The sequence below is a fragment of the Mastacembelus armatus genome, chromosome 18, assembly GCF_900324485.2.
Source record: "Mastacembelus armatus chromosome 18, fMasArm1.2, whole genome shotgun sequence".
Classification (NCBI taxonomy): domain Eukaryota; kingdom Metazoa; phylum Chordata; class Actinopteri; order Synbranchiformes; family Mastacembelidae; genus Mastacembelus; species Mastacembelus armatus.
This window is the reverse complement of record NC_046650.1, coordinates 13305711-13513192: the sequence shown is the minus strand read 5'-3', so window position 1 is coordinate 13513192 and position 207482 is coordinate 13305711. Positions and strand designations below refer to the sequence as shown.

The window sequence follows — 207482 nt, the reverse complement described above, 5'->3', positions numbered from 1 at the left end:
GTGTTAAAATTTCACGGCAAAATGGTCATACTTATAAATTAGTCGGCGTTTTTTGTCCACCAAAATGGTCATACTATACTAAGGCATTTTTTGTCCACCAAAATGGTCATACGAAAGTGTGTAAAAATTGCAAGTAAAGCGGTCATACTATACTATCACTTTTTTTGTCAACCAAAATGGTCATACTATACTAGGGCATTTTTTGTCAACCAAAATGGTCATACTATACTAAGGCATTTTTTGTCAACCAAAATGGTCATACTATACTATGGCATTTTTTGTCAACCAAAATGGTTAAAGTATACTAAGGAATTTTTTGTCCACCAAAATGATCATACTATACTATGGCATTTTTTTATAAACCAAAAGGGTCATATTATATTATGTATAAATTTCAAGTAAAATGGTAATACTATACTATGACATTTTTTGTCCACCAAAATGGTCATACTATACTATGGCATTTTTTGTCAACCAAAATGGTCATACTATACTAAGGCATTTTCTAGCAACCAAAATGGTCATACTATACTATGGCATTTTTTGTCAACCAAAATGGTCATACTATACTATGGCATTTTTTGTCCACCAAAATGGTCATACTATAGTGTGTAAAAAGCGCAAGTAAAATGGTCATACTATACTAAGGCATTTTTTGTCCACCAAAATGGTCATACTATAGTGTGTAAAAAGCGCAAGTAAAATGGTCATACTATACTAAGGCATTTTTTGTCCACCAAAATGGTCATACTATAGCGTGTAAAAATTGCAAGTAAAATGGTCATACTATACTAAGGCATTTTCTAGCAACCAAAATGATCATACTATAATAAGGCATTTTTTGTCAACCAAAATGGTCATACTATACTAAGGCATTTTCTAGCAACCAAAATGGTCATACTATACTATGGCATTTTTTGTCAACCAAAATGGTCATACTATAGTGTGTTAAAATTTCAAGGAAAATGGTCATACTATACTAAGGCATTTTTTGTCTACCAAAATGGCCATATTATTCTAAGGCATTTTTTGTCCACCAAAATGGTCATACGAAAGTGTGTAAAAAGCGCAAGTAAAATGGTCATACTATACTATGGCATTTTTTGTCAACCAAAATGGTCATACTATAGTGTGTTAAAATTTCAAGGAAAATGGTCATACTATACTATGGCATTTTTTGTCCACCAAAATGGTCATACTATAGTGTGTAAAAATTGCAAGTAAAATGGTCATACTATACTAAGGCATTTTTTGTCTACCAAAATGGCCATATTATTCTAAGGCATTTTTTGTCCACCAAAATGGTCATACTATAGCGTGTAAAATTTGCAAGTAAAATGGTCATACTATACTAAGGCATTTTCTAGCAACCAAAATGATCATACTATACTATGGCATTTTTTTGTCCACCAAAATGGTCATACTATACTAAGGCATTTTCTAGCAACCAAAATGATCATACTATACTATGGCATTTTTTGTCAACCAAAATGGTCATACTATACTATGGCATTTTTTGTCAACCAAAATGGTCATACTATAGTGTGTAAAAAGCGCAAGTAAAATGGTCATACTATACTAAGGCATTTTTTGTCAACCAAAATGGTCATACTAAAGCATGTAAAAATTGCAAGTAAAATGGTCATACTATACTAAGGCATTTTCTAGCAACCAAAATGGTCATACTATACTAAGGCATTTTTTGTCAACCGAAATGGTCAAACGTAAGTGTGTTAAAATTTCAAGTAAAATGATCATACTATACTAAGGCATTTTTTGTCAACCAAAATGGTTATACTATATTAAGGCATTTTTTGTCAACCAAAATGGTCATACTAAAGCATGTAAACAGCGCAAGTAAAATGGTCATACTATACTATGGCATTTTTTGTCCACCAAAATGGTCATACGAAAGTGTGTAAAAATTGCAAGTAAAGCGGTCATACTATACTATGACTTTTTTTGTCAACTAAAATGGTCATACTATACTAGGGCATTTTTTGTCAAACAAAATGGTTATACTATATTAAGGCATTTTTTGTCAACCAAAATGGTCATACTAAAGCATGTAAAAATTGCAAGTAAAATGGTCATACTATACTAAGGATTTTTTGTCAACCGAAATGGTCATACTATACTATGGCATTTTTTGTCAACCAAAATGGTCATACTATACTATGGCATTTTTTGTCCACCGAAATTGTCAAATATAAGTGTGTTAAAATTTCAAGTAAAATGGTCATACTATACTAAGATATTTTTTGTCAATCAAAATAGTCATACTATACTAGGGCATTTTTTGTCAACCAAAATGGTCATACTATACTAGGGCATTTTTTGTCCACCAAAATGGTCATATTATACTATGGCATTTTTTTGTAAACCAAAAGGGTCATATTATATTATGTATAAATTTCAAGTAAAATGGTAATACTATACTATGACATTTTTTGTCAACCAAAATGGTCATACTAAAGCATGTAAAAATTGCAGGTAAAATGGTCATACTATACTATGACATTTTTTTGTCCACCAAAATGGTCATACTATAATATGGCATTTTTTGTCCACCAAAATGGTCATACTATAGCGTGTAAAAATTGCAAGTAAAATGGTCATACTATACTAAGGCATTTTTTGTCAACCAAAATGGTCATACTATACTAAGGCATTTTTTGTCAACCAAAATGGTCATACTATACTAAGGCATTTTTTGTCCACCAAAATGGTCATACGAAAGTGTGTAAAAATTGCAAGTAAAGCGGTCATACTATACTATGACATTTTTTGTCAACCAAAATGGTCATACTAAAGCATGTAAAAATTTCAAGTAAAATGGTCATACTATACTATGGCATTTTTTGTCCACCAAAATGGTCAAACGTAAGTGTGTTAAAATTTCAAGGAAAATGGTCATACTATACTATGACATTTTTTGTCCACCAAAATGGTCATACTATACTATGGCATTTTTTGTCCACCAAAATGGTCATACTAAAGCATGTAAAAATTGCAAGTAAAATGGTCATACTATACTATGACATTTTTTGTCAACCAAAATGGTCATACTATACTATGGCATTTTTTGTCCACCAAAATGGTTATATTATACTATGGAATTTTTTTGTCAAACAAAATGGTCATACTATACTATGGCATTTTTTGTCAACCAAAATGGTCATACTATACTAAGGAATTTTTTGTCAACCAAAATGGTCATACGAAAGTGTAAAAATTGCAAGTAAAATGGTCATACTATACTAAGGCATTTTTTGTCAACCAAAATGGTCACACTATATTAGGGCATTGTTTGTCCACGAAAAGGGTCATTTTATACTATGTATAAATTGCAAGTAAAATGGTCATACTATATTGACATTTTTTGTCAACCAAAATGGTCATACGAAAGTGTGTAAAAATTGCAAGTAAAATGGTCATACTATACTATGGCATTTTTTGTCAACCAAAATGGTCATACTATAGTGTGTTAAAAATTTCAAGGAAAATGGTCATACTATACTGTGGCATTTTTTGTCAACCAAAATGGTTAAAGTATACTAAGGAATTTTTTGTCCACCAAAATGATCATACTATACTATGGCATTTCTTTATAAACCAAAAGGGTCATATTATAATATGTATAAATTTCAAGTAAAATGGTAATACTATACTATGGCATTTTTTGTCAACCAAAATGGTCATACGAAAGTGTGTAAAAAGCGCAAGTAAAATGGTCATACTATACTAAGGCATTTTTTGACCACCAAAATGGTCATACTATAGCGTGTAAAAAGCGCAAGTAAAATGGTCATACTATACTAAGGCATTTTCTAGCAACCAAAATGATCATACTATACTAAGGCATTTTTTGTCAACCAAAATGGTCATACTATAGTGTGTTAAAATTTCAAGGAAAATGGTCATACTATACTATGGCATTTTTTGTCCACCAAAATGGTCATACTATACTATGGCATTTTTTGTCAACCAAAATGGTCACACTAAAGCATGTAAAAATTGCAGGTAAAATGGTCATACTATACTAAGGCATTTTTTGTCCACCAAAATGGTCATACTATACTAAGGCATTTTCTAGCAACCAAAATGATCATACTATACTATGGCATTTTTTGTCAACCAAAATGATCATACTATACTATGGCATTTTTTGTCAACCAAAATGGTCATACTATAGTGTGTTAAAATTTCAAGGAAAATGGTCATACTATACTATGGCATTTTTTGTCCACCAAAATGGTCATACTATAGTGTGTAAAAATTGCAAGTAAAATGGTCATACTATACTAAGGCATTTTTTGTCTACCAAAATGGCCATATTATTCTAAGGCATTTTTTGTCCACCAAAATGGTCATACTATAGCGTGTAAAATTTGCAAGTAAAATGGTCATACTATACTAAGGCATTTTCTAGCAACCAAAATGATCATACTATACTAAGGAATTTTTTGTCAACCAAAATGGTCATACTATAGTGTGTAAAAAGCGCAAGTAAAATGGTCATACTATACTAAGGCATTTTTTGTCAACCAAAATGGTCATACTATAGTGTGTTAAAATTTCAAGGAAAATGGTCATACTATACTATGGCATTTTTTGTCAACCAAAATGGTCATACTATACTATGGCATTTTTTGTCAACCAAAATGGTCATACTATACTATGGCATTTTTTGTCAACCAAAATGGTCATACTATACTATGGCATTTTTTGTCAACCAAAATGGTCATACTAAAGTGTGTAAAAATTGCAGGTAAAGCGGTCATACTATACTATGACTTTTTTTGTCAACCAAAATGGTCATACTATACTAAGGCATTTTCTAGCAACCAAAATGGTCATACTATACTAAGGCATTTTTTGTCAACCAAAATGGTCATACGAAAGTGTGTAAAAATTGCAAGTAAAATGGTCATACTATACTAAGGCATTTTTTGTCCACCAAAATGGTCATACTATAGCGTGTAAAAATTGCAAGTAAAATGGTCATACTATACTAAGGCATTTTCTAGCAACCAAAATGGTCATACTATACTATGGCATTTTTTGTCAACCAAAATGGTTAAAGTATACTAAGGAATTTTTTGTCCACCAAAATGGTCATATTATACTATGGCATTTCTTTATAAACCAAAAGGGTCATATTATATTATGTATAAATTTCAAGTAAAATGGTAATACTATACTATGACATTTTTTGTCCACCAAAATGGTCATACTATAGCGTGTAAAAATTGAGAGTAAAATGGTCATACTATACTAAGGCATTTTTTGTCCACCAAAATGGTCATACTATACTAAGGCATTTTCTAGCAACCAAAATGGTCATACTATACTAAGGCATTTTTTGTCAACCAAAATGGTCATACGAAAGTGTGTAAAAATTGCAAGTAAAATGGTCATACTATACTAGGGCATTTTTTGTCAACCAAAATGGTCACACTATATTAGGGCATTGTTTGTCCACGAAAAGGGTCATTTTATAGTATGTATAAATTGCAAGTAAAATGGTCATACTATACTGACATTTTTTGTCAACCAAAATGGTCATACGAAAGTGTGTAAAAATTGCAAGTAAAATGGTCATACTATACTATGACATTTTTTTGTCCACCAAAATGGTCATACTATAGCGTGTAAAAATTGCAAGTAAAATGGTCATACTATACTAAGGCATTTTTTGTCCACCAAAATGGTCATACTATACTATGGCATTTTTTGTCAACCAAAATGGTCATACTATAGTGTGTAAAAAGCGCAAGTAAAATGGTCATACTATACTAAGGCATTTTTTGTCCACCAAAATGGTCATACTATAGCGTGTAAAAAGCGCAAGTAAAATGGTCATACTATACTAAGGCATTTTCTAGCAACCAAAATGATCATACTATACTAAGGCATTTTTTGTCAACCAAAATGGTCATACTATACTATGGCATTTTTTGTCAACCAAAATGGTCATACTATAGTGTGTTAAAATTTCAAGGAAAATGGTCATACTATACTATGGCATTTTTTGTCCACCAAAATGGTCATACTATAGTGTGTAAAAAGCGCAAGTAAAATGGTCATACTATACTAAGGCATTTTTTGTCTACCAAAATGGCCATATTATTCTAAGGCATTTTTTGTCCACCAAAATGGTCATACTATAGCGTGTAAAATTTGCAAGTAAAATGGTCATACTATACTAAGGCATTTTCTAGCAACCAAAATGATCATACTATACTATGGCATTTTTTGTCAACCAAAATGGTCATACTATACTAAGGCATTTTCTAGCAACCAAAATGATCATACTATACTATGGCATTTTTTGTCAACCAAAATGGTCATACTATACTAAGGCATTTTTTGTCCACCAAAATGGTCATATTATAGTGTGTAAAAAGCGCAAGTAAAATGGTCATACTATACTAAGGAATTTTTTGTCCACCAAAATGGTCTTACTATAGTGTGTAAAAAGCGCAAGTAAAATGGTCATACTATACTAAGGCATTTTTTGTCAACCAAAATGGTCATACTAAAGCATGTAAAAATTGCAGGTAAAATGGTCATACTATACTAAGGCATTTTCTAGCAACCAAAATGGTCATACTATACTAAGGGATTTTTTGTCAACCAAAATGGTCAAACGTAAGTGTGTTAAAATTTCAAGTAAAATGATCATACTATACTAAGGCATTTTTTGTCAACCAAAATGGTCATACTATACTAAGGCATTTTTTTGTCAAAAAAAATGGTCATACTATAGTGTGTTAAAATTTCAAGGAAAATGGTCATACTATACTATGGCATTTTTTGTCCACCAAAATGGTCATACTATACTATGGCATTTTTTGTCAACCAAAATGGTCATACTATACTATGGCATTTTTTGTCAACCAAAATGGTCATACTATACTAAGGCATTTTTTTGTCAACCAAAATGGTCATACTATACTATGGCATTTTTTGTCCACCAAAATGGTCATACGAAAGTGTGTAAAAATTGCAAGTAAAGCGGTCATACTATACTATGACTTTTTTTGTCAACTAAAATGGTCATACTATACTAGGGCATTTTTTGTCAACCAAAATGGTCATACTATAGTGTGTAAAAATTGCAAGTAAAATGGTCATACTATACTAAGGCATTTTTTGTCCACCAAAATGGTCATACTATACTAAGGCATTTTCTAGCAACCAAAATGATCATACTATACTAAGGCATTTTCTAGCAACCAAAATGGTCATACGAAAGTGTGTAAAAATTGCAAGTAAAGCGGTCATACTATACTATGACATTTTTTTGTCCACCAATATGGTCATACTATACTATGGCATTTTTTGTCCACCAAAATGGTCATACTATAGTGTGTAAAAATTGCAAGTAAAATGGTCATACTATACTAAGGCATTTTCTAGCAACCAAAATGATCATACTATACTAAGGCATTTTTTGTCAACCAAAATGGTCATACTATACTATGGCATTTTTTGTCAACCAAAATGGTCATACTATACTATGGCATTTTTTGTCCACCAAAATGGTCATACTATAGTGTGTAAAAAGCGCAAGTAAAATGGTCATACTATACTAAGGAATTTTTTGTCCACCAAAATGGTCATACTATAGTGTGTAAAAAGCGCAAGTAAAATGGTCATACTATACTAAGGCATTTTTTGTCAACCAAAATGGTCATACTATAGCATGTAAAAATTGCAAGTAAAATGGTCATACTATACTAAGGCATTTTCTAGCAACCAAAATGGTCATACTATACTAAGGCATTTTCTAGCAACCAAAATGGTCATACTATACTAAGGCATTTTTTGTCAACCGAAATGGTCATACTAAAGCATGTAAAAATTGCAAGTAAATGGTCATACTATACTAAGGCATTTTTTGTCAACCAAAATGGTCATACTATACTATGGCATTTTTTGTCAACCAAAATGGTCATACTATACTAAGGCATTTTTTGTCAACCAAAATGGTCATATTATACTATGGAATTTATTTGTCAAACAAAATGGTCATACTATACTATGGCATTTTTTGTCAACCAAAACGGTCATACTATAGCGTGTAAAAATTGTCAATCAAAATGGTCATACTATATTAGGGCATTTTTTGTCAACCAAAATGGTCATACTATACTAGGGCATTTTTTGTCCACCTAAATGGTCATATTATACTATGGCATTTTTTTGTAAACCAAAAGGGTCATATTATATTATGTATAAATTTCAAGTAAAATGATAATACTATAATAAGGCATTTTTTGTCAACCAAAATGGTCATACTATACTATGGCATTTTTTGTCCACCAAAATGGTCATACTATAGCGTGTAAAAATTGCAAGTAAAATGGTCATACTATACTAAGGAATTTTCTAGCAACCAAAATGATCATACTATAATAAGGCATTTTTTGTCAAAAAAAATGGTCATACTATAGTGTGTTAAAATTTCAAGGAAAATGGTCATACTATACTATGGCATTTTTTGTCAACCAAAATGGTCATACTATACTATGGCATTTTTTGTCAACCAAAATGGTCATACTATACTAAGGCATTTTTTGTCAACCAAAATGGTCATACTATACTAAGGCATTTTTTGTCAACCGAAATGGTCATACTAAAGCATGTAAAAATTGCAAGTAAAATGGTCATACTATACTATGGCATTTTTTGTCAACCAAAATGGTCATACTATAGTGTGTATAAATTGCAAGTAAAATGGTAATACTATACTATGACATTTTTTGTCAATCAAAATGGTCAAACGAAAGTTTTACAATTTCAAGTAACATGGTAATACTATATACTAAGGCATTTTTTGTCAACCGAAATGGTTATACTATACTAAGGCATTTTTTTGTCAACCAAAGTGGTCATACTATACTAAGGTATTTTTTGTCAACTAAAATGGTCATATTATACTAAGGCATTTTCTGGCAACCAAAATGCTCATACTAAAGTGTCTACAAATTGCAAGTAAAATGGTCATACTATACTATGACATTTTTTGTCAACCAAAATGGTCATACTACATTATGGCATTTTTTTGTCAACCAAAATGGTCATACTAAAGTGTGTTAAAATTGCAAGTAAAATGGTCATACTATAGTGTGTAAAAATTGCAAGTAAAATGGTCATACTATACTAAGCCATTTTTTGTCAACTATAGTAGTCATAGTATGGTAAGCAAATTTTATAGTGATGTTAAAAAAGTATGTGGTATGTCATGAAAAATGTGCGTAAAAATCTGCATAGCATGAAAAAATTTAGATCGAGGCTCACTATAACACATCGTTATTGTGACTGGATTGACTGGGATTAGTGTGGACAGAAGATGGATGTGACTATTGTACACCAACTCAAAATGAGTGCCCTTTTTTCTGCCTCAGGTCTGACGCTATAACGACCCTCCCTCCTTCGAAGGAAGCTTAAAAACAATCTCCAAAAGAGTCAAAGTGGCACTGGAATGTGGTGGGCGTTAGTCAACCAGTCAAGTCCATCAGTCAGCCTGGCAAGGGCTCTGCTGTCTCTCACTCCAGAGAACAGGTAGCCTGAACTGGTTTCTACAAAAGCTGAGTTGGAGATTTAATGCAATATAAAGCCGCTGGGCCCTTTTAGCAATTTGAAGTCAATATACAAATACTCCCACACACAACTGGATAGACCTTCCATCCCTGTCCCTTTATGTGTAAATGTGCTGAATGGAGGGGTTTAAGTACACCCAGCTAGTGTTTGTTTCCCCAAAGAACCCATCCCACTACTTCCATCTTCCTTTTCCTGATCTGTAGCAACACATCAATGGCCAGTCAGCTCAAAACCCTAATACAGACTCACATTGCTAGCTTTTTTTTTTTATTATTCAGCTGTCCATTCACAGTTCACATAATCACTGCATAAAGTTAGTTGTTGATACCCTGCAGATTGCCAAATCTGTTCCTTGGTGAGAGCAGGTTTTATCAAGATTTTTATTTATTTATTTTTTAAATGAAGCACCATCAGCAATGATGCAGTTTAAGGTTTTTTCCAGATGTAAGGAATGCAGTATTACCTTATGCAGTGCTGCTGTTAACACTGTGAGGTAGCTGTTGGTAGTTAGGTGCCTGTTAAAGCAAGAAGCGCTGAATGCAGGAGAGAATAAAATATACAGTGATGTTGTGCTGTTTATGCTTTTATGTGCATTATTTCCTCATATAACAATAATTCCTTTTTATCCGAATTGTTGACACAAACTTGATCATTTTTCAGAAATTTGAAAGTGAAAGCAAATAGCTAGATTTACCCTCTGTGGAGTGTGAGTAAATATAAATAAGCAGTCCCTGGCCAGCAGGGCCTGAGGCTATTGCATTGCTAGCAGGCAAACAGCCACCTTACTGCTTCAGCAGGGTAGGCAGCCTATTAAGACACTTGACAGCTGATTTAGCTCCCTCTTAATGGACAGAGGAATGTGCTGCAGAAACCCCACAATTTGTTACATAACAGCTATGCTGTGGCTGGCAGAATCAGTGTAAAGTATGTAAATATTGTAACACTGTGAGACTACACAAATGTTTAAAGAAATTAACGCACACAGTTGCCATGAACCATGCCAAAGCATAATTTCTCTTCCTCCTCACTGGACTTCATGAGCCCAGCACTTGAAACGATTTGAACCAGGGCTTACATCACCACGATACGGATGAAGACAACCACTCTGGCATAGGACATAGTGTTGGTGTTCCATTAGTGATTACACTGTGTGTACTGTGTCTGCTTAAAGCATTCACTGTAGTCAAAACGAATTGGACTTTTTTTTACCTGCAAGGTATGGGTTGCCAAGTGTAAGTACACCCTCAATCATCACATTATAACACAAAGTTGGTTAAACATCATGGATATCAATCTGGACCTACAGCCCAATCAGATTGCACAGTGCAGTTACTCCAAAATAGCAGGTTCACTGTCTCTACCAGTACAGTCTTAGGAGCATGAAGCAGATACCAGGAGACTCTATGCAGAGGTGGTCAGAGCTGTAGGAAGGCAACAGCCCAGCAGGACCAGTATATGCTCCTGTGTGCAAGGAAGAACAGGAGGAGCTACAGAATGACCTGTTGTGTATGATTCTGACTAAACTGTCAGAACAAGACTTCATGTTTTTTAGTAGAGCTTACAGCATTGTGCAGCTCAACTGACATTCACCACAGATGAGAGCAGGTTCACACGGAGCACACGGACAGGTGTAAAAAAGTCTGAGGTCACTGTGGTGAACGTTATATTGGCTGTAACATCATAAGCATCAGAGCAAGATTGGTGCTGGGTCAGTGATGTTTTGGGAAGGCATATCATTAGAGGGATGCACAGACCTACAAAGGTTCTCTGACTGCTGTGAGGCACTGGGGTGATATCCTCAGATTGACTGTCAGACCCTGGTCCTTGTGCAGTGGGCCCTAGGTTCCATCTGGTGCAGGACAATGCCTGGACTCGTGGCAACTAGGCAGGTCCTGTAGGCAGGTCCTGGATGACCAAGGCATTGATGACACTGACAGGCGGCATCAGCCTTCCATGGGTTGATGATTTTAGTTTTCATCGATCATTGTTGATGTCATTTTGTTCTGAACAAATTGTACAATTTACAAAAGTTTTTAACTTACAGAATTCACTCATCAAGAGCCAATGTGTGATTTTAGTGTTCCCTTAATTTTTTGCACAGTATAGCAACATAGATGCATAGAGAAACAAAGTGTCAAATTTTAAAAATAGCAAACAAATACTATGCTATTTAACATTTAAAACTTAAAATAAATTAGCAATTAAAACTTAATCAGAAATCATTTCATAATAAAATAAGCGTAACTGATAGGACACACTTGAATAAGCAGTTGGGTGATACAGCAATTATATTTTAACAATATTTATTTCTTTAAAGCATTTAAAGCCTGTTTCTATTGTCAATCAGTCAATGCTCTGTAACTTACTTACAATGTATCACTCAGTCCCAAGACCATTTGTTCCTGCTGACAAAAACCTTAAAAACAGGTCACACATATACAGACACATTTTTAAAAGAGGTTAAATAATTCCTGCTACAAATTTCTAGCTGGCTACTGTAGTTTTGGCAAACGTGAACAAAAGGTGCATTTCGTGGGGATTATTTTCAGCTGTACATTTATACACATTTGATAAGCTAGTCAGTATGTAAAGGAGGGATTATCTCCAAATACTACAGTCCCCATAAATTATATTTAACCTTATGAAGAGGATGAATTCATTTTTGGTTTTCACCTTTACATGGAATTTTTCAAACAAGAAAATAATATTGAATATCAGTAGATTTAGGTAAGGCTATAACATAGTAGCCACTAAAATGAACTTCTGTTATTTGTGCTTATGAACAAGCAGTAATTTGATAATGCAGAGTAAATATTAGTGGCAGTGTCATTACACATTGCAACTGATGTACGTGTGCTTTATTAATTGAATTATTTACATAGTAATCTTATTGGGTCTCAACTGTAGCTGTATCACATTGTGAAGGATAGTTTTACACACTAATTCATTCATGAAATGCTCTACTCAAATATTAACAGAAATAAAGCAGCACTGCAACAATCAATGAAAATTAAGGGGGTCTAGGAACAGTGTTACTGAAAATCAGATTGTGACCTTAGCAAGACTTGCTTAGAAGGATACATGCTCTGACAACACAGATGTCAGAGGGGACCCTCAGGACCTCAGCCTGTCACCACATGATAGCCAAGACGTGGGGGGCTAGGTTAGTGTAGTCTTAGCCAGCAAGGGAAGGGGTCAAAGTTCACTGTGTATGCCGCGCTGCTTTAGCACCGGCTGACAAGCCACAGGAGTCTGAAAGTCCATGATATACTGGCATTTGCTGGGCTCCTTCACTGATCGCAAGGCTGTCTCTGTTCCACATGTCAATCTGACCTAGAAAAGCACAAAGAAAAGAAAGTTGGGGTATCACAGGGAGAAGAGCAGTTTTTAGTCAACAGCCTTTTTTTTTTTAAACTTATTAAAGCCTTAAACTTTTGTGAAGTAGTAGTATTCAAATCACAGAAAACTACTGGAGCTGGAGGATTAAACATATTCACAGTCTCTCCTCAAGTAAAGTGAAGTATGTTTCATTGCTACCTAGCCTGCAGTCAGAGTGTACGAGAACCAAAGTGTGTAGCTGTGACTGCAGGACACTGTGGCATTATGGGACATCACTGCTGCCGCCCCCATGTGTGAACAGGACAGGGGAAGATGTGATTACCACTGTCATGAGTTTAATAGGTGACTTTGACGCCCTCTGCAAGGAGCGAAAAGTGAAAAGCAACTTATTTTACTTCTAGGAGGTTTCCATAGCAACCTCACACATCACACTGCACCCCGAACAGACAATTGCTCTGGCGAACAAAAGCACCTGGAGAGTTAGAGAGATGGAGACTTGACAGGTATTGTTGTGGTGAAGTTTAAGGCTGGTACAACTGGTAATTTGGTTTTGTCCCCTATTTAGACTAAAAATAGTCTTTTATTATGTCACTTAGTATCTTGTTGCACAGAGACGTTAAGTGGGTGTGTGCCGCTTGGTGAGACAAACTGTTTTCTTATATTTGTGTGCATGATTATTGGTGGTTCAGTTTTGCTTGCAGGTGCCAGAGCCGCAGATCAGCATTACACATTTTATATTTACAATTACGTGTTATATATTATGTGTTTTATGTGTTATATATTTACAATTTCTGTATTCAGTTTTGTCACATTTAAGATCAGTTTACATGTCTTGGGAAGAGAGTATAAATTTATAACAAACGTTCAATGTGAAAGTAGAAGTGACAAGTCCGTGAAGTGGCAGTATTCACAGTACTCTGTTCCTGAATTATCCCTTTAACATATAAAAAAGTGACACATCTTAACATTCAAACTAACTTCAAAATGTCTAATAAAAAAAAGTTACCAAAAAGAAGCAGGCCAAAAACAGGCAGACTAACAGCGTAGTCATTTTATTTGGAGGTAAAACTTAAAGTACAAATTATAGTATGTCAGGTTGCCCCGTAAACTGGTTAAGGTTTGCTATGGACATTTAAGATGAATTTGCCCTTGCCCAAGTTTGACTAACCTGGGAGTTTGTTAAAAACCTGTGTGATCACCTACATTCACTGTGTACCACCCATCTACCTCCAGTTAGCAGCAGGGATCCATCCCCAGAGCCCAAAAGTATTTTAATTAGGTACAAATCTTAAAAAAAAAAAAGCCAGATATTGAGCGAAACTGGAATTATCCTGGAAACAATGGGAGAAGCTGGTTTAGATCTTGAGCCAAGTTGTCCTTGAATTTAATAACTGAAACAGCTCACCCTTCCCCAGTGATTTTTAAGATACACTGCACACTGCTTGAGTTTGGATTACTTCAATATCCACTAGTTAAACAATACATCACTGGTCCTCAAGTATAGACTAGTACAAGACTGTGTTTCAGAGCAGAGGAAGACAGCCCTAGATGAGGTTCAGCATTTCAAATATAATGAGCGTCGACTTCTGACGAGACTTCATCTATGCACGGTTAGGGGCTCGTATCAAAGGAATTCAATTTAGTCTTTTGAAAGGGGGCCCCTGGATGGCATGAGTACATACATTTGCAAATGACATTTACTTGGCTCTAATTTGAAGAGGGGGCCAGGCAAAGGAGTCAGATGATTAAATGTGCTACATTTTTAATTGACTAAATTCACACACAAAAATGTAAATGGATCTTATAAAAGTGACTGAAAGATGAGGGAATTCTGGGGGAAATGCAGAGGAGAAGAAGAGAAAGCTGCAAGAAAATGCAACCAGAGCAATACTAACCATAAACCCAATGCAGACTGACAGCAGCTTCTATTACTTGAGTTTCACTCTTTTTGCCAGGCTGCTGAGCAAGGCATGTGGACTGAATGTCATTTACTGATTGACTACTGAAATGCACATGCGCAGAATGAAGCGTGCAGAGAGTGTACATCGGTTTGAAGGCTTCAAACTTCATATAGTTTCTATATAAACTGTTGTCACTGCGGTCTATCTGAAATAATGAGCTAATTGTTTCTGAAAACAAATTGTGTAGCACCTCATATAAAACTCCATTCACCTCTATTGTAATGAGGTGGCAGCACAAAAATCTTAGAAGGGGATATCTCGAAACCTAAACACACTAGGCTAAACTGAAATTCTCCATCCAGTAAAGGATTGTGAGGGGGCTGGAGTCGATCCCAGCTCACACCACGTCTACTACAGGGATTACACACAGAGACAAACATTCACATCACATTCACACCTACGGGCCAATTAGAGTCACCAATCAAGCCGACATGCACGTCTTTGACTATGTGAGGACATTGTAAACCCACAAAGACCTATCCCCAAGAGAAGAGTGGTGAGTATAACATGACTGTTGCTTATATGAAGTACAGGCCTACAGTATTCACAAGACTACATGCAGGTAACAACACAAGAGTGACTGAGTGGAGAGAAGCATGAGTATATCATGTTGAATCAACATTTAATTTTAAAAGAAGAATTTCATTTGTAAACAAGTGAAAATGAGCGTAAATTAGACAACAGGAAGGCTCCTTCCTAAAATGGAAAACTAGTAATAACGCCCCTGTCTCTGCAGATCATTTGTTCATCTATCTATTAGTTTATTCTGCCTCTTAGTGCTCTGCTAGTGTTGTGATCATGCACATGCCCCTTCTAAGATCATGTGCGTATTGTTTTGTGTGTACTTACTGTAGTACTGCGTGAACCTCCTTGCCAGCAGGGCTCTCCATTCTCATACACCATCTGACTGTACTGGTTCTTTGGTGTTCCAGCCCACATCCCCCACTTTCTGAAATTAAAAGAAAACATATGTTTACTTTTAATATTAGATGTGCCCATGAAACCAAAGCTTCTATTTGTCAAACCAAACAAAAATCATTTCCTGTTTCTTAATCTTTTACTAACAGCTGGGACACATTGAGAACAGAAACATAAACTTCTTTTAAACAAGAGTAGGTTGGCTTATTGAATTAAATCTCTTTCTCCCAATAAAAACAAAATCCTGGCAAGATGGCCAGTCTGGCAGTGCCCTCCATTGGTTCCTGGCACTGGCGCACTTGTGTCCCCTCTCATCTTTAACAATGGAGGGGAAATATTAATTATCATTTTGTCAGAGTTAATTCTGTGTACAATAATACACGAGGGAAGGAGAAGGGGGGAAAAAAAGAAAGAAGAAAACAACGCCAATGAAACTCATCTCAAACGAGGCTCTGCCTGCCCAGTGCTAGCTAATTACATTCACACCAAACATTTCAAGGGGAGTTAGGAAAACCAAAGCAAACTGGAACACTGTCCAACACAGTACCAACAGATGCTATTTGATAACACTTTCACAACTTTCCTCTGATCTTTTGTTGAACCGGAGCAGCTACTCTGAGGTGGGGTCGACTGCAGTCATGCTGCTGGTAAGTATTGATTTCTGATAAGCCTAGCAGCTATTTTCTGCCATACTCAGGACAGATGACATATAATAAAATCAAACTCTTATTTTCACGGAAACATACACTAAATAGGAAAATAAACCTGATGCTCTGTGGGGTTTTATGTTATAATCAACAGCTTGTCAATGGTCTGTTAATCATTGTGAATAAAGAGCTACTAAAGGCTATAAATACAACATATTGTTCTTTTAATCTGTCTAAGTGCTTTTCTCAGCAATGCCAACCCTGTCACAAGTGTACAACGCTTGATCAATGTGTCTACATTGACCTTTTCCACACTAAATTAAAGGAGCAAGATTGGCTCTGCTCTATAAGTGCTGCTTTTAGTATTAGGGAAGCTAATCTGCTATAATTCATGGCCTATTACTATATTTTATTACTAGAGTTAATTGATTTCAATATTAGAATGATGGCCTGACATTGAATCCTTGTGTCAAAGTGATTGACATTTGCATATCACACTATTGCTCACATTATGAATACATTTATCCAGAATGACTTTTTGCAGCGTTGCTCCTAAAATCAAATGTCAGTAATCACAAATGTCACGTCAGACTGAAAAAAAAAAAAAAAAAAAGAGAAAAGGACGATGAGAAATTTGGATTTACAGTTTACAGGTATCAAGTTATGTCCATCAAACATAGAATTTCTTTCCACATTTCTTTAAAGGACATTTTATTCTCATTTGACCTTGAAAACAGCAGACCCGGAGTCCTCCCCACTTTCCAGAAAGCACTCTCGAGCTTTCACAGGCACACAGATGTCTCCAGGTCCCAGTGTGGCCTTTCTGCCATCCATGATGTGCATGGGTTATTTAAGAAGCCTGAATGGGTCAGTCAGAGGTGAATTGCTCACACAAGTGGAAGCTGGCTGGACCTGAGTGTGTATGCATTTTTCTTCCAAACTATTTGATTGGGTTTTAGTACTCTCTTAGTACCAGCAGACCCTGGTATGGAGCTAGGGCCAGCAGCCACACCAAATGGAGAAAATGACAATGCTCCAGCTCTCACTGTTCAGGCCTCCTGGTTCATCCCCAAACCTCATCCTCCAACAAACCTCTTTCCCTCATTTCAGTGTCATTCACTCCTTTCCTTCGTTAGCCCTCCTGTACCACAGGAGGCAGTGTGGCCTCAGTCAATTATACATGGCCAGTCATTTAAGTTTTCAGATGTAATCTCATTGACAGATCATTCCCTGGAATATCATCTATTTGCACTTGGTGTTTGCTACAATTATTACCAGAGCAGTGCACAGCTAGTTACATTTACACCTCTGAACTTACTGCTTAATTTCATGTCATAAATATCTTAGTTTCACCCTGTGACAGACAACACAGCAAAAGCTAAATGTACAGAACCTGTATCTGTATCTTCTGTAGGTGTCCCTGGTCCTGGAGCTGTATATTGTTGATGTGCAGTTACTGGTCCCACCAACCTGCAGTGTCTATTTGTTGTTTATTGTTGCTGTTCTTTTCTCTCTCCTCTATCCACTCACCCCAACCGGTCGAGGCAGATGGCCGCCCAGACTGAGCCTGGTTCTGCTGGAGGTTTTTTCTTCCGTTAAAGGGAGTTTTTCCTCTCCACTGTCACCAAGTGGTGCTCATAAGGGATTTGTTGGGTTTTTAGTTTTAGTTTTTGTAAAGTGCCTTGAGATGATTTGTATTGTGATTTGCCGCTATAGAAATAGAATAGAACAATAGAATAGAACAGAACAGAACAGAACAGAATAGAATAGAATAGAACTTTAATGACAGGATCATTTTCTCATTCAGTTAACACAGTTTTGTTTTAAGCTGCAGCCACAACACAGGATACTGACTAATTATCTGGGTTACTATATGTATTTTCTACACTTTTAACATGTTGGCTGATTTGCTATACCAGGATTCTGCAGCTAAACTAACATCCTGAGAAAATGGCTCAAACCCAACATCACTACTCAGATCACTGACTCAAATTTCCAGGAATAAAACAAGGAACATATATTAACATTTTTAGTCCAATGACAAAATAAATAAACAATTAAAATATGTAAATAGATTATCAGTGGCATTCGAGAGAAAATTGCATTTTAGCTTTTGTGGAAATCCATTTCTGACCACATCGAGACAAGGGAGGGGCCACAAACGCAGACTTCCTCTCAATGATTAATGGTAGAAGATATTAAACACATGCTCCTTTTAAGGATAAAACCCCCCAAAATCTTATTTACAGATATCTGCGCTATGATTCATGCTTTGTCTGGCCCCTCTAATTCTATAAAACACATCCTCCATCACAGATAAACCTGTAATAGCCAACTAAACCTATTATCCATCCATTTACTTTGCATTGTGGGTGAGGTACAGTATCGGGACTCGGAGATCTCAGACATACCTTAAATTCACATTAGGGAGTCAATCTCATTTAATTTTCTCTCTGAATCACTAAGGTGCGATTTCCATGGACAAACAGAATAGCAGATGGAGTTGTGATTTAATTACATCCAACACCCACAATATCTACTAAAACTGCAGCTTTTGTTTACTGAAAGACTAAATAAATGACAGAAAAATAATAAAAAGAACAGTACAATATGGTTTCGGTTACATATATTGCCACTCTTGGATTTAATAAACAAATGAATTACTTTTTACAATTGTTATGACAAAACTGGGCTCAGAGTAGCTTAGCTAATACAAAATAGGAATAATAATTGTTAAAAAAAAAAGTTGTTTCTTTGGATAATGGCTTGAGCTGGTACAAGCTCCTCATTCTTTTCTAAAATCGAGAGATCACCAGTTATTCTGTTTTAAACTTCCTCACAGTGCTAATCCACATGCCTCGCGTTATTAATCCGAAGATCCGTGGCTAATCTCGCTCAAAACTGAGAGGAGAGTTAACCCCTCTGATATAAGCACAAATCAACCTTTCAGAAGCAATTATCATTTACATAACTGTACTCTGGTGTTTAAACACCCCGCAGATACTGACAAGAACGAGGGGAGATCTGGGCCAAAAGTGTATTTGTATGCGTATGTGTGTTTTGAGACCCTGGGCCTTCAGTGGAGAGAAACTGATGAGATGTACAAAACCACAGGGAAACAACTTAATGGTGACCCAATTTGTATGTGTGGTTTCCTCAAGTAAATGGAATATAAATTTGCCCATTGGCCTTCAGTGCTTTCTTTGGATGTTCGCAGATATATCAGAAAGCTAATGTTAACTCTTCCAAAGCATCATCAAATCCTGCTTTTCGTGTACTTGAGCTGCCTGCATAGATTAATGTAAATACATGTTTACAGGTGTACTGCATGTAGAGGAATTCTGTTATCACAGTATATGCTAAACTAAAATAAATAAAATAGATGAGGGTGAATAAATACAATATAATAAATACGAACATAGATGTCTGAGCCACATTTAAAAATACCTGACAATAGTAAAAGTAATCTGGAATAGCAACTTAGTCCCCATTCCTATGCTGCTGATGTGGTAATTGTTTACAGCATGAGGCGCGGTTCTGAACTGGCAGGTGGGGAGAGCAATTTGCGAGCGGCTGTTAATTTAGATTCAGTGTGAAGAAAAAAAAAAAAAAAAAAAAAAAAAAAGCCCTACTGTCAACACCAAGCAATGCCAAGCATCGCTAACCTTTGCCACTTGTGTAAGGTCGCCAATCATAGTGTCTTCTGCATTGAGCCCAGGCCCTGTCATTACTCTGTCAGTCACTCACGCTCCTCTCACACTGCTACCACCCATTGTGCCCAACACCTTAATAAATAATTCATATGCATAGGAATATGTGATGGGTAAATGCTCAGTTAGGAATTTACTTTCACTTGATTTCATATGACTGATATACAAAGAGGGCATTTATACTTGTTTTTCTTTGCCAGTAGACATTTCGAAATTGTGGGGTGCAAAACCGGGTTAAAATATATCATTACATTCAAAATAGTGAAAATGGGGATATAAATAAATCTTCACCAGGTCAACTGTGGAAATTGCAGCTAGTATGCTAGAATTTTTTTGGGTTTTGTACAACTATTCTGTTGGCTAGTTTTCGTATGCATGTATGTTGAGTACCATTCATGACACTTTTGCATTTGCTGTATAAAAAAGATGACTGAGGTCATTTGAAGTGCAGTTATAAAATAAACTCAGTGTGCGTATTTCATCCACACCTCCTGACAGATACGAATCAGGGCTGATGTCAAAGCCAAATCAGTATTCTGTTAACAGCTCACTTGTGCCTCATTAAAGACTGGGCTAGATGTTGCCATGGTTACCCAGCAGAAAGGCCATCAGGGGCTCCCAGTGTCAGCTCCCAGCACCCTCCACTTCCTACCACTTTAACCCTCTCTTCAGACACACGAGAGACAAAACCCCCTTGCTTTGATTGCCAGATACAGTGTGGGCTGTTAGGTTCAAAGACCATATGGCATTAACCCATTAGGGCCACAAATACTCAGGCTTTACATTTTTTATATTGGTGTGACATATAAATAAATTTCTGTATCTACATGGCTGCCTAGCATACTGTGGCATGATCCTATTGAGTGGTGGGCATTAAGCGGCTACCATGTTCCCAGGTAAAGAGGGACCCTCTCATCGCTAATGGCACTCCAACAAGTGACCTTGACAGCTTGAACATGAGCACATTAAGCAGAATACTTAAATGTATAATTATGCACTTGTTCAAGCAGAACTGTCACTACTCTGTAGGTTAAATCATTATGGCTTAGATAAGGTAAAAAAACAACAAAAAAAACAAAACAAAAAACTTCTTTTTGTAAATGACTATCAAAACAATTACGGCAATGGACTGGCTCGGATATGAACACCTGAAAGGAACCATTCATCAAGTGAGCGCATTCACAAAAGCAAAGCAGTGGAGAATGCAGAAATGAACACTGCCATTAGTCAACTTACCAGAAATAAATGAGCATGAAACTGGGATGTGCTTGTCTTCAACATGACAGTTTGATTAACAATTTAATCACGAGAACAAATTAAGTACTAAGTATTAAGGTCAGTAGCATTATGTTTAGCTTTTATGGGCTGTCCTGTTTATACAACAAAATTTGGCATGAACACAAAAAGCAATATATATATATATATATATATATATATATATATATATATATATAGTATACAATACATTTTAAACTGTGATGTAATCAGTCTAAAATCAATTTATGGACCTATCAAAATCTATTTGCTCTAATTTAATGGGACCACCTACTGTGTAATGGTGGGTATAAGAAGGATTTAAAACGTATTATGTTAATTATGTTATTGATTTGGAATATACATTGCCATAAAGAAAATGGACAGCCAAAGTGACACTGGAAAATGTCATCTAAAAAACTGCAATTCAAAATAAAGCAACTTGAATTTGGAATTTGAAATGGCCTCCATGATGAATCAGTAAAATATACTGATCCTTCTACTACCCACATCACATCAAGTTAAATCAGCTTGACAATATTATGTTTAATGCAGTCAATTAGAACAGCACTTTACCAAGAATATTTTAACTGGAAATATGGTTGATTTTACATTCGAGTCTTTAGTATTTATCTAACTTTCTTTGCCAACTCACAAATAACAGTTAGTGAAAGCCAAAAAATACTGTCAAATATCAGCACTGATAAAATGTGTCGTTAACCCAAAGTTGCCACCCCTAAAGGAGGCTATTTTATCAAGAGGTGCAGAAGTGTGCACCCTGAAGTGTGTCCCCTTGATCCAGTCTTGGGTTTATGTTCAGTTTCTGAGCGCACTTATAATCTGCTTGTGTATGAGGAGTTTTAGAACCACGATGGCTGAGAAATAAAATGGTCACCCGTTGAAATAATTAGCTACTCCTGTTGATACAAGCACAGCCATTGCAAAAAAACTGAACAGCAACTACTGATATATTCTCCACTAAACTTTACCACATTTAATATTATAATTTAATATATAAGATGTAAGGCTTTCTCATCTGCCCTTGTGAGAAAATGGCTCATATTGATCGAATGAACACATTTCCATATTACCATGGTCACAGAGTAGTCTCCTTTCTTGTGCCTATGCCAGTAGCTCTGCTCAGCTGGATCATTCAAGCTAAGGCCCCTCAAAGGACTCTGACTGCCTGGAGGCATTCACATCCCTGCACCTTTTTCTCTCAGCACCTGGAGATTTCCTCTGTTACATTCTGTGGATCTTTTATTTAGAGCACTACAACAACTGCACAGCAGCAAAACAATAGTGGGTAACAAGCAGTTGTGTTACAATGAGCCCAGAACTCAATGTGAGAAAATGTTTTTATGATATGTCTGTATGTAGCTTAGAAAAGACAGATCTGTAAACAGCGTGCGCGTATGTCTACAGTATACCCATACAAACAGCCAACCTATTTGTATTTTTCACATTGGCCAGCACATCCCACTCTCTCTGGGGCTGCTCTGCACTGTCATTTCAACTGCCTGGCTCCTTTACAGTGGGCATACACAGTCATTCACTGGTTTCAATGTTGCTAGGCTACTGTTTTCTGTTTGAAAATCTACTGTTCAATAAAGCAGTTCAAGGGAGACCGGTGGGTTTGAATACTGAGTGAGATGAACCTGCAGGAGTAACTGACAACACTAATAGCCTTTTTTTTTTTAGTTTCACAATACCAATTTCTTTTCTCCCTCAACTGTAACACAATCTGTGCCTACTGCTAGAACCCTTCAGTCATAATATTCATACACTGGAACATTTATAATCTTCCTCAGTTTTATTTCCTGTTTTAAAAGTGCACAATCTGAGTCATAACCAGAGTGGTGAAAATCCTCCCTTTGCAGTTTTCCACTGTTCTTTTATAGTTTGTATATTCATATCTACCCACCTGTGTCTAGGAGTTATTATTATTCCTGTTTTGTCTATCCTGTTTTCAGGTTTGGATGTTGGGTGTATTCCAAGCTTGGACTGTCAAACACAGTGTGTTTCCAAGGTTGAAGGGTGAACAAGCAAGCTGCTCACCAGTCCCCGCACAATTTCAGCACTACTTTTTTTCTCCTCATGTGCCCTCAGTGATGAGGGGTGTAAAGCAGCTTGACTCCAGCACAATAGAAGGTCTAGCTCCTTGAACTTTGCGGGTCAACAAACACTGACCCCCTGTGACCCAAAATACGTTGCCACCTGATTTCCCTGGAGTCCTGAAACAGAAACTCATTGGATGACCCCTCAACTGATCTGTTCATGCTCCACAGCTACACTCTCTGTTCTCTGGAAATATTCATTTTAGTAAGAAGAGGCTATTATCCATTCAGCGTATATTTGCTATTATCTGGACTCACTCATAAAGTGAATAGATTTATGTTTCAGCTAGATTTTTTATTCTGCCTACACTTTTCCTGCATCTTTTGTCTTTATTGACCTTACACTGGTCTAAGAATATTTTGTAATGTGTAGTTTAACATACAGACTGAGGGTTTGAGTGTAACACGTCTGTCTCATATCACTGTAGCTGGGGCTGTTTCTGTGTGTTTTTTCTAAGTTCACTGTAAAAGGGGCCCAATGAATATTTCAAATGCACTTCTGCTCACAGTGAAAGGTTATTATGGCCAGGTGCTGCTGTGAAGGCAAACTTCATAGAGTTATTTTTTGTAGTCATGGTTGTTAGGATAAAATGGCTTATAACTATGCACCACCAAGCTAATTACTGGATGTTGACAATATACTTCCTGGGGACTTGTTTTAAACTGTTAGTGAGCTGTGGTGCTGCATGTATTTAAGCCATTATCATTGTTTTAAAGAAATTAAAATGAGAGTATATATTGGCTGCTTGCTGCTAACTGGAAAGACTTGCTTCTGGTGTCTTGTGTTACATACTTGATTATATCATTCAGTGAGAACTGTTTCTTGTTTGCAGTCAGCAGCACATGCTGAGTTTCTGCCTTTGAGAATTTGAAATTTCACTTTTGCCTTTGCCTTGTCATCATTTTCACAACAGTGGTATAATGTCACTGCATTCAATTACGTTCCTGTGGTTTACCATTATGATGTTATTGTTTCACTTTAATTTTTGAAAACCTAACAGAAGGCTGTTACACTTACTACCTTTTCGGTTTCCAATTTTCATCCTGTGTTCAACGCTGCTCTAAATTAGTGGCTATATATTTTCTATCAGGACTTTTGACACCAACGTGTAAAATTTAAAAAAAATCTCACATGCTAGATTTGTGTCTTTGCAGATGAGGCACTGGTTGTTGCTTACTCTAACACACTACATGAGATAAAGCCATCAGTTGTCACATACAGCAGCAATAGTTGGTCACAAAGCCCTACCACGCTCGGGTCAGGTTATTATAGGGTCTAAGCACAGTATTATCTTGGCTCATCATAAAGACCGGAAGAGAAAAAAAAAATGTTGAAAAACAAAATTTAAATGTTATCATATTTCTACCACTATTAGCACACAAACTTCAGCTGTGGTATTGCACGGAAAAATATTAATAAACTCCAATAAAACTTGTGGTTTACTGGGATCTCTGTTCTGTGTTTATGCAATGTGTGTGTTTCATGTTACATAAACTCATATTACTATGAGACAGTAAAGTTACATATGTGTGTGATATTTGTCTTCGCAGGTAAATTGCATTTAGTAAACCTTCTGTTTGCTGTCCTGCCTGTTTGTCTGGCTTGGGAGGGGGTTGAGGGTGGACATTATGAAGATGGATGACGCTGTCACAGTGGGATGGTGTTTGTCGCAATGCAAGCATTTTCTTCTACTCTATTATCATTATCATGGCTGATGTTATTGTTACAATAGCCATTTCAGGAAGCGGTTGAGCTGCTGAGGCCGAAAAGCAGAAAAGCTAAATGGAAAACGGACAGATTGGAATTCAAGAGGTGAATATGAGTTGTATAATATCTACATTTACAGACAATTGGGAGCATACAGTATGACTGCTGCGCCTTATGAAATCTTTATGGCTATATGTGTGCCCACAATATAGGAGCAAGGAGCTACAAAAGAAAATGTTCCCAGGCTGATTTATTGCTCCTTAACAACATTTGTATAGTTAATGGTCTAACACCAACTATGCTGCAAAACCAAGCATGAAGGAAAGTTAGGACCCAGGGAACAATGTTAACTTTTATGAGCCTTGACATACTTCACTGAGTTCTGGCCATGAGCTGTAATCAAAATCCAGCACCAACACCATCAATTTAACTCTGCAGAAACGTAACATAACTAATCCAAATTAGTTGAAACGGTACAAGCAAGTATTAGCAATGTCATCGCCACAGTAATCACAGTTCCAGCTTCTCTCTGTCATTGACAGGCCACACATGTTAATGTCGTTTCTCCTTCTACCCCCTCCCTTCCATTTTTCACATGCTTGTCCTTTAGGATGCTGGAGCAGGTGTGATAAATGCTGCCGTTTAAATCAAAGCACCCCCCTCTACCACTTCTCCCCCTCTGGGGAGAAGGAGGATGCCTCCATGCAGATTGATGTCAGGAGGCCCCACCATCTCCTGCAAGGGCTGACTGATGGTCTGTCTGAATAAAAAATGAACTTTATTCCCTGCGTGCAAGCTATGACTCATGGAGCTCTACACCCCCTCTATCCCCAAAACCATTCCGCATATACCTTCACTATGTACTCGCTGGTAACAGTATAGTACATCATATAGTGCTGCAGCCCCTGCCAACACCCAGAAAATATCAACAAGGTCTATACATGTGTTAGAACAAGTAATATCAAAACTAGGATTAGTTTTCCCTTACTGTTCTAAGGTAATAAAAAATCTTTCTAATCCTTCTGAGGCAGAGAATGGGACAATGTCTTTCTGTAGCATTAAGTAACACTAACACATAAGTATGTTATATATTTGAAATTCTCCCCTCGACTCCTGTTTGGCAGTGATTTTGTTCCAAACAGAATGTCCAACTCACATGAGTCGGAGATGTGTTGACCACTGGTTCTGTTTGGTTCTTCTGCCCTTCCATACCATCATGAGTGACAGGCAGGCAGAAGCACTGGGGTCACATTACTCACAGTTAGCATTCTGTTCTTTCCTCTTTCCTGCGCTAAAAACATGGTGAAGCATTGCACTTTCTGCTCCAAAAGTGGATAGTGTAGGAGGCGGCAGTGCAAAAAACAACAGAGCCCTGCTTTACGTTCCAATTTATTTGCCATCTGAAAGCAAAACTATAAGAACAGAGAAGCATAATTGGTGACAAATTATCTTTAACGTCTGAGTTCAAGCACCAAAACAAGGCAAGACAAACCTAATGGCATCATATGTCAAAGGAGAGAAAATGTTTTGACAATGTTGAAAATTTTCCGTGGTCATTTAGGGTATTGTATTGTAAGATCACAAAACAAGTTGTTCGCCTATGTGGCTGCTACCACCAAAACAGCACTGCAACTGAATTGTCATCTTTGGGGGAGGAGTTGGAGCGAATCATAAAAGCTTTTTTTCCCCAGAGGTGTCTATGTCGATGGAATAGCGTTTCCATAATTGCACCCTATAAATGTGTCGAATGACTGACAGTTAAGGCTAATGAGAGAGTGGAAAAGGACAGAAGCGACATCCCATAATTATCACCTCAAATCTAAAATGCAAAGACAAGAAAATAAAAAAGGAAAACATCAGTATGATATATAAGATTTTTTTCCTTTAGAGATGTTACAATGATGAGAAGGTGGGAAAACGTGGTGTGATGTAATTATAGAAGCACAACTTGGCTGCTAAATGACAGCAGTTTCTAAGTTAGTAGAGGAAAAAATATTAAGATTACATATTTGACCAAGAAAGAAATTCTTACACTTTATCTACTGTTTTTGCACATCTCTTCAAGCTATTTCACTTCCAATCAGTAAATAGCCTAGTGTTGTTTTACAGTGACGTAGTGGCATCTTTCATAGCACATAGGCATTTTGATACACACCATGTCCAGCAGTCGACACAATCCCAAGGGGATGGTAAAAGGCCAGAGCATAATCCTGTAGATGAAACCGAAACCCATTGAGACTGAGGAAATACAACCCCAGCAGTATATGAAACACGCCCGTTTGTCATTGATCAAGAGGTATTAAAACTATAACAGAGATCTGTTAGCAATTGATTAAAGGTCATATAATGGCTAACAGAGATTGAAATCAATAGCTCAAATATTGGTCTTAGGGTAACTTCATATGAGCTCTGTAACAATGATTAAAGAGCTTTCATAGAAGTGTAGTGGTGGGATTTGTCTAAGATCCATTCATTAGATGAAAAATGCTGTCAGGTGAATTTATGTAATTCGCATGAAAACAAAATAAAGAACCTTTGTGGCTTTCTTGGGTGATGAAAAACCAAGGACAACACAGTGTAGGGTAAGATCCAAAAAGCTGGCTTAGAAAAAATAAAAACATTTTTGTGGCTTTGTATGTGCTCTGCTACTGGTTTTAAGTTTTGCAGCACACAATGTACTCCAAAAAGTGTTCCTTAAACATGAAATTGTTCACACCTCCTTCAAGTATTGCAGTATTTTTCCACTGTTCCTGACATACCTTGGGGAGGTCACTGTACTGTAAAGCCAAAAGAAGAGGTGATTTAGGTACTCACCCTAATGAGACCTCTGTTCCCGCAGTGTTCTTTTGAGTGACCTGATTAAATGGGCACAGGGTGTAAGTATACCTGCAAAAGTAAAAACAAAGAGTACACACAGTGGGAAAACTGGCATAAAAGGTTTTAATCCATTGTTTTATTTTTCCTCAGGATATTTCTATTCATGAATCAGGTTGTAATGACAGCCTAGAGATTGATACTGATATATCAGCAGCAGGGACGTTAGTGAATTTTAGTTGTAAGATGTATAACATGAGTGTAAATATCAGCTGATAACAATTACACAGTTTGCCCTCTGTAGAGAAATTATTTTGGCTGTAAACATCCAGCAGTGTGTGTGTTTATATTAAAGCTGCTCTACAAAAAAAAAAAGCTCTGATAATCCGATTTCATGGAATCCACGACTTCATGCCATCCACCTAACACCAAACAACATATAAAGTTAGTAATTAGTGAGCATAATGAGCTAAATGGAGCATGAATATAAAAAAAACACATCTCCAAATAACTGCTTATGTTGCTCTGTGTCTGCTGTGTGTTTGAACAACCAATACAAAACTTTATAAGGCAATGATATGTCAATGTGGTTTTCTTCCTTTCACAAGGGCCAAGAAAAAAAAAAAACACTCAAGTTTAACCAACTAATTCCTGCACTTTTTAAAACTTTAAAATATTATTAGTGGGCTCAAAATCCACTATAGGTCAGGATCTGCAAAAATCCAAAACTTTCATTGCACACAAAGTATTATGAATGCAGTAAAACTCTAGTACCACAACAAGGGACACTGTCAGGGCTCAGCAGCTGCCTACTCAGACAGAAGACTGAGAAGAAGCTACCAGCTAGCCTGCCACCCACACTTCCTCCACCAAGGTGAAGACAACCCTAGGAGCTAGCAATTAGCAAAGACCATCACGAATGTATCTGCTGAGGGTAATAGTGAAAAGCAGCGGCATGATCACTAGATCTAGTAACTAACTGATCAAAGACCCCTATGGTGAAAGTGACAGGGGAAAAGGCAACCAGGCTTTTTTTGCTTGACATCTGACCCAATGCAGCAACTGGTGAGAGCAGAGGATACCCAGCCAGCTGCAGTAAGAGCAATAGAGTGAAGGAGAAAGTGAAAAACAGAAGGGGAAAAAAAAAGCAGCTGTAGTATAAGCACATATGAGCAGAAAAGTGTGGATCAAAAGCTCAATGAGAGAAAAGCTAAATGACCAACATCAGAGAAAGGTGATAGTGGAAGAGAGGTAGCGAAGTGGCTGCCAGTTGTTTTTGGTCATGTGCAATGTTTGTGTATTGTATTAAACAATTCTCATTGCTGAGACTCATTTAGCTATTTATATATTATGTCTACTGCTTTAACAGGGAAGCCCATCCCCTGCCCACCACATAGAAGCCTAATACAGAAACATAATGCAGAGTAAGCAGCACAGCTTGGAGGAGAATTTAATGCTTCTCGCCATAACTAAGCCTACTGAGAATCCATTGTCATACCACTAAATTTAACACTGTGCAGACAGGCTCCTCTTTTCTTATTTATTTGTATTAGGGCTGCAGCTATCGGTTAGTGTAGGAGTCGAGTATCTGACCGAACATGTCAGCGATTAACCGAGTAATCGGATAAAATAGACTTTTGCGTTTTTAAACAGTAATACTATTGTGTAATGTATGACAGAAACGACAACGCTGACATTACCAGAGAAAGTTGAGTAGCAGACGGACAATGACGTTAGCTTGTGTCGGCTCCGCTGGTTGAGCCAGTCTGGTTCACAACTGGATGCTTCAGGTGTTAGCTTATTTGTTGCATTGCTTACTTGCAGTTAAAAACGAATTAGTAATTTAGTTCACTACTTAATGTTTGCAGTCCAGATGTTGAAGCATTGAAGAAGTGCTGTTGTGGTTTGCCACTTCTACTTTACAATACACACATTGTGCTGTGCTGTCATCTTTTTTAAGTTTGAAATAACCCCAGATTCTGGACACCAGCCCAGGATGATTCCTACTCACTGTACTGCACTCTTGACTTTTTTCTATAGTGTCAGCATAAAGATGACTTTTTTTGTTGATTCCCTGACCTTTCATCTATCACCATGATTTTACTACTACGACCAATATCTGCATCACCCTTGACCATACTTTAAGCACAGTACTATCAAATGGTAGCAAGCTAACAGGCAACACTGAAACAGCTGAATTGGTATAAATATTGAACCGGGCTATATATAAACTTTTGTTTTTTTGTGCATGTGGGTATACTGAGATTAGCATTTAGCTAAAACTATACTGATCCTTTTCCTAAGCAGAGCTAAGAACGAGGTAAAGGTTCCTTTAGCCTTGACCTCATCAAGGACACTCAACACCCTGACTCAGTCCCAACATCATTTGACACCCAGAGCTGAAGAACCTGAAAGACCTTATGTAACTGCTGCATTGTTTTTGACAGTCATCTGTGCTTTGGTCTAAATTAGTTTGGTTAACATGTACAACGATATCTCAACCAGAAATTTGAAAAGCAGAAATAAAAGCCAAAAAGCCCCCGATACTTGATAAATTTATAATGAAATAAATAAACCAGAATACCTTCCTGGAACATGCTTTATTGGTCCTTTTACACACCACTAGATTTGTCAAGTTTGTGAAGCAGGTGTTTCAGCAGCAACAAACATCCTCATCTAAGCCCAGAAACAGATGGCACCTGATAGACAGAGGAACACTAAGCAGAGGAAGGGGGAAAGGAAAAGGGGTAACGCAGCAAAAGTCCCATAAGGGAGTACCCCTGTATGTCTGTACCTCTCTCCCCCCTTCCTCTAACCCTCAAGGCAAAGCCATCTATCCCTGCCCACTTTTGCTGACACGCCAGTGCTGAGAGAGAGAGAGGGAAAAAAAAGCGTTCGGCTATTTGTGTGCAGGGGCACTGTGATATGACCTTCAGTGCCTGCCTCCATGTGTCAGCTTGTGAGAAAACAAAATCAGGCAAACCACAACATGAAATATGTCACTAAATTAAAAAAAAGAGTTGGGAGAGATTAGAAATGCCGAATCCAACACGCAAACAAAGGTGCAGGTTGATTAGCTGTCTATGTCTGAGACAGACACAGTCTCCATTACATAAACAGACACAGCATAAAGGTCAAACAGGCACATTTACACAAACTGTCCCTGGCTATCCTCAGCCAATGAGCACAGTGTGACATGAAGGAGGAGGACACTGACAGTGATGGAAGTGTAAGACTAACAAACAGCCAGGAGAACAAAGAGAGGCGACAGAGGAGAGGGAATGAGATGTAAGAATGAAATAAAACTGCACAAAAGAAAGTGGGTGGGAATCAGTGTGCTGGTGGTGACGCGGCGCATATGAATCACCAACTTAACAGGCTGCAACTATGACAGGTTATGACGTTCAGCAAAGGGGGACACTGGGCAGACGACACAAACGATAAAGAAAGATGAGAAGATAAAACCTGGTGGATCACTGATTAAACCTTGGACAATAATTAGAAAGCTTTAATGAGCAGCAGATCAAAATGACAACAATGATCCTCCCATCTGATCCCAGACTGTCTCTTTCTCTTCCCACGATGGTTCTGTCACCATCTGACAATGCAACTCTGACACTAGCAATAATAACTTGGTACCACTGTGTCAATCTATGGCATGTGTTTTGGGCCCTCAATGTACACAGTTAAAGAATAAATAACAGATACAACCACTTAGCCCCTCAGGCAGTATTTCTCGCTTCACTCGATTGGACTGCAGGGTTAGTTCACTCCTAAACCAGCTGGTTTCTGGCACTATATCGCATTCCCTCTTATTTAAACCAATGAAGTAGAATAAAGCACAAACACACACATATATATATATATATGCAGCATAATCCTCATGCTTACATATAATATATATAAAAACATTTTATGAAACTAACGAAAATTTAATGCATTTTATTAGTATTCTATTATTAATGTATTTGAGAGCACCTATAACTCCCACTGTGAAGCATTAGTAACTAGAATATCGTCATTGAATTAAGAACACACTACAGCTGTTACCATATTTAATAATATATTCTTGAACATGAACAGAGCCTTGTATCAATAAAACAGTATAACTGCTTATATACATGTACAATTTAGTCTCGCTCCGTTGTCGCACATGAAGAGGAAAGTAATTATCAAGAAAATTCATGTTCAAAATATTCACTGCTTCTTGTTGGAGGTATACAGGTAAATACATTAATAATCATACATCCTCATAACTACACTAGAGTTTATTATTAAATAGACCATTTATTACATAGAAGTCATAAAAGCTAAATGGGATGATACGAATATATGTGCTTTGTGCAGCTGTTAAAAGAAGATTCTGGTTTATTGCCACTCGGGTCTTATTTTTGTAGTCCTGATTGTTTCTTCCGGTTCCAATAACACTGTACTCACAAAATTAATTAAATCTAGGAGCTTGTTTCAAATATGCTTGATTTTCTGAATGCTTGTGTTTTTGCTGTACTCAATTTATTTTTAGAGATATCTTCACTTTCTCAGATCTCAGTTTTACAGCTAAATAATGATCACCACCACTATGAAAATAGAACCCACATTGTTATAAACCTTTAACAATCCATTGTTAATTACAGATCTGACACAGTCATCCAACTGGTACTCAGCAGAGCTATAGAGGAAAAGGTATATTTATCGCCCAGTCCACTGAGAGGGAGAAGGAGAGAGAGACAGAGAGACGGCAATTAAGCCCTTCTCCCTCTAGACTGCTATGTGACTGCGTAGGTGGAGTTCACTCAGGGTGACACTGCAAACTGCTGCAACGTCAACACTAGCTAATTGGATTACAGGTAACACTGTGTTCACTTGGCTGACGTGCCAGAGGTCAAAGGTTACTCAGAAATATTGTGACATGGTTAATTGTTTAGTAGCAAACTTTAAGGACAACCAACAGTTTACCTTGATAATACAGAGCAACCTCAGGTTACACATTTTTCAAATGTATGTGCTTCGTGTCCATGTTACATTAACAGGTTACGAACTAGAAGATTCACATATTTATTCAGTCGTCTCATTGTTAATTATACTTAAGATTTGGATTATTTTACCTTTAAATATGGAATAAGGTCATATTTTGGTACTGTGGTTCAGTCAGGATAAAGTTATCCTGACTGACTTTATCCTCTGTTAAAAAAAAATAAAAAATTTTGCACAAAGAAAGGAAAGTTTACTGATGGCAAAACACATTTGGCTAATTTGAACAAATATAAGAAACGAATGCCCTGAACGTTGCACCCTTACCCTTACGGAAATTAAAGCAGCAGTGAATAAACGAGTGAGACTGCCTGTACAATATTCACAGCTTTGTCCATTGGTGATCTTGTACAATACTGAAAGCAAATTTCCGATCACATTTCAGCCACTGAAAGTGCAGAATGGGACTTTTATACCGAACCTGCATGAAGTGAAATGAATAGTCTGACATTTAGATGAATTTGCTTTTTGCCCACAAGATAGATAACACTCACTGTGTTTGAATATAAAAGAGGAGCTGTGAAACTAACTTTACGTTCACATTACTGACTCTTTAGACACACCTAACATTTTGTTAGGTGAAAACATCTGATGTGTTTTCCACAACTTTGATCAATAATGAATCACCTGAGCTGCTTGTAAAGGCAGCAGGGTTGTCTAGCACCTGTCTGTCCTTTCATCAGCAGATCCAGCTTTAAGCCCCTGTGTCAACAAGTCTTCACCTTGCTGAAGTGTCTTTGGTGTAGGTTACAGCTGCGATTGCACCCTTGTTACAGGTTACAGCTGGTCACAGTATCATTTCCATAGGTGTCTCTGTGCTATGTCAAAATCAAAGTACAGTCCTTACTCACCTACCTGAAAGAAAAATAAACATATTCTGGATTATAGGTTTTACAGTAAACCTTGGGCATATTTTTCCCTGTATATCTTCTTTTAAACTGACTACATAAAAATAAAATAAGCACCTGGAAAAGGGCATTTCCTGGACTAAACTCCAGTTAGTGCTGATGAGGGGAATTTTTTTTTCAGTTTGTGTCTAACTTGCAAAAATGCAGAGCCAGTAATGCAACAACATATTTTACAGTATTTGTGGATGTTCCAGTTTAGGCCTTGTGTTTTTTCAGTGAAACAATACTAACAGAATTTATGTGTGGGTTTCTTTTTAAAACAAACACAGATGACTGTTTAATTAAATTAAAAACATTAAAATTTAGTTAGAAAAATTAAAAAATAGTTATTACTCTTTTGCAGGAACAATAAAGGCCATTAGTTTAAATAGCAGAATTAGAAAGGCATGCTGCATCTTGAATACAGATCCAGAAGGTCCTTATATGCAGTATAGCCTACAGTGTGGTCATTAACATACTGCATATGATTACCTATATAACTAATTTTGTTTTGCTCCATATATTGTAGACAGGGATTAAATAATGTTTCAGTGCAATTTTTATTACACCATTATACTGACAGTCACTGTGTTGCTATAACTCCAGCTACTGTACTTTTATTATGTAATAAAAGGGGAGACTATTCTTGTGCTAAGAATAATTGCTTTGACTTAGTACAGTTGATTTTTCCCAGCAGTGATAATAAGAACACCTACTGTGGAACATAGCAGCAAGGCAATGATTTATGTCTTGGTGGTTAAAAAAAAAAAAAAAAAGTTCTGCAGGGTTTAGGTCTCTGCAGTAAAAGTACAGCCACAACGAGAGTTTTACTTTCAGGTCTCCTAAAATTTGAATGGTCAGCTCATCAGCGCAATTGTAGACTCAGATTCCTGTAATTTATATAAATAAGTCATTTCACTTCCAGGACTTTCTAAAGGAGCATCATAATCATTGGGTCACTTCATAAGAGAGTTGTGAGTTTACTTGCTTCCTAAAGACCCAGTTCATTCTTCCTTCATCCAGCCAGTTTAAAAGACGACATGCTAAAGTAGGCCATTTTTCAGTTTACCTTCATTTTCCACATGGTAACCCACAAATGCACATTTGAATAAAATGCTCTATGGTGTGTTTACTGTGAGTCTAACTGAAGTCCACTTTCTTGACAGCTTATCATATTTAGCCTTGAAATTCTTAATGCAGATCTGAGAGTCAATGCATAATGTTGATTTCTTTTTACATTTCGTAAATCTTATTCCACTTTACTTCTGTGAAACAACATGAGGAGAGATGGAAGAGGAATGCACAGCAGAGGCCCATTTTCTACATAAATTACCCAGGAAAAAAAAATAATAGTGCAGTTGCAAAGAGCTTCTCTCCTTCAAAAGATGCCTCCATTTATATGTGAAAAATGGGAAACAAAACAAGCAAAACTTGAAGCCAATTTAGTTTTTAGAGCCATCACTAAGGGCAATGAGGCAAATAGCCTCTAGCAGATCATTTAAAGCTGCATTCTCTCTGCCATCTCTCAAGATGTTACATTATTATTGCTGTTATTTTCTTCACAAAATAGGTGAGGGTGGAGGCATGTGGAAGATATAATAGGAACTAAGGGACAACAGCTTGGGTCTTTAAAATGTATAAAAATGCAGTGAATTGAATTATGGTCCTTTACATATATATAAAAAAAAAAAACATGTACATTTATATAAACACTTGTTATAAGTCTTTTATATTATTGCAAGTGGATGCAACAATAGAGCAAAATTAGACTGTAAAAATTTCACCCTGAGTGACAAACAAATTGGTAAGTGGGGTTTATTCTTTGACACGCCTAAACACACCTTTCCCTTGTAGTGATTATTAATAATATATAATTAAATGTAAAGAATCTTATGTAGGTGTGCAGCAAGTTGGCTCAAAATAATATTTTACACTTTTTCTCCTCAAAGGTGTAAAAAATGGCTCTTAACACTAAAAAGTGTTAGGAAATCTACTTCAACATGAGTTAAGGTGATAATTAGAGTTTCCACATTACAAGTGAAAAAAAAAACTGCTGAAAATCAGAGGCTTTGAGATTGGGAGAGTGACTGTGAAACATCTGTTCCCAAGACATTCCAGCTCACTTCAAAAGTTTTCCTTGTGCAGAATAAGGGCTGTGTTTAACAACCGTGCTAAAAACAACAGGGTGCAAAACTCTGAATATAGCTTTAATTACTCGCATGATTTATTAGCACCACTTAAAGGATGCTTATTAAAAAAAAAAAAAAGTGAAGATTTTCAAAATTAGAAACTAGAGGTAGAATCCAACATAATGGGGATGCCCCAAGCTCATGTTGTCTACTATTACCAATTCGACTACTAAAAGCCAAGGTTTTAGGCAATACTGAATATCATTCACTTTAACAACTTAAAATCTTTGTGTTCAGACTCATTTCTCTGAACAGTACGGCCACAAACACATGGACACTCATGCTGCATGCACCATTTATTCCTAAGCATAACTATTCTTCCCATAATGTCATCTGACATTTGAAATTCAAATGGAGCAGTCATTTTTTGTGTCTGTGCATAGAATATTTGAACAACATTGCAGGCATGCATTTTTGAGGGTGAGAAAGTTCAGATTTGGTTTCCCTCGTCCTCAATTATAGGTGTACTAAATTGATATTTTGCTCCAGTTTGCACCATGACATAGACATTTCTCCAAATAGATGTGCATATGAGATTGGTCAAACACACTGAATGTCACAACCATACTTCCATGCAGAAAATACTCATACCAACAGGTTAGTAGATCCGAACCATCATAACTATGTAAATGTAACATCAGAATCTTCAGTAAACGCTTTGCAGGCTTTTTGTGATGCATCTATTATTATAGAAACTACATTAAAGAAGATCAGACCAGTCTAATTTAGCAGGACTTAAGATACACATGGTGAATGCTGCAAAGGTACATAATTCATGTCACACCACAAGATTGCTGATGATAACCTGACATTTTTCTAAAATGAGTTGCAATAGTAAGCGAGTAAAATCTATTCATAATGCATTAATTACACTTTGAGTGAAGCGCTTACAGTTGCTGAATTAGGTTATATTAGTTTTGATTAGATAAGATAATCTTTGTTGATCTTGCTAGGACATTCAGATTGCCACAGCAGGAAAGTAACAGGGCATGAAAACAAATAGAATATTAAAACTGGTTAACACAAGGATTCTTGCTTTTTTTTACTCCAAGACTCTTTGCTGGCTCTCTTCTGGCATTCATTGATTTTTACTTTATGTTAAATTCTCGCCTGGGCTTCACTGTTTAAACCTGTGTATGGTTTTATTGTGTGTTTTAGTTCAAAGCTAATAACTCATTTTAGCTGTTCTTTAATTTTTGCACTTGCTTCCAGCCCGATAATAAAAGCAAATTTCAGCTGATATTTTGGCTGATAGATTGGGTGTTTCCTGGTGTTTACCTACTCTCTGCCACACATAAAATTGAACTTTAGCTGCGATAGCACCAAAAAGTAGGACAATAGACCCTTTTCACGTGACATCAAAAGGGTCTATAATGAATATTATTCAGCACATCCTGACTTAGACACAGGAAGTGCTGTGACAGGCTGAAATAAAACAAAATATCTGAAAAATTAACCTAGACTGTTACACCACTACTAAAAACAAGTAGTCTACTCACTGCCAACTTCTCTGGTTATGGCAGTATAACAAAGACTCATGAGATGATTTTATGACCCCACCAGACCCACATGTACTCGCTGTTAGCCCACAGGTCTATTGGACTAACGGAAAACTCCTGCTACTTCAGATGGCCTTCCCTGCTGTGGACTGGGCAGAATCTCCACAGGAGTTCAGCTGCTTACAGGAAGGAAACATCAACTTGACAGCCAAAGGCTTTGTTGAATCACAGTTGGGTGACAGAGGCAGTGATTCAACAGGAAGACAATCTGACTGTGCTCTTCAATATGGCTTCTTGGAAACATTAGGAGGACCGAGTCTTCTTCAAATTTACAGGAATAGAAGACACACAAATGTACCATTTCACTAGTAAATGGCTCACCAGAGGAGCTGGACCAGTTTACCAACTGAAATTAAATGGAAACTTGAAAAGTGCAAGTTTGCAAAGACTCACAACAGGATCATGGGATTGGAGATCAAAACAAAACAGTCTAATGTAAAGCTAGACCCCAGTTAAAGAAAGACCTTACAATTCTGAGTTGCATTATGAGAAATGGATGACTGACCATTTCTGGAACTTGACCCATACTGGGTATTGAAATTTAAAATATTTGGACCTCTACTACATAAATTTTGACCATACTTCCTCAGTGTGTGGCATGATTCATTCAATTAATGAAAGAGCAGTGCAGTGAATGGTATCATTTTTAACCATAAAGTTGAAGACTGTTATTCATACATTTTTAAACTTGCAGTTGTTTGGTCACTCGGGGTTGTGGACTGTAACAACAACACTGACATACGTGTTTAACCATAGTGACTGTGTCTTGGGTTCTAAGCACTTTTGAAATGTAGGTGATCTGCACTGGGTTGTACACGTGAATGCCTCCTGTGCTGAACACACGGAGTATCCAAACTTCAGCTGCTGCGCTAATCTGCCGCTCAACCTACGACAGGACAGTTTTAGAGCAGGTGAATCTTACGATCTTTTTTGCCTATGCTCTAAGGCAGGGGCCTGCATGAGCAGCTACTGCAGCACAACCAGTGGTTTAACTTTTGAATTTCACTAGGCCCTCTGCCTTTCTGATAAACCAGGGCAAACAAGGTTTTCATTTGATTTGTGCACATGCATGCATTAGTCTGTTGTTTGCTGAAGTCTGGTTGGCTTTTTGGCATTACATCAATTTCTGACAGCACAAGGCATTCATGTTGAAGCTGCACATGGTGAATAAATGGGAAATTACATTAAAATTGAAAGCTAATTTCTTCTTTTAATAACTTGCTCTTATTTCTAGGAAAAACTGACATTGTAGACGCTTATGTGAATATTATTGCTAACTGGAAATTTACTGAAATGTGACCATTTCTGACAAATACTTGCCATCCACAGGCAAGCAGCAAATAACTTACTCTCAGAGATCCCAATGGTCCTGTCCAACCCTATTTGCGACTAGACAGTATTCATGGCACAGCTGTTATGAAACGTATCACATATATGGCTCTTCACTTCCATATTAGCAGACTCCACAACCCCGTCTTGATGTGGTTTATATCCAATTTGAAACAGCTCCCTCTAGGCGATCCTAATTGAGTCTCTTCCCTAGAAGAAATCAGTGCACTCTTAAGGCCATGTGATGTTCTACAGACAGTTGGAAGTGTCACTTATGCTGCATTATCCTTCTCTCTTCTCTGTCTAAGCTAAACCACAGTGGCGGGCATGACTCACTGAAGTGCTGTACTTCCTAATGACATGAGAGTAGAGGCTGAGTCAATCTGACCTGACAGTCTTGCATAAATCACGGCCCTTCGATTTAAGTTGCTTTGAGGAGTGTCAACAAATCCACAGGAGGAATATTAGACTCTGCTGTAGGTAGGGACTCCGCCTCTGAGAACTCATAATGGGGTGCCTTCCTTCATGCTGTGCCAGGCAGTGTTGACTGAATTGCCAAGCTTATTTCTGATTTACTGGCAGAAGCCTGCATTTTAAATTCCTGACTCATAAGAGCCCACTAGCACCCTGAAAGACCATTTCTGGGGAAATGCATGGATCTTGAATAGGTGACTTGGGAGGTGAGGTTCTAGGACTTTTATGTGATATATAATGTAAAATAAAATATATCACAGAGCTGGAGAAATGTGAAGGAAAACATGTCAATAAATGGCAAGAAATGACAACAGGCCAAAAACAAGCCTGTTCTATAAGCTGTTATCCATGTAGTTTAAGTCTGATGAAAAGGCAGTGTGGAGTGTCCAACATGACACAGCATTTACATTCTAATCCTGCTCGTAAAAAAAAAAAAAAGCCTGCATGCTTTGAAATCAAAATAACTATACTGGACAAAGATGAGAAGACTTCTAGTTCCAGTTCATAGAAGTGATTCACACCATTATGAAGCAAAAATGAGCAGGGCTGGGAAATATCTCAACAAAGAGGTGCAGAGAAGGAGATCCTACTTTGCAAAGACAAAGGGAGAAATCTCTCATGACATGTTCAGATAGAAATGAAACACACTTTCAAGATGAACAAGTTTGTATATAAGAGTCAGCAAGACTAAATCCAGTTTCTGTGCATCTCCTAAAAAGCAATCGACTCATTCTGTTTCCTTGCATTTTTATGGCTGTCAAACACACCAAGCTGCTATACCACTACCAGTTGAACTCCATTTATTTAAATAATGCACAGCTATTAGTTATATTAAAAGATAGGCAGCAAACTTTTATGGCTCCGGGCACTTCTCTCCAATATTGCCTCCCACTCAATAAAAAAGAGGGAGCAATTTAATCAAATGTGAGCAATCTAAAGTTCAAGGAGGGCGGGTATAAGAAGGTTTCAACGAAATGATCAGGAGAAGGGTGTTTTGTGTTTCTGCTCCATGAGTGGAGAGGAACTGCAGCTTTGTTGGCTCCCTACTCGAGGTCATGGGAGGGAGTGCTATAGAAAGCTGCTGGCTTATGTGTCTGTCAACGTCATGTCTTTTCAGGATCACGGTTCAAGGCGAACAGCTAGGATAAAAGTGGGCAGGGAGAGGAACTGGTGCATAGCTGAGAGGGTGCTAGTAGGTCAAAAGACCTTCATCTGAATTGACGCTAGTGGATACTGTTCTCTTTAGCGATTAGAAGAATAAAAAATAACATGGAGCGCATAAAGCCAATAGGCCAGTGAAAGAAAGCTAACAGAGAACAGCATGAATGCCTGAACCAAAGAAAGAGTGAGAAATACACTAACTTGATACAACTTGCAAAATATTTGTTGTAATTTGAATATATTAAACAGTATTAACATCCAGGGCAGGTCTCCACACAATATGGAAATACTACAAAGTGCATCTTCTATTGTCAGCAGGACTTTTAACTTAACCTGTGACCCCATAACAACTTGTGACACCATGGAAGCAACACTACAGGCAGCAATCTAGATACCTGGACATGCATTTGCAGATAAATACAACCCATTGGAAAGACTAAAATCTTCATGTGGAGAAATGCCATACTTTATTTTTGTTTTGTTTGCTAAGTTACAATTAGCCTATCACTGTTTGTATATTACATATTCCCATGTTTGTTTGCCGATGTGCTATTCATTCATTATTGTTGTCATTGCTTTCAGGCTCTGACATAAACCTGCATAAGTCATATACATTTCCAGAAAGATGGGTAAAATTATAGAAGGCAGCTAGCTATTACTACATTGTGACATTAAACCATTTTGAACTCAATGTGCAGTGAAGTTATCTAAGTGTCTACAGCAATAACACAGAAAGACTTTTTTGGCTTATGTACAAAAACTGAAACTTTCCTTTTCAAATTTTGCCTCCTAAATGGCAAAACGAGCAAACAAATCACACTGGTGTATAAGGGCATGGGAAACCACTGATTCCAAGGATGTCTGAAAAAAGTATTTGCAGTGCAGATCTCAGATAATTTTCTTTCAAAACTGCAACCACCCACAGGCTTGTAAAGCTCCAGCTGGCAAGCAATCCTGAGGAGAACAGATTCTAAACCAGCAGGGGCCATAGGGATGCAGCGGGAGAGAGTAAAAGAAGCTCATTCTGTTGATTAAATTTAGTTGATTTAGCTGCTTGGCTTCTCCAGGGTGACTTGGAGCTCACAAATTATCAACTTTAAATTGTGGGTCTTTATTAAGATGGTTCGCATTTGCCACACACAGATTTTGTTTTAGTACAGTTGCTCAGAATAAGATGAATTCCAGCCTCTGGTTAATATATTGATTTTGTGATGCTTCTGTTTTACTTTTCCATCCACTGGGTTTTATGGCTACCTGCAGAGCATTGGTATTGCACAAGTAATTGCTTTCCATGATTTTCATTATCGAGAGTAGACATAACTATTAAAAGCTTCGACAATTCATATTCAATTGTCAAAACCATGAAAATGTATTTTTCTGTCAGTGCGTGATTTTCAAAGGAAGTTATTATATTGAAAGCGCATATCTATTTGCAACCAGACATTTCAGGACTAGTTTCCAAATTAATGCCCGACAAAAATAAGCATATAAATCAAAAAGGTAATGAAAATTTTGTACTTACTCATATACTTTCAGCTTATAACACTGGCTGTTCAAAAACAGAAACTCCCAGTCTGTTCCATAGTCTGTGGCCAGCTTCTTCTGGAGATCACTGAGGAAAGCAAAATGAATAGATTTAATCACAAATACACTTGAAGTTTTGAATTATTATTGATATCATGAAAGATTTTAGACAATTTGCAGTTAAAAATGAGAAATTACTGTCTGTGGGCCATTTGTTGTAGGTTCCTGACAAGCTGCTTTAATAACGTCTGTATGACTCCTAACTGTGCTGACAACATAGCTTTAGTCTCCTTGTTACTTTTGGTAACTGACTTATTGGATAGTGTGCTGATAAGCTGGCCCTTTAAAGCACATTTCTATACAGTGTTTCCAATTATCTGTGCTGGCGAAGGCTGCTCTTTGCTGATCGCAAGTGGTGTGCTGGCCCTTATTTCCATATTCATATCCCAGAATTGCTAAAGGGGTTAACAAATGTTTAGAGAGGGTGACTGTTTTGCTTCAGGGCGATAAGGCAAGGTTGCTGTAAGGGGATTTAGGGGCAGGAAAACAGGTTGTGTGACTGTATGTTGATGTGAGAAGGTCAATGGTCATAAAACTCAAATATCAGATTCTTTTCTGGAAAAATGACCTTTACTGCATGCTAAAGGAATAAAGACCATAGCCTATTAAGGAAGACATGTTCATTCCAAAAGGCATGAAAACACAAATGCACTACTGCACTACAATCTACAAACTGATAAAGGATATGGCCAGAAGAGAACAAGAGGGGAAAAATGCATATCTAGTTCTCCAACACACACAAATTATGGTGAGTAATTGGGCCAGGGGCAATTGAAGCAAGGTGGACAATGAAGAAATAGAGCAACTGCCAGCTCCTTTTCTCCCTTTTCCCCCTCATGCAGGCTTTTGTGCAAGGGGATAAAAATCTTGACCTTTTGGTAACTGCCATCTCTGTGGTTGGCTCTCCTCTCTGCCTACTGTAATGAACAGTTTGGAGGCCCAAGGGCCACAGTAGCTACTTATCAGCTATTGCTGGCTAGCTCAGAGCTGTGTGAAAACATCAGAGGGAGCAAAGTCATCTAACAGGGATTCTCATCCAAGCAGCTCCAGTTTTCCTCTGAGCTGTTGTAAGCATGTGACTGCAGACATTTACATTTAAGATATGAAATGTCATAATACTGCGTTTTAAAATAAGTATACAGATTCTTGAGGATTAAATGTTTTCTGAATGAAAATAAGGGCATGCACTTAATATGCTGATGACAATGGATCATCAGCAAACACATATTTATGCCATGTGTGTCTTTGAAAAATGCCACAAAGCCGTTTGGATAATTTCATACCCAGGCAGACAGTCTTCTGCTCAAAGTTAGTTGGCCTACCCACCAGAGCACAGTAGGCAACCAACAGCGTTTGTTTTTCTTCATTAAAATTAGCCTTAGGTATCAGACAGTGCAAATTCATTACTGTGCAGCTTTCCTCACTGCTTTAGCACAGATGGATGGAGTCTATTTTAAGGCCTGGTTACATGCAATGCTGCCCTGCATACAACAGAAATGTAAGAAGTGCAAAATATCGTCACAGATATGTGACAATGGAAACTAACCTCTGCTTCTATTACTGTTATCTTTTCCTCACCTCATTTCCATGTTGACTGTCTCATAGGCCTCCTCTGCCTTCTTCAGATTGGTGGTTTCCATCTCTACAGCTAAACAAAAACAAAAAGGTAAGAGAAATAACAATGCAGAGTTGTTGCATCTCAACAGCTGTGTACTGCCAAACAGTGGGCTCCTAGTATAGGATGTTATATCTAGGACTGGGAAAGTAGAAGGGATGCATATAAAGAAACACAAAAAAGTATTTCCAGGTGTGGTAACCACTGAAATGCCCATAGGCTTATTAGAGAAAGAAAAGAAGTTAGAGGATCCATTCAAAAATGATCCACTGGTTGACACTGACATTAGTTTTAAAATTATCAGGCAATCAATAATCACCAGGAAATTAATGAACAAAAATGCAGCCAACACAGACCATGATTTGAGGCCATTTATTGAATGTAAGCTCAATATTCACACTCCTAGCTCTGTTTTGGTTTCTGAAAAACTGAAATATTTGCCTATTAAAGCATACACATACTCACCTATCATCACTGGTTAACTGAGCACTATGTCATTTAATGTGAGGCAGGTAGCGTATTTGTGCTTTTAACTGAACTCGTCCTCCTGCTGCTGAAAATAGGGTCTGGGGAAGTTTTATATATAACAAAAACAATGATTTAAATGACACTAAAATGCCCTGGACACCTGAGTGGATCTGTAGAGTCAAGTGACACTTTCCCAGAGGTGCATTGCTATGAAAAAATCCTGTAACACTTTCTTGATTTTGACAGTTATTATGGAAACACTGACTGCAGCTTTATTTATTTGTTTATCAGCATGAAGCCAAATATGCTGGGATTTTCTCCAATTAGAATATTTGCCACTTAATCATTGTAAATAGGAAAGTTGTACGATTTAGCTTGTTAGCATAACCTTATTAAATGTATATTATCAGTTTGTCATCAGGGCCAGAGATGTGACTTAGTAAGATGCTATTCCACCTCCACCAGTCATCTCAATAGGCTGTTATCACATGCCAGATCGTCATTACAGTTACCATAATAAAAACAGAGGGTACCTGGACTGTTGTTCAAAATGAACACAAACACCTGTCTCATGTTGGAACTCCTGTCTAACATATAGATAATATTTCAAAAACATCTCAAATACATAAGAAGTAGTTATAAAAATTATAACTTTTAAGTTAAATGAGAACAAACTGCTGGTGCTTGATGCTTATTTCCAATAGCCTTGCACCTGCTTGTAATGTGTGACTATGCTCCTGCTTATTAACAGTGACATCCCATTAAGCCAAACACGAACAAACAGGCTGAAAACCTGAACAGAGAAGACGGCAGAAAATAGAACTGAAGATAAGTTGAAAAAAACCTTAGTTTAATTGTCCAGTGTTGATGGACCTGGGGATTTACTGGGGTTTGTGGAAGTGGACAGGTTCGTCTCCTGCGTCAAGAGAACTCTCACTGGGCCCCGATGTCGTGGTAACAGAAAGGAACGTGTATGCGGTAAGGATTGTGTGGGAAGCTGTCAGAGCTCTGGTCTGAATACCAATTAGCAGGTTCCTTGCATGAGGTCTCAGCTGGTTGCCCAGAAACATACCCCACACACCATTCCCCTAGCCCCTATGTCTCGCCGAACCTAGTACAGATGTGGTGTGTCCAAGAGGCAAACTGTGATTTTCCATGCTACAATGGCTATTTTTATAGCACCAAGAAGGGGAGATCTGTCCCTAACCCACCCCAATCCTCCTCAAGCTCCTTCAGAAAATCACCATCTTACACATTCTCTCTTGGCCTATTTCTCTTTCACATACAACACACATCAGGCTCAGCAATGACAAAAGGAGATGCAGAATCCCAAGTGGGTGACATCTGACCCCTTGCAGCAGCCCAGTCATATATGGAGAGAGTGGTGTCAGAAAGGGGGAGATGAGGAGGGAGAAGAAAGACACAGGGAGAGCAGTCAGGCGTACAGAAGTACCCAGAGCAGGGAACACAGTGCAAGTAAAGCCTCTCGAATGATCTTTGTACCAGTCAGGCCGACATAACCTGAGGCTGACGTACAGAATACCAAAAAGTCCTCATGCTGGTCTAATGACTGCAAGGATTATATTATTGGTCATACAGTCAATGGATATCGTGGCCTGATAATCACAGCAATCATACAAGGATCTACAATGTGAGCTTGTCTTTAATATACTACATCTTTTTTTCAGTGTGTAAATTAAATCTTTAACTCAGTACAATGGCTCTCTTCAATAATCAGATGGTAATTGTTTACTGTAGCACACACATATTGAAAAGTCTATTATACTGAAGAAAATCAACTTTTCCTGCATTTTATAGAAAAGTAGGACAAATGATTTCAAGCTAAATTGACCAGCTCATGACATACGCCTCTTGAGGAAGTGTACTGTACTTCGATTTTATCACTAGACACTATCGAGAGGGTTGTTATGTCATAGGCCATGTACAAAAATAGAAGAAGAGGGATGTACTGTATAGTATTCTGCTGGAAATCTCCTGTGCATACATACCTTGAACCAGAGACTGGAGATGCTCTGTTTACATGCAAATAGATCAATAAAAAAAACTGCAGAAGAAGCCTGGCTTAACAAAAACAAAGACACTGAGGCTACCTTTGAACCGTAGCTCACACAGGGGATAGACAGCTTTAGCTAGATTATGTCAACTACAGGCACATGTAGGAGTTTGTGTTGCTGTCTGTAAAAGCCTGCTCTTTAAAATAAAGACTGGCAGTGCGCTTGGTTGTGATTCACTTCCCTTCATAACCTTTTATTCACTGCCATCTATCATACTCTTTTATCTTTTCATTTTGACTTCAACATTCTCCTTGCCTTAAATATTTTCAGCAGGAGCTCCTCGGAGTCTTCCTGTCACCCTCACCTCCAGCTCCATTTTCTCCCTTTTTCAAAGTTTCTCTGCTTTACTCGCTCTGACTGCAGAGTGGGAAGGGCTAATATATAGGTTGAGGCTTCTTGTAATGAAATGTTTATGGCAGGTTGTAACACTGAACAAGTGGCCTTTCAGAAAGTGTCATCAGGGCTGGCGATAGCATTAATAACCACCTGCTGGCATCAAACACGACCACCCAGAGGTGCAAATTATACTTTATCTTAAAAAAAAAAAAAGAAAAAAAGAAAAAAACCTAAGGGGCATTATATGACTGAAAAAAAATGTGTGCATCTTAATCTTACACTTTCTTTTTCTTCATATTTTCTTCTTATTCCTTTATTTCTTTATCTGTCTGTAAGTCTCAAATGATTCTGAAACTGTAGCACAGGCTGCTGGGAGTTTAGAAGAGGTCAATCTCACCCCCCGCATAATCGTTGTGTTGGAGTGTCTGATTGTATTAGGGTTGAGTGAATAACAGTAGCTGGCAGAAATAGCATCATGTTTTGAACTATCAGTGCAATTCATAGCCCTGTGACTGACTCAGTTTGTATTCATTCTCCCACACTCTCCCGCAACTCTCTTTTTATCCACAGTCGTTGAAGGACAAGCGCAGCACCATGGCTGTTCTCAAATTAAGAATGGGTCCATTCACTGCACAGCTGTTATTATATCAAATTATATAAGCCAATACTTAAGATGGCGAGCATGAGTGATGACACATTGAGATCTGATTATTAAAATATAGTCAGATATTTCACTTCTTTTGTATCACATGCTTAGAAAAAGAATGTTATATTATCTAGTCCTTCCTAAAGATCATCAATAAGGGCTAAAATTAATGTGATTAATTAAACGAACAATAATCAAATAAATAATGAAAAGGGTTAGTTGAGTAGAAAAAAATAATAATAATTACAACCTTAATATTGCTCATTAATATAATTTGATTGCAAAAACTAATAAGTCTACAGAAATTGCTTGACGTTTTGGGAAATACCAAATACTACTCTAATCTTATCTTTAATATGAAGCTACTACAGGAAGCCGATGGCCAGCTTAGCTTAGCAAAAAGAACAACAAAAAAAAAGGAAGAAACAGTGGTTTTGTGCCAAAGTAACAAAAAATAAAAGATGTTTTTTAAACCCAATTAAAGGGATGACTTATTGAGATGTTGAGGTGTTAATATGTGATAATAGTATTCTATTCATGTAATAGCAATAAAATGCGTATAAATGCAGCAGGCACAATCAACTGCTCATATTACCACAATGATGCGTAATTGCTATTTAACATTTAAATGGAGAAGAGGGCCCAATGAGCAGAATAAACAGTCTGCATGAGGTGAGTTCACTCTGCAACAACTGGGTACTGTTTATGAATATGTATGATGTAACAAACGCCTAGGAGCTGACCTACTTCTGTGTCTCCTCTGCACTGACTCGGTCCCCTTCCGGGGTAACTCTGTCATCTTGCAATATACTGTAATACCAGGAAGCATGCAACTCTCATGTACAAATCAACACACTTCCGTTTGATGGTTTTGCATCTGCAGAGGAAAAGCGCTCAGTAGGTGGTTATGCAGCTGCAGGATCTGGCAATGACAAGTTATTCATTCATGCATATTTACGTGATAGTTTTGACAAGTTTAGCATCTTTGCTTGCCTAAAAAAAAAAAAAAAAAAACCCATCAATTTCCACTTGTTATAAGGGAATCATTTTAAAAGAGTAAATAAACGACTAACACTCATGTAGTCATGTGACATGAAAACAAGAAGATGCAGGATATGGAGTAAATGTGTGATGGACAAGTACAACCAGACGAAGGAGTGCTCTCGACATAACTGGGGCTGCACACTGGAGAGTACTCGTCTGCACTCTCATAAAATATCTTTATCTGGGATCATCTTGGTACTGTGCCAAACACTGTTTAGCTTCAGGAGCTGGGAAAGAAAAAAAATCTATTTCAGACAACATAAGAGACAGAAAGCTGGCAGCTGCTCAACTCAGACTTCCAACATTTGATAAGTAAAAATGGGCTAATTTTGTGTATCCCTCAAATGGTTGCAATCCAATACATTCCTCCTGTGGCTATACAAACCCTGAACAAGGGTGAGAGGCAAATTGTTTCAACCTCTCCACAGCATAATGGAATAAGAGGGAAAATGTACTTGTAGCTCATTTCATAGCAAAAGGAAGCTGGGTACAGTTTTTCATCCTGTTCCTCTCTTGACTTTCCCTTTGCTCCTTCTGTCCAACTAACACTGAAGGTGAGCACAATTATGTCTCAAGGATGCGTCGCCCTCAGCCGGGGTCAGAGGTCTCGCTGAGCACCACGTTAATGGCAAACCCCTCCTGCGTAACATTTCACATCTAATTTGGAAAGTGCTGAATAGAGCCTTTAATTAACATCAGCCCTCGCCAAGGTTTGTAATCTGCAAGAGCGCCAATCCCTGAGCTCTCTTACACACTGAAGCTCCGCTGACTCACATGCCAATTCATTTGTTGATTGCTGAGATGCTCTGGCTTAGAAAAGCTCCCTGGTCACAGCAATGTGAACTAGGGGACATGTTTAAGCGGTTGTATGTGGGAGACAGAGGTGTAGGAGTGCAATTTATGCAAAGAGTTGTCATGCCAGCATTTCTAAAAAGATGCTTGATAAAAAAAAAAAAAAAGTATCTACATTAAGTTCAGCCAAATAATGTTGATACAGATCATTATCTTAGAATAAAGTTTAAGATAAGTGTTTTGCTAAAGTACTAAGATTTGGGGCATGAAAAAACTCTCACAAACATCCCCATACCTGCTCTTACATTCCTGTCTGGAGCCCTCACCCCGTTACATGACTCTGACATCCAGGTAATGTTACGATTTTTAGATATGCTCTCATATCTGTAGATGCAACCTCACTAAATTGGATCAAAGTGAAGCCAGCCTCACAGAACCCAAATGTGCAAAGCTAATTTGTTTATAAATCTTAAAGCAGCAACATCCAAACAAGATGCATGACAAAAATAACACTCTCAACTGCACAAGTGGAACTATGCTTTCCCCATGGACAACACAAGTGCCTCTTAGCCACTGTTTGAGTCAAATAAATGTGTGCAAACATGCAGGCGTTAGCACTGATTTACAGATTCCTTGGGTTTTTACCAAGTTATATAGCTGATGGCTGTTAATTTTGGTCACATTGCATCCTGTCGTTTCCTTTAGAGAACAGGAGGATTGTGGACTGATACTGTCACCTATTAAGCAAAATGGTCAAGAGATGCAATGTTAGCAACACTGGCGACTACTCTTATTGATGAAAGTGGTATGGAACCAGATATTAAGTATCTTCCTGGTATTATATAGCACACAGGACAAAAGGCTGTTTTTTTCTGATAAGGGGTAATGAATGTAAAATATGGATTAAGGAAGTTAGAGGGAATTTGAAAAAGCCTTTAAAGCTGTACCTCAGAAACCTAAAGTGAAGAATTAGTTTTTAATCAAATGCCTTAACATCTTAACTGAGGTGCGTCATGGGCTCGAGACCTGCTGAGAGGAGACAGGCAACAGACGGTGCAAAATGTGGTCAACCAAAACTGCAGTGTGCCGCTAGAATGCCAGTGACAACTCCCCTACTGCAACGCACAGTGAGTCATCAAAATGCTTAACAGGGAAAATCCTCACTACACCTCAGGAAAATGCCACTGCTCCTGCACAAAAGATAAAGCCCATAAGCTACAGCAATGACAAATTTGAGTCCTGATACACATTTAACTGGCAGGATATGAACTGAATATAAAAAGGGTTGCTCCTGAGGATTCAGAAAATGGATCCAGAGTGGCAGTTAGTAGCTTATAATCTGTGGCAGACACTGGCTCTGCTTGCAGTAAGTGGTTACTGGGCAGCTCAAACCAGCAGCGTTAGCACTGCAGATAACATGCACTCTGCTAAAACAGATGATGTAGCACAAAGGACAGTGCCGACAAACGCAAACACAGCTGTAGCTCAGCAAGGACCAAATGAAATAGGAGCAGTGATGATAGCACCATGGACAGAACCAGTTTGCCATGAAAGTCAGCACCATGGAGAGTGATTGCTAAGCAGACAAGAAAACCTACCCCACAGAAAAACCAGTAGTAACTCAACTACACCCACCATGACATAATATTGTCACCGACCATCTACAATGCTGATTATTCTTCTTTTGGAAGTCTCTGCTTGTACCACATGTGAGCAGAAGTCCTGAAAACAGTCAGGAGGAGTGGCACTGGTTGTTTAGCACTTGTAGGGACATTGTGAGAACAGTGCCCCACAGAAATGCCCATCCATTTCTGTACAGAAAGATTTCTGCAGACAATACTTCACTCTAAGCAGTGCTATGCTAATGTCTCTCCAAATGGGGGCTTTTCAGGACATGTCAGAAAAATTAGAGAACTAGAAGGCAAGAAAGACAAACATACACACACACAGACACAACTGTGCAGTAACTGAGTGTAACAGCGGTAGCCTGTAGGACAAGGGGGAAGGGTGATATGTAGGAGGGGGAAGGGAAGAGCGTGTGTTTGTTTTAGCGTGTGTTGTGTGTATTGGGGGACATTAAGAAGCCCGGGAGATGTTATTCTGGAAAGTGGTTGGTTTGGAGAGGCAGCAGCTGTTGTTGGACCAAACTGAATGCCACTGGCAGGCTAATCTAAGCAGCAACACTATCAGCACAATAAGGGCGCTGCTGAGCAGCAGTGACCTACACCACTTGCAATGCTCCTGGAAGAGGGAGTTGGTGGAAAAAAGCCTGGTGACCTGCAGTCTTTCAACATGCAATAGCTCTTTGTGAATATGTTGTAACATGCAGTATATATGCATAGTTCAGGCATACATCTCCAAATTCCACCAATGCAATATGGACAAAGAGGGAGAAGGGAGAAATGACAAGAATGGCTGGCAATACACTGAGATAGCTTTCACTGGCCCTGAAGTTTAGCAGCAAGCTTGGTTATGAAACACAACCACAAACACACACAATGAAATCATGATGGCACCGCACCTACGCTTTAACAAACGGACAAGTCTCCATAGATGGATCAGATGAAGAATGTCATGATACACACGTGGCTACAAAACTCCATTACTGTTACATAGAAACTATAGTATATCAGTGGTAGAACTATAGTAGTAGTCCATATTTGGACCTTTGTGTAAAAATCTAAAATTGTAGGACTACGTAATTACACTACTTTTTCCATTCATATTGTAGTTGTGCCAGTACAGTCCTTTTCAAATTGTAAATGGTTCAATTTAACTTTTGTGTCTTTATTTCTCAAATGAGTTTTTAATTTTTTCCCCACCCTACAATTTCAAGATAGACCCATCTGCCTCATTTACTTTTACAATCATCCTCAGTCCCCACTGGGACGAATGTGGTACCTCTTTTTCTCCTGGCAGTGTCACAGTTATGAGACAAAAGCTGCCTGCATTTGCATGTATGTGTGCGTTTCTGTCAGGAACAAGTGTGGACACGTGTAGAGAAGCCAGCACCAAACTGTCTTGTGTCAGTTAATTATTTTCAGTGCTCTAGATGCTGTCACTGACTGAACATCTTAAGACTTTGCTGGGGGCACTGCTTAGTGAAGGCGCGCCGGCCCTTTAAATAATACCAGACCTAAGGGTGAGGGACGGCACCCTGCTTACCAACACTGATACCACAGCAGCAGCCTGATGGCAATTATTTAGACGTCCACTTGCTAATTATAATAGAGGATGACAGGTGCCCAAAACAATTTGAGTGCAAACTGCCTGTGAACTTTTGCGTGTGGTTGTCTCTGCTGATGGTTAAAGATAGCCAAGCCAATGTCTTGACAAACAAACTTGTCGTTTACTTCTCGGCTGGGCTCCGTTGCTCTTGGTTCCCTAAGATGAGCACGTTGTTACTGAGACAGTTAGTGGTTTCACTAGTTACCTGAAGCTAACTGTAACAAAGCACAGAGGTATAATGGAGATTGAAAAAGAAGTTCACATACCTGCCTGAGTGATTTAACAAAGATTCAATTTCAAGAAGATTTTAACATTTTTTGTGATTTATTATTTCTTATATTAGAAGAACAAGAGATACTGTGCATCTCAGTTGTTCATGCTAATTGCAGATAAAGTAGCCCTGAGCCACTAGTGTCAAGAAGACATGAGGAATGGCCAAATAATAAATAAATATACATATATGTATAAAGCTATATTAACCACTCATCTGTGTATAAATGTGTCTCTAGTGCTGTGTAATTTACTTTTAAGTCCTTATCAAATTCATCCAATTACATGTACCTGTTACTTATATCCCAACAGCCTTCTTACTGCCACATCCCACCGCCATTTAACAAGACACACACACCCACACATCCTGAGGGGAGACACTGAGGGTGGGACTGAGAAAAACTGGGGGAGGAGCCAGTTGGTGTTAAAGAGCGTCTTCCTTCCGGAAAAATCAAGGCAGTTGACTAGTGAATAATGAATATAAATTGAATGCTCCTAGCTGGTACTGCTGTGCAAGGCTGCAGTGAGTAGAAGAGGGAGCTAATTCACAGCTGCTGACAAGATGGGGTGATTGTGGGGTGTGTTTATACACACTTAAGATGGGACTGTATTACCGTCTGTCATTTTGTCTTTCTCTCCTTTATTGCTACTGTGTATGTGCATGTGTGCTTCTTTGTGTCTGTGAATGAGGCCTATAGACATGCTCTACTGTGACCCTCTGACTCCTGACAACTCCAATCAGTAGGATGTGTGGGAGACGAAGGGAGGGGGTGCAGGTCCATAGCGGATGGTTATCTGTGTGTGTGTGTGTGTGTGTGAGTGAGTGAGAGAGAGGGGTGGGGGGGATTTGTGTTCCCTGTGCGTGAGGGAGGATGACACAGAGTTCTGTGCACACAAATTGTGAAATTCACCAACAAAAGTTCAGGAGAAGTAAAAAAAAGCTTTTTCTACCATGTGGTGAATAGTCACACAGTGTTATGTAAATGAAGACATTAGGTTGTCTAGGTAATAACAGTACTGACAAGTATACAGCAGTTCATTGAAAGTATTATCAACCCGGTGTTTACTATAAATGTAAAATAACAACATAAGAAATATTTTATAAGACAAGCAGATTGTGCATAAAAAAGAAAATATTTTATCATGAAAGAAAACAAAATGAATAGAAAGGCAAACTGAAATCAGTTCAAACATTTTTCATGGCCTCTTCCTGAAATAGAAAAATGTGGAGGTTGTATTTGCAATAAAGATTGCTATTTGCAGTCAGAGCTATCAGTTCTGAGTGCAACATCATGCAACATGTCACCTTCTATTAAGCTGGCAATTATCTATTAGCACCATTGCCTGCACTGGGGTTTGCGAGAGTCACATGCCAAACAGTGTGGCCTACCATTTTCTATCAACAAGGTCCAGATTTAGATTTCACATTAGTCCCTACATGACGCCAGGAGCCTGTGTGAATGAGAAAGCGGAAAACCGTTGTGCTTTGCCTAACACAAACACAATCCCAGATGGTTTTCTTATCCACTCAAGAGGACAACAAACCTGACGCCATTTGCACATGCGTATAGGCAATTATTATTTTTTTTTTACACACATCCCAAAAAGGGGAAAAAAACAAACCAAAAAAAAAAGCAATTGGTACACTGTCATCCTCATTCAGCCAATTAAGTCTCATGAGGAACTCAGGCTCCCATCCCTGTTATCTTGAACAAAGGTTATGTAAACTTATGTAAACTGGTTGGAGTAAAATTGATGAGGAGCTAAGCACTAAGACAATTCAGATGTGTAATATAACCACTGATTTAGTAGTACATTAGTATGTGTGACAATGTTCTTTTAGTAGGAATACGAGACATAACACTATGAGCTGACAGTGCTCGCAGTTCTGTAGCACTTAAACATTTAAACACAGTTAAATGTTGACATCAGTTTGCTAATGTGCTCCCATTGACCACTTACATTTTTTCCTTTCATCCTGACCTGAACCTAAATGTCTGTAAAACTTCGTAGTTGTTGTAATATTTGAGTATGAAGCAAAGTGACAGACTAACAGACCAACACTGCTAGTTACACCTTTATTTATCATTGCTGATTTGCATTAGTAAAGACAGAGATCCACGTAGACGCATGAACGCCACTGACAGTAGTTGACATGCTCAATAGTATTAAGAACATATTAAAATTAACAAAATTAGATTAAATAAACGTTATTGGTCCATAAGGGAAATTCCTTGGTCACAGTAGCTCAGTTACATGCAGACAATCTATATAATATAGATTAAAATAAAATGACAAAATTCAGCACAAAAATTTATAGCATGTTTGTTGAGCAGACAAAAAGCAGACAGTCACACTAAAGACTGAAAGAGTATAAGAGGAAGGAATATGATTTGTGCCTAATCTGAGCACTAAGAGAACCCTTTAAAAACCACTGCTTCCGGAGATGATCTAGGAGAGTTGTGTGGGACACGGTGCACCCTAAGTCTACAGTTAGTCCCTTTTCACATTTCTATATGTGTGAAATTAAAGCATACTCCATTCGAGAGCTCCTTCATGAGGGATTTTATATATGTTTCAGCCATATGACATATCAGCCAATAATAGGCTTTTCGTTGTTTACAACCAAACATGATTTTTTCCTTTTTTCCTAACAGTCTCAGGCTTTCAGGCACTGTTTCATAGGCACGTAAAAAGTGTCACATTATAAATTCCCTGGTCTATTATTACCTTTGCTGTAATGACACATCCCACACAGCCTGTGCCAAAGAGCTCCGCTTGGGAACAGGCCCAAGGCACTATGTTACACCTTGCTAACCGCATTGTAGTGATTGAAATCGGAAAACCGAGTGCAAGACCTCGTTTTTCTTCTGCTCTGAATGCCACACTCCTTTTATTCTGGTTTCATTCATTCACTCACTTACATGGCTCTCCATCTTTTGCTCTTTTACACTTCGGAGCTCCAGGGCCACTCTGGGGTCGTTGTTGGCTTCAAGAGCCTACTAAATATAATGAATTAGAGACTTAAGAATGTGACTCTCAAGTACACAATTATGGTGAAGAATGGCACTTTAAACAAGTTGTAATTTTGGCCTTCAAATTACAAAAATTATAGCAGTCCGCTATATACATACTTATATACCTATAATATTTATGCGATTACATAAGAAACTGAAGGGAGCATGAGACTAACCACAACACCAGACTTATTATACATAATTAAATTAGACACATTGCTTCTGCAGCAGCATTCATAAAATGCTACTACACGGTTGTTACATTATTAGTTATTCCCCTACGCCTGCTACACTATCTAGTGCACTCTACATTTCTCATCCATGTACGTATGATCATGTTTTGAAAAATAATACTGGTGTTCTATATATGCCCATGACAGAACTGTAAACAACAATTATAAAATGTTAAGTAATCAAGTCTCCTTGCAGAGGAAGATATTTAGCAGCCTCAATACACACTAGTCTGTAGGACAACACCCTAAACTGCACAGATTTGATTGACTTAACTAATCCAATTATATTAAGAAACCGGTGTTCATTTCAGATGTACATTAAGCTCCAATTTGGGGAATATTTTCTGATTAGCAGAGAGCAACAACAGACTAATTGTTGTGCCTGGTGATTTGTGCTGCATAACATAATTCATGCACTGTCAATCAAGCTCGACTTCTGGATGGAGGGATGCACTGTTGCTGTCAGTTGCTGCAACCCAAAGTCCAAAAAGGTACAGAGGCACGTCTTCACATATAGTGTGCATGGAGTTTGTATATCAGTAAATTGAGCTTGTTTACATTTGTTTATCCATAGTTGTATTTAACAGCCCTGACATTTACCAAAATTGTTTTCCTTCACAGCCTTGCATTTGTTTGAACATACAATGGCGATGACTCTGTAATCCCGTTTTAATTAGAAAGATGTAGTGTGCACGCCAGGCTCACGCACTCTATTTCCCGCAGCGATGCCACACTGGCGAGGAATCAATCACCAAGGCACTGGTTGCCAAGGCAACGAACAGGGCCTTCTGCACTACTGTCTAAGTGGTGAATGATTGCCGGTGTAACTCATTGGCGGATGTGAGGAGTTTTTATCTGTCTCTCTCACTCTCTACTCCTACCCCTCTTCTCGTCACATATCCAGAGAGTTAATTAAAAGCAGCCAACATGAAATAAATCTAAATCTGAGTAGAAATGAAACATACAGTACAAATTGAATTCGCACTTCAAGTGGTTTCAGGTTGGGAGGATAGGTGGGGTGTAGCAGAAAGGCAATAGTAGTGAAAAATGAAAATGTAGAATGAAAGGGGTATAAAATGAAGACAAACATACACATGCCAGAGGGAGGAAGGGAAAAGCGTGAAGAGGCAGGTGAATCCAGACAAAGGCATCAGTTTACTCAGATTCTCCTATGAATTAAGCTGAACAGCAGATATTTTGCATAAGCAAAACATAAAACAACTGCAGACAAACATAAAACAACTTGCCTGTGCAAAATAGTGACTGCCAATGCCTATAAATGGTTATTACTACAAATATATGGTAAACAACAAAACTATGATAATTTAGTTCAAGTATGTTAAAGGATCAGGCTGGTGTTATGCATTATACTACATGTTCATTGCCTAAAAAAATGTATATGAAAAAAAAAAAAAGTCCTACAAGTTATTGTCTCAATTCTTTATTACTTCAATTACTTGTGTGTGGCACTCAGCCTCAGACTCATTACCTGCTACACAAGATGCAACTGTTTAAAGGCCTGTCACAACTAGACAGTGTCCTCCTTCTGTAAAAGGCTTTGCATTTTCCTGAAACAGCTAGGCGTTTTAGTTTGCAAAAGGGGAAAAAACATTTGTGGGGCTTATTTTCAATCATGGACTGCTACACATCTGTGTCCCAATGACTACCGTGACAGTGGAAGTAGGAGTGATTCAAAATAAACCATGATACAGTACAACATTGAAGTCAATAAGGGAACATGCCAACCAATGCAAAAGTGTTGCTAACTGATGTGCTTTAGCATTGAATCAATCCTGTCATAGTGTTTACTACCAGGTGATGCACTGATGCCCAAAATGCAGCATACAAGCATTCTTCTAACACTTTTTTTGTCAGGACTTTTAAAAACTGAATAATAAAATACCAGTTGGGTAAAAAGGGGTTTTCATTAAAATATCACAAGAATTCCTGGAAAGCTATTAAGCAAAAACTAAAAAAGGAATCAAAGACTGCAACTCCTCTGCTAAACACAAAAAATGCCTACACTAGGAATAAAAAAAAAAAGTGAGCTTTGCTGAATGAATGTGACTGCACCACAGCAAAGAGAAAGGTGAGACAAGCTAAATGGCTGTACTGAACTATATTGAAGGAGCAAGTGCCCATTCCTGAGGGAGCCCTGAAGGGGTCCTTTATAATCCCATATCAGATGACCCGCCCAGAAACCACACAACATCTGTGAAGATCTAATTCAGTCTAGTGCTAAAGACATTGTTTTTGAAACACTGGGGGACAAGACTGCTGGAGAAGTTGATATAATACATCTCTGCACAACACCACTGGCCCAGAACAGGATTTGTCACTTCAACATTTCAAGTTTTGTAGGAGCAGGCAAACAGCACAAATTCTGCATTGCAAGTAAATAAAAAGCAGAGACAGATACTGCTGCACAACTGCTTGTTTATACAGTATTTCACAGTTTCACAGCAAGAAGTCTGTGAAGGAAATCCACTACTGGGTGATTCAACAAACCTACAGTACACCTGTCCCCAATTCTCTCTCAGTCTCTCGCAGACATAAATTGTGATTTCTTAGACACAAAATGTTAATGCCTACATCTCTGCAGCTAGCTGGTATAGCCATGGGCATCATTTTAATTTTGTCAGATCATCTTACACAAATAAGGCAGAGTAGGAGAAGGCCAGTGTTGTAGTTTCACTGTGGTGGAAGAAGTAACTGGCCCAAACACACCACATCCACACACAAGTTTGAGTAAAGTGCTGACCTCCAGGGAGTTAACTTCTCAAATTGCCTCAGTGATGTTAGTGTGTTCTCCATGGTGTGCCATTACACCATGACATCACCATTTGATCCAGTTAAAGGTGAGAAGGAGCCCTTCTGACCACACCCAGCCACACCTCAGTGTTGCTGAAGCTCAGGCCTGATAGCAGAAAAACACTGTGTTACAAATTTGTGTTGAGGTACTTTTTAAAGAGCTGGTAAAAGCTTCACACGATCAGTCACAATAGCAGTTACTAAATACCCAATCCTTGATTCACTCATCTCATGAGTGATTTTTAAGAAATGTGATATGCCTGTTGTCAAACACTTGCTGCACTCTCCATCAAATTCTGTGCTACAAAAATACCACAATCTACCTGCCTTTGAGACATGTGGGGCCAAACTACGACCCTCCAACTAGCTCTGAGTAAAACACAACAGACATCACATTGGTCCGGGAATAAACTGGTGCGCACACCAGCAAACTCAGGTTGTCCATCTGGCAGCAGGCACTGCCTATGTATCCACTGGGATCATGCCTTCCTACTCTTCTGCCTCCCACCACTGTCTCTCCAATTAAAAGTTACACATCAGCCTCAAGTCTGAGCCAGACTTCCAGATGGTTGGAATGATAGAGCAAGCTTTTCTTCTGTTGCATTGTCAGTAGAGAAATCAGTTACCTGTGTGTCTATTTTCGAGAAATGCTGTGCAGTTGGGTGGTTGGCGGATGCTTGGGGAATTGAACCGAGTTCTTGTGCTTAGTTAAATCCCCACACTCTTCTCTGTACTTTTAGACACAGCAGTCTAAAACTGAACAAGAAACTGCAGGTTTCAAATGTTGATACAGAGCTGCACTTTGTTTCTTGTTTGGTTAAATGAGGCTGTTCATTTTTAACTTTAACAATAGGAAAGACATAACAGAACAGTCAGGAATTATTCAGATTTTCTGTAAAGTATAAAGCTAATTTTGCTTTTATTTTAGCAAACACCTTTAGCTGTCAGCAGTTGGTAAGGTTTCAACTCTCCAACATTAACAGAATCCTGCACTCCTACTGTAGTGTGAAACAGTAAAATCCCATTTAAAGAGACACTCAGACCTTCATTTTAACATGAAGATAGTATCTATTATAATGTCAATAACACTGGTCTACAAAGTTTGCAAAATTATTAAATTGTCCAATATAAAATGTTCCAATTCTTGCTCATATTCTGATTAGATGAATTACAAAACAGGTGATAAAGGTGCCGGCTGGCTAAGGTTTTCAAGATATTTCATTAGAAGATTTATAATTATCTTTGCGCATAGGCGATTATATTTGCCTACAAGGGAGGGGGGTGTCTGATCATGATTCCTCGTAACTTCGACAGTGCGGTAGAAGCTACACAGCAATGGTCCCAACATACGGACAATTTTCATCAGTTTGTCATGAAAAAAAGCTTGAAAAAGTCACATGAATGGAAAGTTACATTATCGATATCAATAAAAAGATAATTTTATTATGAGTGCTGTGGCACCATTTACATTGCTATCACATTTTGCAGAAAAGTTATGGAGCATAATCGCACACCCCCGTCCTAATTTTGAATTATTTTGATGCAATTTTGACTTGAAGTTGCATCTTGGAAACTGAAGCCAATTAACACCCAGGACTTAATTTTCCTTTATTACTGACCCAATTCTGGTCAAATTTAGCTACTTTCATTTCCAAGGCTTTCTCTTTGTAGACTAGTGTTATAGCTGGGTTTTCATAGGACATAATTTAATTTGCACTCTTATCATGCACCCCATAATCCATTAAACTTTAAAGTACATAAATTAAGCAAATAATAAACTGAGCATTTCATTACATATTGACTTCTATATAAAATAATTATCAATGATAAGCGGACGTAAGAAAAGGTATTCTGAGGAGACTGTGACAGCTTCGAAACAGACATCTATCCAACCATCTTTTAATGCAAGTTTATTTTCTACTTAGCTCTGAAGCACTGACATACATGAAGCTGTCAGTGACCGAAGATCACAGGAAAGGCATGTCAGCCTTTATTTTACCATCACAGCATCTAGCGTATGTTATCCCACATGCTTAAGTGCAGCTGACAGGTAAATCCCATGGCTGAGCATTTCTGCTGCTCTTGTACTTCTCTGCAAACGTCTTTCAGAGTGAGAACAACCATCACATCTTTTGAGACCACAAGAATGCAACTCTGGCAGAATATAGAATCTAACTTAAACAACTAAAACAACTGTGTTAGCAAACATAGACTGAGTAAAGATAGCACAAAGAACTGCTTTGGCTTGGTGTGGTCAACATCTCCTCAATGTGTCTTATCTATAAGCCAGGCTGTAAACCCAGAGCTTCAGACCTGAATCTACTCTGCAGCTAACACCAGTATAAGTGGGAGACAACTTATGTTTTCTGTGTATCATCACAGGACTGGCAACCACCTGTCTCCATGATGTACTATGCCTGAATTTTTCAAATTCTTCAGCAAGCAGGAGGTTTTGTTCCAATAAAATCTGACAGGCACATCTAATGATAAACCTATCAGCCAAAATCCCAGTTTTTCAAAGCAACATGGGACAGAATTTCATCCAACGGTTTCTTGAACTGCCTTTCAGCCGGCTGCTGCCAGGATAGATTGTAGCAGAACTTGAAAGCCTCACATGGTCAAACTGAATATCACTGTGGATCAGATTATAACTAAGCCAAGAGGAGATGTTCATGTACATAGCTAATGGGAGATTAACCAAAGAGAAGCTTAAATTTCATCAAGGTTGAAAAAAAGCCTGTTTAAATAATCAATTCTGGTATATTTCCATGCAAAAATAAATGATTTTCTCTCACACTAGTCTGCCACTGAGCAAACCCACTGTAACAATAACATCAGCATTAAATAAAAATTGTAAATCGATTAGTTAACTACAAAAAGAAAATATCCTCTGGTTTCAGTTTCTCAATTGTAGGATCTTGCTACTTTAATGTGACTTATGCAATAACGCTTTTAATATCATAAATCCACATAAAATGTTAGCACATAGTCTATAAGTGCCTTACGTCTGAACGAGTTCTGAGATTGCTAAGCTAATCCTAACTGAGTTTGACAAATGTAAGAAACAGAACACAAACATCTGTCATATAGCACAGACAAATCTTCAAGAGACCACAGGGAGCAAGGTCAATTAGTATTAGGACAATTTTAGATTCACAAAACAACATAAACTTCGATAGTGGTATTTTCCAGGGTCACCCCTCAAATGATCTCTGGCAGCAAATGTGTCTATCGCTATCTTCTCTGTCAAGCTCATTACCTGACAAATGTGGGCTGAAGGTGAACTGTGTGGGTAAGCCTCAAGTATGTCCTCTTAAGTGCTAAAGCAGCAGGGTGGGCAGTGGGGGAGAAAACGCCATGATAATTGAGAGCATAATGCTTACTTATAGCATATACACCTTCTGTGTTAAATATAGCCAAGCACATCCAGAAGTCCATGGTGAAGTGCAATATACCCCATAAGGATTACAGATGAAAAGGGTAATTAGGTGAATGTGAAAATGGAAAGTTCTTGCAAGATTAAGATCTTAAACTTACTGTTTTTCTTATTACTTCCCCATGTACTAGCAACCTGATTACCAACCAGAAAAAGCAAGAGCCTGTCCTCATGGCCAGACTCCCAGCAGGCCCTGAAAAGCCTCTGGTTTACTGTGTGTCACTTGGCTTGGGGTAATTTGATTCATTGCATTGCATATTTGGTTGGGAATACATTCCACTGGAGCAAAATATCAGCTGATATTTTAAGGGCCTTTAAGGCAGATGCTGCATCACTGCATCTGAGAGCTGCATTCTGTCCAAACATGCTTCTCTAGCTTTTAACATTTCAAGAACATCTGATCATGATACTTACAGATATGCTGTTAGTAGAGCTGTGTTATAAGAGGTAGGTAAAACAGTGCTTTAGCAGGCAAAAGGTACAATGCCTGGCTCCTTCAGTCGAAACCTATAATTACTTTCATGGTAAAGGACGTTTTCATACCACATCAAATCACTGGGTTACATGTAGCTTTACCCTTTTACAACAAACTGTTCTCAGATGGCTCACAGAGTTTAGTTAGTTTACTTGGCTAAAGCTGGAAAAATCTCAGAGCAACAGATTGACTGATACCAACTAGATGAGAAGTATACTTGTCTGAAACCATGGCCTGATTCTTTAAAAATTAATAAGAATTTTGAATAGGGAATTAACTAATAGTTTACAACTTCAATTTGTGGCATACCACTTGCCACATACAGAGATTAATTTAAACTAGTAGTACTCTACTACTTGCCATGGCATTACACTATGCCTTGTATTTTATTTCTAGTGACCAACATGAGAAAGTTTAAGTATTTACAGCTCTTAATTGAAACAGCTTATCTGTAATTGATGTTCGAATAGGAATGCAGGACTGTTGACCTTTATATGCTTACTACAATTTGGATCTAAACTCAATTAATTTAAATATATTTATTCCTTGGTAGTATCACTTTCAGCTGATTTATTAGTATGCAGGCAAACCTACTTGTTAATCATTCTGTTGTGGCTGTTTTCTTTAGTGTCATTCTGCTCTGTGTAGAGCTGCCAAACATGTAAAAAAAAAAAAAAAATTTCTTTCATTACACAGCCAAACTGAGCTAACAATCAAACATTGTTACCAAATAATCTAATTTCATACATGCAAACAAATACATACACATATTTGCTGTGTTTGTCTCCTAGAAAAGCACAAAGTCTTTGTTGTGCCAGCGAGCAAGGAAGGTCAAAGCAAAGTCATTTATCTCTGTTGAGCTGGAAATTAACTTCTGCCTCAGAGCAATTTGGCCTAGTAAGAACCATGCTATGCTACTGACCTCTCAGGCAACATGTTGTGTGGCAAAAATAGCATGGTGCAGGATATATGACTTCAGGAGATTAGTATTATATTATTTGTATGACATGCAGTACATTTCCAAGAAAAAAAGAAAAAAGAAAAACTTAAGGATAAAGACAAAAAAGGAGAAACTGGCTATTCACAAGTCAAACAAGTGCAAGAATTTGCCGAAATTACAAATGCAGAAGGGTACAAGGGTACAAATTGTACAAATCTGTCAAACATACGGAAAAAAGTTGAGGCCAAAGAGCTCCAACATAGATGAACCATTCAAAATAGTGCATTTTCTCTTTCTCACAGTATCTCTCATTTGTTTTTCTGTGCTTTGCTTTGAAATCCAAAATATTTTTAATGTTAACTACTCAGCATAAGTATAATTTGGCATAAATGGGCCTCCCTTGGGGTTTAGGATCCAATATTAATTGTCTAATCTCTATAATATTATACAACAATTTTAAATTTTGGCTGGTAAATACGATGCTGCTCTGTTCTTAAAAACTTCAAGTTCACAGCAATAGTCACTACAAATAGTGAGGAGTCTATTTCTTGGCAATTTTCTTGTAGTAAGTGCATGATGACAAAGACCCAGAATGATATAAAACTGGTATGACATGTTCTATTTGAAGTGCTCATTCCACATTTTAATTAAAGAATACTGAAAAACAAGTTTTGATGATTATAGTGTTTTGGCATCAAAAAGACACTATTGTAACTTTAAGATATTTCCAAGTTGTGGTTTGCCTTTGTCTGCTCATCCACACAAAGGCACACAAGCCTGAAGAGATCAATTTTCTGAGCTCTGCTCTTTTGTGTGGCCTCAGAGATTCTGTTAGAGGGGATAATTGTTGTCTTCCATTCTAGCTGTAGTGACTCACCTAGAAAAGTACGTGCAATGCAGTGTAGAGAAATCAATACAAAACTGCTAATTGGGCTCTCAGCAGGGAGGCAGGAAATGGCTGCAACTCATACCTGTTTCTACGACCCAAAGACGATGAAAAGCAAACATGTGACATTCAAGACTATGCATCTCTTAGTGACCAATGAAAAATAGCAATTCAGCTGCAAAGCAAATTCAAGTCTGACTAAAACATGTGCAACACTGGATGGTATTGCCATGGGTTCTCATTATTATATTTTCTTATAGTAAATAGCCAGAGTAATGTTCACTCACTTTCTTTGGTTAAGACGACTTCGAAACTACTGATTCACAAACGTCTGTAAGGGTACCCTACCAAAACCCATAACCCTCTAAATAAGTCTGTTAGTACTTGTGTCACTACACTGTACATCTGTCGTTGAATACTGCTAGAGTTGACTAATTATTTTTCAGCCACTCAAGGGTTTAGTGAGACTCAAAACAAGAACCATAAATGACTCCTCACTGCCTTTTCCCCTCCCAGTCTGTGCTATGCTGAAGCAAAGAGAGTTTGACATATGTGAGAAACGCTACATTGCAACAAACTACAACAGGCATCCGCCAATTTTGTTCTACCCGTATCAAAAGTAAAAAAATCTCAAATACACAAGGGGGGGGGATCCATATGAGATCTTAAAAGCTCACAAAATAAAAAAAAAACAAATTATGAATTTGACCAACAGCTCTATGCCAGCTACAATACTTTTCCCCCTCTTAAATCTCATTACAAACACATTGGTTTTTCCTTACCAGCTGCCAGATGATTAGTACCATTGGATGCTATTCTTTCCAATACTCAGTTTAATTATTTGCAGGCAGTGTACATACATGACATGCGCTGCACATAAACAGTTCCTCTTTATGTCAACAATCCAACATCACCAGAATAAATTTAAAGGGTTCTAAAGCTGTGAAACAACCAAGAAATTGCCCTAGACCCTTCATTTCATTTGCAGTGCATGCACTGTATGTTGGGATTGTTATCCCCACCAACACCCCCACACCCCTTTCTCTCTCTCAGACTGTGAATCAGCAGGTCCCTTCGGTATACAAGGCAGAGTGATTTTTGGATTTGCATATTCCTGAATAAATTATATTGCATTTCTGCGATAAGCAGAAATGCTTTTCCTCTTCTCTTCTTTTTTTACCGTTCACGCATGCTGCCACGAATTAACCCTGAATCATGAGGGACCACTGCGAGTGAGAAAGTGCTGCTCAAAAATTCATGTTTTCGGCAGGAGAAAAACCATGCCATTGGCCCCTTGTGGGGCCCAGACTGCCAAGTACGTGGATGGTTAATCAGGCCTGATAATGATGCATGCCCATGTCTGGCACCAAGGACAAGTATGGCAGCTCGCGCAATGGTGGAAGATAGTGCTAGAAAGCCTGGGAGTTGAGGAGGTGGAAATTAAAAGAGATTTAAGTTACAGACCATCAAGATAAAAAGATGGAGGTCAAGCAGTGAAATAGAAAGATAAGTAGTACAGCAGAGGAGTGGTAATTTCAAAAACTGTCACAAAATATATCCATCAATGACCTATTACAAATATTTGATAAAGATGCAAAGTCTACATCATTAAACAATGGGACAAAATCTCTATACAATGCTGGAGCATGCAACCTAATCATTATAAACATTTCATAAACATTGGGCAGGATTTAATGCAGGGTGATGGTGCAGGGATCTTTCTGATTGTGAAGGCTTTTCTTTTTGTTGGATATTCAAGATTTGAGTTATCAAACGGGGGAGACAGTTCCATTGTACTGGATTTGCTAATGTTGTTGCATAATTCCAGACTTGTGTTACCCTCTTCATGCCTGAATGTCTTGCTTAATAATATCATTTTGTGGCTTATTTCCATTTTAGCTTTTTTTTTTTTTTTAAGCCTAAAATAATCAGGAGAAAAGCAGTTTGCTGAAGTTTGACAAAAATATTCATGGTCTTGAGTAAAATATTCACAACAACATTTTTGTCAACTAATCACACAGCTTAAAAAAAAAACTAAGAAAAAAAAAAAATAGAATGAAGTATTTCTTCCATCTGAAGATGTACTTTTGATATCAGGACTGAGACTAAATCTAAAAATGGCTGGCAAAATTGAGAGGAGAGCCCCAAAAGTTGAGTCTATGAAGGAATACAAAAGCAGTCTGATCCACTGGACAAGGCTACTTAATGTGTGTGTGCGTGTGCGTGTGCGTGTGTGGTTTGTAGTCCAGCATGTATATGGACATGTGCATATTCACAACCCTGTACCTAATGGGGCTAGGAGATGTGGTTCTTAATATGATCACATAAACAAGATCGCAACCTCTTTTTAATTACAGTCCTGGCATGCTAAAGAAGCGACTGAGTGAAAAAGATTTCTCCATTAATACTGCATGTAGGCCTCAGCCTTTTCCCCTCCATCAGTTCAGCTGATGACTGCTTTTTCTTCCTTCTCCTCCTTATCCCCCTCACTTCCTTAGGAGAATTGGGCTGTGGTATTTTGGCTGTGAAAAGGAAACCATCGGACGGCAGGGGCATGAATATTCCAAATGACTAATGTTGCACATGCTTATTTTTGACATATCTGGCTTCCGCAGGGAAATAAAACACTTCTAATGCAGGGGGACCATCTGTTATCTGTTGCTGGTGTTTCAGAGCAGGCGGGCTCAGTGCACACACACTCGCTTGCACACACACACTGAAATATACACAATCACACAAACACACATATGCACACGCAGGCAGACAGATCGACACATTCTCACACAGCAGGAGGTGTACACAGACAGCGACACACATGCACGCACACACGTACTAACAGAAAAACCCATTGGGAGCATGCACAACAGACAGGCTCTAAACTCTTATACAAATTGAACACTCCTTTTTTTTAAGTCAGTGTGTTTGTCAAATGTGCTGTAAATCTTGAGCTGTAGGGTGACAGGGAATCTACACACTTTTTATGCTAGCCATAAATACCTGGGCCTGTCTCCTTGCAGCAGCTGGAGCAGGATAATATGCTGGTGGTGTGAAGGGGAAATAAACTAGCTGCATCACCTTGAAAACAAAACATGAGACACACAAACAGCTTTCTACATCAGCTATACATCTACACGAAGTGCATTCTCACTTAGATTTGTTTGGAACTATGGGATAGGTGCTGGAGGTATGGTAAATAAAACTCTCTTGTGCATGGATAATCTTTTATTTTAAGACAATAACCAGCCTTTAACGCATGCCAGCATATTTCTATTCAAGCCACTGAAAACTAACAATAGAAAAAGGGTAAAAACTAGACACCCAAACTCAGCATCAGAAAAATGGGCAGCACTTACTGGGCATTTTTAACAGTGACCACTGCAAAGTAGCAAAGTCCAAAGCAGTATCTTCAGATGACACATTTACCAGCAGTCAAATAATCGAAAAGGAACACTAATCCTTTTGGATTATTAAAGGTTGATGAAATATGTCTCCATGACAAATGACAAAACAATTAATAAATATTAAAATAATCATTGATCCATTTCTGCCTATAAAACTAATTAAGGAGCAGGGTAAGTGCTTGTTTTTTTTTTTTTTTGTTTTGTTTTTTTTTAAAGTTGACTGAAATTGTGTTAATTTTACTGTAAACAGCAACCCAGTCACAAACATGTTTGTTTTGCTGTGTGTGTGTGTTTTTTTTTTAAACTACTACTCAGGTGAGAGAGACTTTTTTTTTGTCAAGATCATGTGTGATCATCCTTAGCCTTTAATTTAGCAGCACAAATTCTCCACAGAGAACACAAGCACATTCTGGTTGATCAGTTGTGGGTACCACAATTTTCAATTAGCTTCAAGCAAACCTTGACACAATTTAAAAAATTAAGTTTCACACACATATAGGGGTATTGTAATATACCTTTGTCTCATTTTTACAGCATGACAGTGCAGGTAGAGATGATGACAGTAAGGTTTAATAAAACATACCTCTGTCAGCTGCCTTTAAGGGAGAATCTTCAACCAAAAGTCTGCCCGGTGCACCATCTGAGTGTTTGATCTACAAGCCCATAATGGAAGCAGAGAGAGGGAGAAGAAACAAGGTCAAAGATCTTATAAGACCTCAAGTATTACCTGCATTTATTCATAAAGCAATAACCAAAGCAGGTGAGTGAGTGTATGTATGTGTGTGTGTGTGTGTGTGCATGTGTGTGACCAAGAACATGATTTTAAAAGATCATTTCAGCTGAAGTCCATGACACTATTATGCACCTCCCAGCAGACACTGTGTGCTTGATGTTGCAAAATACAAGGCTCTTTTCTGTGCTTTAGGAGGCTCCCAGGAGCCTTTGAAAGACAGTTTAATGATGAAAGACAACATGCTTGGATGCTAGTAGTCTGATTTAGGTCACAGGGGAAAAACAGGCAGAGCCAAAACCATTTTAGATCTTTAATTTTCCTTTTAGGGCACCAGATGCATTTTGAAAAATCTAAGTCACATTCTGAAACTTATTCTTGTGGAAGATTTTAGAATCAACAGTAATGTCAAAATAATGGCATTTATCTGTAACTGGGAATTTATCAAAGGTTTGGAGAAAGTGTTATTGCAGATATATTCTGCAGGCATTCTCTACAACAGAACAGTAAAACATGGTGCAAAAAAATCCATTCTTTCTGCAGCTTTCATGATGCTGAGGAGTACCAAATATGACAAGATTCCCACAAATGGAGCAGAGGAAATATGTGTCTGATTTGATGACTTGTCACATGCTGTCATTTTTTCCTTCACTGGAAACCAGACTGTAAACTCAACTGTGCAAGTGAGAGGCGTTGCCAAATGCAATGTGACTCACCACCTCTGAGGAGAACAAAAACCTGCTTAAGATCACAGTGACATCGCGCACAGTATTTGTGGTGCAGTATATTTCAACTGATTGGACTGAATACAAATGTGAAAACTGTTATGCAAAAAACTCAGTTACCCTGAGTTACTCTGCTAGACAAGTCTTTTAAAGCAACAATCCACAAATGTCATTCCCATGAAAATTTGTGAGCTCAGGGGAACCCAGATGTGAACTCATCTGGAGGGGAATTGCTACTGATCCCCAATTCTGGTCTATTGATCCCAGCTCCATGTTTCTGTTTTTCCACTGTAACTGAAACAGGGGGAGAACAGCTAGTCTGACTATAAAAAGGTAACAAAATCCACCTACCAGCAGCTCTAAGGCCCACTAATTAACATATTTTATTTTGTTTGCTTAATTCTTACAACAACCAAAGTACAAAAATTACGTGGTTTTATGCAGGGTTATGTGTCAGACAACTTCTTATCAAAACACAAGTTCTTAGTCTAACTACAAACAAGTTTCCCATTCAGTTAGTCTTTTCCAAAAAACATACAAAATATCTTCATCCACCAAAGTAAATTATTGTGACAAACTGCAAATAAATTATTCATTAGACGATTATAGTGGAACAGTACACCTTACTACTCTTACTACAATGTGGCATCACACCACAAGGTGACATTTACTTGTTCATGCTCACTGACCATGTAGTGACTCCTCATAGTGCTATTTGGTGAACTGCTGCAGCTGGTAAACCAGTCGGTCACAATAACTTGCAGAGGTATTTTGCTAGTGTTCTGTTTACTGACCTCATTTTGCTCATCACTGCACAGTATTTTGTTCAATAAAAAAAAATATTGAAGGAAAACAAAGATGTAAGTATCTGTGGTTGCTAAACTACCCAATTCTCCTGTGTTTCATTACCAACTCAATTGAAAAGCTGAATATGGTCACCTTCTTGGTTAATACTGGTTGGTTCACTAAACAAAACAAGGAAAAAAAAAAAAAAAAAAAAACCCAAATCAGATAATACTGTGTAACAAAATTTCAAATAACTGATATTAGTCAATGCTCACCTAACCACGGCAGCCCAAACCAGAATCTCCTGCACATATTGCTGTACTGTAAGAAGCAGTTATAATGGAGGCATCCCTTCAAACTTTGTCCTCTCAGCCTACCAAGGTTTTCATGTACACATCATGCTCCAGTTTGTGTGTGTCTGAGAACGAGACACCGGCAGAGTAAAGCCTTCAAACAGCCACATGTGTTGCTCTCAGAAATCAGCACAGGCGCATGAAAACAGGCTTGCTCTTGAAAACTGTCTGCCTTTAAGGATCTTTATTCTCCTTTCCCCAGCTGTCGGGGATGTGTGTAACAGCTTAGACATACAATGTGCGTGCCAGGGGTATTTGTCCACTGAGAGCTGTGCCCAGTAAATGAAAAGAGGCACACATACCCAGGAAGCAGCTAATTAATTGACAAGCAGATATTTCTGAATTTATAATCATCAAACAGACATCATTTTGTTCCCCCACCACCATCCTTGCCAGCCCATCTTCCCAGGCGACTTACTTAAGAGACTTATCTTATAAATACAGCCCTAATCAAAATAAATGACTAAAAGCTCTAAGGGAGTTGAAGGCTATACACATTTACATCAGAGGAACTGATGCAATTTAAATAGCTGCCTGTGTACCAACTTAAGGTTCAAATCACAGAGAATCCAAACTTATGTAACACTTTTTTTGCTCAATTTGGCAGACCTACATTCATAACAGCCAAGTAGGAGAGACAGCCTCCTTCTATGAGTGTGCTAGGTTGAATTCCCTCAGCAGCATGCTCAGTTGGTGAGTGTGTTATACTGTAGAGAATCATTGTTAATCTTTGTATGTATATACATTTCTAAATATGTTCATTGCTTTATATTCATCCTGATGTTTTTATACTGGTCAGGCATTTTTTTTTTTTATAAAAATAGCAATGACTGACTTTAACAGCGAGTAGCTTACAGGTGGTGTTTTAGGCTGCAGGTAATCTCTGGCTAAAGCAAAGCATGCTGACCATCAAAGTTTCACCTTCATCCAAGTTTTGATGGATATTTTAGTGCTGCAAAGCCCAGTACGACAGATTGTACTCTGAAGCCACAACTGCTAGTATATAAAAGACCAAAATCTCTCTCTATATTAAAGTTAAATTTAGGGTTTATGAGGAGCCTGCTCTATTATAGCACAAAAAAAAAAAAAAGTATCTGCCACAGTTTAATGGTGAACGTGCAGCTGTACAATGTTTGCAGAGCACCCAAAATCTCCCCTGCCTTGTGACAGTGGTGTTAATGCAAACTGAACTTGACTGTGACATTTGTGAAAGCCTCTGCAGAGTTTAGCTTTTGGAATGCAGAGTGGAGGGTCGATGCAAACCCTGCACAGACCTACAGGAGGGCTCTACATTCAACACACAACCACAGTCAAACATAATGCTAAAAATGGTCATTTTTGGTGCCTCCTGAACCAATCCCTCATGACTATTTCGAGAGCAACTCTTTTACATTGCATGACTTATTAATTCAAGTAGGCAATGAAAGTTGGCTGGCTGAAATACTTCTCTTATGCTTAAGAGAAATCAAAACTGACTGTTGGTAGAAGTGGGAATGCAGAACATTGTCTCCAGTGTCTTGTGCTTTGTACCTCCAGTCATTCACCTAAAATTTCTCTCTAAGGGCCTGGTCACACCAAGAAAATCTTTGCTCATATCCTGACAAAATGAGTGGTGCTAAAAGCTTAGTGATGTTCTGACTACCTCTGAGTCATATGACAAGAAATAAAACTTTCTTCCACTTTGGCCTGTCTGATTAGCTCAGTTCACCCAAAGGTCAGGCCAATTTTCAATTGTTTAGCATTGTCAAGGTTAAACTCATCACAAACCTACTTCACCTCAACAAGTGGTGGAGCAATCACAGCAATTCCATTAAAACAAACATTTTATTCCAAACTACTGCTGTTACAAATGCTGCTTGATTTTCAAATTTTCCCTATTTTCATATCGCTCATCAGTCCAGCACAGAACAGTACACCTTACTACTCTTACTACAATGTGGCATCACACCACAAGGTGACATTTACTTGTTCATGCTCACTGACCATTGAGTGACTCCACACAGTGCTATTTGGTGAACTGCTGCAGCTGGTAAACCAGTCGGTCACAATAACTTGCAGAGGTATTTTGCTAGTGTTCTGTTTACTAACCTCATTTTGCTCATCACTGCACAGTATTTTGTTCAATAAAAAAATATTGAAGGAAAACAAAGACGTAAGTATCTGTGATTGCTAAACTACCCAATTCTCCTGTTTTTCATTACCAACTCAACTCGACTCAATATGGTCACCTTCTTAGTTAATACTGGTTGGTTCACTATAAACAAAAAAAAACAAGGAAAAAAAACCCAAATCAGATAATACTGTATAACAAAATTTCAAATAACTGATATTGGTCAATGCTCACTTAACCACGGCAGTCCAATCCAGAATCTCCTGCACATATTGCTGTACTGTAAGAAGCAGTTATAATGGAGGCATCCCTTCAAACTTAGTCCTCTCAGCTGGTTCCTATACCACAACACCCTGAAAGTTTACTCATGCCTAATAAAATCCTAACCCTAACCTGGCCACAACATGTTGCTTCAAAGGGTATGAATCCAATATTATTGACTTACTGGGGAGGTCAGTATCTCTATACAAACCTTAAAAACCATGAACACACCGCAGAAGCATACTGTGATATAAATATGCTTTGACTGGGTTTTATGAAGACAAGTGCCAGTGAGAAAGTATAACAATATATCAGTATTGATAACAATGCGTAAAAAGGGTTTTGACCACGTAGAATCAACAACTGATGTATGTAATACCTTTCATACTAATATAAACAATTAGTCCCGTGATATTAAAATTTCAGTACCAACTGTTTTTCTATTCTGTTGAAGTTGGCCATGTCTGAGGATCTGCTGCTAGAAGCATATGAGACTAGATCAAGGCAGCACAGGCAGTGTGTGGTGCTGTAAGTGTGCATGTGTGTGCCTGAGAGACTGTGTGTATGCTCTGTGAGAGGTAAAATAATGACAAGCGAGAACGGATGACTGGTGACGCGGTGACGAGGAAACTGCCACATATTTTGGGCCTCAGGCTGGGCAGCTGTGAGAAACTTCTCTCTTATCCCCTCTTCCCCTGGTTCCCTCCTCTGCTACCCCCACTCCCCCTCATCCGCACCCTCCTCTTCAAACAGAGGACAAAGTCGCCCTGAGTGGTGTTCCTTTTCAGATCGCATACATGGCTGCTGGCACTTTCCTCTTCTGTATCTCCAGCTCGCAGCCAAAAGAGTGACAGAGTGAGTCATGGAGGTTTAAACGAGAATCTTTTGATTAATTTTAATTGCACCTCCTAACAAAATCTTCTTCAATAAAGTGTGTATCTGCCATTTAAGCAGCCTTCTCGCCGAAAAACCAAAACTACACTCAGCAGTAAATGAATGGGCATACAGCAGATTTATATATGACTTAGTTGGATGAAAACACAGCCTTACGGAAATGAGGGACACACTCATACACAAACATATAGCACCTTTTACACTTCACTGACACCCTCTGCTGCATCCTAGGAGTCCTAGCTGAGGCACGAGTGAGAGCCAATTAAAGTTGTTTAATCTAGAAAAATTAATGCATTTCTCCATATGTATGAATTTGTGTTAATGGGAGAGGAAAACGGCAGCTTGCATGTTTCCATCACACTTTCGGGTCATGCCAGTTGGCTTCCCCAGTGTGTGACAGCGGTGAGATCCAGACAGTGTAGGAACAAAAACGGAAAAGAGCAGAAGGGGAGAACATGGCAGCCAAGGACTACGACTTCTACACCAAACGAGTGTTGTCACAACAGAGCCACCCCTGTTAACTGTGACACCATTCAGCTTCTTGTCACACTGATCCAGGCAAGGGGGGAACCTACTGTAAGTCAAGCAAGAGCACTGTTTATTAAATAAGAGAGTAGCAATGCAGCAGCGGAGGCAGCAGCAAAGTGAGCATACTGTAAAGTTGTCAAATCTTTGTAAGTAGCATAAAAAAGCAGCCTTTTCTCACCCCTCCATGAAATTGAATGTTGGGGAGGGAAATGAAGTGTGCCTTCCAATAACAGTAAAGGCAGTCATTGAGGCTTGTACTTGAGAAATATGATACTGAGAGGCTGGCGCCGGAGATTGAGTACCATTGAATGAAACAACAAAAGTGATTATTTTGTAGAATATTTTATGGTGGATGCAGCTCATTTCTGTAACATGCAGCTGATTGAAGGGGAAAGCTGAGGTCAGCTTAAAAGGTAAAAGCAGATGGAATAATTATGTATCACAAAAGAATTATTTTTTTAAGAGCACTGCATTATCCATTAAAAATTATTATGCAAAGATGATATCCCTTTGCTGTAAGAATTCACTTATTAATCTAAAAATCAAAGTTGGAAAAGAAGCACAGTTATAAATGTTGCAGTCTGTGCAAAAACAGATTTCTATCCATATGTTGCCATTTTAACTAACAGTATCAGATGGCAGAAGTTCTGAAGTCATACTAAAATTTAAAGAAACAGCTTACTGGTCAGCAGTCAGGAGCTTCGTTCAAAGAACTACTGCCTGTGATTGAAGGAAAACGGGAGGGAAAAGGGAGTAAGAGTGTCAGGACGACAGACCAAAAGGAAAGGCTGTCGCCTAGCGGACGCAGGCGTAAGGGCCTGTCAGTTGTCATCACATGCCACTCTCCATACTCAACAGTGAAACTGAGGATGTGTGAGCCATGAAATATTCACCAAAGTTGTCTTTGCTGAAAAAAAAAAAAAACAAGGGGTGAGGGAAAATGTGCTTTTGGGCAAGACCCCCAAAAGTGCTAGATGTCAGGTTTGCTTAGGCCTTCATGCAAGGAAGGGGGTGACAGGGTGACCAGCAGGGGGTCCATTAAATGTTCACTCAAATGTACCATTAAATTCTGTGGCACACAGCAAAAGCCCCTAGTCCCCAAAAATACCTCACTAATTCTGCTGTTCTCAATATATATCCAAAAGCCTGTATCTGGTACTGTTGCTTAGATTTTAAGGGTAATACAATGTGAATTTAGTATAGTGTCGTAACAGCTGCGGTTAGTGTTGCCATTGTGGGTGAATTACAGACTGAATTTCAACAAGGACTTTGACATTTCAACTGAACTACTGTATATCTATTTGCAAAAGCCAGCCTACACTAACTTTGAACACTGAGGACAAGTATGACTATCTACTATACTTATGCTGTTAGGAAAGTGGCAACAATTAGATATGTGTTGTTTCATAAATCTAACCCTTTAAAGGCAAAGAATGGGGGGAAAAAAATCAAGGCAGAATAAATTTGATCTATGGACTGGGGGTAGGCAAAAGCTATTTACTATTACCAAGACCAGCAGAAATCTAGTAACCCTTTGACAAGGCAAAAGAGAGCAGGTTAAAGTCCTACTAAAAGAAAAAAAGACTGAACCATTAACTTCTAATTAGGCTGTTTGAGAGCAGCAGTGATTTAGTCCCAGTGTTTTCTCCTAAAATGAAAAGCGCCGACATGGCCATTGTGTTTGTGATGGCCTTGGTCATAGGGATGTGCATTATGAAAGAGATGTAAGCAAGGCGTGGAGTGTGGAATGAAAACATGCCATTAGCCTTCACAGCTACAGTACAAGGCTTTAACATAACACCATCAGAATAAGTCCCTTTGTATCTGAGTAAAAATATCAAACCAGTCACTAATCTGAATATAACACATTAACTCCTGATCCTTTCCTGATAAGGAGTTGTGATTTAGGCATCTCAAGCGAATGTGTGGTCTTACATATAAATGAAGTGAACATATGGCTGGAACATAATGGATGTGACAGAGATGCTTGATCATGCAGTGAAGAGCAAGAAAACATATATGAAAACTTGAATGTTTATACGTGGCTTACAACCTTTTGTCAGCTTCCTACAGTAACAAGCAAATCTTAAGAAATTGTGAGTTTAAATACTTATCACTTAACATCTTTGACAAGCTAAGATCAACTCCTTTACATCAGACCAAAGCCACAACCACAGACAAAAGTATTAATATAAAATCTATTAAAAAGAACAAAAGCTCAAGATATAAACAAAAAAAAAAAAAAACAGTATAATTAAAGGAAAATGCAGTAAAATGTTCAAACTACATCCAACCTTTATACTATCCCTATATGAACACTTACTGCATTAAACAAGCAGCTTTTACTTATCTGCTTCTGTGTACCACAAACAGTCACATTTAGAGGTACAATGACAGTCTGAAGGGTGTCCTGACATAACTAATGCTTTCAGCACCTTTCAGGGGCGATTTGCTGCAAAGCCAAGGCCATAAAATAATAACCTGCATAGGACTAAAACTCAGTATCTTTACTTTTAAAGACACACAGTTCTGACCTTGAAACAACTCGATGTTCTCACAAAATGAACCTCTGGTGTATGGTAACTTTGGCAACTCGAAAGAGACACTTAAGACCTACTTGTGTGAAAACATTGGCCACAGACACATTAACAATAAATGACATGATTAACATGTAAAATCAGAGAAACAGTGATTGTGCAAAAAAAAAAAAAAAAAAGAAAAATCACAAAGCTACTTGATCATAAGTCTAGCTGGCAATCTACACTGCAATCATTTTTGGAAATATTTGATGTGTTTGTCATTTGTTCATCTTACATACCAATTTCTTTCTACTAAAGTACTGATCTACACTGACTGGGGTGACTTTCAGGTTAGTCCTGACTTGGAGAACAACTCTAACACTTGTGTCCATGGCTGGAAATGAAACTCATACTTTTTAGGCCACATATTTTAATGTGGGCATCGGTTCAGACCAGTGGTGTTACTGCGAACAATAACAGCACAAATAATCATTCCATTTTAAGACCATATGTATTTCAATGGTGTTTTCATGAAAAGACAGGGGCAGGGAGTGTGCCTTATAATTCACATTCTCGGATGGAGCAACACCGAGATAAGCCAGGCAGATGGTAAAATCTAATCTGAACTCCAGTGTTTTTTGTCTATGGAAATGACTACCTTCTTATCGGCAGAGTCAGTTATTTGAGCAGATTCTCGCTGTGGCTTAGCGGAGGGACTCAATCACTGCTGCCCAGCGACAAGCTTCACTTTCGTTCTCTTCTTCTCTCATCTTTTTATCTGGAGGAGCGGAAATGAAAGGATGCTATCTGGTACTCTCCACGTCTTCAGTTCAGGAGATGGAGAGAGGCAGAGACATTTTCTTTTAGGCCTTAGCTGTCACATGAATACATGTGGTTTATAAAGCTGTGCTTAGAAAGAAATATGCTGGCAGTTAAGTGACTCTAAATTAACACAGATTCAAAGGTATTTTTAAGAAATACGTGTTGCAGAAGTCACTGCTGTAAGATATAACCAGATTAATCTAATCACGGTCTGGTAACTACAAGAACATCATTGCACCAAATTACATTTATTACTTTGGAGCAATAGAGTTTTTGCACATTTTAGTTAAAAGAAAACAATTTCTCTATATGTTGTGTTTATCTAGTTTTTTATTTTCCCTACCTTGTTCCTGACCAACCAGCAGACAGTCTGACAAACCTATGCTGCCAACAATAGGGCCAGAGCACTAGGGTGGCTAAAATTATATTCTTATTCAAGTATAGACAAAACTATGACACAAAACTATGACACAGCCATCAACAAATGACACCTGTGCACTAGACACTATTTCATAAGGATGGATCAATGAACTGTGATGTGCCAGTTTCTAGTATGACTCCAAAGAGTAAAGGAAATGAAGGAACGAATGAAGAACATGCTCTCACTATACAAAAGAAATGGGGGAGGGATGAGAAATGGGGTGGTGGAAATAAAGAACGACAGAGCTTACCTTTATACTGTCTCCTCTTGTCAGGATGTCCCAAAGTGTGTGTCGAAACTCGGTGAGATCCATCTGATGGTATCCTCCTAATAAAGCCTATGGGATAAGAAGTAAGAGTAAAGTCATTCTCAGAGACTTCAATCAAAATCTCTGAAACACTGAAACTGCAACAGTACTGGATAAATACAAGTCATACAGGTTTAGTTGTTTATGTTCACAGTGCACTTATTTGATTCACCATCTTTTAACTTCTCTTCACAAAGGCCACCTGTTTTAGTGAGAATTAACACTAGTGTTATTTCACACAAAAAGGAAAGAATATTTCACCATCAACCTTTCTTTGCTTTTTCATGGCCTTTTCTATCTTTCATCCCTCCCTCTGACAAGCTTGCTGAATTTGGTTAGTAGTGCTTCTAGAATGTGAGCCAATGTTAGAGTGCTATGTTACTCTACACTTGCATAGTTTAGAGACTGAGCAAAGTTGTGTTTTGGCATAAATTTGAGCCAGAGTCTGCCTTTTGATTATGTGGGTTCTAGAGCTTCTGTCCTTCCACAGGCACTTTTTCTTGTCTTGTAAATTCTTAACACAACCTAGTACATGACCTGCATGAAATGTATGTCTTCAACAGGATGTATACATTCTGACACACAGCTCAGGATACACAACATTTTGTAATCTCACATCTATTGCAGGTACCTACTGGCCCAGCAGTTATGGGCTTATAAAAAGTTCATTGCATAACTGATAATAAAGCGCACAACATACATCTATTCAGTTCACCTCCCAATAATCCCCTCGGCCATATATGCTTATCTATTCAAGTCACTCTTTCATTAAATCAGCTTTTATAGCCCAACGGAAGAAGTTTACTGCTTATAGAAGTCAAATACCATTTATCATGGGGAAGGCTGTTGTTATACAGATATACTGCATGTTTTAATTCACTATAGGACAAACATATCATTCCTCCTGTGTGAATAAACATTGGCTCCTACAGAGAAAAAAGGGGAAAATTTGACAAGTGAATTAATATGCTGCTTTTTGCCAGCTGAAATGGAAATCAGTGAGGCAGTGCGTACCAGTGGATGCCCATCAGTCACAGGCCCTCGTGCATCGCCCGAAAAGCCAAATGTGCTGCTGCACATTGGGAGGTAAAGGAAGGGGATGGAGAGGTGGAAGGTGGTGTAGCTTTCAGTGTTTATTCATCTGAAACAGTGTCCCCTGGAAGCCATTTTGGCAGCAATGTATCACAGCAGGCGCTGACCTTTAGATCCTATGCACAATTAAGCTAAGCTAATAAACACAACTGTGGATCTGGACATTTGGACTGGAAGGCAGGAGCTGTGAATCATCTTGGATGTGAGAGGGAAAAAGTTCTTTTGTGCTTACAGTAGAAAGTCTTTTCAAAGCCAAATTGACATGTGTTTGCTTGAAATGCTTGCAAAATGTGCTGTGTGCACTGTGAGGAAACGAGCTGAACAGGAGTTTTTGAGACCAAAGTTCACTGTAGTATTCAGTTTTCATCTTTTTTATTAGTTACATGCTCTTTATACTGTTTCTCTTAAACTTTGTTTAGGGAATGGGCAAAAGATTGATACTGCATGCTGCATTAGCACTTCTTTAAAACCACAGAAATTAATCTTTGCTTGCTTTGCCTACAGGTTAAATATTAGAAGACAACTAGTGAACCTACTTATTTCACTCCCTCAGTACCCAAATGAGTGCTGACTTTCACTAAGGTAATTAATTTACTTGTTGAATATTATAAAACAAAGCAGAGAACAAAGCAAGGCGAACAAGAAACAGAAAAAATTATTAGAAACTGATTTTAATTTCTTTCGTTAAAGCTTCCAATTGCTTGTCAGAACTTGTGTTTCTTAGGTCATAGCACACCTAACACCTGACAGGACAGAGGTCTGATCCCTTTAAACCTGACTATGTATGTAATATGTGAATTTTCATCTAAAAATTGGTGTCTGATTTTCACTAATCCAATTTAGGCCATAAATGATACAAAGTAGAGCAACAGAATTAGAGCAAGCGGAATATAGCAACAAATTCAACTTAAGGTCTTTTTAGTTCCTTGCTCTAGAATATCTGGTTAAGTCTATCAAATAATTTCACAGAAGTCATGTCATAGAAATCGGGCATGTATTGCTTTTATATTGCAGTACAGTTAGTCTGTAAACTGTATCTGAACTGTACTGTTTAAAAGATTCGACATCAGCAACAGTTCTTGCAAATAAGCTCTATACTTGATTTAGAAAAACTAACTCCAGGGCTGGTAAAAATACTATGCAAAGATATTGCCTTACAGAGAGAGAGAGGGGTGGAAAGATCAAATAACATGGTTACATATTGTGCTATGTTATTTGATAGATCCAGCTAGTCCCAGAAGCACAGCTCTACAAATACCACTTATATCACCTGGCAAGAGAATATTGGGTTTCTAGTTGGAGTTATGAAATGTATCACCTTGCAAATATGTGGAAACAGCACAAACAAAAAGATGAGACATCTATTACCATGAACCCACACAACTGAAAATATTACCCCTCCCACACAGTATTAAAACACATACGGCGTGTGTGCATACTCAATGTACACATGCATGAGGACTAAGCTACAAATAAAGCTGCCAGCTACCTCTGCTTAAGTATCTCTATCACTTAATTTGGGCTTTTACCCTTTGCTTAGTCAAACACAGCAGCACAGTATGTTGTTCAGAGAGAAGAATAATCACTAGTGGCTCCCTTTCAAGACCTATGACAAACAGGGACGGGAACATCGACCCAAGTAATAGAAGTCAGAGTGAGATTTCCCAAGACAGCAAGAACACTGGTCATCTAAGCTGATAGTGAATGGTACATACAGTCCCAAGGAGTCCAAATGTCTAATTTGATACTCACATGGTATTCACTAAACTTTTCCTGGTAATTTCAGCTAAGATCAATGTGGAATACGTGAGACTTGAGCCTCAAGTTGAATTTGGTGATCAGACACTACGGCGGAGCGACTGTTTCCCCTGGTATGCAGAAATACAGTGTTGTTCTACCTCAGCAGAGGATAACAAAATTCAAGGTTATGGAATACTGATTGCTTTCTCTGTGAAAGATAAAGTAAAATGGGCCACAAAGAGGAACAATCTGCCAGTATAACAACTAAAATGGGAAAAAAAAAAAAAAAAAAAAACACTACTTGGGTTTTCCTATAAATCCAAGAAAGGAGAAGAGCAAATGGAAAGGGAGAATGACGGATAACTGACAGGCTACTTGCTGAACTTTTTAGAAATGTACCCAATACAAGGGAGCCTTTTATAAACCAAAAGCATGTTTACAGTAATTGTGACTTAAGCATCAATTGACACATCCCCGAAGCTGATAAGCCACATAATAATCTTGCAAATGTACCAGGCTGATTAGGCCACCTGAGGCAAAGTAATTACGCAAAGCACAATCAAGGCAAAAAGTGCTGACTAAACATTTCAGTAAAAACTACCTCCAACAGCTATTACATCTGCTGAAGCAACCATGAAGTTTGACACCACCTGACCTGGATGGTGGACTCCAGCCTGAATCGTTGGAGACCGCCTATGGCCTCCACAACCATCTTTTACAGCACTATAGGAAATGATGTTCCCAACATCAAGAGCAACTGCATTTGAAAACTATCTTTGGGGTTTGAGTTGATCAGACTAAACCAGCAATATGAAGACACTACCTTGGGTCTGAAAGATTACAATCTTTTAATATAAATGTGTTGTGCACACATTATTTAAATACCTGAATTAATCACAAAAATCAATGGATTAGACAATACTAACAAAAAATACTTCTTTCATTAAACTCAACATTTTTCTACTTTAAAGTTATGGCACTAAACATTAAAAGGAGCCCAGAAACATAAACATAGTGAAGGAGGTACGGTATGAATTTAAATAACTAATAATTTATCATTGGCTCTACCTCTAAAATTCAAGTGGTGGTGTTAGATTCTTTAACTATGCTAATAAACAGTCCCTTTTTGTTTGTTTTTTTTTTTTTTTTTTGTTTTTTTTTAGATAAAAGGAACAATACAGGCAGATATATCGATATCTAGCATCTCGTCAGTCTATATTTTGTTCAGCATCCAGGCCCAGGGAACATTTCATAAAGGCCATAGGGTTGGTTTTTCACAGAGCTAAATGCCAATGTAATTATTAGTGTCTGGAGATAGTGGAAAAGGGAAGCACATCCTGCGGCACTACACCATATTTAATTAATAAATGTCACTCCGTAAAGGGAGTGAGGGGAGCATGTGAGAAAAGAGAAAGAAGCAGGAAGGGAGGGAGTCAGAGTGACAACATTACTGATCCTGACTTAAGTGCACACGCACAAAAACCACACCCTGTGGAAATACACTTTACCAAACACATGAGACTGAGAACATGAGTATAATCAGGTTCTTAGCTTAACCCTTTGTTAGAAAACATGCAACAGTAAGTATACAGGGAAATGCAAAGAAAGTAATTACATGACTGTCTTGCTTGATCTAATCTGTAATGCTGATTTGCATACATTACAAGATTTTATTTCCAACGACGTAGCATCTTACACTGGACCATCTGTTACTGTATATTTAACTAATATTCTGCTAACGAGATTTTAGTTTGGCAACCCTCACACCTTAATCATGTTCAGGTTCTCACATTTTGGCACTGTACAAAGGGAAACCATTGCCTGCAAACATGATTTGTTTGAGTATCAACATAATGTTTCTGCTATATTATAATATAGAACTTAATCCAGAGTACACTGTGTTTCCTAACTGAGTGAATGAATTAACTGATGCAAAAATCAAGGTTCCCACAGCAAATTCATTTGGAAAGAAATATAATAGTGTCTGGTTTATGTTTTTTTATAAACTGAGAAAATTGCAAACTGTCTATACAGAACATACAGATCTGTCCAGAGACGACATATTTGTTTTCTTTAGATATTTATTCATAACAAACGGTTCATTTTAGTCTTTCATCGATACAGCGCATTTTAGCAGCTCCTAAAATTTGGTAACTGTTAGGGGAAGGCGGTGGTTTAATATATAACGGGTCTAAACAATAGCATGTTTTGTCCATGCAGCATGAATTATGCAGATATACCTAATGTTTGCTATGTGTAAGATGCTAATGTAGATCTACCAAAGACTGACCAATATGCAAACATCTGCATATAAAAATGTCTTCTCATAGCATTTTTGCCTTTGGACAAAAGTTTCTGGTAGATGAACTCCAGTGATGTTTAGCGGTTTGACCTGACTTTAGTGAGACAAAAACAAAGGGGTGCACACTCATGCCACTGCTCTTCAGTAACAGACGTCTGAGTCCTGGTGAAGGTCAGAGGGGTCAGGTGTCCTGTCTCTTTGCTGTTCCTGCTGTCAGGGAGTATGCACACAACAGGCAGCTTGTCACAGGGGACTAAAGCTCCCATGATGCCACCATGTTCCTTTTTCACTCCTTGCCTCTCTCAATCACAACCCCCCTGTTTTGGAGTGCTACTTGACTCAGAACTACACCTGGGACCCTCTCGTTTTGCTGCCATTTCTGTCATTGGATCAGCTACTGACTCTAGCCCTGTATTCCTGTCTTTTGTCCTCTGCCCACGTGTTAACTCTGAATTGCCTGGAGAACAGAAAAGGAGTTAAGGCAGCTATGGGAAAAAAAACAAATAGATCAGGGTCCTGGAAAGCTGCAAAAAACGATGATATCTCTAAATGTTTCTTACGCAACAGTTTCTATTCCTCTCACACATTTCTTCTGAAGGCGACACTCCTCGGCACATAGAAGTGGGTATTCTTGTTTGGAAACAATAGCAGGCGTGCTTCTGAGGGAACTGTTAAGCTATTGCAAAGCAGATGCTTTTTTCTCTCGCCAATCAATTTAACACCTACACCTCCCCTCTCCTCCTTTATGCTGGCTTTGGCTCATCAGTTTTAAATGGCACAAGGCATTCTTGCATTGTTCTTTTGACTCACTCAGAGGACAAAAAATGTCTCTGCTGAAATAACAGCCCTATCAAGCCTTAATCACCAATAGGTTGGGTCAGTGCAGAAATAAAAACATAAAGCACTGCATGACAGTGTATTACAAAAAACTATATCATACTGTTCCAGCACAGAAAAACACACTCATTAACTTCAGAAAGTCTCTAAAAACAGGGTGACGATTCAGAAACAATTTTTTCTCCTGAATGTTGCACCAGACAGAACTGCAAGGAAAAAGCCATCTGTGTCTGACTCTTATCCCTGGCTTCTCCAGAGCCTGGATGAGCCTGAGCCAGCAAATGTCAGTCGGATAAAGACCAAGCCTGACAGACAGACACAGGAGTTTTGTCATTCCGTGTGTCATCCCTTTGCTAGCAAGCCCAATCTTTGATGGTCTCAAAAGTCCTGAGATGATGGGGGAAAGAAACATTCTCAGGGTGAACGTCAGGTTGTGTAACTCCTCCAAGTGCCACAGAAATGTTGAGGACATGCACTATTCGGGTGCCCCTGGGGTCTTTGAGAGCCTTCATTATTGTCTTATGTGCTGTGTGGTGGGGTCACCATAGAAACAATAAAACACATCAACTGGCTCCCCGCTAAGGATATGAGGTCCTTCAACAAGATGTTCTTCCAGGAGCCAGTGAGCTCTCTTTGGTCAGGGAATATTTGATGTGACTTGATAGTTGGAAAAAATACAGAATTTTGCAGTTTATCTGCAAATAGTTCACATTTTATTATCTCCAGGGTGTAAGGATGGTTTCAACAAAAAAATGAGCATGTAAGCATAGTGTAAGCCTGGGTAGAGATTCATCATTAGCCTTTACTCACTGTAAACAGATAATTCTAAGCCATGTGCAATCAAAACAACTAAAGAACTTACTTTGATATAACATATACCACGTATTCCGGACTATAAGTTCCACTTTTTTCACTCCCCTGGCTTGTAGTGTGACTTGTATAGTGAAGCGACTTATATGTGCATATTTGAAGTAATTTTGTTAAGTAGTCACGACCATTAGACGGCAATCTTGACTGAGGATAATACTGCACTGTACTAATGAAGGATACACAGGAAACGAGGCATGCAGAATTGTTACTATCAGAGCTGTTTTAAGCTACTGCTAATGTTAACAAAACGTGTCCCAATGCTGCTGCCTCACATTTAAGCATTCAAATAGCATTACAGACTGTGGTTTTAAGTGTGAAATGCTTTAAGGAATTACTGGTATGTCATGAGATTTAAGAATTCATCAAAAATGCACTAACAAAACAAGTCAACAGTCATTTTCAGCAACAGGCTGCACACTTCCAACATCTCTGAGGTAAGCAACTATTCTGCTGTGCAAGGAAAACCACTCATACCGCGCACAGCATGAAATCAGATCGCAGTTACAAATATTCTGACTGACTTTATTAATTTAAAAGAAAAATAGTGAGCTTGTTTATTGTACTTCTGTGTGTGGTGTAGGATTTATTTACATGTGTTGTTACTAAACGTAACCATAAAGTGTTGCCAAATAAACCTATTTACTGAAATCTTCGAAAATGTTCTCAAAATGTCAGTGGGATATTTAGAGACTGCTCCAATTCCTAAGACATGTTTTTTTGTTCTTGTGATGCAGCGTACAATCATTAACGTATTCACCTGTAAAGCACTCGAACAGATTGTCCCAGAGGAAACTGATGTCCATTCTCCCTGGACGTTGCCCATTGCACTATGTGTTCTCTGTCCCCAGACACTGTAGTTACATGGGTACAACGTCAATAGTATCTGTCTAGTGGTTAAGACTATTCTGTCACTACAACTTGTGTGAATTTTCAACAGTGGAGTGAAGTCAGTAAAACACAGCCATGTCATTAAAACTTCCTAAAGTCTGACATTTTGCTGTATTCAGTGATATACAACAGTTTGTTGTTTCCATGATTTTTCATATTTACATAATTACTTCTCTTTTGTGGAACTGTCTGTAAGCACATACAAACTTACAGATAAACAGAATCAGTATGTAAACAGACAATCACAGACAAGACACCTCTTGTTATAAAGACACTTCTGTCCGAATATGCTGCAGCAATACAAAATGATGCCTCTTCACTTTGCTCCTTCCCTCTCTTGCCTTTGGCCTCCCACTGGTTCCATTACCTGCGCCACCCGCACGACCCCAAGCGCATCCAATCTCGGAGCGTTACATAACAAAAGACGAGTGCAGAGAAGATTAGAGGTGCAGAGGAAAGGGCAAGGCGAGAGATTGAGAAGTGTCAGGTGTGCAGTTTGAAACAAATAAAAGTCTTTCACAGTTACCACCCAAATCATTGGGTGTTGGACCCTTCCTCCTTCGCCTTTCCTACCTGAAAAGAACATGACACATTACAGCATTTTTTAGCAGGTCAGTTTGTTCTCTCTCAGTTATACGAACTACATATCACTCCACGTCTGGTTTCAGCCCGTCATTTCACATTATATAACTTGAAAGGATTCCAGCAGGGAAGCAAAAATGTGACACGTGTGATGGAAGAAGAATAGTACTAGAGAGGGGTGACAGCACAGACAACCCCCCTTTTTCCTTCAGCCCAGCTATCCTCATATACCCAGCAGGTACATGACCCACATGACTATAATCTTGTTTAGATACAGAAATGGATATGCAGAGCCACATAAACGACTGCATACAATCATGATTCTGCTCATCCTCAAACACCTCATTCCAATATCTGAATTAGAGATCTTTACAAACACTGTCCATCAGCATCATGGCCTACATCCATACAGTCAGCTGAGTAAAAGCACAAATCTAACTACAGCTTAGGTCCGCACATGATAAACTATTATTTGCACTGATGCAAGAGACGTCGATAAAAAGAAATTTTAGAAATACAGACAATAAAAAAATTGTCTTATAGTCCCCCCTAGACCCAAGAATCTCAGAAAAAGCTTGCATTAAATCACAGAATCACTGCAAGGTTACAAAACCTCCCCACAAACGCACTAAAGGAAAATATTTCCAGGCAGATGAGAATCATTCATTTTTGAAGAGGAGGGATCTTTCTCACTTCCTGAGAGCATGAGGCAGGACAATAGTACCAGAAACCCAGTCCATGACAAAACAAAGAGATTAAATGACCTGTGAATGTGACTTTCTATTTCTGCATTAGTTCACATTCAACTCAGAGGCCTGCTGCCCCCTTCTGGAAGCTGCTGAGACATTTAAAGCAAGATGTACTGTGATGCCTGAGTGCTGCTTGTGTGGCTCTGAATTATAAACTTGGTGGCTTTTGTGTTGATTAAATTTAATGTCAGTGTAATATCTGGACTCTAGATGTAATGGGCTACGCAATTGCAGCATTGTATATATGAAAAGCCATTACACTGAAAGCATTTTAAAAGCCTACACACTGATTCAATATACTGTACAGAATATCACATCTTTCTCCTCACTAATCTGCTGCACATCTTAATTGTTGAATTTTCAAATTAAAATATATAAATTATTTAAATGTGCCCTCTTGACATACAAAAACAAAATGCTAATATGCTGCCCCCCCTCTGGGGTGAGATTTTAGCTTTGGCTAAGGCCAAATGTCAACCAGCTCAAACAGATGGTGAGAAGAGCCGGACCTTGGTTGGTGGTGATGAGGGCTGGGAGGGGAGCACCAGGCCCTGCGTGTTTACGAATTACGAACATCAACAAAGCTCATAGATGTTGCAAAGACAGAAAGATGCAACCACATCAGGTCTGATTGTTTACAGGTGCTTTATGGCTCTGTGGGATGCTGTCAATCTGTCACCATGACAGAGACATATCAGATATAACCTGACATCATAAAGAACATTTTTACAGGTAATTTAATAATCAGGATGGTGTAATTATTAATTTTCTTTTTAATGAATCAACAAACTTCATTTCATTTGCTATTTAATCAAATGTCAAAACACTCCAAAGTCACATTGATGTGTCTTAAGTTTAAAAGAAAGCCTGGCAGATGGAAAAGAGTGACAAAAAATAGGTTTATTTTGTCTTTATTGTTGTAGTAGTAATAATAGTACCTATGTTTGGTCTTTAAAATAGCATGAAATAGTGTGAATTGACACCACAACTTCTTATAGGCCAAAGTGAGATCTGATCAACAATGAGTAAAAGTTCAAATTCTCATATTTGGAAAGTTCTGGGTTTTGATAAAACGATAAAATGCTTTTTTGTAGTAAAGGTTTGTTGATTGGAACTAATTACTATATTTCACCTGCATTTATAATTTTAGATTTTGGGAGAAAGTACAATATAGCATTAAAAACTCAACACCTCCAACTCACTGACAACCCATCTCAGCTGATCACAAGCTCTAGAGCTCCTACTAAATGGACACACAGGTTATCTAAACAAAATAATGCAACTTCACTTCAGTCTCCTTTTCTATGAAGTACTGAAACATAGTATTTAATAGGATAGATTAATTATTCAGTCCTGTAATGCTATACCCTTACAGGATATTTGAAAGTAGTTATAGATGCCATGTACTTCATTATAATGTAATAATCAAGATTCTGTTTTCTAATGCCATGCAGTGCTGCCTCCCAACTTCACTAGAGCTGCCACACTGCCTTCATTTCTGCCATTTTACCAACTAGTGTCAGTTCTTCCACTGTATACAGAAACCCCCAGGGTTCTAGCCAAAATTACAAAACTATGAAAAAAAAAAAGGAACATACTAAAAAAAAAGTGCAATTCCCCAAAATTTAGTCCGTTATTATTTATCACCAAGATATGCTCAAATTCCACAGGATGACTTTTTTTTCCCCCTCAAGGTATTTCTTGAATTCCTCTGTTAAAAACAACAAGAAAGACAACCTACACCGTCTCTTGTCGTTTCTGGTAGACTGAGTAAGGGGCTTTAAAGGGAAGCAGCTGGGCAGTAGATGGATAAGTGAAATTCACCTCTGCACAAATTCCCATTTTTTGAGAGAAGGCAATTTCCTGCAGCCCTGTTCACCAACACAACACCTACAGTCCAAGCTTGGTCACACATCGGTGCTCCTGAGAATGCACTGTGCTATGGTTAATGCCAAAAAAAGAGGACAGCCTTTACTTTGCAAGATGCTGCTAAGAGCTGCCTTAGTGCAGATGTTAGAGTTTGCGTATTGAAACAACATCTGTTCAGGTCTATGCTGTGTTTATCACATTGGAGGAAAAAAAAAAAAGAGAGACAACTGGGCAAGACATTCTTCTTGGATACCTATGATTACCTTCTAAAGTGAGTGAACTTGAATCTACATTAACAGTGGTTTCTACAGGAACGAAGGGCTATAACATAATGATTCAAAACTGAGGGAGCGCCACTTCAGAATATCCCTTTTCCCTCCCGAGCAGAGTACCTCCTTTGATCATCAAATTGTTCTCCTCAAAATCCTCTCTGTTCTTGAATTATCTAGCCCGCTAAAGTGGAAAGTGATTTTTCTGTGGAGGCAAAAGCTTCTTAAGAGTAAGGAAAAAGAATGGGGAAACTAATAAAAAGGTGTGAAAATGACACAAATTGAATAAGCGTGCAAAAAATATATATGTGGTCTGCTCCCGAGTGTGAAAGAAGAAGTAATCAAGGCCTTCAGACATTACAACTGAGCACCAGTGATGAAATAACTCCTTCCCTTTCTGTCCACATACACAGAAAAGGAAACAGTATGGTACTGTGTTCCCTTAACAACTGTGGTATTTATTCATCAACCTGAAACGATTTACACACATTTGGGCTATGCACCGGCTGTGCAGCAACATAACTACAAAGCTGAAGTTTCCAGGGTTAGGGTTAGTTCTATCTGCATGGTAGAAACGCCAAAGGAGACGATGCAGAATTAATAGTCAGTTATAAAACTAAATTTATCTACCCTCCATCCACATACACAAAATTGACTTTTTATGGTAAAATTGTTACTGCCCTTGGACCATGATTAAGGTGCAAACACTAAGCTGTTTGTCAGTTTTAATGTAGATTGCCCGTTAACTACTGTCAATGGCACCCTGTTTAATTTGCTCAGCTTGATCACCGTTTGTTGTGGTTGCAGTTAAGTACACATTTTCATATTCATGCATATTCATATTGATTCATCCTCATCAGATGCAGTTCAATTCATCAGGAAAGCCTCCCTGTTAGCCAGCAGAAATAAACGAGCACTGATTTTTTCCATCCATGCATCTTTTTTATTAGTTACAGCTTTGGTGCTGCTTGTGTGTTTTCTGAATTCTGCTTTATATCACATCACAAGCTCCAAACAATTTCTTGTGTTAGACATTGTACAGGAGCTAAAATTAGTAATCTAATGCAAGACACACACTGTTAACCCTAACAGAGAGCAGGACAGTCTACTCTAACCATAAATACAGCAAATCCAATTCCTGTAAACACATTTTCAGCTAAGTGACAACCTACTTAAAAGTTGAACCTTTCCTGTCCTACAGTGGGAGAACCCAGTAGATATTTTTTATTATAACAGAAGAAGGAACAGGGAGCGAAAGAGAAAAAAAATGAACTCTAGACATTTTGTTTACAGCCAGAGATTTTGATATATCTATTGTCTGGTAAGAGGGAAGCTCAATAAGTTTAAAGTGAGACAGACAACTGCACTCTCATACGTCAGGGACACACGTCAGATGACTTGTGGGGGAGCTATGACGTTGCTAATTTTGTTAGTTTACCTATAGGGCTAGGAATTTTACCGTTTTACCCTGTAGCAGCTTCAGTTTATCTTTAATTAAAGAGATTACTCTATCTCCCCACAGTGTTACTCATATCACTCACTATAAAGCAATTGACTTTTAGAACATTTCCATTTAACTGATATACTTGATGTCAAAGAGGTGACGACATGTTCTTGTAGGTCAAAAATGTGTATCACTATAAACTGTATGAATAAAAGACAACTTACCACTGCTTCATCCTCAGAAAGAATCCGCTCCTCGTCATGGACAAGGGCCACTCTAGCCTGGACTTCATCCACTGTTATACTGTGTTAAAAAGGCACACAGATGCAGATCAGTGTAAGTCAGTAATTTGATACAATGACTAGGAACTTCCAGACTATGCCTTCTCTCTGCACTAAAACTCACAAACTGGCTAAACCTAAAATTCCTGAATGCACTGAACACACTGAGGCCTTTACCACTGTAAATGACATGATAGTTTGTTCATATGGTATGCATGCCAATGCAGCTAAGGGCCCAATTTCAACTACATTTGCTGTACAAGGACATAAAATCCTGAGGATAATGAAATAAACAGCTTTTTTTTTTTTTTACTCAAAGGACAATTTCTTATGGCTTTATAAAACACAGCTTTTTGTGTTGATGGATATATCAATGAACCAGGCCTCTATTTTTCTCTGGAGATAACAGGGAAAAAATGCAGCACTGGCAAACTCACTATGTATTAAACTGCAAACAACCTTTATTTCTGTTTCAATTGATCCAATGGTGTGTGAACATTTTCATATTCAGGTGAGCTCATTCTCTAGTTTGGCCTTATTAAACTCAAAATCTGTTCTTTTACTCTCCCCCAATCTGAGTGGCACAAAACACAATGAGGATCACACAGCACAATCACAATCATCACCTTTTATCCTACAACACTTAAATATTTTCTACAGCCATTCCTCTCTGCTAGTCTTTCTTCCAGAGGTTCCAACTAAACTAATACTCCTGAGCTGAGATAATGACTGCATAGCTAGATCAATCCCAGGAGTCCATCAAAGGCGGAAGTGCTGGTAAACATACAAAGCGAATAGCTTGTTCCACTACAGAGGATCAATGCTTGGGGTAAGTGCTGGAGAAAAACAATGGCTGCCTCCATTGTGAGGCGGCACAGTGTCTGCAGTAGAAAATACTACTACTACCACAAAAAGGCTTTTATACACATAGAAACCACTGCATCATAAGAGCAGGTGATTTGCAATGTACACCTACAGTCGATTTGACAGAGAGACAATGTAATAAACATTAGGGAATTCACTACCACACACAAATCCTGACAGAGGGGAGGGGATAAGAAGCACAACCTGTTCATGGGCCTTTGGGAGGCTCCATCATGGTTCATTTCCTGAAGCAGTTGGTAGACTCTATTTATAGGCCAGCATACTGGTACCAGTTAATCCTGCACTGGGCTGCCAACTGCCTGCCAGCTGGCACAGTGGCTTGCACTTGTGTGTAGTGCTTGGGAAGGTTCAGGATGAAAGAGTGCTGAGGAAGTCCACAGTCTACCTTAATGACCAACACATGGGGGAGAGCTGAAACCGGCACTTTCAGATGGCACATTCCCTAACTAGATGCTCTAGTCTTAACCTGTTAACCACGAAGCACAGTTCATATCTGTACTAAAATACAATAATGCAGCTATCTTCTGACGTTCGTTTATCTATTTCAGGATTAATTCAAAATTTAATGACAAAAATGTTACCATTTTTATCACGAAGCAAAAATGAGATTAGCATAAATGAGAGAACAATTATCTGTGAATCTGCATTAAAGATAATTAGCAATTCCAATCAAGTGGATTAAGAACGGGGTAGTGTTTTGCTAAGTGTCATTAGGGACAAAGCCAAGAGCTTTTTTGTACAAGATAGAGAGTCTGCAATGTGCATGCTAATCCCATTCAAAGTCAGCAAATTGCCTGGCAATGTGCAAGCATGAGGTATACTGGTGACTTTCGACTTTGCATTTATCATAACGACAACTAAATCAAGCTTGTCACCGGGGTGTGTGAGCTGCAGAGCCTTACGGAAAAAAATGGTGATGCAGCATACATATACAAAACCTCCACCTTCTGCTTTATTCAAATGGGCATCAATACATGTCCCGCCTCAAGATAGCCAGCTCACTGAATGCCATTGACTGACGAACTGAAACAATGGCTGTATGGGAATAAGCAACACTTGCAAATATTTCAGCTTAGTAATGTGTTTGTTTAAGTGCAGCCTGTGGAGAGATACCGCTTGGGATGGTGGAGATAGAGTGAATGGATGGAGGCAGAACCGAGGAGGGAAGGGGCAGGTGCTGGAGAGGGGCGGCAGAAGGGCTGAATAATGGTACACATCCAAGCGCAGGAATGCATAAGTGGGCACATAGCACTCTGGAAAATTGCTGCACAAGCATTTCATTCTCAATGCAGCCATATGTTTTATAGCACTTTCAGTTTACTACACCCAGCCCTGTTTCCTTTCTAGAAGAATATGCCCAGTTAGCTTAAGCAGTATTGATTTTTCTCCCCAGGCATGGTGTGGGAAGGTGAGGAACCTGAGGGTGAGGACAGCACTGGAAAAAAAGCATGAAGGGGACACACTCACTAGATATCATGCTGTTTTTCTGCAAGCCACCAGCATATTCACATATCTTGCTGGAAAGCAAAATGAATGTCATTTGCTTTTAAAGCTGGGAGTGGTTAAATATGCTCATGACAGCATGTTAGCCTGGGTGGCTCAGGGAAAGCTCAAAGATGGCCTGCTAAATGGCACAGTGGCAACAAGTGGGATTTGAAAATTAAACAATATTTAAAAAAAAAAAAAAGGTATAGAAATATTTAACTATTATGTTTTGAAGTTTCCTGGAGAACAAACAGATGAGAACAGGTGAGTTTTAGTAAATGTGATGTGTTACCTCATTTCAGTGTTATGAAATTTAATAAGTTTACATATTGATGTGTATTTGGCAAAACATTTGTTTTATAGCATTAGCAATATAGGAGTAGAAATGTGAGAGCAAAAATTTGATTGTAATATGACTTTAATGCAGTGTTATGGATTTTTCTGTTGTCTTTGCTGCACGTTGCTGAATTAGCAGGATTTCTTTTGAGGACTTCAAGAATTACAAGTGTGTGAACATGTGTTCTGTGAATTGGCTCCTCATTCCACATGGTAACATTTCCTAAAACTCCCCCCTATCCACACTGACAGAAGAATACCATTTTTTTCCATGCAGTGTTGACTAAACATCTAAATACCCACCATAAAGCACCGATGTTTTTCATTTTTTGCACAATTTTAAATAATTAGCTGGTTAATCTGTTAATTTCTTTTGGAGGTTGCCACTGACAAAAACATTTACACCTCAAAGACCTATATTTAGCCCCAAAACAGGTTAAAAGACAACTCTAGTTTTTAATGTTTCCTTGGATTTTGATGTTTACTTTAAAATACAAATAAAATTTGAACAATGCCAGCCATATCGCCACATGTGAGAACAAGACTGTCCTTGAGCTACAGTTACCTCAGTAAACCCGGCTCATTTTAGCATCCAGCCATTAACATAGGCAGCTCACTCAGAGAGGTGCAATGTTCAAGGACAGAAGATAATTTGGTACAACAAAGCACCAGTGAAACATAAAGCTCAATCTGAAACCTTCAAGTTTGTTGCTCTTTTTACACAGCTCAGTCTTTATGCCCATTGGGGTAGATTTTTACAGCTGCATAGCAGGAGGAGAACAACCCAAACTGGGAGCAAATACGCTTTAAGTGTTGGATTTCATAGCAATCTAAATACTGTGACAGAAGCTGTTTTACCTTGGCAAAAGTCAAATCCAGAGAAGCTATTTCAAAATAATATCAGTGGTGACAAAAAAAAAAACAAAACAAAAAAAAAAACATTCAAATAACTGAATACCTATTATATAGCAACCTTGGCCAGCACAGTTTCTGTCTAAATAATACTACTTTTTTTAAAAAAAAAAAACATTTTAAGGCCCAACAGATGTGCAAGTACTTTAGAGGGGTGTGATCACAGCATAGGCGAAACATGAACATGAAAACTGGAGTCCCATGGTTTTCAAATGACAACAATAAAATGACCAGCATGTTATTTACCTGCCATCTTTATTCCTGTCCAGTAACTGGAAGATGCTGGATACTGTGCTGTTCTGACTCCTGAAACCTAAACAGAAAAGTCACAGCCTGAAGAAACAAAACTGTAGCAGTACAAGTTAAAATCTCAATAAGTCATAATAAGGAAAAGTCATATATGATATTATAAAACTATGCTGGACTTGCTCTTTAATCACCAATCATACTAATGAACAGTAATCTATCTCCATGCAAACTGCAAGGCAGGGATACAGAAAAGGGCAGAGCAGGAGTGGGGGGGGGATGAAAGTTCTTGGGCAATCAGGCAATGAGTTAGTCATGCTGTGCAAGAACATTTGGTTTCCCTGTAGGGGAAAAAAAAAAAAAAGCATGTCACAGTCCAGAATGCAATCAGGAGGCCTTGTGCTCTAACGGCTGCTATGACAGTGATTTCCCTCTTCTCCATTCATATTCACAGGCAGATGAAAAGGAGACGCAAAAACTTCCTCAACCCTCCTTTCAAGTGAGCATGTGACCCCGACTGCTCCATTTTTTGAATCAATTCACTGAAGTGGGAGGGAGAGGAAACTATGTTCACAACTAAGCATCTCCCACATCATCAGCAGAATGGAGAATGTAAAGGGGCAAACTGATTGGCCCCCGTCTGTCTGGGGAAAAGCACTTTACATAATGCTAATTGCACATCCGCCGAAATTACCTTTCCACACTAATTACAGAAAAGCTAATTGTAAAACTGCCATTTTTTTAGCTGTGTAAAGTAGAGCGCCTCTGTTGAGTGTCTGCTGCAGGGGTGTTTAAAAAAAAAAAAAAAAAAGAACTAAGGGAAAAAAAAAAAACCTAAACCCCAGTTCATGAATTCAGCCTTGCAAAATGAACATAAATCCATATTTATAATGTCATGCTGTTTTTTGGATTTAAGTTGAAAAAAGAAGCAAGATTGCACACTACATCTCGTCACCCATGACAACACTGGAAGCAGCAAATATCTATGAAGAAGGCAAGACTCCTCACCCGTTGTTGACTCTACTCAACCGAGGGTAAAGAAAAAGCAGGATTTGCTAATACTTTTCTGCAATACACACAGCATCTGTCATATTAGTGGCCTATTCTTGTTTGAAAAGCACTCTATTCCCAGCTTAATGCTTGACATTCTCAATGCATCCACTAGTCGCTCTGCCTCACAAAAATAAGTGCACAAAGGAGGAAGAGAAATGGTCTCATCCCTCCCTTTGCTGCAGAGCCAGGCCTATGAAAAAACAACCATAAGGAGGATAGATGGAGAAGGGGGGAGAGGAAGACAGAAAGAAAAAGATGCAGTGGAAGTGGGTGGAGGGTTATGTGGTAAAAGGTAAGAGGAAGAGTGGGGAAGAATGTGGAAAATAAGTGAAGAGAGTAGGAGTGCGAAAAAAAAAAAAAAGAAAGAAAGAAAGGAGGTTCAAGACATTGGCTCTTTAGGCCGATGGCACATATAGGGGGCTATGTTTACTAATGGACACCATCACTCATCCACCCATGTTGCCCTGGCGATAGCACAGCACACTCGTAAAATAAAGAGAGGCACAGAGAGAACAGAGAAAATGGAACATATCAGCAGGAGACTGCAGATCTATGCCTGGGCTACACACCATGTTATCCACTCAGAGCTCCCTTTGTTATTGTAAGCTCTGCACTCCAAGGCTAACAAATACATATTTTGTTTTCTTTTTTGCACTATAAGAAATATTTCCAAGTAGGAAATTACCTCTTACCGCAAAAAAATGTTTTGAAGGCTATACTTTACAGAGACAAAAAAGGAGACTGTAAATATAAAATAATTAGATTATTAGAAATAAGTGTTTCAACCTAAATGGTGCATTCAATGGCATGGATTTCTCAGCATTAGTATGACTCAGATCGCACTTTATATACACACTGCAGCCCAATACAAGCATTGCAGTGTATAAAATCAATGACTTACTAATTTAAATGTGCTCATAAATTAATCAGGAATGTGATTGCAGTGACTGAGCCAAATTATTATTCAATTGTCTCAAGGTTCACACTGATTTTCCAAGACACTGAAAAAAATGTGTCAAAAATTAGACATAACTGTACAATAAGACAACCAAGAACTGAGAGTCAACTCCCAAAATCAAATTCACATGATCATCTACACATTGCTTATTTCAGCTTACGGGTTGTCCTATTTTCTGGACATACAGAAAACACAGATCAGGAATTATGTTTAATTTATGCTTTTGACGGCAGCAGTAACAAGTGCAAAATGTTCAGGGTTGAATTGCCAATCTCACGTTTCAAGGCACTGCAAGTTCATTAAATCATCCAGAAAGTGTGGTAGCTAAGAAAAATAGAAATAGTTCTGTTCTACTGCAAAACTAGTGTCCACTGCTGTTTATTTTAAAATGACAATGACTGAAATACACATTTTGAAAAGATAAGTCTATGCATCACATCCGGGATACGTCAGAACAGCCCAAGTAAAAACAGCTAAGGTATTATTACTAAGAAGAGGCAAATATACAGCAAACCTATTTGGCACGAGAATGAGTCAGTCCTTAAAGTTACTGGCAGGGTTAGTGTGACCTGATATGCTGAGGGAAGGTTGCCAGTTCACTGAAGACTAAACCAGTGGTTCCCTGGGGTGAACCACAACTTCTTTCACACTGTTAACAGTTATGAAAAACATGGAGTTTTACACAAAGAATTCAAAAGGGGCTTTGAACATACACAAGTGATAAAACTGACAATATTCATATTCTGTGGTTGAAAATGAATTGAAAAAGAAATATTTCTATATTTTCCTGATAAAATTTGTTGTGCGCGCTGAGTTGGATTGTGGGATAGTTGGCTTTTAAAGGAACTGGAGTTCATCAGACAACAGTCCACAATACTAATGATACCGCACTACATTTGAATCCAGAACACCCGTATATAAAAAAAAAAAAAAAAAAGCATGATCTCTTGTCCAAACACTCCTTCACTGGGCCACAAGAAACTAATTTTCTTTGTGTTACAAATAACCTGGCCCTTTACAACTTCCCAATAACTGTGCATGAAGCCCAAGAGACATGATTGAGTGACAGCCACAGTAAAAGAAAAGACTTAAGATCTACTTTGCAGGCTCAGCTGCTTGTTCTACTGGTTTTTCATTCCTATTTTGACGAGGCCTATTGACAGGTCATAAAGAGAATGACACAACGTTCATCCAAAAAAAAAAAACAGTGTCTTTGTCATGATGTTCCTATATTTAATTGAAGCAAGTCAATATTTGTTCTCATGGGTCCTCTGCAGGTTTTAAAGCTACTCTTTTATAGATTCATCTTACAATGTGCTTAGCAATCAAAATGCTTATACAACATGCACATGTATTAGTCAATGGCTAAGGCAAGATAGGATTTTTTTTTTTTTTTATGCTGGTTTACTATTCTGACATTCAGTTAACAGGTCATGTTGATAAAAGTATGTTGGTATCAGATCAGGAAGACAGTGTGGCTATTTATATTATGATGATTTGAGTTTTACTGGGCTTCATACTTCATACTCATACAAACTTTCAAGAAATGAAAAATAAGCCTTTTCCAAAGCTGCAGGTTAGTTTGAATGTGAAAATATAGCACAGAGCATGAATGCAAAATGTTACTAGACTGAAAAACAGTGACAAAAAAGGTCACTACTTAGTTCAGGCCCACGGATTACACAGAGCAAGGAAATTCAATCAAATATAAAAGTTGGAAACATACTTCCTTGATCATTACTTCACTTATGAAACCTTTTCTTTACTGTCAGTATTTTTTAACTCCAGGAATAAAAGCAAAATATGAGAAAGCCTTATCAGTGCGCCGTCCCAAATAATACCAGCAAGGCCCATCAGGGAACCATAAAGTGTTTGCTGAGTTAGACTGCTGGCAGATTAATGGTGCTTATTCACTAAAATTCAACTGTTAATCAATACAGAGTGTCATAAGATGCAAGCAGGGAAAAAGGCAAGATACACAGCCTTTAAGTCACTAAAATATCCCTTAAACCTCAAAGCACAAAGCTGCTACCACAAACAAAAACTGTCATTAGAACTGCATATTAAAATCCTAGATGAACAGCCAATGTGGCACAATTTATTGAAATGTATATGAACAATTGGCTTTTGAAACCTCTGACACCAGTCATGCAAACTGTAGTGTCTCAGTGTGACAGGTTTACAATAAAGCAGATTGTTTTAAATTTCAAAGCAAAGATAACTGACCCTGTGCCCACAGTTTAGTTAAAGAGACCGGTAGAGTAGAAAATAATTAAGCAGATGCTATCATGCTACTCATGTGGAGTCTCTTTCCTGCGCCAAGAATAAAAACGTTTATTTAAGTCAACAGAGACAGCCAACAGCCAACAAGACATGACAATGTGACCACTGAAACGAAAATTGATGGTTGTTAAACCCTGAAGATAAGCAATAATGAAAGTAAAGGATGACAGGCTCAAGAATATGGCAGTTGGGGGGGTGACATCTAGCAAAGGTCAGTTCACACAGCACGAAGCATGATGGATGTATGCTCAGAGGATCTTCCAGAGTTAAATGACCTTTGTTGCAATCAAAACTTTTACTTGAGGGCCAGTAAACCAGAGAATCACCAACACCTCACACCATCACAAACATAAGAAATCTGTCAGCAAAGTCAAAACATAGTCAAAAAGCATTATTATTAATAAATGTTTTGTCTGATATGCTGATGAGCACATAAGAGAAAGTCAGTATAAGGGAGAAAATAAATTAGCAAAACACATACTGTATGTTACTTTGTCATTTGTTTTAAAAGGTGTGTGTGTCTTGGGTTATTAGATAAAGGAATGTTTAAATATTTATTCTGTTATCTACAACTTTTACCTCATTTAAACATCCTAATATCTATCCCCTGCCTTTCCTGCACACATAATGACTTTGAATCCTTATGGAATTCAGTGTTGAAAATGAGTGAGGCCATTTCCTACCCAGCTCCACAACTTTCTGTACATTCATAGCCTGAACGTCACTTAAAATACCAAGCCAGCTTGTGCTTGGAGCGATAAGGGAATTTTCCTGTGAGTCATAGGCAACTTCTCTATGAAGGTTTGAGGAATGTGAAAGGAGAGCTGTGGGAATGCAATATGCTGCTGCTCAGCACTCCTATTCTAGCCCATTTATTTCAATGGCCCAGGCATCTGTATTTAACCCTTCGAGCTGTTTTCTCATGTTCTACCATTTGTCATTCTGACCATCTGGCCTGAGGTGCTAAGGTCAATTTGCTTTTGTTCAGTGAAATGAAACGAAAGCTGCCCTGAGGTAGCCGTAACAATGACCTAACTATGTCTTCAAAGTGAACCAATTCTGCGGCTGAAGTAAATTGTTCAAAATGGACTTAAACCAAGTCACAGCAGGTTCAAGGTGGCATGACACTTACCACTGTCTCCTGCGTCCAGTGCCTTTAAGGTTTGCTCTCTGAGTCGGTCAGCCTCATGTTTCCTCCTCCTGTGTTCCTCCAGTTTGATCTGCAGGTCCTCAGCTGCCTGCTGAAGCTCTCTGAGCTGGGCCTAAAGAGACAGTTTAAAACAAAGATCAGCATTAAATGGCGAACAGCTAAGTAACGGGTGGTAATACTATCCCAATTTGTGGCAAATGTATAATCACAATTCTTCAATTCTGACTCTTAATGAGGTGAAAAGTGTCTCAGATATTTTTATAAAGTGCAGTTATCCATTGCACTTATACACAAATGACAATATTTGGTTTGCATGACGTTTCTTTAGCGCTTTCATTCGTCAATGCTAAAACGCGAACAGCCTGTCAAACGTCAAGTTAGCATTGTTAGCATGTTAGCGTTAGCATTTAGCTCAAACAACTGTGTCTCAGCAGCTTAGAGTCGCTCCTGGCTGCGGTAACACGAACCATATTTCTTCAATCCGACTGAAATCATTCTGATTAAAGACTCGCTGTTTACGTGGACGTTAATCCGATTAGATAAACGACTGACATGCGCAAAACGAGCCCGCCTGTTGTGAACCATTTAAACTGACAATAATACTTTTTTATTTTCAAAAACTTCATTTGAAGAAGTCGTTCGAGCCGTTCGATCATCAAGCCTAGTATTTACTTTTTACCTCTTTTCAAGTCTCTAAAAATAACGTTGTAAAGGCCACAAACCAGGTTGTTGCCGCCATGATTCTGACCCTGCCCCCGGAAATGCGTCACACCACGTAGCGTTGCGCCACAAGACAGAAATAATCCGATCAAGTGTTATATTTTGATCGGATTTAGGTTTACACCACCCCTCTCATTCCTTATACAGACTACACCAAACCATGTATTTGCAAAAAAAATGCACAATAGTGCTTGGGTCCATAGAATGGTCTCTTTAAATCACTTTCAAGAGAGGTATTGCTGTCATACTAAAAATTACAGCTTTTGACAAGCAAGGATAACCTACCATCACTCTCTGTAATGGACCAATTAATATGAAAGAGCATTATTGGTATTATTCACACTGTGGGGACTGAAGCTTGTTTACTTGCTAACTCAGATGCTGGTCCTCACCATGCAAATCATTGAATTTTAGGGTGTTAACTTAGAGTAAGAGTTAAGCAATTAGTGGTTACAGTTATGATGAAGGTGAAGTTTCCAAGAAATGAATGAAAGTCAATGTAAAGTCCCCACAAGAAATAGTAGTGTGTGTGTGTGTGTGTGTGTGTGTGTGTGTGTGTGTGTGTGTGTGTGTGTGTGTGTGTGTGTGTGTGTGTGTGTGTGTGTGTGTGTATGTGCGCGCATGCGAATACTGCCTTCCAATCTCTCCTCAGAGACTCTCATAATACTGTGATGGATTCTGCTTGGTTCCGATAGGGATGACTACCTTTCTAGGCCACGCTGTTTGCTTCGCCACCTTCAGTTTGCTGCTGTGATTTATGGGCTCCATTTTGAGTGCACAAGAACATATTTACTTGTGAGTAACACCCATAACATGTAAAAAGTTCATCCCCAATATTCAAATGCAATATAAAATACCAGAAACTACTCACATAGGCCTAACATTCGTGCTTTCATAAACTCAGGATTTCAAAAAACTGCGCTGAAACATCTGACCTTTATAGATATATATTTTCAAAGACTTGTTTGGGCACCGATTAATCATAAAAATAAGCAATATTCTAATTACACTGAGTGAAAATTAGACTGTTAGTTTAAAAGATCATGAAGTGTCAAGTTAGTACACAAAGTCAGAGTTATCGCCTGCTGTGTTAGTTTGAGGAGGAAGAGGGAAAAAATTAAAAGTTCTGAAGGCTAACATATGCTCCACACAATTTCCTTCTTTAAAATGTGGACTTAGTCAATGTAAAGATAATCACAAACCTCTACAAAGAGGATTTTATTGAATACCAATTTGTATTCAATCAACAGCAGCATCCTATTTCTTATTATAGAACACACAATGCTGACAGACTACACTCAGCTTTTAGTGTGTAAACGCTTCTAATTTGATTAAAAAGTTTTCTACTGTGCTGTTTTTACAGACACTGGATTCTTCTATAACCCTTGAACCACAGGAAGAGTTCACTTTTGAGTCATTGTGTAAGGTTTCCGAGACGAGGCCCCTGCAGTAACCCTGCCATATCAACAGAGACACGCTGAGAGAAGAGGATCACAATGTGCAGCGGGGCTCAAAGGGCTGGGTGACACTTCAGCCTCGATCTGCCAATCAGCCACCACAGAAAAGAGCACGGGGGGGGGGGGAAGAAGAGAACAGAAAGGAAGAGACCAGGGTACACACTCAAGAGACCATCAGCTGGCAAATCAGAAATGTGTAAGCGTGTGTGGCCTTCAGTCACAATCACTGTCAAATAAGTAGTATCTTTTCAGCTGTATTTTCACTGCAAGCAATACATGTTTTAAACAAGACTGACGCTCTTGAATATATATTTTTTTTACACAAATGGTGCCGTAAAGTGCTTTGAAATATCTTGAAGTAATTTCTCACATAATCAATGCGCACAATAACAGAGGGATTGATGGCAGCCCTGAGAAAGTCAGAGAACTGTGAAATGTGCTGCAGTAAGATTTTTCAGCTGCCAATGAGTCCTTCAAAATACCAAATAGTATTTTTAAAGCTTTATAACTTCATGTTGAACAACTCTTAAAGAAATCAGATTTCTATTACCAATGCACTGAACAAAATAAAATGAACTTTCCATATGGAGTCCGTGAGCCAGACGTGACTAACAGTGATGGGAAGGCAACTTGTACTTACCTGTGCCCCAATAATGCATTAAGTAATCACTGAACCAGTAAATATAAACAACAAACACCTAAAGAGATCCTCAGCTGGCAAATTTACCAATTTAATTTGCACCAAGCTCAAGGGCTCTTATTTCTAATTTGGTCTAGTGCTTATTGAACTAAATGTGCAAATGGAGAGCAGAGGAAAAACTGAAGTAGTTTCTGCTTAACTTGAAGTTCTGTAAGGAAGCACGATGATTCAAAATGGGCTTGACGTAGTTGTTTACTTGTGCTGGCTTACCTCAACCTTTTACTCTTTAGTACTTTAGACTCATTGCAAATGAGGCATAGTCACATGTGAAACCCTTGAAGATGTACAGTACAACGTGAACTGAAATGAATATGATGGTATTTGTAGATTGCAGGTTATGATGCACACTAGAATTATTCTGGATAACACACGTAATCATATCAATGAAAGCACAGTGAGCATCATTCATCAATTGAACACAGTGATACATTTGAGCTAATGGCTGGAAAAATGTTTTCTGACCATTCTCAGCATGACAAAGCACAGCAGGATAAGCTTGGTATTAGAAACCACTAGTAAGTAAACTACAGGTGAGTAAACACCTGTGGCAGCAGATGTGATTAACATGTATGGTCAGAACAGGATCATAGAGTACCAGCTGCACATTTAGAGTAAGAATTCTCAGAGTGCAACACATAATAAAAGGAAATTAACCTCAACATCAATCTTCAGTCAAGTTTTTTAGATGGTGGCTCAGGTAATAAAACTACAGTTGTGGATATTGGTAATTTTAGGTGCATTATTCCATAATTTGATTGGTGACAACACCATAAAAACAAAGAAAAGAGAGAAAAACAACCAAATTCCCTGGCCAGATTCCAACCCAGGACATTGCTTTGAGCTAAATGCTAGTGACAGGTTCTGAAAATCAAATATTGGACTCCAGAATGATCACATTTCAGGGCCAACAAGCCACAGTGTAGTGGACCAAGAATATATACACAACTTACATGGTTTCCTTTTCTTAGTAATTTCAGGTTACCTGTTTTCTCCTGATATGAGGATTAATTTGAAATATATAGGCCACCCTGGACTATATATATAGACCACTTAAACTTAGTATGCATTTTGTGCAAGTCAATCTCAACACAGTCAAAAACGTGAATAGTTACTTGGATTCTAACAGCAGGAACAAGATAAAAGTTTTGAAAGAAATTTCAGAATTCTAATTCTAGTAAGTATGTTACTATTCCTACATGCCATAGAGTAGTAGGTACTTCTGCAAAAGACCATGTACCTGTTTCTCCCTCCAGAGAAGTATTCCCTCCTCAATCAGCTGCTGCTTAAGTCGCAAACCCTCGTCTAAGGTCCTCATCTGGCCCTCCACGTATGCTCTCTCTCTCTGTCCCAGATTCCTGGTGGAAAGCAAGAGGATGCACATTCCCATCATTAGTGAAAAAACATCGGCCACCCCTGCTACAGTCATTGAGATGGCAAAATCCAATTTTTAAGGGACCACAATGCAGCAGGAATCCAAATGGGAAAGTAGAAAAGTAAATAAGACGGGGGATGATGCTCTGTGGCTGAACTAAATTGTTTTTGAAGTCAGGCAAACACAATATGAGTGTGGACCTTGTGGAAATATAATGAGATATACTCTGCGTGTATGTGGTTTTGAGACCAATGGCTGTGAATGAAATAATAGAGGACTGTCAACAGAAGAACTGGGTTACTCTATTAGAAGTTACATTTACGCAGTAGGCTACATTTCAGGATCACGCATATACGGTACATTACAAGAGAAAGCCTGAAATACATCAAGTTTTTAAAACATAGTGACACTATGCCCCCTGGTGGCACAATGACCGAGTCACTATAACATGGGTGCAGCAGGCAGTAGTCCGTTATATTGTTGCTATGATGAATAGACATATGTTAAATACAAAATGGATAAAGAAAATGTGAATTTTCATAAAGCTGCAGAAAAATCTAATGGATGAATAAAATGGACATGGTGTATATTTATATCTTCAGTTATGCATGGGCCTCTAAAGACATATTTTGAGTTAAAATCTTCATGTGTTATTTTATAAATATCAGTTTTCAACTGACCAGCAAGTGTTCTGGCAGTGAGCGTGGCTGTTGTATTCATCCGAAGCATCGCAGCAATCTGGCAAGAGACAGAGGAGAAACCAATCCAATGCATCAACATGTCAACAAATATGGTAAAGCAATATGTCTTTGTTCTAAATTATGTGATCAAAACAGAAGTTGGCAATAAAAATAAGATAAGTATGGATTAATTAAACATTAAATTAAAAACAACCATCAAAACAGTATTTTATTTATATTCAGGCCCTTTTTGCAGATTCAGTGATACTAGATGCCTTAAATGTGAGAATTTGTGTGTCATATAAGACAACTAACTGAACATTTTGGGGTGCTATACATACATCCATATGCTTAGAGTCACTAAGAGTAAGATAAGATTTTTCTTATGTCTGTACAGTAAATATGAAGTTACTTGCATCAAATGTCTTACACCAAAAAAAATGAAACACCATTGGCTTTAATGTTGATGTAGTCAGTGACTTTTTATCCACAAAGACAAAACTCAGGCCTTGTTTCAGCATGTTATCTTTCTCTCTAGTTGATAGAAGGTCTCTTGAGATCAACCATTTATAAGATGAGTGGCATGGTCTTTTGTAAGTGCACAGATCTGGCTTGTGCTCAGATGTTTCACCCAGGAGAGTAGGCACAGTGTGAAACTTTTCAATTATCCAGAACCCCAGTGGCGATCAGCAGAACAAGAGCATTAGTGCCCATTAAAAAACACCAATAAAATTCTCTGAACAACCAGCTGAAGAGGAATAGGAACAACTTGTTACCTATTAAGTAGTTCTATTTGAAGCAGGGAATTGAGAAGAAGTGAAAGTGGAATAAAGAAGACAGGAAATTGAGAAAAAGGCTTCGTGAAATTTCTTCTTTCATTTCTCATTCCTTCACTTTTTTTTTTTTTTTTTTTTAAACCAGTCTAATGCTGCTGAAAAATCTGGTGACAAAGAAGAAACGTCAACACAGGAATGTACTGATTTTATCCAACGTGGAGAGCTACTGGAGAACACATGTCTGATTAGGCATAGAGTACAGCAGATTTTACAAGAATAGATGGGTAAAAGCCTTCAAGAAAAGAACAGGATGTTATTTCAAGGAAATCTGAGCGAGGAAAGTGTGTGTGTGTGTGTGTGTGTGTGTGTGTGTGTGTGTGTGCGTACACCCTCACACACTTCTTTACTGTGTCTACAGCATCTATTTGTTTGGCAAAAGCACTGAGAACTTTTTACTAAATGAAACATGGACGTAAATTTATTTTGACAAAAAAAATAAAACATTAAATGAAAGATATTTCCATCACACTTTTCCATGCATGAAAGCTTTTCACCGGCTATTCTGAACAAATAGGACAGCCATTTATTTTCTGCAAAAATAAGTTTTTTCATGCAACACTGCCCTCATCTTTGAAAAAAATACAAATATTGCTTCACTTCAAAAAATTCTCTACAGTTTACTAAAATCTCCAATGCAATATAAAAACCTTACCACAGATGCCATCATTGACTCGTGATGATGGGATGTAGTGTGGGCGGAAACCCAGATTAGTGCAGTAGAATCTACCACGAGGGCAGGCTGAGGTGCCTGTGTGGGGTCAGGAGCAGAGATCAGTACAGTACATACACAGAAGCTACAGCACATCCACTATAACTAGCTAATCACATATTATAGCATACTTACATTATAGTCACTATTTTAAAAAACAGAATGAATCTGAAAAAGCCCAAGCTCAGTTAAGTCAAGTGAAATATTATTGTCCCACAAACAGAAATGTTTACTGACTCCCAGTTTGCTAAACCAAGTTTCACCTGGTTCGTCAGAACCATCCTGGCAGTCGCAGTAGTCGTCATTGACCTGCTCAAAGGGGATGATTTTCGATCCATCAATGCACAGGAAGGACTTTCTCTCCCTGTAGAACCGCTTGTCTGTATAAAATAAAGTATAATCGAACATGATTTCATATCAAGAACATTGAAGACTGAAAAAAATCGGGGCTTAATCCCAGAGACTGTCAATATTTGTTACTGAACTATTAGAATAAACTATCTAGGTCTAGCAACATTGCTGCTACAAACCGTGTGCCGCGATGACTGACATATGCGCTAACATGCTGTCTGTGTGTAAGCTAAGGAGCTGTTAACGTTACACCATGCATTTTATTTACAGATGTGATGATAGCTGCAAAGCTACGTAGTCGGTTAGCTAGAAGTGGGACAATGATCTTACAGGACGATGATATTCCTCTTATTTTCCGCGAGTCCACAAAACCACACCACAGGACAGTGAGGAATAGAATTTGGAAATGCATAGCAGAGAGCAAAGTACGAGCCGTCTATCTCCTCACTCAACAACCTGCTCATACGTGTTTTTAACTCATGACATAGCCTCCATACAACTTTCAAACTGCCCGTGCCATGACTTCCTAAAACAACAGTCACGTGAAGATTCCGAGGCTACTTATTGGCTTATATTTGAGCCGCATGCGACCCCTTCGACCAATCACAAGTCGGAATGTCTCTAGAGCCGAAAATACGGCTCTTCACACTTTGATTTAGTCTTTTCTCACATTCAAAATGGAAAGAGGGGCTGTTTGTGAGGTTTTTATGTTTTATCATTTAAAACAAATATATCACATTTTCTGGTTTATATAAGAAGTGCATGCTGGGTCACACTGTACACAAATCTTTGATATGAACGCCGCACTAGCACAGCAGCTTTTTTAAATTAAAGAACTACTGCAACACTTAAACATCGAGTCCCTTCATTCACTGCGTTATTACACGTCACCGCCGTGACGTCACGACGTAATGTTTGGAACTTATCACGTGTCCAAGCCGCATTGGAAGCAGCGACGTTCCAACGTTCTACATTGCAGCAGTCACCTCAGTACTATGGCCTTTAATTGTCATTTGCTACATTGTAACATAACACCTAGCGAAAACATTAAGATGGGTGATAAACATCACGGAGGAGACCGACTGGCTTTAGTCGTGATTTTTTTTTTTTTTGTTATATTGATAATCAATAGTGTGAAATCTACATTATGGAGGATTTCCCACTAAATCGGTGAAGTAGAAAGCTTTGTACTGGGTATTTACAGCTATTTATACTTCAGTCTATATATTATATGATAGATAGATAGATAGATAGATAGATAGATAGATAGATAGATAGATAGATAGATAGAACAAAGCATTGGCACAATTTATGAACACAGAGAATGCATTGACAGCTTTATTAACAATAATTTTACGAAATGTACAAAAAAGCAAAATAAAATTGGCAGAATGCAGTGATTTTAATGAGCACCTTGAGGCGCTTGTATTTAAAAGTAAAGTCAATTTACAATAACATTATCTAAAGAAGGAAGTTTTTTATGTATCAGAAATGCATTTAGTCATTTTTCATTAAGCCGTGCGTAAAGGCTTGTGCTGCATAGGGATGCCTTGTTCTGAAGGTAAGAAAGGTCACGGATCATGCCAGGGAAGGAATAAGAGTCCAAAGGTGGACGCAGTGGAAACACTGGCATCAGTCCGGATGTCATGTACGGTGACATAAAACTTGCCATCCCGCCGTTTGCAGAGGAGTAGGCTAGCCGTAAGGGGTTGACACCGAGGCGAGGGCTGAGCCCATACAGGCTTTCTCCCCCTGCGGCCGTCGGTGGTATGTGGAGCGGTGAGAAAGCTGACTTGTTACCCAGAGCACCAAACGTTCCAGGCAAACCAACCGAAGGCCTGAGCACGTTTGGGTGATTAGACAGAGACACGCTTTCAGAGTCAGTTTTGTTCTCTTTGGAGTTCAACACCAGCTCAATCGATTTAACAATGTCACCTTTGCACGTTCTCACCATAGACTCCAGGGTGTCCCGTTTCTGATGGGGGAAGATCTTAGCCATGATGTCGGTCGGGTCCCGGTCCAGGCTCGGGTAGTCCTTGGGTTTTTCTGACTCGCTCCCTGACTCCGGATCCGAGGAGGAAAGCGACCTGTGAGGACTCTCTGTGATGGACCGCTGATCGAACACCGGGGATGGACTGGGACTTTTATCAGCGAATGAAATGGTGTTGTCTTTGCTTGGAGACAACTCAGTCTTGTCACTCGGAGATGGCAGCCGTGTGGTGTTGGGAGCAAACAGTGGTCGACCCATGAATCCGTTATAAAAACTGTACTTGTTTAATTTCTCATCTGAAATATGAATAAAAGAAAGGCAAATAGTTTGAAATAACGCATGATTATGTCTGCATCCAGCTTAAAACACGCAAAGAAATAAACACTTTGCGTTGTAACTTTAAATGTTACCGGAAAATGTAAATCAACTATATAACAACATACAATTGAATTTTAAATTCCACAAATCCAGTTCAACTCCTTCAAATAATTACAGGTATCATTGCTTTTTGTAATTGTTTGCAGAATTTATGGCTTCAATTTAAGCTTACCATCTTTTGGCCTCTCTGTTCCAAAAACATCAAAAGTAGGAGCTGCTGGAGTGTTGCTGATAGTTGGTGGCAGCCCGGGGCCTAAAGGTGACCCCTGAGGGATCCCTGCTTCCCCTCCTATCCCCGAGCCGGGATACAGCAGCCGAAGCTCCCGGGCCTCGCTCTCCTCCTGAGCCTGTTGCCTCCTCAAAGCCACCTGAGCGGCCATCACCCGCTGCCTCTCCGCTATTAGAGTGCACTTTGCGCACACGCAGTCTCTCCAACGGCAAAAGCGCTTGTGGCCTTTCAGCGCAGAAACCACGCCGTGGTTTCTGCATCTGGCGCACTTCGGGGTGCGGGGGTACCCCCTCTCCAGCGTGGTGTTACAAGCCCGGAGGAAGAGAGGTGGAGGGCGTAGGAGGGAAGGAGGTACCTGCAGGCCACCGAGCGAGTTGGTGTGTCCGGAGAGGCCAAGCGGTCTGATCCTGCTGTCCATTGCCTGAGGGGATGCAAATACAGCCCGTCCTATACTTATTCAGGCGTAGTCGATTAAATGATGCGATCCTTTCTGAGGGACTGGCGTCTCTCTACTGTCGCTGGCACCCTGAACCAGCGCGCCTTAAGTGTCTCCTCTCCAGGTGGTTTGAAGTGAAATACAACACCCTCGTCACACCTCTTTCCGCTTCTGCCTCTTAATACCCGATCATGTTTATTTGTACCCCGGATGAATAGTAGTCTAATCTGATGCCACTGAGCATTTATGCAGCTGCAGTTTAGAAAACGAAGGCCTGCCAAGACCAGACTTTGTATAAACTTTACCTACACTTTTAGAAATTGTGATCTGGGTGGAATTACATTCAAATCTGCGCTAAAGTTTTGGTTGTTTTCAGGTGTTAACTGCTATTATTTAATATGCACTTCTTAAATCAGGTGTTGAAAGAAACAAAGAAAAACATGTTGGCTCAGCTATATACAATGACCTCCTTTGGCTGCTCTACTGAGCACTGAATATACACTATTAGGAAGTTTTTAACACAACAATGGTCATAATACTCACAACAGCAACAGGTAATTATCTACCTGGGTATTTTGTTGAACAAATTACCTTAACAAAAGACCCATCTGCCAACAAACAACCAGCAAGATTGGTGGATAACTAATCACACCTTGTCACATGTTTCATTCATTTCTCTCCATTCAACCAGGATCCAGTTACAAGCCATAAATTAGCCCTTATTACATGGAAAACTTGAGCATAATGTGACAAACATAGCGGGTGTCACCAAGGGAAACAGATAACTAAAAACACTGCGAGTCAAGCATTAAGACATACGCACATTGTCCACCTGGATTTTTTAAATCCCGTAGCCCTGCAAGAAATACTGTATAAATATAACAGTAAACTGAATGAGTGTAAGGTGTTTCTCTTATTACTCATATAGCATACATAGGCATACAGAATGCTCGAACCTATTTGACCAGCCATGTGTAACAGACTAAAATGTTAAGTAAAGCTTAGTAATAAAAGTGCCTCAGCTATCAGACATTTCTTAATCATCTGTAGATGTAATAGTGAGTGAATTCTTCTGCTCTCCCTGTAGCTCTCGTTCTACCAGACCCTCTGAATAATGGATGTAGGTTAAAGAGCCTGTAGATGGAGGCACTCAACCCTCTTGTGGTGCTTTAGTGAGATAATGATTCCCTGACAGGCATCTCTGAGGAAGGTCTGCTATAACAGAAGTCAGGAAAATTGTTTAAAGTATAATACACAATTCTGTGACACAGACATAGCTATTATTAGTCAATGTTCCAAATTACTATACATACAGACAGGTAGAGATTTCAATTTGCAGATTAACACTGCTTTTGAAACCAGACCTTACAAGTGACATGAGTGGCTGATCTATCCACCTTGTCTTTACAATGATTTCTGACCTATCAGTCTCTTAAGCGATGGATCTTATCTGTAGCACATTGTATATCCCATCTTTGCAGTATGGGGAACTGTAATATGCACACACACAATCGTGCATGTAGACATGCAAAGCACAAACAGATATTGTGCAAAAATCTTTGGTCTTATGTGTGTGCAGTGACTTGTACAGAAAGAGTTTTTGAGAAGCAAGTCTGCTATTTGCAGAAAGATGCACCACAAGTTATGGACCTTGATAGATGGGGGTTGGTACACAGTCACTCCAGCTGTGCAGGACATTAAAGATAATCTGAAATGCATCAATCAACAGAGTGCATATGTTAAAAACAAATAAATGCCAGTGATGCAGAAGCTGTGTGGACGCACATGCAGCTTTTATCATTTCATCCACTGTGAAGTGGAATTTGAGGTTTAGATTTGTGGCTGGCAAGTTTATCCAGGCACATTAAGCTGCTCTCACCTGGCTTTTTATACAGACCACTTAGGAGGTTTATATGGACCAGTTACAGCTTTTTCCTGCATGGAGAGTACCTGAAAGAAGCATAATATGAATGTGTGCTTTACCGTATATTGAGCTCTCAAACAGGCTCAAATTTAGGCTTATTTTCTAATTATCCAGAGGATAAAAGAGGGTGAAAAAAATGGCTCTTTCGGAAAAGTCTCTATAAAGTGGATTATGGATAAGAGCCCTGGTATTATATTTACTTATTTACTACCTCTTCTGTTTGTCTGTGGATCATAGGATTACAACAGGGCATTGCCAGCCTGGGTGCTTAAAGTGCCTTCAATCCATATCAGTTTCACCTTGAGGCAAAGTCATTTCTCAACTAGTTTTGTGTCAGTCTACCATTTGATCACAATCTGAAAGAACAGTAAAATACACACTACTGTTATCTCTATTTAGACAACCTTTAGCCCAGTTCCAGTTTGCATAATGATTCTTTTTTGTCCAAATTATTCGACCTCATCCTCAACACAGAATGAGGGGATTAAACAGGATAAGAGCAGTTAGAGTAGATATAGCTAGACAGTGTCTTAATTATGTTCCTAACAAATCTGCTCATGTCAGATATGGCATTTTATCACAGACATGTACCTTCTAGGACAGGGCTTTATCAGTGCAGCTTCTTATCTGAAGTAAGGTGGCTGCTAATCTACTTACAGATCTTGCAAAACCTGATTATGTGTCCTACTGTCACAGATGGAAAGAGAGAGGTGGAGGAGGAGTAGTAAGGTGAGGCTGGGAGGTTTTCAAGCTCATCATTAAACAGTAAGTCATTGTCTATTAGACTTTCTTTTTTTTTTTACAGTTGCCAGTTATCATATGGTTATTCCAAATAAGTCTGAATTTTATTTTTATTTGGATTTTTCCCAGCAGATTCAGGTCTTTTGATACATAAAAGGTGAGCATGTTTTTGTTATCAATTCCTGCCATTTCATAGAAAGTGAAGAAATTATTGTGTCAATACTTTGAAAAGGAAAGACTTCAGCAACTTAGGTTTCAAGTCTGCGTCATTATTCCTGAACATAAAGCACCCACATTACAAACAATTCTGTTCTCTCCCTGCAAGCAAAAGGTTTTGACCTTTGTGTTTGCTTTGTCATCTGTCACTTCACGCGCTTGTCATTGTGCCACACAGAGGCCTCCACTTCTCTGCTGATGGGTGAGTAGCCATCAGTGACGGCCATTAGGTTACTCAGGCTGCTGTGATCAAGTGTATCACACGTTTGAAAAAAAAGGATAAATTAATTTTATATAAATGTACCTTTCTCCTCACTGCCACACTTTTATGTCAATGGCACTTTGTAATATGACTCTATGGAGAAAAAAATATATATTTTTGTTCCATGTGGCATGTGTGGCCCCAGTGGAGTTCAACAAGCAACTCTGCTTTTAGTGGAGCTTTCAAGATTGTCTCCTCTGTTTTTATTTTTGTGCCACGGGATGTTGACTGTTGCTGCGCTGTTGGACTTGGTTTCTCTGTTTACAACGCCTGGGGTATAAGTGACACCGCTGACAGTACCCTATGAAAAAATTGTCACACTATTTTCTCTGAAGATCAGACTAGTTGCTTGCTTTGAGGTGTAAAAATTCACGCTGAAATACATAAGTGCAGAGTTTTGTTCCAAGATAATATCTCTGTGAGAAAGGTGACACTTAAAGATCAATGATACCAGCAACAATAATAATGCACATTAAAGTAACAATGAGACAATGTTCAAATACAGTAGTAGCAGTGATGCAGCGCCATCTGAACAAGCTGTGATGGTAAAATGCTGCTTACAGGCTAACATATTAATCATCTACAACACTTTCAGTACTTGGCAGGAATAGATGGGGTGTTCTCACATTGAAGAAATACTATTTTTACTTACTTAGAAGCTCTGCCACCACTGTTGTTACAAAAATGATAATGTTGCTCTGCATATTTTTGAGAAAATATGAGGGGATAAAAATTCATCTATAAACTATGTTGCACCTGAAACTCAAACAGGGCTGAGTATTTTATCTCAGAAGGATAAGTCATATTTTATTTTACTACCCATGCAGACAGGAGGAAAGCAGCAATACTGCACTCATACACACCTGCACATTTGAGTACATGGGGACAATAGATTTTCCAATTCCCTGCCTCTCCTTTGGAGTTTATATTCTGCTATCTTATGCCATCTTTTAGTTCCTCATTCAACTGAACCCCATTTAGCTGGTTTCTCCTCCTCTCACACCTTTATAGGTGGTCTGACTCTGGTAGGCATCCATCAGGGCCCCTCACTTAGCTCGGCAATGCCTCAGTGCCATTGAACAATGGTGGGCCAGAGACAGCCAGGTTTCCTCATGAGTACAGGGTATGGATATGTGTGTGGGAATATGTGTGTGCATCTATGTGTACATATTTTAATCATGCATTACATCTGCATCAATGTGCATCTCTAAGGAAATGCAGGTTAACTTCTACATACTGTGTGTGTATGTAGAGGGAATATTAGTACCTTGAAAGGTTCTGGTCAGGTGCCACTGAATGCAACCTTCACTGTCTAAACAAGTTAAGATTGAGCCCCTCATTGTTCTGCACTTACTCTGGCTACACTATTTGTTTCCCGTGAAAAATGCTCCTTAATTCAATGATACACTTCCAAGGAGAGCTTTGCAGCTCAGCAATGCATAACTTAAAGACAGATGAGCACAACTCTCTATGAGGATTTAAAGACTCTTTTCTAAGTGTGTGTCTGCTTTTTTTTGGTTTTTTTTTTTTTTTGTAAAAACGTGACACTAGACACAGCGAACCAGAGCATCAAGGAAAGTGATCAATTAATGGTTGATGCAGCGTGAGAACGAATGCTCTATTGGTACATTGCAAATATGAATATACATTTTGAATCTCTGCACATTCATTGAACACAGTCCAAAGTGTGTCAGAGGTGATGGATACTTATGAAATATTTTCAGAATTATGAAGGGAAATCGCAATTTTTAGGTTGCTTCACAAGAAGCTGAGATTCAGATTATTACTTTGGCTTCTGCCAAAACAAAAAGCAGTCTATCCTATACAAATGCATAGAAATCCTGAAAAAAAAGAGCTACTACTTCCTCATTCTCATATATAAACTGTGAGACAATCAGACCTCCAAACCGTTGTTTATACAGTCTTGAGTGAGAGGCTGTGTCATCGCAAAGGGAAAGGATTCTGGTTGATTTCTGTTGTTGGAGAGATTTCCTCCAGCTGTGAGGGTCTTTAGTATCAGATTAGGGAGCTGAAAATCCTTACAGTACACTGAATCTGATGTTGGCTACTGAAAAAGACAAATGGCAGAAGTGAAACCTTGATAATTTACTTTACTCAGTGGAACCAACATACACATAATATCACTTTATAAAAAGTGTCATGGCAAACGTGCAATCCCAGCAGATGTAGTCTAACATTACAGGTAACAGGTAAAAGATAAGGCCAGTAATTTTCTATTTCTTTAAATAAGCTACACTAGGTTCAGGATAGTACACAAAGTGAGTACACAAAATTCATCGTTGGTTATAGTCTCTTTATAGATCTGCTTAAAATAACCAAAAAAAAAAAAAGAAAATCATGGGTCTTATTCTTTAAGCTCTGGGCTGCAAAACCATAGCTTTGAGCTAATAGATACAAAAGAATTTCATTAGGATAAATGGAGCAGAGGTGATATTTTTCTATAGCTTCATCACTGTGAGCAAGCTCTTAATGTTTCAAATTTTAAGTTAATTCACTGTTACTATAAATATAATGATTACAGCAACTTAAAGACATCTAATCTGAAAAACATGTACGTGCTAAGTGTGTTGTTATTGCACACCCAGAGACCTACGGTAACTGTTTCATTGTTGCAATACCAGGCCACTGTGAAACAATCCAAAACATGTCTTAGGTTGCAGTAACCATATTAAGCGTGCAGGAAACTGTTGAGAGCAAAGTGTGAGACAAGGAAAGAGGGAGGTGAAGCATAAAGAAGGAGGTGAGTGTGCTATCTGATGAACACAAAACACAAGGAGAGACATCAGCACTGTACATCTCCACCAGGGTGTTATGGGAAAATATTTTAGGCTTTCAGTTACAGACAATAACAGATGAGAAATTGTTAAACACTGTCTCTGATAGCAACTGGCATCTGCAAAAAGATCAGATGTGAGTTGCTACTGAGATCAGAGGAAACATGAAACTATCACAGATGAGAAAACATCCAGGAGGGGGTATGTTTGCATGAGAATATATACATGACTCCAGGATATGCAATTTATTATAGATGTTTATTTGGTTGGTTACATTTTATATCAGAACTTTTTGACACTAAATAAACCATTTGTGAAAAGGTAAATCTTCTAGGTAGTGAATTTCCATGAAACCAATGTTGCAGTGCAGATTTTGAAATACTAACCAAGCCTGCCCTGCTGACTTTGCCCCTAGCATACCTGGGACTTCATGTTACAGATGAACAAAAAGGTCACCATTCTTTTATTTTTTATCTCATCATTTACTTTTACATGTCTTTCGTTGCGCATGATCTTTTATTCCCACAGTGCCTGATCTTATTTGGCATTCAACCAAGTGGAGTTGCACGTAAGCTGTCATCCAAAATGTTGAAGGACAGCATACATGGTGGCACCATTGGGCAGTTGGAATCAGTCCTCACTGGCTACAGACTTGCTTCTCTGCAGTTCAATTTAATACTTTCGCTACACTCCACAGGTGTTTTTTACTACTTTATAATCACCATATTGACTGTATTGCCAAAAGAAAATATTTTTTTTCCAGTTTTGTTGCAGGTGAAAATTATCAGATTCATTTATTTACAGTAATGAAAAAATCTTGATACTAATGGTCAAAAAGACAAATTATTCATGGATATAACTCCAAAACACTTCAGAACAATGTATTATTACTTTTGATGAATTCAGAAATGTCTTTACTTAAACCAAACATTACTTTGTGATATTTTGCATTACATAGCATGACATCAAGAAAAGTGTGAAGCTTTGTATTTCAATTAAGATTTGGTTCCTTCACATTTGGTTGGCACCAAACTACAGCAACATGCATCTACATGGACTGACACCTGGATGTGGTTCAAAGCCGATGCGGAACCACAGCCAGTCAGGTACAGAGACAGAGGAACAGATAACAATACACACTGCAGTCTATTCAGAAGTATAGACTGCAAAATGCTGGCTGCATGCAGATTAAACTCAGATAAAGGGAAAACACAAAATAAAGTGCTGACCACAGGTGTGAACAAAGCACCATTTTCAAAAACATCTCCAAATGAGGGACTTTATGGATCTTTGGGGAACTTTTTGAAGATCTTGCTCCTTTCCATCTACAAACCCAAAGATAAATGGGATCTTTTATCAGTTTAGATGTTATATAATTGTACAACTGATGTCCCAACACCAATACGGGCTTCAGATTCTAAGAACTGCAACCTTTAGTTCACAGGCATTAGGGAATTTATCTGATCATAACACTCAGAATCACAAACCCAACTTATCATTGTCATTGTTCACATTTTGGTTAAGATCGTCATGAACCTTCAGACTGTGAGAAACTCCTGAAACATGTTTGAAGTTATAAAACAGTTTGCAAACTTAACAAAGCTTAACAAAAGCCACTGCATTGGTTCATAATGTCTGACGTTTAGCATGAGTCTCAGGCATTTTTGAAAACAAATGAGTAAACTTGTGTAAATCTATCATGGTATATATCAAAAACATGGGTCTGCACAAACCTAGTGACACAATTTAGTAATCACTGTTCGAGGGAATCTTCAGTTTCAAATGGGAAGGATTAAGTCATGAGACATTTAACAGACATTTAACAGTCATTTAACAGTTTGTTTCCTTTCAAATAGGCATCTCACAGGTATCAGGGCTTTGTGTTCCAGCAACAAACCAGATTACATTGTTGTTTAGCCAACAACCAAATTCTCCTTTTGTTACTCTGTTCTTAATTTGAAAGTTATGGATAAATTGAGGATCACTTGAGAGGTTACAACGTTTTCAATGAATGACACAAGGTGCCATGTTTAAAGTCTTAGAATTCACTCACATTAATTAATAATGGCATCATCTGCAAATGCTGAAACTCTTCCCCCGAAATTCATTTTCTATTACAAAATACTGACTTACAATGAAATGAACTTGTTTTATTTCACCTACAACATCTGCCTAACATTTTTATAGCTATCTTTCTGCAACTCAAAGCCCTTGGTTATTTTATTATTTTTGTATGAATAACGCACAATAATCAGCCTTTCTGATAATGTGATGCTGTTAACCAGCAGGTTAGCTTTTTTCTGCAGTCTTTTGGCATGTTGTTTCAAAACCAGCAAACTGACAGAAACATACAAACACAGGACAGAAGGTTGCTGAAATCAGGGTTACATACCTATCACCAAAACATTCCAATGTCTTTTCCCTGACACGTAGGTCAAAACAGGGTCATATATGGCATTTAGAGGAGCTCCTAATTTTGGGATCAGGGCTTAATGGGACGACGAGAAAATGACCTGCTGGTGTGAACAAGGGGGACTGCCCCAGAGACGAAGCATACGGGGAAAGGATACAAAGGACAGCTTAGAGGACCTCTGACGTCACCACAGCACCAGCAGAGCAGCTCACTGAAACTAAAGTGCCTCTGCAGTGTTCCTTTTGTCTGATTCTTGTCAGGCTGGTCCCTCTCCTACAGTAATGAGCTCTCTGGCAAGTGATTAATTTCATAGTGGCTTTTTTTTTTTTTTTTTTTTTTTTTTTTAATACGTTTGTCTAATTGCAGGAGCATAGATGAAAATTCATTGAAAAAGTTGTCAAAACGTGACCACATGAGTACATGAGTATTAAATATCATCTTTTAAAATACTAATTTGACAAATAAAACAAAATTTAAATTTTATTAGCTTTTATTGTGGAGCTTCTGCCAATCAAGACTGTACAATATGTTTAAAAATTCTGGAAAATGCTAGTAAGTGGGACAAAATATATACTTTAACATATTATTCTATTACCATTATCTCTTGTATGGATTAAATATCCATTTATCAAATACTGCTTGGAATTATGTTGTAATTAGCCTTTAGCCTATTAACATAAGCTACTACATGTTTCCTCTTTCCTATGTGAATAGACGGATTCTGTTTTCATCATGAAATCTGACAGATTTGTCTCCCTTTCCTTCAAGACATGGCTTTGATCCTCTCAGGAAGGCAGGGAGTACAGAGTCCCTAAGGGGTGGACCGCCCCCTGATGAGAGAATTGTTTTTACCCTAGCTGTGATTTGCTTGTTCTGCAACATCTAATTCCAGAGACTATTTTGTCAAATCAATGCCTGGACTTTGTCCTATTAAGGCCAGCCAGGTTTCCTATAACAAGCAGGGTGCTTAAACCCCCCGATGAGGGCGGAAAACTGAGGTTGCCCCTTCCAACAAAACAACACACCAGTCACCACATCAGCGTGACACTTCCTCAACCAGCAAATGAGATGAAAGCTCTAAACCATAAAAACAGTGGTTTGAAAGGCTTCTGTAGTCCTGCTACCCTGCTAGCACAGAATAAAGACGGGCTGTCCATCTACAACAAAAGTGGAACACAACAGAGGAAAACATCAAAGTGTGATTTAAGCAGGGAAAAACACCCATACATTAGAAGGTGCCTACTGAGAAAATCACAGGTGAATTTCAGGTAATGGCATATTGCTGTTAAGCGCTATGGTGTATTTGTGTTTCTAAACTTTCCATATTGTGATACCTGTCATTAGTGTTAGTCACACTTTTGCCTCTCAGTATGTTTTTGCTGCTTTGCATCCGTTTCCACTTAAAGCAATAGCATCCAAATACGTGAACGCTTTAGATTACGTCTTAAAATCACAGGTTGTGTAGCTTGGTAAATTAAAATAAAATTTTCCTGGGTAATGAGTAACCAAATTCTGATATTTGTTATATACAGTATATACTTTGAATGTCTTCTGATCATTGTATTTCTGCATAATGCATCAACAAAAAAGGTCAAATGCATTTAAAAAAGGAGTGCAACATCAATAAAAAGTATAAAAACAAGCACCTACTGCACATTTACAGGGTAAACCTTTCATTTATAAGATACATGTACTGTACATAGCATGAGGCAGCAACATTTACATACAGTGTTTGATTTAACTGATTTGCTGAAGTTCAACATGATACTGACATCTGGCAATTGAATGCATTTCAGCCACAAATGTGCAGCTGGGAATAAGGCGATTTTAACAACAGACGTTTTTGTTCTCTATCCACAGGTGGATTTACCTGTGTGCAACATGATCACTCACTGATCTGAGTAAAACTACAAAGAACAAGTTTATGATAATAGGCTTTGAAATTCTGTAAACACTGACCTTTTTTGTTCTCACAGTTCTGTTTCTAACACTTAGCACTTTTATAAATGAATCCAAAAATTTAGAAAACAAAGGCTTTTTAAATGATTTCTAAATGCAAGTTTATTTTAAATGCCAAAAAAACAGCAACAACCTTTTAGGAAGAATGTGCATCAAATATGACTGAATGTTATGCAACATGGTATTAAGATGTTGTGTACTTCTGCCAGATGAAGAGCTTGACATCAGTGGACAAGACTACACTCAATGCAAGAAAGTGCAAAGCTGTTTTGGGCATGTAAGCCATGCATTGTTAGCAAAGGAGCACAGTTATTTGCTGGATATTATATTAAGGAATCCAAACAAGCCACGTTCATGAGCTCACTGTGAAATTCCAATGGATTAAGAGCAAACTGCCTAACAGTAATCAAGATTTTGCAATGCACATGAATGTTTTGTAATGGGCTTCACTGAGGTGTGGAAGTCAGAATGCAGAACATTCCCCAGTTTCAATAGTGTATGGGCATATCAGTAGGAGCATGTGATAACAGCAATAAAACAATGGCAACCTCAATTAGAGTTCCACATTTATCCAATCCTGACATTCAATCATGATTAGGGTTCACTGCAAGAACTGTAGCCCCATGTTAAATATTCTGTGTAGTTCAATATAATATTTAGGCTTTGCGCTCTAAGCATTCTTGTCATCTACTGGATAGATTATACTGAACACAGATGAGCAGTAATTGCCATTTATCTCTAAATGTGCAAAATCATGATGTTGCATTAAATGCACAAAATGCAAAATACGAGTTTGAGTAGTGCAGGTAACGCAAGCTCCTAGATCTTAATCACATGAATAATTTTCAGTCGTGCAAATAATGGTGACAGATAAAACTTTGTGTGAGTGACTGTATGAGCAGTCTCATCAGGATTAGGAGTGCATGTGAAGTAAATCTCATTATCTTCCACAACAAAAAGTGACAAAACCATGCTGCTGCACAATTAAAATAATTTCTCACTACCACTTGTTTTGTTTCTTTGCTCCAGCATTTTCAAGCAATTGAATCAGTATGACACCTATTGTACACAGATCTAAAAATGAGAAAAAGGTTGTTCCACATGTTTTATCCGTGGGTGAGTTTTAATTCACACTTTTAATTCCCAGCATGCTTGTATTCCTTCCACCTGACTGTGCACCTTTGGTCAGCAGTCTGTGACTGTGTACTGGTCTGGGCACCCATTCAGGGGCTCTATTTTCTAGGTGATTGACTCTCAAAAACTAACATCATAATCCCCAAATGTTTCCCCAGTGTTAGAGGAAGGGTCAGCATTGTTGAGACCCTGGAAGTCCTGCCTAGTTGTGTGTGTCATGCTGGGCATTAAGAGCAGTGGGAGGAGTAGGATTTTAACAGGTGGAGAGATACCTCAGGAACGGGATGAACTAGATTTTCCAGAGCTGAGCTGGTCTCCTGTCAGTCTGTCATAACCTGGCCACATTGTTCCCCCCAATGGATTATACTTTTACTAGGAAAATAAACATATTAGTGCATTCTTTGGAACATAATCCATAGGTAGTATATTACTGGTTTTACAGTACTATCCATCTGAGTTTCATATTTCCTTCCATTAAATGTTACTCTCTTGTTATTCCCATAGTATTGCTTTCTTCCTTTGTACTAACATTTTAGCATTTCAGAGGTACTTAATCAACAAAAATACACTGTAAACTGCAGGCTGTATTCATAACTTTACTCTTATTACTAACTAAAATACTGCTCTAGACTAGACATAAGGTGAGGGGAACACCTAAGTCATTACAATTCTGCATATCTAGAAAGATTTCACAGGAATCCACCACATAGTTTGCTACAATTTTCCACCCTGAACCAAAGCTGTGGACCGAAGATGCTGACCGACAAACCAACACTGCCATCCATTGAGCCATGCAGCTACCATGGATAAAAACAAGACATGAAAACCCCCTTCACTGTCATTATACAACATATCACAAGCTATCTCTTAAAACCAGTATTTGCCAGTCAAAAGGAATCAGCCTGATGGACAAACTTACAGACCATTACTCACCACTGTCTGTTCTGTCAACAAGCCCATAGTGACGGATGAATGCTACACTTTTACCAACAAAACAAGCCAATTTGTCTCTGTCAATCAGCATCTTAGTTAATCTTTGAAATCTGTGACTAAGCAACTTGTCAAGTCAAGCCTATTTTTCACAGAAAGATTTTTTTTCATCTGCTTTTTTAAATCATTTCCAAAAAGATAAATTCATGAAATCATAGAAGGGCCTAAACAAATGCATTAGGGAATTAAATACAGAAGCAAATAAAGAATATTGAATGTAGCCTTTCTGTTAATTTTAGGAATTTTAACAACCCTTCGAAATGAATTTATCGTCTTAATGAGATCTCCACCCCTCTTCATCTTGGAAGAAATGAGCAATGCCATGAGCAATGGCAGCAATTCCATCATGCTTGATTGCGATTGGCTGCAGATAAGGACCACCTCCCACATTAGCACACAGGTAATTATTTGGATTTCTGTGAGCAGGTGGTGATGGAAGCAGGAGAGTCCGTGATCAGACTCCAGAGTATCTCCAGATAAACATCAGGGGATAGGAGACACACCAACAACAGTCCTTGCAATGCTTACTAGGAGCCCCCATATCTCTATCCACCTATGCAGTCCTTACACACTTCATGTTGTAGAAAATCTAGCTATACAGACCAAGGGGCTGGAGGAATACTGTACTGTGCTCTGGGTTATAGCTTGTACCTGCATAGATATAAATTTGTGTCTGTCAAATGGGACCAACAGCACTGATGGAAGAAGAGAGTAATACAGATTACTGGTTTAAGGAGGTAGACTATTCTGTACTGACAACCATTAATGGACAAGTTTAATAGAGAGTGGAAGTACAAATATGTGGGCAACAGACTAACTAAGGAAATATGATAAATTTCTACCTCTGTAAAATATCAACACATTTCATTTTTATTTGATTAATGATTTAACTGATTTTGTTTAAAGTTAATCTAAATTAAATGCCTAAATGACAAATCCACAGACAACTATTACCTGACTTTCCAGTTCCCCTCGGCTCTCTGGATTGTGTTAGTGTCTTTTAGCTGTTGTGATTTCACAGCCTGCAACTTTATTCAGTCTGACCCTCTTTATCAGCACTGGTGCAGCTGTTCTCAAAAAAAAAAAAAAAGAGGATGGGAGTAATTCATTACAAAAAGTAACGCCATTACAGTAATATATTGCTTTTTTGCAGTAACATAGTAACATAATCCATTACTAATAAAATTTTTGTAATATTATACTATTACAATCTCAGTAATGCATGTTACAAGCCATTTTAACCCAAAATTAAATGGTGTTTTTTTTTAACAATGACAGTACCTATTAATATATAATATGTCAAATTTTGGAAGTAATTTACCCAACACCAAAGCCAACCACCAAAAAACTGAAAAAGTTAGCCACTAGCTAATAAACAAGCTTTTACTGACAGTCAAACATAATGAAGTGATTCAAAAACATGTCAAAAAGATAGAGTTTTTTGTGCACAGAGTCGCATTTTAACAAATGTAAGGCACTTAAAGGGCTGAAAAATTGTTGCTGTGTCTTGCTGGTAGATGTACATACGTGACAAATCCATCTCAAGCTTAATCATCTCATCTCTTGTCTCTCTCTCTTTCTGGCTGTTGCTGCTTTTGTATGGAGGTTTCAAGTCATCGCAGATAAGGAACGTTTTCACACTGATTATCAGATTATCCAGGCAAGCTGCTCTAGTAAAACATGCATAGTTTGTTATGGTGTTTTCCTATGAGACATTCACCTCAGATCTAATCCCCTCAAATTCTCCACTCCATAGGAGTGATGGGAGGTGGCAGGCAGCTGTGGATGGGTTATCACAGAAAGATTATGATTGTAGGATATGATGTGGAGAAAAAGGTTGTTGGTTGTAACAGAATAGAAACATCCCTTTTCTTTCAAACTGATATCACAACATTGTAACTTAATAAACATTCATTTCCATTTCCCCATCGACTAAACTTGAGAAACTGCGCTTGCCGTTTTTTTCCTGGCCAGACAAAGTTGCATAATCATTGTTTTGCTCAAAGGCACAATTCCACAGCAGGGTCGAAAACAGAATTCTGCTGATCATGACTAGTTCAAAAATTATGCTATAATGCCGTAAGACTATAGATTTTTGACAGAAATTTGGCAAAACATTTTCAACAACAATAGGAAGAAAAACTACAAAACCTAAAAAGGAGAAGAATTTTGTCTTTGTGGCAAAAAAGCACAGCTTCAATTACCCAGGGATATATGAAAATGGCTTCTTCGGGGCACCAGTCCTCCATTTTGCCTGCAGTCATTAATTAGATCTAATCAACACCACAGGGAAAAGTTACTGTCAAGACTAATTAGTCAAAGTGGAGCTTCTGTAATGGGAAACAAATGAACAACAACAGTTAACTGTAGCAGCCTACTCTGTGGTTTATGACTCATTCAGTCTCAGCGGAAGAGATTTTTGGAGCAGCACCGTTCAGAATTATATTAGCACTTCATTACTGTTTTGAGGAAATGCCTCAACATTAGGCACACTAATAGCTTTTCAGAGATAAAATTATATTAAATAGGTTTGTTTGCGAATCATTTTTTAGAGTTGTAGATTTATGTTTCTTTTCAATGTACTATAGTAAATTTCTTGACAGGTGATAAACTGACATATATACACTAACTATTGCCAGGTTGCCTATTGTAAACACTGCAGGCTCTGCTCCATCCCCAGGCCTCAAAGGTCATGAGAAATGTTGACTTAATCCTTTCTTCGTCCCCACACTACTGAGAGTCAAGGCAGGGAGTAAAAAAAGAACCTTTGTTTCTCCCACAGAGCTGCGAACAAAAGGGGCTGAGACTGGGAAAAGTGTACACACACCACCTGCAATTAAGAGCTTAGAGTTCGTCCTCTCAGCACAAAACCTTCTGAAATCAAAGAGAGCAAAGGAAATGTCAGGATTAGGTGGGAAATATTAGGATATTAGAAAAAACTGTGAGAAATAAAATGTTTGTCATATAATATTATTTACAGTCACCTTATACCGTGAGGACAAGTGATTATCAAGTATCTGATTTGAACTACTGGGTATTGATGACAATTAAACACTTCATTTGGGTTGGAGGTTTGCACCACAGTCACACACATCATGAACAAGCCTCTGTTTGTTTGCCCATATGCTGGATTGAGTAATTAATACATGGACATCTGCTGAGGAAGAGAAGGTGTTAAGTTGCCATGAGAAACAACAGTCTGATGACATTTAGAAAAACAGACAGCTGGACTGAATCAATTTAAAATACAATAAAAATGCAATACAAAATTGGAAGTGTTGGTCTTGTGATGTAAACCGTAAAGTTGTCTCTGTTGAGACATTTCAGTTATCTGAACTTTGCTGAAAATGCCAACTTCATTAAAACTAAATTGGGTCAAAAGCACTTGGTGCAAATTAAAATCAGCCAAAGCAGATGAGATGATTGTAATTAACATCTCTTCAATCAAGCAAGAGTGTGGAAATTATAGCTTCATGTTTTAAATTTATTGCTCAGCCCTGAGAACCTTAGTTGGTAAAATATACAGGCTATTTAACAGGACAATTTATAGACAGGTATGCAGTTAGTGGTGAGAAGTTTGAGTGTATATAGCACTTATGGAGCTTTCAGTGTACTATAGTAACATAATATGTTACTAACATAATATGTTAGTATCCAGTGGAAGTAAAATAATATGCTTCATTAATGAATCCTTCCAAAATATGAAGCCGCAGGCTTAAGCCAGCTGGTCCTCCCACACTAAAAGATCATAACAGCCATTAATATTTGTTCTTTTTATCTACATAATTGGTGTCTTACATCTAATGTTTACTGCTCTGAAACACTGATCCATAATGAACTTACTATTACTATTAAATAACCTTAAGAAATTCACACTAGAACTGAGAGAAACGAAAAAACTGCTTTTACTCCACACTTACAAATACCACATAATGTCACATTATTCTTTCAGCGTAACTGTCAAACATACCCACAATTTAGGTGACCTGACCTCTCCTGTAGCAGTACAATCAGGTCATACTTTCCATATGTGGGCAATTAAATATCAAAGGTAATTAATATAAGGGTTGAACCCACTGACCTTTTGGTTGCACATGCTGGTTCAGCAGTCAGGTATACAGAGACCTTTGCCAGTTACAGTAGTGCAACATCTCATGCAAATAATGCTTAGTACAAAAATAGTAACATGATGGTTGCAGCTAATGTGTGTATTTTAATCAAGGTGGTGTACCGTGTACAGACCGACCAAAGTTGCTTCAGGGTCTGCTTGGGGTGTGGCACTGTATGGCGCCTGGTCCCGGATCATTTATAAACCCACCATGCTGGTAGCCCTGGAGCAAGCAGCTGAGGTCCTGTCCTGTGGTGGGTGGCAGCTCCAGTCCCAGCCAAGGATGTAGGATGTAGGCCAAGCCAGGCATGTAATCCTCTCTCAGAGTCGGAACGCACCGTCGATGCAGGAAATAAATATGGAAGGGTGAACCACTGAATAGGGGAGATAGGGGAGAAGTTATTTCCAAGGGAAGAGCCAACAATTAGGGATTCTTTTTTATTATGCTGTGATTTAGAGCTACAATTCTTATAATGGACTGGTGGAAGTTTTAAAGATTTAACTTTTATGTAACATATTTAAACCAACAAACTATGCAGAAAATAATAATTTATTATAATGATAAAGTATCTCCAGATAATCCATAAATCATTTCACTCTATTGTGGTTTTCTTCCAAAAGCCAATCTCTCTACAAAATATTTGTACAGATTCCTTTGTTTCACTGTGTAAATCACTGTATTTATGCAAGCAGGATTGGTGAATACCTTCACTTGGGATGTATTAACACTACTAGCATTCTGGCTTACACTGGCATTCAAAAAGTGCTTTAGGTCACTCTTTCCTAATTTGGATCAATTATACCATTTCCCCTCTGTGAAACAGTTTCTCATTTAGCATAATCTACCAGTTATTTGTCACTGCTGTGACGTGCTCACCTCTTAACTACTTGTGTACACCCTCGTCAGTGGGACTGAATGCTAGCTTTCTCTACTCTCTCAGACTAATTTGAAATTCAAATATTGGCTCATCACTGAGACTCAATAATATTGACTTTCGCTTACTCTCCAGAGGAACCAGGGATATATTTAGGACAGGATTGTGTTTTTTTTCTTACAGTATACAGTATGCAGGAAGGCTTTCCTGGACTGCACTCAAATGCTGCAGGCAGTAGTAAGATTTGTCTGGCTGGAAATCTAATACCAACCAAACCACATAGAGAGGTAACATTTAGTTTTAGTAATTACAGAATTATGAGTCTGCTTTTAAATATGCAAACTTGTGACATTTAAGAATAAATACCCCAGATACCTGAGTTTGGGTGTAAACTTTGTTAAGCACCATTGAACCATAACAATGAGTTCTAAAAATGCAACTTCTATACTGTTTTGCACAAATTTGTTGTTATACTTTATGTTACAGTATAAACATAAAGGCTCTCCATGGGCTGCCAATAAGAAACAGAAGTGCACCGCAGCTACATCAGTAGTCCACTAGATGGAGTATTACATCACTAAATTTCTGGTCACTGCATCATGCAGAAACATCACTGGCTATAATAGAAGGCATTATTATTAAGGCCAGCATCATCAAAGGGCGCTAAAGGGCTATAGTCTACAAAACATGTAGCATATTTGCATTTCCACTGTAAGTAAATAGAAAATGCAGCTTCTTGAGTAAGGACAATATTTAGAAGATTTATTAAATTTTTCAAAAGAATACACATGTGAATTACTAATTGTATATTATATAGGTTTTGTTTTTTAATTGTATATTATTCACTCTATGTGAATATACAGTGTACATTATTCACTATGTGAATAATATACAATTAATAAACAAAACCTATATAATAATATATAATAATCACTCTTCATAATATGGATAATAATAAAGATTTTGTGACAAAAATCAAGAATGGCAAACTGTCTGTATGGCAATCCTTTCATTCTAGACATTATATGACAAGGGAACCCAAAAAACCTAATACATTTCTGCCAGTTCAGTGATCAGACATACCCATACAGGCCCATAGAGATATTTTACTATTCAGAATGGTATACAGTAGTGCAAGATGTAATATGGGTAAATGAGGTCAATGGGGCACAGGAACATGAAACTGTGATCACTGAACTAATTACGTGTTTTAAAAGATGACTCATTAGTGACAATTATAAAGAGTTACAACTGGGACTGATGTTACATCAAAGTGTAACATTAACCCCGAGACACAGAGAGACATCTCTACAGGCTGCATAATTGTCATCATAAAAAACACAATGAAAGTGGAGGATGGGAGGACAGGGGTGTGGCTTTTCTATCAATAAAATCAGGTATATAAAACTAAAAATGTGGCTGTCCTAATTGCACTAGGGTTGAGATTTACCACTTTAAATGTGCAAAATATTGATAGTCTACAGACACTGCATGGTGAACCAAAGGAGTCAAAGTCCAAACTGTCTTTATTGACAGTAGTAAAAGGGATTTTAGGATGCGCTATAGTTAGCTACAGTCACAGACACAATTGACAGTACTATCAGTACTTTTTAAATAACATTTATTTGAAATAAGATCAATTGCAAAACATTCAGTTTTATAGCTTTTATGTTACACAACCATCAGTCTGCTGCCAGCTTATGATAAGAGCCTCTGGAAATATGAAGAATATCTACAATTATTGTACATTATGCAACAAAGTGTAAGTTCATTGAACTGGAAAAATATCTGCTATTGTCATTTGCCCTACAATCATCTTTGAAACGTCAAAACCCTTCACATCACTCATCTGTGAATCTCAGCTTTGATCCTAATGTATTTTTAACCAAGCAGCATACAATGAAAATGGAAATGCCACTGGTGACAACTATGTACCACTGTCATTTATAACTGCATTTCTCTTTAACATATTAGATTTACCTGTCTCATTTACAAACTGTTCTGCTACTACTAATGCTATATTAAATAATAGTGACATGTCATGAGAGGACTTGTTGAGGTGTAAAGAATGTAGTCAGTAATCTCCATTATATCCATAATCTCATTGTCCAAGTGAATAGTTTCCCTTGTAAGAATGCAGCTATTGTGCACAATTGTACAAGGACACAACCTAAATTGACAACCATGCTGCTACTTTAGAGGACAATACCAGCGATTCTAACAGGTTTAAGCCCATTTTACAACATTTTGCATTAAATACTTTTGGATTTGAGAATATGATCGAGTGGAGAATAAACTTTCATACTTTTCATAATTTCCATATTAGACAAAGTGTTGGGAAATACAGTTATTCAATTTGGTTTTCAGAGAGTTAGATGAGAAGAGTGATACCGCTTGCATTCCTGTACAGTATATACAAGGCTACAGCCAGCAGCCAGATATCTTAGGTTAGCACAAAGACTGGAAACGTGGGAAATAGAAAGTTTCCAGTCTGTAATATTTCTTCTTCTGGGTCACTACCCTTTGTAACCATGTCAGCTCTTGTTGTCACTGTCAAGCTGAAAGTCCTTTACAACTTATTATCATGCCAGGCACAAAGAGGGCAACAAACAAAAGATTGAGGAAAAGAAAGAGGCTCAGTCGAACAAATGCCATGAGCAGCCATACAAACAACCCAGTCTTTTTTTTCTCTTCTGCAGAACAGTGCAACAGTGTTTAACTGTGCCAGATTCCCTGAGGGGAGTTGCCGTCCTGTTATTTATCAGTGTATACTCGAGGTTGTGCAGCAATCGCCCCACATTTGACACAGTCTTTAAATGGCCACATCAGCAAACAAATTATCAGTGAGATAAAAAGGAGCATCTTCGATGCCAGCTCAGGGAGGGAGGGTGGGGTGGAGGTTGCGAGGGGTGATAGTGAGAGTGGAAAGCTGCATATAAATGGAGGCCAATGGGCATTCAGAATCCCACGATCTGGTAGTGCTTCACCAGCTGCCTTCAACCACACACGCCTGCAGCCATGGCGTTCAATGGAACCTGGAAGGTCGACCGCAGCGAGAACTATGACAGGTTCATGGAGCAGATGGGTGAGTGTGAGAGTCATTCATAGTTAATATGTCATGTACGTTATGCTGTAAAGCTCTTTTTTTCAGCTAGGTCTGGTCTTATGATCTAATTTATGAGGAAAATGAACAGCATGAGACTGTGGCATGTGCTTTCTTATAGTCTGACATGGCTGAATGTATATTGCCCACTCCGGTGATGTGGTGTTTATGGCACTGCCCACAATAACGGCATGAGCTAAATTAAAATAATTCTCTGGACTTCGACACAGTGGAGAACAGACTAGTGAACACTTCAAACAAAAGCTGTCACAAGTTTATTTCTACCAGACAGCAACTTTCCAGCTTCATATTCCTATTGTTTTTTTCTACTTAACAAGGTATTAATGTCATGAAACGCAAACTGGCAGAACATGACAACCTGAAGATCACCATTGAACAGACAGGGGACAAGTTTCACATCAAAGAGTCCAGCACCTTCCGCACCAAAGACATCGACTTCACCCTGGGTCTCCCTTTCGATTACAGTCTGGCTGATGGCACTGAAGTCTCAGTGAGTGGCCTAAAGTGGTTCAGACATTATTGAACCAAGAGCAGCCAGTCCAGATGCTATTTTATGTTGCAAATGGAACCAGAAACAAACTTGGCTTGTTTTAAGATTGATGGATATATCGCTAATGAGCAAAGTACAAACTAAGCCAACTAAAGCTAATGCTGACAGCAATGGAAAAGTTCCAATGAATTATAACTTTACAGTGGATATGTAGTTGTTGGAATGAGGGTTAAATTAACATGGAGAAAAACAAACAAATATTGCCAAAGTAACTTGGAAAGTGTGAAAGAGCTTCTTTTACCAACTGTATATATTTAACCAGGGTACGTGGGAGATGGATGGTGATATGCTGAAAGGCAAGTTCACCAGGAAGGACAACAACAAGGTCCTGACCACCACTAGAGCTTTGGTGGGAGGAGAGCTTGTACAGGTCAGTAGGTCCAGTAACTAAGCTGTGATGCAATATGGTAATTAATGCGGTTTCATGTCAGTAAATATCTTGATAAAGTAACATACCTCTTTCTCCTCTGTACAGACTTACAACTACGAAGGAGTGGATGCTAAGAGGATTTTCAAGAAGTAGTAACCTGGAGTCTGAACTTCATTTTTTATTTTTATATAGATGGCACAATATAGATTTTTTTCTGACAATAAGAATGACTGGGTCAGATGTATCCTCATCAATCTATTGCATATACCTCAAAATGTTAGCATCTTTTCACAAGAACTCTTGACTACAGTTTTGTACAACTACTAAAAAGTGTGTATCTAAACTCACAAAAAACTCATTTCACTTGAAATGAAGGGGCCAACTAGCTAAAAATACCAAATCAAACTGCACACTATCCTCATCACATATTTGTGAGACTGGGCAGGTGAACAAGATTCAGTGATTAAAGTGTTACTTCCCCTAAATTTCCATTAAAAAAAAAAAAACATATTTTCTCACTTTCTGCTACTGGCATTCAGCCATGGTAATAGTTTTGGTTTTATTTGCCTAGGTTTTAAGATACTATCTGCCCCTACCATAATAGGGATTTTGTTTGTGCTTCTCCCTGCAGCTCTTGCTTTCCAGAAACAATGTTCATGTTGCCCAGGTTAATTCAGAGAACATGTTAACAGTTTTCACAAGGACTATTTCATTGGTACAACACAATACCAACAAAAACTGTCCATTTGTGAATATCCAAACTCAAATACACTGTTTCTAGAATATTTTCAGTGTTGCGAGCAATACTAATAGAAGGCATAAGGCAAAAAGTTCAGATGTAAACGTCTTAAAACCCAGAAAAATAAAACCAAAAACATCAACATGATCAAGTATAGCTAGAGGGAAATGTTTTCTATAATATGGGACAATAGCTCTTAAAATGTCACCAACAGTAGAAATAGACCATAGTTTATTGCTGACTTCACTATATTGTTAACTGCTTTAAAACAACAGCCTTTAGTCACACACTAGACTCAACTATTGTAAATGAAATCCGCCTGAAGTAGCACAATAATGGTCACACGCATCATGAGATATATTAGGTTTTGTTACATGTCCTTAACCAGCTGGGAAATCAATTTGCATTAATGGTTCTTATATATTACATTATCTGTAATAAAGCAATTAATGTGTCACATAAGTCTTATATTGGTGTCATTCTTAACACATTTTACTTGAATAATTTGTACATTGTGTTAAATATCAATGAAGGTTAAGAAAGGAATTATTAAAGCCTAACCTAGTGTACAAAGTTGGAAGTCAGTTGTCAAGTACCCTCCAGGCCAGTTGTATCACAATTACACACAAAAATCAGTCTCAGTAATTACACTGAGCATTAAAAGTTAATAGTGTTGCTAAAGATGTTTCTGAGGAAATATCACATTATCACAAGTATTTCTTTCATAGCATGTCTCTGATCTCATGGTGGCAGCAGGGTCTTGTGCTGTCATGTGCTTTCCTTCGTCTGAAGAAGCAGAAACACTAACAAAATGAGTGTTTCTCACATGATGAGGCTGTAGACATGCTGAGGATAAGGCTATTCATACAAGGGGAAAAATGCCCATGAGGGTTCCTTCTTTGATTTTTATTAACAGAAAGAACTGGTGTACATGCATGCACTAGACCACTCTGGTCACAAGAGGGCAACCTGTGACTACTATAACCTCATTTAGGAACGTCTATTAAGGTTTGAAAAGTATGGGAGCAAGGCACTCTGTTTCTTGGAGGTGTAAGCCCAATGCACATATGTCTAATCAAGCAGAGGAAGGACTGCTTTATACACTAGATTGCTACCTGAACTCACCATGAGCAGTGGAGGCCTCTGAGACCACTCAGGGTGTGAGCCTGAAGAGTGAAATAATAATATGAATGGTATATTATTAGTAAAAAGAAAAATAGGTTTGTGAGTCTCATTTTTGTGTTTGAACCTGCAATCGAAACCCACTTTTATGCTTTCCATTTTAAAGTAACAATACTTTTAATAAGATTGTTGTTCTGTCCAGTGATTGAGTCATGGAGTCATGTACTATAGATAGATGTTATAATGTCTGTTCATTACCACTGGGTAGCACTGTGGAGCTTTTTATATTCTGAGAGAAAGGGGCATTCTATGATGTCATCCTCACCCAAATTATCATATGACACACACCCTATTATTTCAGATACCCACAGACCTCAACTCAAATTACTAAAATATTAGTAATAACAACAATCTCAAAGTGTTTATCCAGAATCAAAGAGTAGACTATAACAACATCTAATCAGTGAGAAAGAAGAAAGCAGTGAGAGAGTTAGCCTTCAGTGTTTTGATTGCTCTGTTAGACTAAGGGGCGTGGGAGCCCAGACGAGGGAGGTGGAAGCTAGGGATGAGAGAGGAAAAATTGTGAGAGGTCGAAAGGAAAAAGACAAGGGGTGTGCAGAAAGGACAGTGCAGGGAGAAAACACTCCTCGCTCTCCTCTCCACCCCTGCTGTGAAATCAAATTCACTGACGCACTCTGAGGTCGTCAGCTTATCTAGAAGAGTAATGATCATAAAAGACACCAACGGCATGGTGGGGAGTGTCAAGGCTTTTGGCTGGGTGATGATTCCAAGAAGAAACAACCCCCCGCTGGCCAATCACTGTTCAGACAATGACTGTGCAGACTTTTGCAGACACTATGCAGGCTGTTGAATGATGAGTCAACGGTTAGTCAGTGCTGAATAATCTATCTGAGCATTTTCAAATGTCTCAAAAGTTGGGAATTATTTAGGATTCATGCCACTGTACATGCTTGTAACTTTTATCCACATTGTACATTTGGAGATGTTATAATGGTGATAAATGTACCACCAGGGAAGGCCAACATATTTACTTAGTATGCTTGTTAGCTGCTTAAGCATTTGTACAATGTAGAGGAGAGGCCGGTCGTGCCTATCATGCTGTGAGGCATGTGTATTAACTTTTGTGATATTTTGACTCTTCACCTATCAGGACACACTTTCAATTAGGTCTGCATTGGGTTATTTCCTAATAACTGTAAATTCACACTCCATCACCCTAATCTGAGCAGCATGCAAGCATATTAACCCACTAAAATAGGATAGTTAAAGTGGTAAGCACTTGCAAATGCAAGTCTGATTCAAGTATGACGACTATGAGTTAGAATCCAATTAACGTCTGAATGTCATCTGCCTCCATTTAACCCTATCCTCTGTATCCTCCTCACACACACCAACTACCCTCATGTCCTCCTTCACTACATCCAAGAACCTCCTCTTTGGTCTTCCTCTAGGCCTCCTTCCTGGCAGCTCTAACCTCAGCATCCTTTTACCAATGTATTCACTGTCCCTCCTCTGAATATGTCCAAACCATCTCAATCTGACTTCCCTGGCTTTTTCTCCAAAACATCTAACATGAGCTGTCCCTCTGATGTCCTCATTCCTGATCCTATCCATCCTTGTCACTCCCAGAGAGAACCTCAACATCTTCAGCTCTGCTACCTCCAGCTCTGCCTCCTGTCTTTTTCTCAGTGCCACTGTCTCTAAACCAGACAACATTGCTGGTCTCACCACTGTCTTGTCCACCTTTCCTTTCATTCTTGCTGACACTCTTTTGTCACACATCACACCTGACACTTTCCTCCACCTGTTCCAACCTGTTTGCACACATCTTGTTGAAATATATTTATAAATTTAAACAGATGCTGCGATCATTTCAAACACTGCAGCTCACAGATCTTCTCTATTATCTGCCACATTTAGCTGCCAAAACATTTCTTTTGGTAGCTAAATTAAATACAACCTCTTACGAATATGAAGACTTAATCAAAACACATTGGGTGGTAAAGCAAGCTCTAAGCACAGAGAGTAAAACTCAAAGCATTTCTTGGCCTTTTGCAGATCTGTGATGTGAGTGTCATTAACAAATCACCACGAACCTTAAGTCTGTGCTGACAGGCCTTCACGGAGAGCGGTAAAACCTAAAATGTTACGCTAAACAACCATGTGATCTGACAAAGATAGCGAGTCTAACCGGAGCCGACATACCGGACAATACAACAGTAGCGACGCCAATGCTAACTTTGTGCTAACTCAGCTAACGTTAGCTCACAGGCTAGCAGCAACACTGACCTCTTCACGGGGTTTTCAGGTGTCTTATGAAGTTGAATACGATAAAGCAGGTGTCTTTTATCTTTTTCTTCACATTCTTTCCAGGAGGCTATTTTTCTGTTAATCTACAGAGACTGAAATCCTGCTATCCAAAGTGCAGCTTACCCTAAACCAATGCTAAAGGCAGCGGTTACCTCTAGAAGCTTGTTGCTCAGACGACAACGTCACACGCCCGTAGTTGACAGACACACGCTGGGATGCGTTGAAGGATTTTAAAGAGGGTCGTAAAAACCACAATCTTTTTTTCTTCGGAAATGTTCAGTGCCTGACCAGTGCCTAAAAGGCTCACAATATTCTCTGAAATCTTTTACTGCCGTATCCTAATGATCACAAATCATTTTGAACGCCTCTCAGTCAAAACTACAATTTACATGGGACTCAAATATAACTTGAGTACAAGTCCTACTTAACTTGAGATCTTGTATCTGGATTATACACAAAAATGAAAGCATTAAAGCATTAGCATAAACCTAAAATTAGCACTGTCATTACGAGCTCATTTAAAGTCAGTACAGAACCACTAGCACAGCTATACATGTTTTCTGATTATTTTTGTTTAGCAGGAACATTTCACCCCTCCAGGTCTCTAATAAGACAATTAAAAAGGGGAATTAACTCTGGCTATATGGCTCCTACACCTAAACCCGTGATGGTGGGTCACAAGCAGATACTGCTTCAATTTAAGAGGTTACAATTCAAAAGGTTTGTGCACTAGAGTATAAAATGGGTCACTGTGATCCTAGAGACTCTTCCCGTACTGTCTGTAACAGCTGTGTATGTTAATATGGCATGGCTGCCAATTACATTTAGGGGAGGTCAGTGTTTTACTGCAGTGAGCCAAGGAAATGAAAACAAAATAAAGGCCTTATTTCAGAGTAATGAACTGGAAGTTAGAAGATTTTTAATTTGACTGTAGTTCGAACCAAAAAAAATACAAACATTCTTCAGCAAGGACATGTGTGGGATACTGCAGCTGGAAGAGGATGAGTGAAAGGAGACAGAAACACCTCTTAAATGGGCTTGTCACAGGGAGTAACACCATTAAAAAGTGTTGCCAGTTGGGCGTACAGATGCACGCACGCAGATGAATATTTTCCCTTGCTTACACACATGTACACTTTCATCCCTGACTTTACTCTGTTCTGACACCCTGTGTGAATACCCCCAAGCACAGACAAGTGTGTGTCATGTGAGAAGCTGGTGTGTGCCACCTGGTGCAACTGAGCAGACAGAAGAGATTGAAGACAGCAAAGAGAGAAACTAAATTGGTTGTGGCCTCTGTCTCAGGAGTAGCCTGCCCCTGGGTTAGGTAGGCTATTCTTACAGAGGGCAGGAAGAGGTCTCCAACTCCCCTGGTACACAAACCACTTTATAAGTTCCCACATCATGTTTTGATGGCCTCCTGGGATTGTGGGGGAGGTGTTATCCAATGACAAGCGTGACAGAAGAGGAAATGAGCTTCATGCAGGTGGATTTCCGTGGGAAAAAGGCAACTTCTAAGTGTTTTCACAATGTTAAATCTAGACCTAATTATCTTAAAAAATATGTTAAAAAATCATAAAAGATATTCTCTATCATCTCTATGATTTAATAAAATACATGTCTGGTCTTCTATTTACTTTTACTACTTATGTTTCAGCCCCTACATTGTTACATTTTTTGAATAAAAACTCTTTACTGGCACATTAGCCAAAAAAAGTTTGTAGTGTTCATTGTTTATCCTGCACTGTGGCCAGCTGCACATGACTGATTAGTGTTTTCTCTGGGCCTACAAACTTTAAATTGTAACTTAAAAATAAAACTCACTTCACTATGTGCTGTGAAAATTTTACAAATATCACATTCATAATTAAAAACAAAACATGGACCTTGGTTTGAAAAAATACTTAATACATGGTTCCTCAACCACAAACACAATAGAATTTGTAAAGATGCAAACATACTCATGACAGCAAGGATGTCAGTTTTTAATGACAGATGGACTGAATGTCTTCAATTAACATTTTCATAAAAACTTCTCATTTTGATCACTTGTTTTTTTTTTTTTTTGGTTTCAAACAGACAAACCCCTGCAATTCACTGAAATACAGTTTCTCCTTACAGTGGCTAAAGTACATAAATATCGACAGCACTGTATGCATTTAGAAAAGGAAAAGAACACACACATGCGGTGAACATGCACAGAACACACAGGTACACACACAGTATACTGAAACAAGAAAAGGAGTATTTTTCATTGACAAACGGAGGGATCGTCATATTAATTTCTAGAAACTTCTGTACCGTACTGATGCCAAACCACAAAAAGATCCATTCATTCAAAGAGCATGTTTTTCTCTGAAATTCACAGTGAATTATGCAGGTAAAACAGTATTCATTTATCACACACAGTATGTTCCAATCAGTCAGATACATACACAAAAGAAGCTCTAGAAATATTACCAAATGAATATACAGTTAAACGTACAGTAATACTTACAATGATTTATATGATGGGCATCTTCTATGAACTTTAAAAAACATAATACCCATAAAAACACACACGCACACACCCCTTATAAATACTTGTTCTAATAAATTTGATGCCACACTTGGCTTAAAAATGTCTATAAAAGCAAAAACTGCTTCAAAAACAAATCACTTGATATGATGGTATATTATTATTATTGATTACTATTCATTCCAAACACTGACTACATGATTCAACCAGTCCAATATGCTTGTACTCACTTGGGCAACAATGCAGGGATCAGTTTTCTTATTTCAGTTTTTGACATCACATCACCGTGAAATGTGACTTAGCCTTATCAGAAAACTACAAGAATCACGTTTTGTTTTTGTACAAATGTGACATGAATCAGAATTTTGGCGTCAAAATGCCACAGAAATATGATCACTTGATGATATGTCATACAGCAAAGACGTTATTGCAGGCCCAGAATACACAAGATTACAAAAGAATTTATTTTTCTCCACTCCGATCATTACTATGTAAAATCAAATTTTACAAAAGCAGGTTGAATCACATCAGCTCTCTAAAAATAGACAAAAGAGGCAAACTGCTTAAAAGTGAATATCCTTTCAGATGCAGAGTGGCTCTTTGGAGTGACACTAAAAGAGACATGGAGTAAAAATAATGTCATACTTCATAAGAAATCAAATTGAGGACTACAAAGCAGTCAAAAACAGAACAACTCCACTAGCCTAGATAGCTCTCCAGTGTAAAAAGAGTCCTTTTGGTCTTTTGTTTCTCTATACTGTGCTGCTGTCCTTCTGCTACACAACGAAGTAGCAACTTCCTAATTATAGCAGGGCTCAGATTGCCATGTGCTGCAGTCTCTGGGGTCACTGTGCCTTCACCAGTGATGGCTTATTCCTGTCAGTGCCTCTTTTAACACAACTGATGCAACTGCAAAATTGTGAGCTGGATCAGGCATGTTTTTGTCACTCAGTGTTAACATTGACTACTCAGCGAAACCAAAACACATCAGACAAGGGACTAATATGTTTGCTTCACCGAGTAAAGACACCACTAAAAGACACAAATCCACACAGTATGTAGAAAAGACAAGCGCAAACCAACAGGACTGCTTTGGTATAGATGGGCAACTAAAAATCATAAAATGGCACATGAAGGGGAAAAAAAAAAAAAAAATCAAAAAACAAACAGCATGTGAAACTTCCTCACACACTTTAGCACAGCACAAACCAATCAAACAAAACCATTTCAAACATTGTCTTGATTACAAAAATACCTTTTTGTATTTCTTTAAAATATCTAGAAATGTACAGCATTGTTTTTTTTTCTTTTTTTTTGCAAAGTCATGCTTCAACATGTATTTAATAATCATAATAACATTAATATGAATGATATACAGAATAGTAATAATTATAGTCATATAATAACATTATCCAGCAGAACTTTAGCCACACGTCCGTATGTCTGGCCTTGCAAGATGGCTGCATAAAATGCATTTGCACTCCTTTGGTGGGCTGTCTTTACACTTGCATATGCACAATGCAAAGCGAGACCTGCTAACATTAGACAGGCAATGCAGTCAACTAGTAAACAAAGGATGTGTGTGCCTTTGTCATGCATGTCCAGTACCTTTCACTGAGGTGTCAGAAGAGGTGTAGCCAAAGTACTGCTGGTAGATTTTGAGTATGTAACAGTATAAAAAAAAAAAAAATTAAAAAAAAAAAAAGAGTTGGAGGGACTTTAGGGAGGGCAGGGACTCGATGTGTGATGGAGGCTGGGGTCTAGTATGTCCTGAGGCCCATGAGGCTGCTGCTGCCTGAGAGACAGAGAGAGGGAGAGAGGGACACAAAGAAAAGGGGTGAGGTTTCCATGGACTCCGCACACGAACCTTGTACACTAATGAAAACACAGGGGATCACATTCACACACCCATAAAATCACACACAAAGGTAGATATATAGTGTAAACACAGAAACACTAAAGTACACACAAAACATGTTTGTTTTTTTATCCTCAATTTCTCAAATTGCCTACATGATGCCAAGACCACACACACACGCACACAAACACACATTTATCCCACAGATATCCAATACTGCCATTCTGGATTTGTTTTCAAAACATTTTCTGTTTCTGAAACATACACAAATGAAAGCTGACATGCTGTCAATATGGCTTGGTGTGGTTATGTTCATTACAGCAGATGTCGTTGGCAGCACTCCAAAAATTAAATAAATAAACTGGGCTTTCACACTTTCTCCACAAATCTACACTTTTAAATCCGTCTCTGTGCCAGAAGGAAGAGCCACACAGCTTTGGTGGCAAGGTGAGATTTACACCTCGCCTGTTGGGATCAATGCTCATGAAGTCCGAGCCATAAATTTTACCGACGGTATGCTGCTCCAGAACTTGGGGTCAGGTCAGTCCTCCAGGTTTCTAACTGGACATGAGAGGCAATCAGCAACACCCATCACAGCCGGCCACGGCCACCATCACACATCAGGAACCTGAGGACACAAAAGTAAGACAGTGTTTTACTCAAGTGAACCAGCTGCAACAGCATCCTGAATGCCGGGGCAGTATTTCTGTTGAAGCTGTTTTCAAAGGATGTTGATTCGGGTTTATTGTATGGTTTAAGGCCATAGTTTATCCAACAACTATAACCATAATTTTCTGAGTGTTACTTTATACTTGGAAGGGAAAAAGACAGAAAGAGTTTTGCCTGTTTTTTCCCCCCAAATCCTTCAAGCTGAGTATTTCAGAAAAAAACCACTCAAGTCAGACAGGACCTCGTGATTTAAAGCTCTTTCATTATTTTTATGATTAGGCACTGTGCATTTGCAATGAACATGAAGTCAGCTGAGTGTAGTATTGTTGAGATACCCCAGTGGTTTAATATTGAACTTTCATTAAGCTGAAGGACTCAAAAGAGACTAATTTCAACCAGAGCATTTCAAATCATTGCAGTCAGAAGATATCTTGATTTGTACATGTTAGAGACTATGTATAAAGTAAAAAACACTAGATCCATACCTTCCTAAAACTTAATTTGAAAGTGTCTTTCATTAGCTGAGCTCTGTCTGGTGAATCAAGTCATCACTGGTCTCTCAGTAAACTGATTCTGACATGTCAAATTAGGGGATTGTCCCTTTAAAAAGACTTTCAAGATGAAAGTCCATCTATGACCAACAGAATGTCCACTGACAATCATCTTAAATACTTAAGTTGAACTTCTGCTTAATAACTATGTCTCCCATGATCCCTCTGAATCACTAATTCACTACCCAGCCCCCACACTCAGCAGACCGAAGAGAAAGGTCAACTTTATGACTCTCCCCACACATCTATCACCAAAAATAGACATCTCTTGGAGGCTGTGGCAACTTGGGTTTGGTGGGGAAGAAACTACTTGGAACAATAAACAATTAATAAAGCAAATGTGACCTTAAGAGAAAGAAAGAGAGACTGTTGCAGGCGATGGCAAGCGGTAGGTTGGGGAACTGTTCCCCATTCAAAGAGCGTTTTTCAAGGGGCCATGGCTGGCCTAGCTAATGCCCTGTTGCGCGTTCAATCAAGGATGAGACAATCGATGCGTTACACAGCCGCTTGGCTAAGCTGATGCGTCACATACTTCCAGACCTCCCTATTTGTTCTGGCTGAGACATCAAGGTTAAAGATTGGGTTGATCATTGAACATGTCTGTGCGGATTAGGAGATGGTTTAGTGATTTGCGGGCTTAATGTGTTACATCCAATAACTCAGCCCAGGCGCATAATGTGAGATAGGTAAACAAGCATTGTTTGAGAATGTGGGAGGTGACTTGGTTTCTCATGAATGTGTGCAGTGTTTCTCTTTCAGCTAGGCTTCATAAAGCAAAAATGTTTCTGCCTATGTTATCAGTGATCACTGATCACAAACAAAGAAGACTTGTTCAAAGGTACACCCAACATTTGACAGAACATTACTCTAGCTCTCTGCCATCCAAGCTCAACCATTAACTACAAATCACTTTTTAGATCACAACTAACACTGCTGTCTTTTAGACATTTCAGTGTATTTTCTTTTGACTTGGCCCTCACTGGTTTTCATTCATTTCTGTATGATTAGCAGACTCCTGAGTTGTGTAATCCATCATCGTGGTTATCAAATCTGCATTCGTTCTTGTCAAAATAAGAGCTCCCCTGAGAGATTGGCATGGTAGACATTATTGACTGATTTCAGCTTATCACCAGACATACCAGATAAACTGCATCAGTGATAAGTTGCCAGATATGCAAAAAGAAAACACAGTACAGAAAGTTCAAAACTGTCACCATAAAACATTAACTCTGAATTTTATTTTTCAGCTGCTATGCTCATTATCAAAACTGAATATTGGTCACTTTATTACTTTCAGATTTAGAACTGAAAAAATGCATGCAAACTGCCAAAAAAGTGCTTAAATATGTAAACACTGGGTCATGGGAAATTGTGGTAAATGTTTTTCACTATTGTCTGACATTTTGTAACTATTAAAGTTATCTGGAGACTAATCAGTAAGTAGGACACTAGTTGCAGCCCTGAACATTCATTCTCCATAGTTTGCTCTTCACTTAGTTTAAATGTAAAATATGAACATATGCATTATATTGCATGATGTTCAGAGCAGGATTTGAGTAAATCTGTATCTCTGACAGCTAGACATCTGCACAGTCATACTTGCATCGTCCATGCAAGACGATTTACAGTATGGTTAAGCTGCAGTTAAGGACTTGAAACTTGCAAATATAGACATACTGTCCTTTAAGATGCATACTGTCCTTTAAGACCTGTGCAGCTCAGGCATGAAACAGTGTCCCGTCTAAAGCCCCTTTAATCTGGAGAAAAGCCTTTAGGCCCTGGCTGTACTTCTCACATACCAGCAATAGCTGCTGGAGCTGGGTAGTGATGACTGCAGCTGCTGACATGCATCTAGCTCCTGAGATCTGGTACAGGGAAAAGGCCACAGTGTAGCCACACGTATGCTTATGTGTTATGCCAGGACTAGGTGAAGGATTAATGTCCCTCTTCCGTGAAGAAGGGGCCTCAGCTGGCCCTCAGCTTTCCAGTGGGAGTTAGTCCAGTGCTGCACAGGAACCACTGGTTTTGTCAGGCTATTGGCCAAAAACGTCCCTAGGGCAGGTGGCCAGACTACATACACACATATTTGTTTGATTCAGGCTCACACACAATCATGCATGATAGGGGTACGCACACACTAAACTCCACAACCTTGTCTTGTCAGATGGAAAATCCGGATTACCTTTCTCTCCAGTTCACTAGGCATTAATGTCCACTATTAGGTTGTCTTTGGACCCAGCTCTGTGCCAGAGCATGAATGTCAAATATAATTCAGCTTCAAAAACACTCAAGATGAATAACTAGTCTTAGCCTCCAGGGCTACTACAATAACAAAAACTCACAACAAAGTCTATTTTTAAAAGTGAGCCCTTGGCTACAATAGCTACCTGTTTCGACTTGCATGAAGTGGCACTGCTCTAACTGAAGCTTTAAAAATGGCACTTCCTTTAACAGGCAAGATGCCAAATGATTTGGACAACTCATTACCAGCCATGACTAAAGACCCTGAACACTACCGCTTGTTTCAGCTGTTCACACACATTCAAGTCTTCCGCTATTACACCTCCAAAGGCAAGCCACATACTCTGAACATGAGTGGTCAGTCAGATGCCAAGAAAACCACTGACTGGCCACAAGCCTCTCAGGACTGTGGAGCTGTAAGCTTCTTTGAATTCCCATTGTTAAGGTTTACTGTCACCAGCTGCCTTCTGCATGAGTAACAATCCACAAACACTATTTTTTTTTTTTATTAATGCACATGACCCTTCAACAGCAGACAAATTGTACAATAGTGGTGCAACAGCAGGCTTCTCTCTGTAACCTCAGTTCAAGTGTATTCTTGTTGTCTTGCAGCTAGAACTGTTTCAAAGTATTTCACAAGTGGTTTACTTTACAGATTGCATTGCACAAATAAGCAACACCCTTATTGCAGCCCCACATCAAGACACATGTAACTGTGTTTCTAACATGACTAACTATTTAGCAGAAAAGAAGGGCCAAAAAACACAAGGTCTGGCACAGCTGCAAAGTGTCGGGGACAAACAAAGCAGAGAGGTTAACATGACAGAGTTTACTGTAGGAAAGAGACAGCATTTCTTTTTTAGAGATGGTTACAATACAATCATGACTACCACTAGATTTTAATACTGTTGACATCTCACTATGTACTGTGATCCAATGGTCTTGTTAAGATACATCATCACATGGTTTAAGAAACTAAGTATATTTATTGTTTCCCAGCTGTTTCACTTCTAAATGATGACAGTGCTCCATCTATCATGGATATCAAAATAAAAAAAGAAAAAGTATGTTGTTAAGCAGGGGATTCAGAAAACAAGGTGCGAAGGCAGAAAAGGTAAAATGTTGGTCTGAAGTGGTTGAAAAGGTCAAAATGAAACTGTATAAATTGTGTAACTGTGCATGTGTATAAGTTTTTGTTATGGTATGCATATTCAGTCACTGAGATTTCTGCCTCCATCTCTCACAAAGGGGGTAAACAAAATTTTGTTTATGACATTTAAAACATTCAATTTCGTTCAAAAACAGGGTCCTTGTTGCTCAGGAAAATCACCAGACCTCAGAGTAAACAGCTCTCCTAAGATGGATTTCATTGTTAGAAAAAGTGGCTCCAAAGTTGAGAGTTCACAGTCACAGTCACATCTGTTGTTGTCAGACTAACAGCAACACTGTTTCTGAAAGGTGTTGTGTACTCCTGCCTTTGAGGAGCCTTATGTTTGGGCATATAGCTTCACACACACAACATAATTTGAGTCTGTTGCTTATCTCTATATCTTCTTCACTGCCCGTAATTGTTGCAATATTCTGAGTGGATGCTTCAGCTTTGCTTCATCCTCCTCTGCGAGGCGGATATGGGGATGTTGTTGTTTCACTGAGGGGCTAATATCCACTGGGGCAGTCTGACCAGGCAAATGACTTCCTCCTGGTTTGACAGAGGAATAATTATTTCCACGAAGCCCCGCCCTCCTCCACTCCCTTCCTCCTTTACCCGGCTGACAGAGGCCAAATCCCCAAAACACTGAATTACTCCAACAGCTTTTTTTTCTCATGCAGTATGTTTAAGTCTCTAGAAATTGACATGTTAAGCTATGACGAAGGGTTAGAAGGGCACAGCAGAGGACTAGCACCAATCAACAGCTTAATGAATGTTAGCCTCCATGCTACCACCACCCAGCAACTCCCTAGTGAGTCCCTAAGGGGTCGGGGGAACATGTTTCTTCCTGTCCTGAGACGTTGGAGGGAGGGTACTGGTGACAGTGCGACTGGCGCCGAGTGCAGACACATAGACACACACGCACACGCAGTTAGCCAAGACAGATACACAGACCAGCAGGGGATTTGTTGTGCTTTGTGGTTTTGTTTTTCCACAAGCACAACAGCATTCAGTTTGTCTGAACTAGAGATGTGCTGTGTAGCTCAGGAGTGGTTACAGTTGACTCGTGGACTTATCGAAGCACTTATAAGAAGCTAACTGCTCTGTGTACTGTCTGCAGCTCCACTAAAATGAACTCATCTGTAATTTATTAGAAATAAAGCCCCATGCTAATCATTTTTTAATAAACATTCATAAAAATGGCCCTTGTGGCAGTACCCGGGTACCTCAGCGGTTCACGGTGCATATTCCACATTTACAGCTGTTTGGAACATCACCATCCACCGTCTTTGTCTGTCCCATCTACTTTATAATTCTCCACTGTGTACTTTGTCACAAAGCGGAAATGCCAAAAATGGTTTTAAATTAAAAAATGTATTTCATCCTGCCAGGGTTTGACAAAATGACAAACATGCCCTAATATCTGCTGTACAGCCCGATACTATTACAGTTTTTATTGTGGAATTGTTACTATACAGTGTGTTCAATAATAAACTTTCCCTCACATACAACAATAATAACTATCAGACGTCCTTCCAGTAGGCAGATCTGTGGAACCAATAACTTCTCATCCTGTGCAAAACTACTCAGCGTGTATAATATTAAAGCTCTAATTGAATTTTAGAGTGAGGAGATCATACCCTGAATCATAGAAAATTATAGCCAGTTATGATCAGTGGTGGAACAACCTCTCACATCCTTAGTTTCTGTACTTCAAGTAGCTCCAATCAATATTTTTATATTAACAGTGTATAATATGAAAGAGGTTAGACGCATTGACAAACCCACAGGCAATTCTCACCACTATTCAGTTGCCCTTGGTTCTCCTTAGTGTTTTAGCTTCTTGGTACTCAAGTAAACATACTAGAGTGGCTTGTACTACTGGGTATAAGAACATTATCTATCAAAGCAGCTGATATTAGTATTTTAGTCATATTTACTGAGCTCCACCCCATCTGTTTTATCAAAACACTGGCCCTGGAGCTTCCTGTGTACTCTGTCTGATTTGCTGCCTTTGATGCCTGAGATCAATCATTACATCAGTGGGAAAAGTCAACCCTATGTGGCCTGTGACCTGAGTGGAGATAACAATGGAGTCCCCTTTAAACTGCACCTTTTACCTCTCATGAGGATGGGTGCGGTTTCAGTGACATACTGGATTTTACAGCCTCACATTTACTTCAAGTTGGCTAATGTGTGTTGAGTACCACCCCATGAAAATCCCAACATATGTTTAGGAACATCTCAGCGCCTGTTTAAAACCAAGTGTCATAATATTTACCAAAGTATTTTCAATCCATGACGCAATGTACTGTACACTTCTTTGTGATAGTACGACAGGGGGTGAGTGTGAGTGTGAGTGTGTTTGTGTGTGTGTGTGTGTGTGTGTGTGTGTGTGTGTGTGTGTGCGCATGTTGTTACTCACACATACTTCAGCAGAACTGCCTGGACTTCCATCCCTGAGGAGTTCCATCTGCAGGTGGGAGCCAGCGAATCTAACCACACATAACACACAGACGCAGACACAGACACAGATAAATCACCTTCATATGACTGGTATTCAATTTACTGACTAACATTGGGTCTGTCAAAAGAAGAAAGAAAATTCACCTTCCACGACCTCTAAATCTCAATAATTAACCCATTATATCTCATTTGTTTAATAGGTACAAAAGCTAAAGTGTAAAACCAATATGTCAGGTCTACAGTTGATTATGTGCCAGGCACTTTCTTGGCCAGATACAGTTAAATCACTGCAGAGAGTTTCTCCCCTTTTCCAGTATTTGTGCTAATCTGACTGAGCGTAACCTGTAAAGCTTTTTTAGCCTCACATTGTTTTGACAGTTTACATGTTGATGGTTACAGAATTTCATTTCTTTACAAACAATTCACTTACTAATATTTACTAGTAATCAAAGACTATTATGCTCAGAAAAGATGACAGCAGCTGATTAAGCAGAGAGCTGAGCTCATGTTTAAATTAATTAGATTTGACCATTTAGTGTGTGCTCACAAGAGCATTGGATATTATTACAGTGCATATAGTTTCATGTGAATAGATTATTTTGTATGATTGTGGACTGAAACGGCTGTGCAGTGCTAACCCCACTGAAATCACAAAACCAGATTGTCTTTGTGTGTGTCCAATGAATATGGAAAAGTGCCAGCTAGGCAGATTCAATGTGCATTTCAAATTCTGACATCATCTTAACTTCAGCTTTAGTGTCTTTGCTATAGGCCTTTATACATAAATAACCTTAGCATCTGCATTAAATATGGAAATGTACTTGATATTCTCTAGCAGAGATAAAAGACATTATCTCAAATACTGTAACATACTGAGCTTAAAACACTGCAAAGCACTGAAAGATTAATGCCAGTTTGAAAACCAATCAGCAAACAACAATTCAGAAACAGCGAATCTAACACTGAGATTTTATCAGGGCCAGCGAGAATCAAAGACTTCATGAGAAGAACTTAAAGAGATCAATAATCGTCTCTTATGTGAACTCACAGTGCAGCCGTGCAGATTAGAAGACCTTGATAAACTGGATTATGTTTGGTGGAAAAGGAGGCATGTAATTAATGAAGTAACTAATGGTCAAAACTATGATGCAAACCTTTATAATCACTTAAGTGCTCATTTGCACAGATGATGCCACTGACTGCAACACATAAGGTGACATGAGTTTTTATTGTAATGTTGGATCTTAACAGAATTTTTCCATTTTTTTTTTAAATTTCTTACTTTAAACCAGTTTTGAACTCTTAACTTTCTAAAATTATGCTTAGTGTCACCTAGGTGCTGTCAGTCTTTTGTTTAAAAATGTACTATTTGGAATTTATAGTATAGTATAGGACTGGTTATTTTTCCTAGTCAGAGCTCTTGAAAGTTGGTCAAACCCATTGAATCCATTCTCATGTGGCCAAATGCAGTAAGATTAGTTTAGTTTAGTTTGATTCCTGGAAGATCCTAGGATCTGCTAGCAGATGCTCTCAAGAGAAGGGTAAAACAGCATCACATGTCTGCAAAAATGGGCTACAATCTGGAAATTAAATATTTATAAAGTCACTAATTTCACTATCAATAAAAAAAAAAATTCAATTATAGCAAATTCCTGATTCACTTCCTGCTTTCACAGAGCCATAATAGTTGATGAACAGGACTGACCAGTATTTTAAAAATGGTAGACTGAAGCTCTAATGTGAGTGCTACTATTTTGTACTTGTGAAAATAATTGCTTCAAAAATTGTTTAAAAGCATAAAAAATCCTTTGTGCTGGAAGAAAATGTACTTATCTACTTTTATAAGAGCTGTAATCTGTTTCTGTAGATGTGACTAAATTATCACCATTCAACATAACTGTGTGCACAGACATTTAAAAAGCCCTGCATGGGTCTACCTAGCTGTAAGAAAAAATTACTCTCCCCAAACTGATTACTCTTTAGATATTAAATTTAACTCTGACTGCACATATGCCTTGCAGCCAATCTGTTCTTTTGTAAATTTGCAAATGACAGTGACTGGGTGGTGTGTGTGCTCTGAGGTGGATCTGTGAATGGAGCCGACGTGATTTCAGGGTTGATGGCGGCAGCTGTTTGTGCGGTGGGCTCAGGAGGAGGTGAGGGGGCAGTGGTGGCAAGGAGGGGATGGGTTTACAGGTTACCTGAGCGTGGAGCGAGGAAGGGTAGGTGAAAGCAGGTGGGAGGGCCGGCGACAGCTCCGCCGGGTACAGCGGGTATGATGCCCACACGTCTGGGCTGCTGGGATATAGAGCAGGCACTGTGAGCTCATCTGTGAAAAGAAGAAAAGGACGAGTGGAGTGAGGAGAGTGGCCAGTGGATGGGTGGGTGGCTACAGAGATAGGGTGAAGGTGACGGCGGTGGAAGTGGTGGTGAAGGTGAGGTACAGGTGAGCATCAGTTATGTGAAGTAGCTTCACGTACCTTACTACAGGGAGGACATCACCAACTCACATTTGCGTGTGGGGTTACAATTTTCATTAAAAATCCAATTCAAACTACCATATCCACCTGTGTGACTTATTTTGTTCTGAAGCAAGTCTGGATGCTGCAGCATCTATATTTAGGCTGCATTGAGGAACTTTGGTAAAGTCTACGCTCCACAAATCTGAGCCAACTATACCAGAAACAGGCTTCCATTTAACACTTGACACATCTGTTAATCCTTATCCTCAAAGTCTTTCCTCATGCAAACTGAACATGACAATACAATGTAAGCTGAGCAACCAGACAGGGTCATCCTTAAAGCTTCACTATCTTAGCAACACAGTATTATTAACTGTGACAGAACTTGCAACAGCAAAAAAAGAAATAAATAAATAAATCGATGGTCGTTGGATGGACGTGAGAAGCCTCTTAGGTTGTCTTCCTCTGTCTGAAGGAAGAATCTATTTATTTAAATGTGATTTGGAATCTCAATGGTAAATCTAGCAGCTTTATCACAGCTGACTACTTATGCACTGTTCAACAATGGAAATCATCAGTTGTAGCAACCACAGCTAAGACAAGTGGCAGTTAGATTCATATTGTGATGAAGCCGACTTATTTCAGGACCGAATGAGAGGAAACCATCTCAGATGTGATAATTTACTCACTGAGTCGAGTGTGAAGTAACAGTGAAAAAAGAGTAATAGTGCATGAGTGAGGAGAAAGGTGCCAGTGCACAGTGATACTGAGTGAGTGAACACTTCAACTTGCAGAAAAAAACAAGAATGAAACATTAGAGAGCTGTACAGCTTTAAGGAGCATTTTCCCCTTGCCCACCGTGTCTCCTGGTAACTGTTTATCAATGCATGATCAGAAAAAATGGCTGATTTAAACATCTCTTATCAGAAAATGACAGCAATTTCTCTCCTGCTGATTACGTCATGGTTTCATTAATTGTTTCCTTCCATTTTCCAGTGGGGCCCAAGTACACACCCTTTCTCTAGCAAAAAATAAAAAAACAAGATAAGAGCGGTTTGGTCATTGAGGAGGAATGTACAATCACAGCTGGCCCGTGTTCAACTATCAAAGGCTGATTCTTGCAGAATGCTTCAACTCTTGGAAAATGTTTAACTAGACGGGGAAAAGGGTACAGAGATGTATTAGCAAATTCCACCCAGTGCTCAAAAGGCCTTGAGTCCAAATTACTTTAGCACTGACAAATAAAAAAAAAACAAAAAAAAAAAAAACACTTTGTATGAACGACCATTGCCAGTTTTTGGCAACCATTTACCAACATTATTGTACAGAAGGCAGCATGTGTTTTTTATGTATAGTCACAGCTGAAGGACAAACACTCATGTATTTACAACAACAAAAAAAAAATTCAACAAGGAAACAGCTGCCCAGTCACCTCAGACAAGAGAAATGAAACAGCCAAAAAAAAACAAAAAAAAAAACAGCCACACAGTCAAAACAAAAAAGAGTAAACAAGCCCAGAGACAGACAGACGAATGGTGAAAATACTCACATGGGTCTCTGCTAATGAACTGTGGACCAGGGCTCTGCTGGGATGGAGGCGGGTTGGGAGTGCCAACCAGTTTGTTCTTGGCCATCTTGGTGTTGGCCTTGGCGAACTCCAGTCGCAGAGTCTGGGGGATCTCTGGATCAAACCGGACCCCCTTATATTAAACAGAAAGTTGGGTCAGCAAAAACACTATTTTATGCGCTCTTAAATTAGATTAACTAAAGCTAATATTATTTATTAGCTAATTAGATTAGCTAAAGACATAATGGGATTGTAGGTATTTTAATAAAGACTGAAACTGTAAAAAGATATTTTGCTTTTATTAGATGCAATCAAGCTGTATAAAGAAATGGTGTGCGTCATCATTCAACAATCAAAGCTGGCATCCTTATTCACAGTGATACACTGCCAGAGGAGCTTAATATGATGAATGCAGACAAGTTATTTGACTTCTTCAACATGCCTTGCTTTGTTGGTAGGTTGTGTTGTGTCATTTACATGTCCGATGGGACCTGGCTGGCACCTGGAATTAATTTTTATCATTGAGTACTTCATGACAGAATTTACTGCCAAAGTTTTGGCAGTGAGAGAACTCTTTTAGCAGCCTGGACTTTGAAGCACGATGTAAATGGCTCACTGCGGATCACAATGTTATTCTGGTTTGGTGCACGATGATGACGGGCGAGAGACGCAACTGAAAATCAACAGCTGATGACACAGACCTGGTTCGAGCATGGTATCATTTACACCACAGGCAGACGAGCCACAAGGCCCTCGCTATGCTCTCCACCGAACTTTGTAACTGCGTGACATCAAGTCCCTTTCACTGTGACACAGAAAACATCACTGCCTACAGTGAGCCAAAAAGTCTGGCTAACTCCTGAGATGTCAGCACTAACAGGACTGACAAATCATTGCTCATGACAACCCAAATAAAGGCTGTATTTCTCTCAGATCAAATAACTCCAAACGTACAGTAGTGCAAATGATTGTTCATCTCAATTACACTTGCCTGAGGAAAAATAAGGAATGTTACATAAACAAAGGTCTTCCTCATCCAAAAACAAAGCTGCTATTTCTTTACTTTGCTTGGAAGAAAACAAGGAAAGAGACAATTTCACCATTGACTAAAAATGCCCTGTAATTAACCTCAAATGACTCTGCAAGACATGCAGAAAAATTGAAGGTCACATCAACAGAGGAGCAAAATAATCAAGAGTAAAGTTCTCTTCTGTCAAAAGAGCAAAAGAAAGCGAAGACGAGTCCCTTGGCTCGTCCCTGCAGGCTCAGGCAACACTGAGCTAAAACAAGCCAGTGATGACTCTTCTCATGAAGTGGAAGGTATTAACTAGGATTGCCTTGGCTCAGTGCATGAATAGCTTCTGCTAGTTGAGGCTGCAGAGGTATAATAAAGTACATGCATACAATGAGGCGTAAGTACATCTCAGCTTGAAATGCGGCGAGACTCCACCTTGAAATGTATTTTTTAGCTTCTTAGGCCTTCTGTGTGCATTGTTTTGGTGATGAATATAATTGTAATGGTGTTGTTACAAGAATCAAGTGTTCTTTTAGAGATGTATCTGCCTGCAGTTTGGAGGAAATACAACAGGGGAAGAGAAGGGAAGCAAAACCCCTCTTTCTCAGAGTTTTCCCATATTTCAATATGCAGATAGATGTTTGCAAAATCTGGCTTATCTCCATATGACCCTCGGGACGTAGTTTCCCTGAAAAACAAGAGCACCGTTCAATTCTCAGGCCCTATGGAAACAGTCTGACTGTTGTGGGCTCATAATAAGATGATAATTTTTATCCTTTCTTCAGCTCTCTGCTCTCTTTGATGCAAACCAATATCTTGACATCTAAAAGTTGACAGACTCTGCTTGCGTTGTCACGGCCCCACCTTAGAAGGATGATAAAAGTGGTATTTTTCTATGACAAAGAGATAAACAACAAATTTATGAAGCAATAGAAGGGCTGGTGCACATCCAGAATCTTAAAAAAAACAATGGGGAAATAAAAGCTGTGTGAGAGCTGGTGTTCATTACAGTCCACCTATATTTTGTTTCAAGAGAGCTGAATAAAACCCTGTGAGTCTGCCTCATCAAGGCTTTTACTGAGCTGCGTTCTGAAAAAAGTGAGATTAAAATTAAACCCTAGATCAATATCTTCTATTTATATGTGGAAGAAGAACTAGTTTCTTCCTGACTTTTCAGGATCCATTGTAGAGCTTGAAGAAAAAGACTTATTTGCTCAAAGAGAAACATTCAGACACACAGTACAGGGAGCAGCAGTATAGGAAACAGCCATGATATGTTTGTCTTCACTACCTTTTCTGCATGTGTTAGAAAATGTAGGAATGTCTGGATTCCTCTAATGTTAAATGAATTTGCACAAGAGGCAGAAAGATGCAATTCCAAGTCATCACAAGATGTACTAGAGCTGAGCTGGTGGTTGAAAGGAGCACGGAGAGGGCATGACACTTACATTCAAGGCATTCTTTGCAGCCTCCGCCTCTGATCGACTGTCAAAGCTGACAAACCCCACTGGCTGGGGAGACAAGAAGACAGAACAAAAGAAAGGAACATGGTTGAAGGCAGAAAACTGAGTCGGCATTTCTGTCTGAGTGACATAGACATGTTCTTTTTTTTTTTTATATAATTTCTTTTTTTTTATTTTTTTATTTCTCATCATACCCACACTCCTCCTTCTCTCCCTCTCTCTTGCCCTGTTCATAAAACCGTAGCAACACAGAGAGAAAGAGAGGGAGAGAAATGGAGGCTGGACACTCACTTTGTACAAGGAGAGTTCATCATTCAGCTCCCCTATGCCCAAATACGGGCAACGTGAGAGCGAGAAAGAGAAAGTGCATGTACAAGTCGCGTGTGAGAGAGGCAGAGTAAGGGGGAAGGGCGGGGGGAGCTGAAAAAGGAGAGGAGCTACAGAGAAAAAGAAGAAGACAAATCGGGGTCTTGAGAATGAGAATTTAGAGGTTAAAGGTGAGAATAAAACAAAAGAAAGTGAGGTGGGAAGTTGAAATTGTTTTTAAGACCTCCGCGAATTGGCCTGTCAGTGGAAAACCATGCAATATATTCTTGTTCACATCTATTTCAGCTGTGCATGGTGCCGCAGTAATAAAGGTGAGTGAGCAAGAAATAAAAAAGCCAAAAATGAGACAATGATGCAGGATTGTCAGATGTCTAATCATATGAACAGAGGTACATTTTTTTTTAATGCATATGTGAGTGAATGTAGATGCTGCGAGAAGGTTTGAGTGAGGAGAAAACAAAATCTCTAAACATGCTGCTCCCATGGGGCCACAGTGCTGCGTGTGATCTGGAAAACAGTCTAGGGTTATGGGAATTTTGAACAAGTACACTGAAGGGAAGGAGGAGGAGTGAGGGGGGGGGGGGAGAAAAAGAACAAACAAAAAAAGAAAGACTAAGTGAAGACGTCAGGAGGAGGAAACATAACAGGAATATAAATAGAAAGGGTCTGAGATCTGGCTCTTGCTATATATGGAGATGGCTGTGTGTGATGGCTGTGAAAGGAAAGGGAGATCAATCGATTTGTGTAGCCACTGTCGTTGCCATTAGTTGGGAGGAGAGTCGCTCTAAACAAAGACCTAACTGAACACAAGCATCCGTTTGCGTGTAGGAGTTTACAGTTATAACACTACAGAGCAAGGTGGTCTGCAAAGAGAGGCCAAAGTGCACAGAGTCTCACATACTCATTAAACAGGCAAAACCAAAGGAGCCAAACATACACTCACCACTTTTTCTAAATTTTCTAGGAAATACTGTGGATAGTGCAGATTATATAAAGACTAGTGTTGCTTTTAGCCTCAGAGCTTCAGCCCCAACTATAACTGATTAGTCAATTAATCGGTTAATAAGTTTTTTTTCTGTTCCTCTCCATTCATCCTAGTCCATTTATCTTTTTCCCTTCTATATCACAACCTATTAGTTCTCCCCCATCTACAGATACATGTATGCTGTGACCCTTTCACTCTGTCTTATCTCTTATTTCTTATATTGCACTAAAAAGTAAGAACATATTTTCATAAATATTTAAAGAGCTTCTTAACAGCAAGCTGAAAAGCAGTATTTTACTGCCCTCCCTGGAAGACCTTTTCCAGCCAGTTCAGTGCTGTGCTGCACCTGGACCCAGACCCAGCAGTGTAGTGGCCTGCGGAGAGGACTTGCAGCTTTTCTGTTTTAAATTATTACATATTGGGTTTTAAAAATAAATCAACCAATTATGAAAATAATTAGCAGATTAATTTCCAAAGAAAAAATATTTCTAATATAACAAACCTTAAGAGAACTTTGACATAAATGTATTAAAATATAAAAACAGGAACAGCCAGCTGCCTTTTGAAAGTTTGTAACAAACCAAAAAAAGGGAAAGTCCCAAAGCAATGCAATGAGATTTGACTTGTTTCTGAAGACATATCACTACCAGAATCCTTTATTCTTAGTTATACAGGTATCATACTCGGCACATTCAGTCTAAATCACTCTAAACCCTTCTAATGAGAATGTCTGTCTTTATGGGAAACAGTGTGACGTGGTAATAAGTACACTGACATGAAGCTCAATTGCTTAACTCTGGATGTGGACACCTGCCAGCTGAGCTCATTTTCAGTCCTGCGCCCCTCGAGGCAAAACTCAACCATCAGTACTGCTCTTGTCAAAACGCTTGCTTTGACAACTCAAAATTCTTTCCCCGTCTCCCTTCCCATCCCCACACATCCCACCAGGGTTGACTGTCTGTGACTAAAAGCATAGTATCTGTCTGCCAAAGGCAAGTTGGTACAACATTTTTCCCTTTCCTCGCCCCAGGTAAACCATTTTTTTTTTTTTTTTCTATTCCTGGTACTTCCTGACAAAAGGTGTACTCTGTCATAGTCAACATGCTGATAACACCAAGAGGGAGAAAAACAGAACAAAAGAGGAACATAAAACATTCAGGGTGTTGATGAGCAAGCACTTGTGTAATGGCATGATGAGAGACTGACAGATGGCTTCACTCATTAGTCTTTGGATATGTAGGGATCCAGTGTGTCTTGTAACATACCTGTTTAGAAGTTAGTTTTATCAAGGAGCCTTCATAGCCCTGAAAGCAAAAAAAAAAAAAAAAAAAAAAAAGTGAAAAAGAAGCTGATAAAATCAGATGCATTTGATATATAGAACAGGACATGAGGGATTATTGTGAATAAAAAAAAAACGATTATGCTGTGCCAAAATTTTCCAACTGAATTAACACTAACATTTAGTGAAAACTTGCATGATCACAACCAACTCAGCTAGGTTGTTTCATGGGGCATGGAGTTCTTATGAAGACCATATGCACTGGGTTGTTGTCTTACCTGATTAATCAAGATTTAGTGCTTTCAACACTCATGACTGAAACCATTTACTCAGAGCACATACCATGAGCATTATCTAACGGCGGGATTACATGCATAGCAATCGTCCTATTATTCACTTTAACTGTGCTGCTGCTGTACCATTAAAACACATTATTCTAGGGCAACAGCCCAAAAAGCCTACATTTCTGCAGGTATCCACCTGAGCTAAACTCAAGGACTCATTGTGCTGTGACAAAGTGAAGTTTCTTAGGTGAAGCAAACAGTTTTGTTTTGCATTGTAGGCAGCGTGCAGTTTTTCCATGAGACACACACACACACATAAGCTTCCCTGGGATCAAGATGTGATTGAACCTCAGCTTTAGGAACACAGGCACTTGAACCTTGCGGGAGAGTTTCCATTGCAGTTTATTTCATCACCATTAATGGAGGTCTCATTGACTGTTGGAAAGAAATCCGCTAAGAATAGCAGCAGCCCATCAGTTTAAAACATACAAACATACCTTAAATGGTCTGAACAGGAGATAGAGCTCCCGTGGCTTAATATCCAATGGTAGCCCGCTGACAAATAGCGTTCGAACCTGAGGAAGACAAGAAAGAGATCATGTATTTTTCATGAACTTCCACTAGTTATAAATAGCTACCTTGAATACCTGACAGTAACAAATTAGGTTATGAGGAAAATGACACAGAACATTAGTTAAATAGTTCCCTGGGTTGGCCATACACTTAAAGATAGACTTTTCAAATACTGACAGGGATGTCTTTCAGTTCAGCAAACATGCTCACACACCCTATCATACCTTTCTACAGTAAGTGTACTGTGTTCGTCCGTGTAATCTACAGCCTGCAGTGTTTTATGAAAATCCTCCCTTGTAGCACTAGCCTCAGTTTTACATTTGAACTTTTGAACTTGCAACTTAAGATGGAGCTGCTGGGGAATTACAATGTATATGTTATCTAAGAGATACTAAAGAAAAATGTGATTGTTGTGGTCCATACTGAGTCTGAGAATGTGGAAAACCACATGGGGAGTAACATGAGAGTGACTGTAAATATGCATTTAAGGCAAGAACATTATTATGTTATTTTGTTTATTTTGTGTTGATAGAGAGGAAGATGAATACAGTATCATGGTGTATTATGGGTAAGGCTAATTAGAGGGTTAGGGGTTGGGGTTACAATGCTGTGGGTTCTTTCAGGGGACAGTGTTTCAGTACTGACCAGTTGAGTTGTCAGTGTCACTCTTTAAATTACATGATCCACTCTTTGGCTGCCATGTCCAAAAAGGTTTGAGTGTAAGCAGCAATGCAAACATAGGCAGACACATTAGCACCGACAGCAACATTTAGCAAACACAGATAGCAGCACTATCAGACACAGGTGCTGCGGCATCTTGTCACAGCTCATGAATGCAGATCTGATTACATTTTGGAGGCAATGAAACAGGAAAATTCTATTAGTTATATGTAATTGTAGCTGTGTCCGTCCTTCCTAAAGGGTGAGTCCAGGAAATAGCTGTTAAGACAGATATTTTCTAACTATAAACTACAACATGTGTCTCCTGTTAACACAGCTGCTTTGTTTTTGCATTTAGCCTCTTACATTTTACAAAACAATGAGTTACAAATCTTCCCTTTTTTCAATATAGTGGTGCTAAGACAACTGGAGACATAAAATCATAGATGAATTTAATATGCTTGACAGTCTAAACTGGCACTAATCACACCTTCCTGGAATTATCACCTAATTGTAGTTGGCTTAAATGGGAAAATAATTGCTTAAGTGCACCAGAGACATCAAAATCAAACCATAATGCATGCATCAAACCGATTTCCAAATGCTCCACCCTACTCCCTAACATCAATACCATAATAGTGGAATTGGATGTGTAATTTAATTATTTATTCATTAATCTGATTCTATTTAAGGCTGAATTTAAAATAAAACCGTAGGTATGCAGTTACATAGAGTAGATTCAAAGCTCCCAGATTCATTAGGTAGTGGATTCACAACTCAGGGGACAAAGGAACTGCTGAACTAACACTACACCTCATTCCCACATGTAACCTGATATGTACCACTGATGCCAAAGGCAAAGCAACACACAAACAAAGAAGCTTAGCAACTGGGAGAGCAATAGCTGGCAAGTGCCAAAACCAGCCATACAGCCCAAAAAATCTCACCCCGACAACTTTCTCACCTTCACTCTTATCTTATCTTATTTGAATTGAGCTGTGCTCTGTCTCAGGCAGATCTGTTTAAATAAACTCTACTGAGGGTCTCCTTAAAAGGAGTTACATTAGAACAAAGAGTCAAAACAGGATCAAATCAATCAGACGAGAACGAGGGCAGTCACTGACAGCTGATAAAACAAATGTGCTGAAACTAAAAATCCAAGGTTTATAAGCAGAAAGTTAAAAAAAAAAAAAAAAAGACACCACAGCTTTGTGTCTGAAATCAGGACCTGGCTCTGATTTTATTCTGAGTTTTGCTTTCACAGTCAACATGGACATAACTCTGGTTGATGATGCACATGCCCACAAAAAGATGCCAAAAAACATCAGAGGCAAAAGATCTAATGCTGCTCTTTAGTTGGCAGATTTATATTTCACTTTTAAGTCTTTCTTCACTTCATGTGGATAAAAGTAAAAACTGAACCGATCTGAATTTCTATAAGCAAATATATCAGCTCTAATACAGGGTCTGCTGACACGTCACATAGACTGCAGCATTTTTAACTAGGAGACTGCTGCACATATCAGTGTTCAAAAATCTTCATCATCTAACGCTCTCTTGCCAAGTTATAAGATCTTTGATTTAATTCCCATCTCTAGTCACGAGGCTCATAGACACCTGAGAGCTAAACATGCTGCTGCACAAGTTCAGACAAAACACACACAACAACAAATCCTCTACACAGTCAGAACAATGGGACATTCTTGGCTGTGTTGGACCTCATTCCTGAGACTTCCTGACGTAAGCTGTTGTGATATATGATCGTTTCGCCGTGTGTCCGGTGTGGAGCTGACTACACACCCTGGATACAAGATGATTCACAGGCAAATGTGTCAACAGCTCTCTCCTGCAGACATCTGCTGTTGATTACAGTATCAGTGTTTATTTATGCTGCTTTGAGACTAGCTTGAAAAGGCAAAGCATTACAAGCACATTGCCACAAGGTGAAGTGAGAAATCAAAGTTTCATGATGTAGTAAACTAAACTGAAGGTTGAGCAGATTCTACAGATTCGTAAAAACAAAGATAAACCTCCTGCCACTTTTTATTGGGTTTTAGGGGCATTGTTTTATTGGTTCCTCCTGAGTCACATACCTACATTTCCATAGTTCGGAGTGTCCTGGTACAGGCCTTTGAATCATTGACCATTTATGGCGTGCTCCCACACCAACATGCATGCAGGCTTCTATGAAAAACAGCAGTCCCTACCTACCACAAGCCAGCTGAGTACTTCACAGCCTGCGTACCAGTGCAGTTCCCTGGCAACGCCTTAGCAGAGCACAGCAGAGAGTGGTGCCCCAGGCCAAAGACATCAGATCCTATTAAGGCCACTTCTGCAGCAAGTCCCAGGGGATCAATGCACCTCTTATCAGCGATCCCTGAATCCACAAGCTCTGGGTGAGGTCATCACCCTATTGATACTCTTATCATGGCACCTTGCAGGTTTTCTGGTGCCACCCGAGGTTGGAGGAGAAGGGCTGAGAGGTCTGCACCCACAACAGAGCTCAAAGGATACGATCTTAAGTGATAACTGGTTTATCACCACTTGAATCTTGTTTTTATTAGTTTGTTTTGGTTTCTATTGTTAGAACATCGTGCTCACAGAAGTATTTGATGAAATTTGGGAAGAAGCTCTGTAACCAACAACTATCAATTGATCTTTATTATTCTCTCAATATGAGAATATGCTCATCATAATTTTCTGTATCCAACCAAAACCCAATGATCCAATTCAGTCTACAGTCATAGATCACTGCTTGAAAATGACGAACTTTTAATTATCAAAATAGATCTGTCAATCAACTAATCAAATAATTGATCAGTTCTTCCCTACTGAGAGCAAAGTGGCATTACTAAACCACATCATTTTGTAAATAAAATAAAAGTGACCATATCAAAATCCACCCAGATTTTGATATGGATGTTTACCAACCTACAATATTCTTATTGTTCACCGGCTTTTATTTCAAAATATTACATTTTTTATACCTATTGCCTGAAATGCCTCATTATATCTGCCACACGTTGTCAGATACACTGACTTTGACTGTTTTTTGTTTGATTGTCCAGTCCAGCTGAAATAAGGGACATGACCTTGGCATGATGTGAGACGATTACCATGTGTTTCTTTCCCCCTCCGTGCGTGTTTGTGTTCCACAGCCAAGTTAACGGACAAAGGTCCTCCGAGCCAGATGTGGCAGGACACAACTCTAACCTTGAAGCCTCCAAAGACACAGTACAATGGTCTATTGTAGTATTTGTGCATGCAACGACTCTGCGATTACCAGCATATGAAATCAAAAAAAAAAAAAAAAAAAACCTCTGAAGAAATCCTTCACTGCACATCCACATCAGTTGCTTTCAAATCCACGCAAGTCTCTGTTCACTGTGACCGAGCTAAAATCAAAGTCTGCCCATAAGCCCGAGTGAGCTCAGGGCTAGTTGAGTTTTCTTGCATCAGTTGAGTGCTGCGATATTAAAAAAGAGTCCAACTGACAGACTCCCACACTCCTTTGCTATCTGGGTTGTCACTGCTCTGTGTTGGCATCGCTCTCCATCATTATCACTACATTTTTTCTTCATCCTCCATGTCAAGAATGTGAAGAGTGACAGACTGCAGGCCTGAGAGGTGTCAAACAACCATAAATGGATGACTCTGTTTGTCTCTTTACCACCAGGGTTCATCAGGTCAAGTTTCACATTCAGGGTCAGAGATCACAGGCTAGGCCCAGGATCCTGTGTGGGTCAGGGGTCAACTGTGAGGTTAAGCACACTCCAAAAGTCCCGACTGATCTCTGAGAAATAAATTTCTTTGTTTTTCTCTCTCTATTTCTAGAAGAGCTTTTGACCAACAATTACAGCTCAGCAAGGCTCTGTAAATGTTCCAACTGGTTAACCTTTAAAAGACATTTAAAACAAATGACCTGGGAAAAGCAAGTAAGAACCCACTTCACTGTGTTTTTTTTCCATCTCTTGTGCTGAGACCCTTTTCTTCCTCTCTTCATAACGGTTTCCCTTGTTTTAAATCTAACCTGAACAAAAAATGCACTTGTGTAATGACACATATGTGCCGTTTCTCTCCCATTAGCCATTTTTGACCTCAACTAAAAGGTCTGAAGGTGCCATTTGGATGATGTGTGGAGAAGAAGAACAAGCCATTCACAGTCTGTCAGCTACGCATCAGTTTGGCTCCTTGACTGTCAACTTAAGAGTTCATTAAAACCTTTCATACTAGTTTGTGCTCTTCCTCTCTTCTCTTATCTGATGGCTTTTGATGAATGGACTTAACATTCCAAAGAGCTTATTATCATGAACTAACCATCCAAGTCGTCGTCTGCCTTTCCTGGGCTCTTTGTTGTTTCTTGTTCGAGTGAACACCTTAAACTGTTTGGTTTTGAGGTTGGGTGAGCAGAGGGTTAAAGTCTCCATGAAGAAATCTAAACCTGCTGCTCCTTTTATGTGACAGTGCAGCTGTTCCCTGGTGGTAGTGATAACCATTACACACTGAAAACACAGGGAAAACAAATAATAGAATTTTGTAATCTGTTTATCTATTATTATTATTGTTTTAATCAAATAAATGAATGTTTCCAAATCCCAGGTGTCAATAATTTGCAATGATATAAGACAGAAAAGTAGCAGGACCAGATATAAAACTATATTTTGTCTAATCCTTTCATGACAAACATTACAACATAACAAGCAACAAGCCCTAACCTGAGCGGCTCAGTCAAGGCCAGTCTACAGACTTTTCTAGTTAGTTTGGTTCCACCTTTACAGGCTAATCTAGCCAGAATTGACCTTGGATGGTCAGCCAAAAGGCTGCTGGCACACAGCTGGACAGTCAGACAGACAAGTTTCTTCCTGTTACCGTTCTGCCTGGCTCACTTGTGTCTTAAGGGTTCTTCCTATGACCATAAATGGTCTTTTGCTCAGAGATCTCAGGGTCACGCTTTCAACATATGGACCGATAAGGGATAAGGACTGTGTGCAGGGAGTAAAAATCGGCCCGAGAGAGACGGCAGGATGAAAACGAAGGGGAGGAGTTGGAAAGAGAAGAAGAGTTGCAAATTATAAACAGTACCAGGGTGGAGGGAGGGAAAGAGGGAGGAAATGGTGAGAGAACAAGATAAAGGGAGAGAGAAGAAAGAGAAGGGTGTTACATGAGAAAGAAGGGAGGGAAGGAAACAAAGAGGAAGGGAGATAAAAGTGGAGACAGGGAGCAGGAGAGGAGGAGGAGGTGGGTGAGGAGGTTAGAGAAATTAAATGAATTACAGAGCAATTGACTGAAAAAGTGTGCAGAACATACAGGAGAGAGAGAGAAGGCGTAAAGAGATGAAATACTGTAAGGTGGATAATTATAGCTTGTGAGTAAGCAATATTAAGTGGAGGTGACAGAACAAGCACATAAATACAGTATGACAAAGCAAGACAAGATGGCTGACACTGTCAAGGCACAAGCTGGGTATCATTAATTACAAAGCAAACTTAAAGTTGACAACAGCGGCCTTTTAAGGAAAGCAGGAGCATGTAAGAGCTGCTCTCCACACTCAGGTCACTCCCAACAGTTCTTTAGATTTACTCATTTGAAAATCAAGTACATTTCTTCAACACAGACTTTTTTTGCCAGCCATTCCTGACACCAAGCCTTGTTGTTGTCTTTTCAAATATCACTTGTCACACAGCTGACAAATGGCTAAGATAAGATGGCTATTCCCCCACTGCTTTTAGAAATAAACACCAGCCTATCGGACGGGTAAATGGAGTCAGCTTTTACTCATTGCGTGAGCATTTTTTTGTCTTTATGAAGGTATATTTCATAAAATATCTGTGTGGTTTGAGGGCAGTGTCTCAATTTACAGTAAATCTCTGCCGATACAGCCTTCAACAATCCAGAGAGGGTCTTTGCACGTTCTCTCGTCTGCCCGATCATGGCCACCTTAACCTCTAAGCTCCCCTCTGATAACGTTTCATGTCACAGAGCATTAATATATCTGCGTGCCCTTTTCATAGATACATGCACACGTACGGATCACATGCATGCCCACACCACTGTGCTGCAGACCGACGTGGCCTCCAAGGCTTCACCAGTAGCGTAGCTCACCACCTACATCTCTTCATGGAAAAGGTCACACTGGCCACATGACCTGCTATTTGAAGGGGACCTGATGGATACCCAAAGCAGGCCAAGCACAAATACAAACACAATATAATTATACCCCAGGGAGATCGGTCGCATTTGCTGAACTCTGCTTGAGTGATACTCTGTTTCTTTTCAGGGGCTCGTAAAGATCCACTTACATGTTTACCCTCAGCCAGGAACTAGAATCTACAAAGGTCTAATCTAGACTAATGTAGGAAAGACTGTTTTATTGCAAACAGATTTCAAATAGAGGATATCTTCATCCTGCAAATAGACTTGGTAGCTAGATGGAAAGAGGATGAAGATCAAGCTTATCCAGGTGACTTGGTAATCTATGATGTACTCCATATACTCACATCTGTACTACATGTCCTCACCTTTCACTGCGTACTATCTGTTAAAATGAAAATCTTTAAATTGAACTGACTGGTTTGTCTCTGAAATGTAAGAAAGCAGTTAAAATTGAACATCTCAATTTCCCAGTGGCCACTGCAACATTGAGATATTCAGTTCAGAGTGATATAACACAGAGAAAAGCAGCAAACTTTACTGTTTGAGAACCTGGAAGGCACAAATCTTTGGCAGTGTTTACTTGATAAATTACTTACATGGTTAATCAATAATTAAAATTTGGGCTGCAACTAATTATTCATCTTCTGATTATGTTCTTGATTAATTGTTTGGTCTAGAAAATGGAGAATGTCTATGGCCTAAGGTCAGGAACAAACAACTTCACAGGAGCTGGAACTGCTACATTTGCTTGAATATTTGCTTAAACAATGAACTCATTATTAACATAGATCATTTTTTCATTTTTTCATTAATCGGCTAACAGCCTATCAATTATTTGACCAATCGTTTTGGAGAAAACATGAAGAAAATAAAATTTTAATGTGAACAATTTCTGGTGAAGGTTTGTCTCTTAGTTCTGCCTTCAAGTATGTACGTCACATTATGAACCATCTTCAGGTCACTTTCAGATCTACCCAAAGCCTCTTATCCATACAAGGCCTGGAAACAACAGCTGGTTGAAACGTGTCTTAAACATCCACCAAGTGAAAGAGGCTGCATGTCACCTCGACTACATCAGTAGCTGCTGAGTGTCACAGTACGTGAAAGCATCCAGAACACCTGATAATTAAGCTTATCAAACCAGCAGACGAGATTAGATGCTGCCGGAGCTTAAACCTGCATACCTTTTCTGCAACAACACCATGTTTGGTGAGCACTGCTCCACAGAAGATAAACATTAAGCATCGTCAGGCTTTAGTGTACACTGATGGTGTGTGAGGTTGAGCAATGAAGCAGGCACGAGAAGCCAAGCTCGCTACGGAGCTGTACTGGTGCGAATCAGTGATTCACATACTTCAAGAAGAAGGGGGGATGCTGCTGCTGTTCAGCACGTGAGAGTCACACCAGAGAAGGTTGTTAAACTTTGGCTCACATAGTTTATATTAACAGTTTATAGTAACTTTAGTGTTTAAACACAAAGCTGTTTAGCATTTTACATGTACTGCTTTTGATAACAAGAAAAGCTGACAACAATATCTTAGTCAACTCATCATCAATGATTCAGCTTAAATTAAACGCTGCTTTTATGAGCAGTAACACTAAACTCCAGTGTTCGTGAATCATGCAGAAAAAGTGCAAACCAACCTCAGGAACGAGTCACATTATTCTTAGTCCTGCGTGTTTCTCTGTGAATATCCACACTTATCCAAGCCTGCTCATATATGTTGGAGCACAGTCTACACAGAGCTCACTGCTCCCCTGCATGCAACACAAATCATTACGCCAAAGATGAAGCAGTGCTGTCTAACCTTACATTAATTCAGCTCAGTAAATTCAGCCTGGATGGCTTCCAAACATTTCCTCAACCATTAGATTCTCTGGCCATTACTCTTCTCTGTCTCGATGTCTGGCTTTTACACAATGCAAGAGACGCGGCTGGTCTAGTCCCTCTTCCTGTGGACATCATAGGATTGCAAACATTTTTACTAGAGATTTATTTATCAAATACAGGATGGCTACAAATTGACTAACAACAAATTCAATTTTGGACTAATCTGCTGGTTATTTTTTTTAAATAAATCAAGTGTTTGCTTCATCAGTTCCCCCAAAAAAATGACCAAAACAATCAATTACAAAAACAGTTGCCTAAAATAAATTATTTTCTATTAAAAGGCTGATTAATTATAAGAATTAGCCTTTTATAGGCTAAAATGGTAAAGAAGTCACTGAAAACAAATAACTGCAATGACAGTAAACATCAGATACAGCCCCAGAGCCACGTACTGGTTTGACAGGCTCTAAAACATCACTACAGCAGTACTATATTGTGTATATGAACAAGGTCACAAGGTGAGTGGAGCCTTAAACAAAAACCCTCCTTTAGGTTTCCAGGAAGTCTTTTTTTTTTTTTTTTTAAGCTTTGTCTCATGTTTGTGGTGTTACTGTAACTCCCTGATTCCACAGTAACCTCAGCACTGGACCAAATATGGTGTTACATCAGGCAGGGCATGTTTTTGCTATTCAGTTCCAAAGTGATGAACAGTGGACCGAGCCTTGGCCCAACTGCTCCAAGAGAAATATCTGATATAATCTGATCTACCTTTCTTGCATCACTTGGCTGGTTCGTGTGTGGGGCGCTGCAATAACAACTTTTGTCGTTTGAACAGAGATATTTCTGTGCCAAAGAAAATCACCCCACACAAGAAGCACTACAGTACTTATTTACCAAGGAGGAGACATTACGCGTCCAGATTGTGCAACGTTTACTGAGAAGAGGAAGAAAATGGACTTTTATCCAGCACAAGAAAACACATTTCCCCAAAAGTTAAAGTGGCTGTTTCACATTTTTTTGGACAAACAACATGATTCTGGTGCATTAAGACGATATTAAGACTTATTTCTCAGAGCTGCTCTTGCTCAGCTATAATGCAGCAGGCCTGGATTACAAAGAGTTCTTGCCTACATGTTGCAGCAGCAGTTGTTTGAACTTCAATTGCTCCCTCGGCTTCAGTGAAAACTAATTCACCCTGGCTCAGTATTCCCTTTACTACTGCTTTTCAGTGTTGTGTGAAGTCTGGCTTCATGGCACAGTAAGGCAGGACTGGCAACACTTCAGTGTGCTGTTAAAGTAACTTATCATTATCTTTAAAATAGTCCTGGCTTCAGAGGTCATCAGGAAACACTTATTAGTGCTCCATCAGGCATCAGACCCTGGTTCTTCACGTTATTCTTGTAAGGACTCAGTCTGTGCTGAGCCTCACTGTACAGTGAGGTGGCTGGACTCAGGTTACAAATATTAAACTGAAGACAGAAATAAGGGCTGTGGGCTGAAAACTGAAGACAGACCAGGTGGCAGGTGCAGAATTTAGTTTGATTTTAAAAAAAGTCCATAATATCTGTTCTGAGTGACCCACGCACTCTAATACCACAACACCAAAACTGGCAACTTCTAAAATGTAGAAAGTGGTTAGAAAAAGCTGCAACAGCACAAAGGATGACACCTAAACAGAAACAAACACATTATAGGGACAGAACAGGTGAGTGTGGACGCGTCTGAACAGCAGCTTTATGTTACGGGTCAAGGAGGGACCTGCTGAAACTGAGACCAGGTGGGTGGTTGCGCGAGGACACGTACCTCTTCTTCGTGGTTGGTGAATTCACTCTGCTCGTTTTCCTTCTCGATTTTGTTGTTATTCATTCTGAGTCGGACTCTTCGGCACTTTCACTGAGACTGTCTTTGTTCTTCCTCCTTGTCGTTTGTCTTGCGCTCTGCTCTTTTCTCCTCCAGGACCCACAAATGGGAAAAAGCACCGTCCGACAGACAACAGTCCGCGCGCGGCCGCTGTCCTTCCCACTAGTTTGGCCACATCAATCTGACGCGTGAAGATATCGGCTCTTTTTCTAAAAAAAAGAGAAAAGTCAGCTGTGAGCGTGGTTTCTGTGGCTGTCAGATATCCCGCAGCATTCCCTGGAAAGCTTCTCCGGAGGCTCTTATTGCTGTTCTCCAAATGAAACACAGTAAATGTTGAGGAGACTGCGCCGCAGGCAAACTTCTCTTGCCATCTCCGTGTGAGGCAGGCAGGGAGGGAGGGGTGGATAGATGGAGGGATGGAGGGAGGGGTTTGGGGCAGGGTGGGGTGGGGGGTGGGATGCACCGTCAGCTGGGCGTTATCAAGTTTTATCAAGTGCCAGAACAGCGACTGTGGAAAATCAGTGCCCATCACCAATCACCTCATGAACCAGCCGAGTGTTATTTTAGTCACTGACACATTCCTGCAATATTTTCTGTCTGTGCTGGCTCATGTGTTGAGTCTTCCCTCCTGTGTGATTATTTATATGCAGTGTGTGTAATTATAATGTGCGTGTAAGGACAGATCAGAGCTGGGGCTGAGAGTTTCCAAATACTCAGGTGAGGAGTCCAAGTCCTCCTGGTCCAAATACTTCTGACATTTCCTATCTTTAACTCACTCTGATGACCTGAAAAGTGTCAGATTTAAAGGAATAGTTCCACATTTTGGGAAATATGCTCAGAAGAGTTACATCAGAAGATTGATGGGCCAAGCTGGCAGCAAGGAAGGAAACAGGCAGCTTTACAACAAGACTCCAGACTTACTGTCATTTTTACAGTTGGGCTGTATTTTGTTTTGGAAATTGTACGTTGACACAGTCTGAATAAAACACTGGATGAATAAACGTATTTAAATGTGAAAACAACCTCAGCAACGTGTTTCTGTGAGACGTTAACACTAAATTACATTTCATGTTAATGAGTCAAATCATAGATACACAACAGTGTTATTTGTAAACTGATTATGTGCCGTTAACATTATAGATGAAACTTATGGTTAGTTAACTCACACAAACTAAAGTGCTTGTCTTTAATAGCTGTATTTTTTATATTTGACTGATTGCTCACTTGATAGTGATCAGGAAGTAAAGGTTTGCCACGTCCATATACGTGTACACAATTTTATATTTTAACCTGTTCAATCTTTAGCCAAGCATCTGACATCACAAGAGTTTGTTACCAGGCACCTTAAAATGTAATTCATCATCTGTGAAGACACACAGACAATTATCAACCTGAATCTTTATTAAATGTCATGTGGCTCAAAGGTACTTTAGTAGTTTTATGGTTTGAGGCAACTAGTTCTCCTCAGACTTCACTGATACAGCCCATTTCTGTTTAAATTTGTGGATGTAAAGATCTACTGGAGACAACACCCGTAAATTACTCGAGGCTGAAATATCAGTTGCACTAAGCTCAACCAGAACTATTTGATTTATGACCTTAGAGTTGGGAAACATCCAGGCCCTGAAGGTATGGAAGTGATGTCTCAACAACAGTGGAGCTGAGCAAACACTACAAATTTTACTGGCACACCTATTATTGTCTACAGTGCAGGGCGCAAAACCGTCTTAAAAGCAGTGATCAGGTGACAAGGTTTAAACGCTCCCCCATTTCAAAACATTTATTTTGAGCAACTGCCTCACTTTGTATTTCATGATGAAAAGTTCAGGAGCTGACAGTAGCTCGGTGGAGGAGACTTTGACTATATGTTGCATGACATTTATTGCACAGGACAGACGCTCACATTTTGTGACAGCCAGTGCAGAAAACACAGCAAGTCATTCTTGCTGAACTTGCACCTCAAATATCAACAAAAGAAGGAAAAACAGTCATTGTGGATCGGTCTTAGAAACGTGTGCTCTTTCCCCTCCTCGATCGTGTCTATATCAATTACACCACATCTGAAGCATGCACAATGAGGAAAGGACATGGCAGATTCTTTTATGCTGATGAGAAGCAGTTTGGGAAAAGGAGAGAGGGAGGAGGGTCGTAGAGCCTTCGAAGCAGATAAAAATGGAAATGTTCCCCTTGCTGTTCACTACCCCTGAATCAAAGCTTCCTGCTGGAGTCTGGGGAACATGGAGGGGGAGGAGTGGTGGGAAGGATCAGGAGAGGATAGGAGTTAGGGGGAGAGAGGGGGAGATGTCCCAGCTGTGTTTGACAGGTCTCAGGGCTGAGCTGTGTGGTCTGATGCTCGGAGAGGGAGGGCGGCCCCCACAAAAAAACACAAAGACACACACACACCGGGATGGCGGAGGTGGGGGGGGGACAGAAAAGCAGCTAGGAGCCAGTCTGGTCACGGCGTTGTGGGCAACATGTCAGCAAGCTTTGACATGGTCCAGCCTTACATGAAGATATCTGTGTGTTATCTGGGGGGACTGCTAGCTGAAGCAAAAGCAACAGTGTTGTATAAACTGGCTGATACGGTTTCGTTGTCTTTGATTTTCTGTGACACCCGCAGGAATTTACTGCCTGAAAAAGTCACACTTGGCTAACTATACATTTTAGGTCCTGCAAACTCTAATAGACAATGATTTATATTGCAACACATAATGCAAAGTCACTCTATGTGGATATGTTTATGTCTAGGCCTCGAATATAATTCAGTCTTCCCATTTTCAAATGTTATTTCCAAAAAAGAGCTTTGTGTGGCCTAAACAACTAGAGGCAGAGACATTAACAGTAAAGTGTCAGTGAGCTTTAGAGGTGCTAGGAGGCAGGTTTTCATTGGACAGAATCAAGATAGCTGCTTCCTTGTTTCTAATCTTTATATTGAGCTATGCTAAATAGCTGCTGTAACTTCTTATTTACTAAGACTGGCATTGATCTTCTCAGGCAACATACAGCAAGAAAAACTAATAAGCATATTTTCTAAAATGTCAAAGCATTGCAGTAATAAAAAAACCAGAGATCATTTGTCTTCTAGGTAACAGACATATCAAGCCCTGTACATGGCAACAACTTCTCCTGAAACAAAGGCAGGACTAAAGATTGAGACACAAATCAGATTATCCAATACCATCTCCTGGATCACTGACTCACAGCTAAAAGGCCACCTACATATGAACACCAGCACAACAATCTATGGTGACACAACGCCAATGTATTGACTGGCGGTGGATTCCCGAGGGAGGACCCATGGAGTTTTTGCTCAATCGGTTGTGAGATGACTCACAACGTGTTGTGTTGTCTGCTTCTCTTTTTCTTTTTCTTCTTTTACACTCTCTCTACACTCCTGCAACTCGATAGCAAATCAAAGTCCTCGTCATTGCACCTCACGGTTACTAACATCCTCCAAAACAACCAGAAGAAAGGCGAGGAAGAACAATGTTGCAATCCATCTAGGGGTCATCTGTAAGAACAAGCAGGCCTGCCCTCAGACCTGACAGCAGCTCTGTGTTTGGCACAGCAACACACTTCACCCTTTTGAGTGATGTGGGGTAAGTGGCTCTTATTGGGCTTAGTGCCAGGCCATTCCATTCCTTTGACTTACTGATACGCTGCGTTCCTCCCTTATGCTTAGTGCCCTTTGATCTTCCTCTAAGATCACTAATGAGCAATTTGTGGTCAGACTGACCTGCTCTAATTGGCCATGGGAGGCTTGCTGCTTTGTTTCACTTTGTCTTTTGCAGTGGTTGCCTCACAAACCAAAGCTGTTTATTCAACCTCTCATTAAATGACAAAACCAGTAGAACTTGAAGTGTGTTTTTAACTGTTTAGGTTGTTCTCTTTTCTCTCCATCCTTTCAAGTAGTGTCTGTACAGCCTGCAGAGTTTTCTGCTTGCATGCCTCTCACTGCAAGACATTCTTCAACTAATAATCTACAGCCACACTAAAGACTCTTTTAGGGGGTAAATGTGGCTTTGTGAGCCGAGCAGATGCAGTGACCTTTTATTAACCTTGAGCATCGTCTTGAGTAACACAACACACGTTAATCTGCCTTTCCGGTTCTCCAAAACCTGCAACTTTAACGCCACAGATGACAGGACTGGACACAGTGTGGTTGTTTATAGTGAAGATAAGCATGGAAGCCCTAGGTGATTGTCTAGGTCCAATAACATTTCATCAAACAAGACAAGCTCTTCCTCAACAATGTTGGTGTAGTGTGTCAGCATGGACTGCAGTGATGGGCCTACCAGCATTTCTATTCACTGGAAACCTTAGTTACACTAAGCCTCCCAGGCACTGTGCCCGAGTTGAGCCCATATCAGTGAACACAGTATGTTCTGCGCCACTTACTGTCACTCACCAAATACCCACAGGAAGACGTGCAAGCCTGTGCCAGGAAATATTCCCTCAAGAGCATGTCACCTTATAAGCTTAAGTGTCTTTTTGTTTAGGGTATCTTTGTTATCTGGACCAGCAGCTGATTTCAGGTCAGATTACCCTAATTCTTGAGGCAGACATCTGGGATATAATGCATGTTTCAGTAAAATCAGCTTAGTGCCTGTTGTGTTCCAGTTGTTCCTCAACAAAGTATATTTGTTGCACGGGTTCCTGGTAGAGACGATTCAAAAGTTGTGTAATTAAGTAGGTTTTTTTTTTTTTTGTTCAGTAGCGAGGCAGGACGTACTAGGACGGGGTCATTTCATGCAACTGTGTGTTAAATCTGAAAAGCCATGCTGGGAAAACTGCTCTGAACAAAAAGAAGAGCTCAACTCATTAAACCCCCTTTCTCTCGTCTCATATGTAGAAAACTCCTAGTTGGGTCAATATACAGGAACACTAGAAAGCTTCTGTCATGAACCTGTCCCATAGGCCTTCACGGCTCAGTGGGCAGAGGAAAGGTTAAGTATAGGCCATACTACATACATCTCTTAGTCTTAAATTCCTAAATGTTGACACACATCTATGTAATGGACTATAATGTTACCCCTGGATGCTGTTGCATAGGTAAAATGTCTTACAACAGGTCAAAGGGAAATATATAAAGTTATATAATCTCTTTTGTTGCACAGTGGAACCAATAAAAAGTTAAAGTAAAACCTGGTTCCTGAGGTCTTTGTCTTTCCCGTCACCTTTAATCAAACTGGATGTGTGTTGGCTTTCTGCAGTGTGCTTTATACCACAGGATGTGGATTGTACATTAACCTTCCTTACAGTGATTATTAATCTTCTACTGTTGATTTTTTTTTGATTTCTAACTTTTTTCTTTCTGACATTTTTGTGCCAGGTTTGTTTTGTGTTTACTATGATGTAAAAAACCCAAAGACAACAGAACAGTTGGAATACAGTACGTTCTTTGAGATTATGTCTATGAACATACAAACATCTGTTTTCCAGCATATGACTTCTGCCATGCTCACAAAAATCAAACAGCCCAGGTGCAGAAAATGCAAAACTAAGCATTTACAGTCATTTCTGCAGCTCTGTGAGACAGCACTGCTGTAAATGACAACATCAGCATGTTAATGTGCTCTCTGACATGCTGATGTGAAGCAGATATAACGTTCACTCTCTTTGCTTAGCATTGGCTAATTAGCAGCTGGGGTTAATGGGGATGTCAGTCGTTCTGAAGCATTTCAACATAATCTAAAGTATTAGGCTTTGTCCTCTGAGCAGCAGCTGAGATACTTCAGTCTGCACCAAAGAGGTGGATCACGCAAACTGACTGGCACTGCCATCCACAGAGCCAAACCATGAGAGTGGTTAAAAAGGCATGACATCCAGTCGTTCTAGGTCCCTGCTGAGATGAAATTAATTATTTCTGTGGGATTGCAATGGAAATCACTGTGGCCTATAGGTCACATTTCACTTTTCAAAGGTGGAGTGGACCTGGTTGCAAAGGTCAGCTGTCAGAAAGCCTTTATCCTACCAAACCAACCGGTGGCCTGTTTGAACATGACTGACTGCACACAATCTGAACTGCATGTGCTGCTGAAACCACAAACTATAAACATGCATCAAAGAGTAAGAACTGGTATGACTTTCTCCCAAAGGTTTCTAAATCGTGGATGGGAATTTTTGGTTTACTTGTGTTTTACAGCTACCTGCTCAGTATCTGATGCTGCATTACAAACTAAAATCTCATGCTCCTGTGTGTATTTATGATAAGACATTATTGACTCTTCAGAGAATGCTGCATAATGAAGGCAAGGCCAAATATTGAATCGAAATAATGCTATGAAAAGAAACTGCAATGTAAAATTCTGCGTTAACAAATGACGGGAAGGCTGGATAATTCAGTTTCATAACAGCCCAGAAAGGAAGAGGTATAAATAACTATTTCCAAATATAGATCAACATTTGAACTTCCTTTCAAATTCCTGCCATGACTTGCTATCATCACAGCCATTTTGTCTCTGTAAAAACCCTCCACAGATTAAAAGGCCACACTTGCCCCCACCCCCCGTGAGGTCCTTGTCGCTCTGCACATCCACGCAGCTGTCCCCAGCTTCTCTCTTCCTTGTCATATTAAAGTAAACTAGCACTTTGGCAACACCCCAGAATAAAATTGATGGTAGAGGAAAAAAAAAGTGAGAACAGAAAAAAGCCTAGACGTGGCCCCGGCTGCTCTTCACTGCATGACATAATTAGCCCCTAGTTGATGTGGACTCCTCGTGGGACTCCACCATGACATGTTCAAATGTGTATTGGCAGTGTGTGACACCAGCTGTGGACCTCCTACAGGGAGCTGCTGTACTGTGCAGCACCCTGCCCACTGAGCATGACACCAACCCTTTAAACCCTGAAGAGCTGCAGCAGTGGCCTTCAGCTTGTTTTACAGCCAGAGGGTTTTAACTGCAGCAACTCTCAAATGTGACATCTGAACTTTATGTCAGGTGTTACAGGCAATGATGTGCTACGGACTCTCCACCACACACATCCATCCACACCCAAAATCAAGAGCCTGTGGCACAGATGGGAGCAGCACCCGAGGGGCTGGGGGTGGCAGCAGAGGACATTATTCAGACACATCCTGCAGTAGAAATCCTACTTATAACCACACCCGTGTCAATTACAACGAATCATGCACTGTGTGGAATTCCCACTGTACCAGCAGCACCAATTTGGCAACCCCTGGTGGGAGCACACAGGTCTGGCAACCCACCAAATCCAAGATGTGGACTACCACACCCATAGATATCTTTTAAGCATCACTTCTGCTCAGTGATTGTACTTTTAAACAATAAATCAACAAACTGCAACAGTCACCAGCTCAGTTGACATTTGCTTTGACTATTTTCAGCTCAGAAACTTGATTTTCTGATTATTTTTAGCACATGACAATGTAGATATTTTTAGCTGTATTATTATTAAATACTGTTTTAATTGGATGCTCTGTATCAGCTGATGAAACTGCCTTTGGAGCAGAGGGGTACACAAACCTGCTCAACAAAAAAAAAAAAACAACCCTAAAAGCTTCTTCAGAACCTTTACTGCAATATTTCTACGTTCTTCTTAGAACAGGTAGAAATCTAGATTAATATAACTGATTAACATTAAAATGGCACAGTGCATTTACAATTTAAGGTCCAAAATACATAATAAATATTCAGAAATATGTTGAGGTGAAGATAATATGATATATTCCTCATGTGCAGGGAGAAATGTTGAGTACTTTCAAAGCTGGAGGTAATCTATGAGACATAAGTGGCCACAGATGCAAATTGAGGAAAATGTTAAAGCTTCTGGTCTCTGAGAGTGCAGATGCCTTGGGGTGCAGAAGGTTTGATCCCCCTGGATCGATGTTAGTTTCTCACAGGCGTGCTGCTTCCCTTCACCGTCTTCTTCAGATGGTGGTAATTGGGCAGAATCTTCATGAGGAAGTCGAGCTGCAGAGTCTGAGGCTGCAAGAGACAAATGCATCCCATCCCTGGTTACACAAATCTGTTCACCAGGCAGACAAAGAACATCATGACTCACAGCTACAAACCAGCCTCAGAACTAACCTGTGGCTTTTCGCTCTGCACACGTCTGATGCAGTTTGAACCATATACAACCGTGTTCTCCGGCACAGCCTCACATGTGTTGATGTGGCAGCACGCGCCGATGATGCAGCCGCTGGTCAGGATCACGTTTCTCCCAAGATCAGCTGGGATTTAATATTAGATCAAACATGTATGAGAAAAATACATAAAAGGAACCTGGAAGGAAAGGCTGGGAAATAAGAAGATCCACACTGTGACAATATAAACTGATCAACTCTGAGATGTTGCATTAACTGACAGTTTGCGTCGTAATATTGATCTCTTTATTATCTTTGGGTGTATTGTCTATGGTCTCACCAATCAATAAGCAGAACAAATTCAGTTAGTATTTCTGAATATTTGTCAGGTATTAAATGTGAATCACGACACAGTATATACACTGACACAGGTATAAAAATACATGCTGCACAGGAAACAGGCACAGGAAGTGAACTGATTAATGTACTTACCCTTTGACTCAATCACATTGTTGTCTCCAATTTTCAAAGCTTGAGAGACTGCGGTAAAATCATTAAGGGTTAAAACCTATAAAGTTGCATTTTTAAATGTCACTTCAGCCTGAAAAACACATTTGGCTGCTGGTCTCAGAAATTTCAATAAATTGTCATCAACATTATACACTGAGCAGGACTTTTTAAGTAGAAAAATAAGTGACAGTGCCATCTGCTGGACAAATTATGCAATGGCAACATTTTTTCTAAATTAGCTCATACAAACTAAATTCTTGTTACTTGTTCAGTTACTGTATCAGTCTAGTGCTGCCTGGTATTTCAATATTGGTGCTTGAATTGTAAAGGATACCACACCCAACTTCAAACACATTATTGGTCCCAATAGTCATGGTCTTTGGCTCAACTCCCTCAGTGTCTGGCATTATATTCTCTGGATAACTACAGACACAACGCATATATGAGAGAATGACTCAATAGAGAAATTAATAGACACACACAGAGAGAGAGAGAGAGAGAGAGAGAGAGAGAGAGTCTACCTGTTAATAATAAGAACCTGCTCCTCTATTAGGTTCCCCTCTCCAATGATTATAGGCCCAGCTTCTGCTATGATCCGCGCTTTGGGGTGGACAACTGTTCTAGGTCCTGTAAAGATGTAAAGACTGTACAGGGTCATTCATTTAGCGCACACAGCAGCTGGACGGAACAAATAACAATGGCGCTGAAAGCAATGACTCACCAATAGTCACATCTCCTCTTATTTCACTTTCAACACACACAACAGCCCCAGCTGCAATTTTCGCACTAAAACAACAGAGATAATGACAGAAATCACAGAATCTCCATAATTAGCCTCTGCGCAACCAGTCAATCAATCAATCAATCTGGGTGTTCCCTATTAAAGATCAATATTTCTTTCCTACCTGCTAACACTGTTAAAAAACGACCTGATATCTAATCACGTACCTTTTCTGTGCCATTATTTGCTTGCTGGCGTCCGACATCCTTATGATGATGAACGAATTGATCGAGAATTGATTATTAATCCCGGTTCAGAGCTCAGGTTTGATTGCGTCTGTCTGAAAACATCAACCTGAGCCTTTGCTGCCCTCCGCTGTATTCGAGGATACTGCAGTATAATCCACTGCTGCTGCTGTTTCACCTCTTACCCTTCATGCTCATTAGCAGCTAATACGCTTATATTTCATCTTGTTATATATATAAATGTATTTACAATTTATAAAATAGTCAAAATAATCAAAACATCTGTTTATTATCAGTTTTTTTTAGACATTAAAATGCATATAATTACATTTAAACAACACAAAGCTTTCAATTTCCTTAAACAGGTTTTGTTTTAGTTTTTATTTCTTGTATCTTTTATCAGACAATTGAGTCTTGTCAGGTTACTGCAGTACAACGTGTCTCCTGCAGGGAGCAGTAACTACCAACCAGTAGGAAGAAACTCATCCTTACAGGAAGAGAAAACAGCCTGTGCCATTTGATTTAATCTCCACAAAATAAACTCACTTTCCTGCTGTTGAAGTCAGACCAAGACAAATCCACGCACATGCCCCTAAAATTAGATAATTACAACATGGACTGCATTTAACAGGATATGTTGACAACACATGTCGGGCAGAAAATCTTTCGCCCTGCACATTGAATTTATGCGTAAACTGGGTCATTTTTCCAAAAACAGGCTGGCGCAAAATCAAAAAGTGCTTAAAGGTTAAAGATGTGAAGTGACGGTGTCGTGTTAAGCCTACGACTTTTATTTTTCTCCCGGAAGTGCTGAGCATCACTTTGTCTGACTTGACCATGGTTGAGTTGGGGACAGCGCGTCTGTGCGTTGGAAGGAGAGAGAATCGGCTCATCGACAGAAAAGTGCGCAGCGGGCAGGAGCGCCTGAGCCCTGTGTGAACTGTAGTTACCTAAAATAACAGAATGTCCTGCTCATATGTTCATTACGGTTTAGCAGCTGTCTGAAACACTGGCCAGCTGTGGTTTTTTCCCGAGTGGGAGTGCGATATAACAGCGTTGGTGAACTTCGTGCGTCGAGCTTGGTTCAACTTTGTGGAAATATGTAACTGTGACCAATGAGCCTGTAACATGGAGCAGTCGGACACTTTGGACATAGAGTCACTGAAGGTAAGTTTCCAAGCACTAAGAAGCCCAGTTGATACCATGTTAATGAAAGAAGGAATAATTAGTGAATAACAAATGACACGTTGAGCACGAAGAGTTTAGGTTTTAAAGTTGGTTTATCAGACAAATGTAGGAAACTATTTATAAATTCTGTGTTTTTCTGTTCTGATGCTTAAATTCAAGTTTTCTGTTAATTCTTCCTGCAACAGGTGCATCCTCTGCTTAAAAATCCCAGCTGATTAAAGATGCATGTAAACTGTCTGTGCACTCCCTCCGTCTTGCAGTAGTTGCATTTCTGTCCAGGCTGGAATATGATGAATAATAACCAGTGACCAGCACTTACACACCTTCATGACGCCTGCCTTCTTTACACAGCTCCCTCTTGCACTCCATCTAATACTGTATGCATTGTCCTCTTCAAGAATCTCACTAATGTGACAGCTTATGAATATTCTGCCTGTATGGTTTCTCATTATAATTCCAGTCTAACAGGGCAGGCAGTAACTGATGGGTACAGTATATGCACCTCGTCTCCTCTCTGCGGTGCGAACCGCGGCTCCGTGTGTGAAACCCACACAGCAGAGCTGCTGTTTGGCATGCACTGACCAGCTATACACACACACACAGCTCGGGGCTCAGTGTCTGGGTCATGCTTATCAGTCAAGAAATCACCTCTCCTCTCACTGGCTCTGAAATGATCCAGAACCTCCCACTTAAACTTGCAGACTTGTCACTTTCAGCTAATTTGTGCTGTTTAATGTGAGTTTTTATTCTGCAGAAGCTGATTTTAAAGTCGAAGTATCTTCTCCAATTAAAGCAGGTTTTAAGGATGCTTTGTGACATTACTTTTCTTGATGAAGCAGTGTTCATCTGGGACCTCCACTGTGCATTCAGCTGATGAATGCAAATGAAGCCTATGGGGTGCTGTCCAAAAATGGCCCTGTTGGCTCTCCGAGGATTTGCTGGGGATTAGCAAGGAAAGCTAGTGTACTGTAGAGAAGTGTCGGGCTGTTTACATCAGCAGTTTGTCATCTTCCCCCTCAGAAAGAGCAATCATCAACACGGGAGTTACAGCTGTACACATTCAAGACTTAACAAAAGCAGCTCTTGATGTTACTAAATAATGCAAAGGTCAGATGCGCAGCATGCAATTGAGAGTTGTTGTACATTTTCTCAATTTTTCTCAAGTGTTATCGGAAGTGGAGCCGCATGTAGCAGCAAAAGTAAATCCTGGCTGAAAAGCTTCAAACGGCCTGTGATGTTCAGTTTTGTTGGCTGTGTGCTCTGATTGAACATCCGCGACCTTTTGTTGCTCCAGACTTATTGGAGATCTTTGATCCCCGCCAGCCTCACACTTACAGTGGAGTTGCCTTGTTGCTTTCAGTCGGAGGAAGTGCACTGCCATTCATCCATAAAGAAAGGGCAACCACGCTGCAAAAGATAAAGCCATTGACAAGCTCCATTGCTATTGTAGCTCCACCAGAGATGATGGAGCCACAGAAATTGGATTTCACATCTAAGTGGAGTGACTATTGACAGCAGCACCATCAGCCACATCCTCAATTGTCATATCAACAAAATGTGAAATGGTAACATTGATGCACTGACTTTCACATTTATAATTGGCTTTGCTTGTTGCCGTGATGTGTTCAGGCTCCTGTCTGATTATATTTTCTGTCAAACTAAAAGGTCCACAGCACCTAAATAAATAGGCGGCTTTAATAATGTATGCCAAACTTGTAGGATGATTGTGTATCAATTTTTCCTGCTTCTGCCTCATCGATGGTGCAGTATTTATATGGAGGATTGATGGGTTCAAGCTTTACAGTCATTAGTGCATCTGAACTGTACCTCCAGCTGAGGAAGCCCAGTGGGACTCCTGCAGCGTCGCTGAGTCAGGGAGCGCTCACAGATTTGCTGATTAACATTATCAAGCATTAATAACAGCTCATTTTCTTTCATTAGGGGCTTCTCAGCTGCTTTTTGCTGCCTTTGCAGCATGTCACTGTTTGATCAAAACAGCATGTGGAAGATCACCCTCTATGTTAATTGGTGAAGATGAAGCACGCTGGCACTGGGAAGAGACTGACGGATAATTGCTGGCTTTGGCTGGATCCTGCTGTCAAAAGCTCCGGGGACAACCCCCCTCTAAGTAAAAAGAAAAGTGACAGTCAGATCGCAGCACAAAGTTAAAGGGACTGATGAAGTAGCAATGAGAAAAATGGTTATGTAACAAATCCACGACTTTTCCAGTGCACTGCTACTGCGTGATCTTCAGCAATAACAGTATTTATGTTATTGTATCTTAGACAAGCAAGTTACTGTGTAGGTGTTTAGTATCTATTATTAGAAGCTACTGCACACGCAATCAGGACTGCAGGTGGTGAACCACCCGTAGTTTTGTGTAGACTTTAGTGTGTGATATTCTGTTGACATTTATATCGAGCGTACTAGAGGAAAATTTGATAATTTCATCACAGACAGAGCAGCACAACTGTGCCTGAAAAAGCCTGTGTGGATGCAGACTCCAGGCACTTAGAAAAATTGCTGGACTAGAAAAGTGTGATTTTTGTCTGAGTGGAGAGAAAAAGGGCCTTTAGACTTCTGTGACTCCAAGAGTATGCAGTTTAATAAGGACAGAAACCTCCATAAACCCAAAGCTTTCACAAGAGGTTATGACGTACTCATGAAACCACATCAGATTTTTTGTTAGTAAAACCCTTTTCACTTTCATCCAGTACTCAGGGGGCTTGAGGTTCTCAATCTTTCCTGCATGTGCTCCTTCAACATAAAGTCTGCTTGTATTTCTAATCACAAGATACGTGTCTACGAGTTAAAGCTACATGAACTTTAAGATTCAGAAAAATTGCTAAACTTCTGGATTTGAGCTCAGGCTGATAAATTGGTTGAATCTTTGGTTTGAGGGTTCGTTTGTTGTAGCTATTCTCAGTTTAGTCATTTTTACAGTTTATTAAAAATCTGTATATAAATAAAGGGGGAGATTTGTGCTTCAGCTGTGTGATGTTTGCCAACTTTTAAGTGTCCACCTGTGCCTACAGAGACCTTCGACTGACTACTGCTTATTTTATATTATCAATAACAGTAAAAATGCAAAATATTAACAGCAAGTTTTTTGAGGCTGTTATTTTCCAGTAACTCTGTTGCTTTATAATGACATTACACATTAAAAAGTCATTACCAGCCATCTTAAAAACTAACTTAAACTGATAAATGATCTCCATCATGGTCTGCCATGCCCGCACAGCTTGCTATGTAATCAATACTTTGTTTCTTAAAAGTCAAAGTAGTTTCTCACAGCTGCTGCAGCTGGACATCTCAATCAGCCCAGTGCAGCGTGTTTGTTCGAGTCAGCTGTGACCAGCATGCAGAAATGACAGATTTGACGAAACGCCAGGCGCTACACACTCCTCCATTTGCTCCATGAATAACTGAGCTTTAGGCATGACTCCACCAGGGTAATATATGCATTAAAACTCTTGCAAAGAAATCACAGCATCCACTAGTGTTGGGAACAGTGGGTTGCCATAGAAATTACAAGTGCTGAAGTTTCCCCTAGCAACAGTGGATAGAAAATAGACCAAATCTGTCGAGCAGTGAAATGGCTGTAGGCTAAAAGATTGGTTTTAAACAGTTTTGAGTGTGTCTTAGGTTTCAGTTAAGTGTAACAATGTTAGAAGTGTCTTAGAGATGACCTTGAAATCCAGCAGTAGCTCAGTTGGAGGTTTTACTGTATGTTGTGTGTAAGGCATCTTCCTTTGCTCTGGAAAGTTGTAGTGGTGTAAAAGTCTTCTGTGACACTACACTGAGTTTATATTCAGCCTCTGTGTAAGCACCTCTCAAAACGCACTTGTCCCTCAGCTGTATCGCTGGTTTAAATTGGAATCACTGACATTTCTAGGCCAGCGTTATGGGTCATTTGTATTTGCTGCAAAGTCACAACATCCATTTGTGAGACATCTGCCACCAATGGCAAATGCGACTTAAACTGCTCGTCCAAGGAAACAGTCACTTAAAGAGGAAATTAAGTCGTGAGGCTGTGGAAGAGTTTTGTTAGATGCTATGTTTAAATTGTGCTTATAAATACACTTATAGTTGCATCAGTAATGGGAAGGATCTGGAAGGTTTCTGCTATAAAATGTTAGAAAATCCTAAGGAAGGTCCCTTTCAGTTCTTCCGAATCCACCTTTTGGCTAAATATCTAAAAATGCAGGTGCTTCTATGAATTCATGGGCAGCATGATGGGCATATGACTATTTTTGGCACCTGCCTTTTACCAGCAGATCCACCACACACTGCCTGATTCACACTGTTACACAATTTTACCAAACTGCTTTCAGTGAGTGTTTGTGGTTTTATATTCATGACAGACTGACTGCAGACTGTAATACTGTGTCCTTGGCTTGAGTTAGGCATGTATTACATATTACTGGGGTCTCTCTGGGGAAAACTCTACACAGGTATGCCAATTATGGTGTGCTTTGTGCAATCGAAGTATTTTATACAGGGATGATAGATCATTAGTTGCTCCTATAGAGACTTTCAGATAATTTGACACAATAAAACATTCTGCTGCTGCTGGACATTTTATGTTGATTTATATGAGCACATGCTTTGCTTTAATCACTATTTATGTAAAAGATAATGATGCTGGGCCACCTCTGTGTGAATCCTCCCAACAACAGCAGAGCAGACTATTTCAGAGCTCTGCTAGCCTCACTCCCTGTGATGGGGAATTTCACACTGTCAGCTCATGGTCACGATCTGCTGGAGATCAGCAACTGCTCACCCTCACCTGCATGACTGCACATGACAGACATCATCCCCTCTGATCTCAGATCAGAGCTCCCATGTAGCAGCTTCTCAGCGTCAAGCAGCCACTTAGTTACTGGGCCAGTGTAGGGAACATTTTCTGGTATCTCCATAATTCACCTCCTGTTTTCATTCGTATCGAGTGGAGAAAAAAAAAGCAGCCTGTAATCTATTCATAATATCACATTTTCACATCTAAGGACTGTAATTTTTATTAAAGTCAAGGACTGACTGTTCCATGGCAACCATCTCCAGCTGTTTCACATTCCCCACTAAACCTTAGTGTGCACAGCACGTGAAATATTCTCCTGTGAAAGGTCGATGGGCAGTAACATTATAAAGAGTTCAGCCCGAGCGGAGCAGTAAACAGGACGGCTGCAGGAAGCTGTCACTCATGGTGACTTTCTCTCTAAGCAGTTTGACAAAATGTCAACAAGCAATTAGCAGTGAAAACAAAGCGGCGACATGCTATTAAATTCATACAAATTAATTTTCATTCCACATAAATACAGGTACATAAATACAAGCAGAAATGTCAAGCACTTCGCTGTCCAGTAGTACAACTTACATTAATCACAATGATTAGTCTGTTAGCATTTAGATTTGGCTGCACATTTTTTTTTGTTTATTGACTTTAAAAAGTGTAAATATGCTGTTCAAGAGCTTTTCCACCTCTGGGCCAGCTATTCCCACAACTGATCGCTAACTTCTAATCGATAAATCTTGACTGATGATCCTCCTTTCCGACAGTGGAATGAGTCTCAGCACCTTTTGGCTTTTTCTTTTGTTTTCAGAATGGGGACTCTGATTTGGTATCTCTTTTAATAAAACAAAGTCACCCTAATAACCTGTCTGTTATGCAGCCAACTTGATGAATTAGGCTGCTGGTTGTTCAATTTCTAAAGGTATGAAGACCCAGTGTACCCACGTATGTCATCACAAAGGTTGGAAAACAATGAAAACTACTTACAATCCTCAAACAACACTGCAACTTGCACTCAAAAATTGATTTAAAAATCAGTGCCTAGTATACCACGGACTGAAGAAATCCCTTCTCACTCCATTAAATTACAATGCATGGATGTTTCAGGCTCTAGTAATCCCACAGTTTACATTCTTCCCAGGTTTTCACCTTTTCTGCTTTATGTAGTAGCAGCACTTTTCAAAAACTGTAAAGTCACACAGCCATGCCTCAGCCCAGAGTCATTTGCAGTGGTGCTTGCAAGGTAACAACCACTCACAATATGTGATCGCTTCAATGGAGTGAATATATCCTTGACAGGCAGCTAACATAAAGGCTCCTGTGTGTGTTTGTTTTTCAGATTACCCAGGAGCAGTTTATCCTCGCATCCCAGTCCCTGCACCTCCAGCGACCAGGCTGTGATGCCGTGTACCCAGTGGGTCTGTACGGCTGGAGGAAAAGATGCCTCTATTTCTTCCTGCTGCTGCTCCTGGTCACCATGATAGTTAATTTGGCCCTCACTGTCTGGATCATAAAGGTCATGAATTTCTCAGTGGTAAGTACAGCACAGCATTTTAACATTAACTGTTCAGATTATCGCTCTCTCGCTGCTGGTACTGACAACTAGGCTTTCCTGGAAAAAGATGTGTTTTCCATCCAGAAAATATTCCATTTTAAATGATGTAAAACCAAACGTGTGACAAGCCTGGAGCTGGTGAATGTTTGACATCTTTGCTTGATAAATGAGCAATGAATTTAATTACAAATATTTTGGATGATTAATTTTTCTCAATTGACAATTCATTACTCAAAGGGGCAAGAGGTGCACAAAAAAGGGCACACACACACAAACTGATGGATAACACTGTGCCAAATGATTCACTACAGAAATCTCTCTGTTATGCTGATTGCAAATTGCAGGGAAGGTTATGAAGGATTATCATTCTGCTAATTCCTTAAATATTAAAAAGGGATTGAAGTCAAACTAAAATATCAGGTCAGAAAATTAAAACAGTAGCAGACACTGAACAATATAACAAAGACTTGAAATGTTCACAGAATGATGGAAATAATAATATATATGATATAAGAATATAAATGTAACAGACATCACCTCTCGTGTTGTGTGCTTTGTAGACTCTATATTTGATAAAGAATTAGAAAAGACTTGGCGGCAGGACCGGCTGACACACACGTGTTAATCTTAGATCAAAAACAAACAGGCAGATGCTGTGGGCTCCTGTGACATTTTCAGGGACAATACACACAATTTACCATTTTGTCAACAAACTCTTGATGGCAGCCCCCCCCCCCTTCCCAAACCCCCATGTGACGGATGCGTCCCAAGATTGTTGCTATCACTCCTCGACTCCTTCGCCTCGCATCAGTCTGTGTCATGAGTAAAAGACCTTATCAGTGCTGTTGGTGTGGTTCCAGAAAATCTAGTCTGCTGCTCGCAATCTTTCAGGGCTTTGCAGGCTCAATAAGGAAACGCACACCACACTACACCCTATTTTACCAGTATTATGGTCCTTTGGAACAACTATTCTATGTCCTGATGACCAAAACTAAAGGAGTTATGGGAAATATTATCAAAAAGGCATATAACAGCATGTCAAAAAGGAAGTGAAAAGCAACGGCGAGCTGTAAAGCCAAAAGTCTCTTGAGTAGAAGAAAACTCATAAGAGGCAGAAAAGTCAAAATTGGAAAAAGTCTCCATCTGCCCCGGGTTATTTTCTCAGGCTTAAGAATGCTCCACTTGAGACATTACACAGCTGTTTTACAGGCTGAGAAGGGTCCTCCATGACTAGTAAACTGTATGTCCAAAAATCAGTAGAGATGTCCTTGAAATTACTTTCATACTGGTAGCTTAAAAAAGACGCCTGGCTAAGAAATCCCTGATCCAGATCACAGTACAAATAAAAGGATTATGTCCTTTAAAATTAATGGAAATGTTTTGTAGGATTCTGAGATACGATGGATAAAGAATGTGACGGCATACTGTTTTTATTTTTTTCCATCTTTGTTGGCAGAGTACATTTAATAAGGACAGCTGGGTGTGTTTGTGAAAGATGACTTGTTCATTCTCAACCTGAGCTATTTCCAGTTTTGTCTGGATTATTGGGTGATGTATTAAACGGGCATCGACACCATCTTTGACAACTCGCCCTCTGCACCGGATTCAAAAGCAGCAAACAGGAGTCTGGTTAGATGGCAGACCCACAACTCACCAGCCTCTGCCTGCTTGTTAGGGAAAGCAGAATAAGTTTGGGTGCTGTTTTTGGTGCTACACTTTTCTTTAAACCTCACAGAACAGACTCTTCCAGTTGTCATTTTTCCCCCTGAGAAACTCCACCTGTGTCGGTTCATTTCTTTCTTTCACTGACGCTGATGGGCTCATCTGCACCATCGGCATGTCAGGCCTGGAACATGCTGCTGTTTGTCCTGCTCAGCTAACTGACTGCACCGTGCACTCAACTCTTCACACCCGCTGCATCACCACCACTTTCAGCACAGCACTGACTTTAAAGTCAGGCTGTAACTATCCAAAGATTTCCACACAGCCCCACCCACCATCTTCGCTCCCCTAGCTTTGTCCTCCTCTCTGTCCCCAGTCCTGCCTTTCTACCATGTGCGACAGAGGTCTCCTGGCTGCACTCAGCCTCTATAATTTACTACCTCCATCCATTTGTGCTGCCAGTGCCGTAGACACATCCTTTCATACACATCCTCACAAAGCTGCCCTTAACCTTCACTTTGCTTATTATATGAAGACATAACCTTTTCCAGTTTCTCCTGAAATATCTATCACCAGGATCAGGCCAGGAGTAAGTGTGACATGAGCAATATGCCGTAAAGCTGCAGAATGATGCCTCATTTTAGACAATCATCTATTTCCTTAATGTGATATATTTTCTGTTGGATAAACTGTTCTAAACCAATGGACTGTTACCTACGGAGCAACAGGCAGGCAGCCTGTTCTGAACTGCATTTGTGAAATTAGTCAAATTTGTAAACGACAAGTCCTCCATCACTGGAAAGACTGATTTTAAAAGTTCCTCATACCAGTTCTGAACTGGGAAGACTGGTTTCCAGTATTATGTATAGACTGAAACCAGAAACATTCCTCTGAGAACCTTTACTTGCTTTTACTTCTAATAATATTACAGTTTATTTAATGGAGCTGAGTTTGTGTGTCATCTGTCAGTGAATGAACTACTTGTTGTTTTTGTGTAGATGTAATCTGTGTCTATTAGAAAATCTATATCTTAATTAGATTTCCTTAATAAATGAATCTTAACAATAAGAGACCAGAGACTGTTTTGTTACTGGAAACTGAGCTGGAACCAAATTAATTAACTTGTTTTCATTATTCTGCTGTTGTCTGATGCTGTTTGTCCTGCCTGTATATCATTCTCACAGCCTTAACTATGAAAACTTCTGCCTACTACAATTACCATTACTACTACCACTAATAACACTAATTATAATAAAGCTCACATCAGTGCCAATCATGTAAAGCCATATGACTATTGGATACTTTTTTATGGCCATTTTCAGTCTCAACATTCACATCCACAGCTGCCACATTAGTCTGGCTCTCCTCAGTCTGCCTCCCACTGCATGCAGCCTGTCACCCTGACACGGCTGAGTCTCTGTGTCATTGTCACCTTGGTGTCATGTCCCACTCCTTACCTGTCACTCAGCCCTGCTGTCTGTCCAGCAGCCCGTCTGCCAGGCAGCAGGTCCTGCTCTATCCAAAGCAGTTCAGTGACAGCAGGATTCAGGTCTTGTGGCGTTTGTGGAGCTATAATCCTTTGACTCAAATCAGGAAAATCAGCACTGCCCACTACAACATCACTGACGGTCATGAATATCTTTCAGGATGGAATGGGAAACCTCCAGTTAAAAAAGGATGGGATGCACCTGGAAGGCATATCCGAGTTCCTCCTGCCTCTCTACGTTAATGAGATCCAGTCCAGAAAGGTAGGTTGCTCCTTTTACTCTGCTCACCACTTTGATAACAGTTCAATAACAACATGGGCCAACTTCCCACTTAGCTCTTACTTGATGACACTTCGATATTCCCTTATATTTGTGCCTGGAAAGGAGAGATTAGTTGTTTGCTCTCTGTATGGTGCTCTCTTCCTCATTTCCTGTCATTCTACAACAGTGCAATATCAGAGCCTCCCATCAGCAGGAGATGGGTAATAGCTTGCCTCTCGACTCCTCTAAGGCCACATACAACCCTACAGGAGATTACAGACAATTACAGGGGGACCAGAGTTCCCCCACTGGATTTCCAATCAAGCCCACACGATAAATTCCCATCTCCTACTTCCTCTCTCCCTTTCCTTCGCTTTGATGTTTAGCAGATTAACCAACACAGCTCCAGTGCTAAGTTGATCCAAATTTCCTTCTCCCACACGAATCACAGACGCTCAGTTGGATCATCCCCTTTTTCAGTGATTAGGCATGGTGCAGAAAGCAATTTCAAGCACTGGAAGCTGGGTTTCTATGTAAATTTGATTATTGCTGGTTGATGATGGAGGAAACGGCACAACAGTGAGTACAATTTGCTGCAGCAGCTCAGGAAACAACATGGAATAGCCCACTCTTGCTCTTTTATGTTCTGGTTGGAGCTAAACGTTGATTTAAATATAACACTCAGGCTCTGTGCTTCTGAAGATCATAGCTGTGTCTGCCCAAGCCGAACATGGGATAATGCCAGTATTTCATTACCCGGAGCAATACCACCTGCAGACATTTTTACTGTCTTGTTTTACAGACAGGCAGTGTAGTTGCCCCCTTATCTACTGGCACCAGAGATATTTGCAGGACAAAAACCTCTGTGGGTCACTCGATATTTCTCACCTGAGGAAATATGTCAAGCACTGTGAGAGCAGGGATTATGGTTATCCAATGAGTTTACACCAAAGTGCACAGTGCTGTTCAGTCAGATAACCACTACTGATCAATAAGCCATTACCACAAACAGCAGTGAACTCTGTCGTACACCGGAGATATCTTGAAGTTAAATGTAGTATGTTTTTCATGTTCAAAGTCCAAGCTGCTATAGAGGCAAGTACAGTAGCTGAACTCAAAGTAGCTTCAGTTTTACTTCTCATGGATCAGTCGTTGCTTTGAATCCTCATCAATGGCTGCTGCCATAATCTGCAAATACCAAGTGGAAACAGCTCCTGCAGTATTTTTGGCAGTAAATCTGGTAACTGGCAGCAAATTACAGGCCAAGCAGCCTCTGAAATCAGAGCTTTCAGTAGCATGTGGAGAAATGAGAACTTTACACAGACGGTTTACATCAGTGCCAATTTGTTCTAACTTAGAAATAACTCGACAAATGTGGTTTACTTGTTTTTTTCCCAGAGGCCACACTTTATCTGAATGGACATGTCTGTAGTTAGGATGTATGCCTAATACTAACCCATTTACATTTCATAGACAGACGCTTAATAAATATAAGAAAGAAAAGATGCCTCTAATTGCACAACTGAAATACAGTCAACAGCCTGAAGCTTAAAAACTATATGTGATATCTGGTCATGGACTGGTTAATAAATAAATAAATAAATAGGGTTTTTTTTTAAAAATTTCCCAGCAGCAGCAGGCATCTGTTTTCAAAAGAAAAAAAAAAACCCATTGTACACCAGCAGCCCAGTCTCCAAACAGCAGGCAGACAAAGTAAAGGACTAGCTGGTGAACATAATTGAGAGTTTAGCAGCTTCAGAGCAAGATGTTTCTCTTGGGGGTAGGAGGAGACCCAAACAGATTCAAAAAGAAAGCGAAACACAACTCCAAAGAATACTAATGCTATTTTATGTCTCTGTTTACCCCGAACGGTCCACCATCAACTTTATAAAGTGATAATATTTCAGTGTTGTGTTCCTGCTTGTCGTGCTGCCACATAGTGGACAACATAAATAAATAAATAAATAAAAATCAATGACTGTAGGTTTAACTCTCAGAATTATAAACACATTTTTCAGTCAGCACTGGTGCTTCATTTCTTCATACATACAAGAACTTTAACTAAATAAAAGTCAACAAAATGATATATTTTTTATTCTAATCAGAGAGTAAACGAGACTACAGATCTGAGCAGAAACCCACTGTCACTTTTCCACAGCTGACAGTCTGACACTCACTGATATGGACCCATATTTAAAACCTAGAGTGTTAGGAATTAGTAGTCAGTCCTAGTAAACTGCACAGTGACACTGAAAAATTACTCTTATTCCAAATACCATAATGGTTTTTTAATTAATGATATCACCCAAGCATACTTTGTACTTCAGAGACTTTTTGCAGTTTTATATAATTCACAGTGTTTCCCCACAGTGTGGTAACAAAGTACGGGCTCCAGCTCCTTAGTGCTGAGCAGTGCAGTGTGTAAACCCAGGCAGGTAGACCTGCTTCTCCAAACATCTGATTTGGCACCAGCCATGGCAGGTGAAAAGTTGTCTTCAAATTTGAGTCTTTTGTTCCTTTCACATCAGAAATTAGGAGTACTGTGTGACACTGACTGAAACTGTAATTTAGACTCAATTTTATGGTTGTTCTGAATTTGTTGGACTCGTTTTGCAGCAGCATTCGGTTATACCTGCACTGGGTTTCTGCTAAAAGTGACAGGTGGATGGATGGATGGGTGGAATTCTCTTTTTAATTGCCGTCTTCTGCCCCGGGGGCTTCCCCAATGCATGTCAATCCATCAGTCCATCAGTCCATCCATTTGTCGGCTTTTTCAGATGCCACCTCACATGAACATTTGAATTGTCATGGCGAAAAATTCTACTTCTGCTTTAATTCAACATCTACTAAGACCAACATTTTTCCACAGGCCAAACGCACTATCAAATATTTGAAATCCAGTTTACACTTGAAATTTCAAGCATTTGATTGCCACACTACAGCTCCAATTACACCTGTGAAAGACACAATGCTGCTATAATTTCAGGCATGTGAAATCACTTTGATGCTTGAAATTTCACCGGTCTGAAAGCGATAAAGCGACTGTAATTTCAGCCTTTTTGAAATCTGTCACACTTGAAATTCCACCTGCCAGATGAACGCTGCATTTCAATTTCAAGTGTTTGTGAAACCAAATGTTTGAGCAGGCGATTCTTACCCCTGTCACTCTCCTCACACACAAACATCAAAAAGGGTGGATTAAATACAGTGTTTTTATTCAAATACATATGTTGTCAGCAGAACATGATGCTTTCTGGCAATTGGTCGAACAATAAAAGTGTTATCTTCAGACACTCTAGTCACGTTTTACATTTCTGTCCAACTGCTGTTCAGTTTTCACTTTTCAATTTATAATGTTTCACCACTGAGCCACTAAGTGTGGAGTTTATATGTGAATCCATAACAACAACTGGTTAAATTAAAGACGATGATTCAATTTTTATGTTGACGAACGTCATATATCATCTTATCCAGCTAATGTATCGTTTGGATTCCCTGCGTAGTTTGGATTCAAATAGTGGAAAGGAGTTCGCAAAGGAGAGAAGTTTTGCGTTTAGTGATTTATCTTGGAATAGCTCGTTTTTCACATGCATTAGGGTAATAACATCTGCTTCTGCTTAAGGACAACAGAGGTCAGATGAAATTGGATGAGGAGCAGTGATATGTTTTAGCAGAGTGGCCAGCCCACTTCGATTTGTTGTTTTTAGTGTTTTTCAATATGACGTATGTGAATTTCAATCATAGCCTGTCGAGCCGCAAGTAAATTATTTATCTTAAAAACTACATGATTTCAGCGATTGGGGTCTCCTCTCTGCTTAAACGTGCTCAGAGGGAAGAAAAATCAGCTGCAGTGTTTATGCTGCAGCCTTGGCATGTGATTCCATTACACATGTTTAAGGTCTATTGATTCCATCCATAGGTGGACATACAGTGAAGCAGAAAGTCTGGGACCTCAGTGTGAAGAAGCTATAGCTGTGGTCTCTGGTTCTTCAGTAAAATTATTCTGTGGCTTTTCTGTGTTAATCTGCAGCTCCAGCTTCTAGTAACACCGCTCACTGAAATCTCATCAAGGATGAAACTGCAGAGGTCAGACTTGACTATAGCACTGCCTCTGGACATGCAGGCTGTTACCATACATTATTTAGTTTAAAAAAAAGAATAGAAAACTTTTCAAAATCATATTAAACACATGCTAATTTTTAAAAAACACCTGCAACGAACATTAAATGTAAGTTGGTATAAATTTGTCGCAATAAGAGGAATTGACCACTTGTGATTAACAAGTCTTAAGGCAGCAAACAGCAATCTGTCATTGATATTATAAATCCAGTGAAAGTGCTCTTTGCCTTGAATGTATTGTTTACCTCGGTCCAAAAACAATGAGGCGACAGTGCCCAGATAGAGTTAATCAAATCTCTGTTGTTCAGACTGCTGGCTCTCGTTATTGTCTCCAGGGACCCTGACTGATCTATAAATAGCATCGGATGCAGGTGTATCTTTATTGGAGTGAGACCTCTCCCTCACCCAGTCTTACCTACCTGCATCAATTCTAAATTCAAGTCTGCTGTGAAGAGCTGAAACCCGCCAATTGTTTGACTGTTTAAAATCAAAGCTTTTTGGAGCAAACTGCGGCGCCGCCTCAAACATCTGAGCAGCCTTTAAACTGAGTCTGCTAGAACCAATTTAATTTGGCCAACAGTACTACACAGAAATACAGGGCCCTGTTAATTTGAAAAATATTAAATATGCCTGCAAACATGTTCCAAAACAGCCTGTACCCTGTCTGCAAAATGTGATATTCGAATGAGGAAATTAAGACTTAATAAGCATACCTTTTCAACTTGTGACATGTTTTCTTCATTACGTTTTTTTGATCAGCTCCGTATGCAAATTAGCTTTGAGCACACAACCAAATATAATTAAAATTTAAATATAAAATATTTGACTAGGATTATAGTTAAGCCCTGAGTAGCATTCTTTAAAGGTCTGCATCTTATTTTACACTCGCTCACAGAAAGATAGTGGCATCATGTAAAGCTGCTTTGTTTCTAAATAGATTCATCGAAGCCGTGTGCTCTGCTCTTGTTTTTGGCTGGGATGTTTTTCATTGTATGCGGGGAAGCATCCTTTGCCTTACAGCAGCCATAGTCATTTTTCAGTCTGACGGATTCCAGTGCATCCAAGACAACTGCCTCCATTTCTGCTCACCCACTCTGATCTGCACTTGACCTTCCTCAACAGGCACAGTGACTAAAAAGTCTTTTATGTGATCAAAAATTGTGCGGCAGCGTCTCAGTCATGGCCCCTCAGGAAACAGTTCACGACCTATAAACGCTTTAAAGGGATACTTCAACTCAAGAACTCAGATTTCTTCGCGATGCTGTCCTTCCTGGAGAACTTGTTCATGATGCGCATTTATATTAGAAAGAAGCAAGCAGGGAATGAAAATCCACTGAATGACCTCTGCAAAGTTACACGCCACACGAACTTGAGATAATCTGCTACAGCCTGATGCCTCTTTTGGGAAACCATGAAGTTAATCAGACCTTTTAGACTCACAGCATCATTATTAGCTCGAGATGTGAAATGATAAATGAACTTTTATACTTTTAACATGAAGTGAACACAGCGGAGCATTTAGCAGTTAAAGACTGTCTTGATTTCCCAGAGGTCAGTGGAGACCAATACTTGTGTAAAGGAGGGTGAATTACTTTTATTCAATGACCAGAATTATTTATCATTAAAGCCCTTTACCGTATCGTCCAGTTCTAAACCTGCAGTGCAAACAATCACCAGGCTTCTCTTCACAAATAAACACAAATGATTTTCACTGTGAAACTTTCTTAGGCTGAACCGTGATCGTCATTACACAGCTAAGTTAAAACACCATCACCCCTGTGATTCACATAAGCTTATACAGACAGTATGTTCACACGTTAACAATAAAGCAAGAACACTCAAATATCAATGCACATTAAGCACAACCAGAGATCTCAAAAAGCCTCCAGATACACATTAAGCAGACTGCATGTCCACCAACAGCTGTATACAGCTGTATACCAGAGGACGGTCCATGGACCCAGCACCAGTATCTGAGAGCAACAACTCAAGGACCTGACGGTACAAATACGTACCACAGACTGTAAAGATGGACGATGCACACCTCCCTGGAAGTGAAGTCACCAGCTGGCTGCTCATAAACCCCAGCTTCCCCATATTAGAACACAGACCATGAGCCAAACAAAAAAAATGGAGATTTCTGTCATTTTAGGCAAATATTTTGTGTAAAAGAGGGTTTTTTAATTATGTATTTGAATGCTTGACACTTTTGATTGCCAGTGTGATGCCAGGGCTCCACAGTCCTGCACTACTGCACAGTCTGGCTGCAAACTGCATCACACTGGCAACATGGCAGCCCTGGATCCACAATCCGCTGGCTTCACTTTTGCATAGTTGGAGAAAGTGGCGATGTGTCCTAAAATGTTAATTCACAGTCTGTGGTGTGGACACGTCCTTAAGAAATGAATATGTAAACTAGTTTATTCTCATTGTTTCTAATATTATTGGAAACAACATGAACACTGGTATACAGTGTATGAACACTGAAAGAAACTAAAAATCGAAGCCCTCAACTAAAAACATCCAAAAACACTGAAATCACCATTAAACCTTTTAGAGATCACACAGTGCAGGTGCAAGTGAACAGCTTCAAAGTGATCTAGAGGATTTTGGTCTTACCTGCTGTTGCTTCTCTTGTTTTCCAGCATTTTTGCAGAAAGACTCCACTGAGGCTGTTTTGAGTCTGGCGTCAACAGCTGACACCCGAAGCTTTTTTATGTTCTTTATAATGTGAGCGGAGTTTGCAGGTTGCAACATGTGTCCTTCATGTGATCTCAGTCATGGCCCAAACCACCTGCAGTCCTGTGAGGATGATCCACGTCTGGGAGTTCAACCCAACCGCAAGTTTTAACTTCACTCATGTAGTAATACACCAGAATACACCAGTTCAACCTGTGGGGTGAAGACCACGTATACCTGGACTGGTGCACTGCATGGTGCACACGCGCAGTAGTCTCTCCTAGGTGAGGCAGTGAATGTCCGGAGTTTGATCGGTTTTTGCAAAGTGTGACATACTCCATTACAAGAAGCTGCCAATTCACTTAGTCTTCTCCCACTTCCACCCTCCTCTGAGATGGTATCTTCCAGCTTCTGATGGGCTGAACGCACCTGATCCAGGTAAGCAGCTCTAAGGTAGAGCAGGGATGGCAGGAAAACATGGAGGAGCTAGTTGCCCAAGCCCTGGTCCATAATGTGAGCTGCTCATCCTTGGAACAACTACTACAATATGTGTCACACACTAATATTCAGTATAAATAATACTCATCCATGCTCCACCAGCGTCCGATTATCTGCAGAGGAAAACAAAAATGGCAAATAAATGTATGACTTTTTTTTTTTTTTTTTTTTTACAGTTCACTGATTTTTGTCAAATGAGGTGAAACAGTTGCATGGAGTCACAGCCTTCTCAACATGAACACACACATGAACACACACACACACACACACACACAATCATCATCATCATCATTCAAATGCAAAAAGCAAAACTTCCAGAAAGCAGAACAGGTCCAGAGGTAAATTGTCTGCAGAGAAGAGACAGAGACACCTCGACCAGTCACACAGAGTGAAAACATGCGACTTTTTAACAAAGCCGGGGAGGAAAATAGAGGAAGGAAATAGAAGCAACTCTTAAAACCAAAAATATTCTTTAATTGTTTTGGTCAGTAGTTTAAAAAAGAAGAAAACAGGAGAAGTGGGTTTCACATACAGTGAAACTGAAGCCATGACATATTCCTATCTCTTGTCTTTCTCCCTGTGTCTCATTCCCGTCCCCATTCATGCTTCCCCTAGGACAGCTTGCTGGTCTTACGGTCAGAGAAGAACGTAACGCTGAATGCTAGAAATGACCAAGGCCAGCTGACCGGCCAGCTCACAGTGGGTGAGTGTCCATGTCCTCCTTTCACGTCTGCATCACCACTTGCTGTGGGAAACACCTGTCAAACGTGGCCTGCAGCTGGTTTAAACCATTTTCTATGTACAAGTTATTAAAAACTGGTTTTAAACTCATCTTGGCTGTAAATCGCCAGATGATGCTTATTTTATTAATGACTTTAATCAAGATTAGAGCAATGATTCGTCTGTAAAGTCCCTATGGTTTCTTCCTTTAATGTACTTATTGAAAGGGCAACGGATCCTTCTTATTATCATCAAGTTTGACCATCAGTCAGTTCAAATTACTAAAGTCATTTACATGATTAATGACCACTGGAAAGCAAATGACCTGTTCATTAACATTAATAGCTATTGATCTTAGCCAGCATAAGTTGAGCGTTGATGCTGATTTGACAAGACTAGTGATATGACACTTTTTGGTCATGCTTGACCTTCCACAGAAAATTAGTGCCTGCTTTTGGAGAAAGCACATTTTGTCTGAAATTAGATGAAACTTGGTGAGAATAATTAAATTCCCCCGAGCCGTCAGAGCCTGTGGATGAATGGAGGAGAGAGGGAGAAAGCGAGACGTTAAGTTTCTGCATGCACATCTGGAAAAAACACTGAAGTCTGGAGAGCAGGAATTAATATTCCTTACCAGCGGAACAGATTACTGATTTGTCTCCATTCACTGTGAAACCATGGCAGATCCAGCTTTGTTGGGCGTCTTGTATTTGCAGAGCAAGCACTTCCCAAAGTTTTTCAGCACGCTGATAGTCCTTCATGGCCAAACATAGTTTCCCAAAGCTGATTTGCAAAGCACATAAGTCAACCTCTATCTGACAGCCCCATTTACAAAAAGAGCGTTATTGCTAGTATTGCAGACTGATAAAACCTTTTAAATGGAAATCTTTTCTGTAATGGTTTTCAATTATCATACTAAAATATATATTGAGCCACAGAAAAATACTAAATATTGCCTTTGCTAATGGCCAGGTCTTGCAGTTTGATTTTCAGGCTCCCCACCAACAGTGTTTAGCTTTTTGGTGAAAGCCAGAAGCTCCAGCATGTCTGTCTGTCTGCAGGACCTGAGGCTGTGGAGGCCCAGTGCCAGAGGCTGGAGGTGAGGAGCAGAGACAGAGGACGGCTGCTGTTCACTGCAGATGAAGAGGAGATCGTGATGACCACAGAAAAGTTCACTGTCACAGGTGAAATGTACTATATAGTAATGCTATATAATGAGCACTTCTCTGGATGTTCACAGCCTGAAGGTTTAAAAGCAGCATTTGAATTCATGTTAATTTGTTCTCATGAATCCTGTGGCTGGGCCTTTTACATCACATACAAAACCAGAGTCCTCTGGCAGTGGGAAGAGGGTGTTTGTCTTAGTTAGTTTATCCAGTGTTTGACAGCTTTTACGCCAGCTTAAACAAACTGAACCAAACAGGCAAACATTTTAGAGTTTGTTTGGACCTAACCTAGCACTTTGGGTGTGTAAGCACAGACATTATTGATACTGCTGTAGGCACATTTTTGCCAGTTCCAAAAAAGTATTGCCGTCCGATATCAACCCTTAGTAAACATATTCTTGGCTGTTCGTTCTGTGGATTATACATTTTATTGGCAGGCACAGAAGGCGCCGTGTTCGGACATTCAGTAGAAACGCCACTGATCCAGGCAAGGGCTTCTGAAGACTTGAAGTAAGTTCATATTCATCGACTTTACAGAAATTCATTAAAGGTTAATGTCACATATTCATATCCTGTTGACTAAAAATGAAGATCTTTAAATAATGATGATAAATGTTCCATGGCATTTCAAAGTTTATGCCTGTGCTGGGAAAAAAAAAAAAAAAAAAGAGGGGGTGAGAACCTTTACTCACCAGTATCATTATCCTCAAGCACCCCCTTGTAAACTCAAGCATCCTCTTTGGCTCATTATCACACAAATATAAAAGTAGATTTGACCATTACATTAATTTCACAGCCCAGGGGTGAGCTAATTTATTAGTTATCTCTATAGTGGTCCAGAATTGATTAAAGCATCGAGAGTGTGGACGGTTGAGATGTGTATTAGACTCGTACACTCACACTGCACTGTGCCTGAGGCTCTGAGCCTGGTGTCAGTCCATTAACGAGCTATAACGAGTGGGGTTTGTTGTCCACCTTACTGGTCCTGAAGGGAGGGCTGGGATCAAAGTTGGCAGAAAAAGCAGTGTTCTGGCAGCTAATTCCTCCAGAGTGAGGGGAATACTGATGAGGTTCACTTTAAAGCCAGCATACACACACACACACACACACACACACACACACACACACACACACACACACACACACACACACTCACAGAGCTCAGGGGTGACCATCTGCAATGTGGCCTAAATCTTAATGAGAGGCAACAGGGCAAGAGCCACTGGAAAAACACGAAAGCAGCAACATGACGTTTACTTGAGCAGGATTCAGATTTTCTCCTGAAAATACACATATTCAATCAAAGATATTTAATTTAAACAATGTCACAGTCTATTTTCAAAAATCTATTATTGCTGCAGGCTGTTTTTCTGCTGCTTCCTTCAGTAACGAATTACTAAAATATTTCAAACTGTCACGACTTTACATCAATACTCCTTTTACTTAAACTGAATTTATTTTCCAATCCATGGCAAAGACATTATTTTGGGGGGAACACAGTAGTGTTTTAAAAATCAAAATGAAGAAAAGTCAACCATGTGCACACGACATAAATTTCAGCCCAAGAAGACTTTTGTTTTGTTATTTTTTATTCTTAGAGTATATTTATAGACGAATTGTTTTGTGGGCAAAGTAAAAAGCAACTGTTGCTATAAAGAATCTCGTGTCCCGAAAAACAATATTGTCGTCTGTTAAAACCACCATAACAAGATTTTATCCAGTTCAAATGAAAATATTACATTTCACCCGCAAATAACCACAACCACATTTCACTTAGTTAAGTTATTGGGATGCAAATAGTTTGTTTTTACTCTTTTATGTTTCAGATTTTTATGAAATGAGTTTTTTATTGTAAGGTAAGAAATCAAAGTTTGGAGGTGTGCATATGATTTATAGTCATGAGCCTGTAAATCGTGACCATAAAGCAGACTAGGCTCTAATACATCACTTTCACATTCATCTGGTTGAGAATGGACAAAATGGCACAGTGGATCAGTATCAATTTTTCTCACAGAAGTGCTGTCAACAACAGCAATTTCAGACTATTTCCATTGCTTTTTGATGTGTACAAACAATGAATGTCTTGCAGGAGAGACTGTCTGAAAATGCACCCTACTACCCCCCCCCATTTAAACCACCCTGCACCTCCTCCCCTCTCCGTTACAGCCGGCGTTTCTCTCCATTACATCCGGCTTTTCTCTCCACCTCCGACTGTGGCTGTTTGGAACTACAAACATTTTTCCTTCCAACATGGTTGGACACTTTGTATGAACACGTTTCTGGCCTAACACAGCACTCAGACTGAGTCGCCACAGAAAAGGTGACATTGCCAAAGGGTGGAAAATATAAATCTGCCAACTGATGGTTCCAGAGCAGGCACTTTTTCCATTATAAAGCCAGACAGTGAATTATGAACGTGTATAGACTGCTGATTGATTACACATGTGTAAATCTAATTTATCATCTCATGCGATGACATCTCACTGTATAATTAGTGTGACAGGTACAAAAAAAGCTCTTTTAAAAATTCTTAGACACTCACAGAACCATATAACATGTAGTCTGTCACTATTAGTTTCACTTTATTACATTAGACGGACCACAGCTGATTCAAGGTTCAGAGATCCTGCATGTTGTTAAGCAAACATGCAGGTTTCATTGGCTTATGGTAGAACTGTAATATGTATTTAGATTTTGCATTGTTTTTATGTTTGGCTCTGCAATTTCCTCCACCTCCCTGAAAATCTGACAAGTTAAAGCATCTTTGCACACCACTCACCACCTGTCAGGAAACCTCTCCGGATGATAAAGATCTGGCTTGGCTCGTGTCCACGTCGTCCTTCTTTTTCTCTTTAAAGTAGGATCGCTCTCTTTGTGCCATTTTCTTTCTCTGCAAGCCAGCGGTAACCTGGGAGAAGAACAGAGCAGAGGCAAAATCAAATAAGCCCACCTGAGATCTTCCTCCTTTTTTAAAGCACCTGTTCCTGTTCCTGAGAGAGTTGTCTGTGTGCCCTGGAACACAATCTTCATTTTGCCATTATTGTACTATTGAATATACACTCGAATGATTCCACTGCTATGTATATATTATGTGTCATTTAAAAAAGATTTAAACCTAACTTATGTACTTCGCTGTCACTTCTGTATTTGCTGCAACCCTGTCTTGTAGGTGCACTGTGGATTTGTGAAGTGAGGGTGGTGGACAGGTTCATATCTTCACTGTGTTCGTCTGCACAAAAACAACTGAATGACAGCGAAGACGTATTTATGGATATACTGAGAAAACCAGAAAATATTTAAAAATCTATTATTTAGTTTCAAACTTGACATTTTTCATTATTTACTGTTCATATTTATCTGAGTAGGTGTAAGATACTGTCAGTTTTGTTAACACAAGGTGAAATATGAAACACAACAGAGCAATAAAAGTGTTATTGCACTTACCCCAAATACCAAATGTATTGATATCAAAATGCCCACAAATGTAAAGCAAAGGGACAAAAAAAGTTCAGATCAAAAATTTAGATACAAAACTTGCCCCTATAATTAACAGTTACCCTTTAAATGAACTATATTAACTGATCCACACACTAGTTTAACAGAGCCCAATGCATCATCTTCATATGTGAAGTTTTGTCCCAGGAACCAAAACCCCCAAATATTTAGCTGACAATGATAAAATACAGAGAAACAGAGCAGATGCTTCGGTGGATTCGTTGGTACTTTTACTTGAAAAATGACTTGTGAATAATTCAAGCTTCTGCTGAGGAGCAATCAGGGAGAGAGACCATGACGTTGATGACTCTGAGACAAGAGGAGTGCAGTTATAAAGCAGATACAGTCCTCCAGAAGAGATATGTCAGCTTGTCATTGCCCTGTTTGCAGCCCATGGCTTCATTACCTTTAGCTGTAGCTGCTGATCAGCGCCTTCATCTCACAGTGACTCTTGTAGTTCTGGTTCAGTCTCAAAATACTCTCTGGTGCTGAATTTGAGGTTAGAGATCAAAATAATTACAGAAAATTTGTCTTTGAGGGTTGACTCCCCAGCAAGCTACCCACTCAGTTTGATAATCACAGCAGCATCCAACCAGAAATTACAGACATAAATATTAAAATATTTCTGTCAATTACATAGTCAAATCATTCTGCATCTCAGTTTGGAGTATGGTTTCCTGATTCCTGATGTACGTATCCTAAACCTGTTAGAAAAAACATGGAAACTGGGGGATAAATGCAGTGACATTAGTCTTTGTAACGTGGGTTTGCAGAATGAAGGATTCACTGTGATACTTCTGTTACTTTGTTTAAATTCAGAGCGACTCTATCAGTCCTCTTGACATCTGTATAGGACTGATGTAGATGGATGTCTGATCAGTATCCACAAGAAGTCTCTGCTTTGATGCACACTGGGATCTGTACTGACACAAGTCTGACATTCAGAAGCAAAAGAGACCCAATAGGATTTGAAGGCTCAGAGGTTTCTTACAGTGCAGACATCACATGATGCAATTCTAGACCCAGCATTGGAGAGCAGGAAAACAGCTCTTTATTTTATTTTCTGTCTAACTTTCTGCTACTAGACCTCTCCTCACCTTCAGGTTTAAAGTCTGTTTGCAGAGCGGCCAGCCACGTACTCCTCTCTGGTTGATCCGAGCAGCTTTCAGGACACTCGGCTGTAGCTGTGTCCGCATAAGAGTGACAGGTTCATTAAGAAGATAAAGGCAGAAGAGAACAACTCGTCATGGTCCTCTTTAGCTCTGTCCAGACTTTTCTACCATCAGTTAGGTGTGAGTGAGATGTAGTGTAGCAGGAGTCTTTTCTTTTTTTTTTTGGTTTTGATTGCAGAAGAGAAATATAGTGCTAAGGTCTTATTTGGCTGGACAGCAGAGAACACAGAGACACTGAAAGCTTTTATGTTTTAAGTTTGATGCACGTAGTTTTTGAGTGATCTTGCCTGCAGCATTTGTTTTTACACATTTACAGTTATTTTTTTATTGTATGTTGTGTTTAGATCTGTCTGAGCCCTAAGCTTCTCTAAGCTTCTCCTGCCTGCGAGATTATTGTCTGTGAGGGGAAATTAAAGCTACATTGAAGTTGATATCATATTTTTCTACTCATCACGTCTTACCTCTGCTTTGGTTATTGTCATGGTCACAGGTTGTCATTTGTCATTTTGAGTGGTTTTTTACCAGTACTCCCTGTACTGTGACAGGACGTAGATTAAAAATGTAATAATATGGTATATACAGTCCATCACAGACTTGATTTATGTGACCATACCTGCAAATTATATGGTCTGAGGGTTTAATTTATGACTGAGTCTGTTCCCAGAGCTGCAGAGAACATGAAGAGTTCTATGTTGATGTGGTTGTATTTGATTCGGTGCCGTCTATGATGTGTGCTTTGTGGGTATTTGGCTCTGTCAGAGGTGTTTGTGATACTTAGACGATGAATTGGTTGTTTGCAGCTGAGATAAGTCTGGGATGTTTTGATCCTTTTTTTTTTTTAAAATTAGCATCTAGCACTTTTTTCTTCTGTGGTAGTTTTGGAAAGTTTTTTTTATGCTCTGTGATATGTCAGCCAGATTTTGAGAGCCGCCTTAATTATCGGGACCAAAACTAGTTATAGAGAAAAGACTAAAAAGTCCAACTAATGCTGTTATTGGTCTGTAAAGTCCATAGAAACACTGTATGTCAGAGTGACCTATAAAGATAAACTTTACTTTCACCTTTGGAATCTCCTCACAAACACGGTATTTACAGCGACTGTAACACTGTGACATCAGTCTCAGCCATGAGCACATATAGCCCAGCTCTTTCCTCCTTAGCTCTGCGATACACTGACCTTTCTGTGGATGGAAAGGTCATCCTGAACGCAGCAAGAAGCCAGAAGTGGGTCAGATTTCCCAGAGAGTGGGAGAGGCTGTGGAGCGCAGCCTTCCTGACTGTAAATACCACAAACAGCCGCTAATATTTTACAAAAACATGTCTTCACTTTGTCATGTCTCATTGATTATAGAAAATCTATAATACAAATAAACACTTTCCCTGCACTCTGTGATCTGAGCAGACATATTGCAATTAAAGGAGCTTCTTTTCAGCCTCTATAGGATTTAGTAACATCCAAAAAAAAAACTTACCATAGGCTGCTCCTTACTCTTTCCATCCCAGCCTCCAGTCCAAAGCCTGCGTTAGCTGACTAGCAGTTTGATAATCCAGTGAAAACACTCTGGTTACTGTTAATGTGACAGAAAGCATTAACATTACACAAGCAGAAATTACTCCCAGGTGAAAATATTAATTCATGCAAATGTACAATTATAACTATGTTAGGTTGTTAATGGTACTAAAAAAATATCACATCATGTGGTTGCCCAAACCAAGTCTTGCTCAGTGTAACAGAGGTGGGGCCCATGGTCCTGCTATGTGTCCATGTTTGGACTTTTAGCTGCAGAGAGCTCCTCAATGGCTGGCTCTAAAAACTTCTTATAACCTTTCCCAGGTGGCAGGCGCAGCTAATTTACAGACCGTACTTTGACAACAGAGAGTAGAGACACTGGAATAACAACAGAGCTGTAAATATCAGACTGTTATGGTGTGTGTGTGTGTGTGTGTGGGGGGGGGGGGTATAGCCTAGAGACACCACATCCTGCCCCATTTCTGCTTTATTTACCGGACAATGTGTAAAATCTTAGTTAATGTAACTTTAAAGGCATATATTTCAAATGATATGCCATGAATAGTAATGGTTACTGGACAGCACTAAGGTAAAGTGTGGCTGCATACTGCTCTTAGAGCCTCACAAACTAGACCATAAACATTCTGCACATGAAATTGGAAATAGTCTGAGATGGTTATAAAACCCTGGCACTTTTTAAATTTAATTTAATTCATTTAGTGCTTTATTTTGGACTGTGCCTGAAACAAGCACTCTTGAAAATTGAGCAATTTGTCTTGCGGCTGAATTGCCGTGTGCATGCGTGCATGCAGCAGGTGATGATAAAAGTGTTTTGAATGAAGTGAAAATAACATGCACTCATCACACATCACTAATTTCTTACTGCACAGCTCAATGCCGAGTGTTTTAAATGGGTCTTTTAATGACGCTTCTATCCGAGCCATGGATAATCAGTGGATGCTTGAGAAATACTTACTGAAGCGTGTGAAGCTGAGGAGCTCACTAATGGTCAGCTGGGGTTCAAGAGCAGAAATGGTATGATACATTGCTGTGGGAGATGACCAGGGATGTTTTTTACAATAAATAGTTAAAACGTACTTGGTCCATTTTCATAATTACAATCTTTGCACCTATCCACAATAAAAAAAACAAACAAATGCTTATAAAAAACAATATGTAGGATGGATTAAGTCAAAACTCAAACATGAAAATGAATAACAGCTTTCAGGAAGAAAAAAAAGGAGCAGCAGATGAGCAAGGAAAACAGAGCAGACATATTCTCTATTTTTACAGGTCAGATCTTCTCCACACTGAGTCTACTGAAAGCTGATTTAAAGTCAAAGAGGCTTTTCGAATGCAGATGAAATTCATTTGCTTGCCCCCCCCCCCCCTGCCTCCTTTATTCCTCGCTACCATATAATCCGAAATGTGTGTCACTTTCAGAGGTTATGGAGATTGAAGCGATTTCAAGACGGCTCCTTAAAGTCTTCCATTTAAAATTCATTGAAAACAGATTTGGGGAAGATGGTGGAGAAAATCTATTCGAAACGGTTATGAGTTGTGGAAACAAATTCTACACTGATTGGCACTCACACTTATCTTTCCCCATGTAAATAAATAATCCATGGGCGGGAAATGCAAATTACATTAGCCTCATGGCTGCAGAAGGTCAGAACCAGCTGATACAATTATGGTCTGTTTAAGAGCCATACTGGAACATAATGAGAAGAGCCACTTAAACATGACATGCAGCTTTCATTTCCACAGGTGGAAAAGTTGTTGGCATAACTAAGACCCAAAATATATTAATGCAACAGGAGTCAGGCAACAGAAACATCAATAAGCTGGTTTTTTTTTAAGGTTTTGACTTAATTTTTAAAATGCCTCACTGCCCTGGGTCTGTTATGAAACAAATACGATTAGATTCCCTCAGCTTGCCCTAAACAAGTAATTAGACAGGGACATTTATAAACTATGAACTGAATAACAATCCATTCAACCAACTTAACCTTGAACCTCAGCTATTAAATTATAAGTTTTTAAAAGGTAAAGTTTTAATAATGCGAACATCCTGAAAAAAAAGACTAAAATCAATAAGTTCATCCGCTAAATCTCTGAGGTTGTGCTTTTTTTTTTTTTTTCCCCTTTCTTGTTAGGCTGGAGTCTCCAACACGGGCCTTGACCATGGAGGCCCCCAGGGGGGTTGAAGTAAGCACTGCCAAAGGCCCGCTGAAGGTCAGTGGTCGGAAGGACCTACTGCTGGAGTCCACAGAGGGAGAGGTGAGGACAATAAGAAGATATACTGGGAGTTACAAGTTTCCTTTTCATGGCCCTTTATTATTATTAATATTATATTATTATATAGTCTATATCTGTGCTAGCAGCTGTGAGGTCGCAGTGGTACTTTGAGCTAAATGGTAAATGCTGATATTCACCCTCTCAGTTTAGTGTCATCATGCTAACATTTACTAATTAGTAGTGAAGACAAGGCTGACGGGCATGGCATTGGTAGGCTAATTTGGTAAGTAACCAGGTAGTTTTGGATGCAATTAAATTTTGACCTGGTGATGGCACTAATGACAAGTCAGGGGATCAGCTATCTCATCATATTTCAGGTTAGGGCAGACATAAATGCATCCAACACTTGCTAAAGGTGCAAATGTGGTGGGGGAAGTGACTGACATTGCCCTCACCCTCCACCCCCCACCACGGCTAAAACAACACACAGTTTTTCCTAATAAGGGATTTAATAGAGAAATGGAGTTTCTCCTTCACTGCTTATCCTAACTCACCAGATCACAGTGCTGCTGTATTTCACCCTGCCTGTCACATTGAATTTACTGATTGCACCACAGTCATTTATCAGTGTGAGTTGGTAATGCATCACTTGAGGGCACCTGTGGCGATGTTATTTGAATGACTTCCAGCGTGTCTCTGATGTTTTTACTCCCAGATTCTTTTAGATGCCAACACCGTTCAGCTGGGGAGCCTCCCGCTTGGCACCTACACGTCGTCTCCCAGTCAGGCCTCCCAGGAACAGGCTGTATTTGAGGTGTGTGTCTGCCCCAGCGGCAAGATCTACCTCTCCCCTGCAGAGAGCAGCTCCACCTGCCAGGTCATGAGCAACATCTGCCTCTGGAGCTGACCTGTCAGGGATGGGTGACATGTTTAACATCTGCTCAAGAGCCGCTGAGCTTGAGAGTGGAACTCACCGCTGCAGAGATGGAGCTCAAACTCTTCACTGTGTGAGCTGACTTCAGATTAGTACAGAAGCACCGGGGGGGTGTTACCTGCAGTGGTCTGGACTGAGTCTGGACTGTCGCACCACTGACAGTGTCTGAGGAACGGTGGTCAGAACAGCTCTCTGAAATCAGGAATATCACATGTATAAACAAAAATGTTTTCACTACCTTATAGTAAAGTCAGAGGACAAAACCTTTATTTTTCTACTCCAGGTTGTTGTAGGCATGCACTGACTGTGTTTTCAGGATTAAGAAAGAGCAAGAGAAAAAACACAGGTGCCTTCATCTTTGAAAGAACTTGCATAGAATCTGTCTGTGTGCAATCAGAGCCAAATGTTT

At 39.1% G+C, this 207482-nt stretch overlaps 6 protein-coding genes across 18 annotated transcripts; 2 read left to right on the top strand and 4 right to left on the bottom strand.

Moving 5' to 3' along the window:
* Positions 1-11947: 11947 nt before the first annotated feature.
* Positions 11948-108000, bottom strand: LOC113125684 (glucosidase 2 subunit beta-like). Of its 6 annotated transcripts, XM_026299301.1 has the most exons (17): positions 107810-108000; positions 107392-107508; positions 107072-107167; positions 105584-105641; positions 104769-104886; positions 100637-100766; positions 95211-95277; positions 91290-91368; positions 78367-78453; positions 68551-68620; positions 67564-67641; positions 43873-43942; positions 42233-42322; positions 28081-28152; positions 27422-27476; positions 15762-15861; positions 12807-12945 (listed from the first exon to the last, which is right to left on the bottom strand). In XM_026299301.1, the coding sequence occupies exons 1-16, from the start codon at positions 107889-107891 to the stop codon at positions 15805-15807; spliced, it is 1326 nt and encodes a 441-aa protein (XP_026155086.1). In that variant the 5' UTR covers positions 107892-108000; the 3' UTR covers positions 12807-12945; positions 15762-15804. The 6 variants fall into 6 exon arrangements, with proteins under 6 accessions (XP_026155083.1, XP_026155084.1, XP_026155085.1 ...); XM_026299298.1 differs by lacking the exon at positions 27422-27476 and having other exon boundaries at positions 11948-12945; XM_026299302.1 differs by lacking the exons at positions 12807-12945; positions 15762-15861 and adding an exon at positions 27065-27085.
* A 980-nt stretch (positions 108001-108980) lies between these two features.
* Positions 108981-110718, bottom strand: LOC113124018 (doublesex- and mab-3-related transcription factor A1). Its single transcript, XM_026296478.1, has 2 exons — positions 110020-110718; positions 108981-109765 (listed from the first exon to the last, which is right to left on the bottom strand). Exons 1-2 carry the CDS (start codon positions 110492-110494, stop codon positions 108981-108983), a joined length of 1260 nt encoding a protein of 419 aa, XP_026152263.1. The 5' UTR covers positions 110495-110718.
* Positions 110719-130863: 20145 nt separating this feature from the next.
* Positions 130864-133101, top strand: LOC113121606 (fatty acid-binding protein, intestinal-like). Its single transcript, XM_026292261.1, has 4 exons — positions 130864-131014; positions 131371-131543; positions 131866-131973; positions 132079-133101. Exons 1-4 carry the CDS (start codon positions 130948-130950, stop codon positions 132124-132126), a joined length of 396 nt encoding a protein of 131 aa, XP_026148046.1. The 5' UTR covers positions 130864-130947; the 3' UTR covers positions 132127-133101.
* A 5025-nt stretch (positions 133102-138126) lies between these two features.
* Positions 138127-168469, bottom strand: LOC113136759 (RNA-binding protein with multiple splicing). 8 transcript variants are annotated; one of them, XR_003296290.1, is made up of 9 exons: positions 168021-168469; positions 157498-157575; positions 156703-156741; positions 154111-154173; positions 151630-151780; positions 149820-149947; positions 147578-147647; positions 141050-141169; positions 140460-140478 (listed from the first exon to the last, which is right to left on the bottom strand). XR_003296290.1 is itself a non-coding variant. In XM_026317804.1 (8 exons), the coding sequence occupies exons 1-7, from the start codon at positions 168081-168083 to the stop codon at positions 147585-147587; spliced, it is 585 nt and encodes a 194-aa protein (XP_026173589.1). In that variant the 5' UTR covers positions 168084-168469; the 3' UTR covers positions 144844-145034; positions 147578-147584. The 8 variants fall into 8 exon arrangements, 4 of the variants coding, with proteins under 4 accessions (XP_026173613.1, XP_026173622.1, XP_026173589.1 ...); XR_003296291.1 differs by having other exon boundaries at positions 147584-147647; XR_003296292.1 differs by lacking the exon at positions 149820-149947 and having other exon boundaries at positions 138127-140478.
* A 7125-nt stretch (positions 168470-175594) lies between these two features.
* On the bottom strand, positions 175595-177724 carry LOC113125441 (dynactin subunit 6-like). The gene is made up of 7 exons (XM_026298903.1): positions 177583-177724; positions 177356-177420; positions 177156-177261; positions 176969-177057; positions 176617-176664; positions 176129-176271; positions 175595-176026 (listed from the first exon to the last, which is right to left on the bottom strand). Exons 1-7 carry the CDS (start codon positions 177618-177620, stop codon positions 175928-175930), a joined length of 588 nt encoding a protein of 195 aa, XP_026154688.1. The 5' UTR covers positions 177621-177724; the 3' UTR covers positions 175595-175927.
* Positions 177725-178365: 641 nt separating this feature from the next.
* On the top strand, positions 178366-207084 carry LOC113125440 (zeta-sarcoglycan-like). Its single transcript, XM_026298901.2, has 8 exons — positions 178366-178767; positions 184917-185111; positions 188441-188542; positions 196454-196541; positions 197620-197742; positions 198162-198234; positions 206058-206181; positions 206855-207084. Exons 1-8 carry the CDS (start codon positions 178729-178731, stop codon positions 207044-207046), a joined length of 936 nt encoding a protein of 311 aa, XP_026154686.1. The 5' UTR covers positions 178366-178728; the 3' UTR covers positions 207047-207084.
* The last annotated feature ends 398 nt before the right edge of the window (positions 207085-207482 follow it).

Coding starts and splice junctions, on each gene's coding strand:
- LOC113136759 (XM_026317804.1), bottom strand. CDS start 168,083: ATGAATAACAACAAAATCGAGAAGGAAAACGAGCAGAGTGAATTCACC. Junction 157,576..168,020: donor TCACCAACCACGAAGAAGAG/GTACGTGTCCTC, acceptor TGTCTTCCTCAG/GTTCGAACGCTATTTGTCAG. Junction 149,948..151,629: donor GTTCATTAGCAGAGACCCAT/GTGAGTATTTTC, acceptor TTCTTTTCACAG/ATGAGCTCACAGTGCCTGCT.
- LOC113125684 (XM_026299298.1), bottom strand. CDS start 107,891: ATGCATTTCCAAATTCTATTCCTCACTGTCCTGTGGTGTGGTTTTGTG. Junction 105,642..107,071: donor AGTCAATGATGGCATCTGTG/GTAAGGTTTTTA, acceptor GTCTCTTGCCAG/ATTGCTGCGATGCTTCGGAT. Junction 104,887..105,583: donor CACTGCCAGAACACTTGCTG/GTCAGTTGAAAA, acceptor GCTTTCCACCAG/GAATCTGGGACAGAGAGAGA.
- LOC113124018 (XM_026296478.1), bottom strand. CDS start 110,494: ATGGACAGCAGGATCAGACCGCTTGGCCTCTCCGGACACACCAACTCG. Junction 109,766..110,019: donor AACAGAGAGGCCAAAAGATG/GTAAGCTTAAAT, acceptor TTCATATTTCAG/ATGAGAAATTAAACAAGTAC.
- LOC113125441 (XM_026298903.1), bottom strand. CDS start 177,620: ATGTCGGACGCCAGCAAGCAAATAATGGCACAGAAAAG. Junction 177,058..177,155: donor CAGGTTCTTATTATTAACAG/GTAGACTCTCTC, acceptor TTGTGTCTGTAG/TTATCCAGAGAATATAATGC. Junction 176,665..176,968: donor TGTGTTTGAAGTTGGGTGTG/GTATCCTTTACA, acceptor ATTTTACCGCAG/TCTCTCAAGCTTTGAAAATT.
- LOC113125440 (XM_026298901.2), top strand. CDS start 178,729: ATGGAGCAGTCGGACACTTTGGACATAGAGTCACTGAAG. Junction 196,542..197,619: donor GACCGGCCAGCTCACAGTGG/GTGAGTGTCCAT, acceptor GTCTGTCTGCAG/GACCTGAGGCTGTGGAGGCC. Junction 198,235..206,057: donor AGGGCTTCTGAAGACTTGAA/GTAAGTTCATAT, acceptor CTTTCTTGTTAG/GCTGGAGTCTCCAACACGGG.
- LOC113121606 (XM_026292261.1), top strand. CDS start 130,948: ATGGCGTTCAATGGAACCTGGAAGGTCGACCGCAGCGAGAACTATGAC. Junction 131,015..131,370: donor CAGGTTCATGGAGCAGATGG/GTGAGTGTGAGA, acceptor CTACTTAACAAG/GTATTAATGTCATGAAACGC. Junction 131,974..132,078: donor TGGGAGGAGAGCTTGTACAG/GTCAGTAGGTCC, acceptor TCCTCTGTACAG/ACTTACAACTACGAAGGAGT.